The following is a 256,518-nucleotide window of genomic DNA, read 5'->3' as shown; positions in this document are numbered from 1 at the left end:
CACACGCGAGACACACGCGAGACAGATCCCTAACCCTAACCCTAACCCTAACCCTAACCCTAACCCTAACCCTAACCCTAACCCTAACCCTAACCCTAACCCTAACCCTAACCCTAACCCTAACCCTAACCCTAACCCTAACCCTAACCCTAACCCTAACCCTAACCCTAACCCTAACCCTAACCCTAACCCTAACCCTAACCCTAACCTTCCCTCTTAATTCTTTCTAATTCTTAATCTAATTCTCTTTTTTTCTTTTAATTCTTATTCTTCTTTAATTCTTTAATTCTTAATTCTTTTTCTTATTCTTTACTCTTTTCTTTTTTTATTTTTCTTCTTCTTCCTAATTCTTAATTCCTTCTATCTTTTTTTTCATATCCTCTTCTACCATCTTCCTTCTCTACTTCTATCTTCTATTCTTATCTCTTCTTCTTCTTTCTCTACTACTTCCTCCCCTTCTACTTCCTTTCTATCCTCTATCCAACCTCCTTCCCTCTTCATCTCTATCTATTCTTATTTCATCCCTCTCTCCTTATTCATTATTCCTTTTTCTTCTTTTTCATTCTCTTCTCCTATTCTCTCCTATCCTCCCACCACTCCCACTTATATCTATCTTCTACTCCTTCTTCTATCCTCTTCTTATCCCTTATTATTATCTCATTTCTCTTCTTTATTATTCTTACCTCTCTCTTCCTTCTTCTTTCCTATCCCTTCATACCTCCTCTATCTTCTCATTCTCTTCATCTCTTCTCCAACCTCTATTATCCTTCTTCTTCTTATTCATCTCTTCTTATACTCTTCATTCTCTATCTCTACTTCTCTCTATCCATATCTCCTCTATTATATCATATCAATCCCTTTATTCTTTTCTTTTTATTTTTCTTCTCCTTCCTAATTCTTAATTCCTTCTATCTTTTTTTCATATCCTCCTCTTCATATCTTCCCCCTCTACTTCTATCTTCTATTCTTATCTCTTCTTCTTCTTCCTCTACTACTCCCTCCCCCTTCTACTTCCCTTCTATCCTCTATCCAACCTCCTTCCCTCTTCATATCTATCTACTCCTATTTCATCCTACTCTCCTTATTCACTACTCCTTCCTTTTTCTTCTTTTTCATTCTCTTCTCCTATTCTCTCCTATCCTCCCATCACTCCCACTTATATCTATCTTCTACTCATTCTTCTATCTTCTTATCCCTCTTTATTCTCTCATTTCTCTTCTCTATTATTCTTACCTCTCCCCTACTTCTTCTTTCCTATCCCTTCATACTACCTCTATCTTCTCATTCTCTTCCCAACCTCTACTATCCTTCTTCTTATTCATCTCTTCTTCTACTCTTCATTCTCTATTTCTACTTCTCTTTATCTATATCTCCTCTATTATATCATATCAATCCCTTTATTTTCTTCTTTTTTTTTATTTTTCTTCTCCTTCCTAATTCTTAATTCCTTCTATCTTTTTTTCATATCCTCCTCTTCATATCTTCCCCCTCTACTTCTATCTTCTATTCTTATCTCTTCTTCTTCTTTCTCTACTACTCCCCTTATCTCTTCTTCTTCTTTCTCTACTATTCCCTCCCCTTCTACTCCTCTTCTATCCTCCTCCAACATCTTCCTCCTCTCCTTCATATCTATCTATTCTTATTTCATCCCTCTCTCCTTATTCACTACTCCTTCCTTTTCTTCTTTTTCATTCTCTTCTCCTATTCTCTCCTATCCTCCCACCCCTCCCATTTATATCTATCTTATACTCCTTCTTCTACCCTCTTCTTATCCCTCATTATTCTCTCACTTCTCTTCTCTATTCTTACCTCTCTCCCTTACCTCTTCTTTCTTATCCCTTCATACTATCTCTATCTTCTCATTCTCTTCCCAACCTCTATTATCCTTCTTCTTCTTCTTTTTTTTCTCTTCTTCTACTCTTCATTCTCTATCTCTACTTCTCTCTATCCATATCTCCTCTATTATATCATATCAATCCCTTTATTCTTTTCTTTTTATTTTTCTTCTCCTTCCTAATTCTCTTAATTCCTTCTATCTTTTTTTTCATATCCTCCTCTTCATATCTTCCTCCTCTACTTCTATCTTCTATTCTTATCTCTTCTTCTTCTTTCTCTACTACTTCCTCCCCTTCTACTTCCTTTCTATCCTCTATCCAACCTCCTTCCCTCTTCATCTCTATCTATTCTTATTTCATCCCTCTCTCCTTCTTCATTATTCCTTTTCTTCTTTTTCATTCTCTTCTCCTATTCTCTCCTATCCTCCCACCCCTCCCACTTATATCTATCTTCTACTCATTCTTCTATCTTCTTATCCCTCATTCTTCTCTCATTTCTCTTCTTTATTATTCTTACCTCTCTTATTTCTTCTTTCCTATCCCTTCATACTACCTCTATCTTCTCATTCTCTTCCCAACCTCTCCAACCTCTACTATCCTTATCCTTCTTCCTATTCATCTCTTCTTATACTCTTCATTCTCTATACTTCTCTCTATCCATATCTCCTCTATTATATCATATCATCCTCTCCTTTCCCATCTTCTCTCATCCTATCATCCTCAACCCCTCTACTCTCTATTCTCTCATTCACCACTTCTATTATCCTTCACTACTCATCATATCTCTCATCTTCTATCCTATCTCCTCTTCTCTCATTATATTTCTATCTCTTCTATCCACTCCCACTCTCTTCTCAACTTCTATTATCTTATCTATTTCTTCATCCTCTATCTATCCATACACCTTCTACCTCATTATTCACACTCTATCATACTCTAACACTCTATATACTCTCCTATTCATATATACTCTTCCACATACACTATCATATCACATTATTCATCTACTCTTATCTATCTATTCATAACACTACTCATCCCCTCATAATATTATCCTCATACCTTCACCACACACTCTCTCATCCCACCACTCTCACCATACACTCTCTCATCCCACCACTCTCCTCTATATATATATCTCTTATTATTCATTATTATCTATATCTATTCATACACTCCCACACACCACTCCCACACACTCTTCCTCATATCTATTCTACACACACATCATCCATATCTACTTCTATCATATTCAATTCTTCTATCTCTATCATCATCTCTTCTATCATATTCTACTCTCATATCTCTCTCTCTCTATTCTCATTATTCACTCTTCTTATCCTATTCTATTATCCTATCTCTTTGTTCTATCTCATCTTCTCTTATTCATCTATTACTTCTAACTCTTCAAATTCTATCCCTTTATTCATATCCTCTTTCTATCTTATATATATATATATATCTATACTCTCTCACTCTCTCTATCATCATTATCCTATCTATATCTATCCTTCTTAACTCTTCATCATCTCTTCTTACTTCTTAATTCCTCATCTCTTCTTACTTCTTAATCATCCCTTTATCCATCATTCTTACTCCTTCACACTATCAATATTCACACTTTCACTTCTCTTCTATTCTCTCCTCTCTACTCTTTACTTCCCTTACCCCTTTTCACATTATTCATATTCTATCTATTAATCATATTATTCACATACTATCTCTACTTCTTCTTATTCATATCTTCCTTATTACATCATACTATCTACTCTATCTTCCTATTCTCTCTCATCATATCATTCTCAATATCTCTATTCTTTATTATTACTTATTTATTCTATCATCTATTATTCTCCACTACTCATCATATCTCTCATCTTTTATCACTCTATCATCATACTTCTCTATTCTATCTCATCTTCTCTCATTCTGTATCTCCTTCTATTCTACTCTCTTCTCTCAACTTCTCTCATCTTATCTCTTTCTTTAATCTCTATATCTCTTCACATTCTCTCTACCTCATTATTCATACACACTATCATAATCTATATACACATCCACCTACACACCTTTTCTCATACACACACATATCCTTACAATTATATCATACTATTCATCTATTCTTATCTATATTTTCAACCACTAATCACTATTCATATTCTCCCTCACAATATTATACTCATACACACATCACATATATACTATTATTCACTATTATCTACTCTTATTCATATTATCTATATTTATTCAATACATATCATCCCTATCTACATCTATCATATTCTAATCATCCCTATCTACATCTATCATATTCTACTCACCCACACCTATATCTATCATATTCTACTCACCCACATCTACATCTATCATATTCTAATCATCTCTATCTATATCTATCATATTCTAATCATCTCTATCTATATCTATCATATTCTACTCATCTATATCTATATCTATCATATTCTACTCATCTATATCTATATCTATCATATTCTACTCATCTATATCTATATCTATCATATTCTACTCATCTATATCTATATCTATCATATTCTACTCATCTATATCTATATCTATCATATTCTACTCATCTATATCTATATCTGTCACATTCTAATCATCCATATCTATATCTATCATATTCTAATCATCCACATCTATACCTATTATACTCTAATCATCCACATCTATCATTATCTCCTATATCATATTCTCCTTTCATATCTCTCTCTATTCTCATCGCTTTCAACCTATTATTCTATTCTATCATCATATCTCTCTATTCTATCTCATCTTCTCATTCTACTTTTACTATTCTATTCACTCATCTCAACTTCTACTATCTTATCTATCTCTTCATTCTCTCTATATTTCTATACTATCTATCTCACTATTCACACACTATTATATCCACCATTCACCTATTCTATCACTTCTCATACACACATATCATTACAATCATATCATAATATTCATCTACTCTTATCTATATATTCTCAACACTACTCATACCCCCACAATATCATACTCATACACACACCACACACACTCATCCTTAACAATAATCCATATATATATATATATCTCTTACTATATACTATTATTTACTTCTATTCATATTATCTATATCTATCATATTCAAATCATCCATATCTATCATATTCAAATCATCCATATCTATCATATTCAAATCATCCATATCTATCATATTCAAATCATCCATATCTATCATTATCTTCTCTATTATATTCTTCTTTCATATCTCTCTCTCTCTCTATTCTTATTACTTCTTTTCTTATCTTATTCTATTATCATATCTCTTTATCCTATCTCATCTTCTCTTATTCATCTACAACTTATAACTTTTCAAATTCTATCACTTTATTCGTTCATCTCATCTTCTGTTACTTTATTCATTTCTTCAATTTATATTATATTCTACATATATATTCTTATTTTTTATTATATTATTCATATACTATATTATCATCATATTATCTTCTATATCTATTATTTATTATTTCTTCTTTATTTATATCTATTTCTTCTTTATTTATATCTATTTCTTCTTTATTTATATCTATTTCTTCTTTATTTATATCTATTTCTTCTTTATTTATATCTATTTCTTCTTTATTTATATCTATTTCTTCTTTATTTATATCTATTTCTTCTATCTCTTCTTACTTTTTAATTCATATCTTAATATATATATATTATTTCTCTATTCTTTATATTATCAATATCCTTTTTTTTATCATTCAACTTCTTCTAGTTCTTCTATTTTCAAACTCTATTCATTCTATTCAAACTCTATTCAAACTCTACTACTCTATCATATTTAATCTCTATCTTTATTTATTCTATTTCATCTAATATTCTATTATTATTATCTATATATAATTCTATATCCTATAACTCATCTATTCACAATCTTATTATTATCATATTATCTACCTATTCACAATCATATCACATTACTCATATGCTTCACACACACACCATCATCAACAATCTTATTTATATATATTCACAATATCATATCATACTTAACAATACACACACTATTTATTATTTATTATTATTTATTATTATTTATTATTATTTATTATTATTTATTATTATTTATTATTATTTATTATTATTTATTATTATTTATTATTATTTATTATTATTTATATTATTCACATCTATTCAACCCAAACCATAACTATCTATTTCCATTTAACCTAAACCATAACTATCTATTTCTATTTAATCCAAACCATAACTATCTATTTCTATTTAACCTAAACCATAACTATCTATTTCTATTTAATCCAAACCATAATTATATATATATTCTCATAATTATATATATACATATATACTCTTCTCATAATTATATACATATATTCTTCTACATCATAACTATATACCTCTCTCACTCTATCATACTATCCTCTCCTATCACTCTTTATCTATCTATTCTCATTATACTTTCTATTATTCTATTTTATCATCATATCTCTTTATTTTATCTTATATTCTTTATTATCATATCATCCTATTTTATATTTTACAAATCTTATTTACTTCCTATTCAATCTTCTTATTTTTTTTATATTCATATCTATACATATTCTTCTATACATTCTATTTATTCATACACTCATACTGTATCATACATATCTACACACTTACACTATATCCATATATCTCTACACCTTCATACTATATCATACATCTCTACACCTTCATACTATATCATACATCTATACACCTTCATACTATATCATACATCTATACACACTTATACTATATCATACATCTATACACACTTATACTATATCATACATCTCTACACCTTCATACTATATCATACATCTCTACACCTTCATACTATATCATACATCTATACACACTTACACTATAACATATATCTATACACACACATATTATATCATACTATCTATATATATTCTATCTAATTACATTATCCATACTCTATCTATCTTCTATTATAATATCCATACTCTATCTATCTTCTATTATAATATCCATACTCTATCTATCTTCTATTATATTATCCATACTCTATCTATCTTCTATTATAATATCCATACTCTATCTATCTTCTATTATAATATCCATACTCTATCTATCTTCTATTATAATATCCATACTCTATCTATCTTCTATTATAATATCCATACTCTATCTATCTTCTATTATATTATCCATACTCTATCTATCTTCTATTATATTATCCATACTCTATCTATCTTCTATTATATTATTTATATACTATCAATCATATCATATTATTTATATTCTATCAATCATCAATCATATTATTTATATTCTATCAATCATCAATCATATTATTTATATTCTATCAATCATCAATCATATTATTTATATTCTATCAATCATCAATCATATTATATCTATCAATCATACTCTCTATATACTATTTCTTTATCTATCTTATCTATATCCTCTTTATTCTAACATCCTATCCTATATTTATTTATTTTAAATCTCATCTCTATTCCATACATCATTTCTATCATATCTCTCTATACTCTCTCTATCTATACATTCATCACACACTATCATAATTCATACTATTCTTCTATTTTATCCACATTCATATACACATTCTCATATCATTATCTATATATCATCATATCTCTCAATTCATACTATCCATACCTCCCTACATACTCTTCTTCACTTTATCATTCTCAAATATCATCATATCATTCAAATTATCTATATATCTCCACACACCTTTTCCCCTCCTCACATATCTCATCCTATCTATCTATCTCTATTCACACTCATATTAACATATCTCAATCTATATTATCTATCTATATACTTTCTACACATCATCATATCATCATCACATCTCTCAATTCATACACACACATACATATTTTTATATTCCCATCTCAATTCATACACATACATACATATTTCTATATTCCCATCTCAATTCATACACATACATACATATTTTTATATTCCTATCTCAATTCATACACATATATACATATTTTTATATTCCCATCTCAATTCACACACATATATATTCTCATAATCATTTTATTTATTTATATACCCATTCACATCATCATACATACATATACTCACAACAATCACATCTCAATTTACACACACATACATATCCTCATCTACATACAATCGTGTTATTCAAACTATCCCCACATACATATTTCACATATTCACTATCATGCCTCAACTCATACACATACACTCTCTATATACCATCCCATTCATATCATACTATATATTAATTTCACTATATAATATATAATAATATTCATATATATATATATATATTCTATTATATATAATATTACACTCTCTCATCTCTATAACAATAACATTATTATTTATCATATTATATTTTTCTCATCTATCTAACTTATGCCAATCATGTGTTATTTTTAATCAATAAAAATCATATTATATATAAAACTCTTTAATAATTTATACAAAATCATTAAATTATCAATTTAATATAAATATATCTCTAATAAATACATACAATATTAAAAACCATAAATCTTTAAAAATTAAATAATCTACTCATAACCTGATTCTCATCATTCTATTTTCAGTACTAAATATTCATAAACAAAATCAATCATTTTACTATACAACCTCTTTTAAATAATCTATATACAACATATATTATCTTATTCTCTGCCTTATCTATCAATTTTATTCTGATCACTTTTAACACTAATCAACACTATTCTAATCTAAACAAATATTTTTAATAAATATTAATACTACTATGCTATTATAGCTATATGACATAAGTTATAAATTTTACTAAAAATAAAATTACATTTAATAACAATCATTTATTTTAAACTGACTTAATCTTACAACTCATAGACAATATAATCAAATATGCCCTAATCAATATTATATAAACTCTTATATCAGCAGTTGTTTATATAAATAATATAATACTATCATCAATATAATACAATGAACTATCATCATAAATTTAATAATTATATACATATATATTATTATATATATAACCATTCATTTATTCTATTATCATCTTCAATAGCAATATATAATATTATTTTATCATTTATTTAAAAACTCAGATATACATATCAATATATCTAAATCGTTCATATAAATATATTATTTTAGATCTATAATTTTGATTTAAATATTATAATAATATCTATTTATACAAATACCAATATAATATATTTAACTATTATATTATACTGTATTAATCTATTATTTATTATATATTATATACAACCATATCACTTATACAATAATACTTTATCATATTTATAATACACTTTATTATATATATATATATATATATTTTTAATAAACATTTTATTATATTATCAGATTTTATATCCATATTATAATAATTCATATATATATATATATATATATTTACAATATTTTTTTATATTTTATAATCGTTCACTTTACATTATATATATATATATATATTTATAACAACCTATTTTTATCAAAATCACTTGATATAACTTCATATAACATTACATATTGTATATATATATATATATATATATTTATATTATATATATATATTTACATTTATCTACATTATTATTCATTTATATAATTAATTTTAACAATATGTTATATTCTACATTTATTATTATTATATATATATATTTTAACACATATTATGTTTATAATTTTATTTGTTTTAATTATTTAATATATATAAAATATATAGATATTTCTCTTATGTAATATATCTGATTTTTTATCATAAATCAACTATACTACTCAATATAAATATTTCATCTTATATAAAATTTTTATAACTTAAAACATTTTTTTTATTATTTTTCTATTATTCTTCTATGTTTTACATTTATATAATCATTTATTTATCTTTTATATCAATTTTTTTTAACTCTATAATTATTCATTATTCATCATACACTATCTATCTTATCTTATATTCATTATACACTATCTATTATCTATTCTTATTTATCATAAATCTTCTATATCTACACTCTTATTTATCATAATCCTTCTCTCTATATCTATCATTCTTATTCTATCATACTCCTCTCTATTCTCTCATTATCTCTTTTATTATTCTATTCTATTATCATATCTCTCTATCCTATCACATCTTCTCTTATTCATTATCCATTTTTATCCTTCTACACTTCTCTCATTCATCTTTATTCACTTCTTTCAACTTCTATTATATTATTTATTTAATCTCTATTCTACTTTCTATGTATATATATATATATATACATATTTATCTCTCTCTCTCTACATATTCTATATCTATCTCACTTATTTACATATACTATCATAATCATCATACACATACTCTCTTCTTCATACATACACTTTCTTCTAATTATATCATATTATATTCTTATTTACATTTTCACACCATTTACAATACTATTTGTACTCTCACAATATTATATTCATACAAATATATCCACACACACACTACTCATTATTTATTATTATTTACTTTTATTCATATTATCTACTCAATCTATATCATAATCACCTACCTACATCTACTCAATCTACATCATAATCACCTATATCTATTCAATCTACATCATAATCACCTACCTACATCTACTCAATCGACATCATAATCACCTATATCTATTTACTCTACATCATAATCACCTATATCTATTCAGTCTACATCATAATCACCTATATATATTCAGTCTACATCATAATCACCTATATCTATTCATTCTACATCATAATCACCTATATCTATTCATTCTACATCATAATCACCTATATCTATTCATTCTATATCATAATCACCTATATCTATTCATTCTATATCATAATCACCTATATCTATTCATTCTACATCATAATCACCTATATCTATTCATTCTACATCATAATCACCTATATCTATTCATTCTACATCATAATCACCTATATCTATTCATTCTACATCATAATCACCTATATCTATTCATTCTACATCATAATCACCTATCACTCTCACTCTATTATATTATTATCTCCTATTATTCTATTTTTCTATTCTTAATCTCTCATCAACTCATTCTATCATCATATCTCTCTATCTATCTTATCTTCTCTTCTTCATCTACAACATATAACTTTTCAAATTTTATTCTATTCATTCATATCCATTCATATCATATTCTATTACCTTATTCTCATCTTCAATTTATATTATATATATATATATACATTCTCACTCTCTATTACATTATTTATATATTATATTATTATCATACTATCTCTATCTATCTCTTCTTAATTCTTAATTTATATCTCCTCTTCTTAATTCCTTCTACTTTTTTTTCATATCCTCCTCCAATATCTTCCTCCTCTATTTCTATTTTCTATTCCAACTCTTCATACCCTCCCCCTCTTCATCTTCTTCTATCTATACTTCTATCTTCTACTCCTATTTCCTCCTCCTCTACTTCTATTTTCTACTTCTATTTCTTCTTCCTTCACTATTTCTATCTTCTGTTCCAAACTCTTCACTCCTTCTCCCTTTCCTCTTTTCAACTTCTATCTTCTACTCCTATCTCTAATCCTCCTTACTACTACTTCTATCTACCTTCTATTCTTAATTCTTCTTTCTTTCTCCTCTACTTCAAACTCTTCATATCTTCTATCACTACTTCTATATTCTATTCCTAACTCTTCATATCTTCTCCCTCCTCTCCTTCTCTCTCCTCCTATTCTCTACTCCAATCTCTTCTTCTTCTTCCTCCTCTATTCATATCTTTTATTCCAATTTCTTCTTCTACCATTACTTCTATCTTCTTCTTCCTTATCCCATTCTCCCTCTCCATTACTTCTATCTTCTATTCCTATTCTTCCCTTCACTCTCACAACCCCTTCTCCTTCATATATATCTACTCTAAATTCATTCCCCTCTTCTTATTCACTACTCCTTCTCTTTCTTCCTTTTTATTATCTTCCCCCTCCCTCTCCTATCTTCTACTCCTATCTACTACTCTTTTCTATTCCTCATACCTTTTATTCCTTTCTCTTTGTTTCTATTCTCCTCTCTTCCTACTACCTACTTATTTTCAATTCATTATTCTATCTTCTTATCCTTCATTATTATCTCATTTCTCTTCTCTATTATTCTTACCTCTCTCTTACTTCTTCTTTCCTATCCCTTCATACTATCTCTATCTTCTCATTCTCTTTCCAACCTCTCCAACCTCTACTATCCTTATCCTTCTTCTTCTTATTCATCTCTTCTTATACTCTTCATTCTCTATCTCTATTCCTCTCTATCTATATCTCCTCTATTATATCATATCATCCTCTCCTTTCCCATCTTCTCTCATCCTCAACCCCTCTACTCTCTATTCTCTCTCATTCACTACTTCTATTATCCTTCACTACTCATCATATCTCTCATCTTCTATCCTATCTCCTCTTCTCTCATTATATTTCTATCTCTTCTATCCACTTCTACTCTCTTCTCAACTTCTATTATCTTATCTGTTTCTTCATCCTCTATCTATCCATACACCCTCTACCTCATTATTCACACTCTATCATACTCTAACACTCTATATACTCTCCTATTCATACATACTCTTTCACATACTCTTTCACATACTCTTTCACATACACTATCATCTCACACTATTCATCTACTCTTATCTATATATTCATAACACTACTCATACCCTCACAATATTCTTCTCACACTCTCATCACACACTTTCTCATCCTCAACTCTCCTCTATATATATATCTCTTGTTCATTGTTATCTATATCTATTCATACATTCCCACACACTCTTCCCACACACTCTTCCTCATATCTATTCTACACACATATCATCCATATCTACTTCTATCATATTCAATTCTTCTATCTCTATCATCATCTCTTCTATTATATTCTACTCTCATATCTCTCTCTCTCTATTCTCATTATTCACTCTTCTTATCCTATTCTATTATCCTATCTCTTTATTCTATCTCATCTTCTCTTATTCATCTATTACTTCTAACTCTTCAAATTCTATCCCTTCATTCATATCCTCTTTCTATCTTATATATATACACACATATATATGCTCTCTAACTCTCTCTATCATCATTATCCTATCTATATCTATCCTTCTTAACTCTTCATCATCTCTTCTTACTTCTTAATCATCCCTTTATCCATCATTCTTACTCCTTCATACTATCAATATTCACACTTTCACTTCTCTTCTATCCTCTCCTCTCTACTCTTTACTACCCTTGCCCCTTTTCACATTATTCATATTCTATCTATTAATCATATTATTCACATACTATCTCTACTTCTTCTTATTCATATCTTCCTTATTACATCATACTATCTACTCTATCATCTTTCTATTCTCTCTCATCATATCATCCTCAATATCTCTATTCTATATTATCACTTATTTATTCTATCATCTATTATTCTCCACTACTCATCATATCTCTCATCTTCTATTACTCTCTCATCACATTTCTCTATTCTATCTCATCTTCTCTCATTCTACTTCTTCTACCCCCTACTCTCCTCTCACTTCCTATTCACTCCTATCATTTTCTACTACCTTATCCACCTCTTCAACTTCTATTATATATATATATATATATACTCTCTACCTCATTATTCACACACAGTATCTTTCTCATCACACACACATACCCTTCATACACACATCTACTCTTAATTATATCATACACACACACCACCTCTTAATCATATCATACACACATCACACACACATCTTCAACTATACACATATCTTTTATTATTCATTATTATTTACTCCTATTCATTTTATCCATATCTATTCAATACACCTCATCCATATCTACATCTATCATATTCTAATCATCCCTATCTATATCTATTAGATTATAACCATTCATATCTATATCTATCATATTCTAATCATCTATATCTATCATTTTCTCTTCCATCATCTTATCTTTTTATATCTCTCTCTCTCTTTATTCTCATTACTTCTTTTTTCTTCTCTTCTATTATTCTATCTCTTCTTTTTTTTTCTCTTCTATTATTCTATCTCTTCTTTTTTCTTTCTCCTCTTCTATTATCCTATCTCTTCTTTTTTCCTTCTCTTCTATTATCCTATCCTATCTCTCTATCTTATCTCATCTTCTCTTATTCATCACTAACTTATAACTCTTCAAATTCTTCTATTCACTCATCTTATCTTCTATTATTTTATTATTTATATTCTCAACATATATTATATTCTATCTATATACTCTATCACTCTCTATCATATTATCAAGCACATATTCTATTATCATCATATTATTCATATTTATTCTTCTTACTTCTTCTTACCATTAATTCTCAATCTTTATTTAATTCTCATCATAATCTATTATTCTTATTTTTTACATTATCAATATCCTTATTTCTATTTCTTCTTATATTCTCCTCCTTCTCTCCTCTCAAATTCTATTAATTCATCTTATTCAACCTACCCTATATTTTTCATCTATCACTAACTCTCTATTATTCAACTCACTTTCTTCTACATCATACTATTCATATATAATATCACCATCCTATTATCTATACATTCTATCTATCTATACATTCTATCTATCTATACACTCTATCTATCTATACATTCTATCTATACTACATATACATTATCCATTATTATTCTATTCATTTTCTTGTATTCACAATCTCATACTCAATAATATTATTCATATATCATTCATTATTCATTATTATCTTATATTCATTATACACTATCTATTATCTATTCTTATTTATCATAAATCTTCTATATCTACACTCTTATTTATCATAAATCTTCTATATCTACACTCTTATTTATCATAAATCTTCTATATCTACACTCTTATTTATCATAAATCTTCTATATCTACACTCTTATTTATCATAAATCTTCTATATCTACACTCTTATTCTATCATAAATCTTCTATATCTACACTCTTATTTATCATAAATCTTCTATATCTACACTCTTATTTATCATAAATCTTCTATATCTACACTCTTATTCTATCATACTCCTCTCTATTCTCTCATTATCTCTTTTATTATTCTATTCTATTATCATATCTCTCTATCCTATCACATCTTCTCTTATTCATTATCCATTTTTATCCTCCTACACTTCTCTCATTCATCTTTATTCACTTCTTTCAACTTCTATTATATTATTTATTTAATCTCTATTCTACTTTCTATATATATATATATATATATATATATTTATCTCTCTCTACATATTCTATATCTATCTCACTTATTTACATATACTATCATAATCATCATACACATACTCTCTTCTTCATACATACACTTTCTTCTAATTATATCATATTATATTCTTATTTACATTTTCACACCATTTACAATACTATTTATAATCTCACAATATTATATTCATACAAATATATCCATACACACACTACTCATTATTTATTATTATTTACTTTTGTTCATATCATCTACTCAATCTACATCATAATCACCTATATCTATTCAATCTACATCATAATTATCTATCACTCTCACTCTATTATATTATTATCTCCTATTATTCTATTCTTATTTTATCTCTCATCAACTCATTCTATCATCATATCTCTCTATCTTATCTTCTCTTATTCATCTACAACATATAACTTTTCAAATTCAATTCTATTCATTCATATCATCTTATATTATCTTATTCACATCTTCAATCTATATTATATTCTATATATACTCTCTCATTATCTATCATATTATCAAACATTATATCATCATTATCATGTTATCTATATTTATTCTTCTTAATTCTTGTCTCTCTCTTAATCTTTAATTATCTCTTAACCTATCATTCTTATTCCTTCATACTATCATTATCTATTTTCTCTCCTTCACATTACTATTATCTACTTTCTCATTCCTATTCTATTTTATCCTCTCTAATTTGTACTATTCATTATCCTTCTTCATATTATTCATATCTTATTTATTAATCATTTTATTTACATACTATCTTTAATTCTTAATATCTCTATATCTAACTTATTATATCATCTCTTCTACTTTTTTATTTTCTCTCATCATATCATTCTCAATTATTCTATTCTTTATTATCTCTTATTCTTTATTATCTATTATCCTTTCCTATTTATTATAACTTTTTCATATTTATCATTCTATTATCATATCTCTTTATCATATCATATCATATCTATTATTTATTATTAACTTTTATCTCTCCTTTTTTTATTCTATCTATTCTTCATAAATTCTACAATATTATTCAAATCTTCAATCTATAATATTTATTTTAAATAACTCTCAAATATCCTATCCTATTATTTATATACAATATCAAAATCATATATTTTTCTTCATATACACTACCTCATCATATACCTATCTTCACACATATTATCTTATCATATACCTCTCTTTATATATTATCTCATCCTATTATCTATATATTTCTTAATCAATCAAATCATATATTTACATCACCAATATTATTCATATATACTCAACATTATACATATACATATTTTCTATATTCTATACACTCTATTCATTATTATTTACTTCTCTATTTATATTACATATTATCCACAACTCATTCATATTCATTTACATCTATATACGTTTTCTATTATAATTATACTTTTTTATTCACTACAAATCATAACTATCTATCTTAATCACTCTCTATCATAATATTTTCTATTATTATTTTATCCTTCTATTATCTTATTCTAATATTTTATATCTATTTATTCTATCTTCTATTATCTATCATTATATCATCTTATTATATATTATATTATCATTTTTATTTTATTCATTTTTCACATTCAATTGCTCTATATTTTTTTTATATTCATATCAATATATATTTATCTATATATCATATCTATCTCAAAATACATTCATACACTATCACATATTAGAACATATTCATACAATATCACATCTCAAAATATATCTATTCTCTATTATTTTATCATATTATCCTATTCTATTATCTCAATATTTTTATCTTTTATTATTATATCATACTACAATACCTTTTATCCTATATTATCATATTATCTCTCATTATTTTATTATAATATCATATTTTACTATCATATTTTATTATATTATTCTATCTTATCCTATATTTTATTATATTATTCTATCTTATCCTATATTTTATCATCATATTATTCTATCTTATCCTATATTTTATCATCATATTATTCTATCTTATCCTATATTTTATCATCATATTATTCTATCTTATCCTATATTTTATCATCATATTATTCTATCTTATCCTATATTTTATCATCATATTATTCTATCTTATCCTATATTTTATCATCATATTATTCTATCTTATCCTATATTTTATCATCATATTATTCTATCTTATCCTATATTTTATCATCATATTATTATATTATATCTTATCCTATATTTTATCATCATATTATTATATTATATCTTATATCCTCTCTTCAAATTCATATCTTATCTATATCTTCATTCATATTACATTTACATAGACCCTTTCTATCTTATATCTCTATATATTTCTCAACAACTTATATTATCTTGTATACTCTCAACCTCTATCATACTCTAATTATATATCTTTCTATCATAATTATTCTCTCATATTTTTCAATCTATATCAACTATCTATACATCCCTCTCATTATATCATATTCATATTCTACCTATATCATACTATCTATATCTTCTCTTTTATTATATCATATTGTTTCTCTTCATATAACTCTATCATAATTATCTATATATTATCTCTCTATCATACTATCTATATTTTATTCATTATAATATACTATTCTATATCTATTCTTCTTTAAATATCACTTCTATCTCACATATTATCTACATCATATATCTATATATTTTATATATAGATATCATATACCATATCTCAATTCATAATATCCCTCTACTTTATATATTTCATTCTATCTATCTATTCACACTTACATCATCACATCTCAATTTATATCATCTATATACTCTATATATAAAATATTATCACCACATCTTAATTTATATTATCTATATACCCTTACATATCTCATTCTATTTACATACTATCTCATATTTATATCTCATTTATTCATATCTATTCATACCTCCTTATTCATATTCATAATCATTTCATTTATTTATAATCTATTTATATCTTATTATCTATATACAATCATATCTTAATTCATATTATCTATAAACTCTATACACCCCACACACTTATATACATTCTATATACATTCATATCCTTCAAACTATTCATATCTAAAATATATCATCTTTCTATATAACATCATATCATCCTTTTATCATCTCATCTATATATAAACTTTCTTCATTTCTCATATACATACAATTATATTGTTTATTTATTCATCCTATCTCTATATATATTTACTATATACATCATTCATACATCTACACACACTCATAACACTATTTATTTATATTATCACATACAATATTATCCACCAACCTCCATATATCATCCTATCTCAATTCATTCATAAACATATCATTATCAATCATTATTCACATTATCTACAACCATTAAATTTATTAAATTTTATATTATTCATACACTATCATACCTCTCATTATGTTTATATATGCCAATTATTATTCAATCTTATTTATAAATATACAATCCTATCTCAATTCATATACACATATCTAAATATATACATCCTCAACTATCCTATCCTACACATATCATATATATATTCATCTTTGTATTATTTATACACACGTATACTCATTCTCTAATTATATTATTCATATAATATTCATACATTTTAAATTATCCGTATACATCATTTACCTCTATCTCATTATATCTCAATTTATATAAATATAATTTCACATTTAATCATATTAATCATTATTTCTATTATTCATATATACTTTTTTTTTATCATATATACTTATCATCTCTTTTATCTCTTATATTTATATTCTATCTTTTATATTCATTTTTATTTTATTTCAAACTATTCATCTTTTTATATCATCTCATTTATATTCATCTTAGTTAATAACTTTATCATAATTACATTAAATCTATATAATAATAAATATTTATAATATCAATACCTCCTCACATATATATTTATCTCATTTTTTTATTATATTATCTAACTAAATTATATTTTATTTATTTTAATTAACATATATATCATATTCATATATATTTTATATTCTAATATATAAATAATATTTATTTCTTATTCAATCTTTAATAAATCTTTTCTATAATATTATATATAATCAATTAAATTCTTTTAATCTAATCAAATAATAAACTTTTTTTAATAATAATTTATATAATATTAATATTAAAACTCTATTATATTATTCTATAATTATTAAAAAAACTACTTTAATATATATATATATATCAATACATTAATATATAATAAATATATCTTATATTTATTCTAAAACTAATATTTTATTTTTGACATCATCATCTTTTATATATCAATAATATCTTATTATATAAATTTCATAATATTTCATATTTTATTTTATTTTTTATATTTTAATTCTATATCATTTTATTATATATACATATTATTTTATATATAATAAACTATAACAATAAATCTTATATTAAATAAATATTAATATTTTAATTCAAATTATCTATATTTTTATAACTCTCTCTCTATATATATTTTATTTACTATATCATTTTATATAAATATCATAATTCTAATTTAATATCATTTCTATTATACCTCTGCATATTATCATCATAATAATTATTTTTAATTTATATATATATACTATTGAACCAATTGATGATTTATCTATAAAGTTGTATTGACAATTTATAATATTATTGCATAATTTATTTACAGGTCCAATAAAACATTTGTTCTTATTAATATATGGAGGTAACATTTTATCATTACAACTTGCATTCAGAATATGTTTTGTTGAGCTAATATTCATATATAACAACTTTTCCAGACGACTCAGATCAGGAATATTACCTTCAAATCTATTCTCTATCATTTCTAAATTTCTGAGATTGATTAAATCACCTATTTCATTTGGTATAATTCCACTTAATTGATTAAAACTTAGATTTAGACTAGTTAACCTAATCATATTACCAATCTCAGATGATAAACTACCACTAAATTTGTTACCCATAAGATCTAGATATTCTAATTTACTTAATGAATATAGACCATTAGGTATTGATCCAGATAAACTTGATCCACTTAAATCAAGATATAATAAATTATTCAGATTTCTAATATCATTACTTAAACTACCACTAAATCTGCTACCTCCTAATTTCAGTTCTTGTAATTCTATTAACGAATATAAACCATCAGGTATCTCACCAGATAAACTTGATCCACTTAAGTCAACAAATTGTAACATATCCAGATATTTAATATCATCATTTAAACTACCAATAAACTTGTTTCCTTGTAGATACATAAATCTTAATTTAGTCAATGAATATAGACCATCAGGTATTGATCCATACAGACTTAATCCACTTAAATCAATATGTAATAACCTATTCATATTTTTAATATTATCACTTAATCTGCCATTAAACTTGTTTCCTTGTAGATATAGATATTGCAATTTAATCAATGAATATAGACCATCAGGTATCTCACCAGATAGGTTTAAATTACTTAAATCAAGAGTGTGTAGATTATTCAGATTTCTAATCTTATCACTTAAACTACCATTAAATTTGTTACCTGCTAATTTCAGATCTTGTAATTCAATTAATGAATATAAACCATCAGGTATTGGTCCAGATAAACTTGATCCACTTAAGTCAAGCTCTAATAATTTATTCTTTAGTTTTCTAATATTATCACTTAATCTACCACTAAAATTATTCCCTTTTAGATTCAGATAATTCAATCTAGGTAATGAATATAGACCATCAGGTATTTCACCAGATAGATTTGATCCACTTAAATCAAGCTCTGATAAACTATCCATATTTTTAATATTATCACTTAATCTACCAATAAATCTACTACCTCCTAACTTCAGCTTTTGTAATTGACTTAATGAATATATACCATCAGGTATCTCACCAGATAGATTTGATCCATTTAAATCAATTAATCGTAACATATTCAGATTTCTGATATCATCACTTAATATACCATTAAATTTGTTTCCTTGTAGATACAGATGTTCCAATTTAGTTAATGAACATAGACCATCAGGTATTGGTCCAGATAGATTTAAATTACTTAAATCAATATGTGTTAACTTATTCAGATTTCTAATCTTATCACTTAAACTACCATTAAATCTATTACCTCCTAACATTATATGTTCTAAATTACTTAATGAATATAGACCATCAGGTATCGGTCCAGATAGATTTGATCCACTTATTAGAATATATTTTAAATTCTTCATATTTTCAATATCATTACTTAAACTACCATTAAATTTGTTCCCATCTAAAAACATAGCATGCAGATCAGTCAACAAGTAGAAACCATCAGGTATCGGCCCAGATAGATTCAAACGATATAAATTAAGATATCTTAATTTATTTAGATTTCTAATATTATCGCTTAAACTACCACTAAATTTGCTTCCTCCTAGATCCAGACTTATCAATTCATTCAGCTCATAAATTTCATTCGGAATATTACCTTGCAGATTTGTCTGACCTATTTTTAAACTTCTTAATGTATTTTTAATTATTCTAATCTCTACAGGAAATGCTGATAATTCAACCCCATCCAATACAACATCACTCACCTCACCATTACTGCAACTTATTATTCTTCTATCATTGCAGTAGTCATCTGCAATTTTATCATTCACTAATAACTTGTTCAACTCCGCCACAAATTTTGAAGAGTTATTTTCTATCGAAAATATTCTTGAAACCTCAAATAATATAATCGCTATTATCAATAACTTATTTACCATCTTCATATCTTAATAATAAATGATTTCTTATTTTTCAATCTCTCTTCAAATATTTTTTATCGGCTAATATGTTTTTAATTATTTAAACCTTATAAAAAATTTTTTTAATATTATTCATTACATATAACAGCCTCTCTTATATTTATTATCATCTTAATACATATATTATAATCTATATTATATCCGTATTATTTTCCTATATCATAAACAATTTATATTCTTTATAAAACTAGTTATAGATTTTTTCTTAATATTTTCATTTTATTCTATCATTATTTTCTTAGCCTGTTATTAATCTATTCTAATTTATATCTTTTCATTATCAATATATAATCTATATTTTATATATATATATATAACTTCTTTCTTTATCAAAAACTACAACATATAAATATTAATTATAATTTTTTATACCAAATACTCAAAAAATATTCATTTGGGCTCATTTAAAAAAAAAAACACATATAATTATTATCTATATACATATATCTTATTACTTTTTATTTACATTATACTATTTATTTTTATTTATTAATATCTATTATTATAATAATATATTCTTTTTCTTTACTTCTTCTATCAATATTTGTTTTTAATTTACAATACATATTATTTTTTCATCTATTATTTTATTTATTCTATTTTTTTATTTATAACATTTATAATTCAGAATATATTTTTACACATATTTTCTATATATATATATATATATATTTTTATATAAAATCATTTTTTTATTATTTTTTTAATTTATAAATATCAATCATATTATCTACCTATAAAATATCTATTATAATCATCAATCATATTATTATCTATCTACAAAATATTTATTATAATCATCAATCATATTATCATCTACCTATACAATATCTATCATAATTATCCATCTTATCAAAATTCATTTATTATATATTATTTATTATATATTATTTATTATATATATACATACTTTCTATACCATGTATATATATATATATATACTTTTATTTTATCTATCTTACATCTTATTATTAATTATCTATATTATTTATTCTATCACTTATTATCATTATATTTATTTATCATATCTATACATTATTTATTTTTTTATTTCAAATAATCATCTATATATATATATATATATATATTTATCTATCATATATATATATATATACAATTTCTTATTCTTTATTATTATGCTTTATTTACTTTATTTTTTTTATATATCTTATATCTTATCTTCTATTTATCTTATTTTAAAATCTACTAAAAAAATATAATTTATATCTTTTCAAAATTATTATAGTATATATAATATATTTAATATCCTTTATCTTTTATAAATATATTTTTATTTCATAATTATTCATATACATTATCTATCTTTATATTTTATCTTCTTCTTCTTTAATCTCTTTATATATCATTTATTTATGTTATTTAATATTATTTTATTCTATATTATATATTATCTAACTCTAATTAATTTATATTATTTTAATATTTTCTATTAAATCTTATATTCCTTTTATTTCTTCAACCTATAATATTATCTCTTTAATTTACTTTCTCTATTCTATACTACTATATACCTTATTTAATTCATTATATTATTACATATACACACTCTATTATGCTATATACATACATATATTATTATTTATATATTATCTATATACATACTCTTTTACTATATCATTTTGTCATACATATTCACATATCATATTATTTCATACATTCATATATTTTATCATACTATCTATCATCTATATATTTCTTTCATATTATCACACATACTTCTATACTTTATTATACTATCCACACATAGTACCTATATAATATTATCTATACACAAAATATATCATTTATAAACTCAAATTATATTATATTATTCACATTAATATAATTATATATATATTCCTTATTATATCATATTATATATATTCTTCTATATATCTTTACTATTCACATATAATATCTATACTATACTATACTATACTATCTATATATATTCTCTACACTACTAATATATTCTCATTTACTTTAAACTTCTATCCACTTGCTCTCTCATCATTCCGTTCTACCTAATTCTCTCAAATTCCACGACTTCATCATATTCAACCTACATTATCCATTTTATATATTCCTACATACTCTATCACATTATTCACACATAATTATACATAATATATATTTACAATCTTATTATATAATTCACCCAAAGTATTATCATCATACTATTCATATAATCACAATAATATCACATTATTCACACACTGTCTACATACACTATCCCTATCAATATTGTTTATACATGCTCATAATATCATATTCATCTATATTATTTACACACTACTTATTATTCACTATTATCTCTCTCTATTCATATTATTTACTATCTCTTTATTTATATTATTCACTATTATCTCTCTCTATTCATATTATTTACTATCTCTTTATTTATATTATTCACTATTATCTCTCTCTATTCATATTATTTACTATCTCTTTATTTATATTATTCACTATTATCTCTCTCTATTCATATTATTTACTATCTCTTTATTTATATTATTCACTATTATCTCTCTCTATTCATATTATTTACTATCTCTTTATTTATATTATTCACTATTATCTCTCTCTATTCATATTATTTACTATCTCTTTATTTATATTATTCACTATTATCTCTCTCTATTCATCTATATTACATCCCTTCTATCATAATTATTTTCCTCTACCCATCACTTATCCCCCACATTCACTCCTATTTACCACAAATCTTCTATATCTATCATTTTCAATCTATTATAATATCCTCTTTCCTATCATTCTATTCTTTATTTTTCATTATTCCATTCTATCATCATAACTCTCTATCCTATATCTTATCTAATTCATTATCAACTTTTATCCTTCTACTTTTCTTCTTTTATTCTACTCACTTCTATCAACTTCTTCTACTATATTATTCATATATTCAATCTCTATCAATCATCTACTCTATATATCTACATACTTTATACCATATTATTCACATACAATATCATAATCATCATACATACACATATATTCCTTTATACACACACATATATTCCTTTATACACACATATATATATTCCTTTATACACACACATATATTCCTTTATACACACACATATATTCCTTTATACACACACATATATCCCTAATCTCATACACACACATATATCCCTAATCTCATACACACACATATATCCCTAATCTCATATACACATCTTCTTGTAACTCTATCATACTATCCATATACTATTTTATTTACATTCTCAATCAATAATACTATCCATATCCTCATAATATCATACACATACATATATATACATATATACAAACTTACACTCAACAACACTTACACATACATATATACAAACTTACACTCAACAACACTTACACATACATATATACAAACTTACACTCAACAACACTTACACATACATATATATATATATACATATATACAAACTCACACTCAACAACACTTACACATACATATATATATATATACAAACTCACACTCAACAACACTTACACATACATATATATATATATACAAACTCACACTCAACAACACTTACACATACATATATATATATACAAACTCACACTCAACAACACTTACACATACATATATATATATATACAAACTCACACTCAACAACACTTACACATACATATATATATATACAAACTCACACTCAACAACACTTACACATACATATATATATATATACAAACTCACACTCAACAACACTTACACATACATAAATATATATATATACAAACTCACACTCAACAATACTTACACACACACTACTTTTATTACTCACTATTATCTACTCTTATTCATATTATTCATATCTACCTAATCCAAATCATAACTATCTACATTTATTCAATCTAAATTATAACTATCTATACACTCTTTACATCATAATTATATATCATATCCATTCTATCATATTATTATCTTATTATTTTTCTATTCTCATATTGTCTTCTATTATCCTATTCTATCATCATATCTCTTCATCATATATTATATTCTATATTATCACATTATCTTATTCTCTATTATATTATCTTTTCAATTTTATTCATTCTGCACATTCAATCTTTTGTACCCCTTTATATGCATACTTATACATATTCTTCTATACATCATACCTCTTCACCCACATACACAATATCACACCTCTCTACACATTCATATAATATCATACCTCTATATACACATACACAACATCATACATCTCTACACCTTCACATAATATCATAATATCATATCTCTCTATATACCTACTCTCTATCCTATTATATTCTATCCCATTATCTCAATATTCTTATTTTATTCTACTACCCTATATTACTCTATACTTTTTATTCTATACTATCACATTATCTCCTATTCTTCTATCGTATTATCTTAGTATATCATTACATTATTCCATCCTATTTCTATACTATCTTATTATTGTCTTATTATATCCTCTTTTATATTATTCACTTTAAATTTAACTCATATTCATATTTTTTTTATATCTCCATATAGATTTATTCTTCTATTATCTCTATTCCTATTATTTATACAAAAATACTCTACATCATATTTATACACTCCTCATCAATTCATACTCTTTTGTATAGTTTCAATTTATATCTTACTCTAATTCTAGATCCACAAACATTATCATAACTATTCTTATCTCATATTTTGCAATCTATATCAACTATCTATATATTTTTAATTATATCATATTCATATTATACATTCTATTTTCTATCTAATCAATTATCTATTTTCATTCAAATTCTCTATACATTCTCTCTTTTCTATACTTTATTATTCACATTTATTTTTCTATTATACCATACTACCCTCTATACACTATACTATAGCTATCCATATTCTATCAACTATGCTATTCACATATCATCTTTCTATCATACTATCCACATCTTCTTCATCCTAATAATATATTTTCCTATATTTATTCTTCTAAATATCACTCCTATTTCACACAATATCTCTATTAATCTATCTATATACTCTCTATTTATATATCATCCACATACTATCATACTTCAATTCATACTCTCCTATTATTCCACATACACTCATTATCTTATCACCTACACATCATCATATCATTCAAACTATCCATATATATATATATATATATATCCCCACATCCCTTGTCCTATCTAACTATTCATATTTACATCATCACATCTCAATTCATAATATACACATACTCTACACACATTATCTCACCACCATATCTTAATTCATAATATCTATACACCCTCCACATTTCTCATTCTATTCACACCCTCTCATATCTACATCTCATTTATTTATACTTATCCAAACATTTACACGCATAATCATAATCACTTCATTTATTCGTATTATCTATAACTACACAAATACTCATTCACATACAATCACATCTATCTCTCAATTCATATTATCTATAAATTCTACACATTCAAACATTTTTTATCCATATTCACATTCTTCAAACTATCCACATCCAAAATACACTATATACCATCTCATCATCCCTTCATCTCATCAGCATACAAACTCTCATCATTCTCCACATACCCATAATCATATTATTTATTCATCTTATCTACAAATATACTTACAATCTATATATTCATACACAAACATTCTTAATATTATCTATCAATTTACATACACATCCTATATATACATATTTAAATACATCTACATCCTTCCTTACACCCTCTTACACGTACATCCCACATATCATCTATATACATATTTATCCTCATATCATTTTATATATACAATCATTCCTACAATCACATTATTCATAATATTATACACACACTCATAATAGTATTATCCATATTCAAAACTTTTACACTATCTATCTGCTATACATCATCATATATCAATGCATACATACACACATTTCTATACCTATTCGCACCAATCATCATTCATTCATACTATCCATATCTACACAAACATATAATCATACACACTCATCTACTTCTCATCATTCATACACAATCCCATCATTTATATACACCTATCTGTACTTTGCAAATCTTCCATATTATACTATACAAACACAACATATTTATATCATACTATCCATATACTCTCCACAATAATCTCATACTATTTACATCTACTTACACAAAATCATCTTTCTCCATATAAACAAATCCACAAAATACTCTTAACAATACTATCTATATATTCCTCATTATACCATATTATTTATTCATATTTTATTCAACCCACTTATCTACAATCTATTTCTATTCATATTTTATTCAACCCACTTATCTACAATCCACTTCTATTCATATTACCTATACACTATCTCGGTCATAAATGTCTAAATATATTCAATCTATGTTATAACTGTTTATATACATATTTTAATCTTTTATATATTGATAATTTAATCTACTCAAATATATATTTACTTTCTTTCTTACTTTTTTTATTATATTTATTTATCTCTTTTATCTAATCTATTCATACTCTATCTTTTATATACATTCATTCCTATTCTACCTTAGATTACTTATCAACTCTATTTATATCTATATTTCATTAATATTCATTTTAACTAGTTTCTTATAAATTATATTTATTAAATCTATATAATAATATCTATAATATTAATATACCACATATATATATATATATGTATATATATTCTTATATTTCATTTTTTATTCAATCTAAATAAACTATATCTTTGTTATTTCAATCAATATCTACCTTCTATTCATATATTTCATATTCTAATAACATATTTTTTTCATTCAACCCTCAAAAAATCTTCTAAATATTAAATAATATCATAACCAACTAAACTTTCCTAATCAAATAATTAACAATCAAATTTATAAAATATTATTAATAATAAAATTTTTATCATATATTACATTGCTTTATAATTTCTATTATTAATTCAATATATCTCTACAAAACATGTCAATACATCAATATATAAGAATATTTACAAACTATATATCAAAACATTTATTCTAATTATATTATTCTAAAAGTATTTATATTAATCTTATTCTATTATATATATTTCATAATATCTCTCATAAAATATTTTAAACTATATCTTTATATTTTTTTATTAACTTCATTTCATATATTTCTCACTCTTTTTTATTATTTTATATATATATATTAAACTATATAAAATTATCATTACAATAAAAATTAATATTTCAGTTCAAATTATCATTATCTTATTTTCATCTATGTCTAGATAATTTATTATCTATTATCTTGCATATATATATATATCATAATAAAAAATTCAATTTAACATTATTTATCTTTATTTCATCCCTAAATATCATCATAATAACAATTACTTTCAATTCATATGTTTATAAAATTGAATCAACTAATTATTTATCCATAAGTTTATTGCTCTAATTACACTACATAATATTATTTTATAATTTACTCATAGCTCTAATCAAAAAATTATTCTTAATAATAAACAGAGGTAACATATTATTATCATAATTAACACTCAGACTATGTTGTTTTGTTGAACTAATATCTATATTTATTAAATTTATCAGATAATTCAAATTAGCAATTTTATTTTCAAACTATTCTTACTTAATTAAATTATTAATTTCATCTCATATTATGCCATTTAATTTATTGAAACTCATATTTATACTATTTAACAAAACCAGATTATCAATATTAGATTATAAACTATCATTGATACTGTTATTTTATAAGATGCAAATATTTCAATTTAGTCAATCAATACAGATTATCATCTAATAAACCAGATAGAATCTTGACCTATTCAAGTCAAAAATCAATTATTTACCTATATCTCTAATCTTATCATTTAAACCATCATTAAATTTATTCTTTTGTCATTTCAAATGTTTTAATTTTATCAGTTCATAGCTTTAATTTAGAATATTATCTTGCAGATTAGCTTATCTTACTTCTGAATTCTCTCTACTGTCTGTCTCTTTGTCTCTATCTCTCTGACTCTATCTATTTCTCTCTCTAATCCTTTTAATATTTAGAAAGCTATACTAATAAGTTTTATTTAATATAATATTACTAACCTGATCAAAATTATTACAAATTATTTTTGATTTTCTCCATAATAGTTATCTAATCTTATTTACAATCACTTAAATTCACTAATAGATTACTTAACTCAGCCAAAAACATCTTCTAAGGTTTATCTGACTTGATTAAAGAAAACGTTGCTTAAATCTTAACTATTATTATCACCATTATCAACAAAATTGATCACTTTCATATTTTATTATCAACTAACCTCTTACCTTTCAGTTTGCTTTTAACTATCATTTTATATCGACTATTATATAGTTCAAAATTATTTTAATTTACATAAGCTTAATCGTTAGAAAATCACGATATACATAAATAAATAAATTTTCATTTATCTTTCTTCAATTTAAAATATCAATCTTATCTACTTGTACAATTATATATAAAATCAACTTTTAATACTTATTTAATCTAGCTATTTTCATTACTTATCTATTTATTTTTCATTATTTTTTATTTAACATATTGTATTAATTATCTATATTATTTACTCTACTATTTTATCATTATATCTATCATCCCTATATTTATACACTTCATCTAGATATTCACCTTCATATATCTCGTATCTATATTTTTTTTGTCATCTATCTTATTCATCACCCTTTATTCATCCCCTTCAACTTTTTTTTTCTCTCTCTCTCTCTCTCTCTCTTTTGTCTAGTTATTCCATTTAACAATAAAAAAATATAATTTATCTCATGTCTCCTATATACCTCTTTATCTCAAACTTATCTTATAATTTATACCTAATATTCTTATCATCTTCCTCTAAATGCATCTCTACCTCATAATTATTCATATATATATATTCTCTTCCTTCATTTTTTTCTCTTTCTTCTATAATATTCAATACTGATTTTATCATCTTTATCTTCATAATCTTTATATTCCTATTCAATACTATCATCTATCTATCTTCTCTAATCCACACTTTCATATCCTATTTCTATTATTTACAAACACTCTCTCATTCTTTCAATCTATCATATCTCTTCAACCTAATATATCTATTTTATATTATCTACCTTATTCATTTTATTATATTATCATATACTCTCTATTATACTATCTATACGCTCGCCTATTATCTAAACATACTGTATTATATCATATTATCCTATATACTCACACATTCTATCATAATATTTACTCATTACTCATTTTACCATATTATCTCACATATTCCTACATCCTATCATACTATCTACATACAATATCTATATTATCTTATCTTATCCAAATACAAATTATATCAAACTACGCATACATTCAAACTTTATCATATTAAATATATACTAATCATATTTCTTCATACTATCTAAATATTTACTAACTCTATTATGTTATCCACATTAATATAAACGCCTATATATTCCTCATTACATCATATTACCTATACATACACTTTTATTTATTCATATTATTCACATAATTTTTAAACCACTACATCCTATACATATATATATATATATACTTTCTTCTATTATACTATTTCATTATCACATCATCCTATCTTATTGTTCATTCTCTTATTATCCTATCATGTTTTATATATGTTAAATATTGTTATGTATTATCTATATATATATATAGATAATAATATTTCAAATTAAAATTAATAATTTCACAATTCTTCATATTTCACTCTATTATTTAATGTATATCTATTATTTATTCATCTATATATTATATTTTGTTAACATCATATAAATACACAAGTTATACTAGATATATTAATTCATATATCTTTATATTTAACTATTATATTATTATTAGATATATTTCTACATTTTAATCATTTTTTCTATTTATATATCATCTAGGTGTATTACATAATATTTATATATATTTAAGATATAAAACCTTTAATAGTTATTTAAATTTATTAATATTAAGTGACAGCCTATTGTCCTTGTTATCATAATTTATATAATTTTTATTTTTAATTGTGTTAATATCTTCAATAATAACATTTTTTACTATTTTATATATATTATCATTATTTTATTAAAATTTAATTATTAGATCATTTAATTCAGCATTATCATATCAATTTACTCTAATATCTTTAACTATAATAATGTTATTTTTTCTTATTTACAATTTATTTGATTAATTTATTGTTGTTTATACATAACCATTAATTATTAGCTATATATTACTGATATAGACAATAAATATTCAAAATCATTTAATAAACTCAAAAAAATATATATATAAATACTAGCTTTTTAATGATAATCTATTATATAAATCATAATAATATTAAATCGATTCATAAACCATATTTAAAAAATTAAAACTAAAATATTACAAATATTTAACAACCTATAATAACTAAAAAAATACTCTTATTTACTTTTAATATATATTTACAAATTACATAGTATATATACATTATCTATATTAATAAATATTTGAAAACGATTACAATGTTATCTATCTTAATTTTATATTCTGAATAATACCATTTTTTTTAATATAAATTTTTGTTCAATCAAATTGTTAATATACTTTTCAATATGTTAATATACTGTATTTATAATATCAAATATCACTTTAGCATTATTTGTTGGTTTATTCTTAAATAATCTCGGTTTTAAAAATACAACATGTTCTTATCTGGTAGAAGAATATAAGGATTTCTATTTCTTCATTTTTATTATAACACCTTTTATAGATATTATACCCTGTATAATTTGAAATAATCAGCTGAATTGTATCAATATCAGCTCATATAAAATTTATTCCTATTCTTGATAAATTACTGTTTATAATTGATTAAATACATATAGAGCAATTCATCTTTATATATTCTAAAATGGGTAAAAATATATAAAAATATCCTGAAATACTATAACATAGTTTATAGTTATTAATAAAATTATTTTTTCGTACAATATCTCTATAAAACCAGAAATTTATAACTAATTACCTACCAAATATAGAATATAACACAGTCATATAGAGAATAACAAAATTAGTCTAAAATATGATTTTATTATACTCCTCTTTTTTGTAATATTAATTAACTTTTTATATATATACTTCTAATATTATCTATAATCACTCCCTAATAACAATATGATATTTACATCTAGATCAAGTTATAATATTCCAGTTCCTGAATCTATTTTAGAGTGCCCTTATATTAATATATATTTTATCATCTTATGATGGCGTTATAGTCTAACTTAATTAAATATTTCTGCACTGCCTAAAATCAAAATCAGACTTTAGAATGAAAAAATCAGAGATTAGAATAAAATCAATATGATGGTATTACTTTCTTAATAAAATAACTAGTTAGAATGATAAACTGAGCATCTTAGAACCAAAATATGATATATCATCATGATTTTTTCAATTAATTTTATATTAAAATATTTGAAATTATATAGTATAATTGATGATTAAAAATAAACAAAATTTACAAATAATATATTAACATAGATATATATATTATTTTTTAGATATTACGAAATTTCTATATATCAATGATAAATAATTAAAATATTACATACAAATAATAAATTTGAACACATAGAGATCATAGACATACTAAAAAATACAGATATTTTAAATTCAAATATACCTCTAGAGTATATCAACTAAGTTAAACAAGAAATGACTGATCAAATACATAACCAAACATTCTATATTATATGTGTTGTTAATTATTGTCATATCTAGTCAAATAGTTATAAAATAAAACTATTTTAAATATAACATACCTTATTAATAGTTCCATCAGCATCATTTATACATGATTCTAAAACAATCTAATTTACTTAATAATCAATATTATTACCTGAATATATGATTTAATGCTAACCATACTTAGATTTTTTTTATTCTTATATAATAATTTTATATTGTATTAATCTATCTTCAAAAAAAATATCTATTCATAAACATAATAAACGTTCGATTTATAGATCATGTTATAATATAAATAAACATAAATTTTTATATAAAATTAATTAAAACCTATTGATTCTATATAATATATGAATTAACCAAAAGAAATATTGATAATAACAAATAAATAATCTTTCTATAATATAATTAGAACAAATCATTAATAATATGATATAATCAGACAGATGATATCAAAATATAAGTGATTGGTTATATAAAATAAAAAAAAATCGAATGTAAAACGGATATATTATATCAATAAATGAAATTATATAATAGATGAATAAAATTAAAAAAATTAAGAATAATATAAAAGATAAATGTTTTAGAAAGAATAGATAATTTAGATATAATAAAGTCTATAATTATATAATGAATATGACCATACTAGTAAAAAAGCACAGATTCCCATCCGATCAGCTAATTTAAACATACTTAGACCTATTTATTAATGGAATCAAAAACCAGCTATCAACTCTAGGTATTATATTCTTTTTTCCTTATACAAATTATATTATATATTTTTTATTATATTAATATATTTTCTAATTAAACTATTTATAACAATTATATATACAATATTAAATTTCAATACATTTTAATATATATCATTTTTTTTAATTTATCATACATTTATATACACAAATAATATATAATAATTATTAAACTAATTCTATATAAATATAGATAATCTTTTTATACTATAATCCATCTGATTGATGTATTTTTATTTTTCAGTTAAATCTAATATTTAATCATACCATTTCCATTATTCATCCCTCTATTTCTATTCTATATAATTTTCATTATTCAATTTATTATTTTAATTGATATCATAGCTTTAATGTTATCTATTAAAATATACTAATATCATTATTTAAATATATCATCTATTATCATCTGTCTCTATTTAACGTTATAATTTATCATAAATACCTATACACCCATTTATTCTATATTACCTATATCTTATCTACATACTCATATATTTTATCATATTATCTATTCCTACTTTATCTAATCTATAATTCATAACCTTCTATATTATTCACATACTTTAATCTATATCATACTATCCATACACACTCATTATCACCTATTATCTATACATATTTATCTATCATACTGTCTACATTTTGTCATCTATATATTTATGCTCTCTCTACCATATTTTCTATTTCTCTCTATCTAATCAAATCTTCATTCCTATTCTATCTAATTCATAATCTCTTATTCTATCCAATCATATTATTTACACATACTTTTCATTATATTATATCATATTTATATTTTTTTATATTATCTTATCTAATCTTATTCTATTATCTTACCCTCCATTATTATGTTCTATTTCATTATCACATTATTCTATTTTATATTTTATTCTATCATTATATATCCTGTTCTTTTTATCTACTATTATAAAACCACATTATATATCTTATTATTTTTATTTTTTAAAACTCAACACTGATTTTATTTTCTCTTCTCAATATTTTAAATTTTTTTAATTTTCAATTTCTACTTATCTATCTATTAACCATTCTTCTATTATATTCTATATTATTTATTACATCATACTATCAATACGTTCAACCTATATTATATCTTCTCTCTACATATATTCTTATTCTATCACACTATCCACACACAATATTCATATCATACATAATTTATATTCACAATTATATCATACTATTTTACATACTCAATCATTTCTATTATCTATATAATAATATCTACACATTCATACCAATAATACTATTCACACATTCATATTCTATCATATTCATATATACACATAGCATACAAACATACACACTCAATAATACTTCACATACATACACTTCTCATTATTCATTATTATTATTATTCACTTATTCATATTATTATTCATTTATTCATATTATTATTCATTTATTCATATTATTATTCATTTATTCATATTATTATTCATTTATTCATATTATTATTCATTTATTCATATTATTATTCATTTATTCATATTATTATTCATTTATTCATATTATTATTCATTTATTCATATTATTATTCATTTATTCATATTATTATTCATTTATTCATATTATTATTCATTTATTCATATTATTATTCACTTATTCATATTATTCACCTATTCTTCAATTCATTCTTATTCATATTATTCACCTATTCTTCAATTCATTCTTATTCATATTATTCACCTATTCTTCAATTCATTCTTATTCATATTATCTATTCTCTCTCTACCATAACTATTCATTTTTACTCAATCCAAGACATAATTATCTATACACTTTCCACATTATAATTATCCACCTCTCTCACTATATCATACTATGCTTTCCTATCATTTTATCTATTTATTCTCATATTATTTTCTATTATCTTACTCTATCATCAAATCTGTTTGTTCTACCCTATATTCTCTACTTTATCCTATTACTCTATCCTATATTATTCTCTCTATCTATTTTCACTTTACATTCAATCATTCATATTTTTTTTATTATATTTTTTTATATTCATATCTACAAATATTCTTCTATACATCATATTTCTTCACACAATCACATAATATCACGCCTCTCCATACACCCAATCTTTACCCCTATTATTATACTATCCCATCATCTTATTACATCAATATCCTTATCTTATTCTGTTACCACACATTATCATACATTCTATCTCACATTGTCACACAACATCACATCTCTCATATTATCCTATCATACTATTTTATCTCTATATTTTATCATCATATTATCACATTTTCTTTTATATTATTTATCTCATCATATATTCTCTATTCTATTTACTTCAAATTTAATTCATATCTACATTTTATATATATCTACCCACTCATTATCCTCCTACTCAATTTATTTCTCTTCATCTTCTATCCTCACAATATCAACTTCTATATTCATTATTTATCACATCTCAATTATTACTGTTATATCTCAATTACCAATACCTTTTTTTTTATCATCTCTCTCACTATATTAAATATATTTTTTCTCTTCATATATCTTCATTATTCATCTTCTTCTATACATCCATCATACCAATATCATAACATTTATATACTATTCTCTCTATCTATCCTAATTTTACTTTTTTATCATCTCTATTTATAATTTCACTCTACCCGTATATACATTTTTACATTTTTTACTATATAAACATATTATCATCTTTACATACTTCATTCATATCCTATTTATTACATATATTCATTTCTATTTTACCTCAAACTACTCCCTAATCTCATTCATATCTATATCTCATTCACATTCATTTTAACCAACTTTTTTATAACAACCATATTAAATACATATAGCTCCAAATAATAATAATAAATATTTATAATATCAATACCTCCTCACATATATATTTATCTCATTTTTTTATTATATTATCTAACTAAATTATATTTTATTTATTTTAATTAACATATATATCATATTCATATATATTTTATATTCTAATATATAAATAATATTTATTTCTTATTCAATCTTTAATAAATCTTTTCTATAATATTATATATAATCAATTAAATTCTTTTAATCTAATCAAATAATAAACTTTTTTTAATAATAATTTATATAATATTAATATTAAAACTCTATTATATTATTCTATAATTATTAAAAAAACTACTTTAATATATATATATATATCAATACATTAATATATAATAAATATATCTTATATTTATTCTAAAACTAATATTTTATTTTTGACATCATCATCTTTTATATATCAATAATATCTTATTATATAAATTTCATAATATTTCATATTTTATTTTATTTTTTATATTTTAATTCTATATCATTTTATTATATATACATATTATTTTATATATAATAAACTATAACAATAAATCTTATATTAAATAAATATTAATATTTTAATTCAAATTATCTATATTTTTATAACTCTCTCTCTATATATATTTTATTTACTATATCATTATATAAATATTATAATTCTAAATTCTAATTTAATATCATTTCTATTACACCTCTGCATATTATCATCATAATAATTATTTTTAATCTATTTATATATAACATTGAACCAATTGACGACTCCTCTACAACCCAGCTGCCGTATTCACATTTTATATTGTTATTGCATAATTTATTCACAGGTCCAATAAAACATCTGTTCTTATCAATATGTGGAGGTAGCATTTTATCATTACAACTTGCATTCAGTCTATGTTTTGTTGAGCTAATATTCATATATAACAACTTTTCCAGACGACTCAGATCAGGAATATTACCTTCAAATCTATTCTCTATCATTTCTAAATTTCTGAGATTGATTAAATTACCGATTTCATCTGGTATAGTTCCACTTAATTGATTAAAACTCAGATTTAAACCATTTAAGTTAAACATATTACCAATCTTAGGTGATAAAGTACCATTAATATTGTTATGCATAAGATTTAGATATCTTAGTCGATTTATTGAATATAGACCGTCAGGTATCTCACCAGATATGCTTGAATTACTTAAATCAAGATTCCATAACCTTTTCAGATTTTTGATATTATTATTTAATTTACCATTAAACCTGTTACCTCCTAATTTTAGGTATAATAATTTAGTCAATGAATATAGACCATCAGGTATTGGTCCAGACAGACTTAAATTACTTAAATCAAGATATAATAAATTATTCAGATTTCTAATATTATCACTTAAACTACCACTAAACCTGTTACCCCCTAATATCAGATCTTCTAATTCAATTAATGAATATATACTATCAGGTATTGGTCCAGATAGATTTAAATTACTTAAATCAAGAATGCGTAAGTCCTTCAGATTTCTAATCTTATCACTTAAACTACCATTAAATTTGTTTTCTCGTAGATCCAGATATGTCAATTTAGTCAATGAATATAGACCATCAGGTATCGGACCAGATAGGTTTAAGTAACTTAAATCAAGATGCGATAATTTATTCAGATATTTAATATTATTACTTAAACTACCATTAAACTTGTTATCTCTTAGATCCAGATGTTCTAATTCAGTCAGCTCATAAATTTCATTCGGAATATTACCTTTCAGATTTGCGTATATTATTCTTAATTCCTTTAATGTATCTTTAATCATTGTAATCCCTACAGGAAATGCAGATAGCTCAAATCCATCTAAAATAATACTAATGATCTCATTATCATTGCAAAATATTCTTTTACCATCGCAGTAGTTATCTGCAATTTTATCATTCACTAATAACTTGTTCAACTCCGCCACAAATTTTGAAGAGTTATTTTCTATCGAAAATATTCTTGAAACCTCAAATAATATAATCGCTATTATCAATAACTTATTTACCATCTTCATATCTTAATAATAAATGATTTCTTATTTTTCAATCTCTCTTCAAATATTTTTTATCGGCTAATATGTTTTTAATTATTTAAACCTTATAAAAAATTTTTTTAATATTATTCATTACATATAACAGCCTCTCTTATATTTATTATCATCTTAATACATATATTATAATCTATATTATATCCGTATTATTTTCCTATATCATAAACAATTTATATTCTTTATAAAACTAGTTATAGATTTTTTCTTAATATTTTCATTTTATTCTATCATTATTTTCTTAGTCTGTTATTAATCTATTCTAATTTATATCTTTTCATTATCAATATATAATCTATATTTTATATATATAACTTCTTTCTTTATCAAAAACTACAACATATAAATATTAATTATAATTTTTTATACCAAATACTCAAAAAATATTCATTTGGGCTCATTTAAAAAAAAAAACACATATAATTATTATCTATATACATATATCTTATTACTTTTTATTTACATTATACTATTTATTTTTATTTATTAATATCTATTATTATAATAATATATTCTTTTTCTTTACTTCTTCTATCAATATTTGTTTTTAATTTACAATACATATTATTTTTTCATCTATTATTTTATTTATTCTATTTTTTTATTTATAACATTTATAATTCAGAATATATTTTTACACATATTTTCTATATATATATATATATATTTTTATATAAAATCATTTTTTTATTATTTTTTTAATTTATAAATATCAATCATATTATCTACCTATAAAATATCTATTATAATCATCAATCATATTATCATCTACCTATACAATATCTATCATAATTATCAACCATATTGTCTATATATCCAATATATATATCATAATTATCAATCACATTATCTATATATCCAATATCTATCATAATTATCAATCACATTATCTATATATCCAATATCTATCATAATTATCAACCATATTATCTACCTATACAATATCTGTTATGATCACCAATCATATTATTATCTATCTATACAATATCCATTATAATCATCTAATCAAAATTCATTTATTATATGTTATTTATATATATATCTATACACTTTATATATCATTTATATATATTTTTATTTTCTCCACCTTACATCTTATTATTAGTTATCTATATTATTTATTCTATCACTTATTATCATTATACTTATTTATCATATCTATACATTATTTTACATATTTCAAGTATATATATATATATATACACATAATTTTATATACATAATACCTATCTATGATTTCTTATTTTTCTTCTTTACTTCTGTTATTATGTTTTATTTATTTTTTTCTATATCTATCTTATACCTATATTCTATTTATCTCATTTTAAAATCTATTAAAAAATATCATTTATCGTCTCATTATATCATCTTATTTCAATTTGAATTATCATTTTATAATATATTTAATATTTTTTATCTTTTATAAACACATATTTCATAGTTATTCATTCATACCATCTTTTTTGTCTTTATGTTTTATTTCTTCTTTATTCTCTCCTTATATCATTTATATTATTTAATATTATTTAATTCTATTATATATTCTCTATCTCTAATTAATTTTATATTTATATTTAATTAATTTTATCTCTTCAACCTATATCTCTTCTTATTATTTTATTTTATATTATTATATACATTATTTAACCTATTGTATTACTACATACACAAACTTATACTCAATACTTACACATACACCACTCATTATTTACTATTGTCTATCCCTATTATTCTATTATCACATTTCTTTATCCTGTCTTGTATTCTATATTATTATATTATTTATTATATTCTATATTCTTCTTTCTATTTTATTTACTTCATATTTAATTATTCATATTTCTTCATATTCATATCTATATCTATTCTTTACATTATATTTCTCTACACACTCATACAGCATCACACATCTCTACATACTCAACACTATCATACACCTCTCCATACACTCCCATCCCATCACACCTCTCTATATACATTCACATAACATCATATCTCTATATACATTCACACAACATCATATCTCTATATACATTCACACAACATCATATCTCTATATACATTCACACAACATCATATCTCTATATACATTCACACAACATCATATCTCTATATACATTCACACAACATCATATCTCTATATACATTCACACAACATCATATCTCTATATACATTCACACAACATCATATCATCTCTATATACATTCACACAACATCATATCATCTCTATATACATTCACATAACATCATATCATCTCTCTGTACATGCACATAACATCATACCTCTCTGTACATGCACATAACATCATACCTCTCTGTACATGCACATAACATCATACCTCTCTGTACATGCACATAACATCATACCTCTCTGTACATGCACATAACATCACACCTCTCTGTACATGCACATAACATCATACCTCTCTGTACATGCACATAACATCATACCTCTCTGTACATTCACATAACATCATATCATCTCTCTGTACATGCACATAACATCATACCTCTCTGTACATGCACATAACATCATACCTCTCTGTACATGCACATAACATCATACCTCTCTGTACATGCACATAACATCATACCTCTCTGTATATTTACACAACATCACACATCTCTACATATATATTATCTATCCTATTATCATAATATTCTACCCCATTATCTCAATATTCTTATTCTATTCTACTATCCTATATTACTATACTACTTTTTATTCCATACTATCATATCATATCATCCTATTCTTCTATCATAATATCTTATTATATCACTACATCATTCTATCCTATTTTTATATTTTATCATTATCTATCATATTTTCTTTTATATTATTCATTTTAAATTTAACTCATATTCATATTTCTACATCTATATCCCCTTATTCTTCTATTATCTCTATTTATACTATTCTACACATAAACATTCTATATTATATCCATACATTCTTCATCAACTCATATTATTCTATATACTCTCAACCTCTATAACATTCTAAATATACCATCCACAAGCTCTATCATAACTATTTTTCCACATTTTTCAACATCTATCAACTATCTACACACTTCTATCATTACATCATATTTACATTCTGTCTATATTTATTCTATTCTATCTAATTAACTACTTATTCCTATTTATGCTATTTATACACTCGCCTTTCTATATTATATTGTCTATATCTATTCTTCTATTATATCATGCTATTCCTATACATAATCTGCTATAACTATTCATATTCTATCAATCATATTATCCACATCTTCTTCATTTCAACATATTATTCTATATCTATTATCTATTCTTATAAATATCATCTATATCATGCATCATTTTTATTATATATATCTACATAATCTGCTCATATATTATCCATACTCTATCATATCCCAATTCATATTATCCATATACTCCTAAATCTATCCATATTAATCATCTCATTCATTCATATCATCCTCCTATTGCCTACGTACTCATATCCCAACACATATCTCATCTTATATATACTCACAATCACATCATTCATATTATCCATATAAATAAATACTTATAATCACATAATCTAAACTATATACATACTCTATACATACTCATAAAAATTATATACTATCACATACACTCATACAGCATCATACTTCTCTATATATACACAGATCCACAATCTTACCTACACACTCTTCATCATATCATATCATTTATTCTTATTTATATTATCTGCTATCAATCCCTATTTATACTATCTATATATACTCAATCTATGTCATATCTATATCCTTTGATCTTCTATCATTTCTTATTCTCATACATACTCTTCTATACATTATATCTTATAACAATATTATTTATATAATATTAATCTATCCTCATAATGTAATATACTTTATTAGATTTTATATTCATATTATAATAATTCATATTATATATTATGTATTTTTTATTTATAATAATATTTTTTCTTAATCATTTACTTTAAATTAATATATATACTTTAGTCTATTTTTTTATCAAAATCATCTAATACAACTTCATAACATCATAGTTTATTATACACATATTTATCTACATTATTATTTAATTTTTATATAATTAACTTTAATAATACTATGCCCTTATACTCATTTTATTAATTATTTAATATAAATATTTTTATTATCTAATAATATATTTTCCTTTCTGTAAAACACAAACTTTTTATTTATAATATATATTTTCTATTTTTCTATTTGTTTTCTCTTATCTCTTCTATATTTTATATTTATATATAATTATTTACAATTTATTACCTTTTATATTTCAATTTATCTTTTATTTTATCATCTTGATAATATCCTTATTCATTCTCTATATATTATATTATTTTTATTTATTCTTTTATTTTATTACTTCTTATTATTGTTATTATTATTGTTATTGACATATGTCCACCTTATGTTATATATATATATATATATTTTACAATTATATCATTATATATATTATTTTCTCCTCTTATCTCTATCTATCTCTCCCTCTCTCTCTATTTTCATTAATTTTTTTTTATCCCCATTTTATCACCATATCTTTCTCTATCCTATCTATCTCATCTTATCTTATTTTTTTTAATTTATAAAATTTTAAATTCTATTTATATTCACTCCCTTTATTTTCTATTATACTATATACACTCATACATTCTATCATATTATTTACATACCCTTACCCTCATTATATTATGCCCACACTTTTTTTCATCATATTATAGTTATTTGCACACTATATCATATTATCTATACACTTAATCATAACTATTCACATACCAACGTTCTCTATTATACTATCTATATATTATTCATACATCTCTCATTATACCACACTATTCATTTATATTTTGTTATTTAATTCATAATTAATCGTTTGTTGACATTTCTACATTTTTTCAGTATATCTTACTTCTTTTCACACACATCTTTTCAACTGCGTAACATTCAATCTAACTTTTCCTTCATACAGCTCAATTCTTCTTGCTCTCTCTAAACAAAATTCAATTACACCAATCTCTGAATATTCCGCACCCTGTCTCAACAATGTATAATTCCTACATATATAACAGCATCTAGTCACCAATGAATTCTAACCTGAATCATCATAATGTCTATCAATACATGCAAAATTTTATTGAATTACGTTCGTCTGCGGATATAACGCACTCTACCCCAACCGACAAGAACAGCACCAGACACATAGACAATGATATCTATAGAACTCAGAATAAATAGAATTTTATAATCTAAAAATAACACTAAACCACAAACAAAGCTAAATCCAAAACGCTTTTTTCTGATACTGCAATATCAACGACATAGATCATTCACCACGATAATAAATCATATACCTGACACCCTATCCACATTGTATCACAATACACTCTCTAGCCGTTTTTTAAATCTCCAGAAGTTTGGCTTCTATTTTAGATTTAGCTTTTTTTCTACGTCTCGTTATATTCCCTACAAACCGACTTTAAAATACTCATTTGCATTATATATATAGGATAGTTCCTTTGAAATGAGTATGACTGCAGGATATCAATAGATTTGCCTTTCACTATAAAAAGATAATCGAAACTTTCGTAAAATAAGAAAGTTTAAAAAACAGTTTATAAATAGAAAAATTGTCATGAATCAAAAAATCGGGTTAAATGCCCCTCTGTATGGATAGCCAGCAAAACAAAAAACAGCTGCTGCAATATAATGCAAAATAGAAATCATATATGTAGGTGTGAAGAAGGACTTTATAAAAAATGGTGCAGATATCTTGCAGTTTATATGAGATGTATGATTTTAACTGCACCTAGTTAGGCTGAAATGGATGAGACCAGCTCAGTGTACTCAATATCGAGTATCATTTACCCAAAATATCTCTTATGGTTTTATAACATAGATTTGATCCGAGTTGTACGTAATTTTAGAGTTAGATGTACAATTGACACCCATAGCGACTAAGCTCTTAGATGTGTTTATATTTGCTTCAACTCAGAGGCTTAGACAATCAGAATTTCTCTATTCTGAGCATTACTTCCAAGTGCATGATTATTGTCTCGATCTCTGATCGATAGTGTGTACGTTTATTCGTGCAGATCTACATATCTTTCTTTTTTATATTCATAATATCTATATCGTATGACACAAAAGCTTACCGATCATTACAACACCTTTTTTTACCTAATATAATATAATGATAATTATATTCTGAAATATTTGCTAAAACGAGTGCAGTAGTATTACGATGACCATACAGCATGACCTTGAAGTGTGAGTCCTTCTCTGTAATTAACAAATTAAGTTGAAACACTCTTTGTATGACTTTCATCTATTGAACTTTACTAAATCAGCCTATCATACGTCTTTATACTTGACTAATCTTAAAAGCAGATTCATAATCATTATATCACTACAACAATTAGGTGATACCACAACATGAGATACCAACCTGTGATTGTATTGCTGGTTGCTGTGCTTGCTATGCTTGCTAGCTCGGCTGTATCAGCTACCAAGGGAACTGCCTGTTACGTTGGTACCTGGGCAAATTATAGAGATGGAAATGGAAAATTTAATACAAGCGAGCATTTGAACATAGATATATGTGATCACATTATCTATACATTTGTTGGCATTCGAGGGGATACTGGCGAGGTTATAAGTCTTGATGACTGGTTAGATTACGGCACCGGTAGTGGTGGTACTGGATTGAGGGGCTTCCTTAATTTTACTGATTTGAAAAAGAAAAATCCAAATCTCAGAACTAGTTTGGCTATTGGTGGATGGAGACAATGTTCATTGAACTACTCTATAGTGTCAAATGATCCAGTAAAAAGACGAAAATTTATTGACACCGCTGTAGGTTTTCTGAAAGAATATAATTTTGATGGATTTGATCTTGATTGGGAATATCCAAGTCAAAGAGATGGAAATCCTGTTGATCTAGAGAATTTCAATACACTTATAAGAGAATTTAGGGAAGAATTTGACAAGCATGGTTATTACTTGAGTGCAGCAGTAGGTGCATCAAATCAAGCAGCTGATCTTTCATATCATGTTCCATCTTTATCTAAATATCTAGATCGTATTTTTGTCATGGCTTACGATTTACATGGTTCATGGGACGGAATCACTGGAATCCATGCACCTTTGTACAGAACTAGTGCTTATGACAATACCAATAATGAAACGCTAGCTAGTCTGTACGTAGACAACTGTATTCGCGGCTGGTTGAATAGAGGTGCCGATCCAGAAAAAATAGGATTGGGAATGCCAACATATGGTAAAAGCTTTAAACTTGCTGATTCTAGCAACCATAACCTTGCAGCTCCTGCACTACCAGGAAATGGTGGGTCAGCAGGACCATACACTAAAGAGTCTGGAACGTTGGGATACAATGAATATTGCGAATATAAACAAACAACTGGTTGGACAGAGGTATGGGATGGTGAACAAATAGGTATATATGCTTATACAACAACAGACTGGGTTGGTCTTGATAACCAAAAGTCACTCTGTATCAAAACCAAGTATGCTAAAGATTTGAAACTTGGTACTACTATGATTTGGGCAGCAGAAACCGATGATTTCAGGGGTGTCTGTGGGACTGCACACCCACTTCTTTCAGCAATTAAAGATGGTCTAAGCTCAAATCCTACTCTCTGCTAATCTCAGTGATTCTTTGCTAACATCATTCTGACTCTTTGTTAACCAACCTGATTCCCTCTTTAATAAAAAAATATTTCCTAACAAAAAATATATAGGGTTATTTACGTCAAAGAGAGATATCAGCTTGAGTTCAGATTACTTCACTGTAATTTATTAAATTATATGCACAATAATAATCTTATTGTAATGTTTAATTTCAATAATCTTAATTTTTTACAAATTCTGAGACCAAAATTTTAACTTTATAGTTTTAGAATACTTTATTTTTTTTATTTAGATTTATTATTATTTTATTTCTTAATTCAAATAATTTTTTTTAATTATTATAAACTAACATATAATAATTAAAAAGAATCTTTTCAATTAAGACATAAAATAATAAAGTAGATTAATACATTTTTTATAAAAAAAAATTATTAAAAATAATAAATATATCAAATAATCCAATATTATATATTTTATAGATAAATATTAAATATTTATATTATTCTTCAATATATCTTTCAATTTTATTTTTACAAAATATTCAAATAAATTATTTGCTTCTATAGCTATATTAAATAATTTTATATAATTTTTTTACAATTATACAAAATATCTTTCATCTTAAACAACTTTATATAATAATTTTATATAATACATCTGTTGATTTCATTTTTACCCAATATATTAATTAGATTATATTCATTTTTTATTTTTTTAATATTAAATTATCTTTATTTAAATAATTTTATAACTATTTTTCTTCTTTTCAAATTTTATAATTATTCTCATTAAAAATATTTTTATTATCTTCAATAATCTCTTTATACTTAATGCTATTCACTGATTTTTCTCATTTCTTTTTTATTTATTCATCTCAGATATTTTTGTTTTACACAACTCTATACCTTTCTCATACTAAGTATTATTCATTCTATAATTTATTTTTTTTAATCTCTTAATTTATTTTATTCGTCTTCTTTAATATAACCATAACCATTTTACTTCTCTATATTTATTATTTATCATATATCCTAAACTAATCATTAATTTATTTCTTATTTCTCATATTCGATATATTTTGAAAAGATATTTTTCTGATATTTCAAATTTTATCATTCTTTTTAAAACTTTTTTATCATAAATTTTTTTATAGATTTTCAGATCTCTATTTACTCTCTTTTCATTCATATATTTTCATTCATTTATATATATATTTTTTCAAACTCACTGTCTTGATTTTTTTATATTTACTCATTTGTTTTATTATGTATTTTTTTTAATTTTTCTATCTTCTCCTTCAGAGTATTTCTATAAATTCTTATATGTCATGTTTTTGCTATTTCCTTATGTTTTATTATCTTTTTATCTATATTCTTCATTATCTTGTCTAGTTTATTCTTTATATATATTAAATATAACTATTTTTCTTCTTCAGCATTTTTATAGTCCTAAATGTTTTTTTCTTAACATTCGGCTAGTTTTCTTCGATAAAAGGGTCTTTTCTGATTGTAAAATTTGTAACAAAATATTTTCTATAGCTCTGATTTTGTGATAGAATAGAGTTTGGATAGAGATATAAGAATAAGAAATTGGATATAGTTTAAAATAGCCGATATATGAGAGTGATATAGAAAGTATATTAATTTTTAGACAGCTTTTTAGATAAGTAAAAAATTATATAAAAAAAAAGATATATTTATCAGAGTTAGATTCTTCTTGTGAATGAGGTCAAATTTTGGCTATTTTAAAAATATATGAATTTTAAAGTTGATTGAAATCTTTATATCGCGTCATATAAAAAAATAATTTGAAATAAATATTCATCAATGTCAAGAAGATCTTAGATAATTTGATTTTTTATAACATGTATACTGCAGTCTGTATGTAGTCTATTATATTTGTTTAAATTTGGTTGATTATAAAATTAAATTAAATAAAAGGGGGTAGAGAATTTTAATAATATGATTAATGATTAAGATAAAAATAATTAAAATATAAATATATAAAAATGAATTAAATAATTAATATAGTATATGTATATATTTTTTAATATATATATTTTTATAATATCAAAATATAATATTTAAATTAATGTTAAATATATAAAAAAGTTATTATATCGAATTAAAAGTATATTATTATAATATAAATTATTAATTTTTTTTAATTAAAAGATTATTATATTTGATATGATATATATATAATATACATTTAATAATTGATATTATATTATTAAAAATTATATTTAATAAATATGTTATAAAATATATAAGATATTGAAATATAAATTATATATATATATAGCTAGTTGTATAAGATGAATATATATAATAATGATAATTTTATATTGTGAATATAAAAGATAATAATAAATAACATTATTATTATAAATTAATAAAGAGAATAGTTATTATAGATGAGTTATAGATGAGTTATAATATATTATATATAATATATATATATAATATGAATAATATATAGTAAAAGATATATTAGATATATATATAGTTACCTGGTTGATCCTGCCAGTAGTTATATGCTTGTCACGATGATTAAGCCATGCAAGTGTAAGTATAAGTTTTTTATTTATAGAAAACGAGACTGCGGACAGCTCAATAGTGCAGTTTAATTAATCTAAGTAATTATAAATTATATGGATAACCGTAGGAAATCTAGGGCTAATACATGATTTATATTAGTTTTGTTAGAAATAAGTGAGTAATAACAAAAAAGTATATAATCTGTGTAAAAGCAGGTTATAGAAAGTATGAAAATTGTTTATAATTATTTAAACGAGTAATTACAAGAGAATCTGCCCTATCAACTATGGTAGGTTAGATAGAGGCTAACCTAGGTTATAACGGGTGACGGGGATTTAGAGTTTGATTCCGGAGAGGGAGCCTGAGAAATGGCTACCACTTCCACGGAAGGCAGCAGGCGCGTAAATTACCCAATTGTAAATATTTTCTATAATATATAAATATGCAAATATTGTGTATATTATAGAAATGTACAGAGGTAGAGAAATGACGTAAAGGTGATTTTGGTTATACCAAGATATGCTTTAATGATAATGAGTTAAAATAACAATTAGAATATTAAATTGGAGGGCAAGTCTGGTGCCAGCAGCCGCGGTAATTCCAGCTCCAATAGTGTATATTAAAATTGTTGAAGTTAAAAAGTTCGTAGTTGAAGTTTATATTTTTATAGTTTATATTTGATTATTTATAATAGTTAGATATAAAATATAGAAAGATTTAATAAATATAATACCTTAATTAAATTATAGTGATTGAAGGAATAATAAGTTTTATACAAAACATGAGTAACAATTAAGGTATATGATAGATTTAAGTATATATAATGAATGAAAATGATTGGGATTAGATGTATTGGTTGGCTAGAGGTGAAATTCTATGATTCAACCAAGACAAACTAAAGCGAAAGCATTTAATAAGAGTAATTTTATCAATAAAGAACGAAGGGATAAGGATCGAAGATGATTAGATACCGTCGTAGTTTATCCAGTAAATGATGATAATTAAAGGTTTGATATATATTAAAATATCTAATAATTCTATATGGATTAGAAGATAAATGTATATATTAAGAATTTTGATGAGAAATCGTTGAATATTTATATTTCTTGGGGGAGTATGTTAGCAAGAATGAAACTTAAAGGAATTGACGGAAGGGCACAACAAGGAGTGGAACTTGCGGCTTAATTTGACTCAACACGGGAAATTTTACCAAGGTAGGATATGAAAAGGATTGACAGATTAATATAATTAGCGAATAAAGGATCTTTCTTGATATCATAAGTGGTGGTGCATGGCCGTTCTTAGTTGGTGGAGTGATTTGTCAGGTTAATTCCGATAACGAACGAGATGATAAAAATATGTTGTATTTTCAGTTATTATATATATATATTATATATGTATAATAATGAAAAAATAGATCATATTTGATTAATTACGATCAAATATTAAGTAATTTGAAAAGTATCGCAATAACAGGTCTGTGATGCCCTTTGATATCTTGGGCTGCACGCGTGTTACAATAATAACAAGAGAATGATTTAATAAGCAGATTTATATATTAATATTATATTAATATATAAATTAAATATAGCTATATGAAATATAGCTAAGAGCATATAAAATGTTATTTAATTAGTTGGGGATAGATTATTGTAATTATTAATCTTGAACAAGGAATTCCTAGTAATTACATGTCATCAACATGTGATGATTAAGTCCCTGCCCTTTGTACACACCGCCCGTCGCTCCTACCGATTGGATTATGAGATGAAAATTAAGGAGTAGTTTGTTATATATGTATATCTATACCTCTATATAACTATATTACAAATTAATTTGAATTTTATAATTTAGAGGAAGGAGAAGTCGTAACAAGGTCTCCGTAGGTGAACCTGCGGAGGGATCATTAGAGAATTATAAAATAAAAACAATAAATATATAATATAGTATTCTATAAATTATATAAACTATATTTATGATAAAAAGATATATATAAATAAATAATATTTAATATAAAAATAAAAATATATTAATAATGGATATCTTGGTTCCTTTTAAACGATGATGAGCGTAGTTAGATACGATAATATTATTATGAATTACAAATATGTTATAAACAATTAGTTTATATGAATAATAAAGTTCTCTAATGCGAAATGCACTATATATCATATATAGATATATAGTATAAATATTTCAAATATTATATTATAATATATATATATTATATATTATTATGTTATATAAAATATAATCTTTTATATAATTAAATCTATGATATATTCAATTATATATATATATACAAATATATATAGAGATAATACATATATATATATTTGTATATATATATAGATATAACGAGATATATTTGAAATATTTAAGATGACCCTCTGAATTTAAGCATATTACTAAGAGGAGGTTAAGTTATAAAAAAAGAAAACAAATGTGATTCTATTAGTAACGGCGAGTGAAAGTAGATAAAAGTTCAATTATTGAAATTGATTATATCTATTAGCAATAATAGTACAAATAAATAATCAATAATGTAATATTAGTTACAATAATATTTATTTAATAATGTATATATAATATTAATTGATTTTGAAATAAAATAATAATATAAGGTTAAAGTCCTGTAATTTTATATATATACATATTATATATATGATTATTGTAATAAGAGTCGATTTGTTTGAGATTGCAAATCTAATAAAATATATATATATTCTGAATATATATATAAAGAGATAGATTACTCTTAAAACTAAATATGATATATAAAAGGAGACCGATAGTGAATATTTAAAAAGTACCGTGAGGGAATGATGAAAAGAACTTTGAAAAAAGAGAGTTAAATAGACTTTGAAATTATTAATATAATTAACGTTATTGATATCATCTAATATAATATATTATTCTCTATATATATATATAGAATAGTATACTATAAAAATATATTATATATTAAATAAAAATATATAATAATATATTATAAATGATATGATATTAATAATAACCGTCTTGAAACACGGACCAAGGAGTCTAAAATTAAAGCAAGTATTATTATTTAGTCAAAATAAATATACATATAGAAATAGAAATAATATTCAGTTTATAGGATTTAGTTTTTTTATATAAAAAATAAATCACTTATAGTTTTAATTTTAGGACCCGAAAGATGGTGAACTATTCCTGTATAGGTAGAAGTTTTAAGAAATTAAAATGGATGACCGTAGCAATGTTGACGTGCAAATCACTTGTATAATATGGGAATAGGTGCGAAAGACTAATCGAACCATTTAGTAGCTGGTTTCCTCCGAAATATCTCTAAGGATAGCGGGTATAATAAATATTTATATATATATATTATATTAAATCTAATATATATATAATTTAGTATTATGAGGTAAAGAAATGATAAGAGTTAATGTATAATATAACTTCGGTTATATTATACGATTAGGAATAAATATTATTTCTAAACTATTCTCAAACTTTAAATATGTAATATATATGTATTATACCTAGTTGGCCATGATTTGGTAAGCAGATATGGTTATATGGGATCAACCATAAGTAAAGATAAGATGTTAAAATGAATTTATCGAATATTGATAAAGGTAAAAGCTATGATTTAATAAAGACAGCAGGAAGGTGATTATGGAAGTAGATATCCTCTAAGAAGTGTGTAACAACATACCTGCCGAATTAAATTGTGCTTAAAATGGATAACGCATAAGTGATCGACAAATTAAATATAATATAGTTATATATTATATATTTGTTTAATATTATTAATATATTAATTATTGGTATATCACTAATAATTATATATATTAATATATAATTAATATCGATTCTTTACAAGATTTATTATAACAAATTATATAAATCTTAGTAGGAGGACATTAATATTTATATAAAGTAATAAAGTGATTTATTATGAATAAATATTAAGAGCAGATCTTGGTTATAGTAGCAAATACTCATAATAAAATTCAATAATCATATTGATTATATATATATGAGGACCGAAGTGGATAATGGTTTCTATATAAAGTTAATCTATATAGAGTTAGTCGTTCCTAATACAATATAGTAAATAATATATAAAGAATAAATATAAGTATTTATTAAGAAAGGGAATAATTTTAACATTAATTAACCATTAATTATATATAATATAAACTATACACACTTATAATGTTTATAGTTATGTGGTGACATGTCTAAAAATATAAATCTAAAAAGTATAATATAGGTTAAAAAAGAGTTATCTTTTCTTTATAATATATATATATATATTTATACTAATATAAATATAAATGTAGACAATAGAATATTAATCATTAATAGAAATTGTTTACTATATAGAAGATATTATATATGTAATATTATATATATTATATGTAACAATATAATATATACGATATTATAAAAAATAATATTTAACTGTGTATTGTACTCGTAAAAATTAGATTTATATATAATTTAAAAATATATAATAATGAACGTACAGATAACCGCATCAGGTATCCTATGATAAAATCGTTTGGTCGATAGAATTAATATTAATAAGGGAAGTCGGCAAATTAGATCTGTAACTTCGGGAGAAAGATTGGCTCTGATGGATCAATATAATAATCTATCTTGATTATTATATATATCTTATATTAGAACTGATTACTAAAACGAGGAATCCGACTGTTTAACTAAAACATAGTATAATGATAGATATAAGATAATATTTATGACATTATATGATTTCTGCCCAGTGCTCAGAATGTCAATATTAAAGAAATTTAATAAAGCTCGGGTAAACGGCGGGAGTAACTATGACTCTCTTAAGGTAGCCAAATGCCTCGTCATTTAATTGGTGACGCGCATGAATGGATTAACGAGATTCCTACTGTCCCTATTAATAATCTAGTGAAATAACAGCCAAGGGAACGGGCTTGGGTAAATGTTTATTATATACAAAAATAATTATTTATATAATATATAAAAATATTATAAAAATAACCTGCGGGGAAAGAAGACCCTGTTGAGCTTGACTCTAGTTAAAATACTTAAAAAAATAAAATTAGTATAGTATAGGTGGGAGTTGTGGCAATTCATTGTCATAACGTCAATGAAATACCACTATAATTATTATTTTTTTAATTAAATGATAAATATAGATAATACAATTTATAATTGTATGATTTTATAAATTATGCATCATAATCTAAATATCATTAAAATTATTTTAATGGGGAGTTTGGCTGGGGCGGCACATCTGTTAAAATATAACACAGGTGTCCAAAGATAAACTCAATAAGAAAAGAAATCTTATGTAGAATATAAGGGTAAATGTTTATTTGAATATTATTTTAAGTAAGAATAATATATAAATGAAAGTTGGGCCTAAAGATCCTTTGAAACCATATTTTTTAAATGGGATAAATATAATCTATATACTATATATGGATTATATAAACTTAAATCCTTCCCTTCAGAGGTGTCAGAAAAGTTACCACAGGGATAACTGGCTTGTGGCAGCCAAGAGTTCATATCGACGTTGCTTTTTGATCCTTCGATGTCGGCTCTTCCTATCATTGTGAAGCAGAATTCAAAAAGTGTAGGATTGTTCACCCAATAAAAGGGAACGTGAGCTGGGTTCAGACCGTCGTGAGACAGGTTAGTTTTAACCTACAGGTGTATACAATATAATCCTATTTTAATAGTAATATTATTTAGTACGAGAGGAACAATAATATAAGATAATTGGTAATATATTTAAATGAAAATTTAATGATATAAAGCTAAAATCTTTATATGGTTATATATATATATTTATATATATATAATCTATTAATAGTTGGAAGCATATAAAACTAGAAATATAAAAAATAAGGCTAGATTAAATAGGATAATAATTATATATAATATAATATGATATATTAATCTATGTGATGAATATATATTATATTAGATATAATTATGAAAATAAATTGAAAAAGACAATGAAAAATATTATATTATAATTAAGGAATTGTAAATATTAGAGTTTATAAATATTATATTATGTAAATAATATAATATAAAACGATATATTGAGATGTCCTTTAATTATTATTAAATACATATATAAATAAGGATTAACAATAATTATATAATATTAATAATGACTTCCTAGAAAGTGATATATCTGGATAATTCAAACTATTATTAATATATATATATATTTATATTATATTATTAATAAATATAATATTATTAATATATGATTATACTTTTATTAATTATAAAATTAAAATTATATATAAATTTAACTATTATTATCTCATACTCTCGTTATTTATTACATCTAATATTTGTTTAATATATCTATTCATTTATAATAATTTATATTTTAACTAATTTACTACTATTATACTTTCTTATATTTTATTTTATATATTATATTAATATATATATATTCTTCTATTTAAATATTATTTTACTATTATTTAACCTCATAACTTCTTATTTCAAAATCTTCTATTAAAAAATTAATATATTATTTATAATAATAATATCATACTATTTCTGATATCTAAATATTTTTTAATATTAAATAAACTCACAATATTATCAATATAAATTATCAATAATATCACTAAATCTATTAAATAAAAAATATTTGTTTATTATGACAAATATACTATTCTATTATATATATATATATATCTCAATATTATTATATCATTCATACTAAATTATTTTATCTGTAAAATTATTTATCATATTATTCATCCCTTTGTTCTATTTAATCTAAAATTTCCCATACTTTAAAACACTTTTACTCTATATCCTATTATTATATTATCCTATCCCATTATCTCAATATTCTTGTTATCTCTCATTACTATATCTTCTATCCTATTCTATCCTATCATATTGTCTATATATCATATTATTTTTTTAATATATTTATCTATTTTTATTATTTATTCTTCTATATTATTCATATATTAATACATATTTAATATTATTTATTTATAAACCATAATACTTATATGTATCATATAACCTATAACATAATTTCTTATCATATATTTATCCTTTTTTATCAATGCTATATATTTTATCATTTATTATTTTTTTTTCATCATTAAATAATTACTCCTATATAAAACAATATATTATAATTCACATTGTCAATAATCATATAATATATCTATATTATCTATATACTTTTATATCTATAATTATTTGTCATCTCATCTCTATAATGTACCATGTATTATTATTTCAACCTCTTCTATAAAAAACTCATCTATATATACATCTATATACAATATATACATCATATTGTCATATACAAACTCTATCAAACTATTCATATATTCAAACTCTACCAAACTATTCATATATTCAAACTCTACCAAACTACTCATATATTCAAACACTATCAATCATACTATATGCCCAAATACTATTCATATATGTTTCTTCAATCTACTACATCAAATTATCAATTTTACAAATATAACATAATATTGATATATGTACTAAACAAAAATATATATAAACATCTAACAATCTTGATCATAATATTTATCATCATTCATTAAACACTAATTATTCAATGATATATATATATTAAACTAGATCTCCTTGTCCTTCTCTATTCATACATCATACAACTATATACCTATCAGAAATATACTCTATAATTTAATTCCATATCTCTTCATTCGGATTATTGTTATCTTGTTCTTTATCCGATTTATTTCTATTTCTTTTAATTTATCATACCATTCATATTTATATATATATATATCATTAAAATATCATAATACTTCATATCTATCTATTTTCAGTCTTATTATAATATATTTATAGCATCATATATTATTTTTAACCGATAATAACAATTATAAAAATTCTTTAGTAATTTATACTAAATCATTCAATTATCAATATCATACAAACATATCTAAGTACAATACTAAAAATGATAAATAAAAAATATTTAACAATCAAATCTCTATTATTGTTACTAATTACTTATTTAACCATAGCTGCAATCTCATTGTTCTCTCTTCAATATCAAATTCATACACAACAGACCGGTTTTAACTCTATCGGTATACAACCTCTTTTAAAAAACGGATATAAACCAAATCAATGTGTTGCTGTCGTAACTTCTCCCTCATCTATGGGTCTCATCATGCTTGCTTTCAACGATAATCAACAAGATTCTAATCCAAATGAATACTGTCAACAGATGTTGACATTATTAGACTATTGTGCATGTATGGCACAAATCGGAAACTTTATCAAATATGAAATTATATTCGACAAAGATGATCTAGATATAACTGACAGAATAGTAGAATTTATGGAGATTGTGCGTGAAGATCGAAAATATTCTCAACAACAGCATATCGGTTCTTGTAACACAATCTGTTCATACAACGATTTATTATCATCAGTATAATATATTAATCTATCATCAAATAAATTTCATAATATAAACACATTATTATTCATATTCTAAATAACCTCATATAACCTAATTATCTATTATATCTAATTATTTATTATCTTCAATAATAGCACAAATATCATAATATTATTTTAATTTTATCATTTATTATATAAAAATTCAGATCTAAATATATAAACATATAATCTAAAAATCATTAATATAAATTATATATATATCATTTTAATATTATTTAACTTTATTCAATATCATAATAATATTATCTATTTATACATAGATATATAACTATTCTCTGATATCATATAATTTTACTATTTATCACGTATCATATTTATATTTACATATTTTATTAACATCAATTATTCATAATTTTTTAAATCTATATACACTATTCTTTTATATACATCTTATACTATTTATATATACTATACACCATACATTTTTCTATATCTATATATCACTTTACATTTTATTCATCTATGCATATTTTTCACTATATCATACATTTATTTACCATTTTTCTAAATATTATATTATCAATATTATCACTCTATTCATCCATACTTCTTTTCTATTATATCATACTATCATATCTATATCTATCTATATTTATATTACATCATATATCTTATATATAATTTTATTACATTATATCATCTATATTTATCCTGTCAAATCAACAGTTCATTCCTGATTTTCATTATATCATATTATTTATATTTATTATATTATCTAAAATCTCCTATTATTATATTCATCTATATATATTATCTACATACATACTATCTTTCCATATCATATCATATATAAATATACATACTCCTTTCTATTATCTTATTCTTATTATCATCACATTCTGTCATCAAATTATATCATAGTATCATCTTTTATTTATTTAATTTTTTTTATAAACTTTTTTATCTATTATTGTTTATTTATTTTAACTATAAATATTTTTATATCATGTTATATTTATCTAAATATTTATTCTCTGTCTATCTGAATTCTACTAACAGATATCATTTTTAATCTTATATAAAATATTAAAAATATATATAAATTCAAATATTATATATTAGTTTTCTTACATTCAATATTAGTTGTTATATAAGTTAAATAATAATTACAAAATATATTAATATAACAATAAAAAATAATATATATATATTAAATATAACAAATAAAAAAAAAAGAATACAACACCTAGAGTTCACAGCTGGTTTCCCATTCCATTACTAACTAGGCCTAAGTACGTTTAACTTCGCTGATCGGACGGGAAGCGGTGCTTTTGTACTAGTATGGTCGTATTCATTATATAACTATCAACCTATTATATATAAATCATCATCTATTTCTACAACTCTTATCATCTTTTAAATTTCTTTTTTATTTAATTTTAATCTATTATATAATAATTTTATTAATATAATACATATTATATATTTCATTTTATTTATATAATCAATCATCTATATTCTAATATCATCTCTTATATCATATTATTAAATAATTCACACCAATTATCTCATAAATAAATAAATTTCTTATTATCAATATTTATCTCCTTTCTATTTAACTCTTATGTCTTGTAACCTACTAGATTATAATTATCTACTTTTATACATATGACATTATTTTTCTGTTTTTTTATAACACTATCATAAAATCAACCCTTTATTTTCTTTGTATATGTAAAACATATATATATATATTTTTTTAACACAAGTTAATATCAGCTAATAAAATTCTTTTATATCAACAAAAAATATTTATAATCATAAAATTTATTACATCAAATTATACGTTCAACTCATATTGACTATCAGATACATATTTATCATATATATTAGACCAATATATCTATTTTTACAATCATCTATACTAATCGATCTATTAACTATCTCTATATTAATATGTTACAGCTTTATCAAATAATATTCATATTCAAATATAGATTATCCTATAATAAAATTCATCTAATCTATTTAATCTTCATTATTCAATTCATTATTTTAATTAACATCATTTTTATCTATCTATCATCTTTAATACTCTCTACCAAAATGTACTAATATTATTAAATATAAATATACTATTATATCTACTTAATATTATAATCTATCATAATTATATACACACTCATTTATTCTATATAATACTATCTACATACACCATCTATCATACTCTATCTACATCTTATCTACATATTCACAGGATCTACTATATTACCTATTCCTAATTCCTAATTCATAACCTTATATTCATATTGTTCATATAATTCATATATCATACTATCCACATTAACTACCATTAACTATTCACATACATACATTAACTATCTACATACATTAATTATTATTAACTATTCACATACATTAATTATTATTAACTATTTACATACATTAATTATTATTAACTATTCACATACATTAATTATTATTAACTATTTACATACATTAATTATTATTAACTACTTATCCACTCATATTAATTATCGTCTCTATCATACCTTCTATACCTTTTTCTACACATCTACATTCTCTATTATATTATCCATTCCTCTCTATCTAATCAAATATATACTCATATTATATTCAATCTATAATTCATCATTACTTTATCTAATTCACAATCTCTTATTCTATCATATCTATTCTTCTATCTTCATACTTTTTTCACTATATTATATCATTCTTATATCCTTTAATTATTTATTTTATTATATTATCAAATATTCTATTATCCTATCCTCTATTCCTTTATTATATTATTTCATTAGTATAATACCCCTTATCTTATCTTATACTATATTATATCATCATATATCTTTTATTCTTTCTATTACTCTACTCTACAATTTATCCTATCCCTATCTCTACTCTCCCTTCTCACTACTCCAATATTCTCTCATTTACTTTCAACTTCTATCTATTATTAACTCTCTTTCTATTTCATTCACTAACCTTCATTATACCATATTATCTATATATTCAAATACTATTATATTCTCTCTATATATACACTCTTACTCTATCACACTATCCTATTTACAATATCTATATATCACACAACTCATATACATACTTACAATTATATCATACTATTTACAAACAATATCATCATCATATTATTTACATATTCTCAATCATATCATACTATCCACATAATACCTATACACCTATACCAACAATATTATTCATACACACACAATATCCTATCCTTTTATACACACATCATTAACAATATCACCTACACACTTCTTACTATATCATATCATCTTTTATTCTATTCAACCCTATTATCCACAATTTACTCTTATTCATATTATCTACATATTATCTCTGTTCTCACTGTCTGTACTTATTTATTCTCTGTTATAATTATCTATATATACTCTCTATCATATTATCTATTCTCATTACTTTATCATACTATCCTCTCCTATCTCACTATCCATCTATTCTCATATTATCTTCAGTTATCCTATTCTATTATTATTTATTTTTATCCTCTCTTACATTTTCTATTATCACATTATTCTATTCTATATTATCCATTTTATTCACTCCACATTCAATCCTTCATATTTTTTTTATATTTATATATACCCTTCCATACATTATACCTCTCCATATATTCTACCCTACTATCATACTATCCTATTCTGCTGTATCAGTATTCTTATTCTATCCTGTTATCCTACACCATCACATAACATCACACTATCTCCCACTACCCTATTACACTACTCTCTTTTATTATCATACTACCTTATCGTATCATCACCTTACTCTATCCTATCTCTATATTTTATTACCACAATATCATATCCTCTCTTATTATCTCATCATATATACTTTATCTTATTCACTTCAAATTCAAACCATATTTTCTTCTTTTTATATCTATATCCATTTATTCTTCTATCATCTCTATGCGTATTATCTATACACAAATCCTCTATATTATATCTATAAATTCCTCAACAACTCATATTATGTAAATACTTTAATTTCTATCATATTCTATTTATATATCCACAAACTCTATCATAATTATTATTACACCTTTCAATCTATATTAACTACCCACATACTTCTTATCGATCTAATCAAATACATGTTCCTATTCATAATATCTACGTTCTCTCTATATTATACTATCCATATCTACTCTTCTATTATATTATATTACCCCTTACACTCAATCATATTATCTACACCCACTCTTCTCTATATATACACTTATACCTCACCACTTTTTTGTCTATTTTATATTATCTTGTTTTTCTCTATTAATGTAGACATCCTTTTTCTTTATCATCTCTTCTATTAATAATTATTATTATTTCTAACTTATCATCATCTCTATTGTTTACTATTATGTCTCATCTTTTTTTCTGTCTCTCTTTTATTCACCTACTGTACTAGCTCAATATATTTTATTTATATATATTTTGTATGTGTCATCCCACATACAAAATCTCGTTTTCCTATCTCTTCAATTTACAATAAAACATTTTACTTATACGATTATCTATAGATAATTATTTATTATTATATACACCCCCATACACTTATACATGTACTTCATCATTTATGTACAATATTGTTCAAGCTATCTATATAATACATACTCACAATTCTATCATATTATCCATATATAATCTATACACCTATCAAAATTTTCCTCTTTTTTTGAATCTTTTATATATAACTAAATCTTCTCTTCTTAATATTCCATTAACCACCTTCCTCGTTATATCTGTCTGATTCTATTATAAATTTCTAACAAATTATTTATCATATATTTATCGATCCTTACTAAACCTCTACATAACCTATTTTTTAACATTTTATTTTATCTTTTGTATATTAATAATATTTTATTATATAAATTTCATAATATTTCATATAATATTTTATTTTTTATATTTTAATTCTATATCATTTTATTATATATACATATTATTTTATATATAATAAACTATAACAATAAATCTTATATTAAATAAATATTAATATTTTAATTCAAATTATCTATATTTTTATAACTCTCTCTCTCTATATATATTTTATTTACTATATCATTTTATATAAATATCATAATTCTAATTTAATATCATTTCTATTATACCTCTGCATATTATCATCATAATAATTATTTTTAATTTATATATATATATACCATTGAACCAATTGATGATTTATCTATAAAGTTGTATTGACAATTTATAATATTATTGCACAATCTATTCACAGGTCCAATAAAATATCTGTCCTTAGTAATAGATCGAGGTAACATTTTATCATCACAACTTGCATTCAGAATATGTTTTGTTGAGCTAATATTCATATTTACTAAAAATTCTAGACGACTCAGATCAGGAATATTACCTTCAAATTCATTGTCTCTCATTTCTAAATCTTTCAGATTGATTAAATCACCTATTTCATTTGGTATAGTTCCATTTAATTGATTAAAACTTAGATTTAGACTAGTTAACTTAATCATATTACTAATCCTAGGTGATAAACTGTCATTAATATTGTTATGCATAAGATCTAGATATATTAATCGATTTAATAAATATAGACCATCAGGTACCGAACCAGATAACTTTGATCCATTTAAGTCAAAATATAATAACTTATTCAGATGTTTAATATTGTTATTTAGACTACCATTAAATCCGCTACCTCCTAATTTCTCAGATATTGTAATTCAATCAATGGACATATACCATCAGATATCGGTTCAGATATATTTGAGTTACTTAAATCAAGATCTAATAACTTATTCAGATGTTTAATATTATTATTTAGACTGCCATTAAACCTGTTACCCCCTAATTCCAGATACTTTAATCCGATCAATGAATATAGGCCATCAGGTATCGGTCCAGATATATCCGAGTTATTTAAATCAAGATATGATAATTTATTCAGATATTTAGTATTATTATTTAGACTATTGTTAAATAAGTTTTCTTGCAAATACATATATTGTAGTTCAGTCAATGTATATAGGCTGTCAGGTATTGAACCAGACAGCTTTGATCCGTTTAAATCAAGAATCCGTAATTTATTCAAGTATTTAATATTATTAGACTACCATTAAACGTTTCCTTGTAGATTCAGATATTCTAATTTAGTCAAAAAATATAGACCATCATATATTGAATCTGACAAACTCGATTCACTTAAATCAAGACGATATAGGTTATTCAGATTTCTAATATTATTATTTAAACTACCATTAAATTTGTTCCCTTGCAGACTCAGATATACTAATTCAGTCAGTTCGTAAATTTAATTCGAAATATTACCTTTTAGATTTGTGTGTTATTGTTAAACTTTTTAATCTTTAATTATTTTAATCCCTACAGGAAATTTATGCACGTCAGTCCTGTCTAATATAATACTACTGATCTGAAAATTGTCGCAAGGTATTCTTAAATTATCACAGCAGTTGTCTGAAATTTTATTATTCACCAATAACTTGTTCAACTCCACAAATTTCGAAGGTTTTTTATCGAAAATATTCTTGAAATCTCAAATATTATAATCACTACTATCAGCAATTTTTCATCATCTTCGTATTTTAATAGTAAATAACTTCTTATTTTTCTATCTTCAAATATTTTTTATCGGCTAATATGTTATAATTATTTAATTTACATAATTAACCTTATCCATAAATTGTTTTTTAATATTCACTAATAACCTCTCTTGCCCATATTTATTATCATCTTAACACACATTATAATCTATATCTTCATCTCTTATATTGTACACAATCTATATCCTTTATAAAACTGTTTATAAAACTTTGAATATTCATTTTATTCTGTCTTAACCTATTATTCTAATTTATTTATATCTTTTTCACTATCAACCTATAACCTATGATTTATATATAGTGTCTTCATTTGTAAAAAGATACAATCACAACATAGAAATACTAATCATAACTTCTCACATTAAGTATTCGAAAAATACTAATTCACTGAGCTTATTTAAAAAAAAACACATACTCTTATCTATACATATACCTCATTACTTTTCACTTACCTTATACTCTATTTATTTTATTTTGATTTGTTAATGTCTATTATAATAATATATTCTTTTTATCTTTATCGATAATTTACAACTTACCGTATATCTTATTTCATGATCTATTATTTTATTCATTTTTCTCTTTTATTCATGATCCTTATTCACAACTCTACATTCTTATATTCCTCCTATTCCTTCAACCTATCATATATTAACTTAATTTCTATTATACACTATCATACACATTATTCAATATACTATATTAACATATATACACACTTTTTATTATAATATATATATATATATATATATATAATATATACACATCTTATTTACTATATATATATATGCACATTTTATTATATTATACACTATCTATACACACTCTTCTATTTTATCATGTTGTCATAAATACATCTTATATTATGTTGTCTCACACGCTCACATATTTTACCATATTATCTATCTACACGTTTCCCGCTTTACCATACTGTCCTGCGCACCTCTATATCATACTATCCACATATAATAACACCTCATATTATCTATACACAAAATATATCAAACTATTCATAAACTCAAATTATATTATATTGTTCACATTAATATAATTATCTATATATTCCTTAGTATATCATATTACCTATATATATATATTCTTTTATCTATTCATATTATTCATTTAATCTATATACTATATACATTATATGTACAACGTATATATAATTTTCTATTATCATATTGTGCTATCACATCATCTCCTATCTCATTATTCATTATAATTTTTTATTTTGTATATATAATCCATTAATAATTGAAAACATACAAAACTAAAAAGTATGAAAAACAATAAATCAAATAATAATATATTTAATATAACACTATATATTAATCCATGTAATGAGTATATATTATATTAAATGTTATGAAGATGATAAAAAGTGAAATGAAAAACATTGTACTATAGTTAAGGGATTATAAATATTAGTTTATAAATGTTATACTATGTGAATAATATAATATAAAACGATATTGAGATGTCCTTTAATTATTATTAAATATATATAAATAAGGATAATAATTATATATAACATTAATAATTTAAAGTGATTATACGGATAATTCAAACTGTTAATATTTAATGTATCTATATAAACATAATACTGATGACTATAGAGTTTATGTTAATGTTATTTCTTTTAGTAAATGTGATATAAATATACTACTGGTATATGATTTTTTTATCATAAGTTTAATAATATAAATAACAATAGAATAACATGCAAAATCTGTATATTTATTTCTTCGTTAATAAATTTATCATATATTATCATTATAATTACACCTAATATTTGTTTAACACATATATATATATTAATTTATTATATTTGTTAAATAATTTGTTTTGTATTACTTTTATATTTTGTTAAACTACCCATTTATATACTATTTTCCAATTATAACCCTATAAATATAATAACACTAAAATTCAAATATATATATCTAAATATTATTTTTTGTCCATAAATATCAGTTATTTCATTTGCATTAGTTTATCTATAACAAGATCTTTTGTTCATGTTTATCAATATTTGTATTTCTTTACTTATGGTTCTATTTATTTAAAAAGTAATATACAACCTAATGTTTTAATCTTTATTTATATCTATGATATTCTAATATATATTTTTATTTTATTTTTATAACAATCACTTTATAAAATTCTAAAACTATAATTTATCTGATTAACTATAGATATTATACATCAATTTATATTTATCAATTTTTTGGTTATGTTGTCAATAGTACTAAAAGATTAAACGATCCTTTCATTTTTTATTCTATTTGTCGTATTTTCTTATATTATTTATCAATTTATTATTTCCCACAAATTAATCTTAAATTTTATTATTTTTATTGTTTTATACTTGCTGAAAAATAAATCAAAATATTTATTTAATGTAAATAAATCTTTTAACTTAATATATATTATACACACTACTTTCATAAATCAAATCAATCAAATTTGATTTTATTATTATAAATCACTCTGAATATTGAATATAAAAGAGCTTAACGCATGATCATATATATTATATCATTAATATGTATTCTATTTAAATATACGTTTCATTTATATTGTAAATATAAATTATCCAATAACTTATTTGAGAAGTTTCTATTGAAATAATTAATATATTATTATAATATAATATCTCGTGCTAATTTCGATGTGTAGATGTGTTTCAGTATCAATAAACCCAAAAGGTTATCAAATAGCTATTTGCATAGAATGATCAATAATATCGCTAAAGCTATAAAAATCTCTGTTCATTATGACAAACATATTATTTTATTTAATATATACACATGTCAATATTATATCACATTATTTCATTTCTACAATAATATTATTATTATCAACTCCTCTATTCTATCTAAACTATATTTACAATCTCATATACCTGAGAATATACTTATTCTATACCCTAATATTATACTATCTTATCCCATTATCTCCATACTATTATCCTATTCTATTATCTCATTATCACACTTTCTATCAATCATACATTATAATATTAATACATATTTAATATCATATATAACCATAATATATATCATCTAACCTATAATATATATCATCTAACCTATAATATATATCATCTAACCTATAATATATATCATCTAACCTATAATATATATCATCTAACCTATAATATATATCATCTAACCTATAATATATATCATCTAACCTATAATATATATCATCTAACCTATAATATATATCATCTAACCTATAATATATATCATCTAACCTATAATATATATCATCTAACCTATAATATATATCATCTAACCTATAATATATAATCCTTTATATATCTATTTTATTTATTTATACTCTATATTTTTTAGCTTTGTTGTCATTTATTTATTTTTTCATCAATAATCATTATACACAAAAAAATATTAATTGTTCCTATATAACTATCATAATTCATAATATCAATAATCGCACAATACATCTATATTTTCTATATACCCTACTATATCTACAACTATTTATCATTTTATCCCTATAATATTATTTATTATTTTACTATTTCTCTTTGTTCTATACAAACTTGACCTATACATCTATACATACATCATTAATACAAACATCAATATCATTTTTACTTTATTCTATATTATAATATTACATAGCTATATATTCACCTACTGTTCTCATATCTTAATCTTATTTCTATAACAATAATATCATAACATCGTACTATTCTATATTCTCATATTTTATGATATTTGTATATTATTTTTCTTATTGACAACATGTTATTATATCAATAATCTATATTGATCATACATGATTTTTCATTTAAAATATATTAAAATATACCATCAAAATAACGGAATCCATATATATATATATTATAATTATATATTTTTATTCGTATCATATAGAATCATTGATAATTGTTTTGATAAAATGTTTATTTTCTACATTTATATATCAATCAGAATTCAATTTAATCTTATAACCAATTAATATTATTATAGCTTTCTTCCTCTGTTTTCAATTAGACAAAATCTATTTTTATGGTCACTATATGTCATAATAAATCATAAACAAAAAAAAACCTAATCTTATAAAATATCAACTCTTATCTAATATTCCTGTATTTTTGATAATTTCAGAACTTTATCTAGACTAACGAGACTTGGTGACATAGTCTAAACTTTTTTTTTTTTATTATAGTTGATGAATAATTCTATTTTAGAAATAATAACTTTCTCTATACATATACTATCCTATATCATAGCAAAAAATACATATTTATATTTATTTTTTCAAATTTTCTGTGAAATCTTTTTCTACTAGGAGATATCCTGAGATACATACAATTCTTCCCTATTTATAATAACATGAATATCTGGTAATTTATACCAACTTAGATATGCATATTAAAATTATATATTCATTTTTTATATGTCTTACTATTTTACATATTACATAAATATCAATCACATCCTTAGCTGAATTCTATTAGTATAATTTTTGAGACTAAACATCTGAATATCTTTATACTTTCATTAGATTATATCATATCATATTATCATATTCTATCATTATATCACTTTATTTTATATCTATATCATCTCATCATATTATCATATCCCTCCTTATATATATCATCTCATCATATTATCATATCCTTTCCTTATATATATCATCTCATCATATTATCATATCCTTTCCTTATATTATCATCTCATCATATATTCTCTTAATATAACTCATCTATACATCGTATTTTTTTATAATATTTATATTCATCTATTCTTCCTAATCATACTATCTACATATAATTCCACATCATACAACCTACATCTTCACAATCTCATCATATTATTCATACACAACATTATCATTATACACTATCATACTTTGATACTCCATGCACTATCCATTATTCACTATTATCTACTCTTATTCATATTATCCATATCTATTCAATCTAAATCATAACTATCTATTTCTACCCAACCCAAATCATAATTATATACATACTATATACATGATAACTATCTATATCTCTCATTCTATCATACTATCCTATACTATCACTCTTTATCTATCTATCCTTATTACATCATCTTCTATCATCATCTATTTTTATTCTATCTTATATTCTATATCATCATATTATCCTATTCTATATTACATTATTCTTTCTATTTTATTTATTTACTTCACATATTCAATCTTTTTTCATACTTTTTTTTATATGCATATCTATCTATACATACACTTCTATACATTATATCTCAAAACACAATCATACTATATCATCCCTCCATATATCTGTCTTCTATCCTATCCCATTATATCAATCTCTTTACTCTATTCTATTATCTCTCACTATCACAACTTCTGTTCTACATTATCCCTTATTTTTCTATCATACTATCTTATTCTATCACCACATTATCTTATCCTATCTCTATATTTTATCATCATACTGTCATATCCATTTTTATATTATCTCATCATATACCCTCTCTATCTTATTTTTTTTTAAATTCAACCCATATCTTTTTTATATTTATTCATCTGTTCTATCATCTTTATTCATATTATCTATACATAAACTTTATATATTATGCCTATATACTCCTCACCAACTCATATTATTTTATATACTCTCAATCTCTATCATATTCTATCTATACATCAACAAACTCTATCATAATTATTCTCTCTCACACCTTTCAATTCATATCAACTATATACACATTTATCTTATTACATCATATTCATACTATCCATATATATTCTAACTAATCAACTATATACTCTTCTACTCATATTCCCCACATTCTATCTTCTCTATTTTATATCATCTATATCTACTCTTCTATTATATCATATTATTCAAATACATTCTATAATTCATATGTCATCTATCAGTTTTATTCTCTATATACTATCTCTCTATCATACTATCTATACCTTCTTCATTCTAACATACTATTCTATATTTATCATTTTAAATCTCATTTCTATCCCATAAATCATCTCTAACATATCTATCTACACACTCTCTATCTATACTTTTACCACACACTATCATATCATAATTCTTACCATCTTCCTATTCTATACACATCCATATACCTCTATTCACATCTCATCATCTACACATCATCACTTTTCTCAATTCATACTATTCACATTTTCATACGCATTCACCATCACCTTATCATCTACACATCATCATATTATTCAAATTATCTACATCTACACAAACCCTCCCCCCACATACCTTATCCTATCCACATATTCACACACATATTACCACATCTCAATTTATACTATCTACATACTCTCTACACGCAATCATATCATATCATCTCAATTCATACACATATGCATATTCATTTTAATTATTTCTACACACACTCACACTCTTATACACACACATACTATCTACATACAATCACATTATTCAAACTATCCACATAAATATTTCACATACCCATTATCTTATCTCAATTTATACACATACACTCTCTATATACCATCATACCCATATTATGCTATCGATTATATTATCTGCAATCTTTTAATACTATATTATATTCACTATATCACACTATATATTTAATTTATTCTATCATCTATCCTGTAATATATTATTTTATTCATTATATAATATCCACATATTATAACATGTTATCTATATACACTATTATACTCTTTCATATCTAGAACAACGTTATTTATCACATCATATTATTCCTCATATATTTAAATATAACAACTAAATCACGCACCTGACTAATTTCTTAATATATATATATATATATATATACATACTTATCATTTTCACTTTACATATTAACATATACCATATATTCCCCTATTTTTATATTACAATCTTATCATACTATTATATATTTCTATTACAATCCTATCATCATTTATACAGCATTATTATCTTCATTCTGTTCTGTCTATTATATTTTATTATTAAATCTATATATATATGCACATATTTTATTATTTTTATATTACTATATCTATCTATATCTATCACCTTTCTACTCTTCCTATAATATTACTACTATTACTACTACTACTACATATTAATTCAACATATTATCCTTATATATATCCATATATAATATTCTACTATATCATATCTATTTTTTCATTCTTCTTATTATAATATATTTTTAGGCTATATATCAAATAAATAAAAATTATACATAAAAATCTTTTATTAACTTTACAAATCATTTACTTATCAATCTGATACAAGCATATAGATGAATACAATATTAAAAATGATAAATAAAACATTAACAATTAATTTTTTATTCTTGTTAATTATTTATTTAACCATAACTGGACTCACATTATTCTCTCTTTAATACCAAACTCATAAACAACAAACTTATTTTAATCATATTGCTATATATCCTCTTTTAAACTGTGATGATGAATATGATGAATATAATGAATATGGTGAATATGATGAATATTTCCCAGATTATTGTGAGGAAGACATAAGCGAGGACGGTCTAGAAATTATCAGAAGTGTTTACGCCAATAACGAACAGGAATCTGATCCAGATGAATACTGTCAACAAATGTTGACAATATATGACTATTGCACCTGTATGTTATCAATTGGAATCGATATCATCAATGGACATGTCTTCAACAAACGCAATTTATTACAAATAGACAGAATTACGGCACTCATCGAGTTAGCACGTATGCGCCAAAGAACGCTTATACTAAACCAGCCACCTACCTGTAGTGAAAAATGCCGTTGCCCTCATAGACGTCAAAATGAACTATGAGCTATGCTTAAATAAACTTGATATAAAAATATTATTGTTCGTACTCTAGATGATCGTATAATCCACTCTATATGCACACATATTATATATGATTATTTATCTATTTCATCATCTCAGATAGTACATAATATTATTTTATCATTTATTATATAAAGCTCAGAGCTATATATATATATATATATATAAATATATAATCTAAATCATTAATATATATATATATATATATAGTTTGAGTATGATTTTGAGTTTATTGAATATCATAATACATAATAACATCTACTTATACAAACACAAATATAATATATTGAACTATCCTTTGACATATATACTATTTTATTATCTATTATTTATTATCTATAACAATATCATTTACATAACAATACCTTGATAATACATTTTATTTTTATATGTCACTTTTAACAGAATATTTTATTATCAGATTTTGTATTCATATTTACATGTTTTCTTATTTTTCATATTCTATTAACACTTCATATTATATATATATTTTATCAAATATTTAATATAACTTCATATAAAATTATAATTTATTTTATTATATATATTTACATTTATCTACATTATTAACTGTTTATATAACTTCGATATTATATCCTTACATTCATTATATATTTATTAATACATACCTAAAATTTTTATATAATTTTATTAATTATTTAATATATTAATATATATTTTTCATCTAATATTTTATTTTCAGTTAAAAGATAAACCTTTTATATATTTTCTATTTATTTTTCTATTCTTCTTTTTTTTTCTATTTTCTATATTTTATATTCATAATCATTTACAATTTATTTATTATTTCAATTTATTTTTTTAATCCTATAATTATTCATTATTCATTCTATTCCTTTATTATTTATTTCTTCGCATTTCTCTATATTCTTACTTATATATATTAATTTTTTTCTATCTATTATTTTAACATCATCTATATTATTTAGAACATTTATAATATATAAACAATTCAATATTTTAAACCTCTTAACTCTATCTATCATAACATTATATTATATTACAATTATCAATCAAATTGTGTATATAAATATAGATAATATTTTTAATACTCTATTTAATTAATCTGTTTGTATTTTTCTATTAAATCTAATATTTAATTATACCATTTTCATTATCTATTCCTCTATCTATTTTTATTCTATATAACCTTCATTATTCAATTTATTGTTTTAACTAATATCATATTTATCTTTAATGCCATCTACCAAAAAAATATACTAATATTATTAAATTTTCCCTTATTATATATATCTATTTCACATTATAATTTATAAATATTTATACACTTATTTAATCTACATCATATTATCTATATCATATTATCTATATCATATTATCTATATCATATTATCATCTATATATTCACATATTTTATCATATTATCCATTTATACTTTATCTAATCTACTGCTCATAACCTTATTTATATTCATACATTTCAATCTACATCTTACTATTCATACACTTCATTATCATCTACATCTGTTTAATCAAATCATAACTATCCATTTTTATTCAACCCAACCCACAATTATCTATATACTCTCTACATCATAACTATCTACATTTATTCAAATCTGTCTCGCGTGTGTCATTTCTATTCAACCTAAACCATAAGTATACATACACTCTATAAATTATAGCTACCTACCTCTCCCACCCTATCACATTACCCTATATTATCACTCTTTATCTATCTATTCTCACTATATCTTCTATTATCTTATTCTATCATCATATATCTTCATCTTATCTTACACTCTATACTCATATCTTTATTTAAACTAGTCAGTCTTGATTAAATCTTCTAGACATTTTTTTAATATAATTGAGAAATGATTCTATTTTAGAAGTAAGGTCACTTAATAAATATCTACTAGTCTATAGCATAGCAAAAAAATATATTTTAATGTTTATTTTGTCGAGAATTTGAAATCTTTTTATAATAGGAAAATATCTTAAGAAGTACACGATGCTGACTAATTTATAAGGATATGAATATCTGATAGATTAGACAAGGCTAGAGATGAGCACTAGAATTGCACATTTTTATATGTGTTACTTTTACATACAATGTGTAGAGCAGTCACCATTTTGACTGAAGTTTATTAATATAATTTTTTGAGACTGAACACCTGAATAAATCTGTCTTTGCTTTGATCAGCTTATATCACACTATCATATTCTATCGTCATATTAATTAATCTATCTATCTATATTCTACTATCGTCATATTAATTAATCTATCTATATTCTACTATCGTCATATTAATTAATCTATCTATATTCTACTATCGTCATATTAATTAATCTATCTATATTCTACTATCGTCATATTAATTAATCTATCTATATTCTACTATCGTCATATTAATTAATCTATCTATATTCTACTATCGTCATATTAATTAATCTATCTATCTATATTCTACTATCGTCATATTAATTAATCTATCTATCTATATTCTACTATCGTCATATTAATTAATCTATCTATCTATATTCTACTATCGTCATATTAATTAATCTATCTATCTATATTCTACTATCGTCATATTAATTAACCTATCTATATTCTACTATCGTCATATTAATTAATCTATCTATCTATATTCTACTATCGTCATATTAATCTATCTATCTATATTCTATCCTCACATTATCATATCATTTTATTATATTATCTCATTATACGTCCTCTTAATTCAAATAATATCTGTATCTTTTTTATAATATTTATATTTATTTATTTTTCCCACACCTTATCACATCGTTTATACATAATTCTATACCATATAAATCATATGACCACAATCTCATCATACCATTCATCTGTAACATCACCATCATACTACCCACATGTTTACCAGTTATATTATAACTATCCACATACTGCACGTGCACCAACAACGATACTATCCACACACACTTGAAATATCGCACTAAACACATACACATATATATACACATAATACACACTCAAATACTCTTATACATATTATCCAGATTATATCGTATTATATACTCTCTTGTTTGTACTCTCTACCCACTTCATAATTTACCCCTATTTATCCATATCAGTACTCTCTGTCATAACAATCATCTCTTAATCAACCTCTTTGTAACTCCATCCACATATACTATCTCTATTATAACTATCCATTCCCACACAACCTCTATCATAACTATTTATCATAATCACTCTATTATCATACTACCCTCCCTTGTTACCCTGTCACTCCACTCTTTCAAACTGTCTTCTATTATATTATTCTATCGTCATGTCTCTTTATTCTATCTTGTATCCTCTATTATCACATTATCTATTCTATCCTATATTATGTTATCCTTTCTGTTTTATTCACTTCATATTCAATCCTCTTTAATATTTTTTTATATTCTCATACCTATGCATATTCTTTTATGCATTATCTCTCCACACATTTACACAATATCATATCTCTTCACACATGCACACAATATCATACATCTCCACACATTTACGCAATATCATACCTCTCCACACGTTTACGTTCTATCCTACTACCGTATTATCCTATCCCACTATCTCAATATCCTTATCATATCACCATACCGCCCCGTCATGTCTACATATTTGATCATCATATTATTACTTCGTCTTTTATATTATCTCATCGTCTATCCTTTATACTATTCACTTCAAGTTCAAACCGTAGCTATATTTTTTTATATATACACCTATTCTTCTGTCATCTCTATTCACACTATCCTATAAATAAATGCTTCGTATTATATCTACACATTCATCACTAACTCATACTATTCAAATATCCTCAACCTCTATTATAATATTATAATATAGGTAGATAAATATACTAATTTATATATATTTTTTAGATATCTTTCATCTAATAATTTAACTGGCAATATTCCAGATTTTAGTAATAATATTAATTTAACACACTTGTATGTTTAACATATAAATATAATATATAATACAATATTCTAATATTCTAAATAAATTCGTTAATATATATATATACATAGGTATCTTTCAGATAATAAGCTATCAGGTAATATTCCAGACTTTAGTAGAAATCATGCCCTGACAAAATTGTATGTTATAGAACAAAAAATATATAAAACAACAGTTATATGATATATTAAATTAATAAAAAATTAATCATTTATTTTTATATATAGAAATATTTCATACAATAAACTATCGGGTAATCTTCCAAGTTTTATCAATAATCGAGCATTATATTTGTTGTATGTATTTTTTAACTTTATATTTTGAATTATATTATAATATCAATTAATAATTTATAACATGATTACAGACATCTATCCAAAAATTATGATTTCACTTATAACTGTCCTGGTGGTAAGGATATAATTAGTCCAGAGCAGATTACAAATCTAATATCTTGGTACACACAATAATTCAAAATAATATATCTATTTAAATATATTACTCTTTTGATTAATATTATAATTTAGTAAACTAGGTAAAATCATATTATCTAAAGGTTGTAACTTTAGTAATATAGTCTTTGATAAATGTGATGTTCATACTGTTCTATCGAATGCAAAGTCTATATACTATATTAGTATAGTCCAGGTATCAATTATAATAATATCTATATCATTATTTATATAAAGCTATTATTTATATAATAAAATATGAGTCAGATAATCTGTCAATAAACATATTGAGTATATAAACAGTTTAATAGTATTATTATTATTTTTTTTTAGATAATATATAAAAAATAAAAGAATATAAATATATAAATAGCATACAAATATATATAGAATAGATATGAATAAATTGAATAACATAACTTACGCGATATATTTAGATAAAACAAACAAAGAAAACACAGGTATTATTATAGAGTTCTTTAATGGTGTCTAAAAATATGTGTAACTTGTTCATTAGAAAGCTGCATGTTTCCTTTGTGCATATAGGCCCTTCTAAAAAAATATATATATTAGATTCAAAGTATCAGATTCAAAATACTAAAAAATGGTACCTCAGTTTTTCTCACGGCATTTACTAGTTATCATAAGAATGAAAAAATGCAGTAGAACTCTTATATATGATGACCAAAGAATCTATGAAATGGTGATCATAAGTACAGGTTCATGCAAATATTCAGAAAATGTCTTGTTTCTAAAAAACAGTACGGAACCTACAATGAAAATAAAAATAATATGAATAATATATAGTTAGTTATAGTAAAGAGATATATATGGTGACAATAAATAATACATATTTTCTTACTATTTTCTCACCATTTTCCCAGTTTAATGGAATTAAAATTTTATTTGATATTAAACGTTTATTAAAAAATATTTAGTATCATTAAAAAGATTAGCATAATAAAATGAAAGGCAACTATACAATCGCAATATTTATAATTTCATTAGCATTGTCAGGTTTTGCAATAGCAGATGAAACGCTGTTTGTTAATGATTTGAAAAGAGTATTTAGAGAAGCATTGTCCAATACTGATTTCTTCCCAGATGATTATTGTGATTCTAAATTTTTTACATGGTAGGTAAAATAAAGAATATATTATTTATTGAATGATATAATATATAGATAGCTGGATTAACTGTAAATCTTTTATATTTAGTAATGATGAAAAAAAAATTATAACTATGTATGTTGATTAAATAATTAGAATAAGATTAGACCTAAAATAATAAAAAATTTATGCATATTAATGTGACTAATAAAGCTATTTAAAGAAAATTCAAAGATATTAATTTAGATGGTATACACATACCACATTCAATATCTACTTTAACTGATTTGGTATCATTGTAAGTATTTTTATGAGAAATTATATAATATGTATATATACATGAATAACACTCTATGTTTATAATGATATAGATATATCAGTAATAGTACAATTATTATAGATGAGCATTTTATGGGCGATTTATATAAATTAAGAAACAGTTTAAAAAGATTGTATGTTAATAAGATGATGACAGATACATTAAATATTTATACTAACAAAAAATTACAGAGAAATTACAAACACTAAATTTGAAACAAATTTAAGATTAGACGGTCTGAATTTGATCTATCTGTATGTATATTAATATAAACGAAAAATAAAATGTATTGTTTTTCTAATGTTGTTATTATAGGAACCTTTCTTGCAATAATATATCACAGAATCTGGATAACATTTCTTTTAGTAAAACCTTAACACATATGTATGTAAATTTTATAAGTTGGTAATTGATATATAAATTTTTGACAAAAATTAAATAGCAGATATATGATTTGAATTTTACAATAACAAAAATCAATAATATTTATATAGTGATTTATCAGACAATAAATTTCATGGTGATATCAAGATATTTAATGACATCCCTGATTTAGAAGTATTGTACGTTGTAAATAAAAAAGTGTAAAAATGATATTATACAGAGACTAATTAATAGTGTATATCGTAAGCTATTTCAAATTTTTTGTAAAATTTAAATACTATAATAAGTATCATAATATAGATATATTAATTTAATTTTTTTTAGACGTCTTTCATTCAATAATTTAACTGGCAATATTCCAAGTTTTAGTAATAATATTAATTTAGCATACTTGTATGTTTAATATAAAACATATTAACTATATGATATAATATTCTAATATAAATAAATTTATCAACCTATGTATAGGGATCTTGCAAGCAATATACTATCGGGCATTATTCCTGATTTTAGTAATAATTATAATCTGAAAGAATTGTATGTATGTTACTTTAAAAATATAATATATGATATATTATTAATTTATATTTATTTTTTAGATATCTCTCACTCAATAATTTAACTGGTAATATTCCAAGTTTTAGTAATAATATTAATTTAAACACACTTGTATGTTTAATATAAAACATATTAACTATATGATATAATATTCTAATATAAATAAATTTATCAACCTATGTATAGGGATCTTGCAATCAATAGACTATCGGGCATTATTCCTGATTTTAGTAATAATTATAATCTGAAAGAATTGTATGTATGTTACTTTAAAAATATAATATATGATATATTATTAATTTATATTTATTTTTTAGATATCTTTCATTCAATAATTTAACTGGCAATATTCCTGATTTTAGTAATAATATTAATTTAGCATACTTGTATGTTTAATATAAAACATATTAACTATATGATATAATATTCTAATATAAATAAATTTATCAACCTATGTATAGGGATCTTGCAAGCAATATACTATCGGGCATTATTCCTGATTTTAGTAATAATTATAATCTGAAAGAATTGTATGTATGTTACTTTAAAAATATAATATATGATATATTATTAATTTATATTTATTTTTTAGATATCTTTCATTCAATAATTTAACTGGCAATATTCCAAGTTTTAGTAATAATATTAATTTAACACACTTGTATGTTTAATATGTAAATATAATATAATACATAATACAATATACTAATAAATAAATTTGATCCCTATACAGGGATCTTTCAAAAAACAATTTATCGGGCACTATTCCAGATTTTAGTAAAAATTACAATCTAATGGGATTGTATGTTATTTATTTTTAAATATATATATTATATAATACAATATTAATGTAAATGATAAATATACTAATTTATATATATTTTTTAGATATCTTTCATCTAATAATTTAACTGGCAATATTCCAGATTTTAGTAATAATATTAATTTAACACACTTGTATGTTTAACATATAAATATAATATATAATACAATATTCTAATATTCTAAATAAATTCGTTAATATATATATATACATAGGTATCTTTCAGATAATAAGCTATCAGGTAATATTCCAGACTTTAGTAGAAATCATGCCCTGACAAAATTGTATGTTATAGAACAAAAAATATATAAAACAACAGTTATATGATATATTAAATTAATAAAAAATTAATCATTTATTTTTATATATAGAAATATTTCATACAATAAACTATCGGGTAATCTTCCAAGTTTTATCAATAATCGAGCATTATATTTGTTGTATGTATTTTTTAACTTTATATTTTGAATTATATTATAATATCAATTAATAATTTATAACATGATTACAGACATCTATCCAAAAATTATGATTTCACTTATAACTGTCCTGGTGGTAAGGATATAATTAGTCCAGAGCAGATTACAAATCTAATATCTTGGTACACACAATAATTCAAAATAATATATCTATTTAAATATATTACTCTTTTGATTAATATTATAATTTAGTAAACTAGGTAAAATCATATTATCTAAAGGTTGTAACTTTAGTAATATAGTCTTTGATAAATGTGATGTTCATACTGTTCTATCGAATGCAAAGTCTATATACTATATTAGTATAGTCCAGGTATCAATTATAATAATATCTATATCATTATTTATATAAAGCTATTATTTATATAATAAAATATGAGTCAGATAATCTGTCAATAAACATATTGAGTATATAAACAGTTTAATAGTATTATTATTATTTTTTTTTAGATAATATATAAAAAATAAAAGAATATAAATATATAAATAGCATACAAATATATATAGAATAGATATGAATAAATTGAATAACATAACTTACGCGATATATTTAGATAAAACAAACAAAGAAAATATAGGTATTATTATATAGTTCTTTATCGATGTCTAAGTATATATTTTACATATATAGATATATTTATAGATTATTGTATGTAGATGATATATTTGTTGATGTATAGTTAAAACAAAATTTTGTAAACAAATGTAAAAAAATAGATGATACAATATTTAAAAGGGGCAGATAAATATAATAAAAATGGTATAGATAAATATAAAAAAGAATTAAAATGATATATATGTCTATAATATTAAAATATAATATTTAAATTAATGTTAAATTTAAGGTTTTATCGATTTAAAAGTGTATTATAGTATAGATTAAAAACTATTTTTATATGCTTTTATCAATTGGTGCAATATTAAATAAATTTTATATGTTATAAGAATATATTAGATATTGAAACATAAATTATATATATATATAGCTAGTTGTATAAGATGAATATATATAATAATGATAATTTTATATTGTGAATATAAAAGATAATAATAAATATTATTATTATAAATTAATAAAGAGAATAGTTATTGTAGATGAGTTATAGATGAGTTATAATTATATATTATATATAATATATAATATGAATAATATATAGTAAAAGATATATTAGATATATATATAGTTACCTGGTTGATCCTGCCAGTAGTTATATGCTTGTCACGATGATTAAGCCATGCAAGTGTAAGTATAAGTTTTTTATTTATAGAAAACGAGACTGCGGACAGCTCAATAGTGCAGTTTAATTAATCTAAGTAATTATAAATTATATGGATAACCGTAGGAAATCTAGGGCTAATACATGATTTATATTAGTTTTGTTAGAAATAAGTGAGTAATAACAAAAAAGTATATAATGTGTGTAAAAACAGGTTATAGAAAGTATGAAAATTGTTTATAATTATTTAAACGAGTAATTACAAGAGAATCTGCCCTATCAACTATGGTAGGTTAGATAGAGGCTAACCTAGGTTATAACGGGTGACGGGGATTTAGAGTTTGATTCCGGAGAGGGAGCCTGAGAAATGGCTACCACTTCCACGGAAGGCAGCAGGCGCGTAAATTACCCAATTGTAAATATTTTCTATAATATATGAATATGCAAATATTATGTATATTATAGGAATGTACAGAGGTAGAGAAATGACGTAAAGGTGATTTTGGTTATACCAAGATATGCTTTAATGATAATGAGTTAAAATAACAATTAGAATATTAAATTGGAGGGCAAGTCTGGTGCCAGCAGCCGCGGTAATTCCAGCTCCAATAGTGTATATTAAAATTGTTGAAGTTAAAAAGTTCGTAGTTGAAGTTTATATTTTTATAGTTTATATTTGATTATTTATAATAATTAGATATAAAATATAGAAAGATTTAATAAATATAATACCTTAATTAAATTATAGTGATTGAAGGAATAATAAGTTTTATACAAAATATGAGTAACAATTAAGGTATATGATAGATTTAATTATATAATGAATGAAAATGATTGGGATTAGATGTATTGGTTGGCTAGAGGTGAAATTCTATGATTCAACCAAGACAAACTAAAGCGAAAGCATTTAATAAGAGTAATTTTGTCAATAAAGAACGAAGGGATAAGGATCGAAGATGATTAGATACCGTCGTAGTTTATCCAGTAAATGATGATAATTAAAGGTTTGATATATATTAAAATATCTAATAGTTCTATATGGATTAGAAGATAAATGTATATATTAAGAATTTTGATGAGAAATCGTTGAATATTTATATTTCTTGGGGGAGTATGTTAGCAAGAATGAAACTTAAAGGAATTGACGGAAGGGCACAACAAGGAGTGGAACTTGCGGCTTAATTTGACTCAACACGGGAAATTTTACCAAGGTAGGATATGAAAAGGATTGACAGATTAATATAATTAGCGAATAAAGGATCTTTCTTGATATCATAAGTGGTGGTGCATGGCCGTTCTTAGTTGGTGGAGTGATTTGTCAGGTTAATTCCGATAACGAACGAGATGATAAAAATATGTTGTATTTTCAGTTATTATATATATATATTATATATATATAATAATGAAAAAATAGATCATATTTGATTAATTACGATCAAATATTAAGTAATTTGAAAAGTATCGCAATAACAGGTCTGTGATGCCCTTTGATATCTTGGGCTGCACGCGTGTTACAATAATAACAAGAGAATGATTTAATAAGCAGATTTATATATTAATATTATATTAATATATAAATTAAATATAGCTATATGAAATATAGCTAAGAGCATATAAAATGTTATTTAATTAGTTGGGGATAGATTATTGTAATTATTAATATGGAATCAACCATAAGTAAAGATAAGATGTTAAAATGAATTTATCGAATATTGATAAAGGTAAAAGCTATGATTTAATAAAGACAGCAGGAAGGTGATTATGGAAGTAGATATCCTCTAAGAAGTGTGTAACAACATACCTGCCGAATTAAATTGTGCTTAAAATGGATAACGCATAAGTGATCGACAAATTAAATATAATATAATTATATTATGTTTGTTTAATATTATTAGTTACCTATCTAATGTATATAAATAATAATATGAGAAGGATATAGATAGTGAAACAAGATGAAATGATGAATGGGTAGACAATATGATAGAAGGCATGAATGTGTGAGATAATATGACAGAATATGTGAGTGTATGAAATGACGTGATATAATAAGGATATATATATATAGATACTACGTGTATAATATAATAAGATGTGTAGGTGTATAGTACAATAGAGGATATATGTGCGATAATATAATAGAGGATATATGTGCGATAATATAATAGAGTGGATAAAATAGGTAGTACAGAACAGATAAGTCGGGCCGAAGTAGCATGGTAAATTGAAAAAACAGATGGAACAGAAGAGTTAGTAAATAATAGAAATAGAGTGTGAAAGTGATATAGGTTAGAGTTAGATGATTTATAGTAAAGAATAAAGGGGATATAGAAGCTGTGAAGGAATGGATAAAAAAATAATATTAAATAATACAAAGAGATATATGGAGAGAAGAGAAGATGAAGAGATAGATAGAATATTTGTTAGATTTGTTTACAGGGTACTAAATATAAAATAGGTTTGAGATAAAGAGGTAATTTATATTTTTTATAGACTGTGAAATCAAATAAATAGAAAATAGAGAGAAGGTGAAGAAAAAGTGGAGGAGATAGAGAATGATAAACAGGGATGAGATTGTAGATGGTAGAGAACATGTAGATAGATAGGAATATAATATACGAAGATGTAGGCATTTGTAAAGTATATAAATATAGTGAAAAGTGTGGTATAGATATTAGATTTACAAAGATGATAGAATAGTATTGATAATTGATAAAAATATGAATGAATAATAGAAACAATGAGACGATATAGAAAATGTATAGATAATTTAGTAAGTTTATTATTTATAGATAAGAGATGATAAAATGAAATTCTGTTATATATAGAAAAAGAATAAAATATCTGTAATAAATATATGGAATTAATAATAGATGATAGATTGGAGAATAGATTAGATGATATGAATAAATGAAAGATGGCAAGTTAGAATAGTTATTGGCAGAGGACAAAGAGAAAGAGTATATTACAATAATGTGTATCAGTAAAGCAAAATAATACAAGACAGCATTAAAGGTAATGGAAGTATAAATATACATGTTAGTAACAGTCCTGCCTGTTTTATTATTATTGTTTTAAATCAGCTGAATTAATGGAGATTATTTTGAGTATTTGATGTGAATGAATATGACTAAGGTTTAGATGGTGTCACTGTATTGTTTGATAGGTGCAGATATAGAGAACTCATAGACTACAGGTTGGTAGTGAAAAAGCATAAATCTCAATAAATCAAAGAAAATAAAATGATAATCAAAAGGGTTTTATAAAAGATTCTGTGAAGACTATAGATTTAGTATGATGTGGGAGAAAGATAGACAGAATATAGGTTATAATATATTATGACGAAATATGAATGCATATAGATATACTAAATATGGTTAATACAGACAGATCTATGTAATAAATATGGTTAATACAGACAGATCTATGTAATAATTATGGTTAATACAGACAGATCTATATAATAAATATGGTTAATACAGACAGATCTATATAATAAATATGGTTAATTAGATAGGTACATATACTAAGTATGGTTAATGCAAGTTGTGTGATCAATGCTAATAACTTTGATAATCATTAAGCTTTGCGGGTGCTGAAAAGAGACCTGAAATAAGAAGTTGTTGTTACTCAGCACTAAATATGAGGGTGGTGAACAATCTTTTGATAGGAGTGGTCATATTGTTGGCTGGGATTTCAACAATACTTTCGACGAATCAAGACGATAACCCTTCAAAGGTATTTTTGGCCAACTTAAACGAGCTGCTCGTAAATCCGAATAACAGAGTAGATTTAGACAATTACTGTAGTAGTGAGAGAATATATTGTAATGTTGATGGCCAGGTCAGTAATATTTTATTATCCAATATCAAGCTGTCTGGTTTTCCTACAAGTATTAAAGAAATTAGTGACACATTGAGTGAATTGGTATTAATAAACGCGGGGATAGAAGGCGATATTCCAAGTGAACTCTACCAATTGAAAAAATTGAAAGAGCTGAGGTTGGAAGGGAACAAATTTAGTGGCCAGTTAAGTGATGACATTAGGAATCTGAATCTATTGTCTATTCTTGATTTAAGTGATTTAAATCTATCTGGTGAAATACCTAATGGTCTGTATTCACTGCGAGAATTAAAATATCTGAATCTAAAACGTAACAAGTTTAGCGGCGGATTAAGTGGTATGATTGGGGGTTTGACTAAATTATCGTTTCTTGACTTAAGTGGGTTAAATCTATCTGGTGAAATACCTAATGGTCTGTATTCACTGTATCAATTGAAGCGTCTACATCTTATGAACAACAAGTTTAGCGGTAGTTTGTCACCTAGAATTGCTGGTCTGAGTTATTTAGTTGTTTTAAATATAAGTTCTAATGAATTGAGTGGAACTATACCGAATGAAATTGGTAATCTAGTTGATCTCGAAGTTTTAGAAATGCGAGAGAATTCGTTTGAAGGTGACATCCCTGATCTGAGTCGCCTGAGAAGGTTGACAGATTTGAACATCAGCTCAACAAAACACGGTCTGAATGTGAAATGTGATGATGCGGTGTTACCGCCATCTATTAAGAAGGAGAATTGTTTTATTAGGCCTGTGGATAAATTATGTAATATCACGCGCTGTCAATATAAAATCAGCCTTATTACGCCAATTGAACCATTAGTGACTGATGGTGAATCAATGACTGATGATGACTCAGAAGCTAATGATGAATCACTGACTGATGATGACTCAGAAGCTAATGATGAATCACCGACTGATGATGACTCAGAAGCTAATGATGAATCACCGACTGATGATGACTCAGAAGCTAATGATGAATCACCGACTGATGATGACTCAGAAGCTAATGATAAATCACCGAATGATGGCAAGTCTGCAGATAATGATGAATCAATGAATGATGGTAAGTCTGCAGATAATAGTGGGTCAGCAGCAGCTAATGATGGGTCAGTGGCAGGTAAATCTAAATCATCAGTTGGTTCAATATTCTATACATCTGGATTCAAGGTCATTTTTGGTATGGTCGTGTGTGTATATGGGCTAGAGATGATGAATTGAAGTTTTGAATCATGATGATATGGTGTGTGGGGGAGATAAACTAAAAATTATAATGCTAGATAAAAAGTGATAATTTGGATTAAATGAATGTTTAGTAATATGAGGGTTATTGTATTTTTTATTTAATTCACATGTATGACAGGATAGGATAAGAATGAGAAAGAGCAGACGTGTGAGGGGGGTACAGAATGGAATTGACATGTAAGAAATGATAGTTTAAAATATTGTGAAGTGTGTCTGAGGAAAGGCAGTTAGTTATAGACAGAATTAAAGTAATTTAATGTTAGTCTGAGTGTTTGATATTTATTATGTAAGTGTTTCATTACGTAATGACTTAATATGTATTGATTCATTGATATGTTTTTAACTCAACTGAGAATGGTGGTTCCTTTAGACTCAGTTAATGTGCGATAGGATTTAGTTGGTATTAATAATATTGTGTGAGCTTGATTGTTTTGATTTGGTTAGCATATCTTGATTAATTATTTGTTGTTCAATATTGTGGGAGATTTGTTTAAAGTTGAACGAGAAAAGAAATTGTTACCTGTTTGTAAACTAAAATCTGATAAACCTGTGAGTATTATGGGGTATTGATTGAAATGAAGTGAATACAGTTTATCTAGACGTTTATTTAGGTGAAGTAAAAAGAATGAGATATAAGTATATAGATGTGACATATGGGTATTATAAATATTGTTATTATTACTTGTTTATATTTATTGTGATTACAGTAAAGAGAGTTAAGTATGAAAGGAGTTTTGATGAATAGAGATGTGATAGCATATTTTTTAGAGTGGAAATGAACGTATGTGATAAATAAAATATAAGAGTGGATGAAAGAGATGATGATAAATATGTTTATATTATATAAAAAATAGAAGAGTGTATGTAGATAATAGAGTTGGAAGTGGACAAGTGAATAAGATTAGAATGTGTGTATAGAGTGGCATATGAATATTGGAATATTGAGGAGGTGAAAATGTAGGAAAGGGTGGATAGTGAATTTATATGAGGAGAAAAGGTGTAGTTAGAGTGATATTAAGAGGTAAGAAAGAAAACAATAAAGTAATTAGTAATTGTGATATAGTAAATAAAAGTGAATGATGTAGTTGTGAGGACAGAAGATGAAGAGAGGTAGTTTGATTAGAGGATATTGAGAAAACATTGACCGTTGACAGATAGTATAGAGGAACAATAGAAAAGAATTTATGTGATGTAGGTATTACATGCATCCATATATATTCTTCTATTGTATCATAATACCTTCTATACACTCTTTCGTAACTGTCCACATCCTATCAATCATACTATCCATGTAACATCTCTCTATCATACTATCTACATTTTCTTCACACCAACAACGTACTATCCTATACCTATTATCCTAAATGTCACCACTATTTCATACATTTATATCACATTTATCTATATTCTCTCCATCATATTAACTATATAATCTATCTATACATTTACCACACATCCTCATATCTTAATTCACACTCTGCTTCCTAGTATACACACATACACACGTCATCGTCCACACACTACATCTACGAATTCATATTATCTACACTTCTCTACGCATTCATCTTCACCTTATCCACACATCATTATATTATTCAAATTATCTACATACATCTATGCATCTCCTTCCATCTATCTATTCGCACTCACATTACCACACCCCAGTTCTTACTATCCACATACTCTATGCACACTATCGCACCATCACATCTACATCTCAATTCATATACACACATCCAAACATACTCTTCATACCCACATTTCAACCCATACATACATACATACTCACAACCACTTCATTCATTCATACACACATCCCTTCACATACTCATAACACACGTTTCAATTTATACACATCCACATACAATCACATTATTCAAGCTATCCACATACTACATCCGCACCGTATACATACACAATATATCATATTATCCATACCTATACACACATTCACGATCACATGATATTACCAATAATACTATCTACATTTTCTTAGTACTATCCATACACTATCTATCTTCACTACATTATATTATACACTTACTTTATCACATTATATCTTGATCTCTATAATAAAACTATTATTTATCACATCATTTTATTTCTCACATACCTAAACACATCCAAATCATCTACGCACACGTATAACTAAATACAAATATATATTTAAAGATCATTTTTACTATATATCATAACATATGCACACATATTCTCCCGTTTTCACACTAACACCTTATTATACTACTATTATCTATTTTTACTACAATCTTATCGTCATCACCTATACAACCATATCTATATAACATCAATATCTTCATTAAGATGCCTATTGTATTCTATCTAAACTCATAACCTATATAATATGCTTATATTTTATCATTTTTATTGTTATATTATTATATTTTTTTTCTACTATCTCTATACTAATACCACATATACATATTATATATAATTTATAAAATAATCTGCTATCTCAATCTTGTTTTGAGCCTTCATGTAATGTACCTATAAATATAGAGTCATGTATTTTTAACAATTAAAATTTTTTTAATAATTCATAAAATCATTAAATTGTCAATTCGATACAAACATATCTAACGGATGACTACAATATCAAAAATGAAGAGAAACGTTTAAAAATTAAGTTTTTATTGTTGTCGGTTATTCAATTAATTATAGTCAGACTCTTGTTATTCTATCCCCAATACCAAATTTATAAACAAAAAACTGATTTTGACCATATCAGTGTAAAACCTCTTTTGCATGATAGATATGAAATAGATAAATGTACCGACCTGGAATTTGAGCTAGACATAGATTATCTCATAGCTGCTTTCGACTGTACCAAACAAGATTCTAATCCAAACGAATACTGTCAAAAAATGCCGACATTCATAGACTATTGTGCCTGTATGACACAAATAGGAGACTTTATCTACAATGGAATTGAATTCGACGAGGATGATATGGAGCAAATTGAGATAATCTCAGAATTCATAGAGAATATTCGTGAGCGTCAAAGATCCAGTCACCAAAATCAAGCAAATATCTGTAGTAGAGTCTGTTCATACAGCAGAATGCTATCATAAACATAACACATTGGGCTATGATCAAATAAATTTGATAATATAAACATATTATTATCAGTATTTTAGATAATTGTATAATCTATTTTATATATTATATCTATGATTATTTATTTATCCCATCATCCCCTATAACTTACAAGATTGTTTTATCATTTATTATATAAAAACTCAGGGTCACATATATAAAAACATAACTTAAATCATTCATATAAATATATTACCTTATTATATATATAGTTTGAGTACAATTTTGAGTTTATATCATAATAATATATATACATAATTATACAAACACAGGTATAATATATCGAACTATTCTCTGACATTATATTGTTTTATTATCTATTATTTGTCTATCTATAACAACAACATTTATATAATAATATTATCTAGATTATCTACTTTATTGTTGTATATTATTTTATTAACAAAACCTCTTGTTACGTTATCAGGGTTTATATTCATATTATAATTAATGTAACAAGATATAGTTATTTAATAGGTCGATTAGTATAGATATTGTAAAAATAAATATATTGGTCTAATGTATATGAGAAATATGTATGTGATAGTTAATATGAGTTTCTGAATATATAATTTATGTGATATAATTTTTTTAATTATCATTACAAATATTTTTTGTTGTTAAAAAATATAATCTGATAATTCGTGTTAAAAAATATATATACATATTGGTTTATTTATAGATATAGACATACATAAAGGTTGATTTATAATATTATAATATAAAAAATAGAAGAATGATACCATATGTATAAATTAGATAATTATAATCTAGTCGGTTGTAAGATAGATATAAGAGTCAAATAGAAAGAAAATATATAAACATTGATAATAAGAAAACTTTTTATGAGATAATTGGTGTGAATTAGTTAATAATATGGTATAATTAAAGATAGGATATTAGAATATAGATGATTGGTTATATAAAGTAAATAAGAAAATGTATAGTATGTTTTATATTAATGAAGTTATACAATAAATGACTAAAAATTAAAAAATTGTAAATAATAGAGAAAAATGATAAAAGTTTAGAAGAAATAGATGGTTTAACTGTAAGAAGGTTGGTAGTTATATAATGAATACGACCATACTAGTACAAAAGCACCGCTTCCCGTCCGATCAGCGAAGTTAAACGTACTTAGGCCTAGTTAGTAATGGAATGGGAAACCAGCTGTGAACTCTAGGTGTTGTATTCTTTTTTATTATTATATTAAGCTATATATTATTTTTTTATTATTATTATATTAAGCTATATATTAATTATTATATTAACATATTTTCTAATAAACTACTGTTAATTTATATAGCTAACCTTAAATATAAAAAATTAATATAATGTTAAATTTGAATCTTATATATATATTTTTTATATATATAAAGGTAAAATTGATGTCAACAAGATTCAGATAGATAGAGAATAAATAAGACAAATATGAGATAGTATAAAATATTTATTTATAGTCAAGTAGATAATAATAAAGGTTCATGAAAAAGAAGAGTTAAGCAAATAAATATAATAGAATAGTGTAGCATGATATTATGATGATAAAATAAGATATGATAGTAACAAAGTGGAATAGGATAACAGAAAAGAGTATATATATTTGTATATGATATAATATAAAAAGAGGTTATGTAGATAGTGTGGATAGATAGAATAGGATATTATAGATAATATAATAAAAGAGTAGGCGTAGATAGTATGATATAGTGAAGAATAGGAATGAATTGTTAATTGGATAGATAGATAGAATAAGAGATTATAAATAATATAATAAAAGAGTAGGTATAGATGGTGTGATATAGTGAAGAATAGGAATGAATTGTTGATTGGACAGAATAAGTATAAATAAATTGTATAATAAGAGAGTATAGAGAATATATGATGTAGTAAAAAGTAAGTATAGATATGATAATACGATATAATAGAAAAGAAATATAGATAGATAGGATAGTAATATTGATGGTATGATATTTAGAAAAATAGACGCGAACAATATATGATATGGCGAAGAATAGACATAGATATGTATGGATAGAAGAAATGTGTATGATATGTATGCATGTAGAGAAGAGTGAAATATAAGGTGATATAGAAAAGAAGGTATGAGGTGGTAAAAAAGTATATGGAATAGTATGGTAGAGGATATGGATAGGTGGAATAATATGATATAATAGAATAGTATATGTATTAGAGAGTATATAGATAATGTGATAAAATGTGCATGATGATAGAGAGTATGCATGTGGTAACAATAGAGAGAACAAAGTAAATAGTGTAGAGTAAAGAGATCAGGTTGAAGGAATAGAAAGGATAGGAGGGTTGGTAGGTAATAGAAATGGAATATAAAGGCGATATGAACATTAAATAATGTATATATATATATATATATAATAAACAATAATGATGTTATATGAAATAGTTATAAAAAATTTATATGATTTTGATAAAATATATATATAAACAGATTAAAAATATATATATATATGAATCATTATAAAATATGAAAAAATGCAGTTTTAAATAATATAATATGATATATATGAATTAGTATATAATGTGAATATAAAAGAATTTAATAATAAAAGTTTTGTTAATAAAAATAATACATAATAATAAAGTATATTATGAAGGTAGAGTACTATTATGTAAATGATATTTTTATAGATGATAAATAATAGATAATAAAATAATATAATGTCAGAAAATAATTATATTATATTAGCGTTTATATAAATAAATTTAATATAATATTCAAACTCAAAATCATATCAACTATATATATATATCAATGATTTAGATTATACGTTTATATATATAAACCCGGGTTTTTACATAAGAAATGATGAAACAGTATCATGATACGATATATGTTATTAGAGGTGGTAGGACAAATAAATAATTATACATATATAAACAGATTATAAAATTATCTAGAATATCAACCAACAGTGTTATGTGTTTATATTAATAAATTTGTTTAACCACAGCTCAATATGTTATACTGGTGATAGTATTTGGTTGTTTGGACAGCTTCTGCTACATGAATTTACCCGATTTTGGTCAACACGTCTTTGATCTTCACGCACAATCTCTATGAATTTTAGTACTGTGTCAGTTTGTTTTAAATTATCCTTGTTGAATATAAGTCCATTATAGATAAAATTTCCAATTTGTGCCATACAGGAACAATAGTCTATCAATGTTGGCATTTGTTGACTATTCGTTTGGATTAGAAAGCTGTTCATTGTTATTCAAAGCAAGCATGATCAGATCGATGTACGTTCCAGGTTCTAAATCATTACAATCATATGGATTATATCCGTAGTCTAAAAAAGGCTGTATACCGACACGGTTAAAGTTTGATAATAGTTTAGAAATAATATTTATTCCTAATCGTATAATATAACCGAAGTCATATTATACATTAACTCTTATCATTTCTTTACCTCATAATACTAAATTATATATATATTAGATTTAATATAATATATATATATATAGATATTTATTATACCCGCTATCCTTAGAGATATTTCGGAGGAAACCAGCTACTAAATGGTTCGATTAGTCTTTCGCACCTATTCCCATATTATACAAGTGATTTGCACGTCAACATTGCTACGGTCATCCATTTTAATTTCTTAAAACTTCTACCTATACAGGAATAGTTCACCATCTTTCGGGTCCTAAAATTAAAACTATAAGTGATTTATTTTTTATATAAAAAAACTAAATCCTATAAACTGAATATTATTTCTATTTCTATATGTATATTTATTTTGACTAAATAATAATACTTGCTTTAATTTTAGACTCCTTGGTCCGTGTTTCAAGACGGTTATTATTAATATCATATCATTTATAATATATTATTATATATTTTTATTTAATATATAACATATTTTTATAGTATACTATTCTGTATATATAGAAATATATAGAGAATAATATATTATATTAGATGATATCAATAACGTTAATTATATTAATAATTTCAAAGTCTATTTAACTCTCTTTTTTCAAAGTTCTTTTCATCATTCCCTCACGGTACTTTTTAAATATTCACTATCGGTCTCCTTTTATATATCATATTTAGTTTTAAGAGTAATCTATCTCTTTATATATATATTCAGAATATATATATATTTTATTAGATTTGCAATCTCAAACAAATCGACTCTTATTACAATAATCATATATATAATATGTATATATATAAAATTACAGGACTTTAACCTTATATTATTATTTTATTTCAAAATCAATTAATATTATATATACATTATTAAATAAATATTATTGTAACTAATATTACATTATTGATTATTTATTTATACTATTATTACTAATAGATATAATCAATTTCAATAATTGAACTTTTATCTACTTTCACTCGCCGTTACTAATAGAATCACATTTGTTTTCTTTTTTTATAACTTAACCTCCTCTTAGTAATATGCTTAAATTCAGAGGGTCATCTTAAATATTTCAAATATATCTCGTTATGTCTATATATATATACACAAATATATATATATGTATTATCTCTATATATATTTGTATATATATATATATAATTGAATATATCATAGATTTAATTATATAAAAGATTATATTTTATATAACATAATAATATATAATATATATATATTATAATATAATATTTGAAATATTTATACTATATATCTATATATGATATATAGTGCATTTCGCATTAGAGAACTTTATTATTCATATAAACTAATTGTTTATAACATATTTGTAATTCATAATAATATTATCGTATCTAACTACGCTCATCATCGTTTAAAAGGAACCAAGATATCCATTATTAATATATTTTTATTTTTATATTAAATATTATTTATTTATATATATATCTTTTTATCATAAATATAGTTTATATAATTTATAGAATACTATATTATATATTTATTGTTTTTATTTTATAATTCTCTAATGATCCCTCCGCAGGTTCACCTACGGAGACCTTGTTACGACTTCTCCTTCCTCTAAATTATAAAATTCAAATTAATTTGTAATATAGTTATATAGAGGTATAGATATACATATATAACAAACTACTCCTTAATTTTCATCTCATAATCCAATCGGTAGGAGCGACGGGCGGTGTGTACAAAGGGCAGGGACTTAATCATCACATGTTGATGACATGTAATTACTAGGAATTCCTTGTTCAAGATTAATAATTACAATAATCTATCCCCAACTAATTAAATAACATTTTATATGCTCTTAGCTATATTTCATATAGCTATATTTAATTTATATATTAATATAATATTAATATATAAATCTGCTTATTAAATCATTCTCTTGTTATTATTGTAACACGCGTGCAGCCCAAGATATCAAAGGGCATCACAGACCTGTTATTGCGATACTTTTCAAATTACTTAATATTTGATCGTAATTAATCAAATATGATCTATTTTTTCATTATTATACATATATAATATATATATATAATAACTAAAAATACAACATATTTTTATCATCTCGTTCGTTATCGGAATTAACCTGACAAATCACTCCACCAACTAAGAACGGCCATGCACCACCACTTATGATATCAAGAAAGATCCTTTATTCGCTAATTATATTAATCTGTCAATCCTTTTCATATCCTACCTTGGTAAAATTTCCCGTGTTGAGTCAAATTAAGCCGCAAGTTCCACTCCTTGTTGTGCCCTTCCGTCAATTCCTTTAAGTTTCATTCTTGCTAACATACTCCCCCAAGAAATATAAATATTCAACGATTTCTCATCAAAATTCTTAATATATACATTTATCTTCTAATCCATATAGAACTATTAGATATTTTAATATATATCAAACCTTTAATTATCATCATTTACTGGATAAACTACGACGGTATCTAATCATCTTCGATCCTTATCCCTTCGTTCTTTATTGACAAAATTACTCTTATTAAATGCTTTCGCTTTAGTTTGTCTTGGTTGAATCATAGAATTTCACCTCTAGCCAACCAATACATCTAATCCCAATCATTTTCATTCATTATATAATTAAATCTATCATATACCTTAATTGTTACTCATATTTTGTATAAAACTTATTATTCCTTCAATCACTATAATTTAATTAAGGTATTATATTTATTAAATCTTTCTATATTTTATATCTAATTATTATAAATAATCAAATATAAACTATAAAAATATAAACTTCAACTACGAACTTTTTAACTTCAACAATTTTAATATACACTATTGGAGCTGGAATTACCGCGGCTGCTGGCACCAGACTTGCCCTCCAATTTAATATTCTAATTGTTATTTTAACTCATTATCATTAAAGCATATCTTGGTATAACCAAAATCACCTTTACGTCATTTCTCTACCTCTGTACATTCCTATAATATACATAATATTTGCATATTCATATATTATAGAAAATATTTACAATTGGGTAATTTACGCGCCTGCTGCCTTCCGTGGAAGTGGTAGCCATTTCTCAGGCTCCCTCTCCGGAATCAAACTCTAAATCCCCGTCACCCGTTATAACCTAGGTTAGCCTCTATCTAACCTACCATAGTTGATAGGGCAGATTCTCTTGTAATTACTCGTTTAAATAATTATAAACAATTTTCATACTTTCTATAACCTGTTTTTACACACATTATATACTTTTTTGTTATTACTCACTTATTTCTAACAAAACTAATATAAATCATGTATTAGCCCTAGATTTCCTACGGTTATCCATATAATTTATAATTACTTAGATTAATTAAACTGCACTATTGAGCTGTCCGCAGTCTCGTTTTCTATAAATAAAAAACTTATACTTACACTTGCATGGCTTAATCATCGTGACAAGCATATAACTACTGGCAGGATCAACCAGGTAACTATATATATATCTAATATATCTTTTACTATATATATTATTCATATTATATATTACATATAATATATTATAACTCATCTATAACTCATCTATAATAACTATTCTCTTTATTAATTTATAATAATAATATTAACTATTATTATCTTTTATATTCACAATATAAAATTATCATTATTATATATATTCATCTTATACAACTAGCTATATATATATATATAATTTATATTTCAATATCTTATATATTTTATAACATATTTATTAAATATAATTTTTAATAATATAATATCAATTATTAAATGTATATTATATATCATATCATATAATAATCAATTATTATACCTAAAACAATAACCTTTCTTTAATTAAAAAAGTTATTAATTTATATTATAATAATATACTTTTAATTCGATATAACAACTTTTTTGTATATTTAACATTTAAATGCTATATTTTAATATTATATCAGTATTAAAAAAATTTATATTAAAAAATATATATACATATTATGTTAACTCTTTAATTCACTTTTATGTATTTATATTAATCATTTTATCTTAATCATTAATCATATTCTAAAAAATTACCTACCACTTTTTTATTTAATTTTATAATCAACCTGATTTAATCAAATACAATAAACTACATACAGACTGCAGTATACATATCTTGTCATAAAAAAACTAAACACAATATTGAATAGTTAAGTAATATTTAAATAATAACGCCTTCTGGATGGTTTTTCCAGTGTTTCATATTTACGTACCAAATGCTTTTATTCAGATCTTCGAATGCGTTAATGGTGTTAGCACCCTTGCACTTGTGATTAAACTCATAATTACTCTTGAGATCCCTACTGCCACATCATAAAATAACATTAATCAACATAAATATTATAATTCAAAACTTAAATAGTATAGTAACAAAGTGTAAATACATTAAAGTCAAATGATCACTCAAGTCTTGGAATACCGACTGACAATTTATTGTATGAAAGGTCTCTATATAATAAATACATAGGTAATGTTAAAATATTTTTATTAATTGATGTAATGCTATATGGTGCAACAATCATATATGTCTACTACGTATATTCTCTGCAACTTAGAGTTTTTGCTTGAATCTGAAGTTGAGCAGACTAGATTGTTTCTTGAAAGATACCTATATAGGTTAAGATAAATTGAGTTAGAATACTGCGTTATATAGTTATTGTATTATATATACGTACAATTACTTTAAATCAAGATTACTTGTAAAACTTGAATCTTGCCGTTCAACAAGTTATTCAAAAGATGTCTACAAAAATGTATTAATACTGTTATTAATATTATAATACACAATATGATTTATATATAATAAATTAAATATGCATATAATAATGAACAACCTTGTTTAGGATAACTATAAAAACTTGGGATATGATACTTTATATAATTGCAAAGATATCTGTATATAAAAAATATATTGTCACCTGAAGTTTTATATACTTGTATAAATATATATGTTTTTACGAGTCATTCAAATAAACACAAGTACGTAATAATCAATTTCCCAATATTTCTAAATGATGGAATAAAACCTATTAATAAGTTTGCCAAACCATTGCTATAGGCTGAAAAAACTAGCTAAAATATTCACTATACGTATATGTATTGCTCTAATATACGTACAAATATTGCAGATTTGGTACATTTTTAAATAATAGAAGGTTTTTTAATCTATTACCAGACGTATAATATACGATAACATAGAAACCTTATGTTTTTTGATATCCTTAATAATACACGTCGTATTTAAAACAAGCTTAAGTATTGTAATGTTTAGGTTTAGAAGTTTTAAATGTAAGAAAATTGCTTGATAACATATTATTTGAAGCATCTCCATTGAAAAGGTATATTGATATGCTATTTATGATGTTGCAAATCATAGGTTTTAATATTAAATAAACTTACAAGACCTATATTTGAGTTAGAAGTCAATAACAGAAACTCACCTCCAAGATTGTTATATGAAATATTTGTTCACAAAAATGAATTAGAATATTTTCAGAACACCTTATGTAATTTATAAAACATAAAATACACAATCTCAATAATTTTAGATAAAGAATGTCTGAAATCGTTCATTAAACATCCAAGTGTAAAAAAATTAGTGAAATTTTTATGTTAATAATATATTTTATATTATTTGTGGTACACCTGTCCAATTTCAAACAAACATACAAAACTTTTATTCGATCAAGGGAATTTGGAAGTTTATATTTCAATACATTTGATGAAAGGTTTCTTATAAAATAAAATAGAGAGATAAGACTACTGGCCTAATATATTATATCTGTAATATACAAAATATCTGATTTCATACAAATTATTTTAGTTTATTAAAAAAAGACGGAACATTGTCATGTAATTGATTATCTGAAAGGTTTTTGTATAAACAAGCTATTACTATTGTTTAGCCTATAATGATATTTCGCCAAGTACGAACTACTTTATTATATGCATTATATATCACCAATATACAATAGCTCTAGATTTATAGCGTTATCAACAGTTGGTATAGTGTCTATAAATTATTAGACACCAATTTCCTTTGTAAAACAATAATCAATATCAATCCGTTTACATTATATCATCTTGTATATCTGTATTAACAAATACATATCTATTTTGTTCTACCTAAATGTACAACTTAGCTAAGTGTTTTCACTAAAACTTGGAATACTGTCTTCTAAGAGGTCATCTATGAAATTGCTATATAATCCAGGCTAATCTAGACTTGAACGCATAATATAATTTTGCATACACCATATAAATTTAATATACATTAATATGTCTAATATTATATTTTCCCTTTCAAATTAAACGTGAAGATTTAGCATGTATACTGAACGACGGACAATCTAAAGACACATTATATGAAAGACCTCTGTACTTGCATCTAAAAAATATATCAATAAACCTTGAATATGTTACATATTGAAATTGTATCTGTTATCTATAAACATAAAAAACTGAATTTAAATTTTTATTAAATTCCGCGATATTATCATCTAAACAATTGTTTCAAATATCCTTTTATATATAAAAAAATTAGTATTTTTTCGAAATAAAGCATTAAGATGTCTATTTACAACTGATTTATATATATTATACTTCTTTTACCAAAATAAATGTACAGTGTTTAAAAATCAAGAAGTATATCGAATGTTGCAATACTACCATAAAGGTCATTTTTGACATATTGCTGTATATAAAATATTATTTTTGATATTTGTGGTTGTTAAACAGAATTAGTTAATATTTAAATTCTATATATTATATAACTCTATTAATTATTATACCGACTATTAGAACAACTAGTATTTGCTGAATTGATTAATTTTTCACATACACGTGGTTTAGAGTGATAGGAAATGTAACCCCATTTAGATGAAATAGCATGCTATTTCAAGAAAGGTTTCTATAATAATGTTAAAAAAGTGTTTGTTTTTCAATTGTATTAATATACATACTAGTTGATCAAATACGGACTGTTCAAGATTGTGAATTCTAGAACATCATTTTCTGTGATTTATATAACTTATATTACAATTAATTTATATTTTTTCTTAAATCCATTTTATCGGTTAGCACACATCTTTTTTAAACTATATGATAACGAATCTAAATTATCACTATTCCAGTCTGTTTTAATCATAATGTCATCAATAGACCTAAAAAAACAAATATCAAGCTGTTGTACACCTCTTGAGTGACATATGAGAAACACTCACAATTTTATCAAATAGGCCAGAGTAGATATTGGATTTGGCAGACTTTCATTAGGAAGATCAATATTTTAAAGATATCTTGAACAACAATCTCATGAATCGTACTGCGATAATGTACAACTATAAAAGTCATTTATCCTTTTAAACGTTTTCTGATTATCTACATACGAATATATCTTTCGTTGTTACTAGATATAAAATTTGTAATTAGGCTTCTATGCCATCTTATTCAACAAATAATAAAAAAACAGTCTTTACATGTCATGCAATATTTTTAGAGCGGTAGCTGCATCCCGAAAATATTTCTTCATAATCTTTACTATTGAAGTTATAAATCATTAATAAACGCTAATTCATCAGTGATTGAGAAAGTTGATAATACTAGTAGAACCATTAGTACCAAATTATATAACTTATACGATCACTTTTTATCCTTTGATACTGTTCAATATTTTGAGCGAGAGATATTCCTGCTGAAAACAATAATTGAAAAGTAAATAGTTTAAATTGATACAAAAAAATATATATATATTATCATCTTATTATATTATATATGTTATATTATATATATTATCTTATTATATATGGTATATTATATATATTATCTTATTATATACTATATATATTATCTTATTATATACTATATATATTATCTTATTATATACTATATATATTATCTTATTATATACTATATATATTATCTTATTATATACTATATATATTATCTTATTATATACTATATATATATTATTTTATAATATACTATATATATTATCTTATTATATACTCTTTATTGTTTTATATCTGCACTTATACGCTCTCTTCTATTTTACTAAATTTTCACGAATATCATCTACTCAAGAAAAGATAGATAGAGTTAAAATTGCTCGGTTGAGGCTTGATTATCTTATTTCTTGTATACATGTCATCAGTTAGATATATATGCAAAGAGAAGAACAGAGGGCTATTTGAACGTTATGGTACAGAGGAGGGAATTATTCGTGGATGCTGAGCTAATATGATTTTTGGCAGAGATATAGATGCTGTTGGTGTTATTCAAATAGGAATTGGCAGAATACTGGATGCGGTACCTGAGAAAATAAGCGATCATATCATCTCTTATATCAAGATGATAACCTCTGTCTGGCAGAAATGATTTAAAAGTTTAATAACAGAAGCTATAGTGCTAACAGAAGCACTCTTGACCTTACATAACATTATCCGTCAGTATGTTATTTTCTCTATTTATTATTCAACTCCCATGTCCTTATTCTTCATTATTCAATATCATTCTCTATTACTCTGTCTATATTTTTCTTTATATATTCTCTTCATTTTATCCAAGCACGTCCTATTCTCTTTTAGTTTTATCTCTTCCTATTCTACTCCTCTCTATTTAATGACGTTTTATATTTTCTATCTCTAGTGTTTTAATATTCTTCCCTCATATATTTAATTCCTCAATATCCTTAATTCTTATCTATTTTTTCTCTCCACCCTCTCTGTACGTGTCAATCATCAACCTGTCTATGTTCAAAAATCTCAGGCCTATTTTATATTCATAACATCTTTATTTTCTTATATATCTATATATAAAATTTCTCTATATATTCTACAGTATTTTATCATATCTTTTATATCCAATAATTCCTCCTTACTCTTTTAACATTCTTATATTTTTTACTTTCTCTCTTTTTATGTACCTTAATATCCTTGTATCTACAGTGTTGACACATATTCAATAGTTTTTACATACATAGTTATCCTCTTTTGTATACTCATTTCCTTTATAAACTCATTGCCACAATGTATATACACACATATACCCCCTTCTATACGTTCACCACATCCTTTATAATATGCACAAGCTTTAGATATATCCATATACATACTTACCATTCTGAATGAACATATTATAATATGTATATGTATTTGCAATTATGGACTATTTAATGTTGCAAACATATAGCTCTATTTTTAGAAAAAAATTAAAACTGCCATGCAATATAGCTTGCAAGATTTCTATATACAAAAAATCAGTGATTTATATATTATGGTATGTAATGTATACATTAATACTGGAAACACGTAAACAGTAGATTGCAGTTTCTATTTCTACATCTAGGCTTGTACATAATTCAGTTCAATATTCCTCAATGCCATATATTCTGAGAGATTCGAGTCTTCAGACATTGCAGGAAAGTTATGCAAACATGAATTAGATATACAGAGGGCGTTGCCAGTGTTAGATATATTGACTAATCTCACGTACAATGTTGTAGATGCATTTTTGTAACATAACGCAGATGACAACGCGATATATATGATCAAGTTTTAACAAAAAAGACTAATTAACAAAAGAGCTCTAACGCAAGGAAGCCGCATTTTCTACACAATATAGGGTCAACAAGCGTTTGACATGTTTTGTAGCGTAAACTTATTAATTAATACTCATTTAATATGTACTGTGCCGTTCTCACACACCTTTCTTCTTTTCTTGTACTTCCCTCGCTTACTCCCATCAATCCTTCTTATATCTATACGTTTTTTTTTACATGTATATCTCATTTCCGTTCGATACGCCCTTTAGTATGTATTTTTCCTCCTCCACACGCAATAAACCACCTTCCTCTTTATGTATACATTTATCCTATATTCTTGCAGTGTGCTATAACTCTCAATCCTCTGTGTCGTTACATTCACTCATGAACGACGTTTGTTCATGCAAAATATGCTTAAACGCAGGCCAAGCGGCACAAAGACTTTTTGTACGTCACAAACAAAATCAATAACCTTTTAGCCCAATAATAAAAGTTCTTGTTACTTTATTAAATCATAATAAGTCTGACAAAGTTATCAGGCGAGCACCATAAAAATTATGAAACCATTACTATGTCAGCACAGTTGGCAAAGAATTCAGTACTGTCAAAACGCTGCCAATAAGAATAAAGTATGTAGCGACTGCTTCTCACTGGAAGTTCTAGGTGAAATCTATACATCTCTTTCACACTGCACAACAACCTAGCATTGAAGTTTACAAAAATCTGAGAGAAGGCAGTTCCTAAGACAGGTCCATACAACTTATTAGTAGCTTGTCCTGGTCTAATATCAATCAATTCAAGATCGCTCCAATTCAAAGTTTTGCTGTAATCGTAGGATTCTTTCGTCACATAGAACAACCAATAGCTATCATGATGTGGGGCTGTCGCACAATGTTCAACATCGTAGGACAAGAGATTCGATGGTGATTGAACGCTTGTTCTCAATGGTTGGGGAATCCAGTCACCTACTATCGATAACCCACTCCTATCACCTGAACTATCACCCGTGGATCCTGCAGAGCATAAGAATCCATCTGGAACAACTTTTTTCACTTCATCTATTATAAAGTAGTTTGAGGTGAGCAAGACATTATTCACCTGTTGCTTTGTATTATACATCTCGGTTGCATCAGTAGGGCTTTTTTCATAGACCTTCAGAAATGAGTCACGACATGCACCAGGTGGTAAGTTCTTCTCAGGTTCACTGTCGTATTTGTCGAAAGCAGCACATGTTGCCTGCCTGGCGCTAGGCATGAAGGAGTATGCATGACCGTATGCGCTACCTAGCATAGACAGACATATTACCGAAAAAAAGAAGATCGAAGTCAGTAGAACCTTCATGGAGACTAGCAGTACGATTTATAGGTACAATTAATAATGGACAAAAATATAATTTCATTAATGCGAGTCAGTTTTTTATTGCAAATCTGGATAGGAATTCGATATAATTCACCAAAACTGGGAAAATCAAAAAAGGCGGTTTACTAGCGATAGTATTAGCAATATAGCGTTAAAACACCCACAGAATTACAACACTGTGAAATACTGCTGTTATTTTTCTGTATAAAATTTGTATTCGCTAAACTGCTCGATGAAGAGCGCAACATGAATTCTGTATGTGTTATTTTACATATTTTGCGATTCCCCTATCTATAGCATACCTATATAATATTATACTGCAACCCCCTATTTCTGTAAATAAATGTATATTTCTTTTATTTCCACATGTTCGCTATATATAATATGGCCTTCTGTTTACATATGCAAAATATCGTAGAACATACCATTTTCTTTGATACATATCAACTAAGCTGCCTAGTGAAAAACACATGCATTCTGATATATAACGCCTATATATGGGTGCATAGTCCTCCTCTACACGATGTTATTATTAATTCGATAATTTCAACAAATGAACACGTAATACTTCGATATGGAAAACTGCAATATGGACGACGTGATGATAACATAATATAGTTGGACATGACGTCGATCAAATTTACATCCTACTCCTGACCAACTGGTTCTTTGAACTGAAACATTCTATAAGATAAGCGTTATCTTATTTTTTAGTTACGGCTGAAACTGACACTACTAGATAAACTGAGTGCTAGAGCTGGGAAATCTGAGACTAGGTAATATCTCCTCCGCTCTTGTCATTTGAGCTCATTATTATTATCTTCGAATGATACTTTACATTTGTTATGCATTTTATCAAAAATATTAGTGCTGATGGCATTTGAGCAGTTGCTACCATTAGACTGTGATAACGGGTTTACATGTGTATGTATGTGGTGTCGCGTGTTGTTTTCTATGAAATCCTTTCAAAAAAAAAAAATTGGATTTAAAAAGTGAAATCTTGTTTGTGTTTAATACATTATGTATACTCTAAAAAATTGAATACCAACATCATGTAATACATTTTAGGCCAAAATTCATGTGGTCAAAGGTCAATCCCGAGTAGCGATGAAGTATAAAGTATTCGACTTGGAGTTTCCATTGTCGTAGGCAGTCAAGCCTTTGGCATTATTCCAAGCGCCCTCCTTGTCTATGATAGACTGAGTCATATAGATAAATCCTTTCCAGCCTTCTTGAATAGGTGGATCTTCTCTGGTCAACCCTGACGCTACATCCGGATATTCAACTTCTATCCACTCTTTACCTAACAGCTCTTCACTTATAGGAGTAAAGGGTATCTGTTGAATCTCATGAATGTATTCTACTTGGTTTCCGAACCAGGTGGTATAATCAACCTTTGTGCACCATACAATCCCAACACACGTATTATCGGTAAAAGGGGGCAGGTAGACGCTGTCCTCCTTTGAAGGAATTTGCCAATACAGCTTGCTAGAGCGTATTTCTGTTGCCAACAGAAGGCGACCCCAATTCTTAATATGCTCATCATTGATTGCCAAGCCCCATAGATAAAGACCATAATATCCGTTAACCGACTCAGATGTGGATTCTTGATTTTTCGCATCGCCGAACGGGAACAAACCTGATGCCCATGAATGTCCAACATACCAATCCTTATAACGAGTAGTAACGAAATATTCGTCATCTGGTGATGGATTGGCAATGGCTCTTGCCAACGCATTAACGGCTTCCTTATACTGATTGCCCCATTCTGGCTTGAATTTTGCCAAAACTGCTGATGAATAAAGATAATAACCCCAGTGGAAGTGCTGATCGTTATACCAGCCCTGACCGTACTCTGCTCCCGAGTCGTCCCTCCCAAATGTAGAAATGATGCCACCCCAACTGGTATCGTACAGCAACTTGTTTTCATTGCTATTACTGAGCCAAGGAGTCAAGGAAGACTCTAATCGACTCAAATACTCGTCAAGAGATTTGGTATCTCCTACCTCATCTGCAATAAGAGCAAGTCGCGCATATCGTGCTGACACTTTACCAAATGAATACGTGTCAGTCGGAATAGGGACTTCTGCCAAATCGTCTACTATAGCTGCTTTGACGTCATCTAACTTGTCCTGACTAATCCCTCGCGGCGCTCGGAATTCAATCTTTGTCAAAGGCTCAATCATTTTCCATTTTGATCCCAGTATACCGAGCATGTCACCCTTAAGAGATGACCACTTGGGCTGCAGAAAGTCCTTGTTCTCCAGGCACTGACGGTGATGAGGCAGCGTCAACATGAGCAAATCATCATCATCCCCATCACCTTCAGTAATCCAGTCAAATACAATTTCTCCATTATCACCTGAAAAACTAGTTGAAATCTTACCCGCGATTGGGTAAGGAGTAACGTGCTCATCTAACAATTCTTCTATATCGTCTGTATTGGCAACTGCCACACGTATTACACCACTATAACGGCTTTTAGACACCAATTTATTACCTTCCCAGTCCAGAGTAATAGAGCCGTTCAATACATAAATGATGTAACGATTTCCGGTGTTAAAAGTTACGCTGAATCTCGTGCCTGTGAAAGATTTGTCTGAATTTTGATCATTGACCTTTTCAATAGAGTTTGGAGAAGTAAAGACTGGAGTAAGTCCACCATACTTCAACGTCATGTACGGAGAACCATAAACGGCATGCACTGTCAAATAGTCGCTTGGAATTCCACAAATAATTTCCGAACAATCTTCTGCCGACGAATATGACGATCCTGATCTTGCTGAATAGCGAGATCGGTTCACCTCTACTGATCTCAGATCAGAGGCACTATCACCAGACCTATGTCCACGACTATGGTCAGATCTGTTACCTCTACCGGCTGTTCTCGTTCTACTGCCCCTGTTCGCGTTAGCGTTCATCCCGTCGTTCGCGTTAGCGTTCATCCTCATATAATGCCTGGATTTAGGGGATGAAGACGGCGACCATTGCATTGTCAAAGAAAGTTCGTCAAAATCCGCTACATAATGAGAAGACGACTCTGTAATTTCAGAAGCACTCGCCTTAAAGTCAAGTGTAGGCATTGCAAAGCACGTCGCAGAGTCACAAGTTCTATTGTATACAAAGTAGAGGGAATGCTAATGTTAGCTCTTAAAAATAACTACGGTATTAATAGCATGCACCTTTTATCGGTGCCTGAATGCCTGATAACCTACATATGCGGATAACTCAAAACCGGACCATCTGCAAGCGCGTGCATAACAAATGGTAGAGGTGCTCCTGGTAAATCACCATCTTCCAAAACGAAATTAGTCCAATGGGCATTAGTCGGGTAACTGGTTCTATTCTTTCCCCATAAGTCCAACTGAGGCGGAAACGGATGTTCCGTCTTTTCGTATGGAGGCTCGATAGTGGAGATCGGAGTGTCCGATGGTCCACGATGACAGAGCACTAAATTTAAATTAATAAATTATTAGTAATTTCATCTAAAATCAATTCAACACTCCGCAATTCGAATTTCAAAAACTGAAAGAAGCGCATACCACCAATGTAAGAAATATTTAAAATTAGTAAGGATAGAACGATAAGAAACTTAGACATAGCGAAGTAAGCGGTCTATCTACTATCAGAGTGAGGAACTATATAGTAAAGTCCTAGTTATTTGCAAAGGAAAGGCTGAAACTCAGTTCACAATATTAAATTCATCAAAATTTACGAATGTTTCTTGTTTAATTGTAGAAATGCTCTTATTTTGAGAGACTTAACCATCTATTTTCTTATAAAGTTGAAAACGCACGACCTGTTTAGCTGTTCACTATAAAGTAACCAATATATTAATCACAGCCAAGCACTAGTATGTGGCATAATTGTATGGCTTGTGGGACCAAAGCATTTATAACAACTTAACTGTACATTTAATGCAATATTAGATTTCATAGAGCATTTTATAAAGACTTGGGATTTTCTTGAAATTTCAATCCAAAATTTACTACGTGAGTGAGCATCCTATCAATTCAGAAGTCTCGTAAAATATGTCTAATAAACGTAAAACAGTGTAAAAATTAACCTGTTATGTAAATAATATACAATTTTTATTCAAAATCATTAAGAAATAAGCTCAATTATATCTCAAACATGTAGACCAGCATTTCACATCACGTTTTCTAGTTTCAATATTATTTTTCAATGATGGTAAAAAGTTGTGAGAAAAAAAATAGTTTAAAAATTACGAGAAGTTAATTTTCTAATTGTTTTAATTATTAATTAGAAAACACTTGATAGAGAGCATAGTTACTACACATTTGATGATCTATATTTAGAAACATTAAAAATATACATAAATATAAAATGTATAATCAAAAAGTCGCAGAGCAGTTTTTTAGAAGCGAAAAAGCTGATTCAGTATTTTTTGTATTTCAGATTTTCAATTCTTAACCTTTATTTTCAATTATTCAAGTATTTACCAAAAACAGCCTACAAACATGAATTAATTGCCCAATGTGTTTCGTCAATATGAACGGCTTGATATCTACTATAACTAAAAGTCTAAACCTTAATGATTGGCATGTCGTTATTTCTAAATCTAAAAACCTCAAAGCTGCGAATTCCAAAAGCTTAATATAAATAAATATTATGGGCAAAATAACACATCCCGGCATCCATGTGAGAAAGTTGTTTTCGACTTTGATTTACTTCCTCAAACCACATTTTTGCCTTGTGATAAATTACTGCGTCAAGCCTTTTTTAGTTTCAGTTTCACCTGAGGCAATTTGATACTATATTTCTGTATGTAGGGCTACAATCTATTGAAGAAACTAGATCTGTCTAATAAAACGGCGACACCTGCCACGACAGGATTGCTACTTAGTTTTTCAGAATCAGAACTCATTAACCGAATAACAGCTACATCTATGTGATACTTCATCTGGCTATTTGCGTATCGTAAGACATGACCATAAACTTTCTCCTGTATGCCATCTTATGTGCTTTTTTGATTGATTATTATTGTATGCTCACATAATCGATGACAAAGCACCTTGAACCTCAGAATCGAGCTCAAATCTAGAACGATGGTGTTTTACAATTTACACAATATGGAAATATAGATTAAAAGTACGGTGAGTATTGACAGTATGAAAAATATGGTCACCAGAATAACTGAACTACAGAAAAAGTGTTACCTTGATTTGAAAACGACAATTTTGATAAAATGGTTTTTATTGACTATTAAAAATAATTTATATGTTAGAATTTCGAAACATTGAGTTAGTGAGTTAAATATGCAGTTACAAAAACAACCTAAAATACGAAAATTTCTATATTATATATTCTCATAATGGAAATTTGTGAATATTGTTGCTGTTCGCTATTTGAAACCTATTTCAAATCCTAGAAAATGCGTTTGAGGCAAAATCAAGTAAAATTCATAAACATCGTCATATTATGCTCTGGTACATTTTTCCATACATTTAGCTGTTCTGCTATCAAAAGTTTACTAATAATAAATAAAAATAATCTCCAAGCAATGTTGAGCAAGACGAAGAAATTATCTATATCGTTTAAGCCGACTCATGTAAAATCATATTCAAACAAAGATGGTCGCTTAGCTCTTTAGTAATCTCATGTCAGATTTACTATTCTTAGCTCAAGAGTATTCAAAACTTTCAAACTGGCATCCTTCTTCAATACGGTCCTTTACCGTATATAACCGTATCTACCCTCTTTTTCAGAAAGTTCTCGGTAAGAGAGTGCTCTTTTTGTGGCCCTCAATTATCTGTTTGTTGTGACAAATTCATAGAGAGACTAAAGTCTAATTTTCTAGTGTTAGAAATTTAACTAATCAAAGACTGTGATCTTTCTCTATCAATCAGAAAAAGACTAATTTCACACAAAAAAAATTATCACGTGAACATCCATTTTCGGTATTCATATTGTTTACTTATTAAACTCAAGGTTTTCGTATTTTTACGAAAAAATGAAGTCATTTTATTTGCGGGTCAAAAAAATTGCCGGGCCTAAATGAAAATATTAATAAACTAATATGCCAAATCCAATAAATTCAAAAACTAAATTCGATGCCAGTTTGTATTATTTTTAGTCACACTAATCAATATACATGTCTATAACTCATCGACAAGCCGCCCTGGTTCTCTATAGAGAAATCTTACGCGAGGCTAAAAAATGGCATAACTATAATTTTCGACAATATATTTTGCGGCGTGCCCGTGAGGAATTTGCCAAAAACAAGACAGTTGCCGACTTGAAAACAACAGAACAGCTCATAAAAAAAGGAAATGAGGACATACTAGTTATTCGTCGCCAGGGAATTATACAGAATATGTACAATTCAAATAAGTCAGTACTTGAAACGAAGACAGAGTAAGGAAGAGATATGAATGCTTGCCAATAAGTCCGATAGAGAAAAAATTTAGACGAATACAAAAAGCCTGCTTTTACGAAAATTCCGTAAAAACTCGTCCTATTCTATCATTATAATAAGTATCGAAAGGGGGTTTAGCAGATATGGAAAAACCATAATAAAATTAGCTGTTATAAATGTGTTTTACTTTAAAGTTGAAAATCAGAGATAAGATTTGGCTTGTTTTATTCTGTCGAAAATTACCTCTATTAATGTAAAACCAAAAACTGAATAAAATATAAAACCCTTAGCTTTGATATTTAAATACAGAATACAGAAATATAGCTTACCCTAGTGTATAACTTCATATCTAGCTGCATTTGTAATTCACATACCTTATCTAAATTTACAGCAAACAACAAACGAATAAATTGAATAAGAATGTTACTCGTTATATAAATTACACTTAAACTTGTTATTTATGGACCCCGCTTATGAGCATAAATTTTAAGGCTCACATTTTAATAACATTCTCTCTGAATCAGCATTCAATATTTAGTACTTTGAAATTTTAGATCAGTATTTTTGAAGACATTTAATTTGTGGCGTGATTAATCTTATATCGAGACTGGTTTTCGATAGGAAAGGTTTCATTGCATAAAAAGGAACTACAAATCGTGCGGTAAAAATTGTGAAGGTAACCATCATTTCATTTTCTAAAAATGGATCATTGTGTAAAGGTTGCTGTATTATTCATATGAGAACTGTCCTCATGCAACACAGAAATTTATTACAAAAGTTAGGTTGAACCTTATGCTCACGCGACAAGTTCGCATTTAGAACCTTTTCAACTATTTTTCATTCAACATATAACTATTTGGCCGAAGTGCTAGAATCAATCAACTTTAAAATAGCCAGACTCTTATGCGTCAAATAAAATTTTCAAATTATAATAAATCCAGAAAGCACCGTTTGAGACTGAAATTTCTAAAAATTTTTCGGAAAATGATTTTAGAATTGCAAGGACGATTACAAACCAACATTGATTTGCGCTAATGAGCACCCTCAATTTTTACACAGTTAATCCTACAGTTCACCTAAATATTCGATAAATAGTAATTATATTACCATTTGACATTATAACCAGCCATGTTTATTTAATGTTGAAAGGTTTGCTAGGGAATCGTCATATTTACAAATACTACCTCATACTTCTAATTCAAAATTAATGTAATAGTACTAGGGACCATAAGCACAACATCAAATACATGATATGGCGAATTGTTGCAAATATGGCTGCTGTGTATATTGATACAAAATATCTAGAAGTAAATTTCATTCGACCGTTATATATTTCCGGTTATAGTTAAAGTTAATCGCATCATGGTTTTCTGGCATGTTACTTTGTTGAGTCAACAGATTAGTTAAGAGGGTCTATAAACATCGAAATTTAAATAAAACTAAAAAACCTACATTTTAATTAAATTTGGTAAGGATGAAACTGATCTTGGAATAATTGGAAATAGCCAATTAAATTGAAGATTGCTATATTCAGACAATGAATTAGCTGGCTAATATACTCTATATTATTCAAAAATTTTGGTACGCACATGGTTTTTAGCTGAAAGCATTTTCCAAGGGATGAGGGGACAAATCCGTAAAAACGATTATAACTTAGATCTCTAAAAAATGTACATTGGCTAGTATCAGTTAAAATTTTTTTGGAAATGACATATGCAATAAACATACAAGGTTTCCAATTTGGGGCTTCTGATAGTTTTAGGGATATGACTATATAGATAATTTCTACTTAAGTTTCTAGACATTACTCATGTAAATTGGTAATTTTTTAGGGTTCATCTTAAGTTATTGAGACGCACAAATTCACTAGATCATTCTGAAAAATGTCTGGCATAATACCACTTAATTGATTGTAACTAAGATTTCTGTGTCGTGTTGCATACAGATTAGTAAATATACTGAATGTGATGTATGCCTAACACTTGCACATATGAGCATACAAAACAACTAGGCGTCTAAGTTCGCTGATGCCAAGGGGAATGTCCCCGCTCAAGTTATTAGAATGAAAATCTCTGGATAGTATTTATAACGTTAGAAAAAATTGACAAGCAAATGAAGTACTTGAAAACGTACAATACACGTAAATCAATGCAATGCTCGATACTGAGTGGTATGCTACCATTCAAGTTGTTGGAGCTAAAATTCCTGTAAATCAAAGAAAATTTAATACAGATTAGTAGACAACCAAATCTTATAGGGATATGGAAGACGCTTTACATACAGATGCTGAAGGTTGTATAAGACGCCTATGAGTTGAGGTATATTTCCAGTAAAACTATTGCCACTAAGGTCACTATAAAAATATTCCATTTGCAAAACTAATAAATTAAAACTAAATCAGAACACAAATAGATAGCTAAAATTAAACATACATGCTTATTAGATAAAAACATTTTACAATGGAATTGGGAATTGGTCCAACTAGTCGATTATTGCTTAAGTTTCTATAAGAGAATACAAAATTTGAGAATATCAATCATAGCATAAGTATTAGACATTTCCTAACGAGCACGAATATGAAAATTCAGAAACGCTTATAGACCTATATGATTAAATATATAAAAATTACAATAAAAATTTTGAAGCCTCTCCACAACAAAAATGCCTATTGTTCAAATCAAAAAAATAGCCACTAAGCACAAATGTTCATTTTAAACATGAATTGAATAGTTTTATAGTTCTGGTTACAGCTCCCAGACACCCAAAATTTAATTATCGCCATGTGACTATACTATATTGAAAGGGGCGTACAAACGAGTTAAGACCGATAAATGTCCAATGCTTGAAGGTAACTCTCCAGACATATTAAGACTACTAAGATTTCTAGAAGTTGATGTTAAACTAAGTATTTTATGCTGAATTAAATTTGAATATTTAAAAGTACAATTCTGTAATTTCATTTAAGATATTGCTAAATTGAATTGAACGAAATGAAAACGGATTAGCAGTAGTTTAAAAAAATGTAAAATAAATAATAAATTAGAAAATCGTAAAATACCAAATAACTCCTACATAACTGCAATAGCAATTATTAAAAGGTGTCGAAGGACTTTGATTAGGCCATATATTAATAAGTCCTTTACTGATGTCAGTGATAAAATTGGCACTAGAAATACAAAAAGCTTTATGAATTAAATTGCAAGTGAACAGAAGTAAAAGTAAAAAAATAGACATATGACTATGGTCAAAAGATAGGTACTGCAATAAATAATAAAGAGATAAAAAAAAATTGCCATAATGTACATCATCTTAAATGATGATTTAAAAAAAAATTGCCTTCTGCGTGTATCGATCACGCGACCTCAAGATCTTCAGTCTTACGCTCTACCAATTGAGCTAAGAAGGCTGATGTTATATAGGTTTATATCAGAATGTGATATTAAAATTATCACTTATTTTCATTTCTCAGGCTATATAAATCGCTCTAAAAATTATAATTTTGGATTTAACGAAATTAAATCAATTTCTATTTTGGTCTTTGAAAAAGACTATGTACAACATTCTGAATATTATTCCAATATTTGCTAATAATTAACAAAACATGATTTTGCTGATGATAATTTAAAGGACGTTTGTTTTTTATAAGTGCGTATTTAAAGAACAAGACAGGCAAATAGAAATTATTAAGAAAAGACATTTAAAATAAAACGTCTAAAATAGAAAGGCTTATTTGAATAGGTCTATGTGATGAGAGTGTGTAGACGTGAAGTATTTGAAAAATTAGTTTCAAAAAGCAAGCATTCACATGTATTACGAAAACATTTTTTTAAATATAACGGATATTTTTTGTTCGAACATCGTCAGTGGTACTGAATTATAAAAATCCATTTCATAAAAAATGCATATAGATCTGTAACAATTTTTTGCACTCAATTATACTAGCAAAAAGGCTATTGAAATTTAACAAAATTTGATAATGGCTGTATACACGAGTATAAAACTAGCCTTTGAAAAACTGAACTTTACTGAACTGAATAAAAAAATAAATGTATTAAAAAAATTAGGACAGATAGAAGTAACTAGTAAAAGTTGAAAAAACTGAGCAAATCAAGCAAAAGTGAACAATTAGTGTACTCGATTGAAACTGATACAAGCTAATTAAAAGAGCAAAGCCCTAACAAAGAGAATTACAATGAATATTGATATAACTGGTTCGAAGGTATATGCCTATATATTGAGCCAGTACTAACAGAGTAACACCTGAGGAAACAAACGTTTTTGATGAGATAGTTTAAAAAAGCTATCAACAATGAAAAATATTACTAAAAGTCTCAGAAAAAACATTTAGATAAATGAATACGAAAATAGAGAAAAAACTAAGATCGAGTAGAGAAAAAGGAATAGCAACGTGAGATACAACGCAACAGAGCCAACACCATGAAATTTTATTGTCTTTTGTTTTTCACTGAATGTCGTTCATAACGTTCTGTATAGATAACATATATAGCAAAATAAAGTATGTCTTTACAAAATCAGTTTATATTGCATTATGTAGGTGAGGATTGAGTGTGCAATACAGTTTTCCATCTTTTGGCGTTTTTGACCCAACGATGTAAACATAAACATTTTTCCCAATTTTTTCTGGTGTAACTTGTTCCGCTGGGATAACTCCAATGACCCATGGAATAGTAGGATGGACAACAAATCCATATCCCTTTCTATCATCCCATTCAAGCTCACCTTCAAAATCAGAATTCGATTTTGACGTTGTTGTACTTGTTTGATTGATATCTATTTGATCCTCAAACGAATCTGTGCTTACTTCCCCTACTTCTTCGTTCAGTATAAGTTCTGCATTTATTTCAGAGTGGGAACCTCTCGAATCAGCTCCGTCTCCTGAGCATGTCAAGTGTGGATCAAGATTTACCGAAACAGGATTTAAACAAAAAAAACAACATGAAGACCGCGAAAGAATAGTGGCTCGTTTTTGACCGTCAGCATTTGTTTCGACCGTAGCGACAATTACATCGCCATCTGCTAAACTAATAGAGTCTTTCATATTCACCAACACTACACCATAATGGTTTACAAGCCATGCTCGACCCTTTAAGTCTGTCTTTAAAATCCCCCGAACTTTAGGGTAAGCCCAGTGCTCATTGCTTTTATGCAGCGCTTTTGTTTTCACTTCCATCGATACCTCCTTTCTTTGGCTAAAACTTTTCTTCTGCCTTAAAGCGTATTCTTCGCACCACTTTTCTATCCAATGTTCTGCTTGACCTCCAATTTGGTCTCTCAGCATTAGGTCGGCATAACCCATTACCTCGTTGTCGTCTAATTCTGGATACCCTAAATAAATTTTCAGTTTACTATCTATTTTATCCTCCTCAATAACGGTGCCATCCTTCATTAACGATTTTTTCCACAGAGATAGCATGATTGTTCTTGCTGTAAACATATCTGGATATTTTTCGCGTAATAGTGGTGCAAAATATACAATATTTAGCACAGATGGCATTAATTCTTTAAAGCAAGAAGAGCGCCGCAATGCAAAAACCAGGATAGGCAGTAATGGCATGGCATATGAATAAAGTATGCCAATTGCCTTAAAATAAAACTGCTCGTAGATGAAATTATTCGCTGCCACCTACAATAAGCATTCTTATGTCAGCCTAGTCTAAAGTATCATCTAAGTATAGGCTGTGCCTATTTATCTAATTATAATATCCATGACATATTAAAATATATGTGTCAACACAATGCAAGTAATTAGCTAGGCTTGATAATGCATCTTCAATCGCACACAAAAAAACTGCATACACGTGTTGTGTACAAAGACGCATTACATAAAAGTAACAGAGAACCTTTATATCATTCTTGTCCTTTAATGTTACCAATATTTCTCTTGATTTTATATACCGTTCATTTTTGGTTTTAAGTTCTGACATGATTTTCTCACAAGCCAACTGAATGCATTTGTGGCTAGGTAAAGTTACTATCATATCTCATTGAATTACCGCTCTTTTACACCACAGCAAAGGACATCACACGAATTCTGGTCTGAACTTGTTGAATTGCGTGCATCACGCACCATGACTTAGCCTGAGCTTCAATTGAACGGCTGGATTGCATGCTTTACATTCATAAATGAAAGAAATATATTTTAAAGTACACAAACTTATATATATATCGAATTTATTTATACACATAAGCTTAATCATGTGCAACTGGGCCAAATGGACAATCTGATACGCTCTACCACAGATCATATGGTTATTCAATACTCGCGTCCACGGGTGTACCTTGGCTGAGTTCTGTATATGAATATGGAGATAACATAGCACAAATCCCGTCACGACTATCCAAGAGATGAATTGGACAAAGCAAGAAGCTCTAGTCTAGTAAAAAATCCGTCATTTTGACTCCGTAACTTTCGTGAGTGTTGACTGTTGCTCGTATTTTTTGTAAGAATTCAGTCTTCATAATTAGCGAGGAAAATGCCTGAGGTACATCGTAAAAAAATGAGTGCCGATGTAATCTTTTGATAACAGCTGTATTTGGATGAAACAAAAGTGCTTGACTTCGGTCTAAAAACTGGAGCCCAAATTAAAAATAATCGATTCGTCTTCAGTAGAAGAAATGATGGCGTTATGACCGCTATCAATATCAAAACATTCAATGGATGCCACGTAGTTGATTATTTTTCTCCCATTTTGTTGACCCTGATGTCTAATAGATGGATTTCTGACCGAAGATGATTCCAGGGATTGTCTGTATGGTTGATCACTGAATGTTGAAAAGTCCCACATAACAAGAGATCCATCTTCTGAAGCTGAAAAAATGTAGTCGGGTTTCGTAGGATGAAACTTCACCTGCCAAATGTGATTATTATGTAGCGAATTATTGACAAAAATAGGATATAGCTGAGAAGCACGTAAATCGTGGAAGACAAGCGAAGAGTTACTTTGTACAAACAGTCCAGACAGTCCATGGCACAGTAGCCATGATTTATCAGGATGATGGTCTATACTCCAAATACAGCAATGCATATCAGGTATTGAGTGTTTAGGATACTGAAGTATTCTAACTAATCCAGATGTAGTGCGAGCATCCCAGATATGAACTTCCGAGCTGTGCGCTAGCGCTGTGGCAAAGGTAAATGGAGACAAGGAGTGAACAGTATTAATAGCACTGTCTGGATCTTGCGAAAAGCTTTGAATAACACGAAGACTCTCAATATCAGCGCAGTGAATGACTCCATCTTCACCAACAGACACAAAACGGGTGTCTCCGGACAGAATATCCAATGCTGTAGCCGCGCCCGAATGAAAGCAATGAGTGGAGATCTCGCTAAAAGATTTAGTACCAGTGTCAAACTTCAAATCAAACAATGAGACAGAACCAGTATTAGTTGTTGCTAAAATAAGATGATCAGCTTGAACGCTAGAAGGATGAGGTAGGCACTTTATGCTGGTAGCGGCATGTGGTATTTTTATGGCGCTAGAAAGGAAGGGTTCAGAAGCCTCTTCAAAAGGCCAATTCCAACATTGTAGACAGCTCTGTTTAAGATTTAGATAGGTAAATGCAAAACAGTTCGTTGCCGAATCAAGCTTTTTTAGGGTTTCATTCAGCTACCTACGGTGTATGGAACATAAGGGACAGGTAGAAATGGAATACAGAACATCATAAGGAACAGGCAAAAATGGAATACAGAACATCATAAGGAACAGGCAAAAATGGAATACAGAACATCATAAGGAACAGGCAAAAATGGAATACAGAACATCATAAGGAACAGGCAAAAATGGAATACCGCATCATAAGGAACAGGCAAAAATGGAATACCGCGTCATAAGGAACAAGTATAAACGCGATGAAAAAAAGGAATGGAAGAAAGTGGGGTAAGAGGAAACTCAAAATACCTCTTAAGATGTAAAACCTAGTGACGATTATCTCTTTGTGTGTGTTGTGTTATGTATTTAGAATACTGTTCATATATAATTTTGATCACAATCTGATAAAAGTCATACCGATGGCCGAGAACTTGCAGCGACGAAAAAAATCGAGTTAGTAAGGATTCTCTGAGGAACACATAACAACGATTGAATCGTGCTTCCTGTAAAATATTTCCTCATTTAGATAATGGGAGCTTAAACAAGTATGAATACGAGAAAACAAACAACATACACAAAAAAGATTACATATAGAGGACATTTTTACGCGCCTATACACACATTCTTTATTAATGCAGCCATCTTTACTCCGACATGTGTATGAAATAATTATTTTGGTAGTTTTAGCCATTTTAGGTTTAGCACCACCAGTTCTTACATCGTCGGCTCGGCTTCTGGTTTGATCTATCGTCTGAAGCGAACCGCATAGTGTTATACCGTATACAAAGAATTTTAATTTCTACTGTATTTCCTATTGAGTATAATCTTTCGTTGACACAAGAATGAAGAGCCTATTTGGAAAAGTTAAATCAGCTCCACCTCCGTCAGAAACTATTCTCAAACTTCGTAAAACTTTAGAGCAATTAGAAAAACGTGAAGATTACCTAGAGCTGAAAGTTAAGGCGGAATTAGAAACTGCAAAAAAGAATGCCAGTATAAATAGAAGGGGTACGATTACAAAACAAGCTGTCTTGTAGAGTTGATGTCAAAACTATTAAAGAGAGAGGATAGAGTTGTTTGTCTATAACATCCTGTCAAAGTGCAGAATACGCTGTATACCGTACTCTTGTGTGTAGTGCTGTTTTGTGTGGAAATCAATATATCAACTAAGATGTCTCAGAGGACACATCAACTTAAGTTTCAAGAATACTGATTCATCTATATTGCCAAAGCTGCGCTGATGGCATTGAAGAAGAAGAGAATTTATGAACAACAGATTGAAAAAATGGTGAATGTTCGGGTGACACTCGAAGCGCAAATTATAGCTATCGAAAGTGCATCGACCAATCTTGTCATAGTGAACTCTATGGTCGAGGGTAGCCTTGCATTGAAGCAAATTAACGAAAGAATGTATGTAATCATATCTTGTCTATACATTTTAACAGCGCTCAAAACAATCTGTGTGCTGACCAATTTTGTTTACCAATCTTCACACTATTGAATTGTATAAGGACTATTGAGAAAGTTGAGGATACGATGGATAACATTCAAGAACAGATAACCCTCGCCAACGACATAGTGGAAGCTATTTCAACTCCACTCATGAACGATTTAGACGAGGAAGACTTGAATGCAGAACTAGAAAGCCTGAAGACAAAAGTATCAGAGAGTGAAACAAAATTACTCAAGACTCCTGCAGGTGCGTACATTTCATCAAATTTTTTTATATTTGCTCAATTACTGAAAAATGTTCAAAGCCTCATCTTCGCAAACGGCTACAGATGTGGAAAAACTGGAAAAAGAAGAAGCCGAGGCCAAACTGTGGTCTGGGCTAGAGATGGAAATGGGATTGTAAATTTTGATAGAATGTTGGCCAAATATCGGTTGAATTTCTAGACTGCGAAGAAAAAACACCTGATGTAATCCAGAGAATTTAGACATGCGAGGAAAGGAAACCTACTTGAAGACTGAAATATTCATTTGAGAATGTGAATGTTTCATTTTATAATCAACATTGTATTTTAAGATAATGGTTTTGTTGTGACTACACTTGGATTTATACAAGAATAAGCTGTCGTTGGTGGACATTCTATGTTATGAAATCATTGCGCTGTTGCATATTAGTTTAGTGATTTAGGCATACAATAAACATGCTGTGGCATTATTATAACGCTAAGATGGGAGCAGCCAGAGCATACAGGAGGAGGTTCTTTTATGTCGTGGCACGTGTATGTGCTAGCCTAGTATCGATTAACTATTTTAAAATCTGTAGCTATGTCATACCTCACCTTGGAAGATATATTAATTTCTCAAAATAATAAAGTGTGGTTTACTAGCGAGAAGTAGCCAGAGGGTGCCTGTGCACTACCCTCTCACCAATTGGGTGTTTTTATTCTTATAACGGGGCATATAATGAGTGGGGTTGTTTATAGACCTTGGAAGCTCACATTTGCGTTGGTTAAAATGGTTTTCAAACTTCCATTTTTGGAGGCCGCAACGAGTTTATCGCATCCGCCAACAAACTCTCCATTAATGAAGATATTAGGCACGGTCGTCTGTCCCGTAATTTCGGTCAAGTATGTTCTAATGTCCGAGCCATTATCTGAAAAAAAAGTGTTTTGAGAAATGTTACAAAGTGAAGTGAGATACGGCATAAAAAGTAACAAATAAGGCTGTTCAAAAGACGAGCACGTACCCATTTGATCAAGCTCAAAGGCTTCAAATTTGACAGAGTGCTCAGTGAATAGCTCTTTCGCACGGCGGCAGTAACTGAATAAGTACTACTGTTAGATTGTGGGATTGCAAAGTTGGGACCACAGCTAGACGACAAATACATACGGGCAGGTAGACTTGCTAAAAACTACCACGGGATGTTCCTGGATTTTAGAGTGGACAAATTCTGAAGCGCTCATTGATGCTTTGGTCAAACGGGGTATGATTGTTAGATTACGAGAGGGCGGTATAAATGTAAATAACGCTCTACTCAGAAGATACATATAAAAAAAATGCAAAGCTGAGGATTACGGACCTTGAGTAACACTTAAAATAGCAATAAAGCAGCCAATTAATAAAAAATTATGCATCATTATAGTTGGTGAAATCAATTTTAATTTGTTTCTAAGACAGAGTATTTACTAATAAATTTTTATCTTTAGTGGTGCTGTGATTAAGAATCACAATAGTAAATTGTGTGTGAAAGGAACGAGGCTATATATAGTAATTTTTTGCCAGATTGCCAACGCGTTCATTGCTCCTTTGCTATTCACTTGTCTAGTGTGAATGTGTACGCGCAATGGAGTTAGAATCACCTGACGTGCGTTTCCCAGTGTATGCATTCACAATAAAGAAAAACACCAGAATCTAACACGCATGTTGGCCAATTTGTCTATACTGGGGAACGATCGAGACTTATAGCACTGGTATGCATTTATCGAATTTTTCAACATTCAACAGACATTTGAACAAAAGCAAGAATACATTAAACCGTGGACTCGCGAGCAAGTATTGACCGAGCTGTTCAACGCGCTGAAAGGTCATTATGATGACTATTGTAAAATTAATCTGTTGATTTTTTTAGAAGAGCAAGCCGAGTTTTTTTTCGAAGTTGGTAAAGTTCGTTTGCTTTTAAATGCCTGTGCGCTACTAAATGAATTGTTGTATTTGCCGTCGAAGGCTGAAATAGAGGCTCAATCGAAAGCATGCGATAATCGGAAGGTGCCGCCGATATGCATATCTTCTGGGATCAAAAGCCAAGTCATTGTGGCGTTGATGACGATCTTGTTGGTGGTGAGTGAACAAGAAAAAGAGATAAAGGATGAAGAACCATCACCTGAAAAAATACTGGTAAACCTGATCGATTTACTAATGGAGTTCTTGGCAAACACTGAAGATAAAGAACTTAAGCAGACTGCGGCAGAAGCGTTGAGGGAACTGGAAACAAATAAAATGGGGGTATTGACAGGTAAGTTAAATAAAATTTACTGGCTAGCACAGAATGAAGGTGAGTATGGAGGGCAATCGATAATGGCATTGTACAGTACTATATTAATTTCAGCTATTCAACTTATCGGGAATAAAATGAAGCAGATTGGGGAAAGGGAGAATGAACAAGAGTGTTTTCCAGAAACGATGCGAGCAAACTCTCGAATATTTCCTCTTTCTTCGCGTTCCTGTGAAAGCTCTTCTGAAATAGACAGATTTCGTCTGAATGCACCGTTGGGTCGATTTTCTAGTCTCAAGCTCTTTTCTAGCTTGACCATTGATTTGCCATGGCTTCGCTCTGTCTTTCGACCTAACTTTTGCTATTTTTTTTATACTGAGCCTCTCCGTTTTCATGTGAATCTTACTACCCTATCTGACCCGTCAATATCCAGTATGTTTTCGGATGATATCAAAGTAGTAGTCACGATGTTGCTTGAAAACATGCTGTCTTTTGGCGTACTTGAGGCGATTCGCCTCAGTACGCATGTGTCTTATTTAATACACCAAATACGAGATTCTCCAACGGATTGCCCGTCATTTTGCTCGTCACTAGTCTATTCAGTATGTTGCAGGTCTCTCAATATGAACAATCAGGCGTATTGGATCATTGCAGCCATCTTCATGTCGGCATTGCCAATTCAAGCTTGGGCCAGATCCCAGAACGCAGAAGATTGGACAAAGCCAGTTTCGTGCTTGCGAGACAACGTCTTAGACCTGTTTCAGCACAGGTACAGTTATATAAATCCTATTTGGAGATGGTGGTTATCTCGTTGGCTGATCGAAAGGCCTATTGACCTGTCATTAGCAACCACGGATAAGGCGCTCGGTCTTCCTTTGAAAGCAGAGGCATTACCGATGGAAGGAGGACCTACCTTGGCGAGCATATTGTACCCGGACCGGAAGAAGCTATGGATTGCTGAAACGGATAGCATTCAATTGAAATATGTCAAGTTCAATTGCCTTGTACACTTTTATGATTCAAGTAGAACAATCAGCACAAAATCAGCGCCTGTGGCGCCCAAGCCCCCCGGGAATTTTGTTGAGCGAGCGTTGATGCACCATGTCTATGACAGCTGTGCACTGCCTAACTGTGAGCTAAAGATGGACCTGAAGAGTCGATCAGGACCCAAACAAGCTTCAATTCTCGTCAAAGGCTGTTTTTGCTTCGTAAAAATTTTTCTGCAAACGTTCGGACCTGAATTGTTCGAGTCTCTCTGGCTGGGTGCTATCTATCCGATGCTGTACTTCCAGCCGTACAACGCGTCCGAGAAATTTATCACTCTGATAAACGAGGTTAAAAAAGACGCATCTATACATTGTTGGCTTCTTGAACGAGCGTGCAAGTTTTTGATCGATATGAGACCACCCTGTTTGTTTCGGTACACAAACCTTCTAGAGAGTCTTGTAAAAATTCAATGTGTGCCAATTCATGAGTTACTGGACACAGTATTGTTACATCTAAAACAGAGCAATCTGATCTATACTGAAAGAAAAACACGGTGGATGCTTCAAAACTGGTTGATTCAGTTAATCTGCCAAATCTTCGTGAGCCCACTTTTTCACCCTAATCAAATTCTTTCTAGCATTGCACGAGTTTTGAGCTATTTAGCAGCCACGTCCCATGATGTGGTCATCCGAGATATGGCACAGTTCTATTATAAGCTAGTCACACACGTGTCCGAGGAAAAGCTATCTCTGATTTTGAATAAGACGGACAGATCGTGTGAGATAATGGCTAAGAAGATGGGTCAGCAAGAAAGGAATCAACTCCAACAATCTGAAAATTGCTTTACCAGTTGTCCAGAAATCCGCAACGCGCAACAAGAAAAAGCTTCTCCATCGCAACAAAACCTTCTAACTTCTTTCTTTTTGAAGGTGGTGAGGCAAGAACGAACCGAATTTTCAGAAAGCAGTGAGACAGATGATAAATATGTACCAGGAGAGGATCAAGATCTTGACGAATTTTCAATAGAAGAAATTTTTAAGATCTATAAACAACACCTGATTAGAACGCAGGAAAAAGAAATTTTGAAACTTCAAGAACAAACTCAGACATCCGTCAATCACGAAAAATCGCATATCTCCCAAGCAGAATGCATGGACGAGCGCGATACTAACGAAGAAAATGAGTCGATCACGAAGATTCACATTCCTTTGGTTGTCCTATTTAAATCTCCGTCGGAAATTTCCGAAAATGTAGATCAAATTCCCCGAGCAGTTTACTCCCTTTTGCTGCAAATCAGAGGTATAACTCCGTTGTATGCACACGTGCAACAAGAAGTCCGCATTCCCTGCTTGAAAACAGAACACAAGCAGGTTTTTGAAACAAAACATGGACCTGAATTTTCCTTTAGCACACAGAGCCCAGGTTCAAACATGACAGACGAAGATCAGGAAATAGGCGAAAAGCAGGATGAAAATAATTTGATAAAGAGTGGGACCTTGGGACCTAGCCAAAAAATAAAAATATGCCAGAAAATAGAAACCAACAATCTAACAAAATACGAAGATTCAAGCTCAAAAGGTGACTCGAAACTAAATCCCTCGGTTTTTCCTTCCTCATACCGGTTTTGTTTCTCATTTCACGCTATCTTTCCAATCCCAACCACATTTCAAGTTAAAGCAAGTTATAATACCGAAGATGGACGAGTTGCGCATCTAGTCCCGTTAGATGCTCCACTAAATTGCTTCTTACAAGATTTCTTCCTCCCTATCCCAACCAAACAAAAGCCCCCTAACATGTCAAAAAGGAGATACCTTCAAATGCTATTTTCTAAGTTTTGGAAAGAAGCAGGTCAAAATCTTTCAATCACGGCTTCAAAAAAGAACCACGAATCGCCAACTCACTCAAAAGCCGAAGACACTGATTTTCAAACATCCATCAGACACGTTTATGAAAAAGGACCGCTGGTCTATCAAATTTTCGAAAAGCAGTTAGGGTCTTTTATTATCAGCGAGCCGGCACAAAACCCTATTAAAATTCTAATTTTCATGCCACCGAGATATCATTTGTTGATCGAGGCGGTTATAAGCAAGGAAGATACGGTTTTAACTATTAAGGTTGACTGGTGGAGAGCATTAGCGCATATAGACAATTATTTTGAGGGGCTGTTCAGAGAAAAGTAAATAAAAAAATCTTTGATCATGGGGTAAAAATAGGGACCATCGTCGGTCTTTTCATGGTGGGAGAGATGCCTATCGAGGGCAATAAAATGCTGTATTTTTCTTTGCAGGTTTCATTAAAAACAGGGCATGTTGAAAGCTCAAAAAACATATACTTTAGACCAGGAAATAAATTACAAAAAAAAAAGATTTGCAATGTTGCGATCTTTTTCATAACTTGTCTTAAAACTCTTCTTGGTACGTTTTCTCGTTCTCAGATTTTAACAAACCTCCGTGTTTGTAAAATTGCCTCGATGTGATGTGAAGTGTAAGGAATTTAAAATCGCTACTTTCCTAGCTCTCGAAAGTCAGCACGACACGGTATGAAAGAACAAAAAACTACGACGTACATAACACGTAGGCCGTAGGCGGAAGATAGCAAAAAACCGTGGCTTCTGAGACCTAGGAGCAAGACGAAAGTCTTAGGGAAGAGGACACTTATTGCGTGTGTACATTTTATGCGTATTGAGTGTCTAGATAGCATTATAGATCCATTGCGTGAAGGTGAGATTTGCATTGATTAGGTAGAATTGTGGTGAATGCGAACGTTTTTTGTATGCAACTGATTGTGCTTAAGTACACTTAAGGTGGGTGGCGCCGATGATGTGTATTTTAGTCGGAATTTATAGCTATTTCTTTCGCTGCTTTTACCAATTTCTGCGTTGTTTCTTGCTTGTGGTCATTATTTCATTTTATTGAACTATTCGCTAGTACTTTTGCTAACCTTTCGTTGTATCATCAATATGGTCCATACAAAGCCATGTCTCATCGAAAGTTCCGAGCACCCCGTCATGGCTCACTTGGGTTTCTGCCTAGAAAACGTACGAAACACCACCGCGGCAGAATCAGAAAATTCCCACGGGATGACAAGACAAAGCCTGTGCACTTGACTGCATTTATGGGCTACAAAGCCGGAATGACACACGTGGTGAGAGAGGTTGAGAGACCAAACTCAAAACTTCATCACAAAGAGACGTGTGAGGCTGTGACAATCCTGGAAACTCCGCCTATGGTTGTGATCGGATTAGTGGGCTACAAGCGCACTCCCAAGGGTCTGCGAGCGATAACGACGGTGTGGGCACATCATATCTCTAATGATGCATTGCGCCGTTTTTACAAGAACTGGTACCGATCTAAGAGAAAGGCATTTACCAAGTATACGAAGAAGTATGATCCAGAGATGAAGGCGAAGACGATTGACAAGGATATCGAGAGGATCAAAAAGCATGCCTCTGTGGTTCGTGTAATTGCACACACACAAATTCGAAGGTTGAATTTGAAGCAAAAAAAGGCGCATATGTTGGAAATTCAGGTCAATGGCGGAACGATAGAACAGAAAGTAGATTTTGGGATAAAGTATTTCGAGAAGCATGTAGACGTTGGATCTGTATTTGCAGAAGGAGAAATGATTGATGTGCTTGCCGCGACTAAAGGAAAAGGATTTGAGGGCGTGACCAAACGTTGGGGAACTAAACGACTTCCTAGAAAGACTCATAAGGGTCTGCGAAAAGTTGCCTGCATTGGTGCCTGGCATCCTGCTAGAGTGTCTTACACCGTTGCGAGAGCTGGTCAACACGGCTATAATCACCGAACTGAAATGAACAAGCGTATATATCGTATTGGGAAAGGAGACGATCCTTGTAACGCATCTACGGACTATGACATTACCAAGAAACAAATCACTCCATTGGGTGGATTTCCTCATTACGGAATCATTAGGCATGACTTCTTAATGCTCAAAGGTTGTGTTCCTGGTGTCGTTAAGCGTGTCATAACCCTTCGAAAATCTATGTTTGTACCTACCAAACGCTCCGCCTACGAGCCCATTAACTTGAAGTGGATCGACACGTCTTCGAAGCACGGTCATGGAATGTTCCAAACCGCGCAAGAAAAGGCCAGATTTTTGGGTCCATTGAAGCGCAACTTGAACCAAGAAGCTTAATAAACTTTCTTACTTGATTCATTCTCCCTTTAACGTAAAAGTTTACGTAATGTTTACAATGTTCTAAACGTTCACGCCTGTACCCCCCTATGCACCGGTTTTATCATTATAGGTACAAAAACGCTAGTGTAACGCCGTGATAATACACACTCAAATACAAAGCCAGCATTCTACAATTGAGCAGCATATTGAATACATTATCACCAATCAATAATGCCTACGTGCGGAGAAAAATGTTCAAATGATTTCAAACTTTTCTCCGCAATTTCATAAACATAGGTTTGTATGGTAAAAACACTTGTTCTCGCATTCTCTGCCTGAGTAGTAACAGTCATTTTTAATAGTTTTACTCTAAACAATCGATTGTTATTCGCCTCAGTTGTTGATGCTCATCAAAAAAACTATTCGACATGCATATAGCCGACATATGCAGAAAAAATTTAATGAGTTGCGATAAGTCTAAAGCGGAATGCGGCGCTTTTAATAACTGACTCTTTGGTGTCGCCTAAAATTTTGGCCACGGAGATTCACAAAAGGACAGGCACATTAAAAAATATGTGAAAAATGACAATTTGAAAACTTTCAATATATAGCCGTTTCTTTTATTTATTTTCAGTTTATATTTAGGCATTGTTTAGGTACTAGGTCATCGTGTTTACCTGTAAACGGTCATCTCTATAAAAGCTCTGCTTCTGCTTTCACGATCAATCCAGTACATTTTACTATGACGTTTAGTGTTGCAGATATCGAACAGTGCAAAGAAAACATTCAGCCGCTTCGAGAAGGACGACGTTTAAGCGCGCTTAAAAAGGGTATACAACAAAAATTAACTACGGAACAAATTGAAGCTGAGAGATTGTACGTTTTTTTATTGATTCAACAGCCGATTCCGTCTTTCCATTACGACTGTTTGTTTATTCAGTGAGCGTTTCTTCATGTTAACATCGGCTTTAATCTTTCGCGAAATTTATACAGAAATTATGAAAAATTACTCTTATCAAACAAATCGCATGGGGATCCCATTCAGGCGTGGATTAGGTGCGTTCAGGCGTTCTGTTTATGGATTTTTGCTGATTTTGGCAGCAGTCAGATTAAATTTAACGGCTAATTTTTTGATTACAAGCAAATTTGCAAAATTTAATGTAAAAACCAATATTCTCTAATTACGATTGTTTGATAATCCAACATCATAAATCTGTTTTAGTTATATCCAATGGGTCAAAGATACTTTTCTGAATAGCTCAGTACAAGCAGAGTTATTGGTCTTGATAGAACGCTGTATTCAGGAATTTGCTCATGTCATTCAGTACAAAGACGACATTCGATTTCTCCAAATTTGGCTTCAATATGCCGATCTTATCCAGGATCCGACTGATTTGTTCGCGTTTATGGATTCCAATCAGATTGGAGTAACTCATGCTATATTTTGGAAAGCTTGGGGAAGTGTAATGGAAAGCAGAAAGAATTGGAGACAAGCTGAAAAAATTTATCAAAAAGGAATAGACTGCCACTCGCAGCCAGAAGAACAGATGAAAATGATACAACTAGAATTCGAAGCAAGAATGTTTCGTATTATGAAAACGCAGGCCAAGCAACAAAAAAACTGGCCAATGTGGATGCAAGAAGATGAAGATGAATCAAGTCAACAAGATCAAAGACAACCTGTAAGACTAGCTCTCAATGAGATATTAGTCTATTCAAAGATGTCGGAACATCAACGTCAAACGGAATTAGAGTCTAACCGTATAAGTAGGCCATCTTCTGACGTCGTGCAAAAGAGTGATTTGCTCTATAGAGGTTCTGCTTATAAGAGGCCTGGAGACGAATCACTTCATATTTTTGTTGATGATTCGTCTAATCCTCAACAAAATACAAAGCGTCCATGTTCTGCCATTCCTCTTTCTAATTCAACCGAAGAGTTACTGTCAGGCTCTAAAAAATCGTCGTCAACGAAGCCATCGGCTGTTTGGTCTCACGTTCCACTTGAAACTGAGTCTCGTAAAGAGAATACTCAACTACCTGATTGCTGGAATAATGCTCAATTTGTTCCGGATGTATTTGCAAAATCTGCAAAACATGCTGTACTCCATTCAGCATATCAAAAAGAGACATCCTATTCGAATTCACACAACGCGGGCTTTTCTGTTTTTGAAGACAAAAAGTCAGAAGTAAATTCAATAGGTGGTAAAGATTTGCCTAGTCTGAACAAACACCAATGGAATCCGCCTGTAAATGACACCTACACCTTTCAGATCACCTCTCAATACTACCTATTGGGAAGCAATGAACCTATTAAAATGAAGTTTGGAAAATTAGAAAAGGCGGCTTACGACCGAACATTGGTTTGTCCAGGAGATGGAAAGGAATATTCATTTGAAGAAATTCGGATGGAAAGCATGCTCAAAAAGAAAAAACAAGAGGATGAAAGTAGAGAGATCGATAATGTAAAAAATGAAAAAGAGGCGAAACTAGTAACAAAGAATTCAACGGAGATTACTATGGAGAATGAACCAGTAAAAACTGAAGAATCAGACTTGTTTAATGATCATAATGATCAACCTTCTGCTTATCGAAAATTTCCACCAAGAACCCTTGCTTCTTCTTTGAGTCCACTACCATTTCTTGATCGCCAATCACCTGTTTTAACCAGTAACGTATCAAATTCATTATCCTCTTCTTTCCCAATTGAATCCACTACTCTTTCTTCTTTCAATCAGCCATTTAATTCTGAAACGGCTTCTCTTGCACTGTCCCCTATTTCGGCACAGCAGAAACGCAATCCTCTACGCCCTATTTCTATCAATTCTCCTTCTACTTCTCAAGCCGTATCTACCGAGGTGCCTAATCTAAGTACAGAATATCACTCCTGGTCTCGCTATTCCTCAAATCCGCTCAATTCAATCGGCGATACGCTTTCTACCGACCAGATATTGGTTCCAGGCATGACAGTGGATCCTGACGACGTGAATAATCCGCCTACTCTGACAGCACATTCACAAGCAGCCTTGATTACAGTTTTGGATATATTGAACTTCAATAAGGAGAGCGTAGACTTAAATGACACGTATGTTCGAGGCTCCCAATACCAGGCAGCAGACCCGATCGGTGAAGAAGATGGTACTGACGTAACTGTAAGCTTGGTCATTTCTAAAAAGGATCAACGAATTGAATGCCTCCAAAATAGTTTCTGCGTGTTTGACGAATCAGGCATTAGCGCTCCTGTCTCACCTCCAAAAGGCGACATCATCTCTGATGATCATCATGCAACGATAGCCGAGAACAAAGAAAATGGGATTCTTGATTCAATTAATCAAGAAAACATCTCATCTATTGCACTCAACAGTCAGAAAACCACAATAACTCAAAAGGAAAGCCAAACAGATAACTCGATGCAAATTGGCTACATGTTCGAGACAGAGAAGTCGGAAAATGAAAACATAAAGCCTTTAGATAAAAAAAGCGGTGATAACGTGGCCTATATCGAGAACGATAAATCGATAGAAAACAACTTGGTAAATGGCATTGATACCTTAGACATAACTGGCGGTGAGCGGCCAATAGAGAAGAATGACGAAATTAGTCCGGAGAAATACACCAACGGCTTAGTAGAGAATGGTTTCGGTAACTGCGATTTAGCACATAGTGATATCGAGGATTCAACTAGAAGTATTGCTAATGATAACTTGATTGATAATAGTGGCTCAATGCGCTATACTCCCAACATCGATCATATTCCACAAGAAAACGGATTTGACAGTGCGTTCACATTAGAAAGCAATATTGCCAATCCTACTGATTGCATGGAAAATACCACCAACAAGGACAGAATGCTTACAGAAAATAGTAGCGATGATTTTCAACCAATGAATAATGATGTCATCAATGAAGGTATACTTGGAGACAATGATATCGGTAATGACGACAAGCAGTGTATATCATTTGCGGAAATCAGTAACAGCCTCAAAAGTCCAATAAAGGACTCTACAGACAATATCTGTAACAATGGTTTGACAGAGAATAAAATCGATTGGTTACTTTCCTGTAATACGCCCATTGATATCTTTAAAAAAATAAACTCAGAGGAACCAAGCGATGATGAATTAAATATCAGCCTACTTATCGAAAACACAGGAAACAAGGCGAATTGTTCGATTAATCCAGATGTGTTTAAAGGCGCTAATTCGGCCGTTCAGTCTTACCAACAAGGTCAGAGTACTGAGCCAAAACAGTTTGGTCTGCTTGATTTGATACATAAATACGATAATTTTGCAAATTCATCATTTGCAGCTGAAGACGGTGTATGTTCTTCAGGGCAGCCGGGTTCTGAATTTCAAGTTCCGGTTGACAGATCTTCCCAAGATTCTGAACAGGGGGTTAGTCTGGAGCACAATTCCGAATTCAAGCACGGGCCGTCTGAAGAAATTAATGATCGAAATTGCGAGTTAAATTCCTACGTAGAATCCAGTCAAAACCGCGAAGAATCCCACTTCGATTTGTTTGAGCAAGAATCTGAACCTCAATATTGCACAGATAATGCCGAAAAAAGTCATACAGATGAGTCTTGTATCGACATTGAACGAGTGCCTACAGATGGAGTTAGCATAAAAGCAGTTGAAAAAGAGTCTATTCAAGAAGAATATTGTCCAGACTCCGAACAAGAATCTAAGCTGCAATGCATTACGGATCAAGCTGAACAAGAATCTATAAAACAGACTTACTCTGATATTGATCAAGGGTCTGCTCATTCTGTTTGTATAGACGATGATAGACAAAACCATGAGAAAGTGTTGAGCACGGAGTCAGAACAGGAATTCAAAGAGTGTCGCTCGGTGAATACAGGAGAGTGCGAGCTGAAAACTAGCTTGGAGTTTGCAGAACAGCGATTTGAACCTGATTTTGAGAAGTCAGTTCAGGAAGATTATAATACAGAATTTGAACGAATGTTGACCGCAGACCGCGACGCTGGCGAAATCGAACAAGAATGCACTCTGTTGTCTTCCCACACGGATGAAGTTGATCAGAAACTTGACTACCAGGCTCAACTAGGGTCCGAACATGACAATGAGCCTGAAAAATATCAAAAATTTCAAGATGAATGCTGCCGAGATTCTCAAAAACTCGAAACTAAGTCCGCGATAGAGGGCTCACCCGAACACTTATCGGAATTCCCCTATCTGTCGAATGACCTTCCATTGGTGAATAATTTGCACTCTGTTCAGGAGCAGGCACAAATATGCTTCGAAGACATTGATTTAGACATAGCTGGCATATTGAAAGACGGGAATTTACACATGTCTGCAAGAACGAGCACGAATAAACGTTATGAGCTGAGTATGATGAACATGGACAATTTTTCAGATCTGACCATGAATAATATTGGTAATATATCCGCGATGACTGAGGATCTTCCAGAATTAACTCTATTCATCCCCAACATGAAAAGAATTAATACTCGGCTAGGTGAAAACCCGACACCATGTTCGACTTGTTTGAATAGTTGCAAGATTACGCAGCCCGTTCCACCCTGTAAATTTGGAAAAAAAGTATTTTGCTCCACATGTTCCCATCAGCATATCGATGCATTTGGCCTTTGTATTGAGTGGAGTCAAAAGCAATGTCTTCAAGCATATATGGAATCCATTCAACAACATCCAGATTTGATTCCAGTTGATTGTACAGATAACGCCCTACCCCAATTGAATTTAGCCTGCGATTCTACTTCGACGTCATTGTCTCTCGGCTTTTCACCTGGCGCTCCCTTACTTTCGACCCCGATCCTGCCTCTTCAAGATATGACCTTGTCCCTTACATTAATTTATTGTCAAGGCGAGAATTGGATATGTTCAGCTACCGAACTTGCCACAAATCGATGTTTTATTATCAAAAAAACCACATTTTATGAATATTGGATTTTCAATCGTCTGCTGTACAAATTGGGCGAGGATTCTAGTCACTACATTATTCCCTTTCGGTATGCCTACGTCTACCAAGACGCCACGTTGCTGCTTGCAGAATACGACCCTTCATTGATTTCTTGGCGTTCTTTTTCGTTTAGTGAGCCTACTGAAGAATATATAGCCATGTACTATACTTGTCACTTGCTATCATGGACTAAAGCGTTGCATGAGCACCAATTTTGCATAAGTGGACAAACAAATTTGAGCTTTTTGGTCCCTGTTCCATGCAAGAGCCTTAATTCCGGCAAACTCCGCTGTGATGATGTCTCATGGAATCTCTACGCACCTCGCATGTGCAATTACCAATTCATTATTGATCTGCAACCATACTCTAACCCCGCGGACTTGATTGCTCAAATAGACGTCTCGTCAGCTATCAAAGAGATCATCCAGAGCTCAAAGACGTGCCTTACAATTCAACCAGCTGATGACTTGATAGCCATGGTGGAAGTCATACACCAGCTTCTATATGCAAATAAGTTACAGGTGGAATTTTCAGAAGGAAAATGGACGTTTGATACCGTATATCGAACCTCAGTCTGGAATCAAATCTTTGACGAGCTGTTGAGCAGCATGGCACGAGGCAACGAACCATTTGAAACACAGGTTTCCGGCTGCATCAAGACAGTCACCACAGCCGAAAACTTGATCAAAAGATATTTCTCAGATCATCCTTCTAAGTTAGACAGCCTTCATGTTTATTTATCAAATTTTAGCTAAGTGTTTTATAAAGCCTTTTTTCCCATCCAATTGTCCTGTGTTTTTTTGTCCGCATACTTCTGTGTCAAGCATTCAAGCGTGTTGACGCCACGCTCTGCTTTGAATGTGTAGTCTCTTGAGAAGCGCGTTGATGACATTATTTGCTTCTGTGAACAGTACATATATACATATAAAAAACTAAAAAAATTATTTCCGTCGTCACTGTGCACGTATATCCGTCTATCATGTCCCCGCCTTCTAGCTCATCATCATTCTCAGACTTGAGAGAGGATTCGCAGATGTATGCAAAATGCCTCTCGGAAAACAGCGGACTCTTCACTAAACCCTACTTTTAAAAATACAGTTGACTGAGAGCTCAACTAAGACTGATAGGCGGTGAAATGTTACTTACATTCCCTGGTATCCACTAAAAAACCCTCTAGAGACGGTAGTGACAGTACCTCATGTGCACTTTCTTCAACACAAAGCTGGGTAGAGCCGAATCCACCGCGGTACGTTATAGTATCAGCTCTTTCTGTGGGATGCGCCGAACCAGACTCGAGCTGGACGCAAGCCTGATCGTTTCTAACTGTGAACACGAAAGCGAGTGCAAAAGACGTCCATGTCGAAATGAGTCGTCAGTGGCCTCCTCGAAAAAAAGACGTTCTTGGCAGCTTCGTCAGAAGCTCTTCAAACACAAAGAAATCCAGATCCCTTCAGACCCTTCATTTACCTCTCTTTTCAACATTCGCTCCCATCCTTTCTCTCTTGATCGTGAATTTGAGCCTCGCTTTTGGTTTATCTGGAAGGAGCTGTTGGTCACTAAGCTCTGGATACTTGTCCCAATTTCTACGGCTTTCCCAGATCTTGCGCTAGACAGTCCCCCGAACATACCAGACTTAAGCCACTATCGAATAGTTTGGCACGAAGACGTACCGAAATGTGCACCCCTATCTAATAGCCTTATTCGTCATTTGTCGTGCCTCTTTTCCCTTATTAGGAGCGCTCGTGCTATGTTCCTGTGCAGTGAAGATGCCTTTAGTCTATCTGAGTGGATCGCAACGGTGCTGAAACGCCTCAGACAAGAAATCGAGAATTTGAACGAATTATTCAAATGTCGGCCTAAATCTCCGCATTTGGACCGGACGCTAGCAAACTTGGCAAAAGAAGCCGAGGGTCCCCTTAAGGACCTCTGTATGCACATCTCTAATACTAAAACGAATGCTATAGAGCACAGGAAAATTATAGAGGCAGTGTGTGTGTTAGATAATATGTATTATTTGTTGTACTACTATTCGTTATTATCCCCGATGAATCAGCCAAAAGTTAAGTACGGGGTCATTCCGATAAAACAAGGGGAACCGTCAGAAAAGCACGCGGACCCAGAGCAATGCATGAAAAGGAGCGGTCTCACAACTGGGTTATCGAGCCAAGAACCGCAGCTCGAGCCCGGACCGACTAAAAAGAGAAAGCATTCAGATCGAACAGACAAACCAGAAGGTTGTCGCGAAGCAGCGAGAGAGAGAGTTACCGAAGTACGGCTGGAACAGAATTTTGGCCGAAAAACATCAAATGGACATTTGTTCGAGGCTAATGGTTCTGGTTCCCTGAGTGACGTAAAGGAGTCGAATCCCTCGAAAAGGGGGCTCGAAGCGGGAAGCAATTGTCTCGATGCTGATCGGTTGAAAATTCAGGGTAAGGATGTAGTTGACGAGGCCGAAAAAGCGTCAAAGTTTCGGCGCGTCAAACTCACAAAGCGAAAAAAATGGGTGATACATGATCCTGTCGAATATTTTAGCTTCTTCGCGCCCATTTGGGACCAGTATGTGAGTTGGCTGGAGCCCTTGTTTTTCAGCACGCATGTGGACGAGGAGACGGGCGCGGCGTTTAGGCGCAAGTGTGGCTCGTTCGAAGAGGCGATGAAGAAGAAGCAGGTAAATCCGTTGTTGGCTCTGTGGCATTTAAAATGGAAAGAGGCATTAGCGCTGCTGTATGCGCATCAATCGCAATCGTTCGAGATGCGTTGTATGGTGATATCGAGTGCCTGGGCGAAGAAGAAGAGGGGATCTACGAAAGAAATTGAAGAACCGATTAGTACACCGTTGATGAAAAAGTGGCATGATGCGAGCCGCGACTGGCCGAGCCTGCTGTATGCCTATGCGGTTCCGACAGACGAAGCGCTGGAAGTGCTCAGGCAGTGTGCCCCGATAGTCGAGTTTGGAGCAGGAACGGGGTATTGGCTGAGCTTGATGCGCAAGGTTGGAATAGAGTGTGTGGGGATCGACAAAATACCCCTGTCGATAGACGGCCCGGAAAACGAGTACCACGCGAACGCGCCTCCGTTCGTCAAAGACATTGTCAGAGGAGAGGCAGAGCTGCTGTCAAAGCATCGAGAGAAGACGCTATTTTTGTGCTTTCCTCCGCCGAAAGAAGAAATGGCGCTAGATGCACTTTGGATCCACGCGGGCAGGCGCGTGATTTACGTGGGTGAGTTTGCGGGATTTACGGCAAACACGCAGTTCGAAGCGGAGTTGAAAGGGAGGTACTGGCTGGAGAAAATCGTACAGCTGCCAGAGTGGATGGACACGCATTACAGCATGACTGTGTGGTCTAGAAGAGGGGAGACAGAGCAAACGAGTCGTCCGGACGTAAGAGAGAGGTGGCTGGTCGGAGAGGCGTGCAAGAGCTGTCAAAAAAGTGCGGAACACTGTCCGACGCTGAAGAGGTGCCGAATCACTAGGTCCGCCGTTTATTGCTCTAAATTGTGTTATTGGAAGGATTGTGCAAAATTGTCGAGCATGCACGCACTAAACATGGTATTTTTGAAAAAAAAAGAAGACAGGGAGCCCGTACTGAATTTCGAGTCTGAGAGACACTTCAAGCGGTTGAAGGGCAGGAGGAGGAGAGGGAGCGGGCCTCCGAGTAGCAGGCTCGTGAGCAAGGGGGCCAAGAAAAGCGAGACAAAGAAGTAGCAGGGAATAAAAAAAATTATTAAATGCTTGCCTCATGAAACAGTCATGGCGGGTATTCAGCTAGGCGTGCACCAATTCTTGGAAGAGGGGCTCAATCCCGTGAAGGCGAAGACGAGTTCTCGGTGGGAGGGCGTGTCAGTTCCCCACATGCACTTGATAGACATGAGGTCGGACTACGATGAGGTTCTGATGGATCGTTTTTACAACGAGTTGATGATTCCGAATTTTCCCTTGGAAGACGAGCTGGATTCTTTGGAGTATATGAAAAGTATGGTGTTGTCTGGCCGAGAGGAGGATTCGACGTACAAGGAGTTCGAGTTTGTAGATTACCACATGTTGATTATGGTGAAGCTGAACGAACCTTATGATCCGAGCGTGAAGTACGACTACAGTTCGGATCGATTTCAGGGCGAGATAATGGGGGGGGTGGTGTTCGAGTATTACATTCAGGCGAACACGGGGCTGCTGACGTATTTGATGGTGAGCGTGAAGTGGCGTGGCCTGCGCCTGGGTAGCTTGCTGGCGGAAAAGTGCCGAGACATGCTGGAGGCTCACGCGAAGAGCCGGGGTCATTTGGCGGGGTGCAACGCGATTTTCTTGGAGACGAATTCGGCGACCAAGGTGAAGGATTTGGTCGACGTGATGCCGATTTCGAAGCGCCACAAAATTTTTTACGACATGGGACTGAGGTTGGTCGACTTTGACTACGTGCAGGCGCCGTTGGATAAGGACAAGAGGAAGGTCAATTACTTGCTGCTGTGCTGCTTCATCACGCCGAGAATTCCGTCGACTATGGTGGGCCAAAAGGAGTGCTATTACTTGCCGTCTACGCTGTTGCGAAACACGATATACGCGTTTTGGAGCAACGCCCCGATCAAGGGGAGGAAGTTCAGCGAGGACGTGGACTATAAGAGGATGCAGGACCAGCTGAAGCGACGAGACCACATCGCCTTGCTGGACCTGCCGTGGGAGAGGCCCTTCACGGTCGTCGACCTGCACGAGCATTTCGACTTGGAGCTGCTGGTGCAATTCTATCAGGACTTGCTGATTCCGTGCTACAAGGGGTGCGACGGGGAGCTCGATTCTCTGGACCGGTGGTTGGAGCTGTTGTCCAACAAGCAGCACATTCACGACGATTCGCAGGTGGTCTTTCACCTGTTGCTGGCGCTCAAGTATTCGGACGACGAGGAAGAGAACAGCAAGCCGATTATTTCTGGGGGGCTTTCGTTTGAGTATTTTCCCACGAACAACTGCGGCTTTCTGACCTACCTGCTCGTGCCGATTGGAGAGCGCGGAGAGCGCATGGCGTACGCGCTCATAGCGCGGGCTCTGTCGGAGCTCGACAGCGACGCCAAGATGCGCGGGTTGCTCGGAGGGTGCAACGTCATTTTCATGGAGTGCTCGCAGGCGGGTGGCATAGCCATTCCGTCTCAGATGCAGGAGATACAGGACATAGAGCTCCAACACCCGTTGCTGGAGAGCATGGGGTGGAAGATGGTCGACTTCGACTACGTGCAGCCGCCAAACCAGGATCCCAGCAAGAAGGTGAAGAGCATGTTTTTGATAGCGCTCGTCACGCCGCGCATTCCCATGCTGGTTCAGGAGGACGCCAAGCGCTTGTACTTGCCGACCTCGACCTTGAAGAAGTTCATGGTCGACCTGTGGGACCAGGCGTGCGTGAGGCTCAACTTCAATTACAAGTTGGACCAGGATTTTTTGACGATGATCGACCGGATCGATCGTCGGCCGCGCATTCCGCTGCTGTCCAGGCCGTGGAACAAGCCGTGGACGATGTGCGACCTGCAGGAGAACGCGAGTTTGGAGTTGTTGAAGCAGTTCTACATCGAGTTGCTGCAGCCCGTGTTCGTGAATCACCTGTTCGACTTGGAGCCCCCCGAGGTCTGGCTGAGGAAGCTCACGTGCTCTCTGAAGAACACGGAGCTGTTCCACATCTTGCTCGCGATCAAGCCGTCGACCGAGGACGGCTCCGGCACGCCGCCGCCGATACTGGGCGGGTTGGCCTTCAACTACTTCGAGGGCACCAACTGCGGCTTCATTACGCACGCCATCATAAGGGACCTCACGAACCGAGAGATCATCGCCAAGTCGCTGATGGAGCGAGCCGTTGGGATACTGGACGAAGACGCGGTCACTCGCGGAAACTTGGCGGGGTGCAACGCTATTTTTTTGGAGACGACCGACCCGAACTTTCTCACGAGAGACGACGAGGGCGGCGCGCACGCGGAGACGGACGGCGCGCAGCCGGCGCAACTCGACGCGCTGGGCCAGGGCGCGAATCAATCTGGCGGCCAGCGGGGCGGACCGGTGGACCCGAATGTTGGCCAAGGTGCGACCGGACAGGCCAACAGGAGCTCGGCCGACCACCAGGGCCAGCAGGACTCTCTCGCTCAATCGGCCCCCATTCAACGACAGAGCCTCAACGGCGACGCCGTCCTGCCCTTCGCGAGTCCCTCTCGCGGGGCCTCCTGCGCGTCGCCGTCGCGTTCCAAAAATCTCGACGACGACTTCTCCTCACCGAGGCCGAAGTCCCGCGGCTCGGACGCCGAGCCCGCTCACCGCGGCCTGAGCGTCCAGCCCGTGTTCGGCCGCGAGCGCGCGCCAAACGAACCAACCAACTCCAGTCGCGTCGCCGCTCTGTCCGACCTCCTCAAGAAAAAAGAAGAACTAATCGACGCCAAAGAAGAACTCGACCGGCAAAACTCTGATGCTCACTACCTAAACGTCTCGATCCTGGACATGTCGATCCAACACGAAATGTTGTACCGTCTTGGGTGGAGACTCGTCGACTTCAACTACGTGGCCCCCCCCTCCAGATCGGGCCTCCCCCCCGCGCTTACCAAATCATTGGCTATCTTCCTGACCGTCCGAGTCCCGAAAGTCGAACTGGTCACGGAAGACGAATCCTACTACTACCTGCCTCGACAAATGCTCACCAGCTTCATCTCGGAATATTGGAAAATCACCACCGCCGCTCAGAGACACGACTGCCGAAAGGACCCAAGGTTCCTCAATATGATAGACCTGATCAGCCGAAGAGAGCGCATACCTCTGTTGGACCTCCCTTGGGAAAGACCCTGGACCCTCGTCGACCTCTGGGAAGACTTCGACGCTCAACTACTCTACAAATTCTACCAAAACTATTACGCCACCACGTTCCCGGACAAGGCTCAACGAGAGCCCCTCTCCACCTGGCTCCAACTCCTCTCCTCCGAAAACCGAGACGTGCCGTCTGCCGAAGACTTCCACGTCCTGCTGGCCCTCCAATACCCCCTCTCCACCAACCCGACCCTGCAAAAAACGAGCACGGCCAACATCATCAGCGGACTCCTTTTCACCTACTTCACAACCAACAACTGCGGACTGCTGACCTTCATGTCCGTGCCCACTCACTACACCAACGGCGAACTCCTGGCCAGAAACCTCATCGACGAAGCCACCGTCAACCTAAACGAAAACGCCGTCCTGCGAGGGCACATCGCAGGATGCAACGCCATTTTCATGGAAACGCCTCCCTCTTCGTCGACTTATATAAATACCAATACAATTTTTAATCAAACTAGACCCGATCATGACATCCTCTACCGGGGTGGATGGAGAATGCTCAATTTCGAATATTATCGGCCTCCATTGTCTATTTTTTCCACCGGAGGAGTGCCTTTTTTGTTGCTCGCACTTCTTACACCAAACATACCCCGAGAGAAAGACCAAAACAATCAGTATGTCTATTACATACCAAAGGAAATGCTCACGTCCTTCCTGTCGCACAACTGGCGCACTACCTTTCACCGAATCGGAAAATCGATTGTCACTAAGGACATGCACTACAAAAAGATGATGGACAGTCTGAAGGACGTCGACCGCGTCAAGCTGCTAGATCTCCCCTGGATCATACCCCAGGCAAAACTCTAGCTCCCCCGACCAACGCGCCTGTCTCAATCAACCCCGTCTCGCGTCGAAACGCAGTCTGCACCCCCAACTCTTCGAACGGGGCCCGTCGCCTCCGACCAAGGCAACCCGCGCCTCGCCCCGTCCAGACCTCGCGACCCGCGCCCGCAGTCGCCGCGCCCGAACGCGGGCCATCGAACGAGTCGAGGCCCAAGGCGCCTCTTGTGTAATCGATTTTTTTAATTCCTGTAAAATTACAAAGCTAAAAAAATAAAGGTTTATTATAAGAGAGAGCAGTTCCTCCACCCCTTTTTACGGAGAGGACGTGGCCGCGCGCGGCCCTGCTCGCTCGCCCGGCAAGCGCCCATCCGAAGCGCGCTCACTCGCGCAGCAAACGCGCCAGACCCCCTTCTCCCCCAGAGGTCCAAAACCCGCGCTCCGTAGAGAGAAAGAGAGAGCAGAAAACGGACCTGCTCAAGGAGCTCGCACCTGAAAAAAGAGTCTACGCGCTTGCGCGTTGCCTTTCCACCCGGCTAGCTTTATCGCGCATCTGGGCAGCAAACACGCCGACCACCTCTGTAGCTGTCTGCCCACACCCTCTTCGCCGGCCTTCACGGCCTGAGGGGTCCAGCACCGAAACGCGCCGTGCACCCCACGACGTCCCCGCGCGTTCTCTCAGGGGCAAAGCCACGCGTTCTTCGCTGGCCGAAGGGGTGAGCGCTCGCGGCCCACGCGCTCGAGCGCCCGGTCTAGCTTTTTCTACCGCGAATTCCCAACGACAAGAATCTCTCGTAGAAAAAGTACACACGCAAAAACTTCACCAGAAAAAAATGCACTGGGCACCAGCTTCTCGCTCAGTCAAGCCTCCGCGCCGCAAACAGAGTGCAACGCGGCCTTTTTCGGCCAAGTGCACCACATGTCGGGCGCCCCAGCACACCTGGAATCTGATCCTTTTGTGCCCAGACGAAAAAAAAAATGACAGGATAAAACGACAGTGTGTACGCGATACAAAAAAACAGCTTTACTGCCCCTACAAAAAGAGACCAGCAGATACGCGGGATCAGCCATCTCGTCCGCAAATTGACGAGTTGATGCGCGTCAGCTTGTCCAGCAAAACTTTAAGACCATTCAGCACCACCTCGTCTGGGGGCAGCGACTTGGAAGTTTCCACAATAAATCGAAATTTATCTTGCTTTTCTGTCAGAAAAACCAAGTTTGGATGTCCCATCTTCTGGGCTTTGTCTTTGCACACCTGACAAAAAGTGCACCGCGTGCTGTCCTCTATATCTACAATATCGGTCATATTATCATATTTGTATACCTTTGTTGGACAACTGTCAACAAATTCCTTCTTCTGGCTCGATTTCAACATGTCCAACTCGTTTTGGTTCAGACGAATGTCTACATCTAGCTGAAAGGTGGCGCCCACTGAGGGAATGTACTTGGCATGGTCCTTGCCAATTCCCTTTCGAACCTTGGCCCGCAGCTTCAGTTCTTGATTCCTCGCCAATTTGGTTATAGTGATTCCTTGCTCGGCCTTGTCCGTGACCAAGGGAACGGGACGAATCGTCTCGTCTCCGGATATCACAATCAAGTCTTGGTCTGTAACCGTCATCCGGTCCTGATCTACGCATTTCACGTCTAACATCAATTCAACTTGACATAAATCACACCCGTTCTCACAATCACACTCCTATACACACGCAAAACAACCTCTGTCAAACCAAGAGCCAGAGACCAATACACGCATATGCACGCATAAAAAAATTGCGTTTCTCGCAACAAATTTCTATTCGCCTCAAACACCTCCTTTTTCTGAGGCGCACATACTCGAATGTACTTTTTGTTATTGCAGCTCTCACTCAAAATCGGTATGAGACCCAGTCTGTGAGCGATAAACTCATCGTGCAGAGGACTCGTATTCGAATATATCTCCACCAAGTCAATCGCCATCGTGGGCACTTCGGCAATCAACACGCGTCTCAGAGCATTTGCAACGCCAATGTCCACGTTCATCAAATCGAACGTGATGGATTCATCCGTGAGTAAAATGTTATCGATTTTGGGACCACGCGCAGTAGACATGCGACCGCCTTCGCCTAACTAAAGGCCAACAGAAAATAATTCTTTCTTTCCCTAATTATTCACCACACCTTCTCTTTGCCGGCCGTCTCCACGCCAGTCGCCCGCCCGATTCGAGACGAGTCGGCCACCCGCCGCTTTCGAGCGGACGAGCCGTCCCCCTTTTGAGAGGCCAGCCTGTCGTCCCCGCTTTCTTTCTCCGCGCGCCGTGGCCCCCAACGCGCACCGTCCTTCTTTCTCCGCGCCCGCGCTCGGCCGCCACCTCCTACGACGGCCGCTCGTTTCGCGCGCCTCTTTCCGGCGATTTGCCGCGCACGCAAAACGGCGTCTCCCAACCTCTCCGCCGAGTCGCCTCGTCTCGTCGGTCCCCTTCCGAATCAGCCCGCCGCCCCAGGCGCGGTCGCCCAGTTCTCGCCTCTGCGCCGTTCGGCAGTGCTCATAAAAAACTGCAAAAAGCGACTCTAGAAAATACTACGGATCAATATATCATATCTCATACACACACAAATCCTACGCACACTTCCTTCTGCGCGCATTTCATGTCCAGCTGTTCACCCTTTCTCTAAACATCGGCCGAACCCCCAAACCATGAACCGCCCCTTCATCCGGAAGAGCTATGTCGTCAAAGCCAGCCACGGAGAGGTCTATACCGGCGGACCCATCGCCTTTCACCCACAATTTCAGTCCTTGATCACGGCGCAAAATAGCCGCGTCAACGCCGTGCCCATCGCGCCCTCTAATACCTTCGTCTTTCCTATAGCGGGCGATGACTCTAGAGTCATGGCCGTCGCCGTACACAAACTCAGCGGCAACGTCGCCGTCGCTCACCAAAGTGGATTGATTCGCGTCTATGAACCCAACCTCGTCGGCTCGCCCGCAAACCCCTCGCTTCCTGACGCCGACGTCGCGCAATCCGCGAGCAAGCGCTTCCCTATTCGGTACAAATGGCTAGAGACCGCCAAGTGGAAGTGCAACACCGTCACCTCTCTCGCTTGGAATCACCAACCTCATTCCACGCGGCCTCTCGTCGCCGCCGCGTCGGCCGATGGCACGCTCAAGGTCTTCGACCAGAAGGGCTGCTACTGCACGCACAACTTCCGAGGACACTCTGCGCCCGTCACCCTCTGCAAGTTCGACGAGACCGACGCTGATTCGCCCAGCTGGCTCCTTTTCAGCTCCGGACACGACTGCACGGTCCGCGTGTGGTCGCTCATTCAGTCAAAGCAAATCGCCCTCCTGACCAACCATATGGCCGTCGTCACCGACATCCAGCTCGTCAACGACTGTCCCACCGGCAAAAAATTGGTTACCGTCGGACGCGACCAAATCGTCAGTATCTACAACGTCGACAACCAAAAATTCACACTCTATACGACCATACCCGTCTACGAATCCATCGAGGCCTGCATCGTCCTGGGCGAACGCGCCCTGTATCCCAGAACGTCTGCTCCCAAACCTCCCGGCTCCCTCGACGTCCTCGTCGCGGGCGAAAGCGGGCGCCTGAAAATCTGGAACTCGAAAACCTCCACCTGTGTTTGGGAACAAAAAGACCCGTCGGTGCCCGTCGACTACCTGATCCTGGCCAAAAAAACTCAAGCGGAGCCAACGCAAAAATCCGATCGCGATTTTTCCTCCTCAAACCCCGAGCAAAGCCAACTCCCCCCCGATCGACAAGACGCCCTCGTCGTCGTAACTCAAGACCGAAACATGCACGTCTACTCCGCAGACACTCTAAAACTCACCACGACCATCGTCGGTTACAACGACGAAATCATGGATCTAGCGCACATCTCTCAAGACGAAATCGCCGTAGCCATCAACTCAACCTGCCTTCACCTCTTCAAACTACCCTCCTTCAACTCCAGAGTCCTAGGCATGACCGACTCGAAGGAAAACACGTCCAATATCTGCCACAAAGAACCCATCCTGGCACTGGCCGTCTCCCCTTGTCAACAATGGATCGCAACCGCGGGCAAAGACCAAATCCTCATCGTCTGGTGCATCGCTCTCAACCAAGCCGTCGCTCAACTCACCGGCCACACCGGTGCAGTCCTGGCCACTCAGTTCTGTGGAAAAACCCCCCACTACCTCGCAAGCGGCAGCCAAGACACCACCGTCAAAGTCTGGGACCTCTCCGCAATTCTGAAAGACACCCCCAACCCAACCCCCCCTCCCACCTCTCAACGCATTTCTGCCAGCCTGGCCACCGTCAAAGCACACGCCAAAGACGTCAACTGTCTGACCATCTCGCCCAACAACGCTCTCTTGGCCACCGGCTCCCAAGACAAAACTATCAAACTCTACTCTCTTAACAAACTACACCAACGACTACTCGTCGATCGAGGCACCCTCCAAGGACACAAACGAGGCGTCTGGGACCTAGCGTTCTCCCCCGTCGACAAAGTCCTGGCCTCTTGCTCGGCGGACCAAACCGTCAAGCTGTGGAACATCCGAGACCTCACGTGCATCAAAACCTTCCAAGGACACACCGCCAGCGTCCTGCACGTCCGGTTCATAACGCACGGCCTCCAACTCCTGAGCGCCGGCGCCGACTCACTTGTCAAACTCTGGAACATACACGACAACGAATGTGTAAACACGTTCGATGTCCACGAAGACAAAATTTGGGGGCTCTCCGTCGAGCCAGGGTCTCAGGGCGCCTCCTTCGTCACCGGCGGCAGCGACTCTCTAATGTGTCTGTGGCAAGACAACACCGAACAAGAAATCGAGGAAGAAGCGCGACGACGAGACCAAGACATCCTCTCCACACAACACCTAGAAAATTTAACTCTGTCAGAAAAATACACGGAAGCAGTGAAACTCAGCCTACATCTAGACAGGCCTTTCCAAACGCTGCAGGCACTCCAGTCCATGCAAGCCGACCCGTCGGAAGAAAAAGTGCGCAATTCCCTGAAAACGCTCATCGCCGACTTGACCTATGAACAACTACAAAAACTGCTTAAATACGTCAAAGATTGGAACACAAACTCAAAATACGCCCTTGTGTCGCACAGAATACTGTATTATATCTTCACCACGTTCAGCCCCGACTCGCTAATCCAACTGCCCTACATGAAGGAAACTCTCCAGGCACTCATCCCATATACCATACGCCATTCTCAAAGAGTGAACAGGCTGCTGCAAAACTCTTACATCCTAGACTACATGCTGCAACACATGAGCCTGCTTCCAGACTTGGACAATATTGACGCCTCAACCGAGGGTTACCGAACTCAGCTAACGAATGCCGCACCAGCTGGCACGGAGGCGAGCGCGGGCGAAACCAGCTGAGAACCGTCAACACGAAAAGTTTCGAAAAAATTTTGGCAAGCGAATGCAGAGCGTAATAAACACAGTATCTGCATCAATTAAGATGATGGCGGGGATGGGGCCAGCCTAGAAAGCTCATCTAAGTAAGAGTATGTAGCGCTTATCAAATTTTTGTTGCATTTGAGGTTAAAACATAGGCCTAATTCAGAGCAAAGTGGCCTTTATGATACAATATAAATTCTAAGACCATTACCAGACATTTACTTACTCGGGGTTGGTGGTTGGTCTTGGGCCATTTAATTCTCTCGACAAAAGTGTGCGTCGGTGAAGCTAAATTTCTAGATCCACGTAAAATGCCCGGTCGGTATCCGTGTTCCGTCTGCTGGCCTCCCAGCAGGGGGCAATGCAAGCCGCACAACTATCTTAAAAAATATTTCAGCTACTCTGTCAAAATCTCCTCTTCTCAGCCATAGCCAAGCTGAAATTTCTTTCGACAGCAAGCATTCAGAAGGAAAAAGCAGGGATCGAGCGAAAAGGCTCCCCACATAAAAGAATTCAGTGTGTTTTGATTTGTCGCGGCCTCAGAAAAAACGGAGTGGCAAAAGCATGTCATGAGCAGCTAATAATCCCCTTAGATTCATTCACCATAAAATTCTTATATATGCTTAGTATCGCGGTGCAACACAGGTCATGATTATTGACATAACATGGTTTGAATACGCATGAAAAGTTGGGAGAATGATAGAAGATGGTACAAGCAACATTGCAAACCCCTTGATATCAGTTTCAAAGTCTTGAAATAACAAGACCAGAGAGTGAGATTACTGGCAAATAGTACGAACTGTACATATGCCATTATTACAAGTTGTCGTCTGCATACAAGTCTGTCCGGCCCCCCCACCAAAACCGTGTCCGCCAAAGCCATGTCCGCCAAATGAAAACAATGAAACTTGGTTGATTAAACTATTTTAAGGAAAAGGAGGTTAATATGAGTAAATTAAACAAAAAAGGAAAATTGTACGAGTTACGCACTCTTCAAAACTCATAGCGCGTCCACCGTAACCTGAATTCCCCTCCATATCTTCACCATATCGATCATATCGGCTGCGCTTCTCCGGATCAACCAGGGTTTCAAATGCTGGACGTAGATCCGCGAACAACAAAATTAGAATTTTTGTGATTAACAAGCATGTAATATATACAATATATATAGTATAATATGTAGGACATATATATACACCTCTGCATACCTTTGTTGATTTTTATCATGTTCTCATGAAAAATTTTACGCTCCTCCTCGTTTTGAGCTTTATCGGGGTGCCACTCGGCTGACAATTTATGATATGCCTTGACCGCGCAGGTTATTATCAGAAATGAATGAAAAAGTAATGTTTAGTCCACAAACCACTTACCTTGCGTATAGCTCTTTCTGATGCATTAGGTGATACACCCAATATGTCGTAATATTCAGTATGCGTGCGAGCTTCTAAAAGCTCTACCAGAGATGACACTATCAGCAGTGCAAATAACAATTTGCACCCGAGGACAGTGTACTTGATGGTCGCACATGACATGATTTAGTGTTGAAAAAATTGATAGTAAAAAAAATTAACTCCTTTTTGTGTAGACATTATATCTTACTATTAAAAAAGTCTTTTACACATCTCGAATATTTATTCCGTCTTGGCCAAAAATAGATCCTTCGATTTGTTTAAAGCGCTCGGCTCTCACTACCGTACTGTCTATACTAGGTCCATGCTCCGGATAGAAATGGTGTACTCTCGTCTGTATCATTATCCATGTAGCTGGACCATCGCACCACAGTAGTCCCACACAATCAACACGTCCGATGAAGTTCGCGATAGACATGCATGCCTTTCACCGCCTCGTGGTACATTTTATGTTAAATTTTTTCTAAACTGTGTGTTACGTATCCTAAATTATCAACGCATACACGATTTGTTGGCCGAATTCCAGCGCTGTTAGTTAAACCAACGTTTTCATCATGCCTGCCGGTAACGTTCGAAAAAAAATGTCGGAAGGCCCTTCGGTATTCGACGGCGAATAACCCTAGCTTTGTTTTGCTGCACGTATCCATTACTGCAGTGTTTCCGTCTGTACACGAACTGAGAGGTTACTGCTTGAGATCCTATTTTATTACCTAACATTGCACTCGAAGAACTGCGCATCTTGTGGGGGCGCCATTGGCTTTTTTTTTGTTGGTTTTATTTTGATTCGTCGTCAGATTGGTATTGCTGATACCAATTCGGAAAAACGATTTTGACGAGTTTTTTTGCGGTGGTGTCAATAAAGCAACATCCACTTGACTTGGCTGTTTCTAAATGTTCGATTTGGACCATGGCCAACCCGACGTTCCATATATGCTTGGTGACGGCCGAACATCTGACTCTGCCCTTTACCTCGCCTGCAGGTGGATCTTCTTCAATTGGAAATGTCAGAGGACGCAAATTCGCACCGTCTGTTAGCTTATTCGAAATGCTATAAAACTGTCTCAGCTGAGAAACTGTGCAAGCAGAGCCTTCTGAACTTTTCTCGAACAGATCCAGCGGTATCAGGCTATCTGGACCAATTTGAAGAGGATTCAAAACGGAAGGCGGCAGTCGATGAAAAGATGACAAATTTTCACTTGAATCAAAAGAATAACTGCATGAAATAACAGGAAACAGTCGCTTTCTGATAAGACCGGTATAACGTGTTCGGGCTATCAGTTCTTGACCCAAATAGCATCCTTTGTCGAAGTCAATTCCGTTCAAATATTCTAAATTGAATTCAAGCGGAATAGACCGACCAGAGATAAGTTCCGGGTATTCCGGAATTCCGTTTAAAAATCGAAGCCACGTATAAATGTTGGTACTTGAGTCGTCCAGCACCATAATGTGTTTTGGGAGACCGTCAAGTGCTAAAATGAATACAAGCAAGTCAGAAAAGATAGTGTATCAAGAAAAGACCGTTTGCAGCACGGGTAGATGACAACGTGACGGAACAATAAGAAATCGAGCAGACTTATACTCTCAGTCAAAAAACGCCATCTCAAAATGACGTGGACTCTTTCAGTCAATTTGTCCTTCATAAAATTATTGTCCTCATATCCAGAGCAATGGCTAGTGCAGCTATAGACAGGTGTCCTATTAGAGCAACTTCGCCTGCAAAGTCGCAGCGCTCGTGCATAATCTCGCCAAGTAAACCATGCCATATACGTATATGCAGATATGCACACCTTCTTTCTAACAGTAGAGACTGCAAAGGGTTCGTAAAAACAAAGAACCTGAAAAATAAGCATGCAGTGCATTCCCCTCTCTACGATCCTATGCGCGGCGCGTTGTTTGAGCCAGTGCTGCAATTTAAACTATAGTCCAATCTCAGGACTCTCTGTGAAAGTCTCTCTTTTAAATGCATGCACTCATTATTATTGTTTTTGTACAGCACACAAAAGCAACCAGAGGCAAAACACTGACTAGTTCCCAAAAATCACAATCTGCAGAGGTTGGCCCACAAATCTGTTTCGATTCTGCTTCGATGTCCAGAGATTGTAGCCCAAGCAGGAGGCATTTTCTCAATCACTCGTGTGTGGAAGAAGCACGTCGTCACAACTAAAATTGTGTAAAGTTTGCAGTCCAACAAAAAATTTTACGTACGGTTTTTGTCGAATGGTACAATCAATCGAAGCGCAAGCGGCCATCTCGGATCCTGGTAAAAATTGACATCGAATTGAGTTTTTGTATTCAAAAGCCATAAGACTATGCTTTTCTGATGTTCCTCGGACGTAGCGACAAGTGAATAAATGCGATAAATTTTGTTTTGTTCGACTTGGTCTAGATGTACTTGATTCCGCATTTTATACTTTTCTAAATGCTCCTGCAATATTTGCAAGCAGTCCTTGTCCGCTTCTATCCAAAATGATCTTTGCGAAGGACGATGGTACATCAAGGCATCGCAAAGTATACGACCTTTGTCATTCAAAAAAGCTGTAAAAAAGCAGTCACTGCCAAACGCATCGGGAGAAACAGACTGAATTGCTGACACATTCTTCGTCGTCAAAGAGTGAAGTAGTTTTGCAGAGTCTGGGCCATGAAGATGAATCAGTTGGCGGCGAGATTGGTGTGTTAAGATACCACTAAATTCGCCTTGTGCTATTGCGCCAAGTAAACGATTCATTATGAAAACATGCCCCCATATATATTACCATATAACGAACAGACACCCGACGACTTCAATATTCGCATGAGAAAAAAAAAAGTCTGACCTACACATCAGATGCGGTCTGATAAGAAAATTATTCTCAAAAAAAGTTCAGCCTTTTAATTAGCTTCTGTCATCAGAGCTGACCGCTTTCAGGGTTAGAGTTTGTAGGTACTGTTTCCGATCCCCCCTGAGCAGGAGACCCGGAAGGTAACTTCCCGTTCCACCCAGCCATTTTTTTGAGTTCTTGAACATTAAGAGGCAGCGAGTTTTTTAGTGCCATAATGATCCTTTCGGGATGCTCTTTTTCTTCGCGTTTGTACCGATTACGAACGTGTCTCCGCGATCGATTGGGAAAAAATAATTCAATCATCGAAAAATCAGTACCGCACATTCGAATAGCCGTATAAAAACGCTCGATTTCAGCTGGCGTCCACCGCTCGGATTTTGCACGACGCTGATACGTCGCGGAGGTAATATGAGTGCGTTGCTGATGAACTTCGACTCTTTCGACCGTATTTTGCTCTAGCTGCGGTATTGTCAGACTGTCTTGGTCTACTACTATCTTCCCATCGACAATCTGTACACGAGGCGTGAAATAATGAGAGCCAGTTGAAGGTGCTAAGTCAGTGCTGCTTTCAGAAGGGCTATTCATGGGTGTAAAACGGCCTGAACTTGCGGGAGAGAGTCGAGTCGATAAACTTTCACCCGTGCTAGTCCCTCGCAGAGTACTAGATGCAGTAGAGTGATGTAGAATGCTACCGTTTTCATGCAGCTGAGATTCCGCCGGAAAGATGGCGGAAGATGAATGAGAAAAAGTACTGTACATGTGAGTCGAATTGTTATCTTGAAAGGAGCTACTACCAGACGGCTCGGCAGAAGTCCGTTGAGAGTATAAGGAAGATGAATAGGTAGAGGTGTTACCTGCTATAGCAGAATTAGAATCAGGTAGTACAGAAGTTAGAGTATTAAAATTTTGACAAGTATCCACTGAAGATGACAGCTGATTATCACCAGAGTCTGAAGATATGAAGGGAACATTACAAGGTGTAGTTGTATCGAATGAAATGAGGTTTCTTGAAGTTGTGGATGGAACTTGGGAAAATGTTCTTCTTGAAGTAGATGTGACAGGAGGAAGGTGAGAAGAAGGTGTAGAAGGAGTTTCAAGACGAGAACGTTCGTATTTCTTTCTTTGCCGAGACTCAGCGGCTTTAGTAGAACGACCGACCAGATTATTTTTTATCAGATCGTGTATGGTGGGAGAAGATGAAGGGGGGCGATTAACCAACGAAGGCCTTGAATTGGCACGATCAGCTCGACAGCTCGAATGCTCATTGCTTTGTGCAGTATTGGTAAGACTAGGAGGCGATGTTGTAGAAGTTGGTCTGCATGTGGAAGAAGAAACTGTGGGAGAAAACAATTTCGAAGAAGGAATGCTTGGTTGAACCGAAAAAGTTCCAGAGGAATTGTTTAACGGACGGCGAAGAAAGCTTGATTGGACCGGGCGTAGCTGACGAGAATCAATAGCAGTGAAGGATGAAACAGAATTTGAAGGTGTATCAATATTTACTGGATCACCGTGATTAGATACACTGCTATTATCCCCTTCTTGTTGCTCGTGATCAGATTGTTGAGTCCATTCAGGCTGCATAGGGGATATTGGGAATTCATGTTCATCAAGACAAGAGCCTTGTTCATTTTGTACAGAATCACACAATTTTTTTTTTTTTTGAGGATGGTCTTCATACAATTCAAGGGGTGCAGGGGATCTAGTTGAATCTGACGTAGATACACAAGACGGGACACAAGGCGTTTCTTCAGAAGGGGCACGATGAGAACGTTTGACTAAAATAGGAAGCATAGTAGAACGAGAACGATACTTATGTAAACACTAAAAAGGTTGTGTATAAGGCGATTAAATCGAGCACGAAACGTGAGAAAAGAGATATAGACGTGATGCTATAAGGACTGGCAATGATTCGAAAATATAAGATCTAGACGTACATACTTTATAGACACTATTGCGCATAGACCGACATCTTAATTGCGATGACCTGAGGGGCGTATTAATTGAAAAAGGTTATGATAGAAGCCAATAAAACCCATTTTTTTTCTGATTAGCCGAAAGGACACAAGAATCCGTAAAGAGGGATTATATACACCTCTGCAAGAAAATGGTAGAAATATATCTAATTCATATAGCTGAATTTTTGTGTAGAGAAGAGCAGCAATTGAGTCCTTTTCGAATATGTCGCGAACCCATCAAAATGCGATAGGCGTTATAAAGAGCCTGCAGTAGCGATGTTAAAAGTGTGTGATACTGCAGATATCCGAACAATGTTGACAAAGTGAAAGACATGCGTCCTAGTGTCGAAGAGTCTGAGTAAGTTGTAACATCTGAAAACCGAATGCTTATCAGTTCAACTCATTGATTAAACTTGAGTCTGCTGAAATGTATACGCGGAGCTATGTCGTAAGTTGGGCAAGGCGGATGTTCTTCATGCGATAAACGGTAAAGAGTAGGGTATATTAATCGCTCAGTACCAAAAAATTCGCACGACACTTAACAGTGAGGAGAAGAGAAGAAAAGGGTGCTTTCAGTTATTGGAGTTACAAATGCGCGCGTATTGAGAAAAAACATTTCAAGTACTGAACAAATTTTTTTTACAACCATTTGCTGAATTCTTAGGTGTTTGACGTTTTCATTCCATTTCTGCACCTACTCGGAGTAGCCTGTTATACCACATTTTCAACGCTCACTTATTTCAAGCACATCTGCATGCAATAGCGGCGGTGCAAAGATGATAATAGAGTTGACAGCAGTAGAAACCAAAAATTCGGAAAACGCGTATGAGGAGCAAAAGCTGAGCTGACTTTTTTTGTTACGGCACAAAGTACACATTGATGATCGATGGCAAAGCTCGGATCACACGTTCGTACTGAGTTTTTGTAATTTATTTTTTTTTTGCTGATCAAGGAATTATTTCGGAATGCATGTTAAGCCATATTGGCAACACCTAGAAAAAGACTTTTGTGCATACACCCCACCATGCAGTCAATAAGGCCTCTTCATCTAGACATTACCGATAATAGACGATATTTAGAGGCCACAAAATTGAATGAACGCCCGCCTTACTACTACTTATGCACATCGCAGAAAATTTATGATCATATTTATTCGATTTTGGATCCTACCTTCGGGACGCAGGCAGCTAAGAAATACCATTCAAAGAGCCCCCTGTACATCAGTATAGGGCCACAAAAGTCAGGTATGCCTCTCTTTTTTTTCCCTCTTTCTTCTGGATATGCTTTTAACACTTGTGCTTTTACAGTGGCATACTTACTGCATGTCCGGGAAGGTAAGGAACTGGCCGCCTTGCAGAAAGTGTCGGTTTATTATTCATGTGCTGAATTGACAAACCCGCTATTGCGTATCAACATTTTCGTGTCTACAGAGTTGTCTGAGTTATTTCGCCTAGAAAAAACACAACATAAATTCCAGTCTGAAATAGATGTTGTTGCAGTCAATCCCTCGAATTTGAGGCCATGGAAGCGAATCATCATCACCCAAGATGAGGATTCAAACCTGAACCGGAAACACCTCCCATCAGTTGCCTATATCCGTATCCAGCTGCTCGGAGTTGCATTCAAAAACCGGGCAAAATTGATTCTGAGAGACGCAAATGGGGACCGAATTGCTCTTAGAATGGAGTGCTCAGCCGAGGTAAATGACGGCAATGAACCTTCAAAAAAAGACAGCTCGGCTACACATTGCTACGGATACGTGTCTGACAAGACAAATATCTCGGTGGAATCTTCGTATCCTGATCATCAGACTCAGCTGATTCAGAAAAATCTTCAGACATCATCCCTCCGAAACGCCTCCGCGACTCAGGTTTTGCAAAGGCTCCTAGCATTGATTGAAAGGTGCCATCGAGAGCGCCTCTTGCTGGCCCCACGAAGCATTCTTCTCCACAGCCCTCCTGGCACGGGGAAGAGTTACTTGGTAAAGAAACTCGCCATTCAGCAAAATTGGCAACTCGTACATGTCACGTTGGACAAAATAGGTTTCTCAGCAGGTGATAGCACTATGTCGACGCTGTTTGGTGAGGCGTTACAAGATAGGGGCTATTCAGACCAACACGTGGAAAACGTCTATTTGCACAAAAAAATTTTGTTCTTTGACGACATTGACATGTTGTTCAGTAATGAAGAATGGGCATTTTCAAAGTATCTGGATCAAATCAAAGCCCAGTTCATTCTTGGTATGCAGAAGCTTATTGGGAGAAATGCGGTGATAGAGGGAGGCTATGATAACGAATGGTGGGATGTAGAAGACGACAGGATGGACGATACGCTCGTTGTAGTGATAGCGACGAGCTCAAACATTTCGTCACTCGACAAAGACATTCGAAAGACATTTGAAAAAGAGCTAGAACTTCCACCTCTTTCCAGTCAGGAGCAATCGGCTTACTTAGAAAGCTTGGTACAAGGATATCAAGGTGCATCATCTCAGATAAGCAGAGAAAAGTTATCCCAATTTATTGAGAGGTGCCATGGATTATCCTTCTCGGACCTGGAATTACTATTCCGAGGCGCAGTTACTGCAACTATTCAGCACTTCAAGAACCAACCAAGCGACGAAATTCACTCAAATTTCTTAGAAGAAAAGCTAACTCAGGCAAAAAATATCAGACCTAAACCCGTAGACCCCTACCTTCTTTCTATACCAGACCCAGCCGTAGTGAGTCTTCTAGGCGGACTGAGCAAGCAGCTATTTCAACTCACTCAATCGATTATGTGGATTCATATGTATCCGCAAGCCTTCGCTCGCCTAGACGTTTCTTCTCCACGTGGTATCTTGCTCTATGGTCCCCCAGGTACTGGTAAGACTTCTTTGGTCAGAAACTTGGCTATCGAATCAAAAATAAATTTTATTTCAGCATCCATTCAAGAACTACAAAAGCCTTATTTAGGCGAATCTGAAAGGGCGATCATCGATTTGTTCAACAGAGCTCGTCAGGCCTCTCCCTGCATTATCTTTATTGATGAGATTCAAGCAATCTTCAGATCGAAGAGCAGCTGTGATAGCGCCTACTCACGATCCATGACTTCGTTATTGCTGATGGAACTAGATGGCGTTTTGAAGAGCAAACAGGACGTTTTATTCATCGCCGCGACCAACCATCCAGACTGGCTTGACTCAAGCCTTCTGAGGCCAGGAAGACTTGATAAACACCTGTACATACCTCCGCCTGATGCAGAAGCAAGAGCGGAAATTTTGAATTTATTCATAAAAAAAGAGGTAGAAGACCAAATGCTAAGTTCTGACTGCTGTTCGGAACAATTTATACAAACTTTAGTCGAAAAAACAGAAGGTTTCACCGGTGCAGATCTAAAAAGCTTAATTATGACGTCTAAACGGAAAGCGGCCATGAAGTCCAAAACAGAAAAATCTTTAGACAATCTGCCATCAAATCTAAAAACCAATGTGTCAAAAGAACTGATACTAAACGTACTTTCCAATACAGCCCCGTCTGTTTCTAAAGAAATGATCCAAGAGTACCTTAGATTTCAAAAATGCCACAAGTTAAACTGGTAGTATTAAAACAGTCTATACCGTCATTACATATAGTAACATCGCCCTAGCTCCAAACTTCATCCGAGACAACTTCCCCAAACGCGTGCGTACATACGTTCAAATCACTCTATAAGTACTGCATACGAACCAAGAAAGTATATGAAAAATACAGAAATGGTATTGTTTCTTCAACTCAATGACACGAGCATCAACCCCCGTACAGGGCTGTCCGTCATTCACGTTATCGACTATAATATCTTCATACATACGTGAAAAGGGATCCGTTTGTTCATTACGACAACAGAAATTTTTTTCAAAAAAACAATTCAATTTACATATTCATGTGAATATCTGTTGTCGCACCAATTAAGTCTATTGTATCAGATCTTCATCTACCAAGTACGGCGAGTTTGTTTTTTATAATAAGGCGTCCAAACCTTAGGCTGGCCTCGTTATATTGAACAAAATAATATATCTTTGCAACTAGTGTATGCCATTCACGCCGGTTTACATCTGTCTCGCGTGTGTGCATTGAGTAATAGAACTACAATTTCGTTATGTCCTGGAACAAAAAAAGATGCTTACAACACAAGGTTCTAACTTTATGCATATTGTACGGCTTCTATGAAGAAGGCCCCCCACACACCAAGTAATCCGTCAGAGTATTCATTTATTAGGATATGGAAAGGACATGTACTAAAAAGAGGCCAAAGTAATGCAGCTTTACTGCTCATATACAACTATTATTTTTGCACTAATGATTCATATTTTATAAAACACAACCAAATCGAATTTAAAATTTTAGACTGATCTGCAGTCTTTAAATACCAGGTGAGAAACCTGAAATTTCAAGAGGCCATACAACGCACTTTTTTCGGTATCTTTATGCGTAACCGCCTCAAAATGGTGCCGAAAAAAGTCGTCTTGCTTTCAACAAGTCTCATTAGGCTCTCTCGTTCTAGCCTTAAAGTGTTATGTGAAACTTTTTGTTAATACTGTATATCCTCAAAGCTGTTTGGATGAAGGTAGTTGGCGGGATCATCTGGAATCTTTCCTGTCATTTCTGCTTTGCTGAAGTCAAATCCTGGATATTGATATTGAAATTTCTCGAGCATCATGTTTTTATCCATTTTTTCTTTCGTAAGTGGATCGAGCACATATTCGTTCTTAATTACAGAAGACCAGGAATCGTGAGCTTTGGCTTTCTGAAGCTGAATACAGAGGTGTTTTTTATCCTCTGGTGGAGCGTGTTTTAAAGGAAAACATTAGTATCTTTTGTGTATATGAAATAAGTAAAAAAACATACCGAGCGTCCAAACGGATTCTGAAGGCTTTACAATACCGGCTGTCTCGCCTTGCATCAAATAAGGCTGGCCCTTGATCCCGACATGTAAATAGTCTGGCCTACATGACCATTCGACATCTTTGCCAGAAGTCCCTTCGGGAACCTGGAGATTTATGGTCACGTCATGAATCGTTTGTGACCATGTGTATTTAGGCGTGCATGCTTCGATTTTTGCTATACCAAATTTTATAGTACAAGGCACGCGTTTGAACGTTAAATAAAAATAAAACAAAAACAAGAAATTGCCCAGATGATAAGATTATGAATGAAATTAGCGCCTGATCAGTTGTTTCAATGTCGACTTATACAAACAATTTAGAGACGAACCTGACTTTGATTCCCAAAACATTTCAAATTAAGATTAGAACTGAAATTTTTGCGTATTATAGACATTCGAAATTCGTAAAATTCTGACATTCCCAAGAAGCAACGTTCGGTCTCGTTTGTTTCGCGGGTTAAGAACGGCCAGCTTTTGTTAAAAAAGTGAGGCGACAACATGGCAGTCATAAGTGTACTCGGCATATTCTGAGCCGTATTTTTGAGTGTCTAAAAGTACTGCAATTCAATTGGAGTTTCTTAGCTTAAAACAAACTTCACAAAGGGGCAAAGCAAAGAGAGTAAGATGGCTGTTGAAGGTAGACGCCCTGACACATTATGGTTCCTTCTGCCAAATAATTTTTGAGACGAAAAATAGCACATGCTTTAATCCTTTAAACCACTGAAAAGTATGTGTATGTCTGACATTTTGAAAGACATAACTAGCAAATGTGTCAAAAAACGCACAAGCGCTTAAAGAGCAAGCCTGCAGGACGACAGCATGTATTTAAAAATGCTAACTCGTTCGAGTTTTGCTTACCTCTTTATTCAGCAACTGCAATGGATATAAGACGTTGTTTTGACTGGTTTCCATGATGCATCCGTTCGCAATAATTTCATCAATAATTGAATAGACTTTGTCTAGGTTGAACATAATGTCTAGTTCACAAACACTTTGAAAATATTTGTCAAGGATTTCGATGATTAGCTGGACAAGTTCAAGGATAGATGCTTCGTTCTCTTCTTCGTCGATTCCAACAATAAAATAAAGAGAATGATGGCATTTATACACAATTTTCTGGTTCAAGTGTTCGAAAAAAGAACACTGTGTACAATTCTGGTTAATTGAGGAAAAAGTGCACAAGCAATACGTGATTTTCAAATACACTCAACGCTGCGCGAGCAAGGCTATAGAGCAAACTTTTGCTGCAGTAAGCCAAGTAAAGCAATTAGAAGCATTTTTAGGCATTTTTGTTTTACATAGAGGGTGTGTGATGTAAATAGAGGGAGCTCACTTTGAAAGGTTTAGCATATTGTCGAGTACCTCATTGTTGGTTCTATTCAAGCATTTGCGAACGACCTCTGTCTCTAATGCCGTTTTTCCTTCTTTTAGTTTGTGGTCGTAGTAGTGACCGAATCTAATTTGACCAGCTGTATTGACTATTAGCGTGTACATGATCGCCATAGTATTAGACGTTGACCAATAAGATCTCGAAAAAGATAGGGGACGTTTCGGTCTGCGAAAGAGAAAGCAATATACATTTTTTGTTTGTCAACGTACAATAAATGCACGTGTATTTATAGGCTTTTTGTTCTATGCTTCGAAATTGTAAAAGCCATTTACTTGGGCAGAGGTAGTGATATGATAATATGTTTTGTCTTTTTCGAACAGGAGGAGCGGCGAGATGCTCTGCGCCATGCTCCAGCTCCTCTCGAGGAAAGCTGCGTTGGTCTCGCCACCGTGCGTCACGTACTAAACGTTCTCATGGACTTGACGCAGAATCCTCTGCGCTGAATGGAGAGAGAACTTTGTTCGTGCTTTTCTTTTTTCGTACTACGAAGATGAGCAGACGACGACCCAGGAGCGCCCACGTCGAATTTTTGCTGAATTGATACTGTTGACAAGGTTTCAGAAGAATATGTCAAAACAGAGGTGTTGCTATCTGCCTTACAGTACTGTCTTAGAGTCGTAGCAAAAAAAAACCAGTTGGTCGTATATACATGTGCAAAACCATTTATTTGGTGTATGGCTCTAGACCAACTTATGATACACATACAAAGAGGAGAGGAAGGGCGTAGTCTTTGATCCGTCAAGGCACACACGTGTACTCTTGTCGAGAGTAATGAGAGAGCCCGTCCTCTTTGCATTTTTTCCCCCGTCAATAGTTCAGACTAAAGGCTCTCAGGAGACTGCTCGGAGAGTCTGGAATTTTGTATTTTCTCATAATAGAAGATATAGACGAAGTCTTGAGTTCAAAGCTATTGTTTATCATGCCGATTTGCTTTGACCAGAGCTCAACTGCGTCGATCTTAGTCTGTATTCCGACAAATGCTGAGAGATCGATTTGGCCGACATCCGGTTTGGTGGTCAACAAGATTCTTTCTTGATCGCTAAGAAGAATCTCGAGGTCTGGATGGGTTTTGGTTACCTTAGCGCATTGGCTCTTATTGTCACCTTCGGCGGCATCGCTTAGGGCCTTAGGGTGACTGCTGTAAGATTTATTGACGAGTTCCTCCAATTTAGCATTGGACCGCTCTAGTTCAGCCTTTTCATGTTCGAGTAGTTTCAAGATTCGGAGGTATTTTTCCTTTACCTGCATCAATTGTTCGTTTTCTGGGTTAGCTTCGACAACAGGGGGAGGATAGAATTCCTTGCGAACTCGACAGATGAACTTGTCATACACGGACTGGAGCGTTAACGAGTAGCTGGGATCCCATTCAGGTTTCTTAGAGGATAGGGACAAAATGATCCTCTCGCAACGGTGTGAATACACGAAATCCCAGTATGACATGGATAGGTCTTCTAGACGAACCAATTTTCTCTTTTCGGTGTGGTGAATATTATTGCGTTGGCGGTCGAGTTTGTTCGTCTTGACGAGATCGGAAGACTCGACGTGATTCCCAGATTTGGCTTTCTTATCATACACGCCGTCAATTTTTGAGGTGCCGTGCTTTCTTGAAGGTCTCCTATCATCTGTCGTAGGCGATGGATCTCGTAACATCGGAGAGGTCCTGTCATTTTTTATTAAATCATAATTCGAAGAGCCTTGATATGATACCCTGCTATCAGGTAAAAATATCCTGGCAGGAGAAAGTAATTGTTTCGGTTGTCCGCTCTCCGCGCGGTGGTTTTTGGACAGTCTCTTATCGCCGCTAGTTTCTAGATTTTTGCAAGGGTGGACTTTTCTGGTGTTCAAATCGCTGTCTTCACCAGGTACAATAGCAGACGACAACTTCCTTTTTTTCACATCCATACTTTTATCGAGACTGTCGACGGCCTTTTTTTTGCCGCCGCCAATAGATGGTGGATAATGTGAAAAATCTTGCAAGTTATGTCCGGATGAAATATCGCGCTCTTTTTCCCCCTCTGCTTCTTGCCCCTTTGCGTTGTTTGCTTCCAACATTTGAAAATTTTTATCTAGCAAACTCTTCTCGCGAGCGACGTAATTTTCCTTAACGAACTCACCTTGAGTAGGCTTTCGAGTCTGTGTCGCCATGTGCTCGAACTTTGATGACGCCCTTTTCATGAGAGGCAAATTACTGTTGTTTCTGGCGCCGCCTTCGTCTCCCAAACGCATCGCAGTTTCGCCCACTTCTGCTCTCCTCTCACCAGGGTGAGTCGGCGTAAATTCAAAACAAAGGTCCAGCTTCTCCTCCTTCGCGCGCCGCTTTCGCTTGACCACACTTTTGGTGATATCCCTCTGGTTTGCGCCCTCTTTGGCCGGGTTCAGAGCCAGTCCAGAATCAGCCTGCTCGGCAACTCTTATAAAAAAATCAGTATCGAAAAGAGAAAGCGACAATCGAGCCGTCTATCGAAATTTCGATATGAAGCACGCGTCTCGCAAAAGGCTTACCAAACTCAACAACAAAAAAACAATCTGCCCGCCGAAGGCAACTGCCAGACATACCCATATTTCGGCGTGTCGTATTTTCTGTAGTAAGTGAAGGACATGGATCGAAACGTTACGCGAAAATTGCCCTTCCACTCCACAGGAAAATAAGCGTTCAACACAGAAAACAGGAAGCTAGTCGAGGAAGAGAGAGCAAAGCTCTGCAATTTCAAAGATACGAATGTTTCAAATCTTCGGTCTAGCAGTTAATTTAAAACACTGGTTCGAGAGCATGCAAGTTCAGATACGAAAAAATGCCAATTGATTGGATGACCGACGTTTTTTTTTATGCGGTGGAAAACCGACAAATGAATGGCTCTGAAAAGGATTTAAAAAAAATTTGAAAAATTTACGAAAAAAGTAAGAGCCCAGAAGGCTCAAAAAGACGGAGATGACAGCAGCTCCAAAAAAAATGAAAGACACTTCGATCAAAATTTCATTTGGTCGTACAACTTAGCACTTAGTGAACGTATGGAGTGCGGTCTTTTTGCAGAGATCTTAAGTGTTGTAAACGAATGCGCAGATTTGCATGAATTCTAAGGCTTGGTAAAAATGAGTCTGAAAAGTCGACAGCTCGTTCGGAGTATTTTCGCTGAGCTAATTCAGGTGCAGCAGCAGCAGAGTATAAGCTACGTGACGCTTTTGCAGTTGATTCTTTGGCAAGCGTTTCATATGAAAGGGACAGGGGGTGCTAGAGCGCCGACAGAGGGCTGGGAGGCGCGACGTTGGCGTTGTCGAAAGAGGGCCGTGATAGAGAAAGCGCTGTCAACGGGGTCTATTAGCCGAGAGCGTTTAGTGACCTGGCGCGCCATGCTTTATTCGACAGATTTCCCGGATGTGTTGGTAGTGCGCACTATGAACTAGGGTGATTGGAACGGGCACGAACTTGCCTCGGGCGCAAGTCCACCTCGAACCCGCCGTTCATGGCACAGAGAGTGGAGACATATATTTAACGGTCAAATTGGAATTTTGTGGTTGAACGATATCCAAAGAAGCGCGCACAAGAGAATGTTTGGCAAGTGTTTTGTTGAGTGGAATAGGGTCATATCAGCTGCGGTTCTTCGTCACTGTCGATGATGAATACGACGGGTTCTTTTGGTAGTTCATTTGACGAGGGGGAGTCTGAACATTTTTTCCAAGTGCCGTCAGGATAGATGTGAACTTGGTCGTCGTCGCCTAGTTCAGACTGGAGTATGTCTTGGAAGTAGGTGTCGATGAGCAGGTTTTCGTACGGTGAATATACAGAGCAGATTGGACATAGCCAACTGCGGGTGCGTTCATTGAGGCGCAGATAGTTGTCGAGGTCGAAGCACTGAATATGCGTACACTCGACAGATTTGGTGGGTATTTGTATGCGCGTGTAGGAAAGCGGATCAACAAGGGACAGTTTTTTGTAGAGTTCGGTCAGTCCGTCTTCTTGGTCTTTGATGAAGGAAGCTTTGACGCATTCTAAGAAATAGACTTTTACCAGGGAATGGTTAAGTTGGATGTTTTTAGAGAGGAGGGAGACGGAGTTGCGATAGACGAGTTGGACGAGGATGATGTGTGACGCCGAGACGGACGCGCAGAAAAGGAGTCTGTTGAGTCTTCCGCGAGTGCAGAAAGAAGAGACATTTGCGTAGCTGTCTAGGGATTTATTGTGCGTCTTTTTCAGTTTCGAGATATCGAAAAATGTACCGTTTATGTATAGGGAGCAATTTTCTGGCCAGGCGTGTTTTGAGATGGCGTTTTGAGAGTTGGATTTGGATTTAAGTTGGAGGGGGAAGCAGCGAACGATGACGTCATACGGGACGTTTGGAAGATTGAACGACTTGGAGACTTTAACGTTGGTTTGAAGCGAGGTGCCAAAAAAGGCGGCGGCAATAGGGAAGGGGTAGTGCTTTGGAATGGAGAAGAAGGGGTCATCTAAAACGTCGTAGCGGACGGTGGTTTTGGCGAGGCCGGAAAGGAAGGCGGGAGGCGGTCTGGAGGGGATGGAGTGATTAGCGAAGGGGTATAGAGAGGAGAATGAGCAATGCGAGTGCATGCAGGGAAGGAAACTGGGGTCAGGAGAGAAGCGAAGAGAAGGAGATGTAGGAGTTGTCAAAGAGAAGAAGGAGGAAGCTGAATGGGAAGGAGAGTACTTGTTGGTTGGTTGGTTGGCATGAGGTTGGATAGCTGGGTTAGAGGTGGCTTGATTCGTGTTTGTAGAAGGGTGAGACGAAGAAGTAGGAGACGGATCTGATGGCGGAAACGATGGTTGGGAAGTGGGGTTCGAAGTTTGCGAAGTTGGAGACTGGGGAGGAGAGACAGTATGGTCAGGTAGATTGGAAGTGGTTGACAAGTTTGCACTATCAGAAGAAGAGTTTGTATTGTCAGATTGGATAGTTGGTTCGACGGAGTGTCGAGACGAGTCGGTGGCGCCTTCTTGATTCGAGGGAAGGTTTTGGTGAGATGGTGCCGGCTGTTCATCTGAGTTCTGCTGAGGCGGAATTAACGCTAAAGAAGAGCGTTTTGGACTTGGCGCGCAATGTTCCTCGTCGGGCGAGGAATTATTGGCATTTTCTGAAGGATGGGAAGAATGAATATTGGTTTGGTTTTTTGGAGAAGAATTGCCTTCGAGGGAATTCATTTCAATGTAGGAAAGCACTTTAGCAATATTTCGATACTGTTCCACCCAGACTGAAAGACTTGCATGATCATCCGAAAACTTTGAGATAAAAACTTGTTCGTTCCATATGCTCACGCTTTCGAGGAGCCACCCAATGATTGCAGATATCTTGACTGACTTAAGTTTAGACTTGTACCCTTGAATTTGCAGTGTCTCCAAAATGCTCCGGAGTTTGTGACATTGCAATTTTTCAAGATGAGACTAAAAAATTTTTTAGAACTACCAATCGGTGCGCACAAAAACATGCTTTTCTAATGCGACTCTTCGCAAATTCAAAAACCGGACTCATGGAATAGTTGTACACCCAGAGAAGGCAACAGGGTGGCACGATTATGCCCTAACACCAACGCTTTTTTCTCCAGATCCCTTGGCACATACACATATACATTTACATTTTAATCCTTCTCAAAAGTTTTTTCGAATGATATACGCATCCTCCCTTATAAAGCAGACGTCGCTTCTTCGCGCACACCCCATCCAGCTCAGCGGGGCTCAAGGGCGCTCGTCCCTGGTCGAGACTAGAACGTGCCAAATCTCTCTATATATTTATGAAATCTAACACCAGTACGTACTTTCAGGGAAACTGTGCATATAATAATCATGCACGGATCTAATGCTTGGGACCGATTAGCTGGGGGGTGATGAACCAGGTCTTCGTTAACTTCCATAATACGCGCTCGCTTGAGGAGAGAGATTTATTTTTTTCTTCTGATGGCTGTTCGCGGGTATACGAATTTTTTCCTGTTTCATCCACGCGTCGGACCAGCAGTCATGGTATTCGTCTAACAATTCGTAGCATCCGAACCGGCGAGTAGATTATTGGAGACTAAACGCAAAAAAATTTGGTACGAAAAGTCCTATTCAATTCTCTATTATTAAAAAAAAAACTATCGTTGCACCAGAACCACCTTGGTGTCTGTGTATTAAGTGTGTGTGCACCGTTCTAGATTTGCGGTCTATCTGGCCGTTTTCGCGGTTGAATTGACGAGCGCCTAGTTCGCCCATTTGATAACGGCTGAAAATGCGTTCGTGCATTCGTGCTCTGCCACGGTTGGCTTCGGCGCGTCTTCAGACGAATTTCTGCTCGAGGGGAGGGCATTATGCGTTGTGCGCGTGACAAGTCGAGCGGGCACAAAAAAAATTACAAAAGTTGGTGTTGAGTATGCAGGATCGCGAGATCTGCGTGGTTGCTTGGTCCAGCGTCTATGAGAATTGGCCGTTACCACCGGACTTTTCGCGTGTGATGTCTGCCGTCTGCTGGTGGGGCACGGGCGGTGAAATGCGGCGCGTCTGAGCTATTGAGCGGGGCCTGCAGACAGCGGGGTGAGAGCGTTTAAGGCGTTGAGCGTTTCTCTCCTTCCTGAAGTGGGCGAGCGCGAAAAAAAAAATCAGCCGCTCGAAAAATGCAGAGAGATTGGATCAAAAGAAAAATATGACGGCGAAGGCGTTTTCGTTTCGTTCGTTACCGAGAGCAACTTTTTTATCGTCTGCGCGTTACTCTTCCGTCAGGGAGTCTTCAAGTTCGTCCAGGAGGGAGTCCATTGAGTCCGTTTTCCGTTTGTCGACGCTGTCATCTTCGATCGGATCAGACGCGGTGGCAGTTTCAGGTGCAAGAAGGGAAAACTCTGAAGCGCGTTGGAGGTCGAAGGTGGTGCGAAGCGCGCGAAATGGCCTAGAAGCGCTGGTGATAGGGAAAGGGAATGGACGCTTTCTGATTGGAGATGGAGGCGGCGAGTGCGAAGTTTGAAGAGGAGACGAATGTGTGTTGGTGGGAAGATGGCAGGTGGAAGGCTGGAAAAAAAAAGAGCCGGCGGGTTCGTCGGGACCATGAAGAGAAGAAGGGTTTGGGTTATCAGGCGCTGGTTGAGTTGAAGTGAGGTTTTCCGCCTGTGCGTGGGTGGACGCGGAGTTTTGTTCAAAAGTTGGTTCTTCGTCGTCGTTTTGAACGTCATCACAAGAAGAAGGTTTTTGGCAGGTGCCTCGTTGGTGGGTGTCTTGATCTTTGAGCGTCCACATTCTTAGGTCTATAGAGTGTTCTGGAGCGCATTGGCCCTCGAGTGCTTTGACCTTCGTGTTTACTTGTTCGATTCCTTTCATGATGGGTGGAATGAGTCGACCCAATTTGAGCTCTTGGCGCTGTTTTACCATGGCGCAGATTACTTGGAGTTTTCTGGAAGCGCGCTGATACGCCTCCAGGGCGCGAATCGCGTGAGGGGAGAAGGTTTCTCCGGAGCAGAGGCGTTCGCACCAGCGCCGGTAGAAGGCGTCGATGACGACTCTGCCGGTTTTCAAGGCGACGATGCGGTACTTCTGGTCCTTTTCGAGTCGGATCGCCGGAGAGAGAAGATCTGCGTAGAGTTGGAGGGATTTGGAGAGGACGTCGATTGGGTGCGAAGATGCGTCGGGCGGCGAGGGCAGATGCGAGATGAGGGCGGCGAGTTGTCGCGACAGTGCGCGGTAGTAGTGAATCAGAGTATGATGGGTGAGCGTGGGGTACGAATCAGCAGAGAAGCCAGGAAGAGGTGTGACGAGGTGGTTGATGTGGTCAATGACGGAATGAATGATGGACAGCTTGTCTGGTGATGTTTGGATGTACAGATTGAGTAGGCGGATCAGCTTTTGAGGAGGGAGGGAGGGGGTCTTGGGGGAAAGCTGATGGGTGGAAGAGGTTTTTTCAGTGTGGGGTTTTTTGAGAAAACTCTGCGAAATTTCGAACAGGCGGTTGCGGCGATCCAAAAACAGAGACGGGTGCGAAGAGAAGTAATGGGTTGTATGGTTCAGGAGTTCTAGGAGCGTCAGGTTACACGAGAAGGTGCGGAGTGGTGGTACGGTGAATTCGCTGAGTTCGTCGAAGCAATTAGCGAGGACCTGATGGGCGGATTGCGGGTTTTCGATTTTTGTGATGGATAGGGCGAGATGAAGGGCAAGGAAGGACGGAGTTTGGTTCGTGGGGGAGCGGAGTCGCGACGGGTCGAAGACTTTAGAGAATATCAGGAGGATCAATTCGATGCACGCGTCTAGGAGCAGCGGAGAAACTGGTCTAGCGTGGGGGACGCCGATGTCATCGATTCTGGCGAGGAGGGCAAGAGGGGTCGTGGTGGCGACAGTCACGCGAAGTTGGTGGACAAGAAATTGCAAATGGGCGTAGAGCGACATGATAGGTAGTTTGAGCGAGGCCGAGGAGCCGGTTTGGAGGAGGGGGGAAAGGTCGGTTGAAGCCTGATGGGGAGCGGCGGGGGGGCGGCTGAGTTTATGGTCTAGGTCCTGTAGAAGGAGGTACAACGCTTGATTGTCGATTTGCGCGGGCGTTGGAAATTGGGAGTAAGAGAGCAGAAGCAGTGCATGGCAATCTAAAGGACGGAGTCGAAGTTTGACAGGAGGACAGAGTAAGTTGCGGCGGTAGTGAGCGATACAGAAATCCAGGTCGACAGTTTGTGCGGCGTTGCTGGAGAACAAAGTGGAAGAGCGTCCGGCACGCTTCTCCTTTTGCGCGAGAGGAGCTGAAGGAGAAAGGTAGTTAGCGGATAGGGCGGAATTTTCCGGTACGATCAACGGGTGGCACGCAGAACGGTAAGCGGGGTATTCTGCGGTTGATTCCAGAACGTGGTCTAGCCACGTTTCCAGTTGGACCAAGATTTGCAGGTAAATTTGCGCTGCTTTTTTTTCGAGTTCTATAACGTTAGAAAAAAACTTTTGTGGACGAAAAAAGCTGTTCAGAGTTAGGAGATTGATGGCCTCTCTGACCCAGGAAGCGGCGTAGATCAGACAGCCGGCGACGGCGTCGCGACGCTCTGCGCTCATGCCGTCGAAGTGCGCGTGTACGGATTTGGGGGTGCAGGTGGACGGTTTGGGGAATAGAGACAGAGAGGGGCGAGACAAAAGGAGGGGGAGGAGGCCAGGCTGGTTTGTGCAAATCCGCTCCGAGAGACAGGAGATGCGCATCATGGAGCATAGTTTTTGGAGCTGAGAAGCGCGATCGAAGGATAGAAGGACGTCGGGGTGGAAGTTCAGAACAGTTTTTCTCTCAAGTTCGGAATAGTCGTCGGCGCGATAGGAGCCCCCCTCTTTTTGGAGACCGTCGAGGGCGTCTCTGTAGACGCTCGTGCTGAGGAAGCTTTCCATGTCGAACCAAGTGCAGAGGGTAGAATTGGGCGGACCGGCTCGCGACGCTTCGACATAAAGAGTGATGAACCGTCGCGACTCTTCGAACAAGAGTTGCGCGACCGGAGGGCGGAGCGAAGAGGTGGATGCGTGGTTTTGCTGGTGCAGGGAGTCCAGTATTTGCTGGCTGAGGGCGTCGGCCCAGAGGCAACAGGCCGCGGGCGGTTCCAATTGAAATCCCGCGTTTATGAAGTACGCGCATGCCTCGTTTGCTGGGCCGAGTTGTTGTGGGTGGATTGTTTGAGCGCCTAAGACCGAGGTTAAGGCGGCGCACCCTATTGCGCCGGTCAGCCTATACCTGAGCTCCGGGTGGAGCGTTTGTTTTTGCAGGAGCACCTTCAGGTGGTTCAGGATCTGGGGGCCGTCGAAGGACTCGGGAGACTGGCAGACGAGCCGCGCGGCGGTGGAATAGATGGCGAAAATTTGACCGCTGGCCAAGTTGGTCGAATCCAAATGGTCTAGGATTCCGCTCAGGATGGAGTGCGCATGCGGGTGCGTTTCCGCGTCGAATTTTTCGATGATCGATGAGAGAACGGACAGGGCAGCATCGGTCTGTCCCGGGTGTTCGGACCCGGCGAGAGAACTCAAGTGAAGGAGGAATTGGCGGCGGTGAGCGTCGGCCGAAAAGGCGCGGAAAAACGCTAGGCCCAATTCAGTGGCAGCTGACTGAAGCAAGCTGCTGGAGTCTGCAGAGCCGTGGCAAAGGAGCGCGTGCACCCAACGAGAGAGAATGGAGACGAAGTCTTCGAGGGGCACACCGTAATTGGCGACGCTTCGGGCCAAAAGTGTCGTTTCGATGTGTCGGGACGATATTTTTTCTCGAAGCGTCAGCTCAAGTTTGGAGCGCAATTCTGGCTCCACCGAGCAGGCGATGAGTACCAGCCAGATGTCCAGAACGGAGTGGTTGCTGGGAGAAGTGGAGTTGCAGAAGGCGTGAACGAAGGCGTGGACAAAATCGCGTCGAACTCTCATTCCCGCCTTGAAGCATTCAACGATGACGGTTATATTTTCCATGCGAGAAGGGTCGTTTTCGGCGACGAGTGACTCGACGTTGAGGTTTTTTCTGATTCTGCGGACCAAGAGATGCATTGAGTCGGCGGGGGCCGTGTGGAGCAGAAACTTGATAACAACGGGGACGCGCTCGGCCTCTACGAGGTCTAATAGGTCCGTTGCCAACTCGTGAAACTGAGCAAGATGTTGACCTTGGAAGTTAAGGTTGGAGATCGTATCCAAGAGAGCGGGCATCAAATCGTTCGAAGGCTCTCTAATTAGCTCGAAAAGCAAACTGAACAGGCTCTCGCTCATCGCGTCGTCGGCGACTTCCGGGATCCAGGTGATCAGGTCGTGGCGCACGCCTACGTTAGAGCACATGACGATTGATTCGGAGATCGCCTCGGAAACCGCGATGGGGTCTTCGATGCAAGGGAGCCAACGGAGCTGTCCCAAAATGAGTTTGGTGAGGCCGAGCGGGGGAGAGTCGCGCGCTGAACTCGACTCGTCGTCGTTTTGGTGCTCCAAAATTTTGCAGAGTAGGCGAGCAAAAAGACTCGCCTGCAAGCTTGGAATCTGAGCGAAGATCCTGATGAGGCTGTCGTTCGAGACGCCACAATGCGTCGAAGGCAGGATGGTCTGGCGATCGACAGGACCGCTTTTTGAACGAGAGTCGGCAGAAGAGGACGTATCGGTGATCAGCGCGAGAAGGCCGGTTTTCAGGCTGCGATCGTCGTCAACTAATTTATATATTTCTTGAGTGTAAACGTCTCGATCGATCATAGAAAGGGATGCCCACTTGTTGATTACCTGCCTCTTCGCACGAACGCTGCTCGCTGGCGACAGTAAGTTAGAAAATAAGCCCCCCTCGTTCGTGCGCGGACCCAAGGCGTCAAAGAACAGCGCACACACGTGTGTCGAAAGCCGTTTCGCTTCGTACTAGAGACGGTCCAGCGGTTGATGCGAGCATCATATTCTATGTCGCATTGCCTCAAGAACTGCGTGAACTCAAGTTCCAGCGACTCTTCGACGCGAAAACTGTCTTAAAAAAGGCGGCAACTTTGTTAGAGAAGGCGAGAAAAAGCCGGGGCGGCGAAGGGCAACATACCTTGGTTTTTGCACTTGTTGAGCCAACTCATCTCGTCCGGCGCCTCAAATTGCCGCGCCCCGCATCAACCGGGTGAGAGGGAGGGACGACGCGCCGAACCGTTTTGCTGAATTTTTTTTTTGAAAGGTTTAAAGACCCGAACGGCTGAAAAAAACTTTTCTCCAATCTTTTTTCGGCTTCGAGAGCCTCAGAAGAGCGAGAGGACCGTGCGGCTGCGCGGACTGAAGGCGTGGGGCGACTGCGTACGGAATCCAGAGAGTCAATGGTGCGGCCTTCGAAACTCCGTGTACATACGCAGTAGCAATGTATTTGCGTGAAAAGGTGCGCCGTGGCCCGGGGCCGCTTCAGGCGCGTCGCTTCGGGCGGAAAGGCGGCCATCGCCTTGCGCACGGCGTTTCGGACGCGGGCAAAGAGGAAAGGGGGTTCGGCTGCGAAAGAACGAGGCGTCTCTCAGGTTGCGCGTGGAACTTGACGACGAGGCAGCTGAGAGCGAGCTTTTTGAACTACTTTGAGCGAAAGGGACACCTGGTGGTGCCGTCGTCCAAGCTCGTGCCGGAAGGCGATTCGGACTTGTTGTTTACGACCGCCGGAATGGTCCAATTCAAGGATTGCTTTTTAGGTGAAAGGGAGCCGACACATCCTCGGCTGGCTTCAGCCCAGAGGTGCGTTCGAGCCGGCGGAAAGCACAACGACTTGGAAAGTGTAGGTCACACGGCGAGACACCACACTTTTTTCGAGATGTTGGGTAGTTTTAGTTTTGGCGATTATGACGAACGCGAGGCAGTGTCACTTGCTTGGGAATATTTGACCCGAGAGTTGCAGCTGCCGGCGGAGCGGCTAAGCGTCAGCATTCTGGAGGGAGACGAGAGGACAGCAGACACGTGGAGATCTGTTGTCGGGCTGCCGGACGCCAAAATTCGAAGGTTGGGTTCAGAAGACAACTTTTGGAGCATGGGAGACACGGGGCCATGCGGCCCCTGCACAGAGATCTTTTGGGACCAGATCGAGCCGGTCGATGGTGAGAGGTATTTGGAGATATGGAATTTGGTGTTCATGCGGTACACTAGACACCGAGAAGGGAACGATTGCTCGCCCCTCCTCAGGCCATGTATCGACACTGGCATGGGCTTGGAGAGGTTGTCGTCCGTCGTTCAGGGCAAAAGGGACAACTATGAAACCGACGTCTTCTCGTCCTTGATCGCAGGAGCAAGAAGCGTCTTAGAGAGATCTTTAAAAAAAGGGTCGAAAGGACAAAATTGCGCCCCGTTTTCGCTCGAAACGGTGTTGCGCGTGATTGCAGACCACGTGCGCTCGTCCAGTCACCTGTTGTCGGAGGGACTGATGCCTGGAACTCAAGGGCGGCCGTATGTCTTGCGCAGGATCATTCGCCGCGCGGCTTGGTATGCATACAGCGTCGGCGTCAGAGAGCCCGTCCTGTCCGACGTTTTTTTAGTTTACTTGAGTGCCGTGTCGAAAGACCACCCAGACCTCTCGGAACACCAACCACACATTCGACACATGCTCACTCGCGAAGAATTGGCCTTCTTTTCGGTGATGGAACGAGGCGCGGCCGAATTCCAAAAACAGTTGGCGGATTGCCGTCGTCACGGACGAACAGTCGTGCCAAAAGAGTGTCTCTTCTATATGCACGACGTTTTTGGATTCCCGCTGGAACTTAGCGAATACATGGCTCAGAGTCAGGGACTGTCGGCCGATCGAGAGGGATTCGAGGAGTTGCTATCACGGGCCAGAAAACAGGGTCGCGCCTCTTCGTTTCCAAAAAATTCAGGCGACGTGCGACGGTTGGACACCTCGTGGGCCGACTTTTCGCCGAAATTCACGGGTCACGATCGAGCAGAAGAGCCCTACTCCAAAATTCTGGCCTCCCGCCCCGGCGAACCGCACGAAGAGCATTGCGTGTGGGTTTCGATCGACCCCTGCCCGTTCTATCCAGAAGGGGGCGGCGTTCTAGGGGACCGAGGCTACTTGACAGTCGAAAAGTGGAAACTCCAAGTTTCGGACACAATACGTCCGCACACAAAAGGAATCGCGCTGAAGGTCGTTCTACCCTCATCTCTTTCCGATCGCCAATTGGCGAAATCTCTGCTGCTTCAACCTGGTACGGTTGTCGGCGCGTTCGTCGATCCCACTTGGAGGCGGCGAACGCGACAAAACCACACCGCTACCCACCTACTTCACAGCGCTCTGAAAAGCGTCCTTGGACCCCACGCGAACCAGGCCGGGTCGCGCGTGTCCGACGTACAAATCAGACTCGACGTAACTCATCACAACGCGATCACACCCTCGCAGCTATTGCAAATCGAGGAGTGGGTTAATTGTGTTATTCTGGAAAATGTCAGAATTTCAGTCGAGCACGTGTCCTATCAAGAGGCCCTGTCGCAGAACGCAACTGCCCTCTTTAGCGAGAGGTATGACAAGGAAGGGCTGGTGCGAGTGGTGAAGGTTGGCAATCATTCTGTTGAGCTGTGCGGGGGAATTCACGTAAAGGAGACATCGGAAATCGGCTGCTTCAAAATTATCGGCGAGCACTCTGCCGGCACGGGCGTTCGTCGTTTGGAGGCTCTAACTGGCTTGGAGGCATTTCGGTGGCTTCACTCCAGATCGTCTGTCCTCGACCGAGTCGCGGAAGCGCTCCAGTGCAAAAAAAGCGACACCGACGCGCTCATATCAACTGTAGAGAACTTGGTGGCCGATTTGAGAGCGGCCGAGAAGGATTTGTACACTCTGAAGAAAGCCTGGCTCCGCTCTGTAACGCACAAAAATATTGTGTCAAATTCAATCGGGCCGTCTCCGATCGAGTGGCGCGACTCCAACGCGTATGCCAGATACCAGATTTTGTATGGAAATGCCGTTCTGGTTGTCCATCTGTATAATTTCGGCAAGGTCGCGTGCGACGCGAAACTTGCGAGAGACGCCTGCGATCTTGTCAGAGAACAAGATCCACATAAGTACGTCGTCGAGCAACAATTTTTTTTTTGTGGCAAGCGCGACAGAAATCCCGAACGCGCCCACTGAGACAAGCCATGTCCTATTTACTAACGGTCTAAGTCTTCCCCAGCATCCACGTCATCATCTTAGAAGACCGTGTGCTCATGTGCTGCAAAGAGCCGAAAGATTCTAGTCAGCTTAAGAAACTGCTTCTGGAATTCGGAGTGAAAGGCACGCGAAATACGGCAGTGACAAAAACACAACGCTCAGGTGTTTCGATAGTCACCATTTGGCCACACGCTTTCCCCTGACGAGATTAACTTACGTTTGCGTCCATTAGGTGGCGGGAGCCCAACTCTGGTGGAGGGAAGGTGCGACAGGAACACACTTCTAAGGCTTCTGGATAAGTACGCCAAACACCCCTAGAGGCCCTGACGTCTATCACCTCCTGGGAGAGGGTCGAAATTTGTCGCCTACCGTCGTAGCGACAGAATCTGGTACAACATCTGAAAACAAAAATAAAAAGCAACTTGCACCTGCTTAACGCCAAGTCTACACTACCAATGCCTAACGAACGATGCATGCGCGCACTTCACGCTATTCAAGAGCTCATCTCACATTTGACACCTCGGAAAATGGCACTTTTGTCAGATCACACACTTTTCGGTCTCTGATCCAACTGTTATTTTTTTCACCATTTTACATCTGGATTTCGATACCTCCTATCATTTTTTTCAATTACCATTTGAGCGCGAATATATCGCGAAGCAGCAGGACTCCTCATTAAGGGCTCATATTGCAAAAAAGATGGATACTGCGCTTAAAGGTGACAGCAGTAGCAGTTGCTGTCGACAAGGAGTTGTAGGAAAAATAGCATCCGAACTGATGAGACTACAAGAAGACACTCGCATAAAGCTTAAATATATCTTTTCAGAATTTGCTGTCACTGACTCATACCACAAGCTTTCTTTCGATGTGCGTTTAGATTGTGCAAAAAAAAAATAAATTACGCTTTTAATTCCATAGCATGTCTGACAGACAGAGGGCTGATCTTTTTGTAAACGATAGTTAGTACAACTTCTCAAACCGTCGTTCGTTGCTCTGCTACTAGAGTACTGTCAACAGCACCAAATTACGGCGGAGTTCATCAACGATCAATTCCCAATTCTTATGTGCCACGCAAAATGCGATGAAGCACTTCCTCGTCAAAAAGAAGACGACAAAGCCCTCTCCGGAGAAGATTCGGACATCACACTGGAATCCGAGTCATCTGTTCAAGAATTCTCGCCCGAAGATGATTTGACAGCCGCCTCCAAGCTAGACGAAAACTGCGTCATTTCCAAACCATCACAATCAAAAGCAGGTCGGCCATCAAATAAGCAAAAGATGATTGGCGCAAGAAAACTAGGAAATATGTGGCTCAAAGAAGAAAGTTTAGAATTAACAAGTATAGTCCTGTCTGGTGCCCCCTGTACTTGGCCCAGAGTTGCTGCACTGCTCAACAGCAAATTTCATCGCAACAAAACGCCCGCCATGTGTCATCAACACTACCGTAGAGTCGCGGACCCAAACATAAAACAAACGGAATGGACTCCAGAAGAAGACTCTAAACTCATCGATGCATACGCCAAATACAAATGTAAATGGTCCAAAATTTCAGCGGTCATAGACGGACGTCCGGACACTCAATGTCGGCGCAGATGGTTCAGACTTCAGCAGTTGGAAGATAGAAATAACAACAGAAAAAAATCAAAAAAGATGGTCGCCTCTAAAAACAACAATGTGTCTCAGCAATAGAGCTGGTTCTTTTATCGCCTGAATAGCTCTGTTTTTATCGATTCCAGTCTGCTTTTTCCAGACTCGTACGGTCGGTCAAACAACCGAAATTTTGCATAAACCTCTGTATTTCCGACTCAGCTATAGCACACACGTACAGCAACCGCTATATCTGCTCTCGTAGAAATCAGTGCACAGTTATTAAAAAAAATAAGTCCTCTATAAAAACCGTTATGCTAAAATTAGCACAAATTTGTGTAAAACGTCATCAATCCGTTCTGTTATGTTATAGGGCGCGCCTTCAATCATATCATTAACCTTCTTCGATTGACACCGCGCGCTTTTTTTTTTCGAGTGCCAAATCAACGAATTCCGCGCAGCCGTAGCAAAGTCTGGCGAAAACTGAATTCAGGCATGTCCAGGAGAGATGGCAAAGCCCACAGCTGAGAGAAGCGCTCTCTTTCATATCGCAATGCGTAACTGCACTCCTTGAGGCCGACGACCGAGGCATTCGAACAAGATCAGACAGCCCACGTCGTTGGAGCAGGCGCGACGACGATCTCGGAGATCGCGACTGGGTCAGCATGTCTCAGTGTATGCTTCGAGAGAAAGAATGATGTCCTTCAAAATAGGCTGAATGGTTTTTCTACTCTGAGTGCAATCACACTGCTGAAAAAAAACCCAACGCTTGTCAGATTCAACCACCCATTGGTCTTTCAAGACAGGCATCAAGGGGATGCTGATCTGGCACGAATTCAGAACAGACTCTAAAAGTGAACAGCTTTTTTTCCCGGACGCATAAAATGTCAGCTGCCTCTCCGTAGTGGAAGACGATAAATGTGTCGTTTCGGTAGGATAAATCAAATTTGTAACGAGCAAATCAAGATTTTGCTGACGATAAAAAGTTTCGAATGCGCATTCAAGAAATTTAGCGCCTTGTCTGTTCATCCATTGACCTATGGATAAGGTGACAGTCGACATGCCCAGCCTAGTCGAGCCGATGCCCCAGCATTTGTAGTCTTTACGAAACAAAGACGGATCGTCTAACGAAGACACGTCGAAGCGTGCCTGAAAAAGCTGGTTGTATAGAGCGGTTCGTTCATGGGCCGTTTTGAGTCCAGAAGCGCCATCTAGCGATTTAGCATGCAAGCTCATTTTCTCGAGTGCGACAATATCTCTCTCGGTCGCGTGATCTCGATCGAGATTGAATGTGTCAACCAAGATCGTAGAGACAAAGAGCGTGGCCAAACAGGGACTAATTAGAACCAGTGGATCAAAACTAACCTTCGCATGAGACCAAACAGGAGCTAGACCCAAGTAATATTCAGCAACGAGCGTGCAGACGGATCCCACCTTCTCAATTTTGTTCTCTTGACAAAACTCCTGAAAATAAGCGAATTTACCGCACTGCCGATCGTGATGGTCGACAATTCCAACGACAGAGGATTCGAGCCACTCAAACCCACGAGAAAGGGTGTTGTGGTCCGTCAGCGTAGCGAGAAGGGACTGCTTTGCTTTCAACCTGCTCTAAAAGGCAACAAACTGCGTCAGAACAAAAAAAAGTACAGCACTCACATTTTTGTACCTTGACCGAGCAACCACCGTGATCCGATCCATCGCACGCAATTCTGTCATCAAGAAAGGTCAAATAGCGAAAGTCGATTCCAACCTTTTGAAAAAGGAGAACCAAATCCTTCCGCAACTCAAGGTCTTCTCTGTTGATATTAAGTAGTGGAACCACATCCACCTCGAACTCGAATTCATCCAACGCATTCAAATAGGCATAATGATACAAATAGGCAAGTGCAATGGAAGAAACTGCAGAATCAAGATCGCAGGCCTCGTTTCCCAAAACAACATGTAAACGTCGCGTTTTCTCTGGCATCTGACTCCCACCTGCACAGCTTAAATGGAGCTCCATGCAACGCCTGCTTTGAACTAGGAAATCGCTCAAAGAAGTCACCATATTGCCTTAGAAAATAAAAAATCTTAACCATCCTACGCGATTCTGAAGTACTTCTTTTTTTTTTTTTTCAAATTTTTTGGTTTGTTTTTTTTGAATCTCTATCACTTCTTATTGGTCGCTGCGTTGTACGTCCTTTGAGGGGTGATCTTAGTAACCATTCCAAAACCTGCACGTTTGGCGTTAACTAATCGAATTGCTCATGCCATCATATACCCGATGTCCTCTATCTCTCCGGGGAAATTTTCCTACACGCCTGATTGAACCGTTGCTCTATTAGGGAGATTCTCAAAATGCCAAGTGTCAGGAAAGCCTCCAGGAAGGCCTCAGAGCCAAAAGCGTCCGATAAAATGGCACCATCTTCATCCCAGGTCAAAAAAATAGCTGGCAAAAAATCCCAAGTCAATTTCAGCGATACACTTTTTTACCGTCCAAAAAAGGTCTCCACAGTCGGCATTCGCGTACCTAGACAACGTGACTTGACACATTTCGTGAGATGGCCGCGATACATCCGTATTCAGCGCCAGCGCAATATTCTGATGAAGCGTATGAAGGTGCCGCCCGCCATCAACCAATTCACCCAAACTCTTCCAAAGAGCGCCGCCGTGACTCTTTTTCGCGTTTTGGACCACCACGGCCACGAAACCCCTCAGGCGAAGCGCGCTCGACTTCTGAAAGCTGCGATGGACAAAACCGGTCAACTGTCTAACACCAAGCGCCCATATACCGTCAAGTGCGGGATCCGATTGGTCACCAAACTCATCGAACGGAAACAGGCCAAATTGGTCGTCATCGCCAATGACGTCTCTCCTATCGAAATCGTCCTTTGGCTCCCCACTCTATGCAAAAAAAAAGGTATCCCCTATATTATCACTAAAGATAAAGCAAGACTTGGACGCGTAGTAAAAAAGAAAAAAGCTGCTGTTCTTGCATTCGTCGAAGTTCGTCCTCAAGACAAAGCAGACTTCTCCAATCTGGTCCAAATAGCCAAAGAAAAATATAACGACATGTATGAAAAGATCATGCACACCCCCGGCGGTATGAAACTAAGCAAAAAGACTATGCAACGCAAGGCCAAACAACAAAGACTCAAGGCTATCGCTGCTAAGTCCGCCAAAAAAGTAACCTCCTAACTTTTCACACACATCGTTCCTTCTGAATGCTTAAAAAAAAATAAACATCCTATTAAAAAACTCGGTAAATTATTAACTCTCCGTCGACTACTATACGTCGTAAGACTCTGAATAAGCGTAACTCAGCAGTATCATCCTTGCAACTTTAAAACCTCACTGTATCAGATATTCCTTTGTTTACGTTTTTTTTCGAGCTCTTTCACACGCAGCTATCAATAATCTTTGCCAAAATCTCCCGCACTGATCATCCCTGCAATCAAAACGGCGTAACTCTCACACGCCCCCTTATCGCATCGCAACTCCGCTCCCATGTCACCTGCACAATACGAAGGCGATGAAGATGTCGACGTAGCGCCACTTGACATTTCGAGTGAGGAAAATGACGAACGCGTACCGGACCGCAAACTCCCCAACCAAATCAAGTACGTCAACTTCCAAATTCTTCCCTCACGTGCCTCCGAGAAGCTGACAACTTTCTCAACCACCATTCGTCCAGTATGACCGTCATAGAAAATTTTAAATCCAGGGTTGACTACCAAGACATCAATCAAGACAATATAGAACTCTGGCTATTCAAAATACCACCTAGTCTAGACCCTCTTTCGATGAACAGAAAAACCATGTGCCCAAATTCAACCATCAAAATCGATGACCTTGTCTATAACGCTCAAGAAGAAAGTTCACTAGCTACTGACTCTATACTGAACCTCTGGCCATGCGAATGCCAACAAAGGTGGATGCTGGGAAAACCATTCAAAAAAGTCATCCACCTAATGCAAGCAGCGGAAAACCCCAAAAGAGTCGCCAGCTATTCGCGACCAACTAACGTCGAAGTGAGTAAAAAGCTCAAAAAATAGCACGGTATATACAAAGGCAGACGCCCTCTGCCTAAACAAAAGCACCCCTTCCAATACAAAATATGCGTAATTCCGCCCCAACAGGGTCACATTAATTATGACCTTTTATCTCATGCACAGCCGTCTTTTAATGTTACACAAATTTACTGCTTCAAATAATTGTGCTTTTTCGATCAAAAAAGCGACTATATAAGAATGCATTCTGGAAACGCTGACTTTTTTTTAAACATCTTTCGATGCTCTTTTCTATCCTCTGCATCATATAAGTCTAGGCCGCAGCAGGCGGTGATCCACGTTTTTAGTATCCATTAAAAAACGGTTAGCTAAAGAGCAAACTTGCAACTGCTGTCAAAACCGCAACCGACTCATCTAAAACACAAAACCAGAGGCTACACACAAATTTTCGCTATCCGTACCTGATACTGTCTCTAACGGTCTCTTTCGAGACACTTTTTTTTGTTTTTGCATCTCTTCCATTTCACCTCTCAGTTCCTCCTGCTCCGAGTCATAGCAATTTTGAATCTTCCATTTGCTTGCCTTGATGATGTTTTTCCGATCTTTGCTTGAGAGATCCGCAAAAAATTCCACGTAGACACTGTCGTTGTTTATCCAATGAACACGGCAATGGCCAAATTCTTTAAATTGGGACAAAATGTGAGGCGTTTTGATTGCGTTGTTCAGTCCTGAAATTTTGAAAATGTTCTTTTTGTCGAACAAGGTGTGCGGACGATCGAGGTTGAACACAGCACAGGCAAAGTAGAGGTAAATTGAGTTCAAAATGGAACGAAAAATAGGATGTGTGGGCAAGATAGGGTGTTCCAAGTTGCTACCATGTACGAGTTTGGCGGATGTAGTGGAAGAGAAAGAATCGGGGCCTTCGTTCGCTGAAGGAAAATAGATATTTAGCTTAGTCTTTTCGTTGGATTTAGAAGCTTCGTCGATATCACTTTTCAGAACAGGGCAATCGACCACGTTCTTCATATCATCAGGATTGTCGAGTTTCTCGGTTTGGAAAGAAAGGTTTCGTGAAATCATAGTAGACAGATACAAGTAAGTAACTCCTGTTATAAACGCGTCAAATGCGGCCTCGTGATAGTTTAGTGCTTTCTGATCTTCATTTTCCTGAACGCTTTGATCATTTGTTACCTGAGCACCGTTGTTACCCTTGGCCTGCAGAAAATCTATATAGGCGTTCTGCGTATTATAGCTCGAAAAGAATTGAGGGCGAAGTGCCTCTGGTATTGCCCTGAGAGCTTCTTCGTAGAGACAGCTTAACTGGGTGTTTGGAGCAGGATTTACACAAAAATAAGGGTGATAGTTCGACAGAACTTTCAGATCCAGCACAGCTGGAAATTTTTCATGAAAACTATGTGCAAATTCATCTGGATCTTCAGGTAGAGGCTCAAAAAAGCTATGATAAATATGTGCTATATCCAGGAACATATTGTGACCAACAATAGGTTTTTTGCTATCGACCATCAAGTCTATAACATGTCGAAAACCGATTTCTTGTTCTAGTTTTTCAATAGGATCTGGACACTTTCTGTCGACAGAGCCGATATAGTCGGCTACTGTAGAATCATCAATATATCTGGCTGTAGCCTGTATGTCAGCCGATTCCTGTATCTCGATGCACTTTGAGCCATTCTGCGACTTAAGATAAAGAGGCTTCACCTCTAAATTGGGATACTTTTTTCGAACGTTCTGATAAATAAGGAAGCTCTTGTAAGAGTCCGGTACGATGTTTTGTGTGAGAACCAATGGACAGCGAGGGCGTGTCGACTCGGTCATCTCGAGCCATCGATCAATTTTCGAGTAAATAGTATCGAGCCATTCCTTATCTCCCGGCTTGAGATTGACATTTTTTTCGCCGTTCCTGTCATTCTTCTTATATGTAACTCCGGGTAAGATCGACTCAAAATCTGCGTGGGAAAGCCAAGAAATACCCTTGTCTAACCATTTATTGAAGTCAAACTGATGCTTTCGGAGAAATAAAAAACAACCAATCTCCTGAGAGGCAATATGTCGGCTAGACCGAGCATCACGCGGTAAAATAAAAAAGTTGAAAATATTACATTCATAGCTGAATCGTTTCAGAACGTTGAACATAATTTTTGGTTAAAAAAAGTTAAGGTATATGTAAAAATACTATTTGTAAATACCATACGATTCTTTGTATTTGTCCCATTTAAATGTGCATATGCCAAATTGCATAGGTATATATCTGCTGGCGGATTCTCTGAGCTTTCCATAGTATTTTTGAGGAGAATCAAAAAAATCTTGGCCGGTTTGATAACTTTTTAAGCCAGAAAATTCTAGGTCAACAGACAAAAAATCGCATTTTCCCAAACATTTCTTGAACGTTGGCAGTACATCTTGAAAGTTGTTATCTGTCACCTCCATAGTAAACAATCAAAACCTGGCCAACAGGAAGTGTAAATTTTTTTTGCCCAATATTTTTTTTTACATCGAAATTTGACAATTTATTTTTAAGTAATCTGTATTCTTCACGCAGCTTCAATCACCTCTTCAACTATAAAAAAAGCCCTAATCAGCGAGCCGTATAAACGACATTCAGCAGCCTTATTTGCTCGAATTCTTCGATAAGAATATCTAACAATTGTTACCGTTGAATGCTTCTACTAAAAAAAACATTGCACTCTTTTTTGCATATTTTCACTATCAAATCATCAATACTTGTACAATTCTAGCTTTAACCACAGGCAAACTCGCAGATAAATAACATTTGAAAACTTGACCAAAGCGCTGCAACGCTTTATATTTTTATGATTCAGCGGTTGATTGTGATGCACTCTATTAATTTAGAAAATAAAAACGTTCAAAAGTTCTTTTCCTAATATATGAGTAATTGGTTTGCTTCTAAGCCATCAAAGCGGTTAGTCCATTTACAAAGGCTGAGGACACAAACCCAAAGCCTAGCAAAAAGCTCAGCAAACAGTCTCAGTTTTAATACCGAAAGAGAAGCTTTACAGATAGAATGTACGTTCAAAACGTGATATCCGTAAAACCTCCTCAGTAAATTGACATGACGCATACCGCTTCTCAGATAGAAAGCTTCAGTCTAAGTTCCTGCATGTTCAAAGCGAATACCTGTACTTCAAACAAATTTTTGAAAACCAAGCCAACCAAAGCGGCGAACGCCCAAACCTGGAGAAAATACAAGATACAGACTTTTTAAAACAGACTGAGGCATTTTCGTATGCGTACAAGCTTCTGGGTAAAACAGCAACACCCTTGAAAAACAAAACCGTCTTGCTTGAATTGTACACGGATTATCCACACAGCGCAAAGAGTTACAAACTTTACATTCAAGAATTAGCTGAGACACAAAACTGGGAAATGACCGTTAGAAACAAAAAAGTGATCCTTGAACATAATTTGCCAAACTTTGTGCCTGTCACCCGTCTCAGCAACGACTTTTTGAATGTCAGCCTTATGCACTTTGTTGACACTGTCCTTGAGCACCTGATCGTTGGGTTTGAAAGGCTAAATAACGTTGAAAAATTAAAAGCATTTAAGTTATCAAAAATTGACAAGCTGCGTTTGTCGGATGATCTGTCATGCATAAGCTGGGTCATTCACAAAAACAAACAGACATGTTTAAAGTTTTTGATTGAATATGATAGTCAAACCCTTAGAAAGCCATCTAAAGTTACAATAATAGACAAGGCAAATCCAGCCAGACGCTTGAGAGTATTTGAAACGCTTTTTAGCCAAATAAGTGACTGGAAAATAGCCTTGCAACTAGGATTACTGGCTGACAAGCTGCCAGCCGATTTGTATACACAAACTGTCCCTATTATTTACTCATCATAAATTTTCCTAATTTGATCGATTGTGCAAGGAATAAAAGTGATTGGGCATCGGCTGTATTGTTGGACTTGATTATGAATGCAAGCGTAACAGAAGATAAAGCCACTCGAAGCCATAGCAGGCACATTTCGATCCTTTCCACAAATTGGACAAATTTTTTTGTTTTTAGGCACAGGCAAGCCGTCTGGATGGGGTTTCGGAGGATGAGGAGGAGGCGGAATAGGCTGGAGCGGCATAACCAGTCGGTTTTGACTGTACCACCATTCTAAAAACTTGAAAAAGAAAACGAACATAGGTAATATGTATTTGGAGTAGTCCAAGCAAAATTTTCCAACATTTTTGATGCGATTCCAGAGGTGCTCATCTGAGGTGGCTTTTCTAAAAATTTTAGCTCTATGATTTTGAAGCATTAAGTCGCCAACGGACAATTTTTTGATGATGATACGCTGAAGATGCAAAAACGGTGTGAAATGGACCGTGAGACCATACATATACAGAAGTTGGTAAAAGAAGAAGCAGAGCTCGTATACAAAATGCAGGAACGGATAAACCGCTTTAGTGATTTTCCACGCCAAAGTACTTGGCTGGGAGTAGTCAAATGTATCCACATCGCCTGCTTGGAGAAGGGCGATGTTATGAGCAAAACGTCTGTTGTACCATGTATCTAACTTGTCTTTGATATAAGGCATTAGGACAAGAAAAAATAAAGACAGCCGCTTTTCTTGTCTTGTTAAAGGCCGAGTCTTCAATTCAGTTCCATTTGAGATGAGACGAACTCTTTCCAAAGCGTAAAAGTTTTCTGAAAAGGAGCCGTCTATGATGGAAAAAAATAGTTAAAAATATATATATACTTTGTGAACTCTGGGCATAAAAAAAGGCACATACTGTAGTGTTTCAAATAGTGCCGCTCAAGTACGAAAAGGCATAAATAGAAGACTTCATCGCCGTGCTTAGCCATACGGGACAAGAATGTGAAACGCCTGGATGCGACCTATATTGTTTGTCACTTTTAGAATTAAAACACATAATCAAATTTAGAGGTGACTTGTTCTTGCATACAGTCAATACATATTTGATAGCTGGTTTGAGCGAGGGTATCATTTGGACTTGCGTGTACATTTCAAAAAAGGAAGGGAGGGTTGAAGCAGACGTATTAAAGTTGTAAAGAAGATTCATTTTTTTAATAAATGTTGATGAGGCTATATGAAGTGATAAAGACAGAATTCAAGGTCATCAGGTAATCTTGGATCATGCGCATGACCAAAGACAGCAGCAAAAAAACATTTGGCCAATAGTTTAAAAAAAAAAATTAATACTTGAAAAATTTCTACTAAGTCAAGTTTCTCCTCAAATGTCTCAGCTGAATATTGTTTTGGGTTCTTCGAGTCAGTGGAGGAGAAAGGTATTGGCTGAAATGTTGGACATTCTTCCCGAAAAAGTGCAAGTCTTAATACCAAATATCGATGAGAAAAGTAAGGTTCAATTTTTGGACATCACCAAATGGTATATATTTTCTGATTCTGTGGACAACGAAGTTAACTAAAACTGATCTTCACGATTCGGTTGATTTTTGATTTAGAAATCCGCCACGATGATCCTAAAGAAATGACGTTACAAATTGCTAGAGCCAAATCTCAGGCATTATTATCGAGTTTAAGTGAACCCTGCATTCTCATATGTTCGGATCAGGTTGCTGTTTATAATGGTGAGGTTCGAGAGAAGCCAATTGATTCACTGGAAGCACGCAAATTCCTCGAGAGCTATCGAGACCACCCTGTTCAAGTCGTGGTATCACTGGTTGTCACTAACACAAAAACAGGTAAGAAGGAATTTGTTCTGATTGAAGGATTGTGTTTTTAGCAGTTGTTTAACATGGCGTGCTTGCTGATAGGTAAAACTTTTGAAGGTGTTGCTATGGCTACACAAAAATTCAAGTATTTACCTGATTCGTTCATTGATTATCTTTTGGAACAGGGAGACGTCTTCAATGCATGTGGTGGCTTCGTCATTGAACACATGCAAGAGTACATCGAGTATGGAATAAGATTTGTGTAGAACGATGATAGTTGTTTTTATTTTTTGTGTCTGACATATCTGACAGACTAGCTGACGAGTAATTACTACGTGCGTATTTGATACGTGGTTCAAGCAAACTGGAGGGTGAAATGGAGACTGTTCAGGGTCTACCGAAGACGTTGACCCTGGAATTACTCTCAAAAGCGCAAAATAGCTAGCCCCCAGTGCTGCGATTGGCAAGTGAGAAGGTAAGACTCTGATGTCTGAGACACGGTCCAGATACAGAGGATGAGGTGTATTGAAGATCTCGCTCTCGATTGATAGAGACACGAATTCTTTTTTAACAAGGCTGGAATGCAACGACGTCTGGCATCCTGAGAGAGTATTATCAGAAGGACGGCAGATATAGTCCCATGAAAGTGCAGATTTAAAAATGGGTGCTAACGGGGGGAGACACTGATATGGTCGTCAAGGAACTGTTGTTTTTCAACTACATGAAAATATGTGTGGAAGATAATTAAACGACTTTCGTGCGATGGATTAAAAAGTTGCACACGGGGATGGCACTTTAAAAGTTATCGAGAGTGTGTGAAATAGGTATGCTCAGGTGCAGCTGGTAGCAGAGAGCTGTACCTGGATGATAGGTGTACAAGACAAGTGTTAGGCATAAGTCCGATATGTGAAAATTATAAAAAAGTAATAAATTTTTGTTATTAACAGCTCGAGACTTGCGGAGGCTACTGTGGCTCTGAAAAAACCATATTAGAGGCCGGCAAGATGGGAGTACGTTACATAAGTCGTTGTGTAGTTTTTATGGCACTCGCGGTGGCCATATTGGCGTTTGTTGGTATGTACATGCCTTCCGTATTGGTGGGTACGGTATCAAAGGTTTTAGTAATGTGGAATTCGGATGGCTCTTCTGAGGTACGTATGTGGATATCGGTGAAAGAGATGGAAACAACTCTACCTGACAGTTCTTATGACGAGATAGAATCAAGAGAAAGAGAGGGGAATTTGGAATTTTCCGTTTCACCTCACTCAGACACTGATGGAGGATTATTCAGTGGATGCTAGCAAGGTGTACAAAATTAACAAGGGAGTGATTAACATTTTGAACAGATTGACCAAAAAGCCGTTTTTGAGGTATTACAAGGTATGCAAAGAAAAATAGAAAATTTATGGTGGGTAAATGAATGGCATTGTACACATATGGATGACATACTCATGAGATGTCCTTCAGAATTTCTGAACAAAACCTGACTTTTGTCTTCAGTTAAATTTGAATCGAAAATGTACGCTATTTTCAGAAGCCGGTTTTTGCGTGTCTCGATCTTGTGGAGTGGATCCATGCAAGAAGGAAGAATTTTTAAGCGTATGCAAAAAGAGAGAGGATTCGTCCAAAATTGATCAATTTGTGGACTATTCTGCCTTCCATGAATGGAAGGAAGAGAATCTATCATGGACAACGAATGGGGAGACGCCTTCTAGCGAGCAAGGTGAGATGACTTATGTAGACTTAGAAATTAACCCAGAGCAAGACACTGGATATTCTGGAGCATCGGCGTCGCGAATTTGGAAAGCGATTTACGATCAAAATTGTTTTGTGCAGAATCAAAACTTATCGCAGCAGCACGAAATTGAGGGAAAAGACGATGCAGAATGCGAAGAAAAGAGTCTTTACTATAATTTGATTTCTGGACTGCATGCATCCATCTCGATACATATCGCTCAAAATTGCCTGGTAGAAGGTAGGTCGGATATGTGGTATCCGAACAGCGAGTTGTTTTATGAAAAAGTTGGAAAATACCCGAGGAGAGCCTACAGTTTGTATGTAGTTTATCTGGTGATCACGAAAGCGTTTTTTGACGCGGGAGAATACATCGAGCAATATGACTACGACACGACGGAACAGGTGGAGGCGATCGAAATCAAACGCATGGTGCAGGAATTACGCACGATCATTTCTCCGTTGGCGCGACGTTTCGATATCCAAACGTCATTTTTCGGAGAAGACGAACAGGCGTTCAAAAGGCAATTGATAGATCGGTTCCAAAACATTTCCCATATTCTGGATTGCATTAGTTGCGAGAGATGCAAGCTATGGGGCAAGTTACAAGTTCACGGACTAGGCATTGCGCTCAAAATCTTGTTTGACAGGAAAGCCCCAAGCCAACTGAATCTAACAAGAACTGAGATCGTCGCTTTTATCAACCTTTACAGACGAGTTTCCGAGTCCGTAGATTGGTTTAATGTGCTTATGGGAGACTACAAATTCAAGCACACGATTTCATACTTTCGCAAAAGCGATGCGACAAAGCAGAGCCTCGCTTCGAGCTACGACAGATTTGTTGCTGATGCGCATGAAAGACTCAAAAACCTTTCAATCACGCCAAAAATAGGTATTTCCATTTCTGAACAAGATTGAAAAATTGCCACTTTTTTGATTGGGGAGAGAAAACCGCATCCTCAAATCATTTTGTAAATTAATAGGATAAAACAAACTTTTAGGAATAAATTGAATCGTTATTAGGTCCTCTAAAAACAGGTTTTGATCTCACAGTTTAGTTCTGAATCTGCTTCGCGTTACTTGAGCAAGAAGAAAATCGCTACAGAGTTCAACAGATGTTTATTAGTAGCAGATTCTTATGACGATCGCCTCATGTCATGGATTTGTTGTCCTTAAAATGAATGTTGCGGTTTCGAATAGTAAAACATTTGAAAAAGTACAATAAAATCGACTATTACTTGGACCGTACTGGATACCAGAAATTGAGTCGGCGCATTATTTGTCCTAAAATAATGACTCTTGAATAAATCCCCAGCTACCCAACAGAGAACCAACGTTAAACTGAGACCACTGACGTTTTTATTGCAATAGTTTGAGTAAGCTTGTGGAATGGCTAACGTGGCCTCGATGCCTAGCGATATACATCCCATCAATTTGAAGAACCACGGATCAGATGAAAACAAGTGACATAGTATGAGTGACATCAGTGTGGTGAGGCCTATGAGTTGTAATCGTGTCGAAAAAGGTGAATTCCAAAATTTCGCGCTAAATAAAGAAGAGGGCGCCGTATTATGTTCCATTCGAGTACAAAGCTCTAACAGGCATAGTTGTACAACAATCATAACACACGATTGTAACACGAGTACAATTTCGAACCTATTTCCAATCCTGAACTCACGGCACCGTTAGCTGCTAATGTAGACACATTCAAAAAATAAGGGAAGCTGTACTTACCAAAACAAAATTCGGAAAATATTAGAGAATAGAGCAATGTAGCAGACCGAGGTGGAAAAGCCATCTACCCTGTTTGATTTTCTAATTTTGTAAATCTGAATGAGATAGCCGATTATTGGAAAAAATACCAGTGCTGATGAAGAGAGAATATTTGATAATTCGAGGCCCATGATGGGAAAAAATTGCAGTAAACATATGAAGCATTCTATACAATAAAATTAAAAAATTTACGTAAAAAAGATCGCGGATGTTCAAATACTGGGACCGAGCTTAAGGTCATGTTTATAAGAACCGATCACGAGATCCAAGGTTTCTAGTTTTGCAACGAGAACTGCTTATGTGTGCTAATTGCCCTCTCTACGTGTTACGAAACCCCCACTGGCCATCCGTCTATAGAGAGACATATAAGCGCAGACATAAAATCTCCCTCAAAAAAATGGGCATAAAAGCACAAATAATCAGCAGGATTTATTCTTATATTTCTTTGACGAGCTGCGCTGGAATGATCTGACGCAACATCTGGGCCTTTTTGGCATCGGTAACAACCAACGTGTACAAATATTTACTGCCCATCTCCGCGTTAGTTATCTCACATGTAGTGATAAAATCTGTAAAAGTACGTGTCAACGTACGAAGTTCGGACTTTGAATTTGGTGTTGGTCTTGTTCTTCTTAATACGAACTGCTTTGAGGTCCTTACGAGTGCGAACCAAACTCACAAATTGCTTGACTTCTTTGATCTGTTTTGGCATTCTTCAAACTGTATCCAAAAAGTAAGACCTTCTGTATAAAAAACTCTCATCAACAATGTCTACATGAAATACTTTACCTTTCTAAACTTGGTGCCAAAAATGATTAAAATCGCACAAAATTTTATTTTTTTGTGAGAAGAATTCTTAGCGTTATTGATACCCGGTGACTTCGAATGCACTCAGTTCCCTCTGGAATACCCACTATGTCCTTGTTTGCCACGTGAGGACCAACTCTGTAGGTATAAATCTCTGGAATTTCGTGATAAAACTTATAAAATGCATCTCGTACGAAAATCAACAGCGATCTTGGCTGCAAAATAAACTGAACTGGATCTTCGGATTCCGTAGGTCTCAATGATTCGCGAAACTCTATCAAAGTAGACCCCTTTAAACTTAAAATAGCTATTCGGGGATAATAAGCAGGACCATCCTTGTGCGCAAATATCCCTTCTGCGCCTACGTATTCATTAATCAAAACGTGATTGGGCCTCTCAGCGAACACAGCACCGAAAGGATGAACTTTTTCGCCAACTGAAAAGAGCTCAGTTAAATCCCTTAGCCATTCCGGGAAAGGTTCTACCATAGCATCTTCGAATTTGTGTTAAGGATTTTTTTTCTCTAATATCAACGACAGCATCTGCAAAATCAATACCTACCCCAACACTGAACTTTTCTGCGCCTAAGTTGAGTCCACCTGTCCGGCGGTTGCTCGTAAATCTAAAAAGAGGGTTAGCCATGCTATCTAACACTTTCACATAGAGAAACCTAAAAAATTACCTTATCCCAAAGCAAATCTTCTTCAGATGGATCAATGAAATCAGGAATATAATAAACGTCCCTCAAGGGACCCATCCTCATGCTTTTAAACGCCTCGTCAAACCTGCGAAAATCATCAGGTTCTTTTTTTTTAACTGAATCTGTATTTGCAAGTTCATCGTTTTCTGACCATCGCCAATCAGTCGATCTTCTTGGTACAACTACATCATTAAATGTAGACTTGTTATCTTTAGCTTGCTTTAATAAAGCTTTGAAATCAATAGAGGTCATAAGAGAAATAATGAATGATTTACTTGTTTGAATAATAATTAATGGTAATGTCACCTATAATTTTAAGCATGACGGGGTGTCCGAGTGGTTTAAGGAGTTAGACTTGAAATCTAATGGTGTTACACTGCATAGGTTCGAATCCTGTTCCCGTCGAAACTTTTTTTTTGCACCACTATATTTGTAGTGTGTGTCTAATTCACGTTTTTTTGCTTTATAAAAAAAACGGTCTAACATGCTCTCACTTCATAAGCCGACTATTGAGGAGCAAATAGGGCGTGCCCAAAGGTGAGCTCCAGCTGTTAGAAGGAAGGAATTAAAAAAGAAATTAGAGGTGGCTTTGTTCATAAGGCCTTGTTTCCCCTCGCCGCCTAGTGCCTTGTCAGATGAGAGAGTATTCAAAATTTACACTGTTTCTGTCTTAAAAGATGATCACAAACGTCATGTATCAATGTTTTTTTTTACTAATAATTTTATTTGACTAAAAAATGTATTAAACGTGTGCCAAGCTGGAGCCGCAAAAGGGCTTCTCTGGCCAAAATCAAACAAAAACGCTCAAGAGTATCCCCAAGACGTTCCGAACTTTATAAAAAAATTTTCTCATAGCTCAGAGACTACTCCATAGCCATGTCGAAGGTGCATAGGGGTGACGAGCTTGTACAACAAGCAGAAAAAACCATGCAAGTAGGATTCATGTCCCGTATCTTTGGCAGTAAAGCAGACAGAGCAAGGGATGCGGCGGAATTGTATGATAAAGCCGCGAATGCCTATAAACTCGATAAAACATGTACGTTCGCGTTTATTTCTCAACTGCATAGAAAGACTCTTACATCAATCCGTTTTGTATGCTGTACAAATAATTAGGGGATAGAGCTGGCAGGGCCTTTCTATCCGCCGCGGAGCATTACATCATATCAGATGATAAACCAGAAGCAGCCTATCGATTTGAAAATGCTGCTACTGCCTTCAAAAAGATTGATCACGGAGGTTCGATTCAAAAACATATAATCAGTCACACATTTTGCGGTTTAATAGTTTTCTTACTTGTCACAATCTAACTTTTTTCGCTTAGCCGCCATCAATGCCCTCAATAAGGCTATAGTAATCTACCGAGAAATGGGGAGATTCAATACGGCTGCACGACTCGAAAAGGAGATTGGTGAAACCTATGAAAACGATGATGAGAGCGCTCTTGTACGAAACATTTTCCCACACAAAAAAATTCATTAATGCTCGCCGCCAAAAAAGCAGCACGTCAATTGTGTGAATTCTCTTACATTACCTTCGATCCCATAGGCAGTTGAACACTACAAATTAGCAGCAGATTATTATGAGGGCGAGGGACAAAACACGAACCGTGACAATTGCTTGCTCAAAGCCGCCCACATCTCCGCGCTTTTAGGGCACTACAATGAAACTATCAATATCTTCGAAAGCATCTCGTCCTCCTGTGCTAGTGACAACCTTCGTAAGTTTAGTATTCGAGACTATTTGCTCAAAGCCGGCTTGTGCCATTTAAACACCGGGGATACGGTTGCCGTGCGCCAAGCCCTGGAAAACTACACGTCAATGTACTTCGAGTGGGGAAATTCCAGGGAATGCAAATTGCTCACCGCTATATTGGACGCTGTGGAAGATAACGACGAAGCAGCTTTTTCAAAGGCAGTTAGAGAATTTGATAACATCTCGCAATTGGATAAATGGAAGACGTCGATGCTTCTCAGGATCCAAGAGCGTATCAAAAACCAGGAATCCGAAATTTTATAGTTCCAAAATCCTAAAACGAGAGAAAGACCACCGGATTTTAGATTCTGTGCTCTTTATTTATTAATAAAAGGTGCTAAGAAGAAGATTGTACAGAACGCCAAACATTTTCTTAATTCTGTAAACATTTCGCAAAAAGTAGGAGAAATTTGTTTCTAAGTGCTAGCCTGCTCGATAGAGTTTGAAAATAGAGATTAGAATGAGCAAGGCAAAATAAGTGAGCGCGGTCCAAGCATAGATTTTGTAGGAAGCGAGAATTCGTAAATCGACGTAAACGTCCGTTTTGCTGTCGATAAATTTTGATAAATGATAAAAAAATCGCACCAGTGTTGCATTTTCGCCGGAGGTGATAGGCCGGAGTCGTTCATCTCCAAGAAACGTAGCATCTGCAGCGGCGAGGGATGGAGCGCGGCTCTGAAAAGTTGGTCCTTTCGGGGTCTTAGAATAGTCGGCATCCTCGGCTGTGGGACTTGAAGGGGAGCACGTTTTGTTTTGTGCAACGAATGGACTAAAAGATTTTTCAAGCACAAACTTAGTGTCTTCTGTACGAAATATGTATTGGAGCATTTGGATGCAACTTTTGAGCATTTCCGAGGCGACGTCGGAGTTGCCCGGACACGAGGCCTGGCGCCTGAGCCTAGATATTATTGTCCTGACGCAATCAAGGACGGAATGCTCTCTGAGAAGACAATGTCGAATATGAAGTCCAGGGGGAAGTGAATTCAAAATGACGGTTATAACAGATTCAACGCTTGAGGGCGATGCGAGCGAAGAGGGACTCACATTTTTCTCTGGTCTTTGATTGGTGCGTTTGTTCGCGGTCTGAAGGTATTGTTCAAATTCCCAAATGATGTTCAAAAGGTCTTTCTGACTCCAGCTGGACAGGACGTAAGAGAAGATATCTAACTCCAGTTCCTGACTAAAATCAAATCGAAGCGCCATGTTCAAAAACCAAATCAAAACTGGAACATACCACAAAAAATTTTTGGCAACAAAGGCCTTCCTAGCTTGTTCTTGTTGAAGCAGCTGCTTGGCATTGGTAAACTGGTTTTCAAATGATTCAGACCCGCACGATCCGGGGTCCACGTTTCCAGATCTGGATAGGCCGCTAGAAGATGAAGTGGACGATTTAGCGTCGGCTTTCCAAAAATTTTTGACAAAATCCAAGATGGAGTGCTGAAAATTGTGGGATTTTGAGGTCGTCTCAAGTTCAGGAAATAGATTCGACCCGGTCGGCATCCAACTCGGAAAAGATAGAGCCCACGGACGAGTACACATCACCCAAAGTTCCACGATATAGGCGAGCGTGTTCATCGTGTGGCTGCTCCAAAGCGTATATTCGAACGCCCTTGAAAAGAACCAATAAAGAGGCTTTCGAGCAGAATAATGAATGAGATAAAGATAGATTTCTTCTTGATTGGCATAATTTCGATGATCTAGCGCCGGCACGCATTCGACTTGGGCTGGGTATTTGCTGGCCCTCATGGTCTTCAGATGGCGAAAGAGAGCCTTGAGCACGATAGTGATGCATTCAATGATTATCGGAGAAGGGGGAAAGTAGGTCTTGGAAGTCGAATGGTCATATTGGTTCAACCAAAATTCCAGCACAATTTGAAAAATAGTATAAGAAATTCGATTGCTTTCCGACTGAACCCAAGTGTAGTATTCGCGATCCAAGAAACTGAGCTGCTCGAACGGCCCGATATCTCCAAATGACTTGTACACGAAAAAACGCATATAGTCCTCCAGAACATAAGAGTAGGGATGGCTCTTTTGAATTCTTCGATCGGCGTCCGATTTCTTCGGGGTCTGAGAAAAAAAGCCAAAAAAAGAATTCAACGTGTCTGACAGATGCTCCGGAGTGCCAAACTTTCGAAAACCACTCACTCTCTCTATAGCGCTGGATATGGTGCTCGCGCCACGATTCAGCCCGTGCTCCGGTCTCAGGTGCAATTTCACGCCAGATACTGGGGGCGACTGAAACTTAGACAGGTTAGAATGGGACTTCAGTTGAGCGCCGTACGCAGCATAATAAAACAAATACAGCTCCAGTATGTTGAGACGAATGTACTGAGTGGTGTTCGAGCAGGAGATGTCCAATTTCCCGGCGTAGAGCGGAGGCAGCGATTGGAAGTCATGTCTCAACAACAAATCTCTTGTCGTAGCCTTCGAAAAAAAGCCGTTTGTGTTAGCACCAAAAAAAACAGTACGAAAAAAGTCTTCCTCAAGAACACGACATACAGGCAAAAAAACCACAGGAAAGTAGTAGTTTACGTCCTTGTCGTCGCTCTTTAGAATAATGTATTTGATCAAGGGACTTGTGGGCGCCAAAATACCAATCAGAGCCGACGCGTCGTCGTGCGCGGTCTCCCCTATCCACGGACTTAAAGAGAAGGTTTAGCTTTTGCCAATCACGACCTTTTCGTGGTAGTCACGCTAAGTACGCACGGACTGCCGTTCTTGCCGATGAACAGATGCAAGAGCAGTTGCGGAAGAAAGTTGTAGAAGTAATCCACGTTTTCTTTGCCTTCATAGACGTCAGTAACGTATGAATGCAGCAAATAGCACCTCTTTTCTACCGTTCGCTGAGAAAATATCTCTTGCACGCGCGCCTCCATCACGGAAGAATTGAAAGACTAAATTTAAAATTTCATTATGAATATCTCTCTCTAAGCCTCAAAGGACTCCCCCCCTCCTTCATGCGCCCGAGACGAAGACGTCTCCAGGCGCGCCAGGCGCGCAGACGGCCCACGTACGAAAGAAAATTTCGGCTCAGTGCAGAGCGCGCGCAAGATACCGAGGACCGAGTTCCGAGCGCAAGAACATAGTGCACCAGAAGACGCGCGGCTCTGGACTGACGCAAAGTGCGCAAGTTCGACGAAATGCGCGCGCACGCTTCACAAAAAAACGTCGTGGAACGAACAAAAAAAAAAAAACGCGGGGCGTCGCTTCTATGTACACACACGCCTGTATAGTATATATATACACGTTTTGCGAGGGTCTCGAGACTTTCGGAGGCCGCCGCCGGGGGAGGGGGAGCCTAGTCTTCCTCCACGGCCATGGGCGCGGGTTGAGTCTTGACGTCCTCGACGATAGTGAACTCGAGTCCGGACTGATCCGGCTTGGGCTGAATGACCACTTCTGAATGCTGAGGAAGCTCGCCGGCGAGGATGGTGCGGGCGACCTGAGTGATGACGTTCTTTTGAAGGTATCGACGAATGGGCCGCGCGCCGTAGTTGGGATCGTAGGATCCCTGGATGATCAGGTCAGCTGCGCCTTGAGTGAGTGTCAGCGTGATGTTCTGATCCGCTAGCAAGCTGCTGATCTTCTTGAGCTGTTGAGGGACGATCTGACGAAGGTCCTCAATAGTCAGCGGAGTGAACACGACGATATCGTCCAGGCGATTCAAGAACTCTGGGGGGAAGCGCTTTTTGACCATGTCCAGCACCACTTCCTTGTCGCGATTGGAAATGGTGTTCTCGATGTTGCAAGAAAGCAGGTAATCGCTGCCAATGTTCGAGGTGAGAATGATGATCACGTTGGAAAAGTCGACTCGGCGCCCGAGGCCGTCAGTCAAGTGTCCCTCGTCCAAGACTTGAAGCAGGACGTTGAAGATCTGAGTGTGCGCCTTTTCGATTTCGTCGAACAAGATGACGCTGTAAGGATTGCGACGAACGGCCTCTGTGAGCTGGCCACCTTCGTCGTACCCGATGTACCCAGGAGGCGCGCCAATAAGTCGAGACACAGAATGAGATTCCATGTATTCGCTCATATCAATGCGAATCATATGTTTTTCGTCGTCAAACAGCTCGTAGGCCAAGGATTTGGCCAATTCGGTCTTTCCCACGCCGGACGGACCCAAAAACATAAACGAACCCGTGGGACGGTGCGCAGGCGCGAGACCCGCTCGACTTCTCTGCACCGCATCCACGACCGCGTCGACGGCCTCGTCTTGACCAATCACGCGCTGGTGCAGACATTTCCCCAACGCCAGCAACTTCTCTCTCTCGCTCTGTTTCAGCCGAGACACCGGAATTCCAGTCCACCTGGCAACCACCTCAGCCACCTGGTCCACTCCAACCACCTCAGATAACATGCTGTTCAGCTCCTGCACCTCCTTGGTCTTTTGACGCACTCTCTCCTGCAAATCCGGTATCGCGTAAAATTTCAAGTCCGCCGCCACGTCCACCTTCAACTGACGCTCCGCCTCCTCCGCTTTGAACACCAACTTGTCCAGACGGTCGCGCATCTCTCTCAGTTCCTCAATGCACCTTCGACTGGACTCGTATTGCGCGTTCAACGGCATCAACTCCTCTCGATGCTTCGCCAAAGACTCTCTCACCACCTCCAAACGCGACTTACTCGCCTCGTCTTCCTCTCTCTCCAGCGCCGCCGCCTCTATCTCCAACTGCAAGATCTTCCTCTCCAACGCGTCTATTTGCTCTGGGCGCGAGTGCAACTGCACGCACGTGCTCGCACACGCCTCATCCACGACGTCGATCGCCTTGTCCGGCAAAAAGCGATTCGTAATATATCGATTCGACAGATTGACCGCCTCCACCAACGCAGAGTCCATTATTCTCACCCCGTGGTGCACCTCGTAGCGGTCCTTCAACCCCCTCAGTATAGAAATGCTGCTCTCCACCGTCGGCTCCCTCACCATCACGACCTGAAAACGACGCTCAAACGCCAAATCCTTCTCAACGTACTTGTGATACTCCTTCAGCGTAGTAGCCCCTATGCATCGCAACTCACCCCTCGCCAACATGGGCTTCAGCAGATTCGCCGCGTCCATCGGCCCGTCCGTCTTCCCCGCTCCCAGCACCAAGTGGATCTCGTCAATGAACAAAATTATCTTCCCCTTCGACTCTTTCACCTCCTTCAATATAGACTTCAACCTCTCCTCAAACTCGCCTCGGTACTTGGCTCCCGCCACCAAGCTACCCATGTCCAGGGAAATAATCCGACACTTCTGCAAATTCTCCGTCACGTCATTCCTCACAATCCTAGTCGCCAAGCCCTCCACTATCGCTGTCTTTCCCGTCCCAGGATGGCCTATCAACACCGGATTGTTCTTCGTCCTCCTTGACAAGACCTGAATCACGCGACGAATCTCCTCGTCTCGCCCAATCACAGGATCCAACTTGCCCAATTCCGCCTGTTCCACTATATCCACTCCATACTTCTGCAGCGCCTCGAAGTTCTCCTCCGCCGTCTTCGAGTCCACTCGACGGTTCCCCTTCACCTCCTGCAACGCCGTCTCAAGCAACTTCTCGTTCACGCCGCAGTCCGAGAAAATGCCCTTTATCTCCGCGTTTTCTGTCGCCAACGCATACAGCAAGTGATAAATAGCTAAGTGCGTGTCTCCCGACTTCTTCTGGTACGCCTGCGCCGCGTTCAGCACCCTCATAAACGCCGGAGACGGGGACAACGACGGCGGCTGTGGTGTCTGTCTAGGTAAATGCGTATAAACGGACCTCAGTCTACGCTCTATTTCCTCTGCACTGGCTCCAGTCCTCGCAATCAACTTCTGAGCAATCTGGCTGTCGTCCTCCAATATAGCTATCATCAAATGTATCGGAAGAACCTCCGCGCAGGAGTTACTCGACGCCAGGCCAACCGCGTCCTCAATCATCTTCGCTGCTTTATCTGTACCCGCGTATTACCAAAAACCAGCGTCAGTCGCCTGTCGGCACGCCAACGACGTCGCACCTCGCAACACACGTACCAGTGAAGCTGATATTACCAATATTATTAAACGACATGGTTATTCGCAAACACTTAAAGATGCAACTAATAAATCCCTCACGTCAAAAAGACCCCATAAATGACATTTCGAAATCCACCCCAAATACACAGAGAATTCACCCGAAATGTCCTAGTAATTTCCATCGTTCAACAACCAAAGCCACTAAAACGAAGCATAACAGTAATACCTGCGGCCCACCCTCTCTCTGCCACGCACGCATGTTTAATAACTCGAAACCGCCCCTTTACCCCCTCACTCAAACACAAAAACCGCCCCTTCACCTCCTCACTCAAACACAAAAACCGCCCCTTCACCTCCTCACTCAAACACAAAAACCGACTCTTTACCTCCTCACTCAAACACAAAAACCGACACCTTACCCCTTACTCAAACACAAAAGCCGACTCTTTACCCCTTACTCAAACACAAAAGCCGACTCTTTACCTCCTTACTCGAACACAAAAGCCGACTCTTTACCCCTTACTCGAACACAAAAACCGACATTCGAAACGTGTCATCTACAAACATAGATAAACAAACCGAAAGTTCGTGGCAAAACCTGCACCCCTTTCTGCGCTTTGCGCCAAAAATGTGAGCGCAACACAGTTTTTTTCTTAAACTAAAGCTTTGTATAGGAACCTTGTGTGCAAAGTATTTTTTATATACCGCTCACCGACAGTGCTCATTCTATATATCGCGAACCAACTCTCGCTCCTGAACTAATACTCGTCATATTCTCATTCCTTACGCGTTAAAGGGAATTGGTTGTGAAAGGCCGTTTCCGTCTCATGAAGGGCGAGTTTCTTCATATTATTTTCTATTTTTGGTTAATTGTACGAAACGCTTTACATCTCTCTCTCTGGTTTCCCTAAAAAGTAAAAAAAAACCCTGAGCCTTCAACTAGCTCAGTTTGATAACTAAAGTTTTATCTAATAGGAATACCAAGGACGAACTTCGCGTTTTCAGTTGGTAGCTCAGTCTGTCAAGACCTTTTTTATCTCCTAACGGGAGAGCCAAAAAAGAAAAACCCCGAACGGCTTGACTAGCTCAGCCTGTCGAAGCCGTTTAACAGGTACTCAGACACATTAGTGAAAGGCTGGATACTCCCTTTGTGCTTTTCGACGCTGTAAGTGATTGTAGGAAGGAGAAACACGACGACTTCGATCTGTTTCGCGCGCGTTCTAACACAAAAGTACTTTTAGGGCAATTTTCCTAGATAAGAGATAAAAATTGACAATACTCAAATACGTGGTTGCTAGGTACGTTTTCAACGACTGGCTAGGGGGGAACTACTCGAAAAGAATAACTGACGAAAAGCCGTAGTGGGGGGGAGTGAGCGGCAGAGACGGGGCTATATGTGTTCACAATCTTCTGTAGACGAACATTCTGGTTTCGATAATTTGAAAAGAGAAAAAAACTGCACTGCTGCCAAGCCAAGCTACCGAGCGGTAGACAGAGGCATACTGGCACCAGCGGACAACGATGACAGGGACGCTCAGAATGCTGGGACCCTAGTCTGGGACCCGACTATCGCACCGTCAGAAGTCGACGACATACTTGAGACATGCAAAGTAAAAGACGAGACCGTCTGTTCTCCTAAAGTGCTATCAGGCTTCATGGGTGATGGCTATAATGCCTGCGACGTGTGCGCTTTTGGCCTGAAGGATGACGGCGAGGACGATGACGGCTTCGGGCAGCCATTGCGACAACGTTACGAAGACAGCAATTCCATGCTGCTACCGTTATTGATGCGACAATATGGAGAAGGAACGTGCTCTGAAAATAATAACATCAAGGACGACATTTTGTGCCTAGAAGACATGCTTCAAGTAGTGAGCGACTCCAATTACTCCAAGGCAGACACCTTGGCCAAATTGCAGACATTGGGCATACGAGGCTGGCATCCAAGGCGGCCAAATAAGAGAAGATGGTCCAGACATGAAATCGAACTTTTCGAACTATATTTCAACGAATATAGAGACGATCTCGCAAAAATCCAAACGTTTGTCAAGACCAAAAGTGTAGCCGATTGCATTGAACTCTACTTTTCAGGAAATTATTGTCTCGAACTTGAAAGAGAGTCAGCGCGGCAGTCAGAAAATAATCAATACATTTCCGACGCCGTGAACCAAGATACCTCCAGAGGAGGGGGGCCTCTACAGTGTACTGGCATCAAAAGAAGATGCAAAAGAGATACTACGAACACATTGTTCTCTGAGTCTCTGTGGAACGCCGATCTAGATATGTGTAGTATGTACAGTGTACCCAATATGTCTGATTTCTATATTGGGTCAAATGGCCAGTCCGGCAGCCCAGCGAATCCTTCTATTTTCGACGCTCAAAACTCCCTCAGCGACTCAGAGCTCGATTTATTCGCCAGTCCGGAAAAAAAAATCGACACTCCTCTGTCCTTTTCGACCACTAGCAATAGGTTCTACTCACTCTTCTATTCTGACTTGAGCAGTGCCTTCGCCCTAGAAAATCATAACACCATCAATCCCCTTAATGTGGTCAAACGATCGAGCCTGCTGCCAGACAGGTCATCAATGAGCAGTACCTCTCAGCCAGATTCGAAATTGGGCATGCATTTCATGTAAAAAAAAAGAGGTCGTTAAACGCTCTCAAATTGTATGTGCTGTACATACATATATTATATATATACACACCTCTCTCTAAAAGGGAGAGATATGTCAACATTGCTGACAAAAAACTCGTTTAAATTCTCTCTGGCAAGACGTTTAAGGTAGAGTAGATGAATGCTAGTTCAGTGACAGTTTCGTCCACTCGTCCCTGTGCAGTTCCGTTTCCAAAGTGGCCGTACTGATTGTCCATTCGAAGTAAAATGAGACTGTTCCCTTTTTTGGTAGAGCGCAGCTTGGCTACATAGCGACTGTGGTTCCAAGGCGGAACGCGAATGTCTAGCATAGAAGAAGTTATGAACATAGCCGGATATTCGTGACTCTGTATGTTCCAATATGGATCATAAGAGTAGATATTTTCAAAATCATCCTTCACATTGGGGTTGCCCCATTCTTCGTACTCATGTACCGTCAGAGGTAGATGTTCGTTCAACATAGAACTCAAGACGTCTAAAAAGGGAACCTTCATCACCATCGCTTTGTACAGCTCCGGTGCTTCGTTGGCGGCGACACCCAAGACCATTCCACCTGCACTCGCGGCTTTAGCTGCGATCCACTTGGGCTGAGTATAGCGATTCGAAATGAGCCATTTCGTACAACTGATAAAATCGTCGAAGGAATTTCGTTTGTTCAACAGCTTGCCACCGGCGTGCCATTGGCGACCAAGCTCGCCTCCACCGCGGACGTGCGCGTAAGCTATCATCCATCCTCGCTGCAGCATTGGTATGTTTGCAATGTCGAAATCAAGGTTCAGAGAATGACCATAGGCGCCATAAACATGTAGCAGTGTCAAGTTATCCATAGAAGGGGCAATGCCCTTGCGATGTACGAGCGTCATGGGCACTTGTACGCCGTCAGTGCTGGGCACCATCACACGTTGAATTTGGTAGTTCTCAGGGTTGAACGCGCTCTTCGCGCCTTCGCTGCACGGAAGCTGGTGCCTGTATCGTTCCTCTAGCACTCCAGTATCAAAGTGATAGTCATACACGACGCCTGGCACAATGGGAGAGCTGTAGGTAAAACGCAGTCTAGACGTATCTGGGTCTAAGTTTGTACCTGGCTCAATGTGACACAAGCCGGACTCGAGCGGAATAAGCACTTCTTCTCGAGTGCTGGTATTGATAACACAAACCCGAGACAGGCCGCCGTGACGCTCATATATAACGACATGGTTCTATATCGAAATTTTTTAGTGCGAGGATGAGTACCGTGAAAATTACGTACACTGTCGCAATGATTTGTACAATCTATGCAACCATTTTCTTTTTGCAAAGCATTTGCTAAAAAATTATTTTGACGTACCGATAAAACGTCCACGTCTTCAATAGAAACGTCCGCTCTGGAAGGCACCAGCACTTCCCATTTTTGTAGATCCAGAATGCTATGATCTGGAACTCGCATGACTTTGTAGTTAGAGTCCTTCTCATTCGTCACAATATAGAAGTAATCTCCTGCATGGTCCATGAAGAACTCGGTCCCCGTATTTCGTGCAGTGATTAATTTAGGCCTCGCATCGCTCGCAGACGTGTCAAGTATTCTAACTTCAGATGTGATCTTGGAATTGCTGTTGATAATAATGTACTTCCAATCTTTGGTTCGACTGATGTCTAAAAAAAACTTATCGTCCAACTCTTCGTGAATGAGCTCATCCTCCACTTTTCCATGTAAATAACGACGGTATATACGATAGGGCCTGCGCATCTCATCTGGTACCGAATAAAAAATGGACTTTCCATCCAGAGCCCATTCAACATTCGACACGTTCTTAATAACTGAAATTTGGGTCTTTTCAACCGTGTCCATGACATAAGCATCAAACATTTCGTTGGATCGTGTGTCAAGAAGATATACCAAAAATCTGTGATCCTGGGTCACCTTCAACGTGCCCACAGTGATTCGATTGCTTTTCTTCAACAGCGTGTTGCAGTCTAATAAAACCTCCTCAGGAGCGTCGAGACTGAGTTTTTTGCGGCAATAAACGGTCATAGAATTTGCGGTTTGACGTGTGTAGTAGTAGTAATCTCCTATTTTCTCGGGTACACACTCAAATTTGCTGGTGGCGAGAGAGTGCACTTCATGGCGGAACATGTTTGCTATGGGCGATAGTTGTTCGTGAATTTGCCTTGCAGCATAGGTGTCCTCATGTACCATATAACGCTGAGCGCTCTAAAAAAACGTTAGCAAGAGAATTTTTTTGATAGCTGAGAGATTATTTAGTTCTACCTTATCGAACGCCATATTGAACAAATAGGCATAATCGTCCGCCAAAATATGGCCAAAGCGGCTGATGCTTTCTGTCAACTTCTTTGCTACAGGTGGAGTGCTTGATATTTGTTCTAACTCTTTAACCGACCGAGCTCCAAGCAGACTCTTCAATGCTGCAGGAATGAAACCTTTTTTTTTTTTTGTAGCATAGGATGCAACAAATGGAGATCTCTGTATTAGAGTCTCAAGCGATTTGGAGGCCGGTGATGAGGGGCGACATCTCAAAGAATAGTGTGTTGGTAAGCCGGTCCGAGATACCGACGGCTGATTCTAGGAAATGTTGCAAAAAATCGCATCGGAAACGGCATCACGATTACCAAGTCACCATTGAAAGAAGATGAATGTTGGATCAGTAAAAGAAGAAACCGGAGCGAAGAGTTTCTCTGGATTTGGCTTTTAAATTCGAACAGTGTGAATCCTCCTACCTTAAAAAAGGTGTGCAAACCAGATAATTCGGGAGAGATTACTACTTAAAAAGAGACGCAAATGCCCTTTTGAGTACCTTATTGCCAAAAAAATGAACGTCCTTTAGTATAAGACGGCACGGAAAAAGCGACTTGGCAAACATGTGATACAACCAGCTGAAGAACAGATGAAGCAAAGTTTTTAAATCAAAGTAGTAAAGAAATTTTTTTTTTTGATTGCAGGCGGGTTTAAGAAAGTAATGCTTTTATTCCAACTTGAGGCAGATTATGAATTCAACGCATTTTTTTCGTTCGATCAGCCACGACACTAGGAGAGACGCCTTTTTTTGGCGTCAAAAGTTTCAGCCTAAAGAAAAAAGCAAACTTTGACTGGACAAACGAGAAATGTACCTAACGGGTCGTTTCGCTACACAAATGAGAATTCAGGCTTGATTACCTAGAAAGAGCTGTTGTAGACGAGTGCAGAATACCGTGCAAACTGAATACCACCCAACAACGCCGATGATGTGATGAGGATATCCTGGCATGGCTAGAAAATAAGAAAGTGGCCAGAAAGCATGTTCAGAAAGGACAGCCATAGGCACTTTCCACCAATAAAAAATGGTAAACAAAGGAACTAAAAAGTTGAAAATATTCAATACCGTTCGTATGTTGGTAACGATAATAGATTGTTCTTTGTTCGAGTTAATCAAGTCAAGGGTCTTTTTTTTTGATGCCAGTTCTCTCTGAGCCATAGCATACTCCACAAACGATGACGGAGAATTGCTAAGTTTGATTTTTCGTTGTAAATTTTTAATATCTGCTTCAATACGCGATTTCTGTGTGCGATTGACCTATAAATTGATAAAGATTAGCACATACTTCGTATGGATAAAAAAGTCAAATTTATAAGTCTGAAGTACAGGCAATGCACACATAACTACAACAATGTCAAAGAGGTATTCTACAACAGCAGGTATAAACTTTGCAGAGAAGGTAATCAGAAAGATAAAAATGAGCGTGCTTAGGTTGCCATTCATGACTATTTAAAATAGCGACTGCTGGTCCATCTGGGCTTTTGATCAGTTTTGTGCATTCAAATACGCTTTTTTTAAATGCAAAAAGATTGAAAAAAATTGCTCCCCGCGAATAGGTGTATAGTTTGGATTGAAAGTTATTGGACCTCAGTCGTTGAAGGAAGGCTGAATCTTCAGCGTAAACTTTCTCCATTGTATTTTGATTGAACACTGTATTTAAGAACACAAATTTTGGGATGTACGAGAGGAAAATTGACAAAGTATTTAGAAGACAGAAATCGCTGAAGGCTGAGTTAGAAATGCTTTTCATTAAGACAATCTGTATGCTAACCGCTTACGGTGCTACAGGATTGATGGGTGAAATTTGTCATTTTTTTTCTTTCATAACGGTTCTGATTTTTGTACAACATGCTTGATATCGTTGTTGCGAAGCGATTAATATTAAGATATCCTCCTAACTACCCAATCAATTTATCGAAAACTTTTTTTTAAACTTGATTGCCTTATTTGGAAAGAGTATTCTAACTTATTCTTTTTCTTATATTGCTACCTTAAGAACCAAGTTGACGTCCTAATGTCAAATATTGAGGTGACGACATCGCACGCTCATAATAGCCGAATACAAGTTCGCGTTGCTGCGCACACGCATATACGAGGTCTTGGTTTAGATGATACAGGGAAAGCCATCTCTATTTCGTCTACCGGGATGATCGGGCAGACTGAAGCTCGTGAGGCATGCGGCGTGTTGATTGACATGATTACGGCTAAAAAGATGGCAGGTCGCGCCATGTTAATCACGGGCGCCCCCGGGACTGGAAAAACAGCATTAGCACAAGCCATGGCTCACAGTCTCGGGAAGAAGGTTCCATTTTGTCCAATGGTAGGGTCGGAAGTTTATAGTAACGAGGTGAAAAAAACCGAAATTTTGGCTGAAAATTTTCGTCGAGCGATTGGTCTTCGAATCAAGGAGACAAAAGAGGTCTATGAAGGCGAGGTCATAACTATTACCCCAGAAGAAATGGAAAACCCTATGGGAAATTACGGGAAGACAATCTCTCATGTTATTATTGGTCTAAAGACCAACAAAGGAACGAAGCATCTTAAGCTGGACCCTAGCATATACGAGAACATTCTAAAAGAGCGCATTCATCCAGGAGATGTTATTTACATCGAAGCTAATAGCGGTGCTGTAAAAAGAGTGGGTAGATCAGAATCGTTCATCACCGAAGTTGACTTGGAAGCGGATGAATACGTGCCATTGCCTAAGGGAGATGTTCATAAGAAAAAGGAAATTATACAAGATCTCACATTGCATGATTTGGATGTAGCCAACGCCTGTCCTCAAGGTGGACAAGATATTATGTCAATGATGGGACAACTTGTAAAACAGAAAAAAACTGAAATTACAGAAAAATTACGTATGGAAATCAACAAGGTCGTTAATAAATACATAGAATCTGGCGTAGCAGAATTGATACCTGGTGTGCTATTTATAGATGAAGTTCATATGCTTGACATAGAATGTTTTACCTATCTCAACCGTGCACTAGAGTCTACATTAGCACCAATTGTCATTTTGGCCACAAACCGAGGTCGTGCAACTATACGTGGTACGACGGTCGATGCACCACATGGTATTCCCATTGACCTTCTAGATCGTCTGATAATTGTACGCACTATTCCTTATACAAAAGAAGAAATTCAGCATATTATCAATTTAAGAGCTGATGTAGAGGGTGTCAAATTGGATGCCGGGGCAAAGCAAGCCATTGTCGATGTCGCCGCCTCCACTTCCCTGAGGCACGCGATTCAACTTTTAACACCGTCTGCTATTCTGGCCAAAGCAAAGGAATTACAAGCTGGCATTATTACAAAAGAAATTATTACTGAAATTTCTGAACTTTTTCTCGATGCTTCTAGTTCTGCCAAATTGCTCTAAAAATCAAATGTGAGGCATCTCGACTCATCCTATCTTTTTCGGCTAAAATTATATATAGTGTATATCTTGTGAAAGCATTCGGAGATCCACTCTAAAAATCGTTCTCTCAACGTTAATTTCAACCCCTTGAATTCTCTCTAATCAAATATATAAAATATGTTAGAGTGTTTTTTTACCAAATACTTGGACGGCCTTTTTCAATCCTCCCTTTGTAATCTTTTCTTATAAGTTCGTCTATATTGTAGGTTTTGATTCAGCTGAAAAAACTGCTTGCTTTCAACGCAATTTTTCTAAAAAACGCATTAATATGAATAGATAAGATCAAAAATATTTAAGGTGATGTGTTATCAAACTTTGAAAACACATGGCAACTGGATTCAAAAAATAGTGCAGAATCTAACTTTCGCATGTGTCAAGAATTGGAGCTTTCTAAAACTCTATTTACACCTATACCAACCATTTTGTAAATCTGAGCGATCCAAACACCGCTTAAAATAATGTACATATATATTCCATAAGTCAGTAACACCCAAATTTAGCTGAACGATAATGAGAGTATATAGGCGGCGTGTGGAGTGAGTCGCAAACAAATTATGCTAATAACGGATAGACATTTTTTGAACTTTCAAAGATGTATTTTTTTATGCTAGCTATTTGTGAATTGCTCTTACCAATTCAACGCCAGTAATTTTTCTATCTATTGTCTTTTTCTCGAGTAATCTAAATAAGTAAAAGAAAATATTAGGCTGATCACCGCGGCAGCTTCTTCATGCGCGTGAACCACCTTGAAATTTTGTCAAACAGTATTCGAACCTGCAAATAGACATATTTCTCTAATTGAGGTTTTTCGTTTTCGCATTCAATAGCAGCAGGTAATCTGTCTACACATTTTTTTCAGGATTGCCTTAATAATGAGCTGTAACCAATCTGTGCATCAAATGAAGTCATGGAAACGAATTTATCATTGCCGTAAAACAATATTGCGCTTCTTGTAGATGGTGGTAGCATAAGGTTCTCTTTTTATAGACAGACAGAGGGTATCTCACAATGCACAACTTAGATGTTTCATCGTAGTTATGTGTACATTCCGTATGAGGCAGATAAATGAACTTGAATTCAGCCATGTTTATAAAAGAGGCTTTTCATTACTCTATTTTTTAAAGGTAGAAAAATCGATAGTGATCAGGGGATGTATGCGAACTCTCATTCACCGAGGAGTCCGTGGTGATGTTTTTGGTAAGTTGAGAGTGTATTGTACAAGAAAAGCAATTTTTTATTGCCATTATTTCCCTTAAAATTTACAGAGTCATGTATCGCGTGCCTATTGCCTTGAGCGTTAAAAATATTAGCCGTCCAAAATGCCGATCCTATGGTGAAACGTCACATGAGACAGTCGACGCTTCTAAAATATCCTCAAACATAAATCCTACCGAGTTAAAAAAAAAGTCTCTTTCGTATGTTTAAAATTAACGTGCAAGCCGAGCTAGTTTAGCTACGCATTTTTCCATGTGATGAAAATAAGGGGAATAGTGTGCAGATAATAACCTATTTTTGTATCTCTTGGGCGCATCACTTTATAGAAAAAAGGATTTTTATTTACTGGTAAATCACACAGTTTCTCTTGCACGAATCAAGATGTCCGGGAAAGCACCGCGATTTGTAAGCAGAATGGATGACATGCCCAAGAAAACCAGCAGTTAACATAGTTTCAGTTACACGATTTACTGATGCAAATTATATGTTTAATAGAAAGCCGTGTGATATTTCGTTGAAATTCAGCTGGATTATTATTTTTTTTTTGTGGGAACAGCTCATTACTTCTAACATAATTCTTATTTGTATATTATAAAGTAGAGTTAATACAGCGAAATTCGGATGGGAAAGGATTATTACAGTATCCTTGAGATTCCAAAAACTTCTAGTCTAGACGCCATAAAAAAAGCCTACAAGAAGTTAGCATTAAAATGGCACCCCGATCGTAACCTGAATAAAAAAGCAGAGGCAGAAGCAAAGTTCAAAGAAGTATGTTTTATAATAGAGGAAGGAACTCACAATCACTGCTAATGTTTTTTAAATCTATTGTTTTTTTGACACTAATTTTTTTTGAAATTTTCAGATAGCTGAAGCATACGAAGTACTTTCTGACCCGGACAAAAGGAAGATTTATGACCAGTTTGGAGAGGAAGGTATCAGGGGTGGTGCAGAATTCGCAGATGGTAGACCCCAGTTTTCCAGGGGTCCAGGTGGTACCAGAACCTATTACTTCACATCAGGTGCAACCGACCCATACAAAATTTTCGAGCAATTCTTCGGCAGCGCAAATGGCATGGGCCAATCTCCATTCTCTTCCATGGGTTTTGGTGATGATAGCATTTTTCTTGGTGGAAGATCCAAAATGGCATTCAAGAACTCTAAGCTCAAGGATGCCGTGCGCGAGATAAATGTTTCATTAGAGGAAATGTATACTGGAACTGTAAAAAAGCTCAAAATTACTCGTCGCATCTGCGATAACTCCGGACATTCAACTAATGACGCGAAAATCATCGAAGTAAAAATACAGCCTGGATGTATTGATGGTCATACATTCAAATTCCAAAATGCAGGTGACCAGCTGTCCACACAAACCCAAGACGTCCTCGTAGTCGTAAGGCAACTTCCTCACCCTTATTATAAGCGACAAGGCGACGATCTGATTTTCAATTGTGACATTACGCTGTACCAGGCGCTGGTAGGTCACAAACTTAGCATACCTACCTTACATGATCCGAGTACTCATCATACTGTCATGATCAAGGACGTCATTAGCCCAGATTATGTGCATCAGCTCCCAGGTTGTGGCATGCCCACGGCCTCTGGTAGACGAGGAAATCTCTATATCCACTTTAACATCAAGTTCCCTAAGTCAATTCCTCCAAATCAGAGAGAGCAGGTGAAAGCAGCACTAAGGGGACTGCCTTACTAAAAAACCGTTTTGCTATCCCAAATGCAGAATGTATTTCGAATACAAATAATTGTGTAAATAATGTAATTTTTTTTTATTTTAGTACCACCCATTCAACTTTTGCTTAGTATAACATCTAGTAGGCCATTACTCAATATGCAAGTGTACACTCCACGATGTCTCGAAATAGAAAGCCACCACCGTCAGCTGATCACGTTCTAAATGAGTTCTTGATAGACAAGGATGTTAGGAAAATTAACAATGCTATAGCGCTTTTTGAGCGGAGATTTTATGACAATCTCTACCCTGACTGGAATCCCAAGGATACACTGAGTGAGAGAGTACGTTTCTTAACTTTGAGTTCGAGCTCTATGAGTCGGCCAGCACGAGGCAACTCGTTAAAAAAAGTTGGCCTTTTCAACAACGTTTTTACGCCATCTGTCTATCCTGACCTGACCATTCCATTGAATGCATGTGCAGTTCTCTCGCCTCATCATTGCTGCCGATGCACTCAAACAAAAGGAGAAACTAGAACTTTTTTTGCTCTCTAGAGATATCATCGAGAACTAGAATAGCACGGTCGTAGTGCTGTCAGATGTCTCTATCCCATCGACACTCTCCTTATTTACAGCCCAAAAAGTAGTTGAAACGCAGTCTCATCCTCCCCACCGCATGACGCCGAGAGACCCTCATGCTTGTTTTGCTCCGGCAGACACACGTCACTCGCAAACCGCTCTCCTCTCGACTTGGCGTATTCGAGTTACCCGAGGGCAATATGCGTGTGTGTACCATTTCATGCGTTTGGAGAGTATTTGCACAGGAGTGATGATATCTGAGAAAGCAGTGAATTCAGCCAGAAAACGCATAAGTCGTCGGGATTGAAAGAGTTTGAGTCGCATGACAACGCGAATTGTATTCTCTATTACAAATAAAAGTCGGTAGCAATAGAGGGCGATGAAGTCTGTTTTGTGTATGAAAGTTGTGCTATTCCTGGCACCGCTCCTTTCCAAAGAAGCGAGCTGGTTCCACGTTGTTTTCACACCGACTGACGTGTGCGGGAGGGGCTTACCGCATACTTGGCTTGACAGGAAACAGAGACTATTCGCAATGCCGGCTTACTTCCCACTCTGCCCCCGGTGGCAGCGTGAACAATACGTTCCCACATCTCTGGAGGAGAAAGAATGCCTTCTATTCTCTTTTTGAGGAATGCATTAATTCGCCCCGCCGACTGTAAGACATGCGAGCTAACAACTTAGGTAGTTACGAGGCAGATCAACATTATTCTAAACTGAGAGATTTGGATCTTTAGATAATCTTTAACAAGAAAAGTAATTCTTAGTTTAGAAAAACACAGATCAGCGTGTTCATATTTTTACTCAATATAGCTCAGCATAAACACTCGATTATCTTTATTTGTTATAATGTGTCAAGGTCGTGTCTTCTCTGCTGGTATCAAGTGCCTGCTGTTTGAGAAATGGCCATTGTTGTTCTCAATTAGACTTTTACAGTTGCCGGAATGACTCATGAAAAAGATAACAAGGTGCTTGGGGCCATCAACAGCTTTATAGGAAAGGTAAAGGAAAAGACCGGGAAGGTCATGAGGAAATCTAGCTCAGAACTGCGGAACCGACACTCAGCAGACAAACTAGATAGACGCTCGTCCTCTTTTACCCCCAACGTGAAAGAAGATGAAGGCCTTGATGATGCGGGTATGTGGGTATAGGGGAGAGGTCTGCAGAAGAGGCCTCTAGGGGGGTCATCGTGAGGCGCAGACATGCGTAGCACAGAGGCGCGCACGGAGGTAGGGCGTAGTTGCGTAATGGTGGGATGTGTTGTCACGTTCGTCTAATTCAATTCCAACGCTTCTCGCGCGCGTGCATGCGAAACGCGAATTATGTTGCAGCAAACCGAGCAAATAGCAGAAATGAAAATATTCCTCAGACTCAACAACATGGGGCCGGAGGAAATGTACCACGAACCGATGAGGCGCAGGGAATGCAAGACAAAGATGTCATGAAGGATAGTGTACCAGGAGGGCAACAGCAAAATGCGGGCAATATGAGTACAAACCAGGGAGGTGCGTTTTGATACAGTTCGTTTCGTACCCTCCTCATGTGAGGTATAAGGATGACGCTTGAATAACACGAACACTTTGGTTTGTGACGAATGATATGTAGGCGCGATACCTCAGGATTCTGCGATTCAGCAAGGAAATGCAGCACAAGGCGCAGCTCAACGAGGCGCGAATGCCGCCCAAGGCGCCGCTCAACATGGTGCAGACACAGCCCAGGGTGCCGCCCAACATGGCGCAGACACGGCTCAGGGTGCTGCTCAACATGGTGTAGATACTGCTCAGGGTGCCGCTCAACATGGCGCAGATACTGCTCAGGGTGCTGCTCAACACGGCGTAGATACTGCTCAGGGCGCTGCTCAACATGGCGCAGATACTGCTCAGGGCGCTGCTCAACACGGTGCAAACGCTGCTCAGGGTGCCGCCCATCATGGCGCGAACGCTGCCCAGGGCGCGGTACAACAGGGCAAGGACCAAGCGCGGGAATCTGTGTCGGGAGCCGTTCATAACGCCCTTCACAGTTCCAACTCTGAAATAGCAGATGGCCGTAATATGTCAGCTCTAGACTATTCCAAGAAACTGGCCAAAAAGGCATACAGCACTATTGCCAAGTAGTGACTCTGTATATAAAATCTGGCTTTGTCCTTGGACCTTTGGGAAACGTTAAATAAATATTTGGTGTCGAGCTGAAGTTTCTTCTGCTTGTGTGCGCCACTAATGGCTGTGTGTCCTCAGCGACTGCAACCTCTCTGTGGGGTGCTTGTTTGAGTTGTGTGTCAGGATGCTGGGCCTGCTGTATGGGAGTTCTACACGTGATTCGGCGAAGCATGTGTTTCGACAGTCGGCGTTCTCCACATGCGGAAGTCGGTCATGTCGATACCGAAGCAGAGTTCGCCGCGGTACACGTGTTTGTCTAGGCGGAGGTACTTGAATATCAATGACACTTTTTAAACGGGGGCGCAAAGTTGAGCTCGGAATGATGGCCCCTCGACCTTATTACTCTGTCACAGCACTCAAAACGAACGGCCTTCCATGGAAGTCTTAATTAGCGTTCTTGACTGTTACACCATTTGAATCGGAACGATTGAAAAACTAGAATTTTTGTATATATCTCCGAGCTGAGAAGGATATTGTTTTTCACCGGCATTTCATCGAAGCCATGTCGACGGTCTGTCCTACCGATGGCTTTTGAGAGCAAGCGCGCAACGCGTACTTTTTTTTTAGCGTCAGCCATACGTTATGCCTGACTCCTCGGCCAGTTGGCATTTTTTACTGGAAGCACAAAAAAAAGAGCGTGCAGGCCTCAAACAATTTTTTTTGCTACATCTGATATAGCACTTCCCGATATCAGTGGCTCTCATTTCGTCGAGTTGGCGCGGGTGAAGATGAAATTTAGTGCTGGTGTGATTGCGGCCGAAACGAGTCAAATTGAAGAGAAGAACCGCGAACTTGCGAATCAAATACTAAGCTATAGCGAAAATCAGGGAGGGACTCGTCTTGAGGCTTTGAAGAGAGAAAACAAGACTCTGGAATATAAGATTAACGCAGGCGAAAGGGCTGGAAACATACTCGAGGCTGAAATACGCCAGCTACGCCGTGAGTGCCGTTCGAAAGAAAGGGCATTGCAGGCCCTTCTGACGGTGGTACTACACTTCGACAGTGAGCGGAAGCTGCTCGAAGAGGAATTGCAAAGAGAGAAAGAATGTCTTCCAGAATTACTGAACCTGTCCTTAGAAAAGATGGCGGAGATGATCTTCCGAGTGTTCTGAGTTTTGTACTAGTGTCTTAAAACCGTTTAGGGTGAAGAATCGATGTACGGGCAAATTGTATTTTTAGAAGCCAAAAATATCTCAACAACAAAACAAGCATGTCAGCTACCTTTTTTTGAGAGGGAGAAGGGAAATTATTGGTTGTATATTTTCGAACATCCCCGTGTATTCCTTGTCTGTAACTTTCCTTCACAGATCTCTTAATTATCCATGCTTAAATCATCATCACATACAAAGTACTAAAAAAGGTGATGTTAACTTTTTGGGTGGAGGGCCTATTTTTAGTTTTTTGTTTTTTATTTCTGCATGTGCCCTACGAGACGATTTAATTCAGTTGACAAATTTTGGTCTTATATTGCTTTTTTCCTTTTCGCTACTTGCTACTTTGCTTCCAGAATTTTTATGCTGACAGCTACGCCATCTGTATCACAGGATGGACTTGCAGCGCTGAATGCTGCTGCACTATCCAATTCCTCCCCCGATATAGTAGTACGTTTCAATGTTTCTTTCTACCAGTTTCACTTCTGAATTCGCACTGTTGCGCGTGTCGCTGCAAAACGCGCAGCTTCCGTCTCAAGCGGATCCAAGCGGTGCATTAGCCTATATATATGGTTTCTGATTGAGTTATTTGTATTTCTTGGTCCACTGATATGGCCAGGTTTCAAAGAATTCAGCCAGTTTTCTATAATGCGCACACATACCTATTGCTGACTTGTTGCTCAGAGTTAGCTAGGTACTTTGTCACCCCTATTCCTATATGCTAATTTTACCATTCTGCTATCCTCTTCAAGCAGGCTGATAAGATGGGTCTATCCAAGCGCAAAGTTTATGATCGCAACTTCCAAAAATCCGAGGTTATCAAGTACTTGGTACTCAAACAAAAACTTCAGCACATATCACTTCCCCTAATCATCAAAGGCACGAGAAAAACGTCTATTCAGAAAATCGCTCAACCATGCCCCAAAAAAATGTTGATTCCATTATTTGCTTTTTTCTCGTCTACCTCAGCTAACTTTCTTGATATCTTTGTTACCGAAAAACATGCGTAGATGGCCTGTTTCAAAAAGATACCAACCAGGGTACGCGGTGCGGCGAAACGAGTTCAATCTGCCCTTCCTGACATTCGCTCACTCTCTTACCTCCTTTCAGACTATCTTGTGTTTTTGTACAAGGCAAGCGTGCATGAGTACAACGAGGGGTTCGGGCCCAGCGTGGTAATCAAGCTTGACGGCGACGAAACCGTGTGGAAACGCAGTCGGAACAAATGGAACTCTTTCGACAAAATTAAGACGATTTCTGACTTACACACCAATAGCGAGGATATCGAAGTTATCTGGGACCATCTACACCTCAACTCGTTCTACATCACCGAGAGAATGTACTATTATCTTGACCATGAGAAGCACAAAGATAAACTTCAGACGCTTCGAGCTAAGCTCTACATTACGAGACTCCAACAAAGAACCGAGCGAACACTCTTACTCCAGTTCATCATGGAAAAAATACGAGATGACAAGATTAAAACAAAAAAACCAAACAAAATCTGCTTTAAAAAGCAAAATCTTTTGAAAACGCAATCCACCCCAGACGACTTGCAGCTACCTCATCCAGCCAAACTCCCCTCCACCTTTCAGCGTCAAAAATCATTTCTGAAACAACCTAAACAATCATGTACCGCTGCCCCTCCTCTTAACAGTAAAAAACGCAAACGAATGTCACTATCTTCAGGAAATACCCAAAATTCTGATCGCTCAAAACTCAATTCAGCCCAGCAAAACCCTCTCTATAGCTTCCCGGTATTTTCGCCTCCTAATCTCAACGCCATTCAATATAACAACAATAACTCCCAATCTAACAACTCACTCCTCGTCAGGCCACTGGCTCTTAAACCTCAAGCACATGGCTATTGGTCCGTCCAGTTCCCTGACTCTACGATTCAGACCGCAAGGCAATCCAATCACGGCTTCTACACCCAGCCACTGAGCTGCATTCACCAACAACCACAAACCAACAATGACCTTCCAAATATGAATCTATCCCTTTACCCTTTTTACAATTCTCAAATAACTCAGAAATGTCCCTTCAATTGTTCACCTAACTATGCCGTCACTTATCCCAGTGGCCTCCCAGAAGACAAAAATTATTCGAGAGCAACGAGTTACCCTGCCTCGTATCAATATCATCATTCCTCTAGTGACCGTGCTGAACTTAATCTCCCCTCTCCCAAACAGATTTCTCCTTTTATTGACCCTAGAATGACCCTGCACGATCCAAATCTATCAAGTCTGTCAACAAAGAACATACTGCAAATGTTCGATCAGGAAAGCAACACAATGCTCCCTATAGGCGCCCTCTATTTTCCTTCCTTCGACATCAATCAATCAATTCCAGTTCAATCGCTTCATCCTCTACCGCCAAAACAATGACAGAACCCTTACTGTCCCAATAGTGCCTGAAATACCAACAGTCGACCGCATCTATTGTCTCGTCTATTCACCTTTTCTTTTGAACTTGACATAAACTGCGTATTGAAAATGCTTCTGACCATTAAAATATTCGCAGGCGTGATCGCTGAATTTTAAAAATTCCTTTTATTCGCATTCGAGACCGAGCTTGTGCAAAAGCGGAGTCCTCACAAATCAATTTTTAAAATTGCTATAAACTCGCCTGAAGAAATAGAACACGTTTTTTTTTTCAGTCGACTCTTTGTTGATTTTCTAAATGGATACCGTGCTACACAAAAAAACTTCTGGCGCGTTGCCAATGGTGTTCACGAACAGAGCCGTTTTCAGCCGGCGGAAATGCATTGGCAGCTGAACAGCAGCACAGATAGGCCGTAAAAATGCAAATTTTTAGCCGTGTACGGAGACGGCGTTGAAAGCTGTCAGAGAATGCAAAATTTTTGCATCTGCATACAGAGCCACACTTCGATTTTACAGAGAACTTGCAGAATTCATATCGCTGTAATCATTTAAAACTATGATAGGGCTTATTGGTTATCGAACAGAAAATTAAATTTTGCGATTAAAGTCCAAAACCACATTAACCGCAAAATTTGGGACCCTTTGTTTTGTCAGGCTTTGCTAGGACAAAGCGCGAACAAATCAAAATGAAAGAAAGAGGTGCATAGTGTAGACACGCAAAACGATTATGCAATCATCTAACATTTTTCGCAGCAATTCAAAAAAACGGATAATAGACTATTTTCTAAACGTGCCGTTTTGTATAATTTAAATATTAGTTGCTAGTCATAGATATAACAAACGTTATGAATTCAATTCAGAATTTCTTTTGAAGGAGAGGTGATCGATCTCTAATGAAGACCTGCTCGTCGTAGCAGGCGGGCTAGGTTTTTTGAATTATGTCTCTGTTGACAAAAAAAGAGGCACTCAAACAAAAGCTAGTCAAAGACACAACCGCTTAGTTCAGCTTTGTACATACGGGCGCCGGCTTTTATGCCCAGTGCGCACTGAGAGGGAATTAAAAGTACAACAGATCCGGAAGAAAGCAAACCTAGTGAAAAACCATACGTTTTAAATAGTTAGAAAAAAAAGTTCAATTGTACTAGAGAGACTGCAGTCTATGTCACGCTGATGTGATCGTGTGGACGCATTTTCGCTATACGCTCTACTGACATCAATTCTTATGGCTAATCGAAACACATTGCATGGAACGGCTAGAAGGCTGGGACAGGGCATTCAATATGCGTCAAGCAGATTTATTTTGGGTGACAATATAGTCACATTGAGCAGCTTTTGGTTGTCAGACAGTGAGCCGAATCCAGACGGAGAACTGGTGAATTGCGTATACACGAGCAGGGGCTCAACGTCATGGGTACGTAGAGATGTAGATATGAAAAGAATTATACATTGGGGTTACCAAGTGAACAAATTCATATTTTTATTGCTAGTGTTGAATGACCTAGAAGGCATTCAGAGAGGGTATAAGTAATCACATAGTTGAAGAAAGACGCAACTAAAAATTTTCTTTTGCTCATTTCTCATATTTTTTTGATTGAAGGTACCTTCGACGAACGTTGTAATGTTTGAAGATGCTCAAAAAAATGTAGCAGAATATCACGATAATCAAACTGCTGAAAAAGAAGTGGGACCATCTCATGATCAATATGGAAAACTCAATTTTGCGCACGGGAGGGATTACCAATATGACGAAGAACATGTGGCCGCATATTTGAGAGAGTACAAACTTGCCGGAGACCCGCAATTTTATCAAAAAGAACTTGATATCAAAACGAGAAATAAGAAAATGGATAGTTTTTTCCACATCAAAAAGAAATTTCGTCCGTATTTTACAACAACAGTTTCGTTGATCAATATCATGTTATTGATATTTGAATTGATATATGGAAAAGGATTCGAGTCTCCCTCGATCAATCCCATGCTGGGTCCACCCACGATCGCATTACTAGAAATGGGTGGTAAATGGGCAGCCGGAATCATAGAGTTGTCTCAATGGTGGAGACTATTCGTTGCTGTTTACCTACACACGGGGTTAATACACTTAGCATTAAACTCAGCTGCATTCATTCCAGTCAGCTACACACTTGAAAGAAAATACGGGTCATTCAGAATACTCCCCATATACATTCTTTCCGGTGTAGCAGGAAATATAGTTTCCTGCATCTTTCTTCCAGATCAAATAACTGTCGGCGCATCAGGAGCCATATATGGCTACTATGGGATTCTCTTCGTCGATTTGTTCAAGAACTGGAAGAGAATTCCGCATCCTCGGAGATCTTTCCTCTACCTATTTGGAACTGTGGTTATTTCGTTTGCCTTCGGACTCGCTCCAGGATTTGACAATTTCTCGCACATAAGTGGGTTCCTCATCGGTATCATATCCGGTATCATTATACTACCTTCCCTACACATAGGTAGATGGAACATAAAATCGAGAATCATTCAAGTATTAACTGCACTACCCATCCTCATAGCGCTGTTCGTTGTCTTCACCCAACTACTCTACCGAGGTGTTCACGGCACAGAATGGTGCAATTGGTGCAGATACTTGTCATGCATGCCTATATTCAAATCATGCAGCTCTTTGTACTAGATACAATACATTTTTATACAAACAAAATGGCCTCTATACTGTCTCTTGTTTCATTTATTGAAACAATACAATTTATACACTTGGCTTGTGTCATATCGCACCGCTTTCTCCTCTATGACAAAAAAATATTTTTTCGTTTTCGTGCTGCGTTATATAAAACTATCATGCCCCTTATTGTCACCAAACACTCCCATTGATCTATGTTCATTCTCCACTGCTCTCATCACTGCTATGCCGGCCATCCAAGTCATTAACCTCCTGACATTTGTCTACCCATGCGGAGTAAACGTCTACCTCCCTGTGAACCTCTAATGTGCAAAAGAAGCCGGTCAGATACGTGCTCGCGAACCTCACCTCTGCGTACATTTTTTACCCTCTTTACATACTCAATGCGTGCGTACTCCATTTCACTTCACAAACTCGACACATCAGACTTCCAATGCCAGTGTCTTTATTTCTGTTTCAAATAGTCAGCAAAATAGACTATAGAGCGACTTCGTGCGAACACAAAAGCTAAAAAAAAATACACAACTTCGATTTCTTAGATTAAGAAGTTTCGTACATTGATACCTCAACTGTGTTCTCGTGATTACAGAACAAACACTTGAAAACTTTAGGGAGTTTTTTATCTCTCTTTACCACAATAATTTTTTGCTTTGATTTTCTTTTACCCATCCCTTCTACAAAATTTGTGTCGAAAACCTATTTGTTTTTTTTGTATTAAGGGTCGTGTATAAAATTAGAAAAAGGACGCCTGGGTTCTTCTTACCGAATACGATTCGAGTTTGAGTTCACAGTATTGAAGATAGATGGTATGGAGAGAAATTAGAGTCGAATAAACAGACCGTGATATTCTCAATTGCACCCGAATTAACAGAAATTATTTTTTATTCGCTAGAGAATTTTTTTATTATATTTATTTTCGCAATCTTGATATTCTTCTTGACATCTTATATCTATGATGCTCATTCTCTGCCACATTCTGAAAAATATTTTGGCTATCCAAATACTCCATATTATATTTATGGTCATAAGCATGTACAGCCAGAGAGAGAAATATATCCAAAATGCGGTGTATCCATCGTGAATTAGAAATTCGTCAGGTACAAAAATAATTGTCTTCATGATATGAAAAGGGTAGATGTAACATCGGGAGGTGAACCAAACAATTGAAAATAGTAAAAAGCATAGATCCTTCAATTTATACATTCCAATGTATTTGAGCGTTTTAGCACATTCCAAAAAAATATCGCCTACATCGTGTGTCAAAAATACCAGCATGCCTATTTTCCATTGCTGAAAGGTATAGCTGGAAGCGATCAATACAAGACTCAATATGTGGTGAAGGGCCATGATTGTACGATCTTTGTATGTTCTTCGACTGGAAGAAAATGTCAGTATAAACGAGAGCATATAATGCCATGACTGCACTGTGTAGAAGATCTTGAAACTAAGAGGACATGGTGGACGTATGGGCCTCCAACAGTGTTCAAAGTCCCAAAACCAATGCTCATGATAGCACAAGCACAGCCCGGCCACCGTAGCAATTGTGGAATATATTAGCACGTAGAGAGATTCTGCACATGCCAGAGCGTGTTTTTCAGCCGCTACGTGTGATTTCAACAGTCTCTTTGGAACATAAACAACATTTAAAAGGCAACAAAAAAACCAGTGTCAAGTGTACGGCTTGAGGGCTGATTTAATTTATGCAAAAAAGGAGAAATGATTTCGGATAACGTCATGACACATACTGGTAAAAATCTCAATATCAGGTTATACATGAGGACAATGTAGATTAGGGCCCCACTAACAAAGAGGGTTAGTTGTGGCAAATGTACTTTGCTGAGTGCGTCAATCCATTCTAGTTTGAAAGAGTGCCATTCTACGTAAAAGCGAGGCGCGCTTGGTATGTTCATGCTTTTACTTGGCAACATTCTATTCCCATTTGTAGAGGGGTCCTCCATGGTTCATATGTGTGCGTATGAAGGAGGAATTAATAATATTGTACTGTGAAATTCACACTGGAGAAAATAAAATAGCAGAATTCTTTGTAATTAGGTAATTTTGTTGTGGCTTGTCATAGTTCAGCATGCTATAGCCTTGTTGTCTGTCCATATTCTGTCCAGCTTCCATCATAGACAGCCACGTTTGGATTTCCGGCCAAATGGAATGCAAATGCCAAGACGCAGGCTGAGATACCAGAACCGCAGGTCGTCGCGATTGGATTGTTCAAATCAATACCGCGTAACTTGAATAATTCTAAGAGTTCTTGTTCACTCTTAAACGAGCCTTTGCCATCAAGCACCTCGCGGAGTTCCAGGTTCATGGAACCTGGAATATTTCCAGATCTCAAGTCTTGCCGAAATTCTTGTTCTTCCCCAGTAAATCTGGTGTGCGGACGCGCATCGATGAGCTGAAACTTGCCCTCGTCAATATTGCGAATGATCTCGTTTTTTGTTTTCAAAAGTTCGCGTCGAAAGGCTTGGGAAACAAAAAATGTTTTTTTTTTGACTTGGGTCTTATTTTTTTCGACTTCATATCCCGCTTGAATCCATGCCTGTAACCCACCATCCAGCAGGAACAACTTCTGATGGTTGGACATCGTTCGAAACATCCACCAAGCACGAGCAGATGCAAAGTAGTTTAACCCAACGTCATATAAAACGATCTCATCTTCGTTGCTAATGCCTAAATCCGATATTTGTCTTTCGAACTGATTGATTGTCGGCAACATGTGAGGAAGATTAGAGCTTTTGTCACATATTTGATCAACGTCAAAACGGCCTGCAGTGGGTATATGCTTTTCTAAAAAATCTGTATTTGCATTTCGACCTGCAGCAGGCATGTACCATGTGGCATCCAAAACGGAAACCTTATCGGATTTGCTCTTCAGTTTTTCATGCAAGTCCTTCGGACTGATTAAACACTCTATAAAGAGAAATGTCAGTTAACTTATCCCCAATCTATTCTATCACGGCCTTTATGTTGAGCATCCACGCTATTTCTCTAAACATCAATAATCTTTAGCCCTTCTTTGAGAGTATTACACATTTTAACTCGTCGTACGTTTTCGGATCGATTTGCCACTGTGAATGCTTGCAACATCTCTCCTTGACATGTTGGTATGTGTAATTTTATGTGCAGTCAGTCGCGACTTGGTATGCAGAAAATAACTACAATGTTGCAACATCTTCCTGTAACCCTTTAAAAACGAACGCTGTCCTCTACGCAATCTAAACCCAAAATAACAGTTAACTGTGATTTTTTTTGCAAACAATTCCTGTGAACTTTTTTTTCTATAAGGCCTTACTCATATTATTCTCCTGTATTTCATTGTTGCCTCCATCTGAGCCCACGTATGGCTCTTCCAGAACCTTTATGGCTCTTCACACGGTGTGTGCACCTCTGTCTACTAGACATAGCAAATTAGACAGCCGCTTTATTTTCATACAGCAATCTCAGCTTGTCTTTTACCGCCACCCTATGCGGGGACAAAAAGCCCTGTGTCAAAACTTTTCCTGAACCCCCCGCATGTCTGAATCTACACAGCGTTCACTCCATCCCTTCAAACTAAAAGTATAGCACGCCCCCTCTTATGCAGTATGTTAACTTGAGGATTCGATACCTTTCGTCGCCACTTCAGTTGGCCCCGGAATGCGTACATACAAACTTTCGCAAAATCGAGGCAAGGTTCGATAATGGAAAAGAGGCGCTAAAAGCTCTGCCTTTGTGTTTTCAACAGACTTTAGCTTCATCTCGACCATAAAGTCATTGATGTTATGTTTGTCTGGCTCGTTGCCAATGCGTGTGTGTTACTGTTTAAACCCAACGGCATGATTACCTTGTTTCGATCGAGAAAGGCAGCCCCACCTCCATGCGCTGTCTGTCAGTTGACAAACCAATTTTGCGCAGCTTTCCATCGCACCATCGACAAGGCGTGCCCATCCGTTGAATAGAGTTTTACCGAATTTTCAATAAAATGCCAATTCGCACACCCTAAAATTGAACTTCATCTTGGCATCGCAGCCAAATGGTGCCAGCTTTGCAGATCAGTTCCGCTTTGACAACAGGCACTCTTCAGAAAATTACTTGACAACATGACGTCCACCTTTTGGTGGGCAAGTGCAGCCTTTTATGTAGGCTGCAACACAATGATTCGGCTGTGAAAGCAATTGGACTACCGCTGAACGCAAGGGGCAAAGTGGATATTCTCAAAAGGGCATTGAGAATCGTCAGTTCACAAATGGGGCCCCTCTTTGAAGAACAGGGTACGTTTTGCTGCTGCGTCGCCGGAGAAGGGGGGGGGTGAACGCCAGGCAGATTGTAAGGTAGCAGACGAAGGGCACGAAAATGCGCGAAAGAGCGAAACATATCCAAAATCGTAGATTCTAGAGAACCCCGTTGGCCGTTTCGAAAAAATTTTAAATTCTTGATTTTTTAATGGAATGAAAAGCGCGTTAACTGTTGCCGAATCCGTAATACGCTGTGGAAAGAAGGCGGTTCAACTCACGGTCGCTGAAATACTCCACGCGCCGAACGAACGAACAAGCAATTCGCCAAGGATCGGGCGAGGGGGCATACAACGTGACATCGCGATTTCCTCCTTTTCCGAGAATGCGCGTTCTTGTACTTCTAAAAAGATGACAGGAGCAAGTGAAGTGCCACGTCGGCGCGCGTGTGACTCATTTTTATTGGGAGATACACCGAACGAGAGAGCACGCGCACCGCCGCGGAGGGGAGTCAAAAGGGCCGACGGAAAAAAGCTGTTCTGGGAGTTTACGGATCGTACTTCGTCAAATCTAGAGTGATGATTTTCGAGCTGTCTTCTGCCGAGCGGTCTATATACACGCCAATGAGCGCATCGGCATGCTCAAAGCAGCGATCTTTCAGTGAGATCACGATCAGCTGGAGGCGCTCGGACTGTGCCTTGAAGTACTGTGCCACAATCTTGACATTGGTATGGTCGAGAGCGGCGTCGACCTCGTCCAAGATAAAAAAAGGACTAGGGCGAAAGCTGTGAATGGCGAATAGAAGAGCCAGCGCAGCAACGCTTTTTTCGCCGCCGGACAAATCTCCGATGTCGTGGTACATTTTGTAAGGAGGTACGGCGGAAAAGCGTGTGGCATGCAGATAGGGCTCATCGTTGGAATCCAGCGTCAGATGGGCGATTCCAAATTGGTTGGTGAGCCCCTTATAGACCGTGTCGATCTGGGAACTTATGCAATGAAAGGCCTTCATGAAGCGTTCGTTTCTCTGTTCGCGCACTGTTTCGAATCGGCTAATCAAGTCGCGGACTTGAGCTTTGGCTTCTTCGAACGCCTGATCCATCTTCTCGATTCTTTTGTTGGCCTCTTCCAGGTGCTCGGTTGCCTTCATGTTGGGCGCGATTTTGTCTATCTGAACGCTCAAATTATGAAGCTGTTCTAAAAACAGAGCTTCTTGCTCGTCTCGCTGAGACAGGGTCTGAAGACTCATGAGCTTCTTGCTCAAATGAGGCGTAAAAGAGACCTCTATCCGATCTTCACTGGATAACGTATCTCTGGCGCTCTGGCTCTCCGTGTTGGTCGCCGAAGTCGTCAATTCGCCCATCGCTGCCGAACTGCCGCCGGAAATGTCAGGCAAATACTCAATGCCTCTAACTACGGGAAGTTCGACACCGTCTAAGATACTTGACTTGTAAATCTGGTGCCGCCTCTCCTTGTGCTGATAAATCGCGGCGTCCTTTGAGTCAACTCTCTTCGCCACTTGATTATATAACTTCTGACGAACCTCATAATCCCTATGCAACGACTTCAACTCATTTTCCAATTCGCTGGCCTGCCGCTGCAGCTCAGAATACTTTTGCCTCAAAGAGCTAACGTCCTGCAACTTGTTCAGCTGATCTTGAGCCATGTTGATCTCGCCTAGCGTCTTCGCACACAGTTCTTCATCCTCTTTCATTCGCCTCTCTAAATCTTGTATTCCCTGTCCCTCGTCGCGTTGCCTCTCGTATTCTATCAAATTGTTAATTCTAGAGCGCTGACTGGCAAATCGTAGCCTTGTCTCTGCTTGCTGCATCATCCGATGCTTCCGACTCTCGTCCCACTCGCGAATGTGGTCAACGCCCACCTTCTTGGAAAAGGCATCGAATAGCTCGTCCTCAATGCGGAGAATGGACGCCCTCATAGATTCAATCTTCCTTCTCCTCTCGTTCACAACTAAGCAAAGCTTCTCGTATTCCGGATGGAGCTGACTTATAGAACCCTCCAACATGCGAATGCTCTCCTCAAGCTTCTGCAGACGATTTTCCGTAAGCTCCTTCTCCAGTTGCAGCGACCTCAGTTTGGACTCTTGCTTGGACACTGTAGACTGTAAGTGTTGGTAACGCGCCGTGCTAATCGCCTGTGTAACCTCAGACAAAGACGATATCAGTTGGTCTCTCCTGCTCTTCATCTGCACCACCTCCTTCGAATCCCAACGATGCGCTCGAGCCTCCACGCCGGATATCCCTCCCGTCATCAACCCACTCTTCGTAATCATAGTCCCGTCACATGTCACCACCTTGTGTCTCTGCGGCTGCTCGAACGCCAACTTCCGAGCCAAATCCAACTCTGCGCACACCAACGTGTTCCCGCAAACGTACTCTACAGCACGTTGATATTGCGGCTCATAGTCTAATACGTCCACCATCGGCTTCACCTCTGGGTGCAATGTCCGAAGACGCTCGTCCACACGAACCGCCTTTATCCCATCCAACGGCAAAAACGTAGCTATCCCCACTCGCTGCTCCCTCATGTACTTAATGCACTCAATCGCCACCTTCTCACTCGAAACAACAATGGAGTCCATATTGCTTCCCAGCACCACCGTCAACGCAACCTTGTACTTCGGCGCGCTCGGATTAACCAAATCAAACACCCTCCCATACACGCCAGAAAACAAGCGCTGAAGTGTACTTAAGCACTCCTCCATCTGATTCCGACGATCCGCTTCCGATACGTCCACCCTCATCTCGCGCAGCTTATCCTGGACTTCCTTCAACTGATTCTCTAACTCCCTCTGTCGCTCACATGTAGCCATACTCTCTTGCTTCACCCTTTCCAATTCCCTCCTCATCGACTCCAACTCCCCAGCCGCCTCGTCCCCCAACCTGCACAACTGCTCCCTCTTCTGCACCAACGCGACTCGCTGCTCCTCCAGCACCCTGAGCCTGCCTCGACAATCCTCCATCTCCGCCTCATACTTCTGTGACAACAACGACTCATCCGCCTCCTGCAACCTTTCCTCGCGGCTAAGCAAATCACGCTCGGCCGCCGTCTTCAATTTGGCCTCATCCTTCACCCGATACCACTCCTCTAACTCGTCCTTAGATAAATTCACGTCCTTAGTAGATCGCTGAAGCCTCTCCTCTTGCTCATTGTATCTCTTCTCCTCCGCCTCCAACTCCTCCAACTCCTTCTCTAAACTCTCCACCTTCTCCTGGTGCCTCCTTTGTAAATCATAAAGCGCATTCAACTTCTGTCTGTTGCTCTCTTTTCGCCTGTCCAAGTGCTCCAGCTCCTTCTGCATCCGAATCACCGATAAACCATACTTCTCAATCTGTAACTTCTTGACGTCCATCTCACGCTTCACCTTAGCCAGCGCCTGCTGATTCTCAGCCAAGCTTTTTCGCTTCTTTTCTAACACCTTCTCTACCTTGTTCTGCTTCTCCCGAATCGACGCCAACTCGTCTCTCCCCTTCTGTCTCTCACGGCTCAGCAACTCTATATCCTTCCCTATGTAAAACAACTGAAACAACACCTGCTGCATCTGAAGCTGGCAATATCGATCCTTCAATTCGTTGTACACATCCGCCTCACGACACTGTTCCTTGTATTGCTTCTTTTCTGCCCTCATCCCTTTCTGCTTCTTAAAAATGAACTGCACGTTCTCCATCGCCTTGTCTCGGTCTATCGCAAGACGCTCGTACTCTGCTCGAAACTCATGAGAACCACTCACTTGTTCTATCAGCTCCGTCAGCTCCTTCGGTGATTTCTGCGCAATTCGCTCCACTCCACCCTACAAAGCGCAAACACATCAAACAATCAGCCACCCCTTATATGCATATTCATCAAAAACTAAACACAATACTACCTGAAAAACCAAAAAATTTTTTGCCTTGACGTTGATGTTAAGCTCGTTGAGGCAAGACTCGTACTCTTCCCATCGAACTATCAAGCCGTCAATACTGTATTCACTCCCGCCACTGTCCAATATGCTTCTCTGAAACGTAATCTTCTTGTCACCCGTTCGAACAAGAACGAGTTTAACATAGCCTCTAACGCGCCTCGCATTTCCCCCTTCCTCTGGAAACTTATATACAAGATCCAGCAGCTGTGTACCTCTGAGCGTAGACGTGTGGACGCCAAACACAAAGCTAATGGCATCCATCAAATTAGACTTACCTGGTAACACAAAAAATCAGCAAAAAGCCAGCGTTGATTGATACGTTTGACACGAGAATCGGAAAATGGCTCATTGAACTTCTCCCCTCCCCTTCATACCTGCACCATTGGCGCCTATTATAGCTGTAAACTCTTTGAATGGCCCGACCAGCTGATGTCCCTTGTAGCTCTTAAAGTTTTCAATTTCTAGATGCTCAATGTAATCCATGCTATCAAAAATTGCCAGGCGCTCCAAAAAATGGTTGTTGTTGATAGCACAAATATGGCCCCTCTTAGTCTGAATCGTGACAAAATTAGCATATAAAATAGATGAGAAACTACATTCGCAAGTAAAAATCTAACAGAATATTGTCAAATTCAAAATTTTAAATTCTAGAAGCATCTCGAATATATTTATTTTCGACAAATTTAAATACATTAGAATTTGCTTCTAATTCATCAATTGACATTGTAATACATCGGTTGATAAATGGTTCCGCTCGTACTGGGTTGAGTTATTGTGTAAACAGTCTGCGTCTGTGGGACAGGAATGGTCGTAGCATAGGTGGTAGTCGTAGTTGTAGTAACCGGTTGAAACGGCATGGATACCCTAGAAGGCACCGGCACAGTGTATACCGCTGGAGGATAGTAGTTATAAACTTGAGCCGGCTGTGTATATACCACCGGAGTAGTTTGAAGTGGCATTATATATGCTTTTGTATTTGCTGTAGGGGTTTGATATACCCGCGTATATGTGTTTTCTTCACTGCGCATCTGAATTGGGTATGCACTGAGGCTAGAATTATCACTACGAAGCTGAGTCAATGCTTCTGTGGTATCCTCTTGTTTGACAATTTCTTCATTTTCTTGGTCATGATTACACCCCTTATACTCATCAATAGCCTTATTTATCTCATTGTACCAATCATTTATGGTTGTTAAAGGATTGGGGCCTTGTTTTATGTATTAGCAAAGCTAAAATTAAATTCTCCATTGTGTTTAATGTACGTACCTTCATCACGTAAAAGCCACTCCTTCTGAGATAGCCAAGACCCTACTATCAAGCCGCTCCCATCATGAATGCGGGCATAACAGTAATTGAGAGATATAGTACCCCTTCTTGTTCCTTTCTAAATGAAAAATATCAGAATTAAAATTTCATGCACATTACACATTATAATGTTCCAAAACATTATTACGCAACTATTAACCTCCTCACATTATTTATTAATATGTATACCGCGAGCTTTTCTGTCCTAGACATACCGGATGGTCATACCAATCTAAATATCTATTTGTGAGGACAAAAAACCTAACCTTATACTTTTTAACTATGACACTTTTAAAATTGCGCTTTTTAAAGTAACCCTCTTTAATAATAATGTCCTTATCAGAAGTATATGACATTCTACAGAACTAACAATGACTGGTTCTACATTATATCACAAATAAATAATAGCCTAAATATAATAAAAACTTTCTGGATTTATGTAGAAAAGTCAAGCTCTACTAACGTTTTTATCAGTTAAATCTGTCCTATATGCACAACTGCTGCAACAGAATATTCGCAAACACGCTGGCAATTAAAATTTTAAGACCTCCATATGTGAAGCCACCAGCCACAGATGATGCTACTAATGTAGTGCCTGTAGTACCTGTAGTAGTTGTAATGCCTTGGGCACTATTACTTTTTACCGGATCATCAGTATTCGCACTTGTTATTGGAGTGTTAGCATCTACAGAGTTCGAAAGAACTATTCCGTTCTGTGAAGTAGAAGGGGTTGCAGTTGTAGGTATTTTAGAATTGCCAGGACTATAGTTCGTATTATTTCCACTTGTGCTGTTGTTTGAAAAAGCAGACATGCTACCATTTTTAACGTTGCTATCACTACTGTATGGGGAAGCAGGGTTTTTACCATATGTATTATTGCTATTACCTGAGGAATTAGATGTGACAACGCTATTGCCTGCATTATTATTAGCACTATTGGGATTTGTTTCAATATTAGATTCAAAGATGGACATTGGCTTCCCCACTTCAACTCCTATTTTCTCGAGTCCAGTAGAACTAGGGCGAACTAACACTGGATTCATGTGTGAAGAGCCTCTTAACAACGTTATGTATTGCGAGTATAAATTGTTGTCCCTGAACAATCTGCTAACACTTTCGGAAGGATCAATGACGGAATCATCATTCTCAGCACTCCGCGTTACATTAACAACAATACGAGTGAGGCTAGATGATTGTTTTGCTGTGTGCAAGTTTATGTGATTCTCTCCAATACCCATGATAATAGATGTGGAGGACAGGATACGTGCTAATACCTGTTGATCAACATTCAAAGGATGTGAGAGATCGATGTAAATGCAAATCCAATCTTTCCTACATCGATTGGAATTTTCATCAACTAAAACTTGATAGCCATTAAGCTGCCAGTAATAGCTTTTTTGTGAAGACCTGACATGGAAAGCCGATACAGGGTAAGGGAAAGACCTACCAGAGGAAAATATGACTGTTTGGCTTCGAGCCTATAATTGGGGTAAGTAAAGATATAAAAAAATTCTAGTTTTAATTACAATAACACATACCTCAGGCTCAGGGGTAAATTGGTTGTATTTTCCCGTTTGCACCATTACTTCGTTGGGGTTGGGATTATTATATCCGAAGTAGGCAACAGTTGTTCCATCTGCTTCAAAATCAACACATTCTAAAATTGGCACCAAACCTCCAAATGGATGCGGATTTTTGGCTTCAAATAGTATTTAAATGCGTTTGTTAGTCACCAAATTATAAGCTTCGTCAAAAGAGTTTAATGTAATATGTCTTACGATCTAGTACTGGTACTTGTTGTTTAACTTGGCTATCGCTTCCAGGACCTGGGTCAGGTTAAATAAGAAAATTAGGGATAAGCTATTTAACATCAGAAACATTCAAGGTCATACGTTCTGGCTGGCTAGAATTTTGCTGTACAGTAGTATTACTCGGTTGTTGGGGTAAGTTAGCTGAACTTGTGGGTTGGGTTGCACTGGTAGCAGATGCATTGTCTGAAACAACAGGTAGACTAGACACTCCAGCATTGTCCGCGGCCGCTATAACATATTTGGTTATATAAGCCAGAATGAGCATGCACGTAAATAACTTGGATGTACTAGACTTCATTTTGTGATCCTTGAAGAGAAACAGGGCAATTATTACCAGACATTAGATTGTTAGTTGTCAGATTTATTCATAGGACAGGTGGTAAACTGTCTTTATTGTCGAATACAATAATAAATAAGAGAAAATATACTAACAACATGACGTACCAAAACTAAACGAACTGGATTGCTCTGCACCTCTATATGAATGCTTCAGAGTTACAGATTAATATGAGTTGAACAAGGTTTTTTTTTGTTATATGTAGTAGAATTTGACTGTTAACTAAATTTACAATTCTACAGATTTGATATTAAGCTGTACTTCGCAAAAACAATTTGCTATTTTGTCCTCAATTGATCTATGATTATACCTAAAATGCTTAAGATTTTTGTAGAGATGTGAGTAAAGATTTTTACCTTAGTATGAACTAAGAACACAATTTTATGCGCTTAGAAAACACAAGTTAGAAACAAATCTTAAATAATTATTTGGTACAACGTTGAGGGAAATTTGTGTTAAACATTGTATTCGTTTATGATTTGTTTTGTGTAAGTACAAACTTCTGTCAGGTCTATTGAACTCTGAACATCTGGGGTTAGTTGACATCGTCTTCCAAATAATCTTTGATTTGGAGAGGAGTTAATGATGTAAAAATTCGGTCTTCACGTATAACAGCAACTTCTACGTTTTGCTTTGTAATCTGACCATCAAACCCTTCTTTCAAAGTTAACAGTGCTCTGTGGATAGCCTCTTCAACCTCAATGTCCTCATGGTACCTCTTCTCAAGAAACCCCTTAGCTTGAACCATTCCTTTTCCAATGGCAGATGCTTTCCATGGAAAATATGATCCAGAGGGATCAACCTGGTACAGCTGTGGTCCCAGATCATCCCAGCCAGCAAACATTATGGAAACCCCAAAGGGCCTTACTCCGCTATTTTTGTAACCAACTCAAGGTAAATAGGAGTAAAACTCAGGTTAATGAGACTAACTAAAAAGTTTATTTATCATGGCCGGTAGCTTAATACGTACCCCGTTTGTGTATATTCCTGCATAATAGCAGCTACTTCCCTGACAAGACCAATAACTGAAATAGGCTCTTTGTGAAATCGATAGTAAATCTGTGCCTTCTTACGAGCTTTTCGAACTAAAACGCGAAAGTCTGGGCCCATGCCTGAATAGACCATTCCGATGTTATCTGTTACACTTTCTATCTTTTGAACACTGTCTTCGATTATTAGCTGATGGAGCTTTTTTTCGCAAGCAATAACGACACCATCCTTGGCTTAAAATCGAAGTGAGTTATATTTGCATACTGTTGCAAACATTAGGATAAAAGCAAATCTAAACATCTCTTTGTGAGGCTTGTTCTAAAATATTACCTTTTATGCCTAAGGAAGTAGCCCCTTGTGCGACGGCCTGTAAAGCATATTCGATCTGAACCAACTTTCCAGAAGGAGAGAAGGTAGTCAGAGAAAATGAATAAGCAGCATCATTCATTTTAAATGTTATAAGAAAAAATAAACAAAGATGCAATACTAACTGACTTGACAAAAATATAAGGCTATTTCAAATAAGAATATTTTAAATGCAATTGAAATATTAGCCCTAAAGGCACGTATACAGTACAAAGAAAGAGTTCAGTTAAAATGTGCCCCGAATTAACTTTAGTGGACTCAGTAAATAAGCACTCAATTATATGATTCTATTTTAAAACCAAACAGCACTTCCGTATTTTTGGAAAAGCTATTGATTCGGATTGTGGGGCTATAGGTATTGGCTGTGGGTAGAAGTAGAAGACCGGATAATTATAATATGACTTCTTACTTGAGTTAAGACAGTCCGGACTAGCAAATTTCTAGCGCAAAATGCATTCAAAATTTTAATGGCAGAAGTGATATGCCAAAATGTAACTATCATCCTTGTTTACGATCAATATTCAAGAACTTTTATAATTATTGTAAGCGGCTGACTTTGCTTGAGATGTGCTACCATATCCCAGCTTCCAGAAGAAAACTGAATACTAGCGTGCATTCAATAGGATTACACGGTTGAAAATACATTTTTTGGAAACAGGCATAATAAATTCTTTCGCTTCGTACAAGGCTATATTAGGATGTTCTGATCAATTTTTCTCTACACTATATATAAATAATGTCAAAAAGAATTCACGATACACCTCAGTTTAAACAACAGGCAGTGTAGTCGGTCAACAGAAGGTGGGCTCGTAAGAGGTGATCCCTAATGTCAAGAATGTCAAAATTTATCATATTCAACAACGACCATTTCGTTCCTTATCTAGTCTGTATTTCGTGAATATTTGTCTAAAATTCCCAAAAATCTGTTGGTCCTAAAGTACTATAGCGGCAAATAAGTTATCGAGAAGAAGTACACATGACATTGCTCGAATTTCTCAAACAACTCAATTTTATATCAATAAAACTTTCTATATAAAACTCGTCGTATGCCCTATTAGGCAGTTCATATTTCTATTGCCTAATCATCTAGCTCGACAATAAGAGTGTAAAATCGTAGTTAAACAGCTTCACAGATTGAATAGCTCAGATTGGTTAGCTAAAATGAGTGGTTTAAGTCTAAAAGAACGCCTGCACGACACGTTCATTAAAGCAAGCAACACCGTCTCTAAGACTTCGAATACGTCTACCTTTTTGACGACTGGGAAATTAACACCTGAAGAGGTAAACCCTTGTGCAGAACACAATACGCAAGCAAAATACTCTCTACACACTTAACATCTGTTTTGCCAGCGAAGAAATAAAATGAATGCTCACCAAATCCTAGTTCGTAACAGCAGGTGACCTGTTGGTTCATAAGTGTGGTAGTTGGAGTTGGTACGTGTATACGACGCACACCCTATCACACAAATTTGCGGTTTGCATTATGTGTAAGGATAACTACGAATTCATTTTCTTACAATATTGGAAACGATAAAATTAGGTCTGGATGTGACCCTAATAGGGCAGTTAAGTATTTACCTCCCGACAAGCAGTTTTTATTAACATCAAATGGTATGTCTATTCACAGTACGCAATATATGTATGCGCGGTGTTCTTATGGCCTGAAATCGAACACATCGCGCTTTCTCCTTTTAATCAGTAAACTTATCTCTGCTGTTCAAATTCGAAACTCGCGGCTTCTTCTCCCTTACTTTCGGAAAATATGCAGTAACGTGCAATCCAACTTCGAAGTCTAAGCATAATCCTGTTGTTGTTGAAGACAACTGGACCGTACTTATCCCTGATGAACCTTTAGAAGAAGAGATTGAAGTACCTGCTGAAAGCTTGTACAATGAAGGAAATGACACAGGTGAAGATGACGAAGTCCTGGATGCCGAAACATTCAGTGGTGAAAACAATCTATTTGATGACGTGGACCTGGTTGTTCCTATTGAAGAATCACAAAAAACCAGAAGCTACACCGTTACTATTTGCTATAATCAATATTATCAAGTACCTCATGTCTGGCTTTTTGGCTACGATGAGAATGGGCAGCCTTTGGCGCCAAAGCAGATTTATGAGGACATTTCTGAAGATTATCGAGGACAGACTGTCACAATCAAACCACATCCACATTTGGGCCTGCCCTATGCCTCTATTCATCCATGTAAGCACGCTAGCCTTATGAAGAAGATTATCGAGGCCATGAAACATATGGGGAAAGAACCCAAAATTGACCTTTACTTGTTTATCTTTCTCAAATTTTTGTCTGCTGTCACTCCCAACATCGAATACGATAACACGTTTGATACCAATATTGCGTTGTATCCTGAAATACTAGAGTAATCAAAAAATGCTGTCTATTACGTTCAGCTCAGCTCCCCCTAAATCGGCAGCTATCACTCTAGACTCCGGGGCCATGTATACACGACCGATGAAGTGACTTAAATCTGTCTGGTTCAGAGTAAGATGTACGATATACTAGAGTAGGTCATGTGGTTGGCATGTTTACATTATTGGCGTATGCTGAATATGCGTTGACTCAATGTTGTTGGAATCAGATGCTTCACAATATAAAGCTGCCATCAATTACGTAACAAAAGACTAAGGCCGTCAGATTTTGGTACGCCTTATATTTTGTAAAAGCCCGTAAACATTTAGGTGTTTTTCAGAACGTCTCATATATTGATGTTTTTACGAAAATTAATGCGACTATTAGACTCAAGTTTTTGCCATATTATTTTACAATATCGAAAAAATTTTTTGGCTGGTCGTTTAGTTCGCATCTCCTTTGCTTATTCAAAGAATAAAATGCAGTTTTATAAAACACAGGTTTGGACGTGTGGATGGCATTTCTCAATTTGCACGGTCTGTCTTTTCAGTACGTTTTAAGTAGATTAGCGGTTTACATTCCTTGGTCTATGAATATTAATTGGACCACTGTAATGGCACGGATCATTTTGCAAAAATTCAGATTGACCTGAGCAATGGGTTTCATATATAAAGGTGCTACTTTATTATTCGCATGTATGCCGACTTGAATTTGGAAAAAGGTGTACGCCTTGCAGGGTTATATAATTCAGTCCCCCGAGTTCTAACGACATGAAGGGAAATGTACGTATCTGCCTTATCTGGCTTTGAGAAGCATGGGAGAGGAGCAGACGATAAAGGTAATTGCGTATTTAAGGAACACTTGATTCTAATAGAAATCTGTTACGTCTGGAACCAGCACATTCAAAAAAATAATGCATAACTAGAGTAGGAGAAAAGACCTGAAAGATACAAAACGATGTTTCCCTTGATGATTTGAATTTTTAGCTGGAGTATTTCAAACCATTTCTTGATTGCGAATCTAAAAGTTGAAGGGTCTAAAAAATTTATGTTTGATGACATTCAAAAATAAGTCTGAGATTTAGGCTTGCAATGCTGATGATTTTGAATTGTGTTTGACGTACACTCTGCTTGGATCCCATTTAAGGCATGTCGTACGGTGTCCGCAAATTTTACCGATATAGGAATACCCAGATCGAAGGCAATTGACCTGACTAAGTTTGATGCTTTGAATGCATACAAAAGTTCCCTAGGGATGGATTCAAGAAGTTGGTTAGTAGATTTAAATCCTTGGTCGAAGGAATTACCGAACACATTCCGTAATTTTTCGAGATCTTTCTGGCTAAACTTCGTTCCGTTGAGTCTTATGTCAGACCTAAAGATATTAATTTCGTTAATAAGGCAGCTTTTTTAAATGAAAAACATAACAAAGGTGGCTTACTTAATTCTTAAAAGCATCATAACTGCTAATAGTTCATGCAAATCTCCAGCTCCCAGCTGACGAGAGTAATATTGCGTGGCGGACTTGTCCTTTTTCAAAAGTGACTGGAGTAGATGGCAGTAGTTTAACCGAACATCTCGCGGGATTTCTTTATATAATCCGTGGTCTAGAACGATCAATTTCAATTTATCGTTTTCTTTGCATACCATCAAATTTCCAGGGTGAGGGTCCGCGTGTACGAATCCGTGTTGAAAGATCTGGATATTAACACACTCATTTATCAACGACACAATTTCAAACTTATTGTAATGGTTTTGATTTAGAGCCTCTATATCGTTAACTTTAATTCCATCCATGTATTCCATGACCAATATCTTTTTAGTTGAATACTCATCAAATACCTTAGGGATGTATATGTTGTTGTAATTTTTAAAATTGGCTTTAGCTCTTTTAGAATTGCTGGCTTCCCTGTAAAAGTCTAGAAGAATTATGAGAAAGATAATTCATTGAAAAACAACCTCGAACTTTAGCATTTTCGTACCGATTTCTTCGTAAACGTAATTCAGTTGCGGAAGTATCCAAGTAAGTGAGAAATTTGGAAATACCGCAGCCATTAGGTGAACCAGGATACTGATCGTAAACAGGTCACCTCCAATCATATACTCAATGTAGGGATATTGGACTTTTACAGCGCACTTTGTTCCATTAAGAAGGACTGACTTATGCACTTGAGCTATAGAGGCCGATGCGACTGGTTCCTTTTCGAAGTACTGAAATCTAATTGAGTCCAGGTTAAATGAGTCAAAAGACACAGACTTTTAAAAAGATCATAAAAAGCTGACCACGATTCGTTCATTTTACACATTTTGTAGTGAAGCGAAAAAACGTACATTTGTCCTGGATTTTTTCGCAGTTCTTGTTGAAAGATGAATGCGATATCTTTGTACGGTCTGGGTTCTACTTTGTCCTGAAGCACTGAAAGTGCAGTTGTAATCTCTCGCGGTAATATTTGGTTCAAAGATGCAATGTGCTGTCCGACTTTGATGAAAGTAGCCTGATTTTTTTGGCAAAGCTGCAACAGGCGCTGACCCGTCTTTAAATTGACGAATGTACGCATTGTTTCATATTCATTAGTTCCCCGCTCCAAATATCTAAAGTGCCATTTGTAATCAAATGCGATCATCGCGACCTTGAGAATTTTTTTAGGTTAAAATGAGAAGGACAAAAAACTGCAAAATAGTCAAAAAGTAAGGCCACGTACGCAATAAGCAGCTCTCGCAAAGCGAACACAGTGCATGAGCAAAATTTCAGGCGGATATTCGGTATAGCTCGATACCGCTGGTTGCAAAATAATATTTATGAGTTATGTGTACAATTGCTGCGACTGTAAAAATGCAGAGGTTTAGACAGTACCGCCTAGCGAAACTGCACAAATTCCAGATAAAATGCTAGTATTCCTTCCCCATCTAAAAGTTCAAGGTCGGATTTGCGTGGTCAGTATGAAATTTTTTCTTTGATACGTTGAGACTGTATAAGCTTTCGATACCTGACCAACAGCTTCGTGTATTTGGCGATCTGCTTACTACAAACGCCATGCGCAAGCAACCTGGGCATTGCCGGTACACCTACTATCCAGGCGCTTCAATTTTATATATCAGTGGTCTAAATGCACAATCTCATAAAAACGTTATTGACTGCACAAAAAAAAGCGTACGCGGAATTAGCTTTATATAAAGCTAAACAAATTGAATTGTTGATTTTTCAACGAATTTTATCTCTAAAATTATTGGTTGAACGAAATTCGAGAATAGAGCCTACTTAAATTTTGTTAACGGAAAGCCAATTAAAAATCTAGTTTTCTCACAAAAGTTATGTGAAATTTATATAAGTAATCAGATCCTCCTGGCACTAAATTTTTTAATACAGCGGGTTCAGACGTTGTTTGATGTGTAATTTTTTTTGACTATTCCGTTATAGCTTTGAATACAGATTTGCATAGTATGTGAGACTTTCCTATAGGCATCCTAAATATATACATATTATTTTGATAATGAAATTCAAGACCACGGAGAGTATTTCACTTGTAAAGAACACTTGCAATATTTATGATTTTCTACTGATGATTTATACAAGGCGAACAATCTATTATCATTACCCTCCAGCTCCAGAAATAATAGATAATGTGACCAGAAATATCTGCTCAACTCGAGGTTGCCACGCTTGTTGTTCATCTAGTTCCATGCACACTGTGCTAGCATCGTTTTGGCCACGTCCTTTTTTCTAATACTATTATTGTCTTCTTTTTTAAATTACTACAGAAGCAGAAAATATTTTGAGAACAGTAAGATTGGCGCCGAGATTTCTTAGGTGCAGTGCCCACATTTTTGTTTAGAATAACAACGAACTATTCCAGATTCGACTTTTCTCCTTTTCGTGTTACCTCCTCTCTTAGCTTGAGCACTCTTGCTAGCCAATCTTTGAAAATTTCATTATGTAGCTTACTTTTCGCAGACGCGAAAAAATCGTCTAGGTTGGCACTTTGGTCTCGTTCATAGACATAGGCCTGCAACGCCATTTCTAATTTGTCCACTTGTTTTACCAGTCTGGCCTCGACGGTTGAATCTTCCTCGTATTCTTGCCAGAGTTCTAGGAATTCCTTGGCAGCATGGCTCTGTTCTCCAAGAAAATGACTGAGACAAAAAGTCTGCATGGCCTCTAGCTCTAGCTCACGCTTTTCTTGCTCGCAGATATCGTCGTCAGGGGTAATGTCTCCAACGATAGCTTCTGCCATATCGTGGACAAGGGCCATTTTGATGCACTTTTCTTTATTTACGTGAGAAAACTCTGGCGAGTCGGAAATGACCACCCATAGTATGATAGACATCAAGTACATGTGATCACTTATGCTTTCTGGATCTGTAACCTGTCTTCTTACCCACCCCGTACGCTTGGTTTTCTATACGCGAAAGTAGAGAAAGTAAGAGTTATGCCGTCTGTGTGGGCGGCTTATGCACCTGTATGCATCTATATGTGTGGTACATATACAAGCAAGCGTATGCATGTGTGTGTATAACTAACAAAAACTGGAAGAGAGAATTGGCCTGCCCTGGATGAGCTTCAGCGGTTGTAAATAGAATCGGTAAATTACCTTTAATTGATAGCATAGAAGAAAAAAGTTAATGATCCCTTCTGAAGGCTGTGCCTGATCTCTATTGCCAAGGGGTATCGGTAGATATGTAGGATACATTTTCTGAGAGAAGAACTGAAGGAAAGTTAACAACAAAGCATATAAACACAACAAAAAAAATATTTCAAGAATCTATTGAATGAACAATTTTTTACATTGAAGCATAGGTGAGGAAGACATTCACTGAAGCTATGACGCGCCTTTCAAGGGAATCGAACGAAATTAATATTGAACTAGAATGTATTTCAACGGTTTTGCAATCTCTTCGCTAGAAGATGAGAAAATATTGACGAGCGTGCTTTCATGTTTTGCCAAGATATGTCGAACAGGTACGAAAGAGACGAGCTTTTGAAGGATCGAGACGGCTTTGAAGGCCATCGAATATCTCCGATAAGTGGTAGCAGCATAGTCCGGACTATCTGGTGATGGAGCTGGTGACCAATGCTGAGCATTACACAACGGAATGAGATATTCAATAATGTCTTTCTTGCATAGTGCTTGGGCCATGGGTAAGTTTACGCCATTCAGAGATATATAATAAGCTGCAAAAATAGCCCATTCCGAGAGTTGGTCATCTTTTAGAGCGTATTGGACCAATTTTAATACTAAATTGACGACTTTTTCACATCCAGCAGAGAGCCACAGAGATCTTGAGTTGGAATTAAGTGCAAGTTTTGCAAGAATCTCGACGATCAAGAAGACGGTCTGCGCATTTTCGGTTGGTGAGAGGACAAGATCGATCAAATGAGGTAGGCATCCCGCAACATGTTTACCAAATTTAGACAGTTTGTTCATAATCGACGAGTTAGAATCACCAATGAGAATCGCACCACTGGTGTCTGTCGTGTCCGTTCCAGAGCCCAACATCAGCGTATGAGCAATGAGAGAAAGAACTTCTAGAAGACTGAATCTAATTTCTCGTAGCCTGTGCTTTAGATACTCCACACGATAAAGATTAGCTATTTCTGCCATTGTAAAATGACGGCCGTTATTCAACAATTTTTCATTATTCTCTGTACATTCTTGTTGGCTGGAACCATCCGCAGGCTCACTTACATATTCTCCGAAATCCAAAGTATACTCCAGGCTTATCATTTCGCAGATAACCGAAATAATACCAGGATGAGTGGACAGAATATTTTGGTTGTAGACAGCATGTGATAAATTTCTAAATATGGCGGCAATCCTGGTAAGATAAGATAGGTCATTGTCTTCGTCATCTTTCCCATCGTTGAACAGCGGGATACTGTCACTGCAATTTCTAGAATCCTGCAAGTTAAGATGCTCCTTGATGTGTGTGTAACAGTTTAACAGCCCTTCCATGACTGGTGGATACAAGGTGATATTGAATGTTGGATCCCAGGTTTTGATGGTCAGGATTTTCAACGCGGTATTGTATTCCGGCCCATATGGAGAGCGCATTATACGTTCAATACGGCGCATTAATAGACCTTCACATTGTCTGGCCATAAGACGCCTAGATACCCTTGGAATAGGGGTTTTTGTATAATCTTGTATTGCAAATTTTTGTTCAGGTGGCTCGAGTTCGTAACGCCAAGTCATAGGTTGTCCTCGGCTAGGACGCGCAGTACAGGTTTCCATTAATTTTCTAGGACTTTTTGGTGCGTAGCAATATTGATTAGAATGTGAGTCTCGGCTGGTATCACCGTCGCTGTCCGATGACGTTTTGTGGATACTGTCCATGCTGTTAGTTCGGTCTGTTTTATCTACTCCTGTATTTTCGTTACAAAAAACCTCGTCACCTGCTTTTTTCAACCATCCAACTTCATCCATCTCTGGTCCCTGAGGAAAATACCAAAATCGTACCAGGCATATAAAGTTTGTATGACCAAATTTTATTTTTAGTCCGCTCATGCGGATACTCGCTTCATCTGTCCCAGCAACACATAATTGGAAGTCACATCGAGTGAATCGTATATGACTGAGAATCCTATTGTGTTTCTATTTGACGCGGGTTATTCCCGCTATCACCTCTCTTTTTTTAGACAGGCTTTTCTAGCGCCTTCTGCATCACGGTGTACATAATATTCGATTAGGGAGCATTTGGAACCCATTCGGAAAGCACCTGTTTGATCTGTATTTGACGCTGAAGCGATCTGCAGGGCGCTTTATAAAAAGTGTCTCATTAAAACTGGGGACAAACCCTGAGCCGTTTACGAGTCATGTGTGTGTGTTCAGCATGTGGATTCTGGTGCTTGCTGCAATACGCTCTCTATGAGTATTGCAATATACCTAGAATTTAGGGTGAAAACGGCGAATTTACAATGCATCGCGGCTTCTCTGCACAACACTGTGGATGGTAGCGTCGATTTCGGATTTTTGTTACAGTAGTTGTCAGATCTAATGGTTAAACTCCCTATCTTTCAAGAGGCAAAAATGTCCAAATTATGAGGCTGTTGGACGTTCCCCTATCGCTGCCCCCTTTAAATAGCCCAGGAAAATTGCGTGTCATAAGACAGATAACTAACTGAAGAGGGAGAAACCATTGCTGAAATCGCCTTGGACATGTGGACATCACCAGAATGTCGAGAATCTGAAGCAGACGTATTCAACGTTGTTACGAGTGCCAAAAGGATTCTAGACGACTCACAGACCCCGGATTTCCAGAATACCACAGGACAACAAGACTGAGTGAAGGGCGCATATGTGAGAGCTATTTCTTACGCGCTTTCTAAAACGAAGGCACCTCTTAGAGGATCTCAGATGACATATTGATTAGCTGTGATGTGAGATTCTGGAGAAGACCAACACGGTTGGAGGGTAATCTTGTGGTGTTTGCAAAAAAGAGGGTAGGTTACAACTTCATTGACTTTCTTTTTTGCACATAAGATGAGGATTACTTTGAAGAAACTCGATCAATTCGAGTACAAAAAACCTTCCAAAAAGTGATGGTCGAGAAAGTGTAGAAATTTAGTTGTTTTTTAATCGAGGATCTGATATGCAACGAACGGAGGGCCATATGACAAAGACAGTATTATTGTCATATTGAATCAAAGATTCTGATATTTTTTTCAAAAAAAAAAAAAAGCGATTTAAGGTTTATTCAAAATCTCTCACTTCACTAGTGATTGAGTACGTATTTACTACCTTATTGATATGTGAGCCCCCGAGTGTGTTTTTTTTAGTAGTACAACCAAAATTCCTTTGTCAAGTATTCTGCTCGTTCAGCATTGAACCTCACCTCTCGTCTATATATCCGATAATGTTCTCTTAGTCGGATCTGTTTCATCTACTCATTGGCTACATTTTTTGCATCGCCGATACCACGCTTCCCCCTTCTCTATTGGTCTTTGTTCAGACGAGCCTTTGCATGGTCACTGATCTTGATTTTTTTTTTGCGACTAACATTTTATAATACACATTTTTTACGATCTAGTTAGTCAACGGTACCATGTCCTCCAAGTACGTTCTATATGTCCGAAGTGGATATATCTCCATTTCGTGCTTAAGAGGGTTTACTTACAGTCACTTCATTTACGCATGAATAGCGCAGTAACCATAGATGTGGATCCCTTGGTTAAGTATGTTGTCTTCTGAAAGGTTCTTGCAAAAAAAAAAACTATTGGCATGTCTGCTAATTTCCGCGACTCTTTTTACCTTCATGTAGGCCAGTACCTGAGACTTTGAAGAAAAAACTTATTTACCAGCGCCGTGCTAGCTATCAAAAGCCACTCTCCAAAACCGTAGGTATACTATCCTAGCTTTTGCGCCGTCTTTCTAGTGATTGCTGACAATTGTGTGTTTTCGGCTTATAGAACGATAAGGAAAAGCAAAAATTCATTTTCAAACGAGCTGAAGCATATGTAAAAGAGTACAGGAGGAGAAGACAAGAACTTAGCTATGCTCGTAAAAATGCCCTAAAAAAGGGCGAATTTTTCATTGAACCAGAAGCTAAGGTCGCCTTTGTTATACGTATCCGTGGTATTCTAAATGTACCACCGAAACCTCGTAAGGCACTACAACTTCTTCGCCTGCGCCGAATTAATAGCGGCGTGTTTGTTCGTCTGAACAAAGCAACTCTCCGAATGCTCCAGATCGTTGAGCCGTATATTACTTGGGGATATCCGAGCCTTAAATGCATCCGTGAGCTGGTCTATAAGCGTGGACATGCCTCGATCAATCACCAGCGTATCCCTATCACGAACAACGAGATGATAGAGCAACATTTGGGACAGCACGACATCATCTGTATTGAGGATCTAGTCTATCAACTCTATACATGTGGACCTCATTTCCGCGAAGTCACCCGCTTCCTCTGGCCCTTCAGTCTTCGCCCACCACGTGGCGGGTTCCTCCGTAAACTGAGACACTACACGGATGGTGGTGACTCTGGTAATCGCGAGGGTGCAATCAATCGCCTCGTTCGTGCCATGGTCTAGTCTGCCGTTTGTGTGTATGAACCGTCTATCTCAAGATTTAGAAAATAAAACGTACGCGCAAAGAAATACAAAATCGAAAGAATAAGCTCTTCGGGTTCCTTCACTTCTGAGAAGTAAAGAAGAGCGAGTTAACCCTATATCTCTCTTCTGAAGTTCGAATTCAAAAAAATTTTATGTTTGATTTTCTATTGTTTAAACACTAAACAAAAAGTCGCTCTTTCTAACTGGAAGTATCGGCAAATTCCGAAAGCCGGCCTCAATTGACCGTGCCACCGAGTGTTCTGTCTTATCACTGATAATTTTTCGCTTTACAATTACCGGCTGGTTATCACTATTAACCTGGTACCATTATCGGATTTCACACGCTGTAATAAATTTAAATGGTTCATATATTATTTACCAGAACGCGTGTTCTAGCCCTTATTTTAATATGTCACAAGCACGTTCATTTGCCTTGCATATACAATGTAGACACACTACTTTAGGAATATGCATTACGAAGCTAACTAATGTATAGTTCCTAGGAAGTGCATGTATCCCTCTATATCTCTATATACCTTCTATACAAAGAGTAAAGTATTTGTAATTTTTATTCTACTCTTCTACATTATTTTGTAAGTTTAACTTCTTCATTATTGGCAGTCGGCAATTGATTCATTGAATCCTACTGGCGCTTGCCTCATACATTATATTGCAAATGGAGCGCCCTACTACAGGCTCTGTTTGTAGTGCCGAGATTGACAGCTGCCAGGATTCCGTATCTTTACCTAACACTACAGCATGCAGTAAGAAAAAGCTGTGTACAAAGCATTTTTCAGATCAGGAATTCGCTTTACGCTTCAGGATTGATGACAAGATTGGGAGCGGTGGCTTTGGTTGTATCTACAAGGGTACGTTTTTTTAACAGTAAAGGGAAGAGCGTGGCGCGCACGTCGCCATTTTTTGTTCACATATTCGCTTTTTGGAAGTGTGTCATTAAACCGATTATTACGATCGGGAAAGAATATGGCCCTGTTTACTCACCCTACACCTTCGTTAAGCCTATGACTTTCAGGAGCGTAGAGATGTTGCCATAAAGATTGTACGTATACCTCAGATTCGAAGAAATCTGCTATATACACTACGAATGGCATTTTTAATCTGGGTCTACGTTGCGTCATCGACATTGAGTTAGGTTTCGGTCTGACAAGATAAGCAAACATGCATTCTTATTTTATATTGGCGGGATAGTGAATATTTGTTGATTTTTTTATATGTGTCGTTGATTTGTGTAAAATGTTATAAGGACAATGACTGTTTGCGTTGTTTCGTCCAGCGCGACTCTTTTTGTTGAGCGAGCATGTATTTACTTTTGAAATGGTTCTAGGAAAACCGGAATGGTAAGAGTTATCTGGACAGGGAAGTGGGATTTTATCGTGCCATACAGGATTACAATCGTACGTTTTGATATACGACATCGTTATGTCCGATTTTTGGATAGAGGCGTGTATATCTGACTTCATTGTTTGAACGTACTCATTGGAAGGCGGAATTTTGAAAACCAGTCCCAGATGTTACTTGTTTAGTACAAAAGGAGGTTCAAATTTTGCCGTTTTTGATTTAATGGGCCCATCTTTGGCCGACTTATTCCATACTTGTCGGCGGAAATTTTCTCTGAAGTGTGTGCTTATGCTCGCTGAGCAGCTTTTGACGATTTTGGAGAACATTCACAAGCTTGGATTTGTGCATGGAGACGTCAAGCCCGGAAATTTTGTAATGGGAACTGGTACTAATACGAACAGCGTATACGTGATTGATTTTGGTCTTTCTAATTTTTGGCGCAACAAGCGAGGTGAGCATATTCCTCTCAACTTTGGTAGGAATTTCAGAGGCACTTATCGGTATGCGTCTACGAATTCCCATCTCAACATCGAAACTTCGCGTCGTGACGATTTAGAAGCGTTGGCATATGTGCTTATCTACTTTTTGAAAGGTTCCTTGCCTTGGCAGAACTTAAAACTGAGTACCGACAAACGCAGAATTCTAATTGGCACCTTTAAGTCTAAAATAAGCATCGAGAAACTTACGAGTGGCATTCCAAGTGAATTCAGCTTTTTTTTGTCTTATGTCAAGAAACTGGGATTCTCGGAAGAACCGGACTATATCTATTGTCGCAATCTATTTCGAAGATGTTTGGAAAGACATGCATTCACATTTGACTATACTTACGACTGGCTCAGCTTGAAAGATATTCATACCTACAACCGACGTCGAAAGCGTTCGGAAGTGGCTGACCAGAATTTGAAAGTTAGTAAAACCTCGGCTTCTGCCTCGATCCAGCAGCAAAACAAAGTCAACGATCAGGTAGTCAATCGTCTCTGTCAGAGTGGCACTAATAGGAATTCACCGAGTCAACAGAACACATCTCCCTCCTTAATATCATCTGTTTTTCATAGTTTAAAGATTCACCGATGCAGTCAACCATCTAACGTTGCACCAACTCATGATAAGCAACTTCTCTGCAATAATGAAAGCGGTCCTATCATCTGTCCTAAAAAGGTCGACAATTCTAATCCCTCACCACCCACCTTTCACGTAGCCGAAAAGGTTGCCGACTGTTCCCAGGAAAAAGAACGAGCTGATGCTCTCATCGCCTTCTCTCTACCTTCTGTTTATCCATATCTAGTCCCTTCCGCTGTCCAAATTAATGGTAATAGCAATTTGTCACCAGTGTCACGACGGCACCTCTCGACATCAAGCCACATGCCCCCTCCACAGTTCCTATACCATGTCGTCGAACCATCGCCTTCTCGGCTCAGTATGCAAAACCTATCTATCCCCTCAGCGATGGGCTGTAACCTTCCGTCGGCCATTGTTAATTTAAACGAGGAGAACCGACCTTCACCAAATTCGTCCATTTCGTTCTATCCATTCTTCATCCACCCTACCCTACCAGTAGCCTTCGACACAAAAGCAGGCATCGGAACCTCCTTAATTACCTTCGCCAATAATACTAACGATCAAATGAACTGCAACTTTTATCATCTCTCTCCAACTATCCTCCCCACTTATGTAGATGAACCTCTGGAACACGGAATTGAAAGACAACAGCCTTTGATATCTAAACCTTGCAAACACCATCAGCTGATCGAGATCCACGATCCAAATCTACAAACATGAAATCCATAGCCCTTCATCGATAAGAATGGCAGTCAAGTGAAGAGAAAAATCAAGCACTCGACGAAAGAAAACAAGAAGTCATAAGGTTCTGCCGCACTGCAACGTGATCGTATTTTATTGTCTTCCTTTCTAATTAAAATTACGTGGAATAATGTGTATATAATTATAGATTGGCATTCTGGTTATGTATGCACGCTACCTTAAGCAACCTGCCCATCTTCTCCATCAATTCTTCTCTGTCAATAGGTCATACGTCGTATCGCGGCCTTTCATTCTCCCGCGAGCTGGCCAACCGCTGGAAACAAAAGGACCAGCAGAATATGTCTATCTAATATATATGTGTATATATAATATATATACATGCATTCCTTTTGTTTTCGTGTATTTGCTTAATTGGCCTCACGATTTTAAACCCGCCGAGCCTGTGCAGAGTTCACTTTGACACCCTCATTCTCTCTTCCTATCAGTCTTCATTTTAGCTGAGATTCGCCTATTTGTGCACCTCCATTCCGAGCTAGACTCTCATATCCCAAGGTGTCCAAAAGAGAAGGATGGATATAGTGCCACGGTGTTCCACATTTTTGAAAATCATCAAGCATAAATTAGCACTAATTTTGTAAATGTATGCTCACATGCATGTGTACACAATGCACACTTGTAATTTGAAGATATTCTCTGGCTCAAGGTAGAAAGTTAGTAATTTACAAGTGAGGTAATAGTTTCTTCAAGAGGAAATGTGAAAATCATGCCCTGTGAGACTTTGGGTGTGCACGAATGTCTCTGGACTACGGCTGATACAGTGAAGGGAGAACTTGGTCAACTGACATTTTCCGTTCATAACCTCAGCAAAAATGCCGACACCTTTTTCTATTTTGCACGTGCCGTTGCGTCGTACTAGGAAGCTTTCAGCATCTAGGTCGCTTACAATAATATCTATTTACGACACACGTTTCAAAAAAAACACCAGCGTAAGTAAGTAAAAATTGTGTTTTTGCGAAAAGACGCAAAATCAGCTATCGAACTGTATGATGCCATATGGTTAGAGATTATTGGATTTCATCTATTTGACTTGTTTAACTTTAGTTATTTCGAAACAAGTAAAATTCTGTTTTGAAGGTTTTTTTTCTTCGATCGAACTCAGCCAATATCCATACCTAAATCCAATTATTATTAGACGTGAACGGGAAACCCCGAATCCAATACGTCTTTAGGAAAGCAAGGTAGAATAAATCGTGTTCCAAAGAAAATTGTAATGTGCTCTCTATTCAAAGCATTTATCTCATGAATTAAATCAGAATTTGTATTTTATGATTCGACAGTAAAAACATTGAAAAAATAGGCCAGTATAGCAGTATAGAAGCAAAAATTCAAACATGATTTTTAAAATTTACACAGGGTCGTAAATGCACTGAATCCGCTAATTTTGCAAGTCCAAATAATTTTTCAAATTTACAATGTACTGTGGCTAGAACCTAAGTCACTTTGCTTATAACGAGTTAGCTTACTCTCCCAAAACTTCTTAATTTAGCTACAGCGCGCCAAGATATGTTAAAGGGAATCAGCAATATTAAACTCGTGGTAATCGGTGATGGAGCAGTCGGCAAAACTTGCCTGCTTATATCTTATGCCAACAATCGTTTTCCAGAAGACTACGTGCCTACAGTCTTGTACTGTTACTTTCTGGTTATCTATCCTTAAAATCATATGTTTCTCTGACTATACTCACATTCTTGTTTATACAGCGACAACTACGTAGTAAATCTATCTGCAGGAGAAAGTACCATAGAGCTTGGCCTTTGGGATACAGCAGGTACACAGATATCGTCCATTCTCAAACCACATTACCGCAGAAGAACAGAGGCATCTATATTTTGTCTTATTCTCAAGCTCTATTCTAACTTTTCTATGTGTTAATCTCTCGACGCGTTCAACAGGTCAAGAGGAATATGATCGTTTAAGACCTCTCAGTTATACGAACGCGGCTATATTTTTGATATGCTTTTCGGTTGTCAACGTTGTGTCTTACGAAAATGTCTTAGCCAAAGTACGTGGGTTTTTAGAAAAATAGTTAGATATCTAACAAAGAAAAAGAGCAGTTCCAGAGGCGTTAAATTTGACTAACACATTACATGTCTATGCGGCTCTTGTGTACTGACTTTTTTTTTTGCGGACAGTGGTATCCTGAGTACGTTTTATCCCAATTTCCTGATTTTTACATTATATTAACGACTTTTTTTGTGTACATGGTACTTTTTACATTATTTATATTAACGACTTTTTTTATGTGTACATGGTAGGCTGATCCATTTTTGTCCCAAGGTTCCCTATATTTTGCTTGGCACGAAAATCGACCTACGCCCCGGCAAGCCAGAAGACCAAGTTATATCTACCCAAAAGGTATGACCTCGGTCAGCAAGTGTTACATTGGGAGCTAGGACTGCGATTTTGTGTACTCTCCTAACCTATGATGTTTTGCTGATTAATCCATTTTTTCATTTACGTGTTTGTTATATCTGATGTGTTACTCAAAGGGAGAGGAATTGTCCAAGAAGATTAAAGCCGTTAAGTACCTAGAATGCTCCGCGAAGACTGAAGAAAATTTAAAAATGGTGTTTGATGAGGCGGTCAAATCGGTCATCTTTGCGAAGAAGAAGAACAAGCGCACATGTACTTTGCTATAACCATGATGACTTAACTGATTTAATGGGCCGGGTTTTCTGCTCTTAGTAGCCCTATCAAGCGTTCGACTTTAAATTTATATAGATAGATATTGTCTACAGTTGCTCTAGTCACTCTATTTTGCTATGGTGACGATTGCCACGCGATTGTAGCAAATGCGCTCTACTCAGAACTGAGTCAGTACAGTTTTGATTAAAAAGGTTTGCCCTGCAGTAAATGGCATAACAGCACAACTAGGATCTACTCTATTTTAGATATTAGTAAACGGTGAGTGGGTTTTTCTATTGTATGTTCCAGTACACATTGACCTGTGTGCATACATAGCATTTGCGTGAAAAAGTACCCGGCAGAGTCCGTGTACCCTCGTTCTATGTACTTTTTCCTTGTGTCAGTCCTTGTTTACGACCTCATCCTTCTGTTGAATCGCGTACCATACTAGAGAATGTGGCAAGGCTCCTCTCTAGATCGGTTTTGGTACAAATTGCTCATTTCTTTCTCGCGGATAGGCTAAGCCGTTCTTACCCTGTTAAATTTAGGAACTGATGTTATTGCTTAGAGGAAGCGATTCTCCGGCAGATTTGGAGAGAGTGTTCATTTTGGATGCCGAATTTCTGCTGATCGGGTATTAAAAGGCTCAGTCGCCACTTACGCCAAAAGGACTTTCGCATCCTGAAAGGTTTGATCTAGTCATTAGTCTTTTAAATATTAGTTGATGTTTAAGTATCAATAGGGCCTCTATTTATTGTCTTTGAAAGTCTCTGCTACTCTCAGAAAAATGAACATGCCGTATAAATACTGTTTGATGCGACAGAAGTTTTAAATTCGATTTGCAGAATTAGACTTTCGGAAAAGTTCTTTCAAAGCCGCTCTATATCAAACGCAAAGCTTATCAATTCTCAACACTTTGATTCACTCTGTGCTCTGTCTTGCAGGTTAGCAAGGTGAGTGTAGAGAGAACTTTGAAGTGGGTCTCATGCCAAACATTGAAGATTACCATATTCGTCGCACGCGCTTTAATCTCTATCAAAAACTACCCATATACCTCTCACTTTATCATAACTATTCAAGGGCTTCAATCTCTATTATATCACCTTCACATATAGACTCTATCATACTACCCTTGGGGCAGCAGTATATCAATCACCTTGTATTTTGATACGGATGTTAGTGAAATCAGATTTACTAAATCTCAGATGAATGATCGAGCTATAGGCATTGCCTTTACCTTAGCGAATTTCCATTCGTCCCTCCTTTTATTATTCAAGACGAACGGTCTTTTATGTGTTATCAATTGCCAACTTGGAAACTGTCCTGTATCAGCTCTGCTAGCTACAACCTAGGCATGTCAACCCCTAATTCGTAATGAATCCGATAAGAAATCTGGAACCCAGGTGTTCATCGAGACACACTAGGAACGATGGGCACTCCGCATCAAGTTCTGAATTTTTAGCTAGATTCTATTTTTACTATCTATTTTTGTATTGCAAAAATAACTTCTGTGTGTTAAAGCCTGCATTTTCCAGCTTGATGTTCATGCACTCGTTGAGTGAAAAGGGTGTGTCGTTCTAAAGATACATGGTCATTCTGTTCTTCATTGCATTATTGTGGCGATTTTTAGTGTTTTTTTTCTCTCTGATTTCAAGCTAAATTCCCTCGCTTCTTTTCTGGTATACTATGTCAAGAATTACAATCAGAAATAATGAGGACAACCTTTTGATGCCTATGGTGTCACCTTCTATAAGAAAATCGACAGATGCCTGAAAAATGCTCGAAATAAATGGCATTAGTTTGTTGCGTTTTGGCTGATTTTTGCAATGTTTTGTCATCTTTATCCAACATTGCAATATTTCGATGTGCTCGTTTGGCTTTTTAAAGCACGTGTTCTCGCCAATCTAAAATCCTTTTCATCTGCCATAACTTTCTGGTTGATTTAAAACTTGGACACTTAAGTGTACCATTTTTTTTGCAAGCTAATTTCTACTATTTTCAACATTTCGGTACACATGTCGACTTCCTGCATATCATTCTTGCTGTGATGGCCTTTTCTCTGAAACTCGGAGTCTTTAAAGATTTGCTTTGCCGCGACGCCTGGACAAGGTCAAAATTTGGAAATCTAAATTCCTTTTACAAGATCTTATTTATCGACACTCCTGCAGTTTCTTCAGCAATTTTTATTTTTTGCCTCTGCAATTGTCATTTGTAGCATTTTTAGACTAAAAAACAGTGCAGCTATATGCTGAAGGAATATTAAAACAATTTTTACAAAGATTTGTATCATCGATCTGCCCCCATACACTCTCTTATAAGATACCTATGGAGGTCGGCAGGATCCGATAGGGTTTTTTTTGTCTAACCCCCTCTGATGTAGAATGTGTAAAAAAATGTGTTCTTTTAAAATGTGTAAAAAAATATCTGGTCTGTCAAAAATTTTAGCAATTTCGCCAAACAGATTATACTAGCACATTTGCTAAATAGCTTTAGTACACTGAACATAAGCGTTCATTGCATAGTTATAATCATTTTTCTAACTGATTACAATAAAAAATTTTGATATATAATTGCCTTTTTAGGAATTCGGCGCACTAACATATATGGTTATGTCAGTCTCTATTATTACAATTCGTCTGTCTTGTACGAATATGTTATAGAATGTTTGTATTCAGCGTGTAACAAGCAGGAGATCATTTTACAGTTCCAGGACACAACAATCAGTGAAGTGTGTTACAATTGAACTAAAATATTCTTCTTCGCAGTTATCACAGCGCTTGAATATGTATATCGTCCTTTAACATGCCACGAATACGTGCCTTATATTGCTTTTCATTATTTCAAAAATCTGGTTTTTATGTTCATCCCTACTTTATAATTTTTTTCATTTTTGATTGTTGTCAATGCTTACGGTTCTGCTAGTATACACACCGCTATATGAAGGTAATTTTGTTTCTGTGTCTTTTGGTTCTTTTGTTATCTCAACTGGTGATAGCACGTAATGTTCAGACGGGTTTTTTCGCTGAACTTGTTGAAAGGTTTCCAAGGCTTATGGAACTCCCCGAAGATCCATACTTTCCAGATAGATATTGTCTGGCTCATGGCGTTGGATGGTAGGTTAGTTAGCATTGAACGCATTTTTGCTGTTGAGCTGACTCTCCTTACTTTTTAATTGGCGACGCTTAGTAGCCCAAATGCCGAAGTAAGAAGCTTGTACGGCCTGTTCTCACATGATGCTACAGGTTCCGAGTGGTACTTATAGCTATTTTTTTGAGTGTCTCTCTTTGACTAAAACTCTATATAATGTTTGGCAATATCGTCAAAAAAACTTAAGCATCATCCACAATATTGATTTAGATGGAGAACTTCCGTATAGTATTAATAGATTGTACTTGGCTGAGAAAATGTAAAATTTAAGACCTTTATTCTGCTATTCTAAAGCATAAAATACTTACTAATGGCGATTATGCTTGATGAATTGTGCCAGAGTTATTAGCGGTTGTCTTATAAGCGCCGACTTAGAGGCATTTTCTTCTATGCGATCTCTGAAGTATTTGTATGAGTTATTTTGCATCTATGTTATTCAGGCTCGAACCTTGCGCTTTCAGATTGGAAGTAGCTTTTTTTTTATCTAATAAAAGGGGTCCAAAATCAGTGAACGATGAATGACATCAAATGTCGAATTTTATCTATTTTGCATACATCCTGACCCGCTGCTGCTTCCAATTTAGGAATCTTTCAAATAATAAGATAACTGGACAAATTCCAGTTTTCAATCAACAGCTGTTGGTATTGTATGCACCTAAACTGAGCAGCTGACTTTTTCATATCGGAAAACTGTATTAATACGTGCTTATTAAGAGACCTTTCTGGGAACAACCTCTCTACGCTCCCACCAGCTTTTCCATTTACGCTGACACAGTTGTACGTTTTTTTTTGCGTGCAAAGTCGCCCAATACAAGTAGTCTATTCACATTTGCTTTGTTTTATTCATTATTTAGGAAACTTCAGAATAACAGATTAGAGGGAACACTTAAGCGTTATGAAAAAGTTAACTTCTCGAATCTGACACATTTGTTCGTCCTCACCTCACAAATTTGTATCATCCAGCTTGGAACTCTATTGACGTAAAATCTTTTTGCATACGTGCTAGTATACTTTCGAACAATATGCTTACTGGAGAATTGCCCTCATGTTTCGGCTCATTTAAAAAACTACAAGTTTTGTACTGAATGAGTGACTTTTTTTTGTTTCAACCCCAGTATCACATTAATACCAACATCTTTAAATTTTAGTGATGTACATAGAAACCATCTGTCTGGCAGCGTCGAAGACGTCAGCATGCTTTATGAACTACATATATTGTATGTGCGATAGGAATTTAGGGATTGGCTGGTGCTTGTAAAGTTCATTAATTTGAGTATCGCTAACTCTATACACACTATACAAAGTGATATTTCAAATAATAATTTTTCTGGAGAATTCCCAGGCACTGTTCTATGGCTTCCCGTTATTCGAATTATGTACGGTCTGTGATTTAGCGGGTGCAGCCATTTTTTCAGCTGTCAAAAATAATGTTTGCATTTGAAGAGATTATAAGCTTGGCCTCAAGACATGGATTTTTGAGAGCGAATTCACCTAATTCAGAGCTTTCAATGTAGAAGAGACCTTTTGATTTTAAATACTTCAGTTTTTAACACGTGTTATGATAGAAATTTAGAAGGCAACTCTTTTTTTGGAGAAATACCAAGATTCATCCGAAGTAGCGTTGAAAAGCTGTACGTTGAATATTTTTTTGCAATTTTGGGTCTAGGCTGAATTTTTGTTTTTCTGTTGAGGTTGTTGTCGATTGTTCTCTGCCCTTGTTTTTCCTCCTTACTGATATCTAGTTAAATCAACAGAAATTTAGCTAAAAACAACTTTACTGGGCCAGCGCCTTATTTCATTTCATGCAGGAATTTGAGAGAACTGTGCGTACAACACAACCTACATCATAGTCCTAGCGCATACACAGGGTCGCTCAAATTGGAACAATGGTTGTTAATCTTTGCATCTGTTCTCACACCTTTTCAGAAATTTGTCCTATAACAACTTGACCATGGATTGTGACGAATCTGCATTTACTGGCACTAACTTGAAAAATGGCGTATGGTATGCAGGTTCCAAAGAAACTGACACTTTTTTCTTTTCGTTGAATTCTCATCACATTTTTGTTCTTTAGTTCTCTGATCGGGAACCATTTCGGACTATCGTGTACCTATTCGTACTGTGAAACCTATGCGTCAACGACAGCGTAGATGATGGCACCAAACAACGTATCTAGGCAAAAGAGCACCTCTATTTCTTGGTGTGTGAGATGCTACACATACTAATATGTGTTATACTATATATATACTCGCCACACACACTATTCACATATCTTTTTATGCACACGTCTCTCATTCTGCCATACTATCAATGTCTACTACTTATGCGTCATTTCTATCTGTAAATGCCCTTCCCAGTTCATACTCTGAATGATACATTATACTATTACTATCCATACATCTTCTTTATATCATACTATCCACACATTATTTTCACCGTATCATTCATGCTATCTACACACTTTTTTCACTATATCATATTTTCTATCCATCCTCTAATTCTGATATCCAATTCATTTTCATAATCTACATTCATCTATCAACACACCTCCACACATAATGTACCCCGATCCTGGACGTACCCTACTGTCAATTCTTCTCTGCTTATCCTGCTTTTCTCACTCCTCCACTTGTCATCTTACTACTCAGCTTATTTTCTTTCTATTCCATACAATCTGCACTGCTTATTATATCATGCTATATGTATACACCTCTAAATATCATCATACTATTCTCTCTACACATTCACTTTATTACAATATACATGCACCCCCGCACTCTTTATTCTGCCATAATACTACATACTATCCACACTATTCAACCTACAGCATATTACCCATGCGCCGTTGGATTTATCATACTATCTGCATAGTATCTACACACTCACACCCTCTGTCATACTCTGTCCACATATTATCTACACAATCCTCATTCTATCATACTATCCAATCCTGTTTTATCCAATCCATACATAATTAATTTTATACCTATTCTATTATCCTATATTTTATTTATTATATTTTATAATACACTAAATAGTAGTGATAGTATATATATTAAGCTTTTATTTGTTTATCTTATATACATATACAATTTGCATACCGTAGTTTATTTTTTTTGCAGTTTTAATTATTATAATAGTATTTTTATTACTATTTGCTATATAATTATATATATATACATAAAATACACGTAAAAATTTTCATATGACCATGTATTTTATCAGATATCTCTCCTATTATATTATTAGTATTGCACATAATCCCATATTGTATTATTACATGTTATTATTATGTTATTGTTTATTTATTATTATTTTGTTGTTTATTGTTTATTTATTATTATTTTGTTGTTTATTGTTTATTTATTATTATTTTATTGTTTATTTATTATTATTTTATTGTTTATTTATTATTATTTTATTGTTTATTTATTATTATTTTATTGTTTATTTATTATTATTTTATTGTTTATTTATTATTATTTTATTGTTTATTGTTTATTTATTATTATTTTATTGTTTATTGTTTATTTATTATTATTTTATTGTTTATTGTTTATTTATTATTATTTTATTGTTTATTGTTTATTTATTATTATTTTATTGTTTATTGTTTATTTATTATTATTTTATTGTTTATTGTTTATTTATTATTATTTTATTGTTTATTGTTTATTTATTATTATTTTATTGTTTATTGTTTATTTATTATTATTTTATTGTTTATTGTTTATTTATTATTATTTTATTGTTTATTTATTTGTTATTATATGTTATTATTTATTGCTATACCGTAATGTTTAAGACTGGTTTGTGATGGTATATTTCTTATCCTTTTATATCAGATACATTTCTATAATATTTATATCATTGTATTCATTATTTACTATTGAATGTTATACATACATATAACATTACTTTATCTGATACAGTTTATTTATATTTATATTATATCTCTATACAAATTCATTTAAACCATTATATAATGTACATGTTATTATTATTAGTCTTATTATTATGTATTTTATTTTACATACATACATTAATTTCGGATTTTCACATTTAATACTATATTCATCCCATTCAAATATATTATAGTATAATGGAATGGTGCATAAATAAATAATACAAATTCATCTGATAAATATATTACTTATAAATAATGTAGATTAGTTGTTGTTTTTCCTACATATATTCAATAACATCCAATATCACTAAATCCGTAGAATATAGTTAGCTATTACTATATATTTATATACATATATATGTACAGATATTTCAAATATTTATTAATTTTATATGATGAAATATCTATGTCCCATACTAGTTAGTTTAAGTAGAGTATGTCTGTCTTGCGTGTATATATGTATTCTCGAAAATATTTATTTTTTTAATTAGTATATATATAATTATTATTGATATATATATATACATATTGAAGATATTTATAGTTGTTATGTAGAATATATTTCATTACTGCTGTATATAAAGTATCTATCCCTCTGAGTAGACTACATTATTTATTCAATGTTAGTCCGTATTGTTAATATTATATATTATTAATATTATACATATACCTCAAATTGTATGTTCTCATAGCAAGATTCCCAGAATGATCCAGATTGACACGTCTCGAAAGTTTACTATACTTGTTTAATCTAAATATTATAATAATGTTATTTAGTTTTTATTATTATATATTGGTTTATTATCTCATATAATGGATTACATACGAATATAATCTCCTATGCTGTATATAATTTTTAGTTTTATTGTTTAATGGTATTTTATTGTTATTGCTAGGTGCTGTCCAATTAGATTAGGTGCTTCAATACTGCGCATAAACCAAACTACACTATATGATTTCATACTATTAATATTATTATATTACTATTTTATATTGCTATTTATTTTATACTACACTATACACTGTTTCTAGATTATGCATATGTATTATATAACTGTTATTACATATTAAGTTATTTGCTGTATCTCTAATATATAATGTTAGTTATACTATTATATAAAATATAAATATTTTAAATTAGATAATGATTTGAGAATCGTTAATGATGCATTCATCTTGTCATTTGGCATGTCTCTCCATATAATATATGAATATATGATGTTTTATTGACGTAAAAATATATAACTTGTAGATATGTTAACTCATATATAGATTTGTATATACCTATATTATTACTGTACATATTTCTATATATTTCAATAGTTTTATTATTATTTCTCATATCATCCGTTTATATTTCTATATTATATTACATACAACATTTTCAAATAGTTTATTGATACAGTCTGGTATAGTTATTATTATAACTTATATCTGTATATAGTTTATGTTACTATTTATATTATCTATATTAATTTGTGTATATAATGTTATTTACATACATTATTTCTAGATTGATAGATGTTTTATATGGTAGTATTTTATTCAATCTGTTATATGATATATTTCTATAGTATATAGTAATCAATTCATATATTAATATTTATGTATAATTTTATAATAATAATACACATATTATTACATATAGTTCTTTTAGACTTTTTGCGTTACATATACTCCTATCATAGACATTTTCTGTACCTATTTCAATGATCTATATTTATTTATATAGTATAATCTGTCTCGCGTGTGT

General features: G+C 34.6%; 46 protein-coding genes, 4 long non-coding RNA genes and 4 other non-coding genes across 72 annotated transcripts; 24 read left to right on the top strand and 30 right to left on the bottom strand.

Annotated features, from left to right (window-relative positions):
• Window positions 1-18,471: 18,471 nt before the first annotated feature.
• On the bottom strand, window positions 18,472-21,911 carry LOC126323893 (uncharacterized). Its single transcript, XM_049994808.1, has 3 exons — window positions 21,717-21,911; window positions 19,691-21,639; window positions 18,472-18,491 (listed from the first exon to the last, which is right to left on the bottom strand). The coding sequence occupies exons 1-3, from the start codon at window positions 21,722-21,724 to the stop codon at window positions 18,472-18,474; spliced, it is 1,977 nt and encodes a 658-aa protein (XP_049850765.1). The 5' UTR covers window positions 21,725-21,911.
• Window positions 21,912-32,869: 10,958 nt separating this feature from the next.
• On the top strand, window positions 32,870-36,280 carry LOC126323892 (uncharacterized). The gene is made up of 2 exons (XM_049994807.1): window positions 32,870-32,873; window positions 35,775-36,280. Exons 1-2 carry the CDS (start codon window positions 32,870-32,872, stop codon window positions 36,278-36,280), a joined length of 510 nt encoding a protein of 169 aa, XP_049850764.1.
• A 1,699-nt stretch (window positions 36,281-37,979) lies between these two features.
• Window positions 37,980-39,347, bottom strand: LOC126323891 (uncharacterized). The gene has a single exon (XM_049994806.1). The coding sequence runs from the start codon at window positions 39,345-39,347 to the stop codon at window positions 37,980-37,982; it is 1,368 nt and encodes a 455-aa protein (XP_049850763.1).
• Window positions 39,348-45,035: 5,688 nt separating this feature from the next.
• Window positions 45,036-47,256, top strand: LOC126323918 (probable chitinase 2). Of its 2 annotated transcripts, XM_049994836.1 has the most exons (5): window positions 45,061-45,141; window positions 45,228-45,323; window positions 45,406-45,487; window positions 45,645-45,725; window positions 45,801-47,256. In XM_049994836.1, the coding sequence occupies exon 5, from the start codon at window positions 45,846-45,848 to the stop codon at window positions 47,073-47,075; it is 1,230 nt and encodes a 409-aa protein (XP_049850793.1). In that variant the 5' UTR covers window positions 45,061-45,141; window positions 45,228-45,323; window positions 45,406-45,487; window positions 45,645-45,725; window positions 45,801-45,845; the 3' UTR covers window positions 47,076-47,256. The 2 variants fall into 2 exon arrangements, with proteins under 2 accessions (XP_049850794.1, XP_049850793.1); XM_049994837.1 differs by lacking the exon at window positions 45,645-45,725 and having other exon boundaries at window positions 45,036-45,323.
• A 12,011-nt stretch (window positions 47,257-59,267) lies between these two features.
• LOC126323940 (5S ribosomal RNA) lies at window positions 59,268-59,386 on the bottom strand. The gene has a single exon (XR_007559758.1). It is a non-coding gene; the product is annotated as a 5S ribosomal RNA (ribosomal RNA).
• Window positions 59,387-76,867: 17,481 nt separating this feature from the next.
• LOC126323890 (uncharacterized) lies at window positions 76,868-80,769 on the top strand. The gene is made up of 19 exons (XM_049994804.1): window positions 76,868-76,921; window positions 77,919-78,097; window positions 78,180-78,206; window positions 78,295-78,369; window positions 78,443-78,523; window positions 78,582-78,644; window positions 78,706-78,774; window positions 78,885-78,974; window positions 79,099-79,167; window positions 79,243-79,311; window positions 79,519-79,587; window positions 79,650-79,718; window positions 79,794-79,862; window positions 79,925-79,993; window positions 80,066-80,134; window positions 80,221-80,289; window positions 80,371-80,439; window positions 80,527-80,595; window positions 80,667-80,769. The coding sequence occupies exons 1-19, from the start codon at window positions 76,868-76,870 to the stop codon at window positions 80,767-80,769; spliced, it is 1,431 nt and encodes a 476-aa protein (XP_049850761.1).
• Window positions 80,770-91,123: 10,354 nt separating this feature from the next.
• On the top strand, window positions 91,124-91,242 carry LOC126323939 (5S ribosomal RNA). Its single transcript, XR_007559757.1, has one exon. It is a non-coding gene; the product is annotated as a 5S ribosomal RNA (ribosomal RNA).
• A 14,136-nt stretch (window positions 91,243-105,378) lies between these two features.
• LOC126323934 (uncharacterized) lies at window positions 105,379-108,597 on the bottom strand. Of its 2 annotated transcripts, XM_049994859.1 has the most exons (4): window positions 108,191-108,315; window positions 107,937-108,047; window positions 107,610-107,844; window positions 105,379-107,505 (listed from the first exon to the last, which is right to left on the bottom strand). In XM_049994859.1, the coding sequence occupies exons 2-4, from the start codon at window positions 107,992-107,994 to the stop codon at window positions 105,486-105,488; spliced, it is 2,313 nt and encodes a 770-aa protein (XP_049850816.1). In that variant the 5' UTR covers window positions 107,995-108,047; window positions 108,191-108,315; the 3' UTR covers window positions 105,379-105,485. The 2 variants fall into 2 exon arrangements, with proteins under 2 accessions (XP_049850816.1, XP_049850815.1); XM_049994858.1 differs by having other exon boundaries at window positions 107,937-108,597.
• A 3,312-nt stretch (window positions 108,598-111,909) lies between these two features.
• Window positions 111,910-113,908, bottom strand: LOC126323925 (uncharacterized). The gene is made up of 12 exons (XM_049994843.1): window positions 113,832-113,908; window positions 113,718-113,744; window positions 113,585-113,656; window positions 113,206-113,277; window positions 113,055-113,126; window positions 112,907-112,978; window positions 112,774-112,845; window positions 112,633-112,698; window positions 112,502-112,570; window positions 112,363-112,434; window positions 112,226-112,297; window positions 111,910-112,154 (listed from the first exon to the last, which is right to left on the bottom strand). The coding sequence occupies exons 3-12, from the start codon at window positions 113,635-113,637 to the stop codon at window positions 112,088-112,090; spliced, it is 687 nt and encodes a 228-aa protein (XP_049850800.1). The 5' UTR covers window positions 113,638-113,656; window positions 113,718-113,744; window positions 113,832-113,908; the 3' UTR covers window positions 111,910-112,087.
• Window positions 113,909-114,106: 198 nt separating this feature from the next.
• On the bottom strand, window positions 114,107-114,179 carry Trnaf-gaa (transfer RNA phenylalanine (anticodon GAA)). The gene has a single exon. It is a non-coding gene; the product is annotated as a tRNA-Phe (tRNA).
• A 1,073-nt stretch (window positions 114,180-115,252) lies between these two features.
• LOC126323889 (uncharacterized) lies at window positions 115,253-116,902 on the bottom strand. Its single transcript, XM_049994803.1, has 3 exons — window positions 116,862-116,902; window positions 116,635-116,752; window positions 115,253-116,417 (listed from the first exon to the last, which is right to left on the bottom strand). Exons 1-3 carry the CDS (start codon window positions 116,900-116,902, stop codon window positions 115,311-115,313), a joined length of 1,266 nt encoding a protein of 421 aa, XP_049850760.1. The 3' UTR covers window positions 115,253-115,310.
• Window positions 116,903-116,948: 46 nt separating this feature from the next.
• LOC126323938 (nucleoporin Nup43-like) lies at window positions 116,949-118,932 on the bottom strand. The gene is made up of 2 exons (XM_049994865.1): window positions 118,801-118,932; window positions 116,949-118,329 (listed from the first exon to the last, which is right to left on the bottom strand). Exons 1-2 carry the CDS (start codon window positions 118,903-118,905, stop codon window positions 117,358-117,360), a joined length of 1,077 nt encoding a protein of 358 aa, XP_049850822.1. The 5' UTR covers window positions 118,906-118,932; the 3' UTR covers window positions 116,949-117,357.
• A 70-nt stretch (window positions 118,933-119,002) lies between these two features.
• On the top strand, window positions 119,003-120,243 carry LOC126323936 (charged multivesicular body protein 4c-like). Its single transcript, XM_049994861.1, has 4 exons — window positions 119,003-119,391; window positions 119,616-119,793; window positions 119,895-120,082; window positions 120,141-120,243. Exons 1-4 carry the CDS (start codon window positions 119,226-119,228, stop codon window positions 120,236-120,238), a joined length of 630 nt encoding a protein of 209 aa, XP_049850818.1. The 5' UTR covers window positions 119,003-119,225; the 3' UTR covers window positions 120,239-120,243.
• A 468-nt stretch (window positions 120,244-120,711) lies between these two features.
• LOC126323937 (uncharacterized) lies at window positions 120,712-121,522 on the bottom strand. Of its 2 annotated transcripts, XM_049994863.1 has the most exons (4): window positions 121,412-121,522; window positions 121,222-121,300; window positions 121,079-121,152; window positions 120,712-120,985 (listed from the first exon to the last, which is right to left on the bottom strand). In XM_049994863.1, the coding sequence occupies exons 1-4, from the start codon at window positions 121,467-121,469 to the stop codon at window positions 120,810-120,812; spliced, it is 387 nt and encodes a 128-aa protein (XP_049850820.1). In that variant the 5' UTR covers window positions 121,470-121,522; the 3' UTR covers window positions 120,712-120,809. The 2 variants fall into 2 exon arrangements, with proteins under 2 accessions (XP_049850820.1, XP_049850819.1); XM_049994862.1 differs by lacking the exon at window positions 121,412-121,522 and having other exon boundaries at window positions 121,222-121,383.
• Window positions 121,523-125,631: 4,109 nt separating this feature from the next.
• On the top strand, window positions 125,632-127,508 carry LOC126323894 (uncharacterized). Its single transcript, XM_049994809.1, has 2 exons — window positions 125,632-125,724; window positions 126,285-127,508. The coding sequence occupies exon 2, from the start codon at window positions 126,287-126,289 to the stop codon at window positions 127,466-127,468; it is 1,182 nt and encodes a 393-aa protein (XP_049850766.1). The 5' UTR covers window positions 125,632-125,724; window positions 126,285-126,286; the 3' UTR covers window positions 127,469-127,508.
• A 580-nt stretch (window positions 127,509-128,088) lies between these two features.
• On the top strand, window positions 128,089-134,171 carry LOC126323895 (uncharacterized). The gene is made up of 3 exons (XM_049994810.1): window positions 128,089-128,326; window positions 128,444-128,506; window positions 128,673-134,171. The coding sequence occupies exons 1-3, from the start codon at window positions 128,193-128,195 to the stop codon at window positions 134,143-134,145; spliced, it is 5,670 nt and encodes a 1,889-aa protein (XP_049850767.1). The 5' UTR covers window positions 128,089-128,192; the 3' UTR covers window positions 134,146-134,171.
• A 7,189-nt stretch (window positions 134,172-141,360) lies between these two features.
• LOC126323917 (DNA-directed RNA polymerase II subunit rpb3-like) lies at window positions 141,361-143,090 on the bottom strand. The gene is made up of 2 exons (XM_049994835.1): window positions 142,833-143,090; window positions 141,361-142,695 (listed from the first exon to the last, which is right to left on the bottom strand). The coding sequence occupies exons 1-2, from the start codon at window positions 143,085-143,087 to the stop codon at window positions 142,063-142,065; spliced, it is 888 nt and encodes a 295-aa protein (XP_049850792.1). The 5' UTR covers window positions 143,088-143,090; the 3' UTR covers window positions 141,361-142,062.
• A 1,242-nt stretch (window positions 143,091-144,332) lies between these two features.
• LOC126323888 (transducin beta-like protein 3) lies at window positions 144,333-146,501 on the top strand. Its single transcript, XM_049994802.1, has one exon. The coding sequence runs from the start codon at window positions 144,333-144,335 to the stop codon at window positions 146,373-146,375; it is 2,043 nt and encodes a 680-aa protein (XP_049850759.1). The 3' UTR covers window positions 146,376-146,501.
• A 460-nt stretch (window positions 146,502-146,961) lies between these two features.
• Window positions 146,962-147,939, bottom strand: LOC126323900 (chaperone protein DnaJ-like). Its single transcript, XM_049994815.1, has 4 exons — window positions 147,767-147,939; window positions 147,605-147,701; window positions 147,387-147,492; window positions 146,962-147,317 (listed from the first exon to the last, which is right to left on the bottom strand). The coding sequence occupies exons 1-4, from the start codon at window positions 147,926-147,928 to the stop codon at window positions 147,176-147,178; spliced, it is 507 nt and encodes a 168-aa protein (XP_049850772.1). The 5' UTR covers window positions 147,929-147,939; the 3' UTR covers window positions 146,962-147,175.
• A 426-nt stretch (window positions 147,940-148,365) lies between these two features.
• Window positions 148,366-150,613, bottom strand: LOC126323899 (uncharacterized). Its single transcript, XM_049994814.1, has 2 exons — window positions 150,011-150,613; window positions 148,366-149,274 (listed from the first exon to the last, which is right to left on the bottom strand). The coding sequence occupies exons 1-2, from the start codon at window positions 150,528-150,530 to the stop codon at window positions 148,580-148,582; spliced, it is 1,215 nt and encodes a 404-aa protein (XP_049850771.1). The 5' UTR covers window positions 150,531-150,613; the 3' UTR covers window positions 148,366-148,579.
• A 38-nt stretch (window positions 150,614-150,651) lies between these two features.
• Window positions 150,652-152,616, bottom strand: LOC126323912 (uncharacterized). Its single transcript, XM_049994831.1, has 2 exons — window positions 152,563-152,616; window positions 150,652-152,445 (listed from the first exon to the last, which is right to left on the bottom strand). The coding sequence occupies exons 1-2, from the start codon at window positions 152,581-152,583 to the stop codon at window positions 150,691-150,693; spliced, it is 1,776 nt and encodes a 591-aa protein (XP_049850788.1). The 5' UTR covers window positions 152,584-152,616; the 3' UTR covers window positions 150,652-150,690.
• A 4,508-nt stretch (window positions 152,617-157,124) lies between these two features.
• LOC126323909 (nudC domain-containing protein 2-like) lies at window positions 157,125-157,889 on the bottom strand. Its single transcript, XM_049994827.1, has 3 exons — window positions 157,808-157,889; window positions 157,442-157,654; window positions 157,125-157,372 (listed from the first exon to the last, which is right to left on the bottom strand). The coding sequence occupies exons 1-3, from the start codon at window positions 157,827-157,829 to the stop codon at window positions 157,125-157,127; spliced, it is 483 nt and encodes a 160-aa protein (XP_049850784.1). The 5' UTR covers window positions 157,830-157,889.
• Window positions 157,890-159,036: 1,147 nt separating this feature from the next.
• LOC126323910 (uncharacterized) lies at window positions 159,037-161,720 on the bottom strand. The gene is made up of 2 exons (XM_049994828.1): window positions 161,425-161,720; window positions 159,037-161,278 (listed from the first exon to the last, which is right to left on the bottom strand). Exons 1-2 carry the CDS (start codon window positions 161,466-161,468, stop codon window positions 159,676-159,678), a joined length of 1,647 nt encoding a protein of 548 aa, XP_049850785.1. The 5' UTR covers window positions 161,469-161,720; the 3' UTR covers window positions 159,037-159,675.
• A 109-nt stretch (window positions 161,721-161,829) lies between these two features.
• Window positions 161,830-164,949, bottom strand: LOC126323901 (zinc finger MIZ domain-containing protein 1-like). Its single transcript, XM_049994816.1, has 2 exons — window positions 164,629-164,949; window positions 161,830-164,257 (listed from the first exon to the last, which is right to left on the bottom strand). Exons 1-2 carry the CDS (start codon window positions 164,722-164,724, stop codon window positions 162,449-162,451), a joined length of 1,905 nt encoding a protein of 634 aa, XP_049850773.1. The 5' UTR covers window positions 164,725-164,949; the 3' UTR covers window positions 161,830-162,448.
• Window positions 164,950-165,550: 601 nt separating this feature from the next.
• Window positions 165,551-169,522, bottom strand: LOC126323886 (Fanconi anemia group D2 protein-like). The gene has a single exon (XM_049994801.1). The coding sequence runs from the start codon at window positions 169,520-169,522 to the stop codon at window positions 165,551-165,553; it is 3,972 nt and encodes a 1,323-aa protein (XP_049850758.1).
• A 954-nt stretch (window positions 169,523-170,476) lies between these two features.
• Window positions 170,477-175,233, top strand: LOC126323924 (alanine--tRNA ligase-like). Of its 2 annotated transcripts, XR_007559752.1 has the most exons (4): window positions 170,477-173,284; window positions 173,395-173,495; window positions 173,605-174,239; window positions 174,333-175,233. XR_007559752.1 is itself a non-coding variant. In XM_049994842.1 (3 exons), exons 1-3 carry the CDS (start codon window positions 170,619-170,621, stop codon window positions 173,688-173,690), a joined length of 2,853 nt encoding a protein of 950 aa, XP_049850799.1. In that variant the 5' UTR covers window positions 170,477-170,618; the 3' UTR covers window positions 173,691-174,257. The 2 variants fall into 2 exon arrangements, 1 of the variants encoding a protein (XP_049850799.1); XM_049994842.1 differs by lacking the exon at window positions 174,333-175,233 and having other exon boundaries at window positions 173,605-174,257.
• Window positions 175,234-176,406: 1,173 nt separating this feature from the next.
• Window positions 176,407-177,019, bottom strand: LOC126323923 (exopolyphosphatase PRUNE1-like). The gene is made up of 2 exons (XM_049994841.1): window positions 176,626-177,019; window positions 176,407-176,562 (listed from the first exon to the last, which is right to left on the bottom strand). The coding sequence occupies exons 1-2, from the start codon at window positions 177,004-177,006 to the stop codon at window positions 176,497-176,499; spliced, it is 447 nt and encodes a 148-aa protein (XP_049850798.1). The 5' UTR covers window positions 177,007-177,019; the 3' UTR covers window positions 176,407-176,496.
• A 126-nt stretch (window positions 177,020-177,145) lies between these two features.
• On the top strand, window positions 177,146-178,949 carry LOC126323922 (60S ribosomal protein L7a-like). The gene is made up of 2 exons (XM_049994840.1): window positions 177,146-178,558; window positions 178,633-178,949. The coding sequence occupies exon 1, from the start codon at window positions 177,297-177,299 to the stop codon at window positions 178,134-178,136; it is 840 nt and encodes a 279-aa protein (XP_049850797.1). The 5' UTR covers window positions 177,146-177,296; the 3' UTR covers window positions 178,137-178,558; window positions 178,633-178,949.
• LOC126323920 (poly(A)-specific ribonuclease PARN-like) lies at window positions 177,389-181,430 on the bottom strand. Its single transcript, XM_049994838.1, has 3 exons — window positions 181,161-181,430; window positions 179,410-181,076; window positions 177,389-179,261 (listed from the first exon to the last, which is right to left on the bottom strand). Exons 1-3 carry the CDS (start codon window positions 181,394-181,396, stop codon window positions 179,179-179,181), a joined length of 1,986 nt encoding a protein of 661 aa, XP_049850795.1. The 5' UTR covers window positions 181,397-181,430; the 3' UTR covers window positions 177,389-179,178.
• A 54-nt stretch (window positions 181,431-181,484) lies between these two features.
• Window positions 181,485-183,574, top strand: LOC126323921 (uncharacterized). The gene is made up of 2 exons (XM_049994839.1): window positions 181,485-181,993; window positions 182,061-183,574. The coding sequence occupies exons 1-2, from the start codon at window positions 181,855-181,857 to the stop codon at window positions 182,828-182,830; spliced, it is 909 nt and encodes a 302-aa protein (XP_049850796.1). The 5' UTR covers window positions 181,485-181,854; the 3' UTR covers window positions 182,831-183,574.
• A 599-nt stretch (window positions 183,575-184,173) lies between these two features.
• LOC126323908 (7-methyl-GTP pyrophosphatase-like) lies at window positions 184,174-187,358 on the top strand. Of its 3 annotated transcripts, none has more exons than XM_049994826.1 (6): window positions 184,174-184,299; window positions 184,407-184,646; window positions 184,719-184,860; window positions 184,977-185,440; window positions 185,564-185,996; window positions 186,117-187,358. In XM_049994826.1, the coding sequence occupies exons 1-4, from the start codon at window positions 184,179-184,181 to the stop codon at window positions 185,059-185,061; spliced, it is 588 nt and encodes a 195-aa protein (XP_049850783.1). In that variant the 5' UTR covers window positions 184,174-184,178; the 3' UTR covers window positions 185,062-185,440; window positions 185,564-185,996; window positions 186,117-187,358. The 3 variants fall into 3 exon arrangements, with proteins under 3 accessions (XP_049850783.1, XP_049850782.1, XP_049850781.1); XM_049994825.1 differs by having other exon boundaries at window positions 184,195-184,299; window positions 184,977-185,767; window positions 185,835-185,996; XM_049994824.1 differs by having other exon boundaries at window positions 184,195-184,299; window positions 184,407-184,718; window positions 184,802-184,860; window positions 184,977-185,767; window positions 185,835-185,996.
• A 45-nt stretch (window positions 187,359-187,403) lies between these two features.
• LOC126323907 (uncharacterized) lies at window positions 187,404-188,239 on the bottom strand. The gene is made up of 2 exons (XR_007559749.1): window positions 188,085-188,239; window positions 187,404-188,018 (listed from the first exon to the last, which is right to left on the bottom strand). It is a non-coding gene; the product is annotated as an uncharacterized LOC126323907 (long non-coding RNA).
• Window positions 188,240-188,922: 683 nt separating this feature from the next.
• LOC126323916 (uncharacterized) lies at window positions 188,923-189,800 on the bottom strand. Its single transcript, XR_007559750.1, has 3 exons — window positions 189,613-189,800; window positions 189,492-189,552; window positions 188,923-189,423 (listed from the first exon to the last, which is right to left on the bottom strand). It is a non-coding gene; the product is annotated as an uncharacterized LOC126323916 (long non-coding RNA).
• Window positions 189,801-189,952: 152 nt separating this feature from the next.
• Trnas-uga (transfer RNA serine (anticodon UGA)) lies at window positions 189,953-190,035 on the top strand. The gene has a single exon. It is a non-coding gene; the product is annotated as a tRNA-Ser (tRNA).
• A 92-nt stretch (window positions 190,036-190,127) lies between these two features.
• LOC126323915 (uncharacterized) lies at window positions 190,128-191,646 on the top strand. Its single transcript, XM_049994834.1, has 4 exons — window positions 190,128-190,666; window positions 190,744-190,866; window positions 190,952-191,073; window positions 191,176-191,646. Exons 1-4 carry the CDS (start codon window positions 190,507-190,509, stop codon window positions 191,644-191,646), a joined length of 876 nt encoding a protein of 291 aa, XP_049850791.1. The 5' UTR covers window positions 190,128-190,506.
• A 35-nt stretch (window positions 191,647-191,681) lies between these two features.
• LOC126323914 (uncharacterized) lies at window positions 191,682-194,520 on the bottom strand. The gene is made up of 4 exons (XM_049994833.1): window positions 194,400-194,520; window positions 194,092-194,279; window positions 193,885-194,026; window positions 191,682-193,809 (listed from the first exon to the last, which is right to left on the bottom strand). The coding sequence occupies exons 2-4, from the start codon at window positions 194,259-194,261 to the stop codon at window positions 191,806-191,808; spliced, it is 2,316 nt and encodes a 771-aa protein (XP_049850790.1). The 5' UTR covers window positions 194,262-194,279; window positions 194,400-194,520; the 3' UTR covers window positions 191,682-191,805.
• Window positions 194,521-194,569: 49 nt separating this feature from the next.
• LOC126323913 (uncharacterized) lies at window positions 194,570-197,434 on the bottom strand. Its single transcript, XM_049994832.1, has 2 exons — window positions 197,372-197,434; window positions 194,570-197,292 (listed from the first exon to the last, which is right to left on the bottom strand). The coding sequence occupies exons 1-2, from the start codon at window positions 197,406-197,408 to the stop codon at window positions 194,684-194,686; spliced, it is 2,646 nt and encodes an 881-aa protein (XP_049850789.1). The 5' UTR covers window positions 197,409-197,434; the 3' UTR covers window positions 194,570-194,683.
• Window positions 197,435-198,071: 637 nt separating this feature from the next.
• LOC126323932 (uncharacterized) lies at window positions 198,072-201,340 on the top strand. 2 transcript variants are annotated; one of them, XM_049994852.1, is made up of 4 exons: window positions 198,072-198,225; window positions 198,329-198,518; window positions 198,595-198,651; window positions 198,716-201,340. In XM_049994852.1, the coding sequence occupies exon 4, from the start codon at window positions 198,748-198,750 to the stop codon at window positions 199,987-199,989; it is 1,242 nt and encodes a 413-aa protein (XP_049850809.1). In that variant the 5' UTR covers window positions 198,072-198,225; window positions 198,329-198,518; window positions 198,595-198,651; window positions 198,716-198,747; the 3' UTR covers window positions 199,990-201,340. The 2 variants fall into 2 exon arrangements, with proteins under 2 accessions (XP_049850809.1, XP_049850810.1); XM_049994853.1 differs by having other exon boundaries at window positions 198,110-198,225; window positions 198,329-198,464.
• On the bottom strand, window positions 200,008-202,884 carry LOC126323931 (protease 2-like). Of its 2 annotated transcripts, XM_049994850.1 has the most exons (4): window positions 202,799-202,884; window positions 202,255-202,566; window positions 201,334-202,197; window positions 200,008-201,205 (listed from the first exon to the last, which is right to left on the bottom strand). In XM_049994850.1, the coding sequence occupies exons 1-4, from the start codon at window positions 202,862-202,864 to the stop codon at window positions 200,108-200,110; spliced, it is 2,340 nt and encodes a 779-aa protein (XP_049850807.1). In that variant the 5' UTR covers window positions 202,865-202,884; the 3' UTR covers window positions 200,008-200,107. The 2 variants fall into 2 exon arrangements, with proteins under 2 accessions (XP_049850807.1, XP_049850808.1); XM_049994851.1 differs by lacking the exon at window positions 202,799-202,884 and having other exon boundaries at window positions 202,255-202,640.
• Window positions 202,885-203,892: 1,008 nt separating this feature from the next.
• LOC126323933 (ruvB-like 1) lies at window positions 203,893-205,873 on the top strand. 2 transcript variants are annotated; one of them, XM_049994854.1, is made up of 2 exons: window positions 203,893-203,975; window positions 204,086-205,873. In XM_049994854.1, exon 2 carries the CDS (start codon window positions 204,312-204,314, stop codon window positions 205,674-205,676), a length of 1,365 nt encoding a protein of 454 aa, XP_049850811.1. In that variant the 5' UTR covers window positions 203,893-203,975; window positions 204,086-204,311; the 3' UTR covers window positions 205,677-205,873. The 2 variants fall into 2 exon arrangements, with proteins under 2 accessions (XP_049850811.1, XP_049850814.1); XM_049994857.1 differs by having other exon boundaries at window positions 204,294-205,856.
• Window positions 205,874-207,492: 1,619 nt separating this feature from the next.
• Window positions 207,493-208,728, top strand: LOC126323911 (dnaJ homolog subfamily B member 4-like). Its single transcript, XM_049994829.1, has 2 exons — window positions 207,493-207,698; window positions 207,793-208,728. The coding sequence occupies exons 1-2, from the start codon at window positions 207,552-207,554 to the stop codon at window positions 208,636-208,638; spliced, it is 993 nt and encodes a 330-aa protein (XP_049850786.1). The 5' UTR covers window positions 207,493-207,551; the 3' UTR covers window positions 208,639-208,728.
• Window positions 208,729-210,043: 1,315 nt separating this feature from the next.
• On the top strand, window positions 210,044-211,436 carry LOC126323904 (filaggrin-2-like). Its single transcript, XM_049994820.1, has 3 exons — window positions 210,044-210,326; window positions 210,521-210,694; window positions 210,795-211,436. Exons 1-3 carry the CDS (start codon window positions 210,134-210,136, stop codon window positions 211,301-211,303), a joined length of 876 nt encoding a protein of 291 aa, XP_049850777.1. The 5' UTR covers window positions 210,044-210,133; the 3' UTR covers window positions 211,304-211,436.
• Window positions 211,437-211,997: 561 nt separating this feature from the next.
• LOC126323902 (uncharacterized) lies at window positions 211,998-215,138 on the top strand. Of its 4 annotated transcripts, none has more exons than XR_007559748.1 (4): window positions 211,998-212,501; window positions 212,890-212,946; window positions 213,249-213,536; window positions 213,607-215,138. XR_007559748.1 is itself a non-coding variant. In XM_049994817.1 (4 exons), exons 1-4 carry the CDS (start codon window positions 212,860-212,862, stop codon window positions 214,881-214,883), a joined length of 1,521 nt encoding a protein of 506 aa, XP_049850774.1. In that variant the 5' UTR covers window positions 212,791-212,859; the 3' UTR covers window positions 214,884-215,138. The 4 variants fall into 4 exon arrangements, 3 of the variants coding, with proteins under 3 accessions (XP_049850774.1, XP_049850775.1, XP_049850776.1); XM_049994817.1 differs by lacking the exon at window positions 211,998-212,501 and having other exon boundaries at window positions 212,791-212,946; window positions 213,249-213,375; window positions 213,507-213,536; XM_049994818.1 differs by lacking the exon at window positions 211,998-212,501 and having other exon boundaries at window positions 212,796-212,946; window positions 213,252-213,375; window positions 213,507-213,536.
• Window positions 215,139-216,014: 876 nt separating this feature from the next.
• On the top strand, window positions 216,015-219,581 carry LOC126323896 (uncharacterized). 2 transcript variants are annotated; one of them, XR_007559746.1, is made up of 3 exons: window positions 216,015-216,291; window positions 216,478-218,342; window positions 218,429-219,581. XR_007559746.1 is itself a non-coding variant. In XM_049994811.1 (2 exons), the coding sequence occupies exons 1-2, from the start codon at window positions 216,103-216,105 to the stop codon at window positions 217,528-217,530; spliced, it is 1,242 nt and encodes a 413-aa protein (XP_049850768.1). In that variant the 5' UTR covers window positions 216,041-216,102; the 3' UTR covers window positions 217,531-217,544. The 2 variants fall into 2 exon arrangements, 1 of the variants encoding a protein (XP_049850768.1); XM_049994811.1 differs by lacking the exon at window positions 218,429-219,581 and having other exon boundaries at window positions 216,041-216,291; window positions 216,478-217,544.
• LOC126323898 (uncharacterized) lies at window positions 217,567-218,169 on the bottom strand. Its single transcript, XR_007559747.1, has 3 exons — window positions 218,093-218,169; window positions 217,917-217,987; window positions 217,567-217,838 (listed from the first exon to the last, which is right to left on the bottom strand). It is a non-coding gene; the product is annotated as an uncharacterized LOC126323898 (long non-coding RNA).
• Window positions 219,582-219,622: 41 nt separating the features above from the next.
• On the bottom strand, window positions 219,623-220,765 carry LOC126323897 (3-mercaptopyruvate sulfurtransferase-like). Its single transcript, XM_049994813.1, has 2 exons — window positions 220,597-220,765; window positions 219,623-220,458 (listed from the first exon to the last, which is right to left on the bottom strand). The coding sequence occupies exons 1-2, from the start codon at window positions 220,718-220,720 to the stop codon at window positions 219,623-219,625; spliced, it is 960 nt and encodes a 319-aa protein (XP_049850770.1). The 5' UTR covers window positions 220,721-220,765.
• A 626-nt stretch (window positions 220,766-221,391) lies between these two features.
• On the bottom strand, window positions 221,392-226,199 carry LOC126323906 (uncharacterized). Its single transcript, XM_049994822.1, has 3 exons — window positions 226,053-226,199; window positions 225,643-225,953; window positions 221,392-225,567 (listed from the first exon to the last, which is right to left on the bottom strand). The coding sequence occupies exons 1-3, from the start codon at window positions 226,159-226,161 to the stop codon at window positions 222,307-222,309; spliced, it is 3,681 nt and encodes a 1,226-aa protein (XP_049850779.1). The 5' UTR covers window positions 226,162-226,199; the 3' UTR covers window positions 221,392-222,306.
• Window positions 226,200-227,409: 1,210 nt separating this feature from the next.
• On the bottom strand, window positions 227,410-230,665 carry LOC126323927 (uncharacterized). 2 transcript variants are annotated; one of them, XR_007559753.1, is made up of 7 exons: window positions 230,452-230,665; window positions 230,102-230,354; window positions 229,239-230,003; window positions 228,876-229,101; window positions 228,762-228,809; window positions 228,522-228,682; window positions 227,410-228,461 (listed from the first exon to the last, which is right to left on the bottom strand). XR_007559753.1 is itself a non-coding variant. In XM_049994844.1 (5 exons), the coding sequence occupies exons 2-5, from the start codon at window positions 229,090-229,092 to the stop codon at window positions 227,469-227,471; spliced, it is 1,419 nt and encodes a 472-aa protein (XP_049850801.1). In that variant the 5' UTR covers window positions 229,093-229,101; window positions 229,239-229,303; the 3' UTR covers window positions 227,410-227,468. The 2 variants fall into 2 exon arrangements, 1 of the variants encoding a protein (XP_049850801.1); XM_049994844.1 differs by lacking the exons at window positions 230,102-230,354; window positions 230,452-230,665 and having other exon boundaries at window positions 229,239-229,303.
• Window positions 230,666-231,549: 884 nt separating this feature from the next.
• Window positions 231,550-234,473, top strand: LOC126323930 (uncharacterized). Of its 2 annotated transcripts, XR_007559756.1 has the most exons (7): window positions 231,550-231,768; window positions 231,872-231,921; window positions 232,028-232,098; window positions 232,256-232,997; window positions 233,088-233,149; window positions 233,246-233,407; window positions 233,533-234,473. It is a non-coding gene; the product is annotated as an uncharacterized LOC126323930 (long non-coding RNA). The 2 variants fall into 2 exon arrangements; XR_007559755.1 differs by having other exon boundaries at window positions 231,580-231,768; window positions 233,088-233,407; window positions 233,533-233,769.
• On the bottom strand, window positions 233,519-236,118 carry LOC126323928 (aarF domain-containing protein kinase 1-like). 4 transcript variants are annotated; one of them, XR_007559754.1, is made up of 9 exons: window positions 236,013-236,098; window positions 235,845-235,937; window positions 235,712-235,764; window positions 235,560-235,636; window positions 235,189-235,487; window positions 234,840-235,075; window positions 234,505-234,776; window positions 233,982-234,232; window positions 233,519-233,894 (listed from the first exon to the last, which is right to left on the bottom strand). XR_007559754.1 is itself a non-coding variant. In XM_049994846.1 (9 exons), exons 2-9 carry the CDS (start codon window positions 235,910-235,912, stop codon window positions 233,761-233,763), a joined length of 1,596 nt encoding a protein of 531 aa, XP_049850803.1. In that variant the 5' UTR covers window positions 235,913-235,937; window positions 236,013-236,116; the 3' UTR covers window positions 233,519-233,760. The 4 variants fall into 4 exon arrangements, 3 of the variants coding, with proteins under 3 accessions (XP_049850803.1, XP_049850805.1, XP_049850802.1); XM_049994846.1 differs by having other exon boundaries at window positions 234,299-234,776; window positions 236,013-236,116; XM_049994848.1 differs by having other exon boundaries at window positions 233,692-233,894; window positions 234,299-234,776; window positions 235,845-235,926; window positions 236,013-236,118.
• A 584-nt stretch (window positions 236,119-236,702) lies between these two features.
• Window positions 236,703-237,107, bottom strand: LOC126323885 (5'-deoxynucleotidase HDDC2-like). The gene has a single exon (XM_049994800.1). The coding sequence runs from the start codon at window positions 237,105-237,107 to the stop codon at window positions 236,703-236,705; it is 405 nt and encodes a 134-aa protein (XP_049850757.1).
• Window positions 237,108-240,661: 3,554 nt separating this feature from the next.
• Window positions 240,662-241,964, top strand: LOC126323929 (uncharacterized). Its single transcript, XM_049994849.1, has 4 exons — window positions 240,662-240,908; window positions 240,995-241,027; window positions 241,114-241,189; window positions 241,262-241,964. The coding sequence occupies exons 1-4, from the start codon at window positions 240,898-240,900 to the stop codon at window positions 241,883-241,885; spliced, it is 744 nt and encodes a 247-aa protein (XP_049850806.1). The 5' UTR covers window positions 240,662-240,897; the 3' UTR covers window positions 241,886-241,964.
• A 545-nt stretch (window positions 241,965-242,509) lies between these two features.
• On the top strand, window positions 242,510-245,743 carry LOC126323905 (uncharacterized). The gene is made up of 4 exons (XM_049994821.1): window positions 242,510-242,775; window positions 242,926-242,966; window positions 243,252-243,321; window positions 243,411-245,743. Exons 1-4 carry the CDS (start codon window positions 242,583-242,585, stop codon window positions 245,042-245,044), a joined length of 1,938 nt encoding a protein of 645 aa, XP_049850778.1. The 5' UTR covers window positions 242,510-242,582; the 3' UTR covers window positions 245,045-245,743.
• Window positions 245,744-250,622: 4,879 nt separating this feature from the next.
• Window positions 250,623-252,372, top strand: LOC126323935 (uncharacterized). The gene is made up of 10 exons (XM_049994860.1): window positions 250,623-250,824; window positions 250,898-250,924; window positions 251,046-251,117; window positions 251,199-251,267; window positions 251,443-251,505; window positions 251,573-251,635; window positions 251,713-251,787; window positions 251,865-251,931; window positions 252,089-252,239; window positions 252,302-252,372. The coding sequence occupies exons 1-10, from the start codon at window positions 250,649-250,651 to the stop codon at window positions 252,370-252,372; spliced, it is 834 nt and encodes a 277-aa protein (XP_049850817.1). The 5' UTR covers window positions 250,623-250,648.
• The last annotated feature ends 4,146 nt before the right edge of the window (window positions 252,373-256,518 follow it).

Source organism: Schistocerca gregaria, unplaced genomic scaffold, assembly GCF_023897955.1.
Source record: "Schistocerca gregaria isolate iqSchGreg1 unplaced genomic scaffold, iqSchGreg1.2 ptg000875l, whole genome shotgun sequence".
NCBI classification, from domain to species: Eukaryota; Metazoa; Arthropoda; class Insecta; order Orthoptera; family Acrididae; genus Schistocerca; species Schistocerca gregaria.
The sequence above is the reverse complement of the archived record's forward strand: the minus strand, read 5'-3'. Positions and strand labels throughout refer to the sequence as shown.

Bases quoted from the DNA above. Each gene is read 5' to 3' on its own strand.
- LOC126323893 (XM_049994808.1), bottom strand. The intron at 18,492-19,690 runs GTATAATAGAAA...TAATGGTTGTAG, and splicing joins TATGATGATAATATGCAGAG to ATAATGTGAATAATGATTGA.
- LOC126323891 (XM_049994806.1), bottom strand. From the start codon at position 39,347: ATGAAGATGGTAAATAAGTTATTGATAATAGCGATTATATTATTTGAG.
- LOC126323918 (XM_049994837.1), top strand. From the start codon at position 45,846: ATGAGATACCAACCTGTGATTGTATTGCTGGTTGCTGTGCTTGCTATG.
- LOC126323890 (XM_049994804.1), top strand. From the start codon at position 76,868: ATGATTACAGACATCTATCCAAAAATTATGATTTCACTTATAACTGTC. The intron at 78,370-78,442 runs GTAAGTATTTTT...ATAATGATATAG, and splicing joins TTAACTGATTTGGTATCATT to ATATATCAGTAATAGTACAA. The intron at 80,440-80,526 runs GTATGTTATAGA...TTTTATATATAG, and splicing joins AATCATGCCCTGACAAAATT to AAATATTTCATACAATAAAC.
- LOC126323934 (XM_049994858.1), bottom strand. From the start codon at position 107,994: ATGTCTAAGTTTCTTATCGTTCTATCCTTACTAATTTTAAATATTTCT. The intron at 107,845-107,936 runs GTATGCGCTTCT...ATTTAAATTTAG, and splicing joins AAATATTTCTTACATTGGTG to TGCTCTGTCATCGTGGACCA. The intron at 107,506-107,609 runs GTAGGTTATCAG...TGTATACAATAG, and splicing joins GTTTTGAGTTATCCGCATAT to AACTTGTGACTCTGCGACGT.
- LOC126323925 (XM_049994843.1), bottom strand. From the start codon at position 113,637: ATGTCTGGAGAGTTACCTTCAAGCATTGGACATTTATCGGTCTTAACT. The intron at 112,699-112,773 runs GTATGCTCATAT...AACACGACACAG, and splicing joins CTTAGACGCCTAGTTGTTTT to AAATCTTAGTTACAATCAAT. The intron at 112,155-112,225 runs GTAGGTTTTTTA...GACTCAACAAAG, and splicing joins TTACCAAATTTAATTAAAAT to TAACATGCCAGAAAACCATG.
- LOC126323889 (XM_049994803.1), bottom strand. From the start codon at position 116,902: ATGCAATCCAGCCGTTCAATTGAAGCTCAGGCTAAGTCATG. The intron at 116,753-116,861 runs GTGCGTGATGCA...AACTTTACCTAG, and splicing joins GAAGCTCAGGCTAAGTCATG to CCACAAATGCATTCAGTTGG. The intron at 116,418-116,634 runs GTTCTCTGTTAC...TGCTTATTGTAG, and splicing joins AGGACAAGAATGATATAAAG to GTGGCAGCGAATAATTTCAT.
- LOC126323938 (XM_049994865.1), bottom strand. From the start codon at position 118,905: ATGAGGAAATATTTTACAGGAAGCACGATTCAATCGTTGTTATGTGTT. The intron at 118,330-118,800 runs GTATGACTTTTA...AATCTTAAACAG, and splicing joins CTGCAAGTTCTCGGCCATCG to AGCTGTCTACAATGTTGGAA.
- LOC126323936 (XM_049994861.1), top strand. From the start codon at position 119,226: ATGAAGAGCCTATTTGGAAAAGTTAAATCAGCTCCACCTCCGTCAGAA. The intron at 119,392-119,615 runs GTACGATTACAA...ATATTGCCAAAG, and splicing joins TGCCAGTATAAATAGAAGGG to CTGCGCTGATGGCATTGAAG. The intron at 120,083-120,140 runs GTGCGTACATTT...AAATGTTCAAAG, and splicing joins ATTACTCAAGACTCCTGCAG to CCTCATCTTCGCAAACGGCT.
- LOC126323937 (XM_049994862.1), bottom strand. From the start codon at position 121,379: ATGTATCTTCTGAGTAGAGCGTTATTTACATTTATACCGCCCTCTCGT. The intron at 121,153-121,221 runs GTATGTATTTGT...GTACTTATTCAG, and splicing joins TTTAGCAAGTCTACCTGCCC to TTACTGCCGCCGTGCGAAAG. The intron at 120,986-121,078 runs GTACGTGCTCGT...CTTTTTTTTCAG, and splicing joins CTTTGAGCTTGATCAAATGG to ATAATGGCTCGGACATTAGA.
- LOC126323894 (XM_049994809.1), top strand. From the start codon at position 126,287: ATGTCTCATCGAAAGTTCCGAGCACCCCGTCATGGCTCACTTGGGTTT.
- LOC126323895 (XM_049994810.1), top strand. From the start codon at position 128,193: ATGACGTTTAGTGTTGCAGATATCGAACAGTGCAAAGAAAACATTCAG. The intron at 128,327-128,443 runs GTACGTTTTTTT...AAATTTATACAG, and splicing joins CAAATTGAAGCTGAGAGATT to AAATTATGAAAAATTACTCT. The intron at 128,507-128,672 runs GTGCGTTCAGGC...AATCTGTTTTAG, and splicing joins CCCATTCAGGCGTGGATTAG to TTATATCCAATGGGTCAAAG.
- LOC126323917 (XM_049994835.1), bottom strand. From the start codon at position 143,087: ATGTCTACTGCGCGTGGTCCCAAAATCGATAACATTTTACTCACGGAT. The intron at 142,696-142,832 runs GTATGTGCGCCT...GCGTGTGTATAG, and splicing joins ATAACAAAAAGTACATTCGA to GAGTGTGATTGTGAGAACGG.
- LOC126323888 (XM_049994802.1), top strand. From the start codon at position 144,333: ATGGCCGTCGTCACCGACATCCAGCTCGTCAACGACTGTCCCACCGGC.
- LOC126323900 (XM_049994815.1), bottom strand. From the start codon at position 147,928: ATGTCATGTGCGACCATCAAGTACACTGTCCTCGGGTGCAAATTGTTA. The intron at 147,702-147,766 runs GTAAGTGGTTTG...TGCGCGGTCAAG, and splicing joins CAGAAAGAGCTATACGCAAG to GCATATCATAAATTGTCAGC. The intron at 147,318-147,386 runs GTGCGTAACTCG...TCCTTAAAATAG, and splicing joins CGCGCTATGAGTTTTGAAGA to TTTAATCAACCAAGTTTCAT.
- LOC126323899 (XM_049994814.1), bottom strand. From the start codon at position 150,530: ATGAATCGTTTACTTGGCGCAATAGCACAAGGCGAATTTAGTGGTATC. The intron at 149,275-150,010 runs GTACGTAAAATT...TATTCATTTTAG, and splicing joins TGTACCATTCGACAAAAACC to CACTTGACGGTCTCCCAAAA.
- LOC126323912 (XM_049994831.1), bottom strand. From the start codon at position 152,583: ATGCGCAATAGTGTCTATAAA. The intron at 152,446-152,562 runs GTATGTACGTCT...CAACCTTTTTAG, and splicing joins TGCGCAATAGTGTCTATAAA to TGTTTACATAAGTATCGTTC.
- LOC126323909 (XM_049994827.1), bottom strand. From the start codon at position 157,829: ATGTTTTGGGAATCAAAGTCAG. The intron at 157,655-157,807 runs GTTCGTCTCTAA...AATTTGGTATAG, and splicing joins GTTTTGGGAATCAAAGTCAG to CAAAAATCGAAGCATGCACG. The intron at 157,373-157,441 runs GTATGTTTTTTT...ACGCTCCACCAG, and splicing joins AGAATCCGTTTGGACGCTCG to AGGATAAAAAACACCTCTGT.
- LOC126323910 (XM_049994828.1), bottom strand. From the start codon at position 161,468: ATGTCCTTCACTTACTACAGAAAATACGACACGCCGAAATATGG. The intron at 161,279-161,424 runs GTATGTCTGGCA...TTTTTTTATAAG, and splicing joins TACGACACGCCGAAATATGG to AGTTGCCGAGCAGGCTGATT.
- LOC126323901 (XM_049994816.1), bottom strand. From the start codon at position 164,724: ATGGAAGTTAACGAAGACCTGGTTCATCACCCCCCAGCTAATCGGTCC. The intron at 164,258-164,628 runs GTACGTACTGGT...AAAATTTTTTAG, and splicing joins TATGCACAGTTTCCCTGAAA to TCTCATCTTGAAAAATTGCA.
- LOC126323886 (XM_049994801.1), bottom strand. From the start codon at position 169,522: ATGAGCGAGAGCCTGTTCAGTTTGCTTTTCGAGCTAATTAGAGAGCCT.
- LOC126323924 (XM_049994842.1), top strand. From the start codon at position 170,619: ATGTATTTGCGTGAAAAGGTGCGCCGTGGCCCGGGGCCGCTTCAGGCG. The intron at 173,285-173,394 runs GTACGTCGTCGA...AGTCTTCCCCAG, and splicing joins AGAGAACAAGATCCACATAA to CATCCACGTCATCATCTTAG. The intron at 173,496-173,604 runs GCACGCGAAATA...TGCGTCCATTAG, and splicing joins TCTGGAATTCGGAGTGAAAG to GTGGCGGGAGCCCAACTCTG.
- LOC126323923 (XM_049994841.1), bottom strand. From the start codon at position 177,006: ATGGTGACTTCTTTGAGCGATTTCCTAGTTCAAAGCAGGCGTTGCATG. The intron at 176,563-176,625 runs GTACAAAAATGT...CTTTTAGAGCAG, and splicing joins ACGGTGGTTGCTCGGTCAAG to GTTGAAAGCAAAGCAGTCCC.
- LOC126323922 (XM_049994840.1), top strand. From the start codon at position 177,297: ATGCCAAGTGTCAGGAAAGCCTCCAGGAAGGCCTCAGAGCCAAAAGCG.
- LOC126323920 (XM_049994838.1), bottom strand. From the start codon at position 181,396: ATGGAGGTGACAGATAACAACTTTCAAGATGTACTGCCAACGTTCAAG. The intron at 181,077-181,160 runs GTATGGTATTTA...GAAACGATTCAG, and splicing joins TGGGACAAATACAAAGAATC to CTATGAATGTAATATTTTCA. The intron at 179,262-179,409 runs GTACGGATAGCG...GCTGCGGCCTAG, and splicing joins ACCGTTAGAGACAGTATCAG to ACTTATATGATGCAGAGGAT.
- LOC126323921 (XM_049994839.1), top strand. From the start codon at position 181,855: ATGAGTAATTGGTTTGCTTCTAAGCCATCAAAGCGGTTAGTCCATTTA. The intron at 181,994-182,060 runs GTACGTTCAAAA...ACCGCTTCTCAG, and splicing joins AGAAGCTTTACAGATAGAAT to ATAGAAAGCTTCAGTCTAAG.
- LOC126323908 (XM_049994825.1), top strand. From the start codon at position 185,621: ATGGGAGTACGTTACATAAGTCGTTGTGTAGTTTTTATGGCACTCGCG. The intron at 185,768-185,834 runs GTACGTATGTGG...ATGACGAGATAG, and splicing joins ATTCGGATGGCTCTTCTGAG to AATCAAGAGAAAGAGAGGGG. The intron at 185,997-186,116 runs GTATGCAAAGAA...TTTTGTCTTCAG, and splicing joins CGTTTTTGAGGTATTACAAG to TTAAATTTGAATCGAAAATG.
- LOC126323915 (XM_049994834.1), top strand. From the start codon at position 190,507: ATGTCGAAGGTGCATAGGGGTGACGAGCTTGTACAACAAGCAGAAAAA. The intron at 190,667-190,743 runs GTACGTTCGCGT...ACAAATAATTAG, and splicing joins CTATAAACTCGATAAAACAT to GGGATAGAGCTGGCAGGGCC. The intron at 190,867-190,951 runs GTTCGATTCAAA...TTTTTCGCTTAG, and splicing joins CAAAAAGATTGATCACGGAG to CCGCCATCAATGCCCTCAAT.
- LOC126323914 (XM_049994833.1), bottom strand. From the start codon at position 194,261: ATGGAGGCGCGCGTGCAAGAGATATTTTCTCAGCGAACGGTAGAAAAG. The intron at 194,027-194,091 runs GTGCGTACTTAG...CTTCTCTTTAAG, and splicing joins ATCGGCAAGAACGGCAGTCC to TCCGTGGATAGGGGAGACCG. The intron at 193,810-193,884 runs GTATGTCGTGTT...TTTTTTTCGAAG, and splicing joins TTCCTGTGGTTTTTTTGCCT to GCTACGACAAGAGATTTGTT.
- LOC126323913 (XM_049994832.1), bottom strand. From the start codon at position 197,408: ATGTCGTTTAATAATATTGGTAATATCAGCTTCACTG. The intron at 197,293-197,371 runs GTACGTGTGTTG...ACGCGGGTACAG, and splicing joins TGGTAATATCAGCTTCACTG to ATAAAGCAGCGAAGATGATT.
- LOC126323932 (XM_049994852.1), top strand. From the start codon at position 198,748: ATGTGTTCACAATCTTCTGTAGACGAACATTCTGGTTTCGATAATTTG.
- LOC126323931 (XM_049994850.1), bottom strand. From the start codon at position 202,864: ATGTTTGCCAAGTCGCTTTTTCCGTGCCGTCTTATACTAAAGGACGTT. The intron at 202,567-202,798 runs GTACTCAAAAGG...AACATTTCCTAG, and splicing joins TTCATTTTTTTGGCAATAAG to AATCAGCCGTCGGTATCTCG. The intron at 201,206-201,333 runs GTACGTCAAAAT...ATTTCGATATAG, and splicing joins AAGACGTGGACGTTTTATCG to AACCATGTCGTTATATATGA.
- LOC126323933 (XM_049994854.1), top strand. From the start codon at position 204,312: ATGTCAAATATTGAGGTGACGACATCGCACGCTCATAATAGCCGAATA.
- LOC126323911 (XM_049994829.1), top strand. From the start codon at position 207,552: ATGGGAAAGGATTATTACAGTATCCTTGAGATTCCAAAAACTTCTAGT. The intron at 207,699-207,792 runs GTATGTTTTATA...TGAAATTTTCAG, and splicing joins CAGAAGCAAAGTTCAAAGAA to ATAGCTGAAGCATACGAAGT.
- LOC126323904 (XM_049994820.1), top strand. From the start codon at position 210,134: ATGACTCATGAAAAAGATAACAAGGTGCTTGGGGCCATCAACAGCTTT. The intron at 210,327-210,520 runs GTATGTGGGTAT...ATTATGTTGCAG, and splicing joins TGAAGGCCTTGATGATGCGG to CAAACCGAGCAAATAGCAGA. The intron at 210,695-210,794 runs GTGCGTTTTGAT...AATGATATGTAG, and splicing joins TATGAGTACAAACCAGGGAG to GCGCGATACCTCAGGATTCT.
- LOC126323902 (XM_049994817.1), top strand. From the start codon at position 212,860: ATGCTGACAGCTACGCCATCTGTATCACAGGATGGACTTGCAGCGCTG. The intron at 212,947-213,248 runs GTACGTTTCAAT...ATCCTCTTCAAG, and splicing joins ATTCCTCCCCCGATATAGTA to CAGGCTGATAAGATGGGTCT. The intron at 213,376-213,506 runs GCACGAGAAAAA...AAACATGCGTAG, and splicing joins ACTTCCCCTAATCATCAAAG to ATGGCCTGTTTCAAAAAGAT.
- LOC126323896 (XM_049994811.1), top strand. From the start codon at position 216,103: ATGGCTAATCGAAACACATTGCATGGAACGGCTAGAAGGCTGGGACAG. The intron at 216,292-216,477 runs GTACGTAGAGAT...TTTTGATTGAAG, and splicing joins GCAGGGGCTCAACGTCATGG to GTACCTTCGACGAACGTTGT.
- LOC126323897 (XM_049994813.1), bottom strand. From the start codon at position 220,720: ATGTTGCAACATTGTAGTTATTTTCTGCATACCAAGTCGCGACTGACT. The intron at 220,459-220,596 runs GTACGACGAGTT...TTCTCTTTATAG, and splicing joins TGGCAAATCGATCCGAAAAC to AGTGTTTAATCAGTCCGAAG.
- LOC126323906 (XM_049994822.1), bottom strand. From the start codon at position 226,161: ATGGATTACATTGAGCATCTAGAAATTGAAAACTTTAAGAGCTACAAG. The intron at 225,954-226,052 runs GTATGAAGGGGA...TTGTGTTACCAG, and splicing joins AATAGGCGCCAATGGTGCAG to GTAAGTCTAATTTGATGGAT. The intron at 225,568-225,642 runs GTAGTATTGTGT...TGCGCTTTGTAG, and splicing joins AAAATTTTTTGGTTTTTCAG to GGTGGAGTGGAGCGAATTGC.
- LOC126323927 (XM_049994844.1), bottom strand. From the start codon at position 229,092: ATGAAGTCTAGTACATCCAAGTTATTTACGTGCATGCTCATTCTGGCT. The intron at 228,810-228,875 runs GTATGACCTTGA...AACCTGACCCAG, and splicing joins AAATTCTAGCCAGCCAGAAC to GTCCTGGAAGCGATAGCCAA. The intron at 228,462-228,521 runs GTATGTGTTATT...CCCCAATTATAG, and splicing joins AATTTACCCCTGAGCCTGAG to GCTCGAAGCCAAACAGTCAT.
- LOC126323928 (XM_049994848.1), bottom strand. From the start codon at position 235,912: ATGCCCAGGTTGCTTGCGCATGGCGTTTGTAGTAAGCAGATCGCCAAA. The intron at 235,637-235,711 runs GTACTGTCTAAA...TTTTGCAACCAG, and splicing joins TTGTGCAGTTTCGCTAGGCG to CGGTATCGAGCTATACCGAA. The intron at 233,895-233,981 runs GTACGTCAAACA...TAAATTTTTTAG, and splicing joins AAATGGGATCCAAGCAGAGT to ACCCTTCAACTTTTAGATTC.
- LOC126323885 (XM_049994800.1), bottom strand. From the start codon at position 237,107: ATGGCCCTTGTCCACGATATGGCAGAAGCTATCGTTGGAGACATTACC.
- LOC126323929 (XM_049994849.1), top strand. The intron at 241,028-241,113 runs GTATGTTGTCTT...ACCTTCATGTAG, and splicing joins GATGTGGATCCCTTGGTTAA to GCCAGTACCTGAGACTTTGA. The intron at 241,190-241,261 runs GTAGGTATACTA...TTCGGCTTATAG, and splicing joins AAAAGCCACTCTCCAAAACC to AACGATAAGGAAAAGCAAAA.
- LOC126323905 (XM_049994821.1), top strand. From the start codon at position 242,583: ATGGAGCGCCCTACTACAGGCTCTGTTTGTAGTGCCGAGATTGACAGC. The intron at 242,776-242,925 runs GTACGTTTTTTT...ACCTTCGTTAAG, and splicing joins CTTTGGTTGTATCTACAAGG to CCTATGACTTTCAGGAGCGT. The intron at 243,322-243,410 runs GTACGTTTTGAT...ACTCATTGGAAG, and splicing joins TGCCATACAGGATTACAATC to GCGGAATTTTGAAAACCAGT.
- LOC126323935 (XM_049994860.1), top strand. From the start codon at position 250,649: ATGAAGGTAATTTTGTTTCTGTGTCTTTTGGTTCTTTTGTTATCTCAA. The intron at 251,932-252,088 runs GTTTTGTACTGA...TATGTGCGATAG, and splicing joins GCTCATTTAAAAAACTACAA to GAATTTAGGGATTGGCTGGT. The intron at 252,240-252,301 runs GTCTGTGATTTA...TTGCATTTGAAG, and splicing joins CGTTATTCGAATTATGTACG to AGATTATAAGCTTGGCCTCA.